Here is a 288,358-nt window from a genome sequence, read left to right on the forward strand (position 1 = left end):
CACAGGAGATTTTTCTATTTGTCAAGCATCTCTGTCATTCCCATAGCAACAGGGAGACACAGACAGAGACAGAAACGTCTGTCACTTCACATACTGGAGTAACTGGTGCGTGTGGTTCTCTGCAAATTCCTGTTAATTTAACAACTTCCTTTCTGACAACTCTCCTCTGCAGTGGTCCTGTGTGTGCGTCGGACAGAAGAGAGAAACCAGTTGGAAGCCGACTGCAATTCAGTGGCAGGAAAGATGTCAAATGAAGGAGGAGGGAAATGAGAGTGAGAAGTTCCCTGGTAAAGTGAAGAAGACTGGAAACAAATTGGAGCATCCCTCTAATTCTGACAAGAAGGAAGAGGAAATGGAGTAAAATCAAATGGAAGATTCGGAAGAACCCCAAATCAAGACCCTGAATCTTCCTCCAGCGAATCAGAGCAGAGGAATGAATCCAAACAAGCAGAAAACAGAATTATGAGACTCAATAAAAACACGCTCTCATCGGTTGGATCTGGCTGCATGCAGCATTTATTTGTTCATGTTTTATACGTGGAGAAGTGAACTCGCTTCTCATAAGAAATCGTACAAAATGGATCAAACTCCTCTTTTGACAATGACTCAAAATCATAAACTGGAGGTAACACCGAGACGACATGCATGTTCCATTCATATAAATACACAGTATCAAATAATGGCTGCAACTTGCAAGCAGTTGACTCGATTATGGGTTTCTCTAGCGACGGGACATCACGTGAAATCTCCGGCTAAATGTACAAAATGTTTCATTCTTGGCAAGCTCGTATATCAAAACATGCTTTTTAGTGTTTACATGCCCCTTGTGGTTGTTAGCGAGTATGACAGCAGGAGGTCCGAAGTGATTTCTTTGTGGAGTGAGGACCCGGGAAGACGCTAAATGACGGGATTCGCACGCCGGTCGTATCCAACGCTGGTCGCTCACGCTTCCACTCCTCGGCTCTCCTGCCCTGTAAACTGACTCTCCTGTAGGGGGGGCTACCGAGCAAAGAGTTCACTTTAACTGGAACCTTCGCAAAATACATCGTAAAACATTAAGTAAGCTTTTGCCGATCCCAGATTACTTCACCGTGACCATCACTCGATATTTCTTAGACATACAAAAAATAAAAATGTCACATAGCAGAGTAAGTTTGCAAAGAATTGCAAGATAATTCAAATCGACAGAAGTCGCAACGTCTTAGCTTCACTGGAATTGTTGAATACTGTCTGCGGTGTTGTACAGATTCAGATTAAAGGGTCATGCTCTTTTGCTCTCGACTTCCCCGCAGAGCTTAGTGCAAAAATACTTCAAGTCCTCCTTCACTTGTTATCACACGGAATCACAGACGGAAACAGAACAACAAACGATGAACAAGCGATGAATATATAAAGTTACTATTTACAGTGATCAAACTAAACCTGCAGCTGATACGTGATCAAGAGGAAAATAAATACTGCACATGGAGTGTGACCTGTACAATCTGGAAAAGGAGAGCACTTCATTTTCAGCTCAAGCACGTTCCAAATACATTTTTGGAAATAGAGTGGGTCAAGTGGTGTCAGACTTTTGGACCTGACAGTCGATTACAAGATAAAAATAGACGTAACTGTGCCGGTGTCAGTATTTGTGCAAAACTGTTCTGCTACCGCTCCTGCTGCAACATGATGAGAGTTATGAAACTGAAAGATCTAATTAATATGTACCATCGACTTCAGATAAATAAATAAACAAAACACTAGAACCTGACCGATACTGGATTTTCTTCAGGCCGATACTGATGTTGATATTAGCTAAAACTAATCGATGACATATTCCCTGACTGATGAAAATGTCACATTGCAGTTGACGTATTTCGTAACTCCTCTCACGGCTGCCAGATGTACGATAGTGATCGTATTTCTACGATCATTTTGCCGACAGTACGATCAATAATACAAGATGTACGATAATTTGATAATTTCATGACAGTATTATCAGTTGTAATCTGGATAATAAATTAGTGATCACGTGTGTATTTACGCATCTCTTCTCACGTGACGTCTTTCCAGGCATCATGCTTGTGATGATGAACGTGACGATTTAACAAGATTCCTTCCTGTCTCACGTTTCAAAATAAGAGCCTTAAGCCTTATATATATATATTGTATATATCCTATGTATTTATCTCTTATTACCTGGTATATATCTTGTGATTTCTCTCCTGCAGACGCATGTATCATGTATCGGTCAGGCTCCAAAATAAACTCTGACATCACATAGATGCAGAGTGGCACATACTGGCAATGTGCAATTTCTTTTAAATACATAATGTAAAAATGTAAGAAATCAAGTGAACGGAAATGGCACAAACAGTACAGCAGATATGATTAAAATAATCGTAAATAGTGGAATAAATTAACAATAATCACTTTTCAACAACAACAACAACAACGAGAAAAAGTTCAGTTTCCAAAGACACAACAGAGAAAAGGATGATGTAATATGGTTGATATAAGTGTAAATATTCATAGATGATTATGTGTCGTAAAAAAATTTGTGCTCAGAACGACAATGAAAGTCCCGTCAGATAAAGAGAATCAAAACCAAACGAAAGTTCATATGTGCTCTGATTTCATGGTGAATGGATGAATGGATGTTTCTCTTTATAAAACCTGACTGAAGCTGTGCAGGAGGGTGGACAGGGATTAAAGCCCCCCCCCAAAAAAGGGAATAAAAAGAAATGAAACAGCAGATTTACTGTCACGTTTCCTTTTGACGACATTTAGCCGAAAAAAACATTTTATAGTTGTGCGTTTCTTTTGTAAATTTGTTTTGTTAAGATTTTACTTGATCACTAACCTGCAAGTCGTGGGTCATTTCTTTCTCACCAGTAATTAGCTTTACGAGAATGGTACCCGCTAACCCCAGTCGCAAACAAATTCACAGCTGATTAGCGCCACCTACTGACATAACAAGGGTATAGCACAACGTAAGACAACTTGAGCGACAAACCTGTATTTCGCCCGAACGACTAATCACAGGGTTTTGTCGTTTAGAGTTAAAATCCTATATTTATCTTCAATGCTCAGGAAACTAATTGACAGAAGTCTGTTGTAGCACAAACACCTTTAATCCCTGGGTGTGAATCCCCCGAGATTTGGTTCTTTTGCGAGTTTAGGTAGCAACAGGCGTAGAGGATGTGCACACGAGGGAAACTCCCCCACTTGAGAAAAGCATGAGTGAAGTGATGATTTTAAATGATGGTGTGTGCATGAGGGAGAAAACCCCCCCCCCAAAACACCTTGACACCTTTCACAACATCGATCGCATCCCTCAGAGTTCTGGTTGGGGAGTCGTTAGCAGCGCCTGCTTCTCAGATTGTTTGGCGAGGGCGACGTGTGCTCGTTCCGTGGGCGTGCGAGGGGAGTCGGGGGCGATGACGAGGCACTCTTCATGCATCCTCCTGTAGCAGCTCAGTGGGGAAACAGCAGGTCTCTCAGCACAGTCTCTTCAAATATTCATTGCTTCCAGGTCCGAGGCTGAGAGAGACACCTAATGCACATTCGCTGTGGACGCTTGTTCTTGGCCCGAGACAAGCCTTCATCTTTGTGAGACAAACGAGCTCCGTCCGGCCCGGGTGGAGCTGAGAGGGTTAAGGGTCAGAGTGTGGAGCGCTGGGTGGGGTTTCAGAGGTGAGTCTCATCTCTCGTCTCGGTGCCAAACTCCTGTTGATTCCTGGAGCCTCGAGCCTGCCCCACCTGCGAGTCCTCCGGCATGTGAGCCAGCGGGTCGGACCGGATAATGTACCTGAAGACAGAAAAAACAACATTATCCGGCAGCACGGAGCAGGAGCCGTGCACCAGGGTGAAGACTTACTCCACAGTAGGATGAAACTTGAGCTGTAAAGTAAACCAAAAAAGTTAGAGATCACAGCGGCAGCAGGAAAGTCCGACCGAGGGCGAAGTGAGAAGCCGTCTGCGATAGAGACGAGACAATTAACGTGACCACATTTACAGTTTTAATGGATGTGGTTTGTTTTTGCCTCAGGTTTCTACGTTTTGTTTTGTGTTGTTTTATTCCCACATGTATTTTAAAGCACTTTGTTACCTTGTTCAGATCAGTGCTATAGGAATTAGGTTTCATTAGTATTTATTGTCCCCTGTGGACTCGTTGCTGCGATTCAAACTCCAAGTTATGTTGGTCCTGAGAGTTGAAAACCACTCAAATAGGCAAAAACTAAAGCAAACAATAAAAAGACTTGGTGATGGTATGAACACACAAAACACAACCGTGCTGCAAATACTAGAAACACAATTAAATACTAAAACGCAACCAAATGCTTAAAGTCGCAAGAAGCACAATAACTTTTTGTATTAAACACCTGAACATCACACCAGACATGTGCAAACTATGCATTTGAATGATATTTAAGATATATATAGATATATATGAGAGATATGAATACTCACCAAATTGTGGTTTACACCCAAACTTTAAACATTAGACTTAATCTTGTTTGCTCATTCACATAATAAACTTTTGTCTAATTTAATCTTAAACTATTAAAAAGTTGCATGTTTTTCCTGGCAACATCAATCATTGATTAATTATTGATTTTCTCTGTTGTAGTTTCCTCTGATGTTGGTCTCTCTTCAGGTTCAAACCTTGAATCTCAAAGTTCATCTTCATCTTCCAAAAGTGGAGTCCACTGGATGAATGAAGGCGAACAGAGAGAGCGGTGAAACACGAGCTGTGAGTCTTACACGATGTCGTTGAGCTCCAGCATGGTGTCGGGAGGAGGATTGATGAGGACGTACGACAGCGTGTTCTGGTGGTCGTTCATCTCGTCTGTAAAAGAGACACAAAAGATCCTTCAGAGCCGCTCCCCCGCCCTCCTCATGATACACTACATCAGCCAGGAAATGAGCCCTCCAGCCCTCCTTCAACCTTCCACTGAGGACAGAGGCCAAGAAGCCCACCGACAGTTTGAGACGGAGTGGGAGCAAATTTAGAGACAAAGAGTTTGGAGGATGTTCTTTTCCTCGACTCACTGTAAATTAGAAAAGATGCGTTTGTTACAACTATTTCAGAGCTTTAAAAAGCAGTAAACTGTTAATTCAAATTGACAATACAGTTTCTAGAGGGAAAATAAGCAGCTAAATTCACGACTAACATTTTGCATTTTTATACTTTGACTGATGTTGATATTTGAGAGTTTAAACATCCGAGAAAGACAAATGGAGATAAGTAGCCGAGTGAAAAATGATCTGTCAAACTACAGGCGCTGACAGATGATATCTATCATCGTATCTACAGCCAAGCAGCGTGAACTGAGATTCATTGTCTCAGAAAACAAAAGCAAACTATATTTAAAGTTTGACGGAAGTAGCTTCAAATGAATATTAACTTTTTTTTAAAGACCCTGTTGTACAAACAGCGCCCTCTGTTGGTACCTGTATATTTTCCACACCACAGATTTGTGTGTGTAGCTTTAATTTAGATGTACAAATGGTTTGTTCTTTACTTATGTTCAGTATGTGGCAGGTTGTAGTTTATAAGAATAACTGTCACTGATAAACTGAATATGCAGAAAACCTATAACCTTAAAACTACAAATCCACAGAGCTGAAAAACCAACAGGACACAATAAACAAGCTATTTGAACGGATGTTTATTTAGATTTAAGGAGTTTTTTATTTGTAAAATGTAATGAAATAATCTCTCATTTTTAAGTAGACTGATAAATTGATTTCCCTATTCACAAAACATAATATACAGATTAATGTAAAGTGTTTTTGTGTTAAAAACGTATTAAACCTTAAATATTAAAAGTTGTAACTTTCTTTTATTTAACTTTTATGTAACTAAACCAACCATGGAAACGATGTTGCACTATTTTTATAGTTTATACAATAAGAGGAAACCTTTATCATCGATTCTTCAGATGAGTCATATTACTGTGTGTGTGTGTGTGTGTGTGTGTGTGTGTGTGTGTGTGTGTGTGTGTGTGTGTGTGTGTGTGTGTGTGTGTGTGTGTGTGTGTGTGTGTGTGTGTGTGTGTTATTTGTGTCTGTAGATATGAATGATTGCTCTCTGGCAGCGGCTCCTACTTGTGTTGCGTGATGGACAGAGGAAGGGAGAGGAGGGCACGTGTGTCTCCATGACAACCCACCTGCGTGTGGCCCTTTATAAAGCCAGGCGGGGTGGAGGAGAGAGAAGGGCTAACCGTTACTGACAGGGCACTCTGTGGAGGAAGGGGAGGCCCATGCTGCCTGCTGACTCAAACAGGAGCCCATGCGCAGCTTCGGGACGGAGCCAGCATGCAGACAGCGTCCGCGGCTACGCAACATATCGACGTCCATCGCATTCCACCAACAGGCGGCAGGCTGCCATGCCAACGGACGACACTCGGCCCACCCCACACAACCCCCGGGTGACACACCCACAGACACAGAGGACATGCTCCAGCATCCGTCAGACTGGACCAAAGGCAGCGCGACTCAAACCAGACGCAGAGTGAAGCGGAACACATTGGGAGTGTGAGAGTGGAAGAGGTCAACCTGCTGGTGGGACTTCACCTGGAACTTTCTTTGCTAATCCACACTTGACTACTCTGCATTAAATATTGATTATACCATGGCCACAGGAAATACTCTGAATTAGTGGCTAGAAGTTTAGTGCAGTTAGAGGAAGAAAAGAAACCTCACAAAACCTACATCAGTCAATGCTCTGATAGCCAGGACATTAGATAAACACAATCAAACGATGGTCGTGAATTTATTAGTGATTTCTTTGCACAGCGACTGCAGCAGACTCCTGATCTTAAACATACAGAGAAGGTAGATTCATGACATGTTTTTTACCTCCATGCAAAAACTAAATAAGAGATAAGATGGCTGCAGTTCAGGCCTGTGTCTGGTTCTTTACTGCGAAATAATTACAGCCAAATATAAAGTATATTTGATTAATCAAATTACTTCCATCATCTAATATTTAAAGATTAGATATAAAAGAGTAACAACATCTAAAGTGACTAATGTGGATGAAAACACTCTTGTGAGAGAACATGGATCAGTTTAATTCCTTGTTCTCATCTGTGCCTGTCAGGTTCATTTAAATATTATATTAAACTTGATGGTATTAAACACCACAGCAGGATTGTTACAATGCTTTTTTCTTTGTCTTTTCTTATGTTTCTTAAGTTTGGGCAGGTTTTCTTTAACAGCTACTTTTTGCGATTAAATTTACTGTTGATTTCTGAGTGTGTTGCATGTGACTCATGTGGATGGGGTATTTGTACTTTAGTTTTTGCAATGTGCTGGAGGACAAAGCCACAACACGTTTTCCTGTCCTATTACTTACTGACAAGATAAACATCATCCTTCAGTGTATTGGCTTAAAGTAAGTGAACACCTTGGAATTATCTGCTTTGATTTACAACTTTACCTAAAATATATTAAGATCTTCATCTAAGTTATAACTGAGAAGAATCACAATCTATTTTTACACTTTTTATCAGTGTAGACAGGAAAAATCTACAAAAGCCAATTCCAGTCCGGAGCCATGAGTCCGATCAATGAAAGGAGATTAGAGGCTTTGTGCCTCTGGGCCCGTCAGCTCGCTTTCATCAAGGTTAAACGAATTCTTAGGTTTATCAAGGTGCCTAACACCATGATGTCAGCAGGACTGCCCACCAGAGGTTGGATGAAGCAATGAGCCGAATTATCAAAGTAAATCTAAGACGGCTTGATTTCAAACGAAAAAGAAATTCCACCAGAGCCCAGACGTTGAAGCAGACTCCTTATTTTCTGTTATCTATGTAGAAAACCATAAAGTAAACATACTGGTGGTTTTGACACAGCTCCACTCCGAGCAAAGCTTATTCTCCCAAAACAGTCTACTTATACAACACTACAGGTATTGAATGTACTCCACCATTCTCAATGAACTGTGCGGTTGTTTGGCGACAGCAGAACAACCGGAGGCTTCTGGACGTCCGGCCAATCAAAAGACAGTTTTGAAGGAGGCCTGAGCTAATATTGGCTGTTTCAGTCAGAGGCTCAACTGAACGACAGGCATTCTGAGATAAAGAAGGACTTTTTGAACTGTGAATCATGCAAAGAGACTCGAGTGGAGTCCGAGAATAAAAATAAAGAGCTGGAAATGAGCACCGCAGGTCCCCTAGCAGAGATACTCATCTCAGACATCCTAAAAATATGTCTGAGCTGAAGCAGTTGTGTGGGAGGAACAGTCCGAATTTTTCATCCTGAACATTGTGGAGGTCTGATCTGCAGCCGCCGGAAGAGGCTTTACTTTTTAAATCCAGACCAAAGACTGAATATGAAGATGGACGAGAAATCAAGGTTCCGTCGATACATGCACTGTGTTTTTTATAGCATCAAATAACTACTTAAAAACAAACTTTGAACATGAATCAGTTTGACAGGAACTACTGCTCATGTTGTCCATTTCTATACAGCCTATGATCGTGTTATCATCGTTAATTCCAAAGGGTTCATATACTTTATCTTTTACTGCACACTATGTTAAACTGCCATCCAGCATATTAACATTTATCTTTTAGCGTAACGAGCAAAACAAACCAAACTTTAAGAAATAAACCTGACAACTGAAACCCTGCTTTTATTATTGATGTGTCTAAGTGGCCATCGTATAAAATGATAAAACGTTGTGATATAACAAACTAACGAAGGGGAAGAACACTCCTCTCCTCCTCCTCAGTTCTTTATCTTCTACCTGATTCACATAATTCTATATATTTACACATGTCGCCTTCCATCCACAGACATAATGTGTTCCGCTCCACTCTGTAAGCCATACTCTTTGCCCTGCCGTTCTCTTTTTGCCATTTGGGACGTCACCTCACAGGAACACAATGCAGAGAGAAGACCAGATAGAGAGACAGATAGTAGAGCGAGATAGATTGGCTGCTGAGCTACCGCTAACTCTGGCAGGACACACACACACACACACAAACGCACACACACGCAGACACACACGCAGACACACACTCATACCGCGCACACACACACACACTCATGCAGTAAAAGTTGCAGAACTGTGATCAACGAGCTAACCTGGCGGCCTGGTCCCCTCTGTATACGGGTGCTCTGAAATGTCCTGCAACTCTAAGCAACGGCATTCACTGTTAATGTCCCGATTGGTTCATTTATAATTAAATGTTTAGTATCTATAACAAGACAAGGAAAAGTGAGAAGAAGACAAACATCTTCAGCATTTTCTAATTCTGTGGATAAATTCCGTGCACTAGTCTTTAATGGATGCTGGTGAAAGAAAGAACTTCTTTCTCCACAGGACGGGAACCACCACACATGTTGTAGATAAGAGTTATAAACAGCACAGAAATTACCTTGCAAATATCCTAGATTTACTCGATTCATGACATCGCTCGCAGTGAGATTAGAAACATCCTCTACAAGCCGAAAGGAGGGAAGAGAGAAGAGTCAGAGAGAGAAAGAGAGAGAGAGGAGGGAGAGGAACAGAGGAAGGGGAGGGACAACAAGAAAAAGAACAAAATAAAAGATCAGGCAGGCAGCGAATGCATTTTGCAGTTTCACAACTAAAAGAACTCGTGGAGGGGGTGATAGCGATGCAAAGAAGCCATGCGTTAGAGTGTGTGTGCACAGAATCACTTCCAAATTATTCATCTAGCACACGTTGCAATAATCCTCACTGACATTCATGGTCGTTAAGAAGATCTTGATCTTTTGAGGTTCTTCCTGAAACGTATTTAATTGACACGTTACATAATGTTTGGCAAGTGCAACACATCTGGAGCATGATTCTGCCTTTTCTTTTTTTGAAAGCATGAAGCTGGGAGGAGAGAAAAATGAAGAAGAAGAAGAACCAAAAGGTGGAGAAGTGGGCAGCTGAGAATGCAGGCAATTGCAGTCTGTGATAAAAATGCAATTGAGAAAAGGTTTAGTGCTCCTGCATCTTCATGCATGTCGTGTTCACGTGTTGTTGGTGTGATCGTGACCATGTGGTGGTGTTTAGGGCGTATGGAACATGGAGGAGGAGTTAGATGTGTTTTCTGATGGTTCACGATAATGAAGTGAGATGTTCATGATCAGTTAAGACCCGCAGCACCGAATCCTTATACTGCAGATGAGATGAGATAAAATGACTGGAACACAGATTGGAGTTTTTAAGTACGTTTCTCGAACACAGCGCTGATCTTGTGGCAGAAATAATCTAATTGGCTGAGAGAAGACTCAGTGGGTGGAGCCAAAGAATCAGCTAAACTCTGAAGTTTGTTTATATCACATTTAAAGAAGACAGAGTTCAGTTATTTTATAAATATGAGTAGTTTCGTGCTGTTTTGTGTTAATTATTTCAACCTAGTTAACGCTAATGTAGAATATACAAATTGTCTATTCTGCTAAATCCTAAGAGATCTTTTGTTTTCTTGCCTTTTAAAATATCCTTCTTTGTGAAGCACATTGAAATGGATATTATATAATGTATAAATATGTTATTATTAAAAGTGTATTTATACAACACTTAACAAACCCGGAGATGTTGCTATCTTGCTGCTAAATGACAAAACAACCGAGTCACAGTAAGTTATAAAGTAAAGTTAAATGTATAAAGTTCAATCTCACCATTGGTAACTAGTCTGCTGACTTTCCTCATCTATGATCATGAGTATGAATATATTTATCTATATTCTTTGTCATCAACCACTGACGTTTAACTCAAACAATCATATTATTTCTTCCACCAGAGCTGATGTGACCTTAATGAAATGTTCACACTCCAATCTGCAACACACATTTTAATTTACATTATTATTCATTTGCAGGCATATTATGATTAATTATGAATCAAATTAAAATAGAGGAATATACAAAATTACATTATTATTGTTAATTATTACCCAACTAGGTATTTAATCTTGTTATTTGTTCGTAAAATATTTTAAATACTACAATTTAGCTTTAATTCATCAGTTTATCGCTTCTCCAAACATGCACTGACCGTATCCGACGGTGGGCAGGCCCAGGTGCTTCATGCGATTCTTGACCAGCTCGGACAGCTCCTGCCGCTCAGAGCGTCGGTACAGGTTGAGTCTCTGCTGCGAGATGCGCTCGGTTCGACTGGGCGGCTTGGCGCTCTTCCTGCTCAGACGCCGCGCCCACTGCATGCTCTTCTTCCTCAGCAGCGGGTGCTCCGATTGGTCGCTGGCAGTGGAGTTTCTGTGGGCCACCTTCTCCTTCCAGGCATCTCTGCGCTCTCGTTGCTCCTCGCCATGCTCCACGTTGATGGACACCTGAGACTGAGAGAGCACGGTGTTCATGCTGAATACGACTTCTCTGTATGACATTAAAAACAAACTTCCTTCTTTATGGACTTTACAAGTGCCATTTTCAGACACTTCAAATAAATCACGGTTACGAACTTTTGATATTAATAATTGCCAGAAAAATGCCATTAAGGTATTTTCCATCTTTGCGTACTTTAAGCAGAGGAGGTTCAAACTGAAATCATAAAGAAGCGTGTTTGTCCCTTACCTGTGCATAACTGTCCTTGGACTGAAACAAGAGAAGGACAAACAGACATCCAAACAAAAAGAGATGCAATGAAAGATGGGGGCATCCAAAGCAAACAGGATAATTAAAGGCCTCAAAATTCAGCACATGAAATAGTTAATATGGTGGATTAACTATGTTATCACCAGTTAACAGTGGGAAATTAACACCAGCCAGTAGGTTTATTTCTCTTTCTCTATAAATCTCATATACAAGCTATTTACCTGACCTGCCAAATTATTTGATCATTAAGGGGCTGGTTTCTATTTCAATAATCACACTGGCTAGTAAGCACCAAACCTGTGATGTCCAAACATGTTAATTTCCTTCCCTGTTGTCATGATAAACCTTAAAATAAACCAGATTATTAATAAAGGCAAAATGGAAAAACAATTTAAGGAAAATAGAAAGTAAGAGAACAAAAGAAAGAGGAGAGAATAAAAGAAATAAAGAAAGGAAATGACATGACAGTAAAAATGGAGGTTAAAGGCTTTAGGTGAGAATAAAATAAAAGAGAAGATACAAAGCGAGGAAATAACAAAAATAGAAAAGCGGAGGTAAAAGGCTTTAGGTGAGAATAAGTCAAAGATGCAGCAGGGACAAGGCCAAACCAGAAGCCACAGCCGAGGCCAAAGAGAGCTATCTGAAATGAAGCATCTGAAAGTGATCTTACCTCTGAGGTTGAGAACATGTGCGACTCGGTGCGGTAAATCCCGATGGGGATCTCAGCGCTGGAGGAGCACAGTTTCTGGAAGAGTCTTCCGTAAGTCCTGATCCACAGATCCTCCTCCGTGATCTTCATCTGAGGAGAGAGAGAAACGATCCAGTCTATTCAGAAATCCCACTTTCATCTGTAGGAATCAAACGATTAGACATGTGACTTCTATACTTACAACACACAGGTACCCAGAGCCAGGCGTCGTGTCCAGACCAAGCAGGAGCCTCGCGATGGCGATCATGTAGTCCTTAACAAATGACTGTCAGAACACAGAGAAGGACGGTGATGAACAAGTAAGAGGAGCCCAGCTGCAAACAACCTGTACAGACAACTGCATTTAGACATTTAATTAACTTCTATTTTCATAAAATAATATCTAATAATATCTTTATAGCACTTTTCTAAGCAAACAAAATGCAGCAGAAGTTGTTTTATAGGAAAAAAGTAGTTCATAGAGTAACAGAAGCTTAAGAACTGAACATATTAGGACAAAAGGTGATGTCAATACAATACAACTTTGAAAGGGTTCAAGCATTTCAACAGATATATGCTTTAGCAAATCAGGTCTATTCAATTATTTAAAAATTATCCCAAATTGTCATTGTAATTGAATATCTGGAATCAGTGACAATACTTTTTATTGTATTTGTAAAAAAAATGTCCAGCTTTCAGCCCTTCACTTGCTTTGTGATACTTTAATGCAGCTGCACAACCTTTTAAGACTTGACTGATGTTTGCCTTGAATCTATTCATCCATAAAAAAACCTAAGTACAGCCTCAGTAGTCTGCCGTCCTACCTGGTAAAGCAGCGTATCCAACATGCTGATACTGAAAACCCTGCCTGCAGCAAACGGCAGCCGGAACATGAAGGCCAGGTTGGAGCCCTTATCTCGCTCTATCTGGAAATAAAGTAGATAAAAACATTTGAGAAACAGAGCGACAACAAGATGTTAAAATCTCACTTTATCATTTATGCAATGCTGAACTATTGCTCTTGTGCTACATCGTCAAAGAGTCTGATGTGGCCTGTTGGTTTCCATCAGTTAAAACTTACAAGTTGGTTCCAGCAATACATCTTTTAAGGATTGTGAAAGTTGAAGCTACGACTAAGTTTGGTTTATATACTGTCACTTCTTGGACTTCTTCCTTAAGTCCACATACAACTGATCATCTTCATCAGTTCATGGTGTCGTGTTTTATTCTCTTCATTTACAGAACTGAAAATCACACACAGACACTGAAAAGCACAGAAGTATAATATAACCTATAAATAAGAATATTTGGAGTTGACTGTACAACACGAGGTTCTTAAACCATTACAGCGATACAACCTATCTTCTATCATACAGCTATGATTTGTCTTTTTCGACACACGGATGAAACATGGAAGTGATCGTGGAGTTTCATCCAGGAGAGTGAGTCAAAGCCTGGGCGTCTCAACACGAGTCCTCCCTCCTAGAAGCACCTACCTTCTCCAGCTTGGAGAGAGCGAGAGAGTAGCAGTCCTTGGCTCTGAACTGCATGAACCTCATGTTGGACGGGTGTGTGAGCTCGGTGATGATGCTGAGGCTGGGGAACAACCTGAGGGTGGTGGAGACAAAGAGAGAGGGATGTCACTGGAGAGATGAGATGTGCTTCGGGGGGGGGGGGGTTCATGATTCATGATTTTAATTCTCAGCTGTTGAATTATAGAGCAGCTTCAGAACTTTGGAAAAGAGACAAATTCCTTCTCCGTTTTGGCAAAGTCCAGAAAAACAAACATTTACTCTGAGAAAAAAATGAAGCAGAATCCAGCAAATTCCAGCTCGTGCACAAACATCCACTGACAGGATCAAGTGTTTATTGTGCGTTTCTACCCTGCACATCTGTGTCTCTGTACCTGAACATAGTCTGGACGTTGACGATGGTCTTGGCGTCGGCCATGTAGTCCTCCTCAGCGCACATGGTGCTCTCTTTGTCCACAACCACCAAGTTGTCGGCGTAGATGATCCCACACTGCAGCAGGTTGTCCAGGCTAAATACAGTGTGTGATAATTCAAGACATGTCACGAAACACAGCGTCTCCTCTTGATAGCAACAGTACAACATCAATATGTTGCGTTTCTACTGCAGGAACTTTTATGGGAACTTAGCAAGAAATCTCCTCTGGTCTTCCATATTTGAGATAAATTCTTATTATTCTTACTGGCAGGTTTAACAAAAAACATTGGGAAAATACTGAACGATTAATTCACCAAACAACATCAGAAACTTTAGCATAATCTGGATAGTTGTGAATACATTTATTGTTGAAGAGAAATCAACAATGTTCTGCAGCTGCAGACAATCTGTTTCGCCGGTAGCTGTATTAAAAATGAAAAAAACTACTGAGATTAACATCATTTAATTATTTAATTGATTGAGCAGGTTTTTATAGTCCAAACACATACTTATCGATGGTGCCAGCCATGAAGTAAACCATTGGAAAGCAGCAAATGGCCTCTAAGAAGTGGTTGTCTGGCCTGCGGGCAAAACAGGAAACATCATGAAGGAGCAGCACAGACTAATTTTCTTTGTGAGACACCCAGTAAAAGATGACGACGTTGTTTTTGTAATTTCCAAAAAGCTTCCCTGGCTCTCTGCAGAGCTCTGAAGTTAATGAAACCCATCGTGATTAAGAACAAAAAGGTGCGGACACATGCGTATACTTTCTCATGCACAGAGAACTTCTGTTTATGAATAATGCAAAATGTTTTTTTGAACATCTTAAAAGCAAAAGCTGAGCTATAGTTCCAATTTTCTACTGAAAGCAATTTGGTTGTTTTACCACTGGAGCTTTAAAAAAAAAAAATCAATTTCAAAACCACAAGCAACCAATAAAAAATGCAAATACGCTCTTACACACAATCAGGCAAACATAGATTCCAATTTTCCACTGCTACTAATAATAATAATGGTAATGGGAAATCAGTGAGGTTCAATAGTCTTACGCGTTATCCAGCAGCAGCACTATGGGGTTGAGCTCCTTCCTGGGCCGATAGTACGCACGCAGGGGGACAATGAAGTTGTAGAGGCCGTTTCCCGCCATCTCAGCGGACACTATGATCAGCTTGTTCTTGAAGCCGTACGCTTTAGCATCCACGAAGCTGCTATGTGTGCAGCCCTGGACGGAGAGAGACAAGTCACCCAGAGGTCAGTCAGTTTACATCTGTACAAAGATCTGAGCAGACACATCCAATTCTGACAGTTTTACTAAAAACTACAATCCTCCGCCAACTCATATAAGATAAGGCATGTTGTGAAGTCTTACAAGGAATTTTAATAAAAGGTATTAAGTGTATGTTGTCATTGTTACGGTTTGAATTCTTGTGTTAAAGTCAAAAATAGCCACCTGAAAGTTTTCAGCCGCATTGGAAATGACTACGTTTCAGGTTTCACCACACAAAACAGACTGTGTAATGCTATAAAAGATCTCCTACTCAGCAGTTTATGCTTTAATAAACACGAGATGTGTCTGCCTCATTTTCACAGATGAGAAAATAATGGAATAATAATGATGATTAAAAAACTCCAGGTGGCACAATTTCAATCTAATCATGAAATGAGAAACTCAGTTGGATCCTGACATCTGTTGATGATATGAAGCATCTTTCACCTCCTGAATATAAATGCATCTTGTTCAAAACTCAGCTATAAATCAGTTAGTACTTATATTTGCAGCTTTTTTATATTATTTGTAACAACATACATCAGTGTTTCTTATAACTTAGAGATAAATACCAGCTAATGTTCAGGGAATTATGAGAAACTTTAAATATGGGACTCATAAATCGAACCCATACCCATATTTTTGACTGTGTGTTTTGAAGTGATGTGGGTTTGTGCTGTTAACGTGTTTTCCTGCAGGTGAATTCACCTTGTCGAGGCGCAGGCAGCAGAACGGAGCCTTCTGAGGCAGGAGGTGGCACAGAGTGGGAGAGCTGCCGATGTAGGGCGAGTTAGGAGGGTAGCCCTTCACAAAACTGATGGAAGAGAAACAAATACTCCAATCAAACTTTTACAGCCTTGTCAGTGAGAAGTGTGAAGAACTAGAGCAAAAACTGGCGGATATATCGTGATTTTACTAGTTGTTATCCAACAATAACACCGTCTACCTTCGAAATGAGTTCAAGAAAAAGCACTGATACATAGGGAGAGAAGTGTTTTCACATCACAAGAAAACCCTGAATTCCCATATTTTATTAAACCATTTAACACCACGAACTGCCGCCATCACACTGTTTCTACTTCTCAGTTCATAATTAGCTTCTGCAGCTGTTGTGTTCAAATTGCTCGTGTTTATAATTCTGAAGGACTCCTTTCCCCGTTCAATACCGACCACACCGACAATTACAATGTTTTCTGCTTTTTTAATCGTGACTTATTTTGAGTGTCAATTGGGTTGTGTGTCCCCTGATTTGTAATATGTCAGCTGTAATTACCCTCATCGTTCTCACGCGGCCCTCTATAGTTTGCCAATAAGAGGGACTGTGAGTTTGTTTAGAGAAAAGTCATCCCCATCACCACATGGTGGCGCTGTGGGACCTTGAGTTTTATTTTGCTTTCTGGCAACAGCTTCTGAAAACTCCTTAAAACTACTCAAGCGCAATGGATTGCAGTAATAAGAGGCTGAGAGGTGGGGAGGGGCAGGTTTCTGTCTTTTAGTTTATGAGACCCAGAGATGTCTGGGTCCAACAAATGCTGCCCAGAACCAGTCCTGAACTTATATCATCCGATGAAACCACATAAAGCGACAGAAGACGGGAACAATCTGCTGAGATAAAGTGATTCCTTGGACTCGCTGGACTATCGTGGCGACAATAAGTCTGGCAGGTTGACAGCCGAGAGTGGAAGGATCGGGATTTATGCAAGGACACAGCTAAAGCCTCACTGAGGAGGAAATTGAGGACAACCCAGTCATGACTTGCACATTCATCACTGACACCTCTGCACCTCACAGCATCATGACACATAGATTACACTCTTATTCTCAAACACATCCATCTCTCCTCTTGCACCCAACGAAAGGGCGAGTGGGTGTGTGAGATCAATCAAACGCAGAGTACAGTACACTTGCCCTTTGAGGACATTTCACTTTTCTACTGCTGCACGACAAGATCTACTGTTCACGACAAAGCCACCGAATCTTTTCTGCTCGGAGCCACTTTGTGTGACACTTTCACCAAATCCACATCACTTACTCTGACCCTACAGAGCCCTCCTCGTCTGACTGGTTGGTCTCATCCTCCGATTGGTCGCTGAGGAGGTCGCAGGGCAGAATGGCGGAGGAGTCGGCGATCTCGAGGACCGGTGCGATGCTCGGCCTGCGGCTTCCGTCTCCGTTCTCCGTCGGCAAGGTCAGCTTACCGCTTTCCTCGGGCGGATCGGGGTTCTGGAGGTCTATGGCTACGGTTCCTGAAAGTCACACAACACGTTATTACGCTGTTTACCACTGAGCACGAAACGAGAAGGCTATTAAGAAACAGCAGGTGCAGCACTTTCACTGCCATGTGCGGTAAAGTCAACGGTGAATGTTTGCACATGATGAGACCAAGACCACTTTATCTCAGTCAACATTCCCCTGCTGGAAAAAGCCCTTTTCATATTGGATATAATATATTCCATATACATGCTGCTTCAGCATCTCATCCACCCACATCCATATCACCTCCCTGAGCTCAGCTGCTTGACCTTGAGGAGAGAATGTATTGCTTTCTGAATCACGTCCTTGTACTTTACGAATGGCATGCAAGCAGCGCTGACACTTTGTTTTTCACAGACTATGCCACTAGCCTACATCATATCAGTGGAATAGAGCCCGAACAATATGGATTTTTGGGGGTAGACGCTGATATTAGGGGGTTAAAATATATATATATATATATATATAATTCCTTAGATGTCGTCATCAATTTGTCCAGAACATAAATTACAAATAAAACACAACTTGGAATTTGAATTTAGGAATGAAAAATATTTTTGCATGTAAAATATAAACAGACATATTTTCTGCAATGTTTATTCTTTAAATAAAGATTTTCAGCACATATCGGCAAACACTGATACTGATACGTCTGTGAAAGGCTAATATCAGCTGATTGATAGATAATCAATTGGGCTCTAGTTTGTAATATGATGTTTCTGTACCATACATATATCATGTATATCAGATAAAAGATAAATACTGAAAACAAATATCACAAAAGATCTAAGTGTTAGTTGAACAGAGATGAAAACATCAATGGCCCCGTGCCACAACAATAAACTATAAATGTTCATTTTAAAAGTAGTCAATAAGATAGAGAAAGTGATGCACCATGCACAAACTTACCATATGAAGTGGCCTGATCAACTTTCACAGGTCAAAGAAAAAGCACAACACAATATTTTCAGCCGTCAAAGTAAAAAAGCATGTAAGAAAAAGGTTCATGCATAACAGTCAGTGAGAGCATCACACCCAGGAAGCCCCCCCCGCTCAGAAGCGTTCGCTGTGAGTGCAGCTCGGAGTAAATAAACAACAAAGCATCCATTTTCTCTTCTTACACGAAAACCCTCTCAGCCAATCAAACACAAGCATCTGCCACCTGACTCGTTACTTGTGCAAACTGCAAACATGATCTTCCATCTTCCAGTCTGCTTTCATCATCACTAGCTTATCTACTGATATCATTTATTTGTTCTGCGTCCGGGTTTTCACTCTCACCCATGCTGGCGATGATGCTGTGCACGGGCAGCCTGGAGGGGGCGTCGTAGAGGCCGGAGACGGACAGACCTTTGCTGTGCTTCTCCTCCTGTTTGAAGATGAAGGCCGAGTTCTCCTCCTTGGTGATGTTGATGTAGTAGCATGTGTCCGCGGCAGCCATGATGTGGCGGGGGCCGGGGTTGAGGAGGATGCTCTTGTTGTCCTCCCTCTTCACTCCGATCAAACACACACCATACCTGGGAGGTAAAGACACATGGGTTTTACTTTGAAAGAAAGCAACCACTGGAATGAGATGAATCATGGAGTGTGAAAGTTCCACTAACTTCTTATGTGCATGGAAGGAGGCGTAGGTGAAGCTTTTTCCATCATACTCCCCAAAAAACTTGCTGTCACACAAACGGATGTGGTAGACCTCGTTTCCCGAGCAGCGCCCGTACATCTTCTGCCAGTTCTCAGGTGACAGCTGCCCCTCCCTGGAAAAAAAAGCATTATCAGAATATTTATGACTTGAATTAAAAAAGAACTTGAAGAGTCATACTTCTTCCAGGCACTGCTGTCAAAAAGCGGCTTCATTTTAAAAAGAAAAGTAGAGTTAAGGCTGAAATTAGATTAGAAACCTGAAATTAGAACAAACTTTGTTGCCATAAATTTGTCCGATTTTATTTCAGCTTCAGCCCAAGAGTCGTTTCCAGTCAATCAAAAAGCACCTTTACATCAAATGAGACTTCATTTACAACTCAGAAGCTCTCATCACCCCATGAGACGATGAATATGACCTTTCCTGACCTTGTACTCCTGAGCTTCCTACATTTTAGTCCCTCTTCACATGGGCAGCAATCGTCTTATATTAACCCAATTAAGACAGTCTGAATAAGAAGCTGCCATGTAAAGAGCATGTTCTGATTAACTTAACCCTAATAAGGTCATGCTCTGTCACATGTAAACAGGAATTTTAATATTTTAGCAAATCATATAAGCATCATAATTGAAAGGTCAATAACCAGATTACAGGTGTCGATGTAGACATAATCACAATAATTAACTAAAGCGTTGAAAAAAAAAATATCTTCATCCATTTAATCATTTTCATAAAAAATTGTGCCACAGAGCCACATTCCTGTCACATTCACAGCCCCAGGGCAGAACAGGTTCCCATAATGGAAGTTAAAATGGATGTTCTCTGTCTCTGCTGTGCAGAGCAGTAAAGAAACAACGGTCCCTTTGCAGAGAAAGTGAAAGGCACAGCCATATTTATAGCTTTAAGAACTGTGTAATGTGCAGGGACTTGACAGTGACAAGTCCCTGCAGTGGTGACAGTGCAGCTTTCAACTGTGAGCGGACAAACCTTTATAAACAATAACCAATAACATTTGGTTAGTTTTCAATATGTTATGTCTGGGTGAGATCTACTGAAATAGGTTCAAAGCCCCTTCTGTAGCTCTTAATGAGACTTCTATGCTTCTCAGCGGTTTGTTTGGTACTTTCTCACCAGTGATAGTAATTGAAGACAATTGTCTGATTGAAATGTCCCCACTTATTTATCTCCACTTCTATAGGGTACAAATCACTTTCTCCTGAGTATAAGATCTTTGTAGAATAAGCAGTAATTCAGCTCTTTGCTCGGCTTCTCTGTTTTCTTTCTGCTTCTGCCACTCGAAGGTTTGCAGGTATGCATGACAAAGAGGCTTTTCAAAAAGAAAGGAGCCTTGTTTCAGTGAGGTGGAAGCAAACCAACTAAATCTGTCCACATCTGAATATGACTTAGTGAGAATGAGCAGGAGCATAACTCACAAGGTAATAAAATGGGTAGCATTATATTGTCTAATCTTCACGAGCACGCAAAGTGATTTACATTACATTCTACATTCACCAACTCACACACACATTCATACAGCGCTCACTATATGAAGCACATTCTACATCAATCAGAAAATCTCAGTGTCTTGCCCAAGGACACTTCAACATGCGGACCGGAGGAGGCAGGAATCAAACCACAGATGCTCTAACTCAGCTCTACCAAACTGATGCTTCCTGATGTCCCGAGATACAGGCTCGAAAATAGAGGTGACCAGGTGTTTGCAGTGGCTTCAATCACTGGATTAGATAACTTGTTCATATCATAACTGCTTAGACCAAAAAAACCAATTTTAATCATTGCTTAAGACCAACTTCTTCTCACTGGCTTTCAATTTAAGTTGGGTTTTGAGATTTCAGCGGCTATTGTGCAATATTTGAATTCTCAATTATTTATTGCTTATGTATATATTGAGTATAAAAGTAAATCAAAGTACATACTGACAGTAAATAAACACATCAAGTAAATATAATCAAGGTCAAGAAATACTCACTGTCCCCTGGAGGTGTGAACCAAGAGAGTGACTAAGGTGGACGTGGCCGGACACACACAGTTGAGCGCCAACATGGCATATTTGAACTCCTCTTCACAAACTACATGATCTGAATGACATGAGATACATTTAAAGGATAAGTTGGTTTATAAATTCTAATATACAGACAAAATGACTGTATCTCAGGAGTTCTGTGATCTCCCTGCACGTACCAGCAAACTTGACATGAAATTTGTTTTCTGGTTTGAGAATCTGGACGTAGAGGGGACAGTTTGGAGCAAAGTCCTTTGCAGCCCAGGCCCTTAAAATAGTCTGGTGATCCTGTGGGACGAGAGAAGGATCTTTTTTACTCATCCAGAGACTTGATTCTTAAAGGTTTTACCTCAGAGACTCAGTGTGCGCTCAATACTTTTACTTGAATCACAATCAGTAGCTCTGACGTTAAACAGGGTTTTATGCTGGATATAAAAACAGAGTTTACAACGGCTTCGACAAATTCCCGTGGATGAGACTCACAGCAGCAGTTCGGTCGACTTCGTTCCTGCTGCTCAGGATGAAGCAGGCCTCAGCGTCATCCATCCTGAGTATCGACAGAGAGACAAACAGAAAGACGGATAAGAAAAAAAGGGACAGGAAACTCATTATTTAAAGAGATCAATGCTTTAAGGAAACAAGTCAAGGATGAATGCTCATGTCCGATGATAATGAAAGAAAAGTCAGCCCAAGTCTTGCATGACGACTTAGCTGTTCGTTGACATGAGACTGCAGATCACGCCATCATTCATGGAGACAGAAAACTCAATGGGATCCAGAGTATGAGATGATAAACATAAAAAGCTTTCAGAAAAGCAGCAGTGATTTGTCTATAAAGCTCACCTGGCTGGGCGATTTCATCCATTACATATTATTGCGAAAGAAATTGCACTAGCATCTAATCCCCCTGCTGCGAAAACAACATCTGCCAATAAGCTGAACGATCCCCCCAAAGCAACCATAAATCAGGGAACCACACACTGGTGATGCTGGTGCAACAACATGTCACATTAACGGAGCCGGAGCTGAACCGATGTTATTGCGGTGTGTGAATGTGGCCTGTGATAAGAGCAGATGATAAATGCACGATGAAATCCTATTACACCGATGTGTAAATAGAGGTCAACCAAATGGACTTCACAATCTAACTTCCCTCTAAATGGCTCTGCGCAGGTGGAGGGCTTACACTTAATATTACCTCTGCCAAGAAGGTTATGTTGTCATTACCGTTTGTTTTTCCTGTTAGCAGGATTACGCAAACGGAACACAACCGATTTTATTAAAACTAAGGGGAATGGTGGGGGTATGGGCCATTAACTCAAAGTGCCCTTCTAGCTATATTAAACATATTCTTACAGAGAGATTATAATACAGGACTATGAATTTACCTGCAATAACCGCCTCACAACATTTTACATCAATATCTGTCCAGTAATTTCAAGCAATTTCCCTGAAGGCATTAGTGACACCCAGTGTTCATGAGGATGGGACGGACGTACAGACAGACAGACGCATGTATCAGACAACGCTATACAATGCTCTTTAAAGAATATGATATGAATGTTTAAGAATGACCTAAGAACTTGGTATTGAAACCTAGTTGATATCAATCAATGACAGACAAGATAATTGTACTGAATCAGTCCGAGATGTCAGCGACAATCCAGAAGTCTGAAATTGAGCTAACTCAAGGATGCACCGACACTCACATCTGCTAAAAACATAACTAGTACACAACTACATATGTGATTTTGCCTTTTTTCTGTTTGATTAAATGTGAGAATCCAATGCTTTCACTCACTTGGCCCTCATGAGGTCCTGGTCTTTGAGGGCAGATCCTTGCAGGTAGATGACCCTCTGGGACCACAGAGGGATTTGGAGGATGCGACGAACCTGAATGTCTATCTCTGTCGGACACAGAATCACCACGTAATAGTCCTGCACAACAAAAGAGACAATGGGTGCTTTTTATTTCAAATCCCCATGAAACATTAAATATACCTGGCTGAATACGCAGCACTCAAAAGTTACAGTTTGGCTGAGACGTGCCCACTTCAGAACCCAGAGAGAAGAGATCAGACAAACCTGCTCGAGCTGAAATGTCTCTAATGGAAAAACACCAAAGTGTTTCTAACTTTGGCAGAACACGGTGTGTAATGGACTCATGCAGGAGCTGATCCATCAGCATGAACAGGAGACTGAGAAAATTGATATAGAGCCTTTAAACTTTAAATATCAAATATTCTCTTGCATCTAATGTCGATGGAACAGCGTTATACTCTTGGAAGCTCAGACATGTCCCTGCCTTGCCTGTACGCTGTGGTCACCACACACATTCATGGTCTGATCACATTGAAACACTATAATCTTTGTCATTTATCTCATCACAACCATTTCAAAGCTGATGGTGGAAACAAGAAGTAGAAAGTGGGACGTCACGACTCCAGTTGCAGGAGCATGGGCATTTGTTATTTCCACTATACCTGAAGTCTGGGATGAGCGTAGAACTCGTTAAGGAAATCCATCAGCAGGTCGATCTTCAGCGAGCTCACACACAACACCACATGCTTCTCCGTCTGGGCCCGGTGGCGGCTGTAGTTCCCCCCTAACTTCTGTCTCTCCATCCACAGGTATGCTAGCTCTTCAAACTGACACAACGACAACAGCATTGCTGTGATGTCAACAGCAGCAGGAATTTTATGAGCAATAAAAGAAAGACCGATTCGCTGCCTAGACACAGATGGTGGAAGCACTGGAGCATAAAACTGCTGACGCGGCAATTTGCAGCGGGAGCTAATTTTGATTTCTCACCCAATTTGCTCTGCAGGGAGAGTAAACACGTCAGGTTATTCAGATTTTTCTTTTTTTAAATGAATAAAACAGTGAGCAGTCGGTTTAAGCAAGTGTGCCCCAGGATGACTTGGCCCAGAGTTTTGAGTGAGATTTGTAAACTTCTTCAGCAAACAAATGTAGCAACGGAGAAAAACATCAAGTTAAAGATTTTTTTTACTTTTTTTTTTGGTTCATTATGAAGCTTTGGTGGGACAAAGTAGAAAATGGCGGGCCGCCACAGTCTAGATAACCAATGGGAAACACTGCTTTGATATGACAAGATAGGACATCAGTGTTTTATCAGAGGAGCCTTGTAGATGATTTTGCTTTGTACCTGCAGTGGGAGCACCACCAGGGCAACGCAGATGAGAATGACCACCAGCAGCTGGGACGGCCAGATCTTTGGCGTGACGTCCCCGTAGCCCACAGTGGAGAAGGTGACGATGCAGAAATATAACGCGTAAAAAATACTCAGGGGCTTCCCAGCTCGCTCGAGGTGCTCGATACCACAAGCTCTGCAGAAAAACACATTATTCAACAACATCGTCAGGTACGTCTCCCACAGGTTAAGACAATTAAAGTTATACGCATGAAGAGATATTTGAACGATTTTGCCTGGTGGGCACGGTATCAGAATTCAAACTGCCCGAGATCAAAGTTCACAAAAAGTCAGCCTCCTCCTCAGTATTCCTCAGTCTTTTATAATGACATTTGTCGCTCTTCAGTCTAATTTCATTTTGCCACTCAAGCTGTTCACATCCGACTCCACCACTGAGCTAAGAGCAGACCATGTCTGCTCTCAAGTGCCGGATTTCAATCTGTAATTACGTTTACTTGTACAGCACCTTTCAACAAACAAAGCAATTCAAACCTTTTTTTGTAAGATATAAATGCAACATAAGAGAATACAACAAAGCATCCAGAAGGTTCAGGGATCAGATTTTGAACTGATGGTCAGTAAACAGGATGTTACTAACCACGGATACCTCTATGGTTAGAGATGTGTTTCAAGGACGTTCACTCACCCAGTGAAAACCAGACACAGTAAGGTGCAGATGAGGATGACCACCTGGTTGAACATGGCAGAGTGGGTCCTCTGGATGGCTCGATGGAAATCATTCTGGACAGATGAACACAGACACATACAAGTCATATAAATACCAGTGACTGGGAATTCAATTTTATTTTTTGTATTTTCTGGATTACAAATAACATCGTTCAGGTCTCAAAAACCACATAAAACACTGCTAGAAATTCCCTTAATGTTTTCAGATTTACTCAAGTTTCAGTGTGCAAGTTTTAGTGTCAAATTGCAATCGACTGAAAATCCCTCACCTGCCGAAGCGAACCTACGGTGGCCTTCAGGTAACAAAAACCTGTCCACCTCTTGAGTCAGTGTTTGGTTTGAGTAAAGTAGATACGCAGGACTGATTCTAAGGTGGCAATACAACAGGTGATTATACACTAATGAAACACAAATGAAACCTAAACATTGGTCCTTTGAGATTTCTTTGACCTGAACAGATTGCTAGCATGTATAACTTGGCTGGTCTGAGAACAGTTCCACTTCTCTTCAGTCACTCGTTTTTGTACCCTGTCCACATTGTGCGTTCTCCTATAGCATCCTGTCCACCTCGAAAGGTAGCAGCTCACGACTCAATCTCCAGTTGCACCTTGTTATTATGTTCCACCCGCTTTCACCTCCATTCACTGGCCTCAGATTCTACCATCTGCCCAACTACCGTCTTGGTGTGAGGCCATTACACTGTAGTGATCTGATTCAGAGTGAGAGGACACGCTACGCCTGCTGGATACCATCTAATTGCTTCGAATTCCATGTACTGCCAGACTTTGCACCTATATGGTAGCACCTGCACAATAGTGATACGATAGTTGATGCTGTTGTATAATTGATGCTATTGTTTCGATGTTCCTGTGTTGCATTGCAGTGCCTTGTCTTGCTCTGCCTGCACTGGCCTCGTTTTCTGTCTGCTCGCATTGTTTAAAAATGTGCTGTGGTCCCTTTTGTAAAAAGAATTCATAACTTCACTGTACCTCATTATAGGTCTCCAGTGTATTAGGTATTTGCCCATGTTGCTGCTGCAGCACTAAACACCAGCTACTGCAGCTGCTGGGATAACGCAGATCAATTGAATAAATTTGAGCAATGTTCAGTCCTCTAGGTAACAATCCAGATAAAACCCTGCGTATATACCTGAGAAAGAAGGCTGGAATATTTCTACAGTCTGAAAGTAAACATAAACAGCCTGAGTTGGAATTTGTGGGTCATTATAAAAACATGATTCTATCGGCAGCCTATCGTTTCAGTTCAGTTCAGTTAAACCTGTTTTGTATCGTTACAATATCCATTATATATGAAGATGAAAACTGTTTAATTTCACACCGTGTTGACTGGACCAAGATATCCCAGATCTTTTGTTGCCTAAAGTCTTGTTGCCAGCTCCCTGGCTGTTGCTCAAACTTCAACATGCACTTCTCCATTTTTTGTGCACCCGCCCGTGAGTGTGGGAACAAACCGGAGATAAAAACACCCAAAGCCAGTGGAGAGAAACGGACTTCTGAGTACATACATGGCCCATTGGTTACCCAGCATGTAAGAGTTTAGCTTCTTAGAGCTATAAGAGTTTAGCCGAAAGTGATTAGCTCTGACCGGCTCTTTGTTGTAGAAGCAGTAGTTATAGTAATGAATACCACAGTGCTCTTTCTTCCCCAGTACTGCATAGATACACAAGTGTTAATAGAAGGCCATTCTCCAAACATTGAATTATTCCTCTCACTTGAACGAATCGCTGGTGTTTGCCAACTAAGAGCAAACTAACCCAGTACACTGATTTATCAAAGTAACCAGCATTAATACTAACAATGTCTCACTAACGTACCCAATAACATCAGCTTAAAAAAGACGGCGTTGCCTTGTGCAGAAATTAGATGTGTTCATGACAGTGTCGGCTAAAGAGCAAGGAAAGAAATTCACCTTCTCAAATTGAATTCTGCTCAGACAAATTGTAAATTGTATAAAACCACTCAGGCTCTTACAGCCAGTGTTACTCCTGGAGCTTCAGGAGACCTCCAGTATGGCGGCAACAGGATGGATAATGTTCCTTCAAAGCACTACACAAAAAAAAAAAACATGCACATCTCCGCTCGCTCTTTTCTTTGCAATGCATCCAGACTTTGTTCATAACTTTCTACTCACGATCATGTTCTCCAGGGCACCTTTGGCAAGCCAGCAATTAAGAAACACAGGGACGAATATGTTTCTCAATGAACACCAGAAAATCTTGAAGAACACAGGAAGGAAGGAAACAAGAGAGATTAGAAACTTATCGGTGTAAGACAAATCAGTTAAAACACAGGGGACACAATAGGAAATCTATATATTCAATAGAGAGAAATTACAAACAGGACAATTATATATTTTTTAATGAGCTGTACGATTTTCTGGTCTGGAATATGGTCCTAAAAGCATTCGAGCATTGACCCTATTGACTTGTTCTCAAAGAATCCAATCAGAAAATGAACTAGAGCCTAAAAGAAAGGAACTTGTCCCGAGGTCATTACTCACGGTGATTATGAATGGCACTGTATTGATCATCTCCAATATGAAGCATATCTTGAAGATCTGCTCCCAAATGTTCCCCTGGAAATGAAATTGATGGAAAGCAATTCAGCGAATGAATGTAATTGCAGTAAAGATGACCGATGGAGGTGATTAGCTGCGAGACAGCAACGGGTTCAAAATGGTGTTAACTGTAAGGCCGTGTTACAATTTCATGGGTGAGCAAAATAAACATCATACAAGCAATATCTCCGGTTATTGATGCTTCAAGCCACGATGGAGTGGTGATTAGGGCAAGGTTCAAAAAACAGCACTCCTCTTTAAGCTGTTTTCGTTCAGCAGTCAAAGCAGGCGTTCGTTTGTGAAGTATATTAGCGACTGTTAAATCAAACTGTCTCTAAAGCACATACCACATCCTTCCTGATGTAAAACCAAATTACCTGCTCTTGCTTTTAGAGGTGGTATATAAACTTTCATTAGAAACCACAAGCCTGCTTTATTATTCATTTAATGTCAGCCTGGGAAAGAGGGGAAGCCATTTTCCAACAGATTAAATTTGCTTTAAGACTGACCGTACTTTGTGGCCACTGGCAAAACATGGACTTTATTAATAATACTGTATTATCTGGCCCTTTGGTGAAAGAGAGTGAAGCTGCGGCTAATTCCACCCCCCCTGAGAACTAACAGCAAATTGAAACCGCAGCTCAAATGACAAGGTGGCCTCACGACTTGGATTCTCCATCTAAGACAGAGTTATGGAAAAGATTTTTAAAAACCTCTGAGGGAAAAAAAAATAATAAAAAAGACATATCCGGACATAACAAGATGAACAATATATTGTATTAAATCAAAACCTTACTACCTTTTAAAAGATTAGGAAAGGTGAAGGAGCTGTAATCTGAGGAGTAACACGAGACATCGCCAGTCTCAGAGCAGAAGAGCTAAAGCGAGAGCTAATATTTCCGAGCAAAGATAAACGGCTTTAGAGACCGAGTCCTGCCATGACAGGTCTCTTTGTGCATGTTTCGTCCACATGTCCCTAAATCCCAAGGTCATTTATCTTGGTTTTATTTAGATGCAAACAATGTATTTTCTTTTAAAATGCCTTAAGATCTAAATAAAGTATAAGCACAAAACAGAAAGTGTATTAATAAATCCCATCCCAAAAAGATTAAACAACTTTTACTGTATCAGAGAGGTTTAATGTGACTCTGGTCGTATTACAGGCTGCACTTCTAATGTTTTACTGGACTGTGCATTCTGTTTTATGAATCTGTTAATGTAATTTATTGTTAACTTCATGTTTTAGATTTACTTGTATCTCATCTTCTGTGCCTATTCATTTTTTCATCTTACAATGTTTTTGGTTCTATCTGCACAACTTTCTTTTTTTATCTTTTTTATCTTTTTATCTTAACTCACTGTTGTGTTTTTAATGTGCGTTATAAATAAATCGGACGTGACCTGCGTGCACTTGTAGGCTCATAGTCCATCTGGTGAAACTGTGTATTGCCATATACAAAAGGGGCAAAGATCACTGTCAGTGGAGAAATGTCACAGTTCAACTGACCCTTGCTTATTTTGTGAATTTGTTATATTCAGTGCACAGAAGATGATGGAACACAAACTTCACTATCGGGCTTTATGATCCTCTTTAAAAAAAACATGTGTCTGCAAGTGTCTGTCACGTCTAAATCACACACAAAATTACAGCAAGACACTCTTGGCCTAATGTTTTTCGATCAGCACCTTGACACTGGCACTTGGACTGGACATCGAAAGCTGTCAGCCCACGAGAGAGAATAAAACAGGCAGCGCTGGACATTGATCAGACAGCCGCGAGACATCAGCATGGATTAAAAGAGGGAAACTGTGCACCGTGGGCCTGTTTCTTACCTTGTAGCTGAGATATGTGATAAGCATGGTCTCCAAGAAACCGATTAAGGCCACTGTCACCTGGAGCAGAGAAGGGAGACATGGAGATAAAAGGAGCCGAGCAACTGCAAACTCATCTCTTCTCGCGTCTAAACCCTCACACAGGAACTCGTGTGCTCGGCAATTCTTTCATCCAATAAATGGGTGCGAGTGCGATTGCCTTGAATTCTGCGTTGAAATCCAGTGGCTGCAGGGGGGAAATTTGATTTATGTGCACTTTCACTGGCGCGTTATTATTCTCACCTGTATCGCCCAAACACACTCGTGTCTATTCACCCAGAAAATCAGATCCCTGTCAAAAACCAAGAGAAAGGGTTTTCGTCACACCTCAGTGCTTCTCCATTAAATTGCATCACAGAAAATATTAACAGACTTCAGGTTACGAATAAATGCAGTTTTAACTGAAACTTACCAATTGATTTTTAGCGACTCTGTTGTATTTGTCCGACTGTTGTTGTGACATATTGCGGTGCTGAAAAAAGCGACAAAAGGAAACGCACACGGAGCGTGAGTGTGTTTGAAGGTGTGTGAGTGAGTGGAAACATGCCTGCTGGGAAGCATTTCCATCAGCTGGTAGGCTGCCATAAAGAACAAACCTCAATGTGTTTCTGAAAGCTGCTGGCAGCGAACACAACACAGACCATCTACAACTTTCACATGACTGCACAGAAGGAGCCACTTCACACGTTTTTTACTCACTGTTTGTGTTTTAGACACAGAAAATAAATATAATACAAAGTTAATAATAACTCCTAGACATTGTTAATATTTAGGTTTCAATGCTGAGTTAAGCTTTAGGCATATTTCTCAGTGAGATGACCCCTTAAGAGTGTTTCAAATTGCTGAGTGTAAAAATCCAAACTATTTCCATATAAATACATTTTTCTCTCCTCCGCTGATATCTTTCATATTTGCTGTTTTTACTCTGAAATACATTGAGGTAGAGATCTCATTTACAATATGGCCAAGTACAGGAAATAAACGAAACATTCTAAGACACAAACAAAACACAAATAATAAACAGTCAAATTTGCCAAAGAGCGACAACAAGAACAAAAGTCAAAACCCTTCGGAATAATTATAGTACGGAAATTTAATTTAAAGCAAAAAGGATAAATTAAAACAAATGAATCAACCAAACCAAGAACAGCTGGAGGGAAAATAAGGTGAGAATTAATGAAATAATAGCATAAGAAAATAAATTGCATTAAAAATTCTAAACTGAGAGTAAAAAAGACAACATCTACAAGAAAGGTTTGTAAACAGCAGCTTTTTTCTGAAGCAAAACACGACATATTACATTCACAATATAAATAAATATCCCAAAAAAGATACATCAGAAAAAGAGACTGAGTGGGAGTGCGACTCTCACCATGGGTTACAGTTGACCGCCGTGGAGTCATCCAGGGACACTCTCACAATGTACAGGACACAGGTGAGAATCTTCAGAAAGAAGTTGAACATGCGAATTCTCAGGCCTGCGGAGCAACAACAGCAGGAGCGAATTACAAACTGTAAAACAACAAATCACATGGATTCAGCTTCTTTTTTTTTTTTCTTTTTTTAATTGCTGATATTGGTTCGCAGACTTAAATGAAAAGTTCTGCACGTACTCTGTCCATTGTCTCATTGGAAGGTGATGCTGCCTGGACTGTTTAGGTGCCTTGAAAAGCCTTGAGTGAAAGGCCTAAAGTGAGTATATCTGTCAGAGCTGTGGAGCAGGACTAATACAGCTCTGTGCTGCTCTGGCACCCTGTCACAACTGATTTCCCCTGACGCGTAGATTTCAACTCCTCAGAGAATAACACAAAATAACACCAGCACTTCCACAGGCTTGTAATCTGACGAATGACAACAGAGCAGGATACATGACCGGTGGAATTTCATTACACAAATATAACAGTGATTTTGGAGTCTCCTGTTTAAGTAATTGCAGAGCAGGAACTCGGCTGCAAACCTGCTCGCCGGCCAGAGGGTGGTGCAAGCTGTATTTCCAATCAGCCTCAGCAGCTAAATAATCTCTTGTGGCGTGACCTCTTCACGGGAAGATAGCGTTAACGATAAAATGATTTGAAACTGGATAAACACAAACAATGATGCAATGGGTTAGAGCAACAGTCGCCTGCAGCCACGACTGACATTTTCATTAGACTCTGTTGCTCTGTGTCACAGACTGTTCCCCGTTAGTGACTCTGACAAGAAGAGCTAGTCACATCGGCCCACGTCAGTGTCAAGGATATGTCGACGACATGTTTTATCGAGAGGCACAAAGATCCCAGAGAGGACACTTTCACAAGTACATGTGCAAAAAAGAGGCTTCCCCATACAATGCACCAAACTGCAGAGCTGCACCAGCGTCTCTGTCTAAAATGTGGCATTGCCAGTCTTATCTCCTGAAGAGAAAAACACTGCAGCCCGGCAGCTTCTCTCAACAAATGAGCCGTCCTCTTCCGTCCATGCTGGGCCACAGCGTGCACACCCAAGAATAGTCATTTACAGTGAGGCATATAATGTGATAATGACAACCCCAACTGAGACAGAAATTGAATATATGCGTCATCACTGGCTGCAGTTTCCTACAATATGCTTTTATTTCTTTGTTCATCTCTGAGCACGTCACTGGCAACAGGACGGTGTGATGCTCCCCCGTCGGCTGTACTTACTTGACCTTTGGTTTTTGATGAAGAAAAGCTTCAGCCTCTCCTTGAGGGTGTTTTCATTCACGTAGAACTCCACCTGCACCCTGTGGGGGAACAGTGACACCATGTCATTATTATAAAAAGTAAACAGATGGTTGTGGAGAAAAACCCTGCTTCAGAGGCCCCAGGCAAAACTCATTCAAACATTGCACAGCAAATACTAGTACGTGTAAGAAAAAGACGTGTTTGCATTCAGAAAATACTGAGTAGGGCGATTTCTCAGAGAATAATTCATGGATATAAATGAAAAAGAAACAGGCAGAAGATTGATGTTTATGAGTGTGTGCAATACGGTGCAGATCCAAATAAAAATGTGGATCTAGTATATTTAAATGTGGTTTCATGGTGGACTGTTGGGCCTTTGCGGTTGCTAATAGAATATTCCCTTCATATTCCTGTTTACATGGTACAGAGCAAAGTGTGATTACGACTCATGTCCCGTCACCTTTTCACACTCGAACCCAGGACACGTGTCGTCAACCAGTTGGTAACTGACGTGTCAACGCCGCAAAAAACACTATGACCACTCCAGTAGGATGTTACAATGCAATTAAGATGTATACTTGTCCGTATAATGCAAATAAGGTTAACATATGCATCTTAATTCGATTGACTACCTGGCAGTGACTGACTATTGACCTAATCTGGTTCATATCAGAATACTGGTGTCCATGTAAACGTGTCTCATGGTTGTGTTCAGGCTGGGTATCATTTGAAACCCTGATACCGGTGCCAATGTAATATCTGAGTTTCTTCTGCTACAATATTGAGGACACATTCTTACACTGCTTCCGACTCGGTGCATCTATTCCTCCTACATCCTACTGACAATAAAAACACACTGTCGGAAATGTTAACTGTGCAATTGCCATAATTGTGTTTGCTGAGGGTTTCTTGTGTGCTTTATGGAAAAGCAGCTCAGGAAACCTCTCTTCTAACTAATCCTGTTACCCTCCATTTACCGTCAGTCACAATGCAACAGTATCAGCCTCAAATGCATGAGCTTGATGTGCAGCTCTGCTACTTGTTCAATTATGCAGATTATTACATATATCTAGACCTAGTTTTTCCAAACACTCACATTCATTTAATGGTGCACTAGGGGTGATGCTGAAAGACATGATATCATGACTTTAAGATGGGTTAAGGGTTTTTAATTGCTCTACTAGGAAATTAATCCAAATTGGTAAATCTGTGCATGACACGGGCACAAGGGTGGGGGCTGATAATTTCAATTTTAATCTTTTATATACACATTACTTTACACACTTGAGTGGACTATTTAGTCCATATAAATAAGGGAGAACACTCACACATACCTGCTCATTAATAATTCACTTGCGTCAATTAAAAACTACAGTACTTCAAATGTGATGCCTTTTCACCAGTGACATCTACCCGTGACAAATCCAAGGCTATCAAACTTTATAGCAGGTATAATGGACTTTAATGGCCTTGGAGAGCTGACCTGATGATCACCGCAAGTACAAATGAACGATGTAGCTACTGTAGGTGTCCTAGACTAATACAGGTGGCGAGAGGGGCTTCTTAACAGCTTCTGTAATGTATGTTCGCTAATGAGCATGGAGGGAAAGTAATGTCCTCGCGGTTAGAGGATGGACCCTCGGAGTCCTCTTTGTCTGACAAGATGAATATAGGGTGAAAAGGGAGGAAAGAGCAGGAAGGCAATTAAAGCTGCTGTCTCCTAAGGGAGGTATGTATGAATGTATATATATATTTATGTGGATAAAGTGTGTAGGTGGAAGAAAGAACACGCGACATGCACCATCTTCCAACCATTCTCCTCTCCCCCTCTTCTGGCTTTATCACCACGGAGACAGCTTCAGAGGCAGGAAATGTTCAGTCACGTTTTTCTGCGTTTCCAGTACGAGGAATTACACGAGGCAATGCACACATAATGAGATGTTCTTCCCCATAGGAGCCAATCACACACTCCCAGCCCTGTGACACCAACCTAACCAAACACGCAGCTAAATGACAAACGCATGCACCAAATGTTATTGCCTGCTCCATCATCCGAGAAGCAGTAATACACCATTTTCAAAACAATGACGGCGAATCAAACGATCGCTAATGCATATTCATATTTACTGACAGAGCTGTTAGAACAATAAACAGAAGTTACAGGTATCCGTACGCAAAACCTAAATTGTGACTCAAAAACTAATTGATAGTTATAATGTAAAACAGTGACTGTGCCATGTTTCTCTCTGTGTGTCCGTGTAGGGGGGGAAGGGTGACGATAATCATGTCTTAGCACGGCCCCTCTAATAATATTTTAATGAGAGGCGTTCCCTGCTCATCTGAATGAGAGATGAAACACATGCAGTGAAGTCTGTAACGAAGTATATTTAGTGAGAGAGAAACTTTTTTTGGGGGATGTTGGCTCTGCGCTCCATCGCAATTTATCGAAGTGAAAAAATGGCCAAGCATTTTCGTACCGTTGCCAACCGAGCAGCTCCAGCACTAGATTTATTGTGACTTTTGAGTTCCTAATGGTTTTGTTGCAAATTGAACCCGTTTCTCAAAATACAGTTTACAAGACACAATTTATTGTCATCAAGCAACTTTTCTGAAAGTAATAAAAATACTGCAGTAATGCTGACGTCTTCCTGAACTGTCCCAACAACTACTGGATATATTGCTGTGAACTTTGTTAGAGACACTGATGGTTCACAATTATGGTTCTGAGTCAAATGTTTCAACATCTATCTGATGAATTAAAAAGTTGGATCAATTCATCAATTGTTATAACTTTGGTTTAACAAGCTAACAAGAAAGGGCTTGAATGTTATGATTGAATTTGTGTGAAATAATTTATCTCCACACATGAAAAAGATCACAGAATCGGTTTCACTCGTCCTTCCCTCATCAGTCGATTATACCAAACTGCAATATTGACACAGTCAGAGTTCATCTCTTTTCACAATAATGATTTCTAGTAAGAACAGTTAGCAATTAAAAACTGTCTAAGACACTACAAGACTTTAATCTCTACAACTGGACAGTCATAAATCAAATAAAAAGATCCTTGTGAGCTCTAAAAAATTATCCAGAAATCTTCATAGTCAATCTCTATAATACAAATTAAGATTCCTCTCTTATAACTTCAATGTACTACACTTCTTCAATTCATACATTTCCATACTGGGTCAACAGTGAAAATTCACAAAATTAAACAAGTACAAGAAGATGAGGGATGACATAAATCTCTAACAGGCACTGTACTTCCAACTACGACTAGAAAAAAATCTCTTCCACACTTGCCTCACAGTAAATGCAGCCCAACAACAACAATACCTTATAAGCACTCACACTCTTTTCTTTGTCATCTCTATAGTCTGCAAACCATCACCACCAAGCTATGGCCATTAGCTGTCAAATATAAACACCGGGAGTATAAATAATAAGGAGCCAGACACCAGCCTGGTACTTTTTAGGAAGCAAAAGAATAGTCGCCTCCCTAAGTTCAAAGATTGTAGGCTAGGCATAATCCAAGAATAATAAATGCATCAAATGACCTCATGTCCTCAGCTAACAAGTCTACATGGTTTGTAGCAGCCATTCAGAACATGTAATGTGAAAGCATCCGAAAAGTGCAACCCAAGAGAAAGACTGAGGGTGTGAGGGACCTGTGATGAAGCTTCCAGTGCTAAAGAGGTACTGAGCAACGACAACTGCTTTGTAGACTCAGTAAATAATGGTCAAAGAGCTTTGTGACCTCGGGACAATCTGGCCGACAGAGCAGAGTCTGCGTTCATTCTTGTGCTGGAAGAAGAAAACATTGTGAAAGAGCCACCAGATGCTCTGTGCCATCTGGGCTATCTGTTGCAGGGATGAGGTGAATGCACAGGTGGTACACCTGTATCAGCCTATTGGAGATTCACCTGGGAATGAGATGATCATGGAAGCTGTGGGAGGAAGCTACAGCACTGATCAGCCCTGAAACGGTGCATCGATGATTCTGCAGAACAGAAATCTAAATCATACCTAGTTGTCTAAAAGGCGGAGTCAATTGTGGAGCCTCAATTCAGGGGCTGCATCCTTCTGAGGCTGCATTTGAAGACAGATAGGTTGTCCATTTCTAAGGCTTCTACAAATGCAGACAACACTTGCATCCTTTTATTCCTTAGCAACAATGGATCTAACGGGTGGATCCCTCTCGGGCCGACCTATCCCCAAACTATCTGACTTGCTGAACCGCAGTGAGTCCAGTTGCTCAAAGATGCTAACAATGGAACAGTAAGTGGTTTATACATGGCCTACGAAAAACCTGGATCACATTAGCAAAGTGACAAAGTGGAAATTATCAACCCAACTGTATTTGATTTAGGCTGCAAGAGTTAAACATGTTGTTTCATGATTTTTAATAAGCTCTTAGGGGCAGTGAAACAACACAGAGCAACAATACCACATCTTGTCTTATAAACAGTTTTACAGCAGTCCTTGAAATTGAGAGTCTACAGTTTTTATTATTGTTATTATTGTCTAAACTCACTCTATGGTCCTGTTCCCCTCTGACAAAACAAGCAGTTGAAAATAGAAACTTCCCCATGCACCACCCTCAGACATGTGCCTAATATAAAAGCTGCAGGGATTCTAAAAATATTACACTTGGACCTGAATATTAAAAAGCCGTGGCAGGTTTGTTTTTGCCTGCTGCTGTTCCACTGTGCTCTTCCCATAGTGAAGGTCCTTCTTGTCCAATAAACTCAGTACATTGCAGAATTTGTCAAAAGGGCTTGAATCCAGACATGGAAGTGCTTTGTCAAATGAATATTGAAGCCAGAAATCTCAAGAGGAAACTGGAAGAGTTTGTATTATAATGAGCTGAAGGGAACATAACCATCGTAATGGGAGCGAGGAGGCCAGTGGGCGACAGGATCAACACAAGTGTGGGTCATTTCAGCTCCTCTGTGAGAATCATACATTGTAAGCTGCTATACATACATAAGTGCACGGAAGGCACAGGGAGGATCTACCCTGTATGTGCACCCTGTGGGTTAAGGGCCAAGACAACCCCAGCAGCATTTTGTTCTAAAACCACTAACAGAGAGTGAAAGTGCACTCCGGAATATCTTAGAGTTTTTGCTTTGGATCAGCATTTGCAAGATGCTATTTTTACAGCAAATGTCACAAGGTCTGTCAAGAAGTCCAGACGATAGCCTGTATACAGAGATGGATGGTGCATCTTCTCCACCTCCTCCCACTATCCAGAAATGAAGCTAAAATATCCCCGATTTGAACATCGCCATCTTGCACATTCGGAGCCAGAGTCTGCTCGGTGACAACATCGGACGATGCAGCCGCAGCAGCGAGGTCAATACTAAAGCTCAACCAATTACAAGTCGGTTTCAGCTGTCAATCATGACATTTCACCCCACTCCAAGGAGGTTATTTGTTTTTGTTTGACGTCCCCAGGATTACGCAACAACTGGTCTTTATTGAGTGCTGTTCTAGTTTAATCTGTGTTTCAATAACGGAACAGCAAAGATTTAAATTGCAAGGATATTTTGAACAATGTAGAACCAACTTTAACCAGCACTTTATTGTAAAATTTCAACAAAGCAAAAATAAAGCATTGGCTGTTCAATTTCAATAAAATTGAGGAAAAAAAAAAACTACAGTTGAATAATGTTTGGTCCTTTGGAAGAAAATCTGGATAAATGAGACAGAATGGTTTATTAAACAACGAGACTTTGCAAAACGTTATGTAGCCTGTGACCTTATATAGCCATTTGAATAACAAAAATAACACAGCAGGTAGCCCGTGTTCTGATGCTAAATCAGGATGTGCAGTGAGCAAATAAAGCCTTCAAAAATACAGGAAGCGACCTACCTAGTGTTGTCATCATCATCATCATCATCATCAAGCTCCTCCATATTGAGTGGATCCATTCAGAGAACCCTCGACTGAGATGATATTACCAGTCTCCTGATATCTTGCTGTTGCTGAACATGCAAAGTTGCTTGATCTGCTCTTGGATTATGATGGACTGGAATCAAGCATTGTGGTTTCGTGCATGTGCAGCGAGCGACTTTGTGTTTGGCGAACAGAAACTAAAACTTCACATTTCCTGTGATGCTTCCTGAGGTGTAACCTTTTTTACCTGACTACCACAGGAAATATACTTCAGTGTGTGTCTATGTCAGGTATTTTGCTTATGTTCACGATCCTTATTCCCTTTGACAATGTGTTGAGATTCAGGGCCATCACCCTACTGCAGTGAAATGAACAGGGAGTTATTTTTGTTGTGCAGAAAAACAAAATGCGACATACTCTGTCAGCCTGAATTTCTACTTTGAGAATAACCACAAACAAAAAAAAAATCACAGTGATGAGGGAAACACCTGCTCATAGTTCACCACCACAGCAGAGGGTCACATTCATATTTCAACAGTAGCATGGCCCCAATACACTCAACCCACCACAGCCGAACGGTGAATGCACTGCAGGAGTGCCTCGAGCAGCAGTTTTGTTATCGGCTGCTACGTGGTGACAAAAAAAAAAAAGAAGGGGATTTTAAAGATCAACATTTTCACATATGTTTTAAGATAACAGCATCTCACATAAAATATTATGATAGGTCACTTTTTTATGAATGACTTTGTAGCAGCTCTGGAAACCTGCTTCCAGACATGCACTGAAGTCCAGACATTATCAGCCCTATAGCCACACACGCTGCTGAAGAGGTCAACTTTGAAAAGACACATTTTGTGGCTTTCATAGCACCTCTGAGATTTGTGCTAGCAGTGAATCCAAGTCAAGGCTAAAAATTTAATTTCAGCAAACTAAAGATGATGACTATGAAGCAACACAGAACTTGATGTCTTCCTCTAAATTTATGGACTTTCCCGCACTTGAAGACTCACGGGATTAGCAAACTCCATAGCCCGGAGTACTCCAAATCTGCCGTTAATCAATCCGAGACCCTTTGGGAAATTAATAAATGTATGTTTCCTGGTGTATGTTGTTTTTCTTTTAGCAAAGTAAAACATCTCAGTGAAAAGAAATCGATTAAACAAGTTTGAACATAAAAAAAGAAATATGACGTTGTGATGAAATCCCATTTAGCGCCACATCCCGGCAGCTTCAGTATAACTGGAGAGTCTCAAACTCCCTTAAGTGACTGCATTAAAAGCCTGGTACTCCCAACTAGTACACCAGCCTAATTGTGGTATTAACATTCTGACAAACAGTGACTCATCAGCGTGCAAAGTAACACAACAAAGAAATGGTGTTGTCAACATTTCACCAATATAAGCTTTTCTCATGAGATCCACGTTTCAAGCACAGGCGGACAGAGTGAAGACTGGTGTGCACAAAACAAACCAGGAGTAAGTTGATAAAACAAACACATACAAGCTGCCTTTTCACCATTTATTGTGTTATGATTGAAAGTGAATATTTTCTTTGAGTGTTTGCCACAACAACTGTTGAAAAGGCAGCCACAAATGCATGGATAATTCCCAGCTTTTCCGATCATTACCACAACAACCATTGCCCACTTTGATGGTAATGGCAATGTAACCCTTCATAGGCAAGGCATTCTATGACCACATATAGTGCTATGGTGCTCCCCAGTGATCCTGTGTACAGTTACCATTGCAGACACAATCCATGCCATGCTGCAAGCTTGATACTGCCAAGGACTTACTGGGCATTGGTTGAGTCCATACTGTACTCCTCCTGATACCTGGACGCAGCACACATGGACACAGATAGGCACAGATTAGGAGAGAGTGTATTTTGACAAAAGAGAAGAGGGAAGGAAAGGTTGAACAACAAGGAAATGATGCCACTGCAGTTTATCTGCATTCACTTGCATCAGGAGTCAATGCCAGCATTTTATAACATTGAGGAGGAAAACGAGCACAGTTTCTGCAGCAAGAAGGTGGAAGATGGGATCTCAAAGTTTTCCCATCTATAGTCGATATTTTGGAATATAAATAAAAACTAGAACATGAAAAAACATTGCACACAACAGTTAATCCATAGGCCGTAAACAGAGATGGACGACAAGTCTCCACTTCCTCCAGTTGAACAAACTGTTTTGTAGTACCACATAACTAATGCAAACCAAACTTGTAAAGAAAATTAATGCTAGAACATACATACAACTTTATGTACAGTCCATTGACTTTTTGGTGTGGTCCATGTCCCAGGAGGCAGGGTTTATGACCTTCACTGCAGCCAGCCACCAGGGGACTATCAAGATGATTGGGCTTCACTTTCGGGCAGCTGTCGTCCATCTTTATATACAGTCTATGGATTAAACCCAGTGTGATTGGAAATGAGGTATTTAAAAAGCTGCCAACTATCAAGTCTTTACCACCAAGGAGTCGTCTTCAAGCTCTATATGCACGTAGATACAAACACGTAGAATGGAAATTGACTGTGTGAGCTTGAAGGTAAATACAACATGTATTTCAGAGTTTTTGAATTCACAAGGCACATGCAATGATGGAAGAACAGATGAGACACTTAATGCAAACCACAGGGGATCAGTGGACACGCCCTCTAGGTCAGTCGCATAGGTTGCCTCATTAAGATGACCAGGGAGGAGAGGGGGGGTGTGAAACACTGAGGGACATTGACAGACAGAGAGACATACTCAGATATAGATTTTAATGGCTAAAGGGTCAGAGGTTAAACACACACATTTGACGTGATGCACAACTTAATGACTTGTGCACACTATGGCTATGACTTCCTTTGGAAACCATCTACTGAGGATGGACCACAGAGATTTCACAGAGCTTCTGGAGACCTTTACTTTGAACACGTTCGTTATATTTTTGTCCTGTATCAAAGTAAAACCACCTAACATTCATTAAGATTCTGATTAATTTAATGACTGAACCTTTTTTAATCCTGATCCAACAATCCTGTATACATGCAGGACCGTAATCCCATCTCTACTACACTTAATGTACCCACAGTTACCCTAAAGCCATTTGGTTTTGATTGTTGGGACTCATTTTGTCCAGTTGTTTGGTTAATAAAAGTTGAATTGTACCATTTTGTAGCTTTGTAAATTGAGCCTTTAGTCTTTCAAGATCAAGCGACATATTGCTGGTGAAAATATGTTAAGGTGAAATATCAATAATGTAGTATTATGTAGTTTTTTGGTGTCATTCTTGTAATTCAGAAACATCGTGTTGGTATACTTTTAATATAGTGAGTAAGATGCCTTCGAGATCCAAAGCACGGCTAAAAATATCCATTTCAGAAAAAGTGGACGGATAAAAATATAATTTAGGTTGATACGTCTTTGAAGTGTGCAGATGATTAAAGCCTGTCTGTTGGTCAAAAAGAGTAAATTCAGAAATGGTGAAGGAGTTTCTTTATAAAAAGGTCATTATTTGACAGCTCAGGCGGTACAGCTGTAAAACCTTATGACAAATGAAACAACGTTATCCCATTAACGCTTTTTTAAAACCTACTAATGGAGTGTCCATTACATCCAGGAAGCAGCTAAGTCACAAGAGAGGACCTCAACCTCTCAGGTTATTAATCAACAACCTTTTGTCATTTCAACAACAGTGCACAGTCAATTATTACAGTCCCCAGGAATCAATGAAATCATCACTTGTGGGATTCCATCAGAGTCAAAGGGCTTTAAGTGAAGTGTTGGCATAAGACGAACGCTCAGAATGTTCAATCAGCTGTTACTTTCTAGTAAAGCTGCCATTAAAACGGTACGATCAACAATTACTTCAGAAGTGTGTCCTCCTCAATGGGTTCTTGTCTCTAAAGCTGCTTTCAGATATTCACCGAACTCCGGACAATTTCGAGAAATTTCCTGGAGAGGCTGTAGGTGACAACGCAAATGTCCAAGTGAGTTGCTCGGGACATTTCCCCTAAACTTTTTCTGCCAGTCACCAAGTCATGTGTCTGGAAATTGTTTAAGTTACATCGCGAGTGAGCGTTGTTTACATTTGTAGCATGTGACGGATTCAAAACAAAGAAAAAACATCTCAGGATGAAAAAGGTGTCAAACATGTAGAAGACGACGAAGATGTCGACTTGGAAAGACGATGAGTTTCAACAGCTTCTGGCGATAAGGTCTGACGCAGATGTGCCGCAAACAAATACACGCGATTTCGACGTGAAAACCACTTATGTGACCTTGAAGGAAGTTGTTAGTTATTATTTACTTTGCTTTCTTTTATGCAACAGACTATTGTAGCAGAGTAACACCAGCTACTTGATAACACTTGGCACTAACACTACCGGTGGGATTCGGTTGCAACACCCCTTAATATAAGTTAGGTCACAAGTGAAATAAAGAATACAAGGATTAGTGTTCTCACCAGATTTACTGCACAAAACAAAAACAAGATCAACTCCTCTGCTGTGGTCTCACTGTCTATTTAGGGAGGTACTTGACAACACATTTATGAGCAATAAAGATGCTATCTGGCTGCTAAGAGCTCTCTTTGCCTCCATTAGCCTGCAGCTGATACTAAAGTACTCCGACTATCTCTCCCTCTGTCTTTTTTAACATAAAGCAAAGAAATACAGAAACACAGACATCAACACAGCTAGCATCACAATGTCCTTGAAGTGAATACGTTGTTACGGTACATAAAACAAAAGGAGAATGTCAATCCTCACCCCTGTAGCAGTTGTGGAATCCCAAGTGTGAGCTGAGCTACTGAGACAAGTGCGAAATGACCAGCCCTTATACACAAAGTATGCTTTCAATTCCATTCACCGAGAGCTGCCTCGAGCTCTGACTGATATCAAGTGGGAGGGCGTCCCACTCGCACACACATTATCTCTGCACCAATTTCAAGGACAAATGGGATTTGTAGTTTCTAGGCCGTTCACCTGCATCTGGAAGCTCGCCAACACTTCCGCGTTAACTACACATCCCACACTTTCAAGTCACAGAGACAGCTCAGGTTCTCCCTTCCAAAAATACTACAAGGTGGTTCTAAACGCAGTAACTTAACACCTGGTTAAGAAAGACAACTTAGTGCCGAGTTTCCAATAACTTACAACATGAGCGAAAAAACAAGTAATGATCTGTGTAATGATTCTGATTACAGAAAATACCCGTTTCTGACTGACTGCCAATTAAACCTTGTAATAGATCACCCCTCCAGCAACAGTACCTCAAACCTCTGCTTCATGCCACATTACCAGTAACAACAACTCTTGGTTTAGAAAAAGTTCTAACTAGGTGTTTAATGACTAAAAGCAACCTGTAAATCTGGAAAGATGGAAAATATAATCTGTCTAACCATGGTATAAGACTATAGAAAACGATGGATATTGCAGATTCTACATCATCCATTATGTTAATACATCAGGACATGCCTCAATGTATTAATATTTATATACTGTAATGCCCCCTGCACCAGATACGACAGTAGCTCACTAGCCTTGTGCAATGTTTTGCTGAGTCTGATTCAACATTTTGGCATTCATTGACAATTTTATTTTTTGTAATTCTACTTCTCTGCGTTCAACTGCTCACAGAGATTCAATAGAATTTCCAGAAATACTATTATAACATGATCGACAGCAGAGGTGCCCTCTGAGGATGACAAAATACAACTGCTGCCAACCAATGTCCCTGCTGCAAAGTCGCTCTCGTAATGACAACACTGGAATCCCCACATATAACATGTCTATAGACACTGTACAAAGGAGCTGACAGGAGTTTGACACCTTTTTATCCAATTATCCAACATTGTCATGTTCGCGATGCTTCCTAATTGATTTTCTGCTGGTGTTAACTGATGATGTTAAGAAGCTGGAGAAGGCAACATGAGAAGACCAGAATGATCAATGATCCCACCTCGGCATGTACAAACAAATGCCACATGAATATGTATACAGCGCACATCCAAACACACACAGTAGCTCAGTGTGACTGTATTAAAAAGGCCACTTGCATGTATTCAGATGTAACGTGCAGGGAAACTGAAAATTTGAGTTCTAACTCTCAAGTCAACAACTTTATCCACCTGGTTTAATGAACACTTATCATGGACAACATGTAATTTACCACGAGAAACACAATGAAAACCGCTCATTAAACCTTGGGTGTGCTCAAATGAAAGTGAAAGCCTAATGGTTCTTTGAGAAGTGGTGCGCTATAGATAAACTCCCTAAGATAAATGGGAGGATAATACTTCAGGAGCAACACAGTCATTTAAAATGATTGTTATTCAGCAGCAATGGGGTTTAAAAGAATCTAAATAAGTAAAACCGAACATTGTGAGGAAAAATATTTTAACGTTGAACAAATTATTCTGTGAGTCACTGTGAGAAAGTAGTAACGATAAAACTCTGCGTAAAAACTCTCCCAACCAGCTAATATTAAAGAGAGCATACAAAGTAGTTGAGACTATAAACAACAGAAGAGAGGTTTGCAAATGAGACGCTTCTCTTCACACTAATCTTCATATTTATTGAAACAGTATGAATGTCCTCAACCCTCCTATTTCCCTACTGATTATTGCCTACACCAGAAATAATTCTCATTTAGCTGCAGCAGATTAATGAAGATTTAATAACCGAGGCGTGCTTCTGCTTTCGTATCCCGAGGTGAAGCTCGACAATACAGATCAAAGCTGGGCTCAGATAACAGGAGTCTCGATTGAACCATGATTCCGCCCCCGCGGAAATCTGAGGAGAGAATCTGGTTGGGAACCTTGGTCGATGCTGATGTTTGGCTCAGATTATTTGATAGTAAGAAGGGTTATTGAGCCATTATTAAACCTACAATACGGCCGGCAGAATCATTGGAGCCGCCCCAATGTTTAAATTCAGTATTCAAAAGTGAGATGATTACCTCAGTTCTCTAAGCATTTTTTCATCCAGACTCATTTATCAATATGCTTTTGTTATTTACATATAGAGCAAGCTGTCACTCTCCATTTTGTTTACACCCTCGTCCCCGTGAGGTCTAATGAGGGATGTGAGGTCGTGCATTACTGCCTCTGGAGCCATAATCTTAATAAAACCCTCTAGTGTGTGATGTGCCATTATTATCTAATCAGGAAGTGTGGGCGTGTTTGAGAAAATCTGAAGACTCTTATGTGCATGATGCAACCAGATATTAAAATGGGTTCGCTTTTGAAAAACTCCTGGAGTCTGAGCCCATCTTCCAACTCGACAGATTATTCATAGTTAATGTTTTACCCTTGAATATGAAGGGTAGAACATTTCACATCCATAATCCATCACTACTGGACCGGCTGCCATCGCTGCATCACTATTCATTACACACATTTTGAATACATGAAAGTTACTGCACAAGATGGATAATAACTGTCTGAAGTGTCTGCATTCAGATAACAAAAAGAGTAAAGAACAAGGAAGAGCACAAAAGAAGATTAGGGTTGACTTTTGCACACAGATGAATTCACACTTAAATTAATTAAACTAATTAGATGAACTAGATTTTTTTATGATGTCCATATGTTTCAAAGCAGATTTTCCCCGAAAGTGTTTGCAACAGCAGAAGGAAGCCATAATAAATCTGAGCGAGTTGCTTTGGACCATTTCCTGTGTTTAACAGATGGTCAATCTCTCTGTTCTTAAAGATCCTCCACGTCACATTTACGGCATAAAGTATTTATATGTCACTACTATATAGAGTTTCCTATATACACAGACATAATGGGGATTCCCAGGGGCTTTAAATTATGCAGAATAAATAAATTCAGTGTCGTACGATATGGCAGCAGAATATTGATTCTCTCACTCCTCCCTCCACATCCTCTCATTTCTCCAGCCAGCTCCACACAAATCCCACGGTGATCGCATTTCAGAAAGTAGAGAGCTCTCCGATTCCTGACAACATCCTGTCGGCCTCGGGGAGATTCAAGGGACTATGTAGACTTTACAAATAAAATAAAGTTTTGTCATTCGAGTAATGTGACACGGGGACAATCCTAGGCAAACGTTTATTCAATTATTTTAGATGTAGGAACTTCTGCCAACCTATCCATACTAAGTGGTAGACAGTGGTCCTTATCTGGTTACCCAGGGCAACCGGCCAATGGATCCATTAGGTTTTACAGCCTCCGATTTTTGCGGATATTGTGTATTATATTCCTACACAAACAGTCTGGCGCTGCATTATATATCGTTTAATTTCTCAAAATTGATCAGCAGTCAACATGCTCCTCTCCAGACCAGTTGTCAGACGACTCACTGACTTCAACAGATGTGCTCTCATCACCTCCACTAGCGAGGGAACACCACCAACACCACGGGCTTCAGCATCGCCATCATCGCACATGTCGTAGTTCATACTCATTATTCACTGTCAGTGTTACTAAAGTTTAATTAGGTAATTGCAGCTGCATGTCACTGCTGTCTTTGTCAACTTCATCATAATTAATATCAGTATTATTCCTACACTTTTATCATAAGCAGTGTTGACGCAAGACTTTTTTTCAGAGATGTTCAAATACAGTAGTAATTTCCCTTCCTGATACAGATTCTGTTATAAAGTTCCAATCCGATGCCACACAACTTTATATATTATATTTTAACAGCTGCCAACCCTGCATGGAAATGCTGATTGTTATCATTGTTGTATGGTCTGGCTCCCTTTAAAAAACTAATCTATTCACTACATGTATATGCATGCTGCACATTCATCAATGCATAGTTGACATAAATGTGAAAATGAGCCGTTAAATATTTTTAATATCATCTTCATCACTGTAATCATCATTTTTCTCCTTATTTGAAATACAGTATTTTCTAGCAAGCCACCTAGCTCCACTGTCTTTTCCACACCAACATTATTATGATTAAAAATAACAATTAGCAGTATGAACAACATTTGAAAGAATCTAAAATTGCTAACTTAACTTAAGGTGCCGGACATGAAAGTTAATTAAAAAAAGTGCAAAGTCTCCCTGATGTATCTTTAGGTCTAGTACACCTGTGTTCTCTAGGGAACAAGAAAACGCTGCCAGCTCTATAACACAACATGGCATCCTTCTGGGTCCGTCACATATAATACAGCAGCTAAGCTACAGACAGTTTCCTCAAGGGAAACCTTTGCAAAAGTGTGTGTTCAGCTTTTTAGAGGGTTGTATGGTTTTAGTTGCCCAAGAAATTCAAAAGTGCTGGATGTGGACTTGCATCACTGAACATTTCTCAGTTTGTCTTTATTATTGATGGGGGGTTTATATAATTTTCAGTGCTGGAGGGAGAGCAAAGGTCCCATAAAGGTTGAAATGTCCATGTCTGAGCTGATTATAAAGCAGATATAGGTGCTGCGTAAATACAGTTGAAGTATCAAAACCCTTAATCCACAATGAAAAATACACACTGCGTATATTAAAAAAACTGTACCTCAAAATGACCCATGACGCCGTGCATGCAAGCAACTTGAACAATGTTTAATTCTTCTTGCCAGAGCATTTAAGTCTGATTTTGTGGATCTGTTTGGCTGATTTCAAAGCTGACTCACAATCACCATGTACGTTTTAACATGGAACAGTATAGACTGCTACCCGAGGTGGGTCTGGCTCAGCATCACTGAGAAAAGCAATCTTCTTCTTGCTCAGAGACTGAGACAAAATGCCTTGTTATTACCATTCACTGATGTAATGGAACCTATATAGGTCACAGATACATCTTCTGATGGATATGAAAATGTCAAATAAAACACTGGGAATGGGATCTTTAATATTTACAGACTTAAAAAAACAGAAGAGCCTGAGAGTTATGACTCAAATGATGATAGAAATTACTTTTGACATTATTTAACTACAAGTTTTGTATCAAATATATTGATCTGACACTGATTTTATGAATGGAACAGATTGAATGTTTTCCCCATTGAAGGCTTTACAAGTATAAATGCTACAGCAAGTGTTCCACATTTCTGATCACAAACATACCCCAAAAATATCAACGCCCTCGAATACATTTTCACCAGGAGGAATATGTGCTGTAAACACAGAGACACACAGAACCCACTGCACCACCAGCACCGTTGGCTGTGCAGTGGTGTTTGACACGCTGCCAAACAAGAACACCTAACCTGCGGATGAGAGCGCCAACCTGCAGCACTCAAGTTGTCTCGTCTCTCTATGAAGGGAGAAAAACATGTCTCCCCCGGTTGTTACAGGCTGAGCTCGTTTTGCACAAACCACAATCTAATTTGTCTACCAAATGGTGGGAGAGTGTCCTCACAGTGGACGTCTGCAGGCTGGTGCTATGGAGTGGTGTAGACGTGCTGAAATATAGGGTTATTAGAATAATGAAGGCACGTGAACATAATCACCCGTGGTTTGCATTTTCTTCAATCAATCTGGTTGTAATCATATAAAATAACTTCACCTCTTGCATGCAGCAGTGTGGAGATTTGTCTCTCTATAATAAAACACTATGGGATTCATAAAAAAAAAAATGTAATGGAAATGCAGCATCCATTGAATTATGTAATCACTATACACTGCAGCCATGCTGGAAGAGAAAGTGATTGACAGGAGGAGCGTTTGCAATCATTCATCCACAGTAAACCCTTCATGAGACTCATAAACAGGCTGCGTTGATGTTTAAACCCCACAGGGCAGAATATAGCCTGCTCCATCCGGTGCGTAACGATCATTCAAATTCCTGTACATTACCTCGGGAAATATCAATTTACCGGCGGCTAGATTTAATGATAATGGAATGTTGATCACGGCGCAACTTTTGCGTCAGGATAATTACATGCTAAGTTATTAAGAAGACTTCATGCACCATGCGCTCGCAGCATCATGACATTTCGCGGATGCTGCATGTGTGCAAGCGGCTGCATCCACCAGCATGCCGCCGTGGTGCAGCTACCTTTGGCCGGCATCGCTTCCGAAAGAGCCCGTGGTCCGGACCGGGCTGGAGGGGTTGACCCAGGTGGGCTCCGGGGTTTTCTGCACCTCGGTCTTGACGTCTGGGTCGATCTCCGAGGGCGAGGGCGTCAGCTTCGCGCCCGCCATGGTTCCGAGTAATACCTCCAGCAGAGAACCAGTATGCTCCTTCCTCCTCCTTCCTCCTCCTCCTGGTGGTGTCGGTGCACAGGCTCAGTCGGCCAGTCAGTCAGCGACCGCCGGCGCCGGAAAACCGCATCCCCCGGATCACTGGTGCTGCACGAATGCGGAGGGAGCGCGTCTCCCTCTCTGCCGCATCACGGGCTCCTCTCGCGCACACTGAGGGGAGCATCGGGGTGTCTCCTGGTCGCGGAGCGCTCGTCCATCCCCTGATGGAGATGTCAGGTCCCCCCGTGCGTCTCCAACATTCACACGTCGTCACGATGTAACGTCAACCCGCACGGCCAACCCCAGCGGGCTCCACGACGGGTTACATAACACAGATGGTCCGATTTAACGATTCCTCCTGATCACAACCAATCATTCACCTCCTCCGTGTCCTCCATGCGTTTCTATAAGATGAAGATTTCTAGACAATCCCATGTTCTGTTTTCGTTAAATTGATCTTAATGACAGGGCTGCTGAAGGAGCTATTGGAATCCTGTCAATCAATCAGTCACAACCGTCAATCAATCTGCATTATTCAGCTGCTGATTTAGTTTTGACTGCAGACAAAGAGGCAGAGAATAATGAAACACCACAGACCAAGGAGCAGGTGGCCTAGATAAACACTCAGCTGCATGATCCTACCAGTTTGCATGTAACAACACATGCTACACCTGCAGCAGCTGATCTCAAACTGCAAGTGGATTTTTATTCATAGGGCTGGACAATAAACCAAGATCAATAATCATGTATCGTAAATGATTTTGCATCAATCAGCTCCATGAGCTTTCAAAGCTCCTTTACTCAGGAGGTGCACATTTCAAAGCCAAAGTGAAATCATGCAAGAAATAAACAGATAATTGTATTAATTAGATTCAACACCTAAACACGCTTTTAGCAGATTCAGCAGATGCCCACTTAGCAACAGAAAGGATCCATTGGTTTAATCGATTCTTATTCATGGAGGGAGTCTACACCACAACATACATTAAGCCGAGGGAAACCCTGCATGGTACCAGACCGACACAGCACTAACATACCAGTTAAACACACAGTGACATTCAATATCCATGGCTTGTTTGTTTTCTCATCCGTCTGACTTCATCAACATAAACAAACATGCAAACATGAGCATCACAGAGGCAGCGCCAAGAATAATGATGTTATCGTGACAGCGATAATCACGGAGCCATTTAAGGGCTGTAGGATAAATCCTGACTTTGACTAGTAACCTGAGCTGAGTGCAGGGTTTGTAAATGGCTCTGGTTGTACAACAGGGGCATGTACTACAAAGCAGGACTTGCAGTTATCAAGGTAAATTCAGGTTTTAACTCTGAGTTTTATTTCCTTCAGAGATGGTTCACATCTAACTGGGTTTAAATCACCATGGCAACTTAACCCACTTCTAACCGGGGTAAATCACCATGGCAACTTACCCACACTGAACCACGAACCTTTTTCTCTGATCGCCCCAACCGGTCGACACAGATTGCCGCCCACACCGAGTCTAAAAGGCAGGATGAATGGAAGATTATGGCGTTTGTCTCTCTCTCTGTTTTCCAGTTGAAAAAAGAATGGCTAAGACTTTACATAATGTTCCAATTTTGAAACATGATTCAAATTTACATCTCATTTTTCAACAGATTAGCTCGCGCATGTATTAGATCCCAGCCCGAACTCCTTTGTCCCCTGAATTCAGAAAAGCTCGTCAAGATCAGGTTGATATTTCTCATCTCTATTTGGTTATCATGATCTCAGAGCCCTATTTACAGTGATGTGTTTGTAGGATGCAGAGCAGCCAGAGGAGCCATACATGAGCAGAGGCCTCATTAGTGATGCATTTAGGAAAGAACATAATACAGGCCCACATTGATTGCACGTGGCATTTTGGGTTCAGCCTTCAGGAAGCACATTAAATTATCTGCTGATAGTAATCGAGGGATTAGAGAGATGGACCTGTGGATAGAGGGCTGGGTATTTAATCTCTGATGGGGAAAATCTGGGACGAGAAAGAATGAAAAAGAGAATCTCTTTAAACGGCAAGAAAGTTTCATCCTGATCCCAGTATAAAACAGACTTCCTGATTAGGTCTAATTAGCTTTACGATGCCAGTGTGTGTATAACGTTGGTAATGATGTTATATTCTCTGTAAAAGGGTAGTAAGGGTGTTCTCCAGCTCCACTCCTCTCCCAATACCCAAACAACATTATCCAGGAATTATAGCTGTGATGCATTTATGAAAATATACTGATCAGAAAACGCTGTTTATTTAATCATGTGAACAAACAAATGTGCTCTGGAGGAAACTGCGTCTGTACTCTAAGTGCTGGTGGGTGTGTGGACCGGTCACGGTTGATTGCACAGAAACTGAGAAAGACAGAGCGAGGGATGCAAACGGCTTCATCAGTGGTAGGAGGACGGATATGAGCACAGAGACACTATGTGGTGAAGCAGAGAACTGCACAGTGTGACTCATCTACCAGTAACATATAGTATATAATAGAAAAACACACATGAAACAGGCATAAGCCACAGCTGGCTTAATCCATTTGACATCTATTGAGACAGATGGCAGCGTAGCCCGGGGTTTGATCTCTCATGATCACACTCGTGCAGTATCCTTGAAGCGACTGCTCAAATCCTTTACATGCTTTTAAGTATAATACAGAAGCTGCGTGATGGAACGTGAAATACAGCAGAGGGAGACATGACATGATTCTGAAATGAAGCAAAAAAGAAACCAAATCAAATATAGATGCAGCAGAGAGCGAAAGTGATTAGCCCACTTACAGAAGTGGCTATATTCTCGCTGAATATTTACATTTTCATATCTGAGCTGGATTTTCAGAGAGCCTATTAGCATACCGAGTATAGCTGGTAAAGAATTCCAGTCTGAAGTAGTCGGAACACAAACTTAATCAAGTTACAGATGCTGCAAGATGCGTAACTTCCAGGCGCCAAGATGAAAAAGAGCATAAAATGTTATGGGTTTATTACTCAAATATTACCTAAAAATGTGTTTGTGATGATAGATGGAAATAAGGAGTTAATATGGAAACTATGAAACACCTTTTTAAAAATGTGAGATATCTGTCTGTATGTATATAATTCACCTATCTCAAAACTGTCAACAATCAATATTAATATACAGGCAAACAGTGCTTTGTAGCATAAGCGGGCTCTGCATGCGTACTAAGTTGAGCATCGACAAACTTTGAATAATCAGCAGCCTAAGGATTCTGTCCTGCATCCGGTCCTTACTTGCCGTGGCTCAATTAATGTAGGTCCGTTTTACAGTTTCAGAAAGAAAGCTGCAACCAGCATCACCACAATCCAAACAAACAGGCAGGTTTAGAACAGGCACTGCATAGTTAAGACCCAAGCTGTATTTTCAGAGCGTAGCAAACGTGCAATGAAAGCTGCAGTGAAGCGTACTAACAGAGTGCTGGGTGTAAAGCATTCGACTCTGAAGCACTTGGAACATAAACTTGAACAAAATCCAGATTGTGCAAGATGAGTAACTTCCAGCCACCAAGATGGAAAGGAGCAAAACAATGTAGCGGCAGCAGCATCATGATGTTAATGAAAATAAGAGGCTGCAGCGGTCATACTTGAAATGTGGACAGGTTTGAGAACTACATTAGAACTACATGTTTACTGTGAGAACTACACCAAAGGTGACGATGGACTACATTATTTAGAGAATGTCAACCAGAGCTCTTCTCCAAAGCTTTGAAATCATTGGGCTCGCCTCAGCTCTGTGCAGCAAATGGCCACTGAGAGCTGCAATAATACTTCCTCTGTCAAAACATATTAAGGCAGTGAGCTTGTGCTGCTGTGGGCGAGCTGTCTGCCTGTCCAGAGAATAGCCGGAGAGGAGGAGGAAGTCTAGCCAATGCCAGCAGCAGGCTCACACACACACACACACACACGCACGCACGCCACGCACGCACGCACGCACGCACGCACGCACGACGCACGACGCACGCAACTCAAGCTCTTTTGCTCGCTGACTGCAGTTTTTGCCAAAGGCTGTTCGGTGCAAAAAAAAGGTTCATCTAAACCCATTTACTCGTCATAACCTTATGTTCTCTTCCAAACAAATGAAGATGGGAGGGAACATACACTCGTGGAAAGACAGTTTTCCAAAGCCAGTGGTTCATCTAAAATGAAAATAAAAAATAAATAGTCTTACAATGTCTGTGAGGCCATTAAATCCTGTCTTTATGTGCCCTGAAAAGATCAGAGTCCCCATTGAAGTGTAAACAAATGCTGCTTCAGCTTCTGCAGAAGAATCTACCATCGTCCCTTCCCCCAAAGAAACGCTTTTTTTTCTCACACACAGCTCTCTGAAAAATATACAGGCACTTTTTTAGGCCACAATACTGACAAACAGGCCATGTCCAACACTTTCATGAATAAAATATTTGCTCTCAGCATGATGCTGCGCAAAGAAGCAGAGATGTTCATTTAAATAAAATGGGACTATCAGCTCATGTTTTCCAGCCCCTGCATAAAGAGTTAGATTTTTTATTTCTCGACTAGGTGAAAGGCTGCAACATTTAAAAATTGTGTATTGAATAAGAAAGCGTAATAACTCGGTCTAGTCTGTACTGATCATTGTTAAGGGAACCGTTTGAATAGCGGCCTCTTAATCTTTCAGGGATAGATAACCTCAAAATCGTTTGGCAAGCAGGTCAATCAGGATAATGAATTCCATATTATCTTTAAACGAAAAGTAGTCCATAGACAATAGAGTCTTAAATCGTGGGCATGTATACATGTAGTGTTTTTATATTGATGTTCAATAACCTGCTCTGTCCCTATCAAATAAATAATAAATAAAAAGCAGTTTGATTGAGCTAAAAACATTTTCCTGATTGTCTTGGGTCTGGCGAAAAAATAAAACTGGCAAAGTACAGCAGCACAGATTCAAACCCCTCAGGACTTTTACACAAACCCATGTAAGAGACCTAATGAGTGACAAAAGTGTTTTAAGTTACTCTAATCAAAGTAAAAACTGTGCAAATGATCAAACAGCTTACAAAACCACGCACATACTCAGTTTTATTATTCTAACGCAGCTTCGGTATTTAGGACTCACATATTTGATTGAATCTCTCTGAAGTAGTGGAAGTAATTATGCTCTGTGATTCCTCAATACACCTCTATGTGACGCTGTCTCACATGAACACACACCTACAACATGGGAAACCCCTCTTAAGCTCTGTGTCAGCCAAGTATCTCCATTATCACGGCTGCTCTAAGTCTGACAAGCAAACTTTACCGATGCTAATTAACTTGGCAGGACAAAGCACGGGGGCGCAACACCAAATGCAGTGGAGATTTTCAGGCAGCAGGATGGAGAGGCCCAAGGAGAGCAACAAATTCTGAGGGGCAAAAGAAATCTTATTCTTCTCCGAGCACCGATAACTCTTCCTCTGCAGCCTACCTTAAAATGTCTGTCCCATCTGAGCTACTCCTCTCAGAGCGTGCACTCAGACGCAGTAATGTTGCAAATGATTTCAGATGAGATCCAATAAAAAAGCCCTTTGAAGAGCGACACGGTTACGCATATTGTACCACTTCCACTAATACTTTCACTTCACTGTGTTCAGGGGAAATGAATGTGAGAAGAAGCTGCTGAAATGGAACCCGGTCCAAATTGAGCTTTTCAGGAACGCAATGCTTCAGCTCCCCCTTCTCATTTCCACTGTTTACTCGTTCACATTCCACTTCCCTGGTTGCTGGCTGCACAAATCCTTTGGGTAACATGCCCCCGGAGAATGTGTCAAAACAGACAGAACGTGGATAACATGTCCGGGGCCTCTGATTCATTGTGACACTAACAGTAATCCTTAAACTGACAGCACTGCTGCTGATGAGAGCAAGTCCCGCAGCCCTAAAGTGTCGCCCACCCACTCTGCTGATGGTGCTGGTGACTAATGCCACCTTTGGTCTAAATCGCGACCTCCGGTTGCCAAGCGGAACCGGTAACAACACTCTTTGCAACACATCAGACTTTTTAGGTGCGATGAAGCTGTTAAACGTTGCAGTCACATCTTGAGGTGCAAAAGTTCTCATGATGACCAAGTTTCCTGCCGAGGAAACGCGAGATAGAAATTTACTTGAAAGGAGGCATAAGATGCTTTTTTAGTTTTTTCTTTCATCCAGTGTGTTGTATGGGTTTTTTGTAAATGTTAAAGCCCAAAGGTGTGTGTGGTAAACAGAGTTCCTCTCTCACCAAAGAAAACACTGAAGCTCCTGAAACATATCGTAAACCTTTTACAGGTTAAAACATCGAGGCTTGAATTATGAGCCTGCATATGAGCAGAATGTGTCTCTTTTAATGCATTTCTACCTTCACGCTTTTAAAGATGCAGCACATTCCTCCCCCGAAACAGCAAATATCCAGTCATAGCTTTGCACCCATAACAATAGCAGGCCTGGCAAACTGCTACCTACAGCAGTAATCCTCTCCAATGAAAGGAACACATCATTAGCCAGCTACATTAGTTTGAGGGGTTATAGATTACATGAATAAAACCTTGTTCCCTGCCTTGCTCTTTGTAGTATTGGAGGACATTTATATTTAAGAAACACCGGCCAATGTTGCCCAAGACAATTTTATATAAACTCACTAATTAGTCCTCATCCCAAAAGCCTTTTAAAAAAGTGAAAATATACTGATATTACCACAATTATGTTAGAACAAAATGACTCATCTTATATGAACATGGATAATCAGCATTTTGCCTGGAACTTGTCCCTTTAGCTACGTCTCACAGCTGCTCCTGACTTCCTGTGTCTGCCAAGGAATATTACAGAAACACTTGTTTTCCAATCTGACACTTAAAAGATCAGATTTGCTTTATTTGATGTTGTTAATGGTTTTAATTAGCTGGTCCATCTGTTTTGGAGAGAAGGGGTAATTCAACTCCTGGTAAAAGCCTCCTGAATGAGGGAATCCTCACCTAAAAACAAGCTGTGCATCGAGAAACAAAGCTTAGCTCACTATTGCAGCAGCATCCTCCTGATGGCCTTGTGTCTGCCGAATAGCATCTTTAAAACACTGACTTTATGTGAAACAGCTTTATTTCAGGATTTCTAACTGCTTTTAATTATCCGGTCCATGTATTTTGGAGATAATGGATATTTTAGCTCCTAGTAACAAAACAAACACCTGAACAATGAGCAAATCCTTCTCCTAAACAAAAAATATATGAAACAGTAATGACTTTACAATGAGGACAACAACCTCAGGGAACTTTTACAATTAAATGAAAGGTGCACAAAATCACCATATATATGTAACTCAAAAGTGTGTCACGACATCTTTAGCTCACGCTGTTGACCAGCATCAACCCTGTGGCTACTACTGAAAAGCTATATCCCTTCCATCACCTCCCCTGTGTCTCCGTCGTCGATCTTATCAGATGGGAATCATCCAGGCATCACATCCCTGCAGTCACTGCTGCCACAGAGTCAGTGCAAACAGCTGCTGCCAATATCAGAGCACCAGTCTCAGGGCAATTTATTCCACGAGGGAGCTTGGTTCTGTACTTTCTATCTGCAAAGAATAAAATCTGTGAGGAGATCTCCAAGACGTGCAACCCCTCTGCTCACATGAAAACATTTACGGTACTTATATTGTCGTTGTAACTCTGTTGATTCACAAAGTTCAACATCAACCAGAATCATCTCAGAAATAGATGATGACATCAAGCTGTCACAGTGCCACCATTCCACTCATGAAGAGGTGCTCAGAGTTGATTTAGTGACCAATTAGCACTGCTCACTCTGTCGATATTACTCCCATCAGCCTCCTCTGCTGATTGGAGGAGAATAAAAAAACCCAAGAAACAAGATTAGACATGCACAGGAAAGATGGATGAAACCAATTTTCTCCTTGCCGCTTGTTCTGTTTTCTGACGGATTGTATGAAAGTGTTCGGTGGCTTATTTCTATTTCTGACATTGACTGACGCCGGCACCCCCTCTGCTGGCTAACAGACCGAGAAATAGATGAACACACTCAAATGTATAATCATACACTAACAGATGCACACAGACACAGGTGTGTCCACAGCATGAGCGCACACACACAAACACCTGTGCAGACAATACTCAGACACACACACACACTCTTGTCAGACCCACAACTTTAACACAATTGCTCCACTTGAGCACCCACACAGCCGAGCCGTCATTACCGCCCTCTGACACCAAACCCCGAAGATAATGACAGCCCAGGAGGGAGACCCTCCCCCCCTCACTACCACCATCCAACTCCTGCACTCCCCATATCCACACTGTACGCCCACCTCCTCACGACAGACAAAGAGATGAACAGGAAACACAAGGACCCACATGCTCAAACAGCACAGAAGGGCTTAATGCCTTAATACTGCATTTGCCCACAGACACACTGATAAGTGCTCCTTCAGATTCAATGAGTGCATTTACTCAACATTGTAGTAAAGGAAACTTCTGCTCTTTTAGGACCTAGATTTTTTGGCATCAACGGAGTCAAGCAGGGTAAAGTAACAAAAATGATCAGACAGGTTGCAAAATAGAGCCAGATGGATTTTTGGGGGCCAATGCCGATATAAGAGAGTAAAAGTATTTCCAATAATATATATATTATTTTAATGGCATCGATTCCTAAGAAGACTTTATCAATCCCTAATGACAAAGAAATGAAATTGAGGCTTGTTGATTTTCTGTTTAACCATAAACTATAAATATAAAGAAAACATAAAAAATATCTATCTATCTATCTATCTATCTATCTATCTATCTATATATATATGTTAGAGGTTATTTAATCCATCAACATCTTCATAATTGATTTCCCAGAAAATTCCCGATATCACAACACTGCAATATAATCAATACAACAATAAAAAGGTGTCAGGCTGCCACAAACGTACGTTTTTCACCGATTCAAATTTGAGGGTGAACTTCATTTTAAATCCTAATCTGATTTTGACAACCAGGTGGAACTTGAGATACACAAGGCCTCTTGTCGTGACTCCCTGCTAACAATGTTATGAAGTTAAGTGGGTTATCAGTGCCCGAGTCCTTCAACCCCCAGCCTTTTTCTCCCATAGCCCACTACGACAGAGGCAAGTAAACAGATGCAAAAGGCCATAAGTGCATTGAAGGGAAGGGGAGGGATTCCGGCTCTCCCTCGAGGGGTTAATTTGTTTTGAGGCTTTACACTCGACAAGGCATCAGTACAGGAAATAATCAGCATCATAAACCACAAGCATGCAGAAGATCATCAATAGAGCGTCCCCAACGCCCAACAACATTGTCCGCTTCCATTTCCACTCCAGAGCTCAGACGCAATTAGTGTGCAAAGGCAGAAGACACTGTCCTGATGTTTTCTTCTTTACTTCACTTCCTGACACACACACGCAGCAGAAGTGTGTGTGAAAATCTGCCTTATAAAGCTGCTGTGCTTTTTCATGGCAAGGTCTATGAACTACATAGCTCTGTGTGAAGACCTAACATGTGCGTTTACACATGGATGCAGACAAGGACACAGATTCAGACAGACAGAGACACACACTGAGGCATACATGTACTGGTAGCCTGGCAACAAGCCCTAATTACCCTTTGCAATTGAATAGTGATCAGGAAAACAATTCACAGGAGACCGACTGGATGAAACACACAACCAATAGACACACTCACACGCACACATAAGACTACACATGCAAAATGAAGCAGCCCGACTGCCACTCTTCAGCATGTCAAGGTCTTCATGATACATGTGGTACCTAATGCCCCTGTGCTTTGAATGGAAATATGTAGGGTAATCAATAGCATGAATACATCTTTTATCTCAACACACTGAGAGAACTAGCATATAGCTTAATAAAAGGAGCCACAAGAATACCGACAAATCACTGCATCCTTTGGGAAACAGACCAATGCTTGGGCAGGAAATGGTCAAATATTGGACAAAATGTCATATTTATAATCAAAAATATTTTGTCTCAAAATTAAATTCTAAAGTTGATACTAATTTCCGTTCATTTAAGATATGGATCAATGAGCTAAAAACACAAATGGGGACCACAGCTCTTTGGCGGCTGCTGACAACCAACAGCCTGGCGTTGAGAGATAACATACACAAGGTGCTGTCAGTCAGATTCACCTATTGATACAATTATAAAATCATTTGCACTCATGCTAATCAACAGGACAAGCTGTTAAATGTTCCCCCTTGGTAATGGTGTATAGCAATAAGAGTCAGGGTTTACAGGTTGATAAAATGAGGAGGCTAAACAAAGCACAGGTTCAGTTTTTCCACAACCACAGATAATCAAACACTATCGACGTGTCTGCATGGCAAGATAAAACCAGGGGTGTCTTCCACTGTGTGTGTAAATTGTGAAATGACCCCTCCAGTTTTCATTGTCTGTTATCTTTTGAACGGCTTGCTAACCTTTCTCCTTTAGGCAGCAGATTATAAACCAACCATGTTTGATATGTCAAACACCCTCAGGCTGAAGGCGGCAGCCGGTATTAATGGACATGAACAGTTTATGACACTGTCTCAGTAAAGGGCATATCCCTGCCAAGGCTTTTAAGACCACATTTAAATACACCAAATTGTACAAAGTCATAGATATCACTCCCCTAAACCTGTCAGATTTTTGTCATAAAGATCTATGAATTATTCTCTAACAAAACAACGAAAAATTACAAAAAACGCCCTGTCTCCCAATGATTTGAAAAACACCTGATCAGGATCCGCTCCAAAATGAAATGTGTTCTTCTCCGACGCATACCACATCCTTCCACCAAGTTTTGTGCTAATCCGTCCAGTAGTTTTCATTCAATGCTGCTGACTAACAGACAAACGCAGATGAAAATATATATCTTCCTCGAAGGAGATAATAAAGAACCTTAAAACAAACACAGTGAACCGATGCGTGTGAAGTAATGAGTCTCATGCTAGCTGTAAATCTAAAGTCGGCAAGAGGAGGACCATTAAGCAGGACTCTGCATGTGCGATGTGCAGGCCGACAATGCGCTGCTGCTGATCTTTCAGTGAAATGGCTGTATTTCAGCACCGTGGAGAGCTCCACAGTGCTCAGCTGTGGCTGATGCTCAGACGATTCCTCTCCTCCTGGGCAGCGAACAGCATCTGTTGGACTGCTTCTCCGACCGCAGCAGTAATTGACCTCTTTGGAGAGACTCCTGAACACTCAAGCATTCCAGTGACCGTATCGCCAGTGAAGGGGCAGAGGGAGGTGTCATTTCATGCTCAGTTCGGCGCAAGAAGAAAATTAAGTCTCAAATGAACGATAAAACACTTTTAATAAAGCCTCCAGACCACCTCAATGCTACTTTTTGATGTGCTTTGCCTTTCTAAGCTCATTTCTGTGGATCACTATCCAACCACAGAATCACAGAACCAGTATTGATGTCAGACAATTAAGCAGGAGTCCCAATTTCCCAGTTGACAGTAGTCCAAATAGTCCACAGTGCAACACATCCGTAAAGTCCTAGCAACAGTGGGGTCTTTATTAACTACCAAACCTCTGAGTCCACTCTATTTCCGTTGCTGTATCGACCTACACGTCAGACCAACAGCAAAATACAAGTCCTGCCACATCCTCTCGGGAGTTTTTGTGAGAAGTCACTCAGGAACGCAGTAACTGGAGTGGAAGTAGATGAGGCCGCGTTGGAGAAAGCTATAACATTCAACACAAACGTAATTTCTGGAATGTGTGGACGACCATTTCCTGTTGTGTAAAGCATCTAGGGAGATTTAAACATGAAGTAGATGTGTGCATGCAAACATACAAACAAACACAAAGCCCCCTCCAGGAAATTCCCAGGGCAGCCGCTCAGAGCGAACAGCAACAGTGTTTTTTCATGCTACCTGTCATCATTCGGAAATGTCTGGTCTCCCAGAAGCAAGTCCCTGAAGCGGTAGCGCGGTGGAAGTGGAGGCACCTCTGAATCCACCTCCGCCATCTTCAGAGCCGAGATGTCCAGAATAACACCAGAGTTGCTGCTGTTGTTTTTCTGCAGGGACTCAGTGGACGGCCTGTGGGAGAAGAGGAGAAGCATCTGTGCGTCAACAGGGCATCTTTTGCATTGTTCTGCCAAGAAAGCCTGATAAAATGCATCAGTCCCATCTAACTTCCAAGTAAACAGATACAAAAATAATAGGCATGAGATCATTTGTGACAAGGTCATGAAGTCCATTACTGAGGAGAGGATTTCATGCTCTTGGAGATCTATAAGCAGCTGTGTTGAACTCTCCTCTGAGGGTCTAAGGCCTTCAGTGAAGGCCACATGCATTAGCATTTTAAATGTTATATTTAGTCTTTTTCTATCACATTTGCTTCAGAACTGAGAGCGGTATTGTCCAAAAGCCATTGTAATTTTTGTTAACAAGGCAGTGAAAAGGTTAGCTGGTACACTCATCTGTTAGGATGTCATGAGTGGAACAACGTGTCTGAAGCTCCAATAGCTGTATCCATTTGTCTAGGAAGTGTCAGGTGAGTTAAACAATCTCATTTGATTTATAGTGGGTAGGATCAAAAGGTAAATAGCCATAGGCCCCCCCCCGAAGGCTCGTGGCCAGAGCTACGACACAGGGTTTATCTTTTTTTATGTCATTTTTAAATGATGGCTTTAATAACATGACGCAAAATAGGATATTAGGTGTAAACGATGTTTTGATATTGCAAAACTATATTAAAACTTTAAAGCAAGATAGTTTTGCGGCAGGTTGGTTGTTGCCAGAGATGAAGACGAAGCTGCCAGACTGCAAGCAAGGAACGTCAAATTCTAATATTCAAAACTTTGACTTGTTTCATGACAAAACCTCTCAACAAGAAACCATAATCAAAGAATGGACAGATTTCTATAATATTTCACATACACTTTAAAAAGGTCAAGAGCTGCCACCATTTTTTCATCTTGCTGGTTAACCCAGGAGACACCTTAAATATAAATGATTTTCTTTGTTAAAGAAATGCTGAACGGGGGGGGGGACCTGATTTCTCGAGGCCCAGCAAGTCATGTTTGAAAGTGATGTAACTGTCCTCTTTCACATGTATGATGTATTATTAATAAATATATACATGCGTCAACTGCGTACCTTATAGGCTACATATTGCTGAGTGTGTATGTATGTGTGTGTCACATGTAGGGCAATGGAGTGCTTGGGGAAATTACCTGACATCATGGGAATTTGATGATCGGTGTGGTGGGTTCATTGCTGCCTCTTGTGGGGGAGTTGAGTGACAAACAAAGGAGGGAGACGGAGAGGGGAGAAGAAAGAGAGGAAGAGTTTTAACACTTATTTAAAAAAAAAAATTCACCTCTTTCAGAGGTACTGAGGATGTGATATGATTACATTCACTGCCTGTATCGCAGCTTAACTCTGCTCAGAGTTCAGCAAGCCCTCTGAAATGGGCCGCTCTTTAAACAAAGAGGGATTACACGGGCACGCTTTAATGCTGAGGTGCAGTTTAATATTAATAAATTCCCTGTCTCACACATGCCAAATAGACAGTGCTTTATTATTTATAGTTTATACACTCCACTAAAATGGAAAGCAGCATTTCAGGTAGATCAATCATCTAATATTTACCTGCTGCATGTGTTTACCAAAGATACCCAAGAGTAGAGGTTTTATAATTTGTGCAGCCATTGAGAGGAGGAATCCACTCATCAACAAGGTTTTAAACCCATTTTCTGCCCATGAAGCAAAACTGAGAAAAAAGATAAATCATTTCAAAAACAGGACACAGACATTTCTACCGCACTTGCATGTATGAATGTGTATGGATCCACGTTCTTTCACTTCTATTCCTGTGTGTGTGTTTTTTTACTTGGGTGAATCCTAGTTCAGGTTATTTTTTCGATTTAGTTTTGTTGTTGAGAATGAGATTGCATTGAATTCCCTCTAAAGTGTCTACTGAGGGTACAAAAGGGGATAATGCAGGGCCATGTATTTGTATGTGGTCATCATTGTACAGTGTGGGCAGCCTTGAGTGCACTAATAGCACCCACAGACACATTCTCCCCGAATAACAGTGAAAGCACAGAATCTCAGCAGCGCAGGAAAGCGATTGGGGAGTTGATGGGTGCGCTGGAGAGGAGAGCAGTAAAAAACACTGTCCTCAATGTGTCCTTTACTAAAAAGAAAAGGAGAGGTGAAGGAGAACCGGGTGACAAGATTAACAGAAAAACATCCTCCTCCGTGCGAGTAAAATAAGCCTCATCACCTATAAAAAAAATAAATCCAGAGTCTGCAGCCTTCAGGATCTGATTTAATGGATGAGGCAATGTAACCACAATAACAGAGATGCTCCCTGTAGGATACTGTCTCCATTTAATGGAGAAAATACCAAAGATTCAGACCAAAGGAGACAGAGGAAGTGAGGACAAATGCAGGCAGGACAAATCTAAAATGCAACTCTGAGTGATTGAGAGAACCCAATGTGGTTAGATCAAAATGAACCGGGGGGAAAAAAGCCCAATAATAATAATAATAATGACTGTGAATCAACACTTTTCTTCAAACTTATTACAAAGCTGCCCAATGTGGATGTTGCCTTTGCAGAACCTGACAATGCAGAGACCTGGTACCATCGCAATATCTTAAACATGACGATCTGTGATCTGACAATCAGAACATGTCCTCTGAGCACCGACAGGGTCTCGTTGGGTCAAAGTATTTGTCTCCGAAACACTTCACCGTGTTCAAATAAAACTTTGATACTAAGACAAAGCCTGCAGAGAGGATTCACATGTATAACACAGGCTGCAGAGTCATGGTCTACAGCGTTGTCTCTCCAGATCTGACAGTTTCATTATCACTCATTAACCCATTCAACACATCTGCAATTCAAATTAGATCAATCCACAGGGGGGCACCGCGCAGATAAATACAACTGAAAGCAATGCACGTGAACTGGAAGTTTGCAATTAAATCCCATTTGAGCACCATCGCAAAACTAAACATTGATGTTAAGGTATTTAAGTGAGTAAACATTGAAGTTCCCCAATTTTAAACTTCACTTTCAGAGCGACACAAACGTGAATTCCTGTAAGTTTGAATGGCAGCTACCTTCCATAAGATCTTCCAATGCACAGGCTGAAGTATATAAAGTTTAAAACCGGAGTAAAGTGCCCCCCCCCCCATCCCTCTCCCCTCCCTGAGGACTCCTCTCGCACTTCGGTTACCTGGCTCTGCTCCCGTCAACGACCGGGGTCCCATCATCGTTAACACGCGCTCGGCTCCGAGGACCTCCGGACAATGTTCACACAGCACCGCCCGTGAGCCAGAGGACGTTTCCCAACATCATCATCATCATCATCATCTTCATCAACACCGCGTCCCCGCGACAGCAGCTCCGTCATCACGTGTGACTCGCAGCGGGGCGGGGGGGGGAGGAGGAGGCGTGGAGCGATCCTGTGGCTAACGGGGCTCCTGCAGGAGTTAGCTTAAATCGGCTCAGTCCGCACAGGAGCCTCCGAACATAGTTAGCTCCTCCGCTGCTAGCATGTTAGCATGTTAGCTTGTTAAAAGTCTAGGAGAGAAGAAGAAGGAGCGAGTCCCGGTCCTCGGCTCTGATTGGCTGACACGCCTCCAGCGCGGTTTGTAATTTATCGCACACCTGACAGTTAATTTGAATATCAGTGCGCGACGCCTGACTTCACTGTCGCCTAGCAACAACTTTGTTTCCGCCACCGCTGGCGAACTACATCGCGTGGCGGAGGAAGATAAAACTCGATGCCACTTGGCTCCGCATCTGTCTCCAGCTGTTCTGGGGAGGAGGAGGAGGAGGAAGAGGAGGAGGAGGAGGAAGGCGTCCATTCCACAACCTGAACTCACCTACAGGGAGCTTCGCCTTCTACCTCAAAATGAAGCCTGATCATAGACTGTATCTAGTAGTAGTAGTAGTAGTAATAATAATAAACTACCTTTCATACAATAATTACAGATTTACCTTTAGCCTTAGCGTAACCTCAGGTTCGGCTTTTAACGTTATTCCGATTAAAACGCCGAAACACCTGATGACGCTAAGGTACAACTGAAGATTATTATTTTCATTATAACAACCAGTCTGTTCCTGGTCTCTCTCTCTCTCTCTCTCTCTCTCTCTTCTCTCTCTCTTCTCTCTCCTCTTTTACACCCACATCTCCTCTTGTCTCCATCTTTCTCCGCTCACCCCGACCGGTCGAGGCAGACGGCCGCCCCCACACTGATTTCCTCCAGTTAATGAGGGAGGTCTTTTTCTCTCCACAGTCTCCAAAGAGCTGCTCTTGCTCTCACGAGCTCTTGTGAGAACGGCAGCAGTAACTAGGACGATATCAGCGAACATTTAGGCTAAAAACATGGAGTAAATGAGGCTGTTTCGAGTTGAATTTGAATGTCGGGGCTTACGGACACTTGGACGACACCACAGGAGCAGTTTCTGTTTTTATGTCACCAGTTACTTCGATTGCATTGGATTTGGCTGCAAGGCTGTTTACCCCCGAGACTCCAAAAGTGTCGTGTGGACTCGAACACTTCACCCACTGCATCCACCGGCACAGTGGTGAGTAGATGATGAGTGAAGCTACAACCACTCCAATTTAGCTTTGAGCCATAGAATCAGTATAAAATCGTAGCACAATAAACCATGGCAGATCGTTCACAGTAATAAAACAAGCAGTCCCAATAAAGCAACTATTGAGAAACCAATAAAAACATTGCATGAGAAAATATAGAAAGAAAATATCTCTACTATCTAACTAACTATGATTCTGCGTCTGTGATTTCTACATTGCAAGACGGTGGTTTTATGAAATGAATGAAATGCAGACTCCGTATGTTTCATAAGCAAAAGTCTAAGGGGGAAATTCCAGTGTCAGTCATGTGTCTGTGTCCTCATCAGATGTAGAAAGAGTAACTTTGCTTTCCTGCTGCATGTCCGTAACAATGAAGGAATATATTGCTGTACCACTCTAATACCAGTCACCAAAACCATGCCTCTGTCGCATACAGGCTTTGAATAGCCTGTACACTGTTGCGCTGGAATCAGACCACAACAGCAGCTTAAATCATAAGTTATTTATTACGTCCTTCCCACAATTCCCTAAAAATCCAACACCAGGGAAGGGAGGGTTACACACAGCATGCCAAGTCTTGACAACTTCTACAAATCACAATATCTCACGAGACAACACATATTTTTAGTTTTTTTTCTGTTCAAACATACCTGCAACAGTTCTGTCCTCTGCTAATGGCCTCTTAACTGTCCCTCTCAAATTGAAATAAATATTCATGCTGTGATGTGCTCACAGAGGCACGGTTGGAGGAGATGCCGCCGACTCGTGTGTGCGCGTCCGCAGGAGAATAAAGCTCTGTGTTGCTCAGCGTTGCTCAGCGATGCTCAGCGTTGCTCTGTGTGTGTGCGTTCCTTGCGCTCAGCCTCCCCACAATTCAGCCCATAACTCTCCAGGGGGAAGAGCTCTGAGCGTCATCGCTTTAAAGCCCACACAAGCTACTTCTATGTTTTCCCATGCCAGCAGTCGCATCTCACTCACCGGCTTGTCTCCTTATCTCGCTCAGGATCTTTATTCCCACAGATTGCTCTCTGTCTTTCTATTTCACCGCAACTCGATCTGGCAGATTTTTTATTTGAAAATCCATTTTGTGAATGTTTACTTTAGATAAATGATTTGTTGCATAGTCTCAGTCAAGGGTAATTTCCAGTATGGTGGCAGGAAGTCACAGAAACTGATTCACACGCAAAATGTGTCATATATGGTTAGGATGGACATTTCAAAGACAAAGAAATAAATGAAAGAGTCAAACATCTCAAACTTACTGGAGCAATTTCATATAAAACCCATCTGTTACATATATCTCTATGTACTTTAAAACACTCAGTACACTGGTTGCACTTCCAACAGCCTCCCAAGTCGTCCATCTTCAAAGCCTCCTTGTACAATATACCAAGGTTAAATCACTACTTTCCTATAATAATCATTCTGGCATCCAAATCCTGAACTTTCTTTCACCCAAAAACCTGCATTAAATCCGTCTTTACTCTTCATTTCATCTCTTTGCATCACTACACAATAGTATAAACAATCGTGTATCGTATACAATAAAATAAAAAATATACAATTGGCACACATGTGGTTCTCAAACAGGGGTCCGTGACAGTCCATGAAGAATTTCCACATTTAAAATTATCATGATATTTGGGTATTCTGTGTTGACACAATGCAAATATTTTCAATACATGTTTAATATATTTCATTTACATTAATATCTTGCCTTGTTCTGTCTCGTAACTGTTAAAAAATATTGGCTATATCGTATTATTCCAAGGGAGAAATACATGAGTGGGTCCCTGACTGAGAAAATAAATGAGAACCTCTGTCTTTAAACCCCAGGATCCCTTTTCTTAATTTCACACTGATTATCTTTGTCTAATAAAATGTCAGTCTGTGTTTGAAAGGCTGCAAGTCCCAAATTTGCTCTGTTCTCATGGGGGAATGCACCAGAACTGTATTTTCCACTGGTTCATCTCTATAGAAGAAATCTGTCTTATAATGTAGATACATAACAAAGACACACAACAGAAAATGGTAACCTGTTAGTCTATAATAAACTTCACCTCAGTGCCCACAGTCGTTTCCTGAGCCGCAGATGCCAGCTCTCCGGCTAATGCAGGGATGTCTCATTTTGGACTGAACTCTTTAATTATTCAGTCATTATGCTGCTTTATACTGGAAACGTTTCACAATGTGTCCTGGACACCGGCGGCGTATACATCCATTAGACTCTCTCTCTCTCCAACACCTCTGTCCTGTTGACGTAACAGGAGCGTTTGCGGAGTATCAGCACAGAACAGCCACTCTGCCTCCTGGATGCTTGCTCTTCATGCTTCCAAAGTGTCTAAAAACAGATGGAGACAGCGAGACCCAGTGAAGCACTCCGATTTAGCAAGCAGCCCGAAGGCATATATAATATATAAAATACATACAGTACGTACAGCTTGGTGCATGAATCACAAAGTGACTGTGTATTTGTCTGTGTATTTGTCTGGCTGTAAGCAGCAGACTGTCTTTACACAAATTAGGCTTTTTCTGTTGCAAACCTTGAAATCCATTTGACAGCTGTATCATAACGGAAAAGATACGTACGACATTAATTAGACTAAGTATTACATTTATATTTTAATGAGCGGGAGCGATTACATTGGATGACACTTTTTTGAAGAAAATGTTTCATGAGTCAGCACTTTTTTCGGCACCACACTGCATCCAATATGATTTCACACTAATATTGTAAATAATTGAAATACTTGTGAATAATTAAAACTTTTTACTTCCCCATAAGTGTTCACAATCCAAGTGTAGACAACAATTATTTATGATTGAACTCACCCTGACTTAGTTAACCTGCTGTTAAAAAAACTGGGGCAGAACCTGTTGCTAAAATACTGGATGTAGTATCTCCAGTTGTTTCTGAAGATTAAATAGTGTAATGTCGAAGCGTGTCTGATATAAAGCACTGAATGAATAAATGATAAGGATTTGATTTGATGGGATTAATGGAATCCTGTCAAATCAAATTTTGGATTCATTTCTAACACTTTCTCTTCCTACAATGGGAATAAAACATTTTTTGGAAAAGTTAATCACTGCTGCAGAAAATCCCACAAATGTTATTTGCGCTTCTTGCTTTTCTTCCAATTTCTTTATAGTTAATCTTAAACCGGCTTCATGGGGTTTCAGTGTGGCGCCTGTGCTGCTCCTCTGGGTCATTATCTCGCTGTAGCATGAACCCCTGACCTCTCTCTTTTCCCTCCTCACTTTCTGACATCAATTTACAGCTCTACTTCCTTGCAGGAGAGTATTTTTCTAATAGTGCATCAGAGGGTTTGGAGACACAGATTGTTCCCACACTTTCCTTGCACAGACCGATGGAATCAACTAAAGTGGGGACATGTGTAGAAAATGTTTACGTTTGACTTCCAAGGTTTCATTTACTTCCTTTGAGGCAGGAAAGCTGTAAATTGACGTTCTGGCTAAATTGCTAAGTCATTATACACAACATTGACATAATTCATAACCTTTTTTTAAAGCGACACTCCAACCTTTTTTTGAAAGCGTCTATGTTTCCTGCAAACCACACTATAAGAAACTGTTAATTCTTTGGGTGATTGATGAGTTTATTTTGGTTTTACCTCCACGAGTTGGTTTCATGGCTGTAAACTTCTATTGTTTTCAGATTGGTGACACCGTCAGAGCCTCCCACAGCCAGCAGGGACCCGTTGAACACAACCAGGGACATCTGAAGCACATAACACAGGTACAAGAAAAATAAAAAGTATCAACAGGTTAGTTTAAATCATTACAATATGTGGGTTTAATGAAATAGATTTGTTGTTTTTACTATTTTGCAAACCATCCCAGGGGTTTTCTTATCGAGTGAAACTAGTACAGAGTATCATCATGTACTTTCAACATGGATCAATGTGGTTGGAAATGTTGATTTACTGTACTGGTCCAAATTGAAAGAGCTTAAGAAACAGTTGATATTCATCGTGGATTTTTTATTTGGCGCCACCAGCAGGGCAAAAACTTCACTTTCACTTATCCAGGATGACACCTAAAAAGATTCTCCTCTGGCATCACTGTGAGTGAATAAGTGATGAATGGATTGTGATGAAATGTTTGGTACTACAGACACCCATGTGCCCCTCAGGGTAAATAAATAAACAATAACTGTGACCTTGTGCATCATCGGGTCAAACCTTTAAATTATTCAAAATATACCAACAAAAACAACACCCTTGCCTCAGTCCCTTCTCTCCTCTCTCTCTTTCCTGTTTTAGCTATTTGCATGTAAATATACCCTGGATATTAAATCAGCGTGGATCCCTGACTTCTGATCTCAGCCATTACTCACGCTGTCCCTCTTGCTCCTCATGCATTTCACCGGGGACCACCTCATGGTGTCGGGGTGGAACCTCTCGGCTTCACACAGCTCCAGGCTGAGCTCGTCTTTGCCCCCGGACACGTAGATGTGTCCCAGGTACACGGTGCATCCGGCGTTCTCCCTGGGACTCCGCATGTGGGCGCATATCGACCAGGTACCATCTACCGGACTGTACCGCTCCACTGGGGAACATTTAGAGGATAGCAGAAGCCAGATGAGGCCATATATACCATATAATACACAACTATACACACTGCATGAGTAACAGTACCTCACAGACAACCAGAGCTTATATTTATATACAAAACTATACAGGATTTATTGATCTAATACAACTTTAGCTGTACTTAGAAAGTTAGAAAAGTCTGTCTGAAAGCAGAATCCCAGTGATATTCATATATATTTACTTTTTAAATTGAGGTCTTTTTAAAATGATGAAATACCGGGATTCCCAACCATTTTTGCGAGCACTTGAACAAAAAAAGGTTGTGGGAATTTTACTGACGTGCATTTCTCACAGACTGAAATAGTCGTCAGTGACAAGTGATGGCAAAACATAACCCTTGTTTATCTTTGGCAAGGTCAAGGGGACAAGAATTTGTGTGTGTGTGTGTGTGTGTGTGTGTGTGTGTGTGTGTGTGTGTGTGTGTGTGTGTGTGTGTGTGTGTGTGTGTGTGTGTGTGTGTGTGTGTGTGTGTGTGTGTGTGTGTGTGTGCGCGCATGTCTATCTATAGTTATGAGGGCCAATTTTGGCTAGAGAATGCATTATGTCAATGAATGCCCTCACAACTACAGTTAGACGTGTGTGTGGGACACTGGCAGAAAATATAAGGTGAAGCTTGTTGTAATGTGTGACTTAAGGCCTGAGATTATTCATTATAAGTAATGGTGGGAACAAGTCATTTAACATAGTAACTTATTGAGCTATTTGTGAGCATGAATTCCTAAATTAATAAATTATAACCGGGATTGCCGGCTTATCAGTACCTCTGCCGAGAAGCTTTTTGTTTTGTTTTAATCGTATGTTTGTCAGTCAGACGTGTCACCCCAAAACTTGGTGGAAGGATATTTTTGTCTATTTCTTTAACATTGTGAGATCAGGTTTGTTTTTTGCCATTTTCACTGTTTTCCCAGTGAATAATTCATGGGTCTCGATTGGAAAACCCAGGCACATTTAGGCAACTGCTATGAGTGTGTAGCATTTGGTGAAGCTCGATTGGATGTAAGGGAATAGTTGGTGGAGCACTTCTGAAACCTCTACTGGTTCTTCTTTTGAAAATGTGCTCTGGATAATTTCTGCCACTTCTAGCAAGTCACATTAACACATAAAAACTGAACAAGCACTGGCAGACTATTAAATTTAAGTGCATGTAATTAAACTTTATATCGTCGCAATGGGGATTTTAGAGAAGCGCCGGAACTTTTAGTCAGACATTTGTTGATACCAGCTTCTGAAGTGTGACGATTATTTGGATTTTTCTGTTTTTATAGCTTTGTCGTTTGAATAAATTTAGATTTGAACTGTTAATACTCAGACAAAACAGCACTTTTAAGACCTCGAATTGAGAACTGAACATTTGTGATAGGTGTTTTTTTCTATTTTCTTATTTTCTATGGACTAACCAGTTGATTGATAACGTCTTTAAATTGACCGTATATATATCGTGCTTCCCTAGTTTTAATGACAACCCAAACTGTTTTAAACAACAAGCCCCATTCACCCATTCACAGACAATTTGGGGTTCGTATGGACTGGAAGAGCCAGGAATTGAACCACCGACCTTCTGGCCACCGCCCCTCACATTTGTGGACACTTTTACGTCTGTTATGTCCGATCTCGTCTCTCACCTGAGCTCAGAGCCATGTCTCCATCATTCCCCCCGATCACATACAGGTGACCGTCCAGCACGGCAGCCGCTGCTCCGGCTCGTCTGCTCAGCATCGGGGCCTGTTTGCTCCACGCGTTCATTTGGGGATCAAACCTGGAGCAACGACACAAAGGTGAGCACGACCAGTTTGACAAGCGGGCTGTCAATCATTAGTGTTTGCATAACACAAATTCATTATTTATTTTTTGCTTCCTCTGAGTCAGACTGCTTTCAAAGTGATGTGAGGTGTTGGGGAATTAACATTGAGATGTACAGAGCAGACGCAGGCTACTGGTTCCACTTTATTATCATGGGTATTTTTTAAAGGAGGTATTTTGTCGTGTATGACACAAACAAGGACGTTTCCTCAAATGACACAAAGCTGAAAACAGAACTAGGTGGAATTGGAGAAATTGAATTTCTGTTGTGAACATGTTTTTCTTCTTTTCAAAAAGAGAAAACTATTGACGGAGAGATTTTCTTTTTGGTTCGATCCCCGGATCCTTTAAGCTGCAATCCAAAGTGTCCTTGGCCAAGATATTGAACCAAAATTGCCTCTAACAGCTGTGTCCGCAGTGTGTATAGATGGTGTGTGATAGATAAACCGCAGTGTATATATTTAGTGTGACAGATAAACCGCAGTGTATAGATGGTTTGTGTGTGAATGGGTAAATTTGACTTTCACTATTAAACGCTCTGGGTCGTTGGTGAAACGGGGAAAGTACGATATAAATTCAGTCCATTTTATGAGATTGTTAAAAGTGACATTCAATCTGGATGAGACGTCTTGAACACGTTCCTTTTTGTTTCCAGTGATTACGAAGACGAACAGGTAATTTTGTGAGATCTTCAGCAGGACTCATGCCATTCTACCTCTCCACGGTGCTCATAGCCGTTATGCCATCATGTCCTCCAATAGCAAACAGGTATCCGTCCATCGCCACCAGACACACGCCGCTGCGGGGGCTGCTCAAGGGTGCTACATCTGTACTCCAGCTGTCTGTGTCTGGGCTGTACCTGTGGGTCGAGGAGAGGGGATGTCAAAGTTCTGCTGGACGGTGAAATCAGCGTCAAGTCAAACATAGAAAACACATATTTCTCAAGTGTTTTACATACTGTAAACATTCACACTGAGAGAAAGTATTTGAGTTGTGTAAACTTCTGGCAGATTGTTTCCTCACTGCTTGAAGGTCATTGTTTACCTCCCAGCTCAAGGCAATTAGATGTAAAAAACGAACAAAAACAACAACAACAAAAACCATCTCTTCTATATAATTGGTCATTTGTTTTGCCTGACACGTCAAAAATTCATCCTAAAAAGTCACAAGGGCTGAAAGCGTCCCTCAGAGAATAGGTGCACTCCAGTAACCCAAATGAGAGCTGGCTGGTTCAGACCCTTAACTTCAGGTCAGTGTCTGCAGGCAGCCGGGGACGATCATTAAGGGGTGAACGGGCTGGAGAAGGAGTGACTGTGGGAACTGGGGCCAGAGCCAGTTCCTCCGAGACGTCAGATAAAGAGGAGCAGAGGAAGTGGGAGAATGGGCAACGGGGGTGTGGGTGTGTGTGTGGGTGTGTGTGTGTAGAAATCCTGTAAAATGAGGATTTAGTAGTTTGGGCATACCTCATAAATATAATGATTGAGATTTAGTTATAATGTCAAAAGGTCTACATCTTATTTCTGTTTTGATGCTGACCTCTAGTGTTCAAAGATGTGAACTACAACAACAAATAAAAAGGGATCTTGGCGTGAATATGAGTGTGAGTGGTTATTTGTCTCCAGGGTCCCAACGCTCAAAGGATTTAAATGGTAAAGATGATGGATGGATACAGCTGCAACCTTTTTGGCCTTGTAAATCGGATCTATATGTTTTGTGCCCTTTATGTTCTATGTTCTATTGTGTTGCTGTTATCTTGTTGGAGACAAGAAAACGTTTACATGACTTCCTCCTCCACAGATGAATGCTGTCAGATCCAAGCAGCTCTTATGTAACTATTCAATAGCTGATTGGTATTTCAAACCATCACCACTTACTCACATATACCCATGACTGTGGAAAATAGTGTGTGGCACAGGAATGGATAATTATGTGAGTTTAAATCAGCTTATACCAGGAAATAAACACGGACCAAAATAAACGATTTCCAATTACAACAACACAGAGACTCAGCAGTTTGATGTTTGAATTCAACTGGGACGTGAAATTCAAAAGAGCGTGTGACAAAAAAAGGAAAACATGATGATGCAAGGTTCTTACAGCCTTGAAGAGCTTACGGTGATAATAAAATGTTATATTTGAAGTGTGAGTAATAATTATTTACCAAATTAAGACACAGAAATGTGAGTGAAAGATGTGTTTGAAGCTGAACTGTCTCTCACCTCTCCACACTGCTGTGACATCTGATTTTATCCTCTCCACCCACAGCGTAGATCTTTCCTTCCAGGGAGCACACAGCCACAGATCCACGGCTGTTGACCATACGTGCTGCTGATCTCCACTCGTTGTACTCGGGACAGAACTGCTCGACCAAGCAGGACGGATCATCTTGGGTCCATCCCCCGACTACCAGAACAAAACAGGGCACACGTTACTTCATGACGATGATCAATCAACACTTCTTTTCTACTTGTGGTGAACACCAGGTAAATCGCTTTCTTTGCACCTGGAAAAAGACATTTAGACAAATGTCTCAGAATCATATCTTATTTTTTCTGATTCTCTAAATGCATGAGAAACAGTTGAGGAGGCAAATTCAGGCATAAATCCAGGAGTTTCTGACTTTTCTGACTGGTCCTTGGAAGACGAGGTGTGATGGAGGTGAGCTCAAAATGAAAAGAAACCTAATAAGATGGAAAGTCGACTGAAAGGTATAAAACATATTAAAGAAAAACCCCAAAAACTGCAATGTTGCTTTCACATTTATAATTCTCATTTTATACATGTATTAACCTTTTATTCTCTATGTAATATATGTCTTTAATTTCCTTTTAAAAGCCAAATTTTTATTGTATTATAATTTCCCAAGATACATTTCTCTCAGACTTTCTGTAAATTTAATCCGAACTAAGAGAATGACGTCATCAGATTATTTTTGAAGCGACAGAAGAACTATCCCTTATCCACACTCTGCATTGAAAAGATTAAAAACTGTCGAATGCCTCTTTAAAATCATTAGAACATTTAGATTAAAATGGTCCCTGCTTCTGTTTTAGTTTCTAATGTCACTCTTTATAATGTAAGATCTCATGTTGCACCATGAAGTAAAAACATTTTTTAAATCAGAAACTCTTTGTACAAACTGACCCATGAACATCACATTATCTGCGGCGTCTTTGGGCGGAGATTTGCTGGGGCGACTGCGGAGGGGGGGCCCTCCCTTACTCCCTTTGATCTGCATGTGCTGGGGCTCTGGGGCCTCGAGGGCCTCTCTGCAACACACAGACAAACAAACAAATTAAATAGACGTGAGCAAGTTGGAGACATATCTCAGTCATAACTTTCCTTAAAGCTGAATTTCTCAACTATATGTTTAATTTTAGATTTATTCACAATGTACAATTTATATATCTTATCCTGAATAAGGAATTACATTTTAAAAAGCATAAATTGGATTTATTGATTTAAATTATGCAAAACAAGCCTCAAGTCAACATTTCCCTCTGTTAAATATTCTGTAACAGAAGATTTAGGTTCTTACCCTTGTTCATTGTACACTCCCATGTTTTATCTGCACTCGTCTCAGAGTCAAAGACAAAGATTTGTGCTTCGGCCTCAGTGCAGCACCTTCCTGTGAGCGGGGGGGCACGTCTCACACTGCTGCTCTGCTCCCAACTCTCTCAGTGTTCTGCTCTGGCATCGTACTCCTCCCCTCAGCATCACCGCCCCCCCTCCAACCTCCCCCAAAAACTTTATGATTCAGTGCATCATCCCACCTTCTCCTCAGCCTGAAACCAGAGACTCCTTTACCCTTGGAGGTGTGAATGTCCAGTTGAGGCTCAGACGCCGTCAGTGGCCTCTGAGTCACTGGTGTAGAATTTAGACCGAGCGAAGGCCGCTGTGTGTCGTGGTGGGTCAAGAGGAGCAGGCCGTCCTTCCTCCCTTTATGTCCATGTACAAAAAAAGTCACCTGTCATTCAAACTCTGAACCAACACACGAAACAAACAGTACAACTCTATGATTTTACTCTTATTTTACACTGTTATGCATTTTTAAGACTTTTAGGCTATTTGGAGACTTTTCAGTGATCATGTGCATGTATGTATGGATATGGAATTTATTCACCTACGCCTTCCGACTTTTTCCATATAGATGACTAATAAACCCGTTGAACAAACAGCATAGAAAACATGAGAAAGTTACATCGTTGCAATAACAATTACACATGGTCGCTCTGATGAGGTCAGAAATCAGTCATGTGAAACTGGATCTGAGTGTGTTAGACATTTCTATAAACCTACTCTTGTTGGTCTGTTGCCATCTTTAGACATAGGTTTTGGCCATCATCCTATTCGCAGCTCCCCAGCATGCACCTTACTGGGATGTGGGGCAGCACTTTTGCATTAAGTTCTGGTATACCATGTTTCGTCCTAACCATTACAAGCTTTCTTCTTACATATATGCTGTGGACATCCAGCTGATTGCACAACTCTGTGCTTGGGTCGTGGTCTTCATGATTTCGAGGTTCAAACCTTTTACAAATCCTGACCTGTAGCCTCTTCATGATGCTGTTTGTTCAGTAATGATTCAACAAACTTGAGTCGTCACAGACAGTATATACGTAATTGAACAGTGACTTTAATTATGATGCAAAGTGAGAATCATACGATCTTGTAGGTTTCGGGGAATATATGCACCTTTTCAATTTTTATTTTAAATGTACATTATATTCACTTCATGATGCTTTGTGTTGGTCAATAACTCAAAATAATTTATCTGGGTTATACTAAAAAAGAGGGATACCAGGCACTGTATGTGGCTGCATGTGTCTATGTTTTTTGATTCCATTGTATTCTAATGATACAATGACAATGAAGGTTTCTATTCTATTATTTACCTTGTAAAATGTTTTGATTTTCTGCAGCTTTTACATAAATGTCAGTCTTGTTTTTTTATCAGCACCTGAAATATAGTGATGAAGACAATACAATCATTCTCCATGTGCTTTTTAGGTAAAGGGGTTTCCCTGCTGTTATACTGAGGATGTGTCTTCACCTTTTCACCACAGGGTCCAGGTTTCCATTTCTGTCTGACCTGACCCTGTCAGCCCCCTTCCCCAAAATCACTCATCCATTCCATCCCTTCTTTCATTCCTTCATTCCTTCATTCCTCTCACACTTCCTCTGCTTCAGAACGTCCGTATTTATATCGCTGACCAACAGAAACCGTCCAATGGATGTATAGATAGATAGATAGATGGATGGATAGATAGATAGATAGATAGATAGATAGATAGATAGATAGATAGATAGAACAGACAGACCAGTTGGAGCAGAACAGGAGGACAGGGCCCTTCAGAGTAAATCCAACAGCTCTGAGGTGTTGCAGTACAAAGTCAGGTGTAGTTGAGTTTCCCCCTGAGGCTCCACTGTGATGATTAAAGTTTGTTCCCATGAAATGTCCTCAAACACCCTCAGAGTCAGGATTTAGTGCGTGAGACCCAATCGCCCGGCTGGCCGCTCTTATTCGGGCCCTTTGCGACCTTGGCAGCTCGGCCGGAGCCGCCCGCCCGGGGCCACTTGAGCCATTTGCTTGTAAAATCACAAATATTCAGGAGGTCAAGGGTTTATGAAGAATGTGAAGATGAAAAAAAAAACCTGCAGGCTATCGTCTGGACCATGAGCAAGTTATTCATGTAAACAGTTGGGAGCAGTTGTCTAATTCTGTGGTGGATGGTGCTGAAGGAGCCTTTTGTTGTAATAACTACAATATAAAATACTACGACTCAGAAACCAAAGTAAGTAATGGGGGCTGTCGTGATCTGGAATCATCTTGGCATCGCTAGATAGAGTGGGCATTGAAAAACAAAGGAACTGAGCAGCAAGCGACGTGAGAGTAAAGTAAAGTAAAATAGTCGTTCTAAAAGTAATACATCAAAATTGACACAGGGGCCAAATATACTGTGTAGTGTGAACAGGAGCCAGTGGTGGAGAGTAACAGACATTTCTACAGCTGGTTCCAATAAAGAGTGAAATAAGTGACATCTGAAGTCTGGATGCAAAAGTACAAACATTTAGAATCAAACACCACTTTTCATTCATCGTTTAACAGCTTCATAATTGTCTTTTTATTTTCACCTCATAAATTTAACATCTAGAAATAGAGGACGGTTATTTTAATGACTTATGGAGCAGATGCATCAGATCTATTTCTTGGTAACAGCTGGTGAATACCAACACACCCTGAAATATACAGTTGAACTGATTTATGGGGGAAGATGTCTGTCACTGATATTAGGGAGTAAAAACCTTTTGATAACAATACAATAATAATAATTATATCACAAAAGATGTCATTATCGAACCTTCAAGACAAAAAAGGTCATTGAGGTTTGATATTCTACAGTTTAACCATAAAATGTTTTATATAAATAACTATAAATATAAAAAAAACACACAAATACAACCAAGATATGGAACTTGACGATAATATAGAAAATAAACAAGTATTTTATACATAACTGGTCATATTGGGTTTTATCTGCAAAGATAAATGCAGATTCCAGGACCATTGGTCAGGAAAGATGCCGATTGGTGTGGATCGGGATCAGGGGGCGGATCCAGGATTTTTTAAATCACTATTTTAACACTGCAAGATTTTTCAAAACCTTTATTGATTTCTCAGAGAATAATAACTGGATCAAACAAACAAATCAGGCATGTTGAGGGTACTGATATTTACGAGTGTGTGCAATTTGGTGCAGGTCTAAATGAAAATCTGGCTTTAATGGATTTAAACGTGGTTTCATATGGGGACCAGTGAGCCTTGGCGAAGGTTTCTTCAAATTTTCTCATTTGATTAACAAGATTAATAATTCATAAATTGTCTGTGTGTTTCTTTACGATCCCTCAGAAATTTGGCTCGTGCACAAATGTGTCTGCAAGAGACTCATCACTTCGGCCTCCGGGAAACTGACTCTCTGTCTTTTCTGGCAGACGTGAGTTTACAGAACAGTGCGTCGGTCACGAGGGAAGAATTTGTCCTCTCACACGCCACAGGTCCTCTCAGAGCCGGCACTTGACACGTGAACCCACCTGCAGCTGTCTCTGGGGACTTCCTGCCTGACACATGTCACAACAATGAGGCGTGCTGCACCGCACCCATGTAAGGGATCCTCATCACGTCCCCCCCACACACACACACACACACACACACACACACACACACACACACACACACACACAAGGAGAAGATGTTCTCTTGTTGCACTAGTGGTGGAACGTGGAGGCTGGTTGGGTGTTTGTGTTGCCGGGTAAAATTTGGCTGATGCTGAAGAACGGATCAGACAAATGGATTCATCTTTTCAACTGAAGAAATCTGACATGAATATACTTTTTATTACAGGAAATGGAAAATGTAGAGTCTAAGTAAATTGTAGCACAGCCACAAAAAGGTTTTAGGCAGGGAAAAGCCATTATGGAGGTTACTTAGCTTCAGGCAATTTGTTCTTCCTCTACCAAGCTTTAATGTATGTTTTATAACTAATGTGAATATGTCTTTTTGGATTTGCACACTTCCTCATTTGTATTCCATTTGGTAAGTAAGTAAGTGCAGTTTATTTAATAAAGCAATTTTCTTGGACCAAAGTCACAGAGTGCTTTCACAGAAATGAGATGAAAGTATCGATGCAAAATAAATATATGCAATAAAAAAAACTGTGAAAAGAGGAAGTCACACGAAAACGCTCAAAATGCAATGTACATGGTATGACTAAATTCTGTTACAGTTTTTATTTTAAAGGTTTTAAATTATACTGCACAACCCAAATCGGTACGGAGAATATTCCAAAGTGTTGAGGCCACAACTTTCGCGATCACGGTTACATGGGACGACTACAGTGACAAGATGGGTGTGATGTGATATTTATCTTTTACAAAATGCATTAATAAATTAGCACAATATATTGCGTGGTCACTTGTTGAACTTAAATTACTGTTATTGAAAAACTGAAACTCTCCACCAGTGATTTATCTTCATACACAAATGAAATCTAAAATCATGTCAATCACTTCGATCCAGATGAACACAAACTGAGCCCGTTCGGTGACCTTGACCCCGTCGACCTGGAACGATCTCGTCACATTCTCCTCGCGGTTGTAAAAAAAGAAGACAGAAAAAGGAGCTGCAGTTGACCCACAAACCCAGTTGAGGAGAAAGTGATATGAAGGTGAAGGAAGAGGAGCCACGATAAAGTCAGCAGCTGCGCCGCCTCACTCGGTGACATGTTTGACAGATGATCTGGAGGCTCGGAGGCCAGAGAGCGTGGAGAAAAGTGCAGAGATGTGTCCTTGACATTTTGGACGGAGAGTTTAAAAACCACTTATAGGCAGGATTAAGATGTTTGTCACAGGCCCAGATCTAAAATACACAAAAAAGAAGGTCATGAACAAAAGGCAATAACAACTTTAGTGTGGGATTGTGTTGGCCAAAAAGAAGTTGTGCAGTACTCGAATGAGAGTCAGTGTCAGTCAGTTGAACAAAACGTTGTTTCTTATTTCTATCTATACGACATATGGCCACGTCTGATTGAAAGCTGACAATTGAATTTACCAGGCCTCTGTAAATCTCTGCTTGATGGACATTTAAAGCTAAATTAGCCGCTACTCCGGAAACACACGCACATTACTGACCGAACTTACAGGGGGTGAGTTGCATTGTGGGCAATCTCAAAGCCCCTCGGCTATTGTCTGCCGACCAATTAGCCTTCGTCGTCACTGGCCAATATTTTGGGGGGATCCAGTGTAGACAAAGGAAATCTGGGCCAAGACCCTGTCTTTGTTTAGTTTCTTTCATCACATTTCAACTGTTTCTCCACACAAACAGCGACATTTTGGGCTCATCTCTATTCACAGCTGTACCTGATACATAAAAAAGCCCAGAGCCGATGCATTTTGCTCAATGTGTTCCACCACTTTCATTCTCGACAAGGACTGATTCCCTGTGGGCAACCAAAGCTTTGCTCAAACGTGATCGGTCAAAGCAGAAATCAGGAGGCTTCAGGCCCCAGAACTCTTGTCCCTCGCCCCCCCCAACACATTCTGCATATTCACATGAGGAATCTGTTAAATAGAGATTAGAGTGTGGGTAATGGGAAAAGAAAGGAAGGAAGGATGCATGGAATAAAAAGTTCTGCTGCTGCATCAACTTGAATCCTCTTTATTAAACCATCCATCAGTAGTTTGATAGTTTTATAATGCAGTGCTATGTTAAATCAATGGATTTCTCTCGTTAAACATAGTGATGAAGTCTCGCACAGATCAACTATCATATTTCAAATCCACATTCTGACTCGTTTCTCTCACCAACTTCATTAAAATATCACAAACAACCCTGGAGTCTGTCTTCTGCATTTGCATTTCCATTTTTCAACACTGAGGAATTATTAATACGTTTATAATCACGTCGTTGCTAATCCATCGACAAGCAGCCGTCGTCAGAACCCACAACAGACAGACTGTTCGCAGCCTGAGTGTGGGCAGCTCGAAAAGCTGCAGAGCAAAGCAGACGCAGGCGTCCATTAGTGTGTGTGCCTGAAACACAGCGGCTTAGTAATCACATTCACATCATCACAGACTTCCCAGACCGGTCTCAGAGGAGCCCTGCATCCAGCCCACACACCGCCATAAAACTGCAAGTGTTGCCTTTACGTTACTTTACACAGGGGAATAATGAGAGACGAGAGGAAAATGCATCACACGGTTCTACTGTGTATCATCAAATTATGACCGTGCCCTCTGTCCCCGTTTCCTACATGCTCCAAAAATGACGTAGTTAAGGAAGCAGGAGATCATAACGTAGTTTTTCCTTCTGAGAAAAGCCACAAACAACGTTGCATTGACAGCGTAGAGGTAGAAAGTGAAATCTCTAATCTTTAATTGTGGATTCTAATGGTGTGACACTGAAGTATGAAGACTGAGCTAAAAAAGGACCCATAAAACTCACACTTGCTGTAGTTAAATGACAAAACATGAGAGTTTGAGACATGAACTTTACTGTCGTTGGACGACAATCTCCAAAATCTCTGCAGCTCTGCAGGACACATGCAAAATTCAACCTCACTATCATTTGAAAAGCCTGAACCCCCTCGGGCTGCAGCACTGATCCTCAGTGTGCAGGAGAGATGGGTGATTACGACTCAAGCAGTTAAAGCAGAAGCTCTGTTGTTGTGTTAAAACAAATACACAAACATTGTGTCATTAGAGGCAGCGAGTGGCCACACAAACACCAGCAGGGGGGGGGTTTCACAGTTTGGTTCTGACACAGCAGCTTCACACGCTGTGGACAGAAAGCTTCAGACTCCTGCTCTCAGCCATCACTCATGTCTAACGGACACGATGAACAGAATCACGGAGCTTAGTCATAATGAAGGCTGCTTGTTTCTCTCTTCCTGGAGCCGGGCCCTCACCAGCCTGCTCCGTGTGGTGCAGAAGGAGCCAGATTAACACATGGCTCCACCAGTCTCCAGCTGGAGGCAGCTCCTGCTCTCCTGCTGCTCTGCACAGATGGGACGGGCCACGTTCACTGTAAGTGTACAAGGACGCTGTGTTACCTCGAGATGGTTTCACACAAGGTCCCTGTATGTGACACTAATCCTGAGATACCCCCCAGTGAGGAAATATTACACAAGTTATGAGATGTGATACGATTTGTATTTGTTTCTGGTCAAGATGAGCAGTGAATTAAATTGGTTTCAAATATAAATACAAGCAGGGAGAAACACACACACACACACACACACACACACACACACACACACACACACACACACACACACACACACTTAACTGATTAAAAACACAGAAAAATCGAGGGATTTGTGACACAGAGGATAAAGAAAAGATGACAATTTGGATGTGATTTTTCACAGCACATCCATCCTATAATATATCCATCCATCTTATAATAAATGTAATTATTTGTACTTTGTACCCTTGCCGACCTCATATTGGGGCCAGAGGAGAACAAATAAATAACAGCTGCAATTGATAAATACACCGTAGTTGTGGATCTTTGGGAAATAAAGAAAAATACAGGCCATTTGTCACTGATGTTCGCTTTAATTGTGCATGAATAGGGCAATAAGCCGATATTCTTAATTAATCCTGATAAATATGTGGTGCTGAACATAGTGTAGCAGTTAAGATGCATCCAGGTGAAGCTGCCGTTGTCTGGTCGGGACAGTAAAGCAGTTAGAGAAGTGTGGAGTCGTTGTAATATTAATTTGACAGCTGTTACCTCCGCTGTTATGTTTTCTTCTGCATTTGTTTGCAAATTTGTCAACTACTGGGCGGATTAACCACAAAACATGGTAGAAGGATGTGATATGGGTCAAGGAAGAACGCATTCGATTTTGGTGCAGATCTGGATCAGGTGGCACTTTGCCTGTTGGGGTCAATTCCTCTCATGTGAAATCAGTGTGAAATAGGCATCAGGCAGTTTTTAAGAAGATATTCCCCCTGTGCCATGTGCTGCAACCTTGCAGGAACCAAAGTGCTGCGTCTCAGAAGGATCGTGTGCTGCAGGTTCAGTGGAAACTCCACTTAATTAGAAGTTTGAGTGGCCACAGTTTGTCTGACAGCAGGAACAGATGATGCAGCACTTCAGGAGGAGCGAGGTAATTAGCCCCAGAGGAACAACATGAGCACAGGGAGAGTTTCAAGACAAAGTGCCAGACCACTCTGCTGTAAGCACCGAGGCAACACGACAGAGCAGAGGAGCACTGGCCCGGTCTGCTTGCACCCTCAAGTGGTGAAACAACCCTATTACAAGAAGCAGGAGAACACATGGCAGCTGGGATCAGTTTGGCTCTGTCATGCATCCACTATACATTTTTGGACTTGGTGATGTTTCCAATCAACCTCTGAATAACAAATTGGATGTCAAACACCACCCGGCACGAGAAGGAGGGAAACGTGAGATGCACGACTGTTGAGTCTGAGGAAGATGAAGGAGCTGAAGTTGCTCCGTAAACAGTCACTGAACGGTTTATTAATTATGATTAATAACTCATACAGAATCCTTTGTGTGTTATTCACAGAGGCCTGTGCGTCACCACAAAATCATGATGGATGATTGAAGGAAGTTTGGTTTATTGCTTCATCGTGCAAACCTGGCTGAGCTCACAGGGGTTAACGACACATCACAGCTTCATATCAAATCTAAAGATCTGCTTATAGAATCTAAACAATGGTTCAAGCCCCCAAAAATAAATGAAACACAATCTGTTAACTTTGACCATCAAACCCTAAGTCATTAGAAGTAATCACTTTTACTATTAATTACACATTTTGCAGATCTTTATAAATAATAATAATATGATAATTATTTCTTCTTTGTAATGCACTTTGTAACATTCATAAGAAAAGTGCTACATATAAACAAAATAAATAAATAAAGTGTATTATCATATATTCAGAGCTAAACTGGTGTTTTATATGCATATATGATATGCAGTTTCTTTAAACTCGGAACTATTTGTATGTACTTTGTGTTAAACTTGATTAATTCCTGGTGTTGGAAGCTTCCCAGTGAAACCATTCCCCTCTCTTCACGTGGGGTTAACGTCCTGAGGGTCGAAGTATCGAGGCTGTGGAACATCAGGCTCTTTAACCTTCACCGTCCAAATTTGTCTGTACTTTCTACTCAACTACATTTTTAACATGCATTGAGTTACATGTTGACATTGTTTTTCATATTTCTTTAAAAGTAATCAATAATAAGAGGCACTGAGCCAATCAGAGCCCACAGGTAACAGAAGACTCCTGCAGCAATGTACATTTTCATCCTTATACTTTTACTTTGGAAAAAATGCATGAGTACTTCCTCCACCACTGTCTGTTAAACAGGATAATGACTATAAGAGCATTGATTACAATATAGTACAAGATAAACACATAGAAAACTGAATGATTCAACCCATTTTCAGGTCATTATCTATCATACTGCATATAGACACTTGTCACTAATTTTAAGCTACGAATAAGAATTGAAATAGTTTGATAAAGTGATCACAAAGCCACGGCCGCTGTGTTTTCTTCTCTGACCTGCTGTAAATACCATGAAGGCCGTCTCATCTATCGAAGGAGCAGGAGGACAAAGAGAAACTCGACCACATCTGATTCGTTCATGACAGCTTTAAGCCCCGGCTGCTTTATATTGGTTACAAATCATACAGTAGGGAGAATAGGAGGAAATGAAATGTATTCTGCCTCTTTGGTTCTTACGATGAGAAGCAGGATGAATGGTGTGTAATCTTAACTGTCCCCCCCAGAGCAGGATATTATATAAGCTGTCTGTAAAGCCCAGTAACATATGGCTTAAGAAACAGCGTTTAAACGCCAACATCAACAATCAATTCCAAACATTCGCTGCGGCAACTTACATTTCCACTCAGATCATTGAGGACTTTTACAAATCTCAGCCCTGAAAAGATGCTGAGCAGAGGAAAATGACAAATCATCCCGCTCACATCCTGCATCACATCGTGGACGCCGGAGGGCGGAGGTGTGCGGCGAGCCCATAATAAACTGACACATTGGCTCAGTGGACATGGCAGGAAGCAAATGCTGCACTGCCAAGCCAAATACACTCAGACCCCCTATCAGTTCTTTGGATGTAATTGATCCAGTATGCAGACGGAGCCCGTTGGCCTGCAGCGGCGCTCGGCAGGTCCGGCTTTGTGAGAGAACTGAGGCGTGCACACAGTACGACTATTCAGAGAGCTCGCAGAGGAGAGATGAGGCGAGAACGAGCTGCTCTTTATGGGCCAACAGCAGGAAAATGCCTGTTACATAACAATAACATCAACTGATGACAAGGCCTGTGCAGTCTGAGGGATATGATCAACAGAGTTAGTGTCTATTTATAAACCTTCAGCAGCTTGCACTTAGTGTTTACATGTTTAATGGTGGAACTTTGATGAAGATCACGTCGGGCTTTTCTTAATGAATAAATGAGATGACGACCAATATAGCAAAGGACAACATGAGATGAAAGGTCACAAGGTTCAGCAAGAACAAATCTGTGCAGCTGGAATGAACCTTTCCCCTCCCTCAATATGCACGGCTGAGATGCCCTTAAGCAAGGCACCTAATCCCCCAACTGCAGCAGCTGACTTCTCCAGATGTGTGTGTTCACTGCTCATGAATGGGCATTCTTCTTCTTCTTCTTCTTCTTCTTCTTCTTCTTCTTCTTCTTCTTCTTCTTCTTCTTCTTCTGCTTCTTCCTCTGCTTCTTCCTCTTTTTCATCTCCTGTGCCCATATGAACCATAGACTGTTTATAAAGATGGACGACATCTCAGTTTCCCAAAAGTCTCCATCGCCACCTGGTGGCTGGCTGCTGATTAGTTCATAAACCCTGCCTCGTGTTAAAATTAGTTTTGGTTTCATAATTTAAAATGTTGGCATCATACTCAAACTAGAGTGAAACTCAGTTGAGCACATCCACTAAGGGCCCAATCTTGCAATGTTAAAGAAAGTAATACAAACTCAATGCATTCCTTCTTGGCCCATGTCCCATCCTTCCTGTGTGTTTTGTGAAAACCCGTTCTGTAGTTTTGTGTGATCCCTCTGATAAACCAACAAAGAAGCTGACAGGGTGAAAACATAACAACAACACAACAACTTCCTTGGCTGAGCAGATACAACCAGACTAGGTGCATGGAAAAGATACTTACTTAAAAAAAAAGTAATAAAAGTCGGGAGATGAGCCTCAAAAGTGACAGAACATGTGGTCAGAGCGTATTGAGTGAAGGTCAGAGATGATTAATGTTGGATGAGGGACCAGCGTCGGGCGGCGGGGGGGCCGGGTGCCAAAGGTGTTGGCCGCTCAGGTGTCAACGACATGTGTGAAGAGAGAGAGAGAGAGAGAGAGAGAGAGAGAGAGAGAGAGAGCAGAGAACAGGAGATCAACAGCTGAGCAGGTATCAGGTCACCTGGTGGAAACATTCAACTCCGGATCAGGACGAGTCTGCAGGTAAGATCTGTCCTTTGATGGGAGGAAACAGAGAATTAAGTTTAAACTTCTAATTAGAAAGAATTACTGAGAACCACTAAGTCAAATTTGATCTGAACAGTTGAGAAAGTTTGAAATAAACTTTGCTAATTTGCTAGAATTTACTAAAGATGAGTAAGAAAGTAACAGTGGTGGAGAGTAACTAAGTAAATAAACTAATTATTTGTACTAAATTACAAATTTGAGAAATTTGTACCGGAAAGTAACTTTTTTTAAAGGAATTTTCTGTTACTTTAATACTCTTTCCTCTCCACTATGTTTATTTGACATTTGTATTCACTGTAAATTAAGAAGAAAAGATACCCAGGAGATAATGTATTTAAATTTGGCTGGAACCGAACTTTAATTAGTTTTAATAATTTGTAGATGTGTGGTAATAATCCAGTGATTCTGCCGAGGTTGTTTTCATCTGAGTTTCTTTGTCTGTCAGTAGCAGGAATATGCAAAAAACTACTTAACGCTGGATTAGTCCAAAGTTCCAAAGTTTTGAGATTATTTACTAGCTCCTGAAAAGAGATGATGTAACAGATTTACAGCATCGGGATCTTATGTTAAACACATTAGAAACTATATCAATCTACTTTTTGGCTTCCTCCATGTGCTGATGTTCGGATAAAAACTACAAATGTTTCTTCTCTTAAAAACTGAAGTCGACGCTAAAAACAAAACCAAACTAGGTCGCTTACACTGACATTCAAGAGAGTAAGCTGGACTGACAACAAAGTAGCACGACTCATATTTGTCCTATTTACCATCTGAGGCCGAGGTGCACTCATGCATACTGTACACGGGGCAGCTAATCTCAGGAGACGGCTGCCTGCTGCCTCCTCGCCCGGGCAGATGACGCCGGACGCAGACGCAGCGATTAGGTTACAGATGCTGTAACAGGCTGAAACAACGGAGGCTTGTTAACGTGCAGTGGAAAAAAGCAAAGATGGGTGTGATCTTAATTTAGATTTCTCCTGTGCAGACAGTTTTTCGTTGCAGCGTTGATCAAAGCTCCGAGCAAGGCCGCTTTTTTGTTATGCTGTTCATTGAGCTGCAGAACCACAGGAGTCTGAACTAATCCAATGAGAAGAGGACGTGTCAATTCATTTTTAAACGAAACACTCTCTCATCTCTGGACTTTAGATCAACCGAACCAGACTGAATGATATCACAGATCCTCAAATCACACAGATACACAACTTCTCACTCCTCTAACTTTTCATGCACTTTACATTACAGCTCAGTAATAATTACATACTATCTTAGTAATTGCAGATGTAAAAAAAATGGACCTTGCTGTTGCTTCTATTTTCTGCACCTCTAAGTCAAAGCTTGATGCTATGGCTCATCAGGAAGAAGCTTTAGAGCCAGGAGGTGATTAGCCTAGCTTAGCATAAAGACTAGAGGCGGAGGGAATCACCTAGCCTGGCTTAAATATGTACGACCATAGACTGTATATAAAGATGGACGACACCTCTTCCCACTGTCCAGAAATGAAGCCAAAATATCGTAATGCTGCCGTCTCATGCATTTGGAGACAGAGTCTGTGCAGCACAGACATATAAAGACACAGGCACATTAAGCAAAAGCTTTAAATGATAAACACAAATACACAGAAAGAGAGAAAGAATAGTGATAATTAATAAAACTATGATATAACAGAACCACCACTAGATACTCCACATGAAGAGATGCTTGAATGTGCAATAACCATTGTTTTATAGATCTCAGGGGGGAAAATGATAATTATGATGTTTATTAGTTCTTTGGGTTTGGTTTTGCTGCATAAGAAAAAAACCACTGAATCATGAATCATGAAAGTATTGACTAAAATCCTGAAATGTAGACGTGAAGAGTATTTTACAGACTGATGTTTGTTCACGTTGCTGTTTGTGTTTGTATTATTAATGCTTCAGTTGAGGATGGAGTCGTATCAGAGGGAGTCGATGAGGAGAATCAGGAGAAACAGCAGCAGGACTCTTCTTCAGGATCTCTTGTATAAAGGAGGAGGAGGAGGAGGAGACAGAGACACTCCAGTAAGAGTCTCATCCTCATGTCTCAGTGACTGTCAGCTTCACATGCTTTATTCATCTTTGTCTAATTGCTTTTAGAAACACTGAACAGCCGTGAATATTATTCTCTGCACATCCGAACGCTCTGATCTGATTTCTCTTTTTTGAACAGATCCCAGCTCAGCCCGGCAGAGACGCTAAGATGATCCACTCCATCGCCAGTCTGATCAGAGGGAGGAGCAAACTCCTGCTGCTGGAGAATCCCGACATTGTGGAGATCTACAAAGTGAGCGATGAGCATTTCATGTTCTATAGAATTAGAGACAATCGATCTGATGTAGAGCTGCGATATTCAAATCGGACGCTGAGCAGATTTTTATCATCCAGGTACACGTGGCACCAAAAATACATAAAATAAAATAACCTGTTTATTCAAACTCTTATAACGGATATGGCTTTCCACTTCATATTTTTGCAATTGATTAAATATTCATGACAGAAAAACTCAGAGTTGTTTTTATTAAAATGCAAATGAGAAACAGGAGAACTAAATATTTGATAAGAGTTTTATGTTTTCTGAACGACATAAAACACAAACTGTAGACAACTTACTGTATTCACACACACATGCACACACAAGCTAGCACATAAACTAGAATTACACTCAGTAGAGACCATATCAAAATGAATGAAGCAGCACCAAATTGCACAAAACTCATAGAATCATTTTTTAATCAACTATATGAATTATTGAGAAATTAGTCAAAATCCCACCGCTTTGTTCGGATCTGTGCTAAAACTTAACAGCTTCTTTCTTGGGCCAAATCCCGTCCTCCCACCAGGTTATGTGATTATCCGTTCAATGTTTTCTACATAATCCTGCTGACAAACAAACAAATCAACACTAGAGGTCATAAACCATAATGAATCCGACTGCAGCCAGCGATCAGGCCACTGTCCTGTCGTCCATCTTTATGCACAGTCTGGTTCTGAGCTGCTGAAAGGCACCGTGTTCTCAAACACACTTCTGTTCTAAGAGGGTTTCCTTCCTTTGATTGTAGCTGAATGAGTCAACAGCTCGTTCGACGAGAGCTGCTAAAGATGACGTTTACCTGCCGGACATCACGAAGAAGGCCTCAAATCTGACCTCAATCAGAGGAGCTCTGAGTCAGTCCTGTCCGTACCTGTACGACAAGCGACGAGGATCCTTCTCTTCAGTCGCCTCCCAGAGAACAGGAGGTCTCCCTAAAAAACAGGTAAACTGACATAATAAACCAAACGTACGTCCATGTGAGCATGAACGTGTTTTGAAACTCAAACCTTCCTGCTCTCTTCCTGTCAGAGTTACCTAAAGGTGCAAAGAGAGGCAAAGAAATCCAACGTCACCGTGACAATGACCTACCTGGGTCAAGGTCGTCAGGGGTCGGGGTTGAAGTCCACTCAGGATGAACTGAAGGTGCTCCAGCAGGTCAACGGAGGGGAGAACATCTGTGTGTTCAAGGGCCTGGTGACTCCGGGAGGTAGGAGCCGTGAAATGTGAAGCTGATTAGCTGGAATGTGCACAAAAGGGCAGTTAACGGCATTTAACTCCACCAAGGCCAAACCGTCCCCTTGTGTTTCCATCAAGATCCGTCACTGGAAAATCTGTGAAAATGTCAAATAACACAATTTCTCCCTGTGTTAATGAAAGAGAAAACACATTCCTGCTCCACACTTTAATAGTTTCTTTGTGTCCCAACCTTCCACCAACTTTCTGTCTTTAAATGTCTTTGTTATTAGCGTCATTTTCACACACAAAGAAAAACCCCTATAGGAATATTTGCCTGCCCATTAATCACAGTCAGAATAAAAGGTGAGAAGAAATGAGTGGTGTTAAAAAGCTTTTCCCCCATTTTCACATATTTAATTACTCGTCTTCCCTCAAAGCGTCATCGTAAAATAGGATGATGAGGATGTGAGGCCTCGGGCGAAGTTTGAGCCGAACATGAATACAAAGCAAATGTGTGACCGTCACATAAAAACAAAACAAAAGAAAATCATGAGTTATTTCATCTTTGCAGCAGCTGTGAGTTAAAGTAAAACAAGAAAAGAGGAGACGACGAACATAAAACACATTTCAAACCGGCGATTTATGGCTTTTTACTCACTTATTCACATTTAGTTTTGTGGTTTGAACTTTATTTCACCCGTTTACACCATGTAAGTGTCAGTGTTTAATGTGAGGAGTGTTCCTGTGATTATTTAATATCTTCACTTTCTCTCTGACCTACATGTTTTCACTCTGTACCTGGAAAATGAAAGTAGCAGTGGATTGTTAAAATCAAATTACAGAAGTAGCATACTTATACACTTAACTGTAATGAGGCTGAGTCATTCTGAGAGCTCACTGTGTTTTCACTGGAACTAACACAACACGCCACAAGAAGCTGATGGTGCAGTTTGTCCATGTGGGTTATGTTAGAAATAACATTGACTGATCCTTAGTCAGAGCGGAAAAGAGTTTGATTTGGGTTTGTTTTTACTTTTAAGTGATTGAAACAGAACAATGTGCGATGGTCGATCCGTCTTTAACAGTTTACAGCTCATCGATACATGTAAACAGACTTTCAGTACATGTATGAACGACTCTCAGTAGATCTCATATCTCTGCTGAGGCCCAAATGTCCCTTTACATTAAATCAAGCTGCACTCGTAGACATCATTCACCCAGATGTTCCTGCATGATTTAAAAAAATCAAGACCCATGAATTACTATCTGGGAAGTTGGTGAAAAATTCCACCGACTTTCATGGAAACCCATCCAGTAGTTTTTGTGTTATGCTTAATTAAAAAATCAAACAAACAAACTAAGCAGAAAAACAAACCTCAATCTGAACGGACTGAACTCGTCTCTGTCTCTGACTGAGACGAGTTGCACTGCTCTTCTCTCCACTAGTGACTGTTTGAGCTCAGCTACACGTGCACATTAAAAACTTTATAGGCTACTTAAAGCAACATTATGTACACATGTGGTCCAAACTTATCAAACTGAATCTAAACGATGGCTATTACCCACAATCCCCGGCTTCCTGAACCAGATGAGCTGCTGCTGTAACAAATCCACCAAACTCTGTTCAGAATTATTCATATTTTTAAAGTTTCCTGCTGAATAAGTATTTTGAACGGATCTACAGCTCAGCTTCACTCTTCAACCTGCTGGACCTGATTCTGACAGTTGAAGCTGTGACTCTCTTCTCACAGGAGATCGAACCCACTCACCAAAGTTACATATGAGAACAGATGTTCAGGGTGAGGAGAGGGAGTGAAAGAGGAAACATTCTCCATACTCCAACTCAGTGAACCATCAAACTCATTCTGAAGCTGCTGTTTTTAGGTTAAAAAAAGTTGCACAGTGTTGCTTTTAAAACCAGCTCAAACCACAGAAACAGGCGTCAGAGGTGTTCACTGTATGAACAGAGCTGTTATTGACCTTGTGTTGCACTGAGCTGAATGGAACAGCCTGAACTTACAGTGTACATCACTGCCAAATGTTAGGATTAGCTGAGGCAAGCAAGTTGAAAAAGCCTTCACCTCTATATTGTAACGTGACTATATAGGGCCTCAAACCCAAAACCTAAGTGCACCTCTGCTGCGTGCCGTTTCCTCTGTCTCAGCTCAACGAGCACAGAACACATGGAAAACCGTTCCTGGACCTGCAGTGAGATAACCACGCTGAATCTATTAGAGAGATCAAACACAATCATCTTCAACCTTCCAGCGTTTCATAATTTTTTGTCTCTCAGAGCAGTTCCAGTTCCTCTCTCAGAGACACCGAGGTTTTCCCTTCAGCGCCACCTTGTACGTCAATGGCATCATGGTGGCGAGGATCAGCTCCTGCTGCGAGTACCGCTACGCTCCCGGTTTCCAGCAGGGCAGGAAGAGCTGCTTCAGACTGTCATGGCTGGCGGGTGGGATCCCCTGCCACAGGTTAGACTTCATCCCCCGAGAGACGGACAGCGTGACATTGGCAGAAAATTAGAAATTAGCAGCAGTCAAAACAGATGGCGTAAAGCCCTTGCTCTGCAGATATAACGTATTAGGGGGTTGACAGAAGAGGGAAAAGGGATGCATATTGCATGACATGGGGGAATAGAGTGGGGGGTGGTGCAGAGGTGGAAATACGAGCCGTGATGAAGAAGCATTTTTCATCTTTTTCAGATGTACAAGTCTCCGAAACAAATACAGCTCCTGCCAGCAGCTGAACAACGGCCCAGAGAAGAACTTAATTCTCCCTCTAGAGCAGAGCCCTGGCAACGGTACAAAGCCTGGAAACGAGTGTCTCAATTTTCCTCCATACAGCTTATTCGTATATATATATATATTTTTTTTTTACTTCAGGTCCAGTCCATGATTCTATTGGACTAGTTTCAACAAAATAAACTTTTCTTTTCTTTCATTTTGTCTCGTCTGCACAATCCAGGCACAGTTGAGTCCTGTCCGTCATCGCCTCTATTCGTCCCGGCCAAACCAGAGAGGAAATCGGTGAGGAGGGTGAGGAAGCACATCAGGGACGGTGGTGGAGCATCTACAGACAGCGAGGACCAGGCCGCAGCCAGGTTCACAGAGAGCGCCGAGAAGAAACGAAAGAAGAGTCAGACTCGTCGTAAAGACAAAGGCCAAGGAGGCAAGAGAGCAGGGAATGAAGGACGGGAGGACGGACAGAAACGGAGAGGAGTGGAGGTGTCGCAGAGGTCAACGGTGACAGAAAAATGTGATGAGCAAGCATCGTCTGCAAGGGAAGAGCAGAAAACAAGCAGCAACGTCACAGCTCTGCAGACGGAAAAGCAGAGACCGAACAAGACGAGCAACACTGTGGGTGAGCAGCATCAATATAAAGAATAAAAGTGGAGAAGTGGACGATCTTCAGTCCTTCCGCATGTGGTACTTCGATTTAATATTCTTTGCGGTGAAAGAAAAAAAGCAAATGAGAAAGAACAAGAGTTTTTCTTTTCAAAGATTCATTGCAGGTTGAGGAAGCACCGACGAAGCAGACGCGAGTGAAACAGAAGGAGCAGGGATCAAATGGGAAAAACAGAGATGGGGAAAGACTGAGGGACTTCTATGAGGAATGTGTGGAAATGAGCGGCGCGTTGGAGCGAGGCCCAAACAAACACAACTGGTTCAAGGCAAACAGTGAGTACAGAAACCGCAGCACAGTAGGAACGAGCTGGAATCCCCCCGGAGAGCTGTAACAGATTTACAAAACAGTCTTTAGCAGAGGGGGTTTGAGTTTGCAACAAAGCGATGCATTGAACAGCGTCTGTCTGGACGGCAGATGGATGACGAGCCGAAGAGGTTACGCAGACATTGTTCACACAGACACACACGATCGCACAATTGCATTCATAAATCTCTCTGCAGCAGACCTTGTTTCTCTATTAAACGAGAGGCGAGTTTTCGTTGGGTTTCAATATCACAGTGTGCGCCTATGATAAGACAGTTTTATTGTGCCTGATCTTTTTTTATTTCCTCTCTCTGCATCCAAAGTCCTGGAGAGGTGCCGGCTCCAGAAGAGGCTCTCGTCGGGCCCCAGAGCTCTGGGCTCGGACGTGGAGCTCAGTCCAGAGAGTGACACCGTCCTGCAGCCGCAGGGAGAGCCGGAGGAAGAGGAGGACACGGGCAGCCAGAGCCCTGATGAAGACGAGCCTGATAAAGAACAAGAGCTGCAGGAACAGGTGTGTGGACAATGGAAATGACTGCACTAGTTACAAACGACAAAACAAGGTTTCAACAAGTTCAATTTAAGATGTTTTAAAACCAAAACGTAACGAGTCTCACAATTACTTACACTTCCCCAAATTGGAGATAAGGTGCAGCAGCACAGTAGAGACTATCTCTGGAAACCCAATGTTATCTTGCAAACTACAGGCAGAAACATCCATCGTCTTTCCAACAGACAAACTGGGTGAACAGAGAGAAATTCTGACCAAGGTGTTTGGAGTTATCAGTTCTTGGTTGTAGTTTTATTACAGCGCGCTAATATCTGTATCCCTACGAAAACATGCTGCCAAAACATCGTTAAAAAACACGTGACAGACGTAGTGTTAAATGAACTGGACATTTGTTTCTGAAACACTTTTTTATCTTATTTTGTGAAAACCTTTTCATGTCCATACAGCCGTCAATAAATAAGTTGTTAAAAATACACAGTATCCGTGTCCCAATGCATACGAATGTACTGATGTACTAATGAACACCGTGCTGCATTGATGGAGACTTTTTGCAACCGGTGGAGTCGCCCTCTGTTGGCCATTAGAGAGAATACAGGCTTCAGGTACCTCCGCACTGGCTTCACTTTTCGAACCATGATTCGAATATTTCAGAAACACACAAATGGTTGTAACAAATGGTCACTGAGGTTTATCTAGGACACGCAGGGGTTTGGCTTCATCGTATCCATCACGATGAAAAAGCTTCCGACCGAGCGTGAAAAATTCCTCAAGGTCCAGCAAAGTGGCCAAGTGGACGTGGCCACCAGCCAGCCCGTATGTCTCTCTGGACTCTAACCCCCGTCACCCACATCTCTGTGTTCAGAAAACCTCCAGCACCTGTCCCACTCACATCTCATTCCCCTGCTCTCTCACATACAAACAGTAAATGCTTCACGGCGGCAAACACTAGATTCCCAGGGCTGTGATTATTTCTGCGAGAGAGAAAAACATAATCTACCTCTGATAAAAAATAGGATTTCTGTATTTTACAAATACTCTGGCGATTAAGGTGAACCAGAGGTTAGATGAGGTATAAGCAGAAGAGAAAAAAGGCTTTAGAAATAAAATAAATAAATATATTGTTTTTATTAGATATATTGTTAAATATTTGCAGCCCCAACAACCTTCTTCCGTCGTTATATAACCGTTGGCCTTATCAAATCTTTCCAAAAGCCCTGTGGATAAACTCTCAAATAGATACCAAACATGTACTATCAGTGAAAAGATGACCTTTTGGAGATATGTCTTAACTTTTGGAAAATAAACTTTCTGCGGATGTCTTGCGCTCCAGAGACAACAACACAGTTCAAACACCGTGCTTTCACGGCATTGTCTCTGTCTGTGGCTGCAGCTCGACGCCATGATGACGGTCCTGAGCACATCCGATGAGGTGGAGCAGCTGGTCCTGAGGAACACGGACCTGACGGACGACCTCCTGCTGAGACTGGCCGGGGCCCTGAAGTCCAGCCTGTCTGAGGTCGCGCTGCTCAACCTCAACCTCAACCTCATTGGCCCATACGGCTCTCACATCCTGCTGGACGTCCTGAGAGTGAAGCCTCAGGTCAAAGGCCTTCAGTGAGTCCCGGGCTCCACTCATCCATGTTACACTCAACGTCCGAGGGAGAATAACAATTCAACTCAGGAAACACACTGAATAACAAGCAGATCCAGGAACATCAGCCCGAGTGCTCTGATGTGACTATAAAAGAAAGTAATAGGACTGACGAGGCAGAAGAAGATACAGCAAATCCAACAATGGACTCATCACTAGCACAGTCCTTCTCTTTCATGCCTCCTGTGCCTCTCTGTGTTATTTCCTTTTCCCAGCTAACACAGTGAATGTTGCAGAGCTCGTCTTTGTGACAGTGGTTCAGAGAAAAACACTTTCAGAAAGTTAAAATACAGGCTGGACAAAAGAAGAGTATGGATCCATAGAGTGTATATAAATTTGGAAAGAGTTGAAAAGTGAAGCCAAATCATCTGGATCGCCCCCTAGTGGCTGGCTGTAGGATTGGTCATAACCCATGCCTCCTCTGTATTAGTACGCAGGACATGGACCAAAAAAATATTTAAGATTGAAGGTTTAAAATGTCTCGTGGTCACATATCAGTATTTAATTGTTGCAGATTAAGGACTGGATATGAATTTCAGTGCCAGTTTGTTTTATGACCAAGGCTGCAAATAAAGATGGACGACATGACAGCTCCACAAATGGTGAAGCCAAATAATCTCGGCTGGCTGCAGGACAAGTCATAAACCACATAACCTCCCCAGTAAAATATGATGAATTATAAAAACTAGATGTGATATTCGTTTCCAGTATTTAGAGATCAGTGAAGCAGCTGCTGGCTGTAGAATAATATGTGACAGACAGACATGATGGTATTGATCTTCTCATCGCAACAGTTTTCCCCCAAAATGTCAAACTAGTTCTTTCATGCGCGCCGCGGATCCAACATGTTCATGTAATGGTTTTAAGTTCTGACAAAACAAGGATGAAAATGCACTTTTAAAAAATCTCAACAACACCCATGATGCACCAGTTCAAACACTTCCTCCCTTAGATCTACTGTACATTTGAATAAAGACACCAAAATATGTCTGAGTCAATGACAGGGAAAAGGGAAATCTTCTCTTAGACATACAAGAAGAATTTTACCATTAAATGTAATGAAGCTGAAGATCAAGCAGATCAAAAACGCATCTGTGACTCTGAAATAAATGTTTGAATCCTCATAATTCATATGTAACGTTAGGGGAAGACTTCACATCGAGGTGCTTCCCATTGGAGTGAGCAGTTCTAGGAGGAATCCACACACATCTCTATGGTAACCACAGTTTCTCTTTATCTCTCTACAGCTTGTTTGGAAACAAACTGCGTGACCATGGCGTGATGACCCTGCTGAATGGAATAGCGGAGCTGCAGGAGCAAACAGCGAGAACCGCTGCTGCCATCCAACAGGCAATGCTTTACCCATCGGAGCAAAATATGCTTCTGCAGCTCCCCACCGGGTGGCGCTCCTTCAGGGTTTTTACACTTTTAGAACTGGATATTGGGGGAAACGGATTAGGCAGCGAGGGGGTAAAGGTGTTGGCGTCGTATTTGAGGCACCACTCGTATCTCCAGTATTTGGGGCTGGCTCAGACCAGCGCCGCCGATCTGGCCGCGTGGAAGGAACTTTTCGACAGCCTGAAGGTAAACACCTCGCTGACTCAGATCATCCTGGACGAGAACAACTTGGGGGACCCGGGCGTCAGGCTGCTGGCCGACACGCTGAAGGAGAACACCGGTCTGCGGCAGGTGGACCTGGACAGGAACGGCATCAGCGACGTCGGAGGAAATGACATCATGGGGGCGCTGCTCTGCAGGGCGCGGCTCCCAATGAGGCATCTGAGCCTTCAGGAGAACAACATCAGTGCAGGGCTGATGAGCAGGATCCAGGAGGAGGTGAAATACTAAGGATTTCTGCAGGAGGGAGGAATTATCATTAACCCATTGGATCATTTGTTTACATTCAGAGGTCACGAAGGGAAAGTGACCCACTGGACTGGTTTGACCTTCAAACATACACACACACACACACACACACACAGGAGGATCTCTCCCTTCCTACAACTGGGTGGCCCGGCTCAGAAATGCTGCATCCTAATTTATCCCAGGCAGGTGGCGTAGGAGGTTTGCTCTGTGGTCTGGATGCATTTTCAAAGAGATCACGAAGAAGTCTTCTTTGCGGCGGTGGAGGTTTCATCTTCACCTTGTCTTTTTTTTTTTTCTTCCTCCCACCAGCGTTACCCCCTCATGACTCCACACATCTTACTCTGCTAAAACTGACACGAGCACGAGGCCGACTGATCCCTCGAATCGTTCTCTGCCTGCCGACAAAAAAGAAACCGCAGTGATTCATTCCGCCCACAGTATTTACAGGTCACGGATGACTAATCCACGGTTTTATCCCCCCCCCCCCTCCCCCTCCCGGAGCATTTCAGTAGCCATCGCTAGATCCCCTCTCTCCACTTCTACAAATCAAAAGAGAGTTACGGACGGCTAAGCCATGCCACGTCAACTACCTTCATTTTGTTTGTTCTCCTCTCTCCATGAGTGAGACAGTGCTTCTATTCAGAATCTGAGCAGGAGGGGGGGGGAGGAAGCAAAACTAGGGCAAATTCAGCTGAATTTCGGGGGCCGTCATCTCATTGTTCTATCAACACTGACATCCTGAGAATAACTGCACCTGTGATCAAAGCTTGTCAAAGTGGTAATTATCTCCTCCTCACAGGGCTGCCAGTAGTGATTCTGCTGAAACCAATCCCTCCATATTTCATCTGCAGCCGTTGCAAATTCCTCTCCGTGGAACCTCGATAACGACGTTCTCCCAAGCCCCCGGAGGATGACGGATAAATGAGACTGGCACACCTGAAGATTACATCTGCACATCCCCGCACTGACTGACATTGTGTTTGTGGTGTTGTGTATATTTAAAACTCTGTACAGCAAAGGAAAGACATCAAGTGCATGGAGTCATATTTTGCAATGTCATTTCTCTGCATCCAAAGCCTTGCAGATAAGACAAGTGCGATTGTGTTATCAGCACTAAAAAACACTCACAGTTTTGCTTCTTTTTGACTGTTAATCTTCCAAGATCTCAACAGACGCACTTGTAGTAGATTGGATACAGAACTAAGTGGTACACCACCATGCCTGGCTGAGCATAAGCCTGCAAACAAGAGCCGCACTGTAATTTGCCAACTCCTTCGATAAGGTCTTTGTGCTTCTCTGTTACATGTGGAGCTCGGATCCGTGACCCCCATTGTCCGTCTGCTAATGTTATCTGTATTTGGCCCGAAACAAATCCCGCAGTGTTACAAACTTCTTCGTCTTAAATCTTACAAAATCTGAATGTTAGGAGTTTAAAGGTTTAGTCTAGAAACTGTTGCTCCTGAAGCAGTAGCCCAGTGCTGCAGTAGCCACCGTTGTACAGCCCAGATAATCAGGTTAAACACTATTGGTCTGAACAGCAGCTTGCATACATCTCATACTCTGACACACAGGGGTTGAGTTTCAGACAACGGATCCTGTGCAATGAGAAAAATAGAAATTGAAAAGTCCCGGGAGTTCAGATTGTTGAGTACGACAAATGCAGTGAACAACGGTTACTAACACTCACGGGGAGTTCAGGGATTCAGACGTCCTCTAAAGTTGCAAGAGACAATCTTTCACACCGTCAGCATTTAAATTGGTTCCCTCGCTTTCACTATGTAATGTCTGTCTGCCACCGGACACAAAATGTCGTGTGACAAAAGAAGGTTAGCTCTACTCCACAAAGGAAGTTCGTCTGCCATGTTGCAACCAAAACAGAAAGAGGATTCTGACCGTAAAACTACTAGAGTAACTTGGTTGTTGTTGGAGGAGGTAAAGACCGATTGAAAAGCAAGACAGAAACTTGAAGGGTTTTTACGATGGTTTGGCAACGACTAACATTCAGCCCCAGATTTAGCCGAGACTCATCCCTGGACCTGGTCAGTGAAGTGGAGCCAAGTCCTGCTCTCATACCTAAATGACAGGCATTACAGAGAGGACCGGTACAGAGACTGACAGCAGGAGTGAGTTGACAGACGTATGAGAATCCAGGATGCCAAAAGGGGCGTTGTCACATCTCTCTGCGTCTCCACTTTTCAGACAAGTCAACCAGCGAAATGGACGATTGCCAGGGTCAGACGAAAAGGGACGGATGGAGCAGAGAGGGAGAGAAGAACAAAGAGAACGGCCCTTGACACAGATGCTGCAAAATAAGTATGTTAGCATAGAGGTCAAGGGTTGGCCGAAGAAATCTGTGTTCTGGAGGTTTGCGTGAGCAGAGTGGCCTGGGATGGAGACTGAATAGTTTTGTCAGTCCATGTGGGCAGGAGTGTGTGTTTGTGCACAATGGACCAGTTTCCACCCTACATTTAGAAACTCAGGTGGTGTGTTTACGGAAGTCGGGGGGGCGGTGAACCTCCGCCAGAAGAGCTGCGTCTATTCTGAGTGCAGGCACACGCACCAATCTGTTTTGTTCACTTTGTTTGAATCCAGTTTCACTCATGCAACTTAACCACTTGAGGGTCATTTGTTTTTAATTCCAAAAATATTTTTTTCACATGAGACTCGTTGCAAGTCCTGAAACCAGTTCTGGCCAATTAAATTCCCTGTTTGCCAGTTTGATGGTGAAATCCTGTGCCCACAGAAAACCATGATGTGTTCTTGATAAACAGCAGCTTGAAGACCTGTGTCCTAATCTTGCAGGGGAGTGCGAGGAAGGGAGCAGGAAGTTGACGTTGGCTGCAGTGAAGCAGAAGATGAGCGTGGACGGACCTGGCTGAGGATGAGAGAGAAGGCTTCTGAGATGTGAGACCTCTCCAAAGCAAGTCTCCTTTATCATCATGAACAGGACGGCAATTTATAGACCAGATATGTTCTCGTGATGATGCATTGCAAAGCTCCACTTACATAAAAGCTGATCGTGACAGCAACTTCGTTTAGATCAAACAAATCTGTCTCATGTGCTTTGATCTTGCAATGCGATGCCAATACCAATATTGTTTTCTTGAAAGTAATCAGTATTTCCACCAGGACCAACAAAATATCTGATGAATCTAAGACATCACAAAATTACTAAAGGGACACGAGAATTAAATCATCTCATTATTTTCTTGAGAAAAATATGATGTGTGTGTTTTTTTTCCTTCCAGGCTTCTAAATATGATTTTTTTAAAAAAGCAAACTGAGCATAAAAATACCTTATACTTTATTTATTTCTGTATTAAACCTATGAAAAGGCTGTTACACAGACGTTTTGGTCAGTTTTAAGTGCATACAGCAAAAGTCCAAATACATAATGAGACACACAAATGTAGAATATGCTGCTGTCCTTCGAAATATTCCGATTATAAACAGACTGAATGTTCAGTGGACTCTCCGCTGCCACGTTCACTTCATGTTGTCACACAGCATTTTGATCACTGTGAGAGAAAAGTTTCAAGCATCCGCTCCTTGAACAATGGCTCCTGCTGCTGTTTGACATTTGGCAGAAAGAGCAGCTTTTCAATATGGATTATTCATCAGCGGTTTGATCCTCCACTCAAATGTCACCACAACAATGCCTCCAACTTGGCACCAGCGTCTGTCTTTCTGCAGCTCGGCGGGATACGGAATTGGCAATAATTACCACATCTAATGCGGCCTTCAGAAAGATTAAGACTCTATGCTGAAGCACTTCTGCTTTTCAAATTGTTGTTATTGCCATTTTATTGAAGGGTAAGGAGAGAATTGAGTTGAACCTCCGCTCACCACAGCACTCACATTATTCTGCCCTTTTCTAAATGAGATGTAAAATGCCTAAAGCAGGTAACGTATGAATGACTGCAGCGTCACGAGGTCTCTCAGTTGACTGATGGAGGTAACAGACCTGTGGTCACGAGGGAAAATAACAAATAAGTTAACTTAGATAACTGTAGATATATTAATTATATGACCTTATAAAGTTGCTATGGTGACTGAATTAAAAACTTCCCCACTTTCACTCATTAAGAATTGTGTTTTGAAAGAGCTAAGTTCAATATTAAGTCTCTTTTTGACTTTGTCTCAGTCTCCACCGCCTCTTGAGGGAGATATCTGACTTTTGAAGTCTCCACTATGTCAGAACTAGTTGAAAAGTAATATTTGTGCTTGAAAAACAAAATTTATAATTAAAATTGTTGCCATTCAGTCAACTACTGTTTCATCTTTAACTTGTGTTGATTTAAGATCATTGTAAATTCACTGTGATTAACTTTTAAACCTATTCAAAATGTCCTTTTGATTAGATGCTATAGTTTCATCCCGCAGCGGCACCATAATAGAATATAATACTATCATTTCACTCTAAATTTGGTCTTACAGCACAGAAATGGATAGAACTTCTCTTTTATAATTTATAATCGTATAATTTCCTGTTGTATGTATGGAATAGGTAAACAAAGCAGAACTCTTATTGGATCCAGCTGGGCCCGGACAGAGGTTACTGCATTCAGCTGGCCCCAATTCCCCGAGACATGAGAGTAAAACAAAAGACTCTGTGTTTATCAGACAGGGGGTTTCATCGCTGAAGCATGACATGGAAGGATTCATGTGCTGTTGTTCATATTTTTAAGGCCTGTTACAAAAATAGAAAGAGGAGAGGGATAGCCTCGAATGATCATAATCCCCTCAGGTCTTTAGCAGCTACAGTCAATGGAATAAATCACCATAATTCTTTCACACTCCCAAATGTTTCCCGTGAATTATGTGACTGTTTTATAAACTAAAGGTGATTCATATGGATATGGTATAGGAGCATTAGTTATATTGACACCCTCTGTCTGCAGGAGCGTCCTCCCAATTTCCTGCAGATGCCGAACTTCTACAATAACCATTGTAATGTTGGGATATACCGGCCAACTCACTTCCATTACCCTCCACTGGTCCGGAGAACAAACAGTCAAGTCGCAGCTCCACACCTGCCAATGGTTAGAGATGAGGTCCAGCACGGCAGTCGTATGTGATGCGTGGAAAAAAAATCAACTCATTAAACCCCAATAAAAAGTCCCTGGATGTCTCTTTTTTTTTCTCTTTCCACCAGAGCTCATCCGTGGTTTCCATGAAACAGGCCCTCGGCCTCGGTACAGAAACATTCTTTGCTTGGATTGGAAAGAGGTGCTTGTTGAACTGCTGTCAGGTAGGAAATCCGCAGTAAAATTGCGGTGCGCTTGCCCTCAGGCGCCGTGTCCCGAAGGCCAACATGGAGACGGCTCTTACAACTATTTACAGGTCAAGGACCACCAGCATAGGAACGAGTACCGCAAAGCCTCCGTGTCCCGAGAAACCATATCTGGGAAGACTTTGCATAACTTTCTACAGGCTGCGTTGCATGGGAAAGGATGCACGGCTATTAGTCAACCTCATCATTGTGAATTAAAGGAGTCTATCATTTTCTTTTCCATGAAAAGACCAGTGTCTGCTGGGGCGTGACGGTATAAAAAAGTTGGGTACAATCATCGGCTTTGGACGAAAACAAGAAATACAAAACATTAAACTTAGACTGTCATTCTGTCTGTAATGCTGCAACTGGCTTCAACCTACTAATAGAAAAGTGTATTTAAAAAAGCAAACCAAAATAAAAATGTAAAAATAAATATCTATTAATGTGCAGCATATAGAAGAATGACTTTGCTCAACTGGTCTGGACTGACCTGTTAGCTAGAGGCTGCTTAAATGCCACGGGGAGCTGTGTTTGAATGTTTTCATTACAAGTATTTGTACCTTTATACCCCTAGTGTCTGTGCATATTTGGTGACAGGTCCCGTATAGCTTATATCAAAAAGTCTATAGTTTCCTTACCATGAATATCCATATTGACCCTGGTCAGATATGGTATTAACATCCGTCCTGTCTGATCCGATCACAAATTCGTCCTCAATGTGTCCTGAGATCCGATCTTTCAGTTGTGTGAATGCAAATGTGTCCTGGGCCACATATGAACGACTCAGGAAGTGAGATCCGATCACAAGAAGTAACAGGAGATGTATTCAGGATGTATTTATTGACTTAGATCGGATCTCTCAGGACGGGTTTTAATACCAGGTCTGAACAGGGTCAAAATAAACACTATTGATATTCATGATAATAATCTAATCAGGCCTCAACAAGGCCCGTATACACCGTAACTGACACGTGACCTTAAATTTAACTAGATATTTTATTGCTTACAGTCTTCATGCTAAGCTAACTTGCTGCTGGCTGTAGCTTCGTGTTCATCACACCAGTATGAAACTCAAACCTTCTCATCTACCTTTTCACAAAAAAAGCAAACGACTATTTCTACAAAAAACGACTCCTTTAAGTCGTTCCCCTGGCTTGTCTTCAAGAAGGCTTGGCAGTCCCAGGGCCACAGCTTGAGAACCGCTTCCATAGGCTGCTACAGTGGTCCTTACAAACCCCATGAAACCGTACACCCCCCAAGATCGAGATCTTCCCCAGCACTCCTCCACAGGCCGCGAGGACATTGCCCTTCTTGTCTGCGAGCTGAAACTCGCGGTAACAAAAGCTCACATCTGACGTAGCTCGGACAGGTACGCGGGGGAAGTTCTCTTTCAAAGCGGCGAGCTCCCTTCCTTCCTGGCCCTGGGAGGATGAACTGTGAGGGGGGCTCTGTGCGAGCAGGAGGGATCCAGTTGCAGGCGGCTGAATCGGTGCTCTGTTGGGTCTCCCCTGGACACTGTCATAGCGTGTTTGCTGAAGGCGGGTCAATGAGGACTTTCTTTGGCAGAGGAATTTCACAGCACACGACAGCGCACAAACACACACGGACACACACACACACTCACACACTCGTACCGGAGCAACCCTGCAACCCCGGTGAGAACGGAAGTGGATGTTGGTGAAGCAGGAGGTGAAGGAACGCCGTCACAAACAGCTGCTCTACTGGTTCAAATTATACTTGATGACGTTAATTGGTCATTTGTACGATGACGCACAAGCAGTGTTTAGACGGTGAGTTTTCATCTGTCAAACTGATTCGACTATTGAAGTTACGTGAGCGCAACATGAAATATATTTCAGAAGTTTATTCCTGCTGTGATCATTATGACTGGTCTGATTATACAAGTAAGAAAATTGCTCTAGATCCCACGGCCATGTTTTGTGTTTTTGTTTAAACTGAAGACAAACATGAGTTCCCTTGAGTTGTTTTTACTTTACTTTTAGCATTTCATCTTTCTTGTATTTGTGTACTTCTCTTTTTTTGTACTTCTGTTTTAAATGTCAATAAACTTGACGAGGTTCCAGCAAGTTGTTTCAGTTTCAGGCTTTGATGAACTTTTCACTAAAACAATAAACAATAAATCGATCGGTTGATTACAAGATACACAAACATGTCAAATAAAGCCTGTTGACAGTGTTGTCATTGTAAAGTTTGTCCACAAGAGCGAACTAACTGTTTCAAGCTCCACTCACACACTTGTTCTGGAGCTTCTGTCCGAATCACAGCTTGATTTCTTTTGTCAGTTGAATTCCAACTTCAAATCATTTCAAGAACCTCTTTGATTTCTTGTCTGTGTTGATTTTTAAAGTTGTGTTCAACAGTTAATGTTTGACAAGTGAGCAAACTCACATCAGCTGAAGATGTTTGTGATGCGGTTGAAATATCTACGTCATCGGGGAAAGTGGAGAATAACTCAAGATTACTTCTGCACCCACTGGACGGTACGAGCTGTCGATCACACCGTAACCACGCTCTCATGCACACTGTGCTCTATCGTCTATTTGACTCATCATCCTTTACAAAATCAAGCTGTGTTGAAGAAGACTTTAAACTAGAGATTGAGACCATCAACTCTGTTTGAAAATGTTCACTGACGTTATAAATCAAGTGAGACGTTGAATAATTGTCTCAGTGGAGTCGCCCTCTGCTGGTCATTCGAGAGAATACAGGTTTCAGGCACTTCTGCATAGGCATCTACGTCTATACCCATTTTTATTTAGTGACAGTGAGCTAGCATTCACGGTACCAGCACCCAGAAACTGGTTAAAATCTACTCTTAATTTTCTTATTTGCGTGTGTGCCTTTCTTACTCAAAATGTCACGTGAAAAATCCTAATTTTATTTGTTTCAAGAGTTTTTTTTGTGTTTGTGGAAAGTTTTAGTGCAGATTTGTGTGGGGTGGCTGAGGGGGCCCGGACTCCTGCCCTCAGTATTTCTAAATTCCTGTGTACGGCCCTGCTCCAGCTGCAACAAGCAGATGTGTTCAGTCCATTTATAACCAACACACACACACACGCACACGCACACAAACACACACCTCTGGAAAAGACACACCTTCATCCAGCTGATGGAAACTGAAGTCTTCCCTGGATGTCAGCTGAGGGCGACAGAGGGAGGTGTTCCCCCTCCTCGCTCCTCAACATTTCCCTCGCTCCACAATAAACTTTCATTTTGGGAAGTCGACCGCACGCACATATACACACACTCACACACACGCACACACACACACATTCACACACACACACACACACACACACACACATACAGTCGTCATCCTGTCCTGCCACTGTTCTGTTCCCGGGAAAAGCTGGACCCGCACTTCACTTCACCTTCATTGTACTTTTTGCAAAACGCGCGTAAAGGAGGACGCACAAGAACCTGAGACGCGCGCCGGTGGAAACTCTGCGGAGCGTCTCCTTTTTTGTGAATTCTTCTAAATTCACTGTCATCCACTGGGATTTACAGCAGCGGGACCATGACAGAAACCAGCCTTTTCTCTGCCTCTTTGTGTGACTGTTTTATTTATGTTTGATGGTGATTTTTTTTTTTCTGGAGCCGTTTTCTCTGTGAAAACCTGGAATGGAAAAAGTTGATCTGCCTCGTGTGGACTGTAGTAAAAACTCCCAGGAAAGAATGAAGTAACCGCGATGGAGCCGGACAATGCCCCGCACTCCAAACTCAAAACCACTGGAGTCGGGGGGTGAGTCGATGTTTATCTTTATTTCTCTATATTTGATCAGTTATCTGACATTAATACGCTCGTGAGAATCATTTAAAAATAATAAATGCACCGTGCACATTCTTGCAAAGATAAGCTGCAGGTAAAGAGTTGATATAAGTTGTTATATCTGTGGTCTGCAAAACTTGCTGCAGGATTTGTGGAAGTATCTTAAGAAATTAAAGGAAAAGCTTCATGTTTTTCATAAAATGCACAAAACACACGAGTTAATGAGTTTCAATGGTTTGCATGCAAACATGTTTTTTTCTGCTCCACACAGAGTTCTGTGCAGTTTGCTGTTGAGGCTGTGTCTCTGCAGCTTGTATCACAATGAGCTGCCAGACGGTCTGGGACTGATTTCAGGGGGAGAGAGATGTATGAGAGGAGGAGTAAAGTCCTCTCCTTCTCTTCCTCCTCTCCCCTCCTCCTCCTCCTCCTCCTCCCTGCTGTGCATCTCACTCAGCTGGTTGGCTGTCTGTCCCAATGGGAGGGGGAAATAAAACACACACAAAAAAAAGAGTTGCATCATATAACCCTGCTGGACATGAGAGAGAGAGACTTGGTCACAAGCTGCACTTTTTTCAGTTTTTTTAGTTTCTGTTGCTAATGGCAGTGCAGCAGTGGGACATGAAGAGGAGGGAGGAAATGTTTTTACTGGCAAGTCAAGTGTGCCAGTGGTTGACCGATGGGTTTTCTTTTCTGCGGCTCTGTGGAAAAACCGCAAATGTAAAAGATTTCCTCTAACTGCCGTCTTTATGGCACTTGTCACCGAGCCTGCACCACTTCAAACTCCACCGGCTCGACAAGCGTCCAGTTTCATGAGCTTCACACAAGAGAAGCACTGAGTCTAGAAAAACCAACATCATCTCTGTGATAATATCCTGTTACGCTCCTCAGAAATGATATAACAACCTCTTATCAGCTCTGTGTGTGAGCACTCAACACCCCTGTCATCACTTGTCTCGAGATATAAATGTCACTGAAAAATCAATGGCGGAGGTTTTGCCGCGCGTGGGCTGGGGCGAGGCGACAAATGTCACCGCCGCCACGTGAAAATGGAATTGATCGAACTTTTGCAGGTTGAGAAAATCCTTCACCTTTTAGATCCATCACGTCCGAAAGTTCACGTTAGAAAATAAAAAGCTAAATTCATATATTTGAAAGTGTTAATCATATCCTTCAGTGGAGAGTGATGCAGCGGTGTCAGGTTGTCAGATGTGCTCCAGTGGGAGCAGTCACCTATAAGCCGGTTGAGCAGTAGCTTATCTGGTTTAAAAAACAGATGTGAGACCCTGAACAAAGCTGCTGCAGCTGCTGTTCTCACTCTTTCTGCAGCAAAGTCGTGGTAGGAGGAAGTTTAGAGCCAATTCCAAATTAGTTTCATCTTTACATGTTACAGTTTAGGCTTATTCCAGGTTCTGTAAACACATAAAAGTGGACGTGGGGTTCGGAAAGTGAAGGTTGGTGCTATAAGAAGTCAGTTTCTATAGAAGTCTATGAGAAAATGAACTTATTTCTCACTCAGTAAACATTTTCATGTGGAGTTTATGGTCTCAATCTCTAGATTCACGTCTTCTCCAATACAGCATGATGTTCATTTTGTAAATCATGGTCCCATTTAGAGTCAAATAGACCCTTAAGCATTGTATCCATTGGGGCATACAGCTCGTCAGGCTCCACCCCCTAAAGGTGGCACTGACCAAAATGCAAAAATCGAGGCTTCAAACCGACAGCTCACATTTTCCACTTGTCTGCAACTTATGATTCAATGTTGTGACTTTTATTCACTTGACTAGGGATCATGTTAGTGGATGGGACATGGGCCAAACTAAAAAAAAAGGGTGAAATATCACGACTGATAGCCAGACTGACCCGATAATAGTCGAGCCTGTGTATTGACAACACGATCACTAAGTGGGCTGAGTGGTAGTCACTTATTATTGCTTTCATATTTTAGAGGATGAACATTAATCAAACCATATTAGAAAGAAATAGCAATTTAATATCTAGGCTCGCCTGGTCCCTTGATTATCAGTCATAACGTTTCCAAACTGTTTTCTTCTTCTCCAGGAGATTTCTGATTCTTTGGACGATTCTCTCCTGCTCTCTGAGGCTGGCACAGGCACAAGGTAAGTAAGTGTCTACTGTGTGTGTGGGGGAGGGGGGAAGTTACAGTGACACGTTCAGGTGTCTCCGGTGCACTACAACACAGTGAGAATATCCAGAGCCTAAACTAGGTGACACAGGTTTATCCAAGTTCTTCAGGAATGATCTAAAACAAGCACAGGCTGTCGATTTCTCCTGCGTCAGCGTCACTGATTGATCGATCAAGGTCAAAGACTCTGATTCAATACATTCACTCATCCCTGGATAGAATATTAAGTCTTTGTTGGAGATGAGCTTCACTTTTCTGCCTTGTCCCATTGAAGTGGTTGTTTGTGTGCTCCAACACTTGAAAGTGGATTAGCTGGGACCTGCAGACATCCTTCACAGCACTGCTTCTAATTCAAGGGGCATTGTCTTCTACACAGTTTGATGACGGTGGAATTAGAGCTAGATCCCATATTGTCAGTAGAAACATTTAGAAAAACCTGATGTGTTGTGTGATGCACTAATGTCAAATTGAGAAATGGTTCAGCAAATATTCCTGAGATCTCGTTATCAAACCTTCATGACAAATAAATGTAATCGAGGCTTGATATTTTATAGTCCAACCAAATATTCAGAACTTGAATTAAGAATATAAACACACATGCAAATCTTTTCTACATTGTTTAATCTGTAAAATAAAAGTTTTCATATCAGGAAACATTTGTATGAACATGTGAAAAGCTGTTTTTTATTGGTCAACCGATAAACAGGCTCTAGTTAGTTGACCCATCAGCCTCGTGCTCAGCTTTAAGATCTCTCTCTCTCTCTTATGTCGACTGAGTCTCAGCTGTGCCCTGATGTCTGCGGCTGCAGTCGGGTTTCTGTTACACAAACTAAAACACCCATAACCAGCACGTCGTCGGATTTTCGCTGTCAATCAAAATCCGCCAGATCTCATTCAATTACGGCTCTTCCCAGTTTCTAGACGCCTTTTGATAACGCGCCCACGCGTAACTGTGTCTGGCAATTACTCCGTAATTCTGCCTTTGTAAGCTGATATTTTCCTCCCATGATGACTGCTGAGCGTCTACAGACGCGGGGATTCTATATATACGAGGACGTGCTCATTTGCAAACTCAGATCCTAATGAGGCTATAAATCTGTTCAGGCAGGCTGCACTGTAATAACACTGCTGCTGGTAGAAAGCTGCAGAGTGTTTCTATCACATGAAGGATGTTGTCTATGTTGTTTTCTCTTTTCATGTGGAGATGGGTTGCAATGGAAGGTCTGCAATTGTAGACCCAATCCAAGATAGGTGTCCTGCACCATCTACTTCTATGTTTGCACCTTGGAAACTTAATTTTCGATTTGCACAGGTGATGAAATTGAGTCTTTTTGCAGCGTTACCATGGTTACACATGCTTATTAAGCTCCACGTTTCCTCAGGCGTTTCACGGCCTGATCGAGTTCAGACACTGCAAAGCATCCCTGGAGCAGATTTGGGGTCTGTAGATGTAATACCAACTATCTTCCAGGTGATGGCTCATCTGTCAGTGCCAGGAATTAAACCAGCAGCCCCTGGGATCACTGCATGACCTACCACCTCTCGGAGGCCATCTAGGCAGCAAGCATCCGTCCATCCATTATCTCTACAGCTCATCCTTTGAGGGTTGCAGGGGGGTGGGCATTGAGCGAGAGGAAGGGTACAACCTGGACAAACAACCATTCATGCTCAAAATTCTCCACAAATTCTCCCCCCACACAGAAAGGATTTCAGATTCGATCCCAGAGTCTTCTTGCTGTGAGGTGACGGTGCACCACCACTGCACCACCGTGACACCCTCCAATAACCTGTTGAGTCAGTGGCCAACAAAATACCCCAAACTCCAAAACGTCTCTGGATGCAGAGTTCTTGAAGCACAGTTTGTGATTTATGTTAATTGTCGATCAATTACCACTCATTGTCTCCATTAGAAGACTGAAGCAGCCGCAGGAAATCTTCAGTGTGCATTGACTGAATACTAATAGTGGGGATGCATTTGTCTGGGAATGGCGCTGTGTTGTTTGCTCTTTGGCAGAGTTTTGTCTCTAGGATGTTCTATAATACGCCGCTTTCTATTTGTTCCTGTTCTTCAGGAAGTCACAAAAAGCCATAGGTGACCTGCCTATCCTCTTAGATTTCAGGAAGCAGGGAAAGCTGTGAAGATATTTCCCAAATCACAAAGTAAAGGGATACCCTAGCTGTCTTTACACCGTTTTAAGATTTCAAATCTGTGCTGTAGAAACTGAAGAAAGTCTTTGTTCTTTCAGTTTGTGTTTTATGTCGTTTTTCTCTCTGGCCTCCCACTGCCTGCACACACTGAGTGGGGGGTTTCCCTTCCAAACACACAACGTGTCTATATTTGTGTTTCCTCTGCTGAGCCATAATTCATAATTTAACAGTTTATTTCAGAGTTGCCCACATTTGGTTTGCATTAGTCTGGAAAAGGAGGGATATGTGAGATTCCATATATAAGCCTTTAGTTTCTGCATCGCACGTACTGGGGGGAATTACATACTGGATTCAGGATATGCTGATTGGCTGTGGGGGTTGATCGACTCTTTATTTTCCAACCTTGGTAAACTAAACAAAAAGCCTGTGTTTGACAGGACTGATGACTTGTGCCAAACAATAGACAATTGTAAGATAACTGGACTTTATAAAATCACGGATTGTTATGTGTGTGAACGTGATGTCCAGATTTAAATGAGCATGTGTTGTTTCAGTGGCTCTAACTTTAGGTCCGTTAGGTTGGGTCTGGAGGTCAGTAAATACATCAGAGTTATTTCTGATTATTTTAGCTTTATTTCTTGTGGAATATCAAATAATATGAATTCAATAACAGATACACAATAGATAAGTAATTTTTTGTGTTATCCTTTTACAATATGTGCTGCAGTGGGTCACTAGTTGCTCAGGATCGCCTCTTCAAAGGCTGTTTCTTGCTACCGTTAAACATGGATTTAATTAAACTCAATAAAACTGCAGATCTAATCAGAAACAGTCTTAAGTACACACACAACACCTCAATTTATAAAAAGAAATTACCTGGATTTCCCTCCCATGAGATGCAAGTGGTAACTAAAGCGTGCAGAAAACACAGCAGTACGTTTCCACGAGCTTGCGCCCCCGTGTCAGAGCGATCGGCTTTAATCAGCGTACGTTTCCAGAGATAGTGAGGATTTCTTTTCTGTCTCTGCACTAATACACCTCTTAACCCCCCCACACACTGTCCTCTTCTCTCCGTCTCCCTGAGATTGTTCTAATTCAGACTGATGCAATGATTACATAAATTGCTGCAATCTCAAAAACTGGATGCTGATGTATGGCCCTGTTGAAGATGTTATGCGCCCTTTATTTTGTAAATTGCTTCTGCTGCAGCATTTCCATTAGTCTCACTTTAAACCTGTGAACTCCCTGCTTGACATCACAACATATCTAATTAGCACTTATACTGCTGCACGTTTCTTTGTGCTTTGGAGTGGGAGACTGTGAATAGGGACCTCACATGAATTAATATGGTATCTCCTTAAATATAGAACATTATTAAGTGCATAGTTTATTCTTTGGACATTTATATATTGTCATACTTTTCCTTTTTGTAGTCTGTGCCATTACTGGAGGATCCTGAAAGAAGAAAGCCATGTACCCATCACTTTGTTTTATAAGCTTTGAAATCAGGATCGTATCGTAAAGAACATGTGGTTCTTGTTTGGTATCTCTAGATACTTAAAGTGTATAAAGCTACGAGTCACTGACTTCCTTCTCTTGTCTCTCTGAAGATGTGGATGTTCTGCAGCAGCTCGGGCTCTCTGAGCGAAGGCCAGGCGGGTCACCATCTTCAGGCACGAGAACCATCCCTAATGGCATCATCCCCTTCAAGTCTGGAATCATCCTCACCCCGAGGGCGCGGATTCAGGTGCCTCTGCGCACCGTTATCCCTGCAAACTACAGCTCCGCCAATCTCTCCCTGATCCTCAGCTTGTCTGTCCATCGCGTCAACAGCGCTTTTCTTTTCTCAGTTCTGTCCAAAAAACGGAAAGTGCAGCTCGCGTTGCAGTTCGTGCCGGGGAAGGTTGTGGTCCACGTGGGGCAGAGGAGCTCTGTGAGTTTCGACTATGATGTCCACGATGGCCGCTGGCACAGTCTGGCCCTGGACGTCCAAGGCCATGAGGTGTTTCTATACACTTCTTGTGGAAAGCAAAGTGTACATGCTGATTTGCCTTCTAAAAAGGAGGAGGCCCTGGATCCAGAGGGCTCTTTCCTGCTGGGCAAAATGAACCACAACTCGGTGCCATTTGAAGGTGCCATATGTCAGTTTGACATTTATCCATCTGCTAAGGCAGCTCATAACTATTGTGATTACATTAAGAAACATTGCAGAGAAGCCGACACCTATCGGCCCGTACTTCCACCCCTTCTACCTCTTTTTTCCACAGACCCAAACATTACTGTCACTCGTATAACTCCGCTGTCACTGACAGAGCTTTCCACAGAGGGCCAGAGGCCGACTCTGGCTTTGACGGCGGAAAACACCAGGACTACAATTCTTGTCCCGACTGACCGGTCGATGACGCAAAATCCAACATCTGTGTTTCCAAAACCTGGTGCTGTGTCTGTTTCTCCACCGCTTCATCCAGGGTTGGAAAGCCCGTTCAAATTTCCAACTCAAACGGTTACTACATCACTTAGGATCAACGTGACACCCCCGAACCCAACTTCACACGCCGGAAAGAACACAGAGCAAAGAGATACTACTGCCAATGGGGATAGTATGGATTTACCTGCCTCTACTAGACCTTCAGAGATGAAGCCAGACCTCCAGACCATCCCTGCTTCCACACAGGGTTCTCCTTCAACCGCCTACCTTCCCCATAAAACCCAGTTGAGCACAGTAGCTCCAAAGGAACCTGAGCCAAAGGTGACCGATGTGCATGATGTCAAACCCACCTCGCTTATTCTAGTGACTCCAGCTGCAACAGATGGCTTCCAAACATTCGACCAGGAACCGACCCACTACTCGCTGCTGGCTGGAGCACCTGGACTAAAGGGAGAACCAGGACCACCGGTGAGTGCGTGCGCGCTGAATAAACACAACACAAACATGCCCCAGAAACCCTTGCATGAACCAAAGCACATTGATCACACCCACAATCAGTGCATATTTGTACAGGCACTGCAGAATTGTTATTCATCTCATGACATGTTTACATTAAAGTGTTTATGTGCTTATCTTACGAATTAATTCCTTATGAAGTAACAGAGGCATGTTTTAATTCATCATTTTACATCTTTAGATCACAATGATATAGCAGCTCAACAGCTCAAGTTGGTTTGCCACTCTCTGATGTTTCCATTCGCTGCTGATGTGTCTCTTGTTTGTGTGGTTTTGTGAATCTGTTGGCAGGCATTTGCATTTCTAGAGTGTTGTCTGATTCGACAATGGAAGTGTTGTCCGTGATACTGACGGAGATCTTCAATTTGTTTCATTCCCTTTCTTCAATTAGTTTTTCCGACTAGCTTCAAATGCTTTTTATGCGGTGTTAAAGATTTTCTATCCATTTCAAATTGGTGCTGACTAACGTGCTTCTTTTTTTTTGCAGCAGCAGAGGTAGAAACAGTGAGGTTTGAAGCTGCCCTTTGCCGTTTAGTGGTTGTCTGAGTGCAGGGGCTGGCGGTGAGGTGTCAGATTCTTCTGAGAGGACTTGTATTTGACTGCTTAGAGAAGGGATACTTTAAAAGCAAGGTCAAAGGTAAAAAAAAAAAAAGTGTCTGCAGCTGTGGTATCCCTCAGGGTTCAATTTTAGGCCCACTTTTATTTTATGCTTTATATGCTTTGCCTTGGCTCTATTTCCTTTTCTTTTCTTTAACATTGTTGAGTTGTCAGCATGTGACAGAGCCGTGACATGGGATATAACATTTTATTGGCTCTCAGGATAGGTCTGACATTTTTAATGTCTGTAAAAACATAAAAATAAAAGCATGAAATCTACTCAACGTGCACACCACGTATAGTAGAGTCCAGTGACAACGTGTTAGAAATGAAAAGATACTAGTGAAGAGATATTCATTCATCATTTTAATTAGATCATCGTAAGACTGCAGGGGAAGGCTGACCTTTCTGAGTTCAGGACAAAGCTTTGGCACTGAGCGTCGTCCTAGTATTCTATTTTGACATTTATAAAGCAGTATTTGCAGCGGACTATGTGCTCCTTCTAGGCACCGTTCTTCTAGCTCTCTTTTGTTAAAGGGATGTCTCTGCCTTGTATTAGATCAGCGTTGAACAATACTTTAACTTAACTTAAATATTTTTTAAGTTAAGCTTTCCTGTGTTGGCAGTGATTAGAAACCACAGCTCTGAATGCCCCTGAAGCCAATCAGACCGGTTGCATCAGACAGAAGTAATTAACGCCAATCTATCCCTATTTGCTTCTATCACACTTGAACAGCTGTGACAAAATAATGACTTGGAGCCAGAGTTGCATATCATGAAAAGTTTATAAACCGTATAAATTCTATAAAGATGTCAGATGTGAGATCTAGCCAAGTCTTGGCTCTCACTCCAACAGCGGCTGCAGCTTACACAGCGAATCAGGTGTGTAGACTAACCTCAGAGTCATAGGTTCTGTTCACACCTGGTATTGACATGGATTTAGGCTGATCCAGTCACAAGTGGACAGCTCTAAGTACGTCAGTTTACACTCGGCATTGGAATGTGTCTCGAGTGATGGGATCAGATCTCACTTCCTCCGGTCTAAACATGTAGTTTTCTGTTTGTAGAGACTAAATTTGTTGTTGTTTTTTGACTGGTTGGGTGCAGAAACACATTTGTCGTGTCTGATCGGTTGCAAATGAAAAGAGAGAACACTGTTGATTAATGCATTTTGTATTTAAGGACGTCAGTTAAGGAGACGGCACTTCAATGTGGCCCAGGACACATTTGTGTACACATTTCTACACACCGCTGAATGGAAACGCTTTTTTGAGCAAAATGTATTTAACATGTTCTTTGGCCTTATACTTGAAGGAGGAGGGGTTTGTGACCTATACTGCAGCCAGCCACTAGAGGGAGATTAAGATGATTTGGCTTCATTTTTGCAGAGCTCTAATGTCATCCATCTTTATTTACTGATCAATTCCATCTCCATGTGTTCTCTATGCGTCTTGGGTCTGATCACCCGCTTTTAGATCGGCCCACTGAGATGATATTTCCCAAGATGCAATGGTGTGAGCCTTAATGTTGCTGATATTCCTTTTGGCTTTTCAAAGTGTAGGCTGGCTGAGAGAGTTTCATATTGATCTCGTCCAAGTCAGACGGAATTGATCTATTCATCTGACATTAGTACAGAAGCCCAGTTTATCAGGCACATTCTCCTTTCCCTCTTTCTTTAAATGTCCTGGGCCATGGGAAAGGAAGTAACAATCCGACGTCTCGGGCAAATCCAGGTCCCTCAGATTGACCCTCATTAGATTTGACCTCTCAGAGCTTTGCTAATCCAAGTATGAAATTGTTTTAAAGCTAGCTGATGTCCATATTTAATGTGATTGGCTGTGCCTGGGCCAGTGTAGAACACGCTGCCAGTGCAAAGAATCAGACTTACAGTCCGTGCACTGTGGTGGTTTTGCACGGAAATAATATTGGCTGCAGAAAAACAGGGCTGCTCCGGCCTCTAACGAGACATTTTCATGTTTGCCAGCGTCTCACTGGCCGAGTGCTTGGTGATGGAAGTTGGCTTAAAGTTGCAGAGAAGCTTAAGATGTAGTTACTGATTTAATATCTACCTTGAGGGTCTTTTATCTGCTCTTTCTTCATTCTGAACTGTCCTGTCTATTGAAGATTTCTTTGAAATGACACAACAAAAGGCAGAAACTCGTCTTCATCCTCGCTGTTTATGGATTGACTTCACTCTGTCCCTGACATCTTTATCTTTTTCCTTTTCAGGGCCTTCAAGGACTTCCAGGGTTGCCAGGAAAGCAAGGGAACAGGGGCCCAAGGGTGAGACAAGTTTCCATTTACCTTTACTTTAGTTCCCTCTTTCTATAGTTTCCACGATTTCTCTCTATACCCCTCCAAAACCTGAATGATGCCATAATCATGTCTGATCCCGCATTATCGTACGATCACACCGCTATGAGTGCGCTGACAGGGACGAGCTTTGAGCATTCACGATCAAGCACTCAGTGACATCTTTGGATCAGGGAACATTATTCATCCAGACGTTAGTTTGCTTTGGCTCAGGGTTTGATCAAGCTGTGCTCCTCCGCTGCCAAAGTCCATCTGTAAAGCTGGAGACCAAACAACCATAAGCTACAAACCTGCAGGTTGCCAATTTGAAATTAATCGAACACATACGGTAGGAATTACTCGGACATGAAAAAAGGTTGCGCAAGCGTTTATATAAGCTGCATTTATATATAGGAGAACAGCGGCGGTGCTTAAATTAGGCAAACGTCCTATGCTAACACAAGTGAATGCCTCTAGTGTGTTGAACGCAGTTCTGGAGCCTTCTCTCTCACTCTGGAGCTCAGCATCCGTCTACGACTGTGAGCTCCTGATGGAACCAAGGAGTGAGAGCAGATGTTATTTCAAGCTCATGTTTTCAGAAGAAATTTAAGAAGGGGGGACATGATTTGTCCCAAGCGACAGTTTGTTATTATGGTTTCTTTCTACTGCCCCGTTACTGATGGATGTCTGTGCCCTTTTAATCGGCCCCTCTATGAAAATGAATGGAGCAGAAGTCGTATTTCTCCTGAGATTGCAAACTTGGAAAAAATGGAGAGATAGCAATGTTGGTTGCAAAGTTCCTGTTGAAGTCCTCCTGCAGAGCACTCGTGTGTGTGTGTGTGTGTGTGTGTGTGTGTGTGTGAGCTACCTGCCACAGCCCGTGAGACTGCGGTCGGGCCTCAGAGGGGGTGGGCTGTGGGAACCCAATCTCTTTAAACAAGGAAGAAAGAGGGCTTTGTCCCCATCTTATTAAAGGCATTTAAGACCCTGTCTGGAGCTCAGCAGCTCTATCCAGTAGCGCACCAACCTCTATAGAGTTCATTCATCATCAAGCTCTTGAGACCCAACCGCAGGCCACGTCGACCTAAAACCTAAGGGTGCAGTTCAGGTTCTTACTGATTGTTTTCTTGAACTGTCAGAATTTTTTCCTCAATAGTTCAAATGATGAAGAAACACCTCGAATCCACACACGACTCTCAAGTGGATCCGATCAGGGAAAAACCTGCACAACCCACAGTAGAAGATTTTTATTTTTACAACATAGGAGTTAATGAACGGTAACTCCCCTCATTTAGCTGCTCAAACAGTCATTACACTCTGTTGTTTATGTTTCCCTGCTGTTCCTCAACACTGCTGGTGGCTGAGGATCATGCACACTGAAGAGTAACAAAAGTGTAATGTTGTTTGTGTGTGTGTGACTTCAAGACAACAGCCTCCTATTGTTTTACTAAGTTGAACAGGCGTCGAGAAATTTAGGACACGTGTGATGAATTTATTGTCCTCAGCATTTTCTGACTTGCGGAGAGAAACTCCAATCATGGGAAGCTCCTTCATGTTTCTCTTTCAATCCAGATGTGGAAGAAGTCGCAGGGGAGAGAGATCTGATGTGAAACATTTGCTGTTGCAGGAACTGTGTGGTCTTTCTGGGGAAAAACTTGGGCAAGCTTACTCATCATAAATTCTCTACAGCAGCTGGAATGTGCCGGCACCTTTAGGGATTTACCTCTGTGATGGCGAGGTGTCATGTCTGACTGAGCCGACAGCCTCATCGCCCCCGCCGCTGCTGCGACTGAGCGGCATCTGTGATATGTGAGAGCGTCAACGTTCCTCGAAACTGCCATAAGCCCGGCAGAGTGCCGGAGTTCACCCGGCCCCGAAGGGAAAGCTTGAGAGTGGATCAAAGAGGGCTTTGTGCAGAGGAACAGACCCACCAGCGTGCAAGTCACTATATGCCGGGTTTCTGTAAAATTTAAAACATTTGCATAATCACTGAAGGAATGGTCGACACTGTATGACGACGGAGACTCAGCTCTGAATTTGCCACCGGTTGATTGGTGCGGAAAACAGAATTGATTTATGGATGTTGTCACATTCAGACTCTTCCGAAATATATCACATGTGTACGGATCGATGAGCAGACACTCGGAAGCTTGATTAGCATTTTCTCCGTTATTATTAGTTACACAGACACTTTCCACTATTGCACTTGAGCTAACAGGGAGCACATCGGGAGAGTTGAAGTCTGGTGGCAGAGTTTTCACAGATGCCAGTGACACAGAGTTCATCGGAGTTCATCACCAAGGAATTCTTCCACTGACACCAAGCATATGCAGACCAGTATTCTAACAATTTCCCATGCTTTTGAGTTTGCATGTATTGTAAAAACTGTAATTTAATCAATACTTACTAGATGGAAGTATTTCTGTATATATCAGTATATTTTAAGCCCACCTACCAGTTACTACCTCAAAAAAAGGCTATGTGATTATATTTCCTGCTGCAGCAACACTACTTGAACAGATGTATGAAATAAAACAGCACTTCTACTGCACAGTTTTCAGCACTGAAACAATCTGTCAATTAATCAGACTAGAATCTAATTTTTATTTCGATCCACACACTCATAGATATTAGTCCCCTAAATGTGATCCATGAATGATCCATAAATGGGTCATTTGAATTCAGAATTTACATTTTGAGGCCATGTAGGATTGTTGCTATTTATTTTCCCCATCCTTTCACCAGGTTTCATGGAAATCTATTTGATAGTTTTTGCGTAATTCTGTTGACGAACAAACAAAACAAATCGTTCAATCCTCGGCGAAGGTTCCAGTTCCCATAATAACTTAATCATTCAAGTCATTTATATGGCAAAGTCGGCACTTTTTTAAATATGAGCATTCCAGTGGTTTGGCTAGCTGCACCCCTGTCATGCTACTGGCTGCTCTATGTCTCAATCAGGTCAATGATCAGAAGCAATCAACACTTACTTTGCACCAAAATTCTTGCCAATTGAAATAACAGTCAGTCAGGAATACTATTATCCGAGCATGTATTATATTGAATAATCACCAGGCTAAAGACCCAGTGTTTCCACCCGTGCAGTCCAGAGAGGGTGTTAGCAGGTCTGTTCTGGGTTAATGATCTATAAAACAGTAGCACTGCATGTGTGACTCCTGTAAAAGCCATCGACTCACATCGTAAAACCTGGTCACAGCTTTGGCATACAGGTGCCCTTCATCTGCAGGCCTCAGCTGTGTTTGTGTATATGCTGCGGAACTGGGTTTAGAGTGCTGCTCCTGTGGATGTTGGTGTTTACTCCTCGGTGGAATCTAAATGGTCTCTTGCTTTTCAATAATTAAGCAAAGGGGATGTTTATTCCACTTATCACCCACGTGAAGATAAATGAACAAAGTGACTCATTCTTCCGTTTATCCACCGGGATAACATCCGCCCACCGAGTCATCGGCATCTTCTGGACTGCGAGAATGCAATTTGTAATATTCTGCCCTGACCTCCCAATTTCTCTCAGCTCCTCTTGCCCATGCTTCCTATCTGGAGATAATGACTTCCATACGTTTTAATATCGAGCAAGGGGAAAGGGGGGGATGCTCTGAATAGAGGAGGAGGAGGAAATCTGTAGATGAGCTTCTGGTAAGTGTCTCCATATGTCCAACGGCAAGCGCCTGCGAGGGGGAAGAGGTCTGGCCAGTTTGAGGGAAGAGGGGTGGGCCCAGGCTCGACTCCCTCTCCACAGTCTGATAATAGAGCACAGATAAGTAACAGACAGAGACCGGCTGGATCACCCAGCCATACACTTACACCTCTTGGCCTCCAACGTCTGTTTGACTCAGAGTAATCCTATCCCTCACTTTCACCTCCAGCTCCATGGAAATTCTGAATAACTCGAAGAATGGGCTAGAGATACAGTAGCTTCCTGTTCGAGACATATGAACATGTTTCATTGCGTTCTGGATTTTGCTGGGGGAAGATTTTCCATGCTCAGCAGTTCTACCCCACTCCACTCAAGTGTGCAGTTAAATGGAGGACTATTCTGCTGAATGCCTCAGGAAGTTGCGGCTTTATTCTTCCAAACAATCCCTCTATGCAGCTTGCTTTAATTTGTAGTCCTTTCAGCCAGATAAAAAAAAATATGTCTCCTCACCCTCTGCTCTGTACATCTTACCCACCTGGCAGGAGATGATCCATTTAGATAAAACTATTGGCACTGATGGCCTCATGGTTTACATCTAAGCACATTTAACGTATACCACAGATGACCTTGTCTCTGGCATGAAGCATCTGAGGAATGGTGGCCTTAACTTTGTGTGGACCTAGAAAACAGTGGAAAAGTGTGGGGATGAGGAAAATCACATCCATATGTCACAACTTGGACATGCAGGAAGACAGGCGAGAGACACAGTGCGTCTCACAGAGCATCTATACACAAACACAGGGGGATACTGGGGCACTGCTGACCTGTCCCATAACACAGGCAGTGGAAAAGGAACAATATGTGCTTACATCTGTGAATACCTCATACATAACACTAACCCCCCCCCCCTTAGCTGCTGAAATGGAAACCTGCTCATTGACCCTGATGACCACCCTTCTCTGTCTTCCCTAATTATGTGTGTCTCTCTGTTTCCAGGGTCCTCCCGGCCCACATGGAAACCCTGGTCGTCCTGGCTCTCCAGGAGTGAAGGTACAGCATTGATGCATCAACAATGTTATCTCAAATTTTAAATAAGGAACATAACACCTGTACTGTGCAGCACATTAAGTGGATCCTATAAAAAGTTATTAAATTTGTAAGCCAAAGAGTAAAAGTAACTCATCTTGATCCTAAATCCCTCAACCAAACTTACAACTTATATTGAATATACTGTTTCCTTTTGAATTGTTTGACTAACACTAGAACACATAAATTAATCTAAGTCCTCAAAGAAGTCATCTCAGAAGTCATCTAGGACTAATCAAGTCCAATGGACCCCTCATGTTAGAGAAAGTGATAGAGATACAAAATTCCTGCATCAGCCCCTTTGTCTGGTTCTGTGCCAACATTTTAAAAGTCCTCTCTTGGCCCATTTCCCACCAAGTTTTGTGGAATTGCATTAAGTAGTTTTACGTAATCCAGCTGACAAACCAACCAACCACCCGACTGACCGACCGACCAACCTATCAACCAATCAAGCAACCGGCAAAACAAACAAACAGATAGGAGTAAAACATAAACTCTTTGGCAGAGGTAACAATCAATTCATATTTAGAGAAATCCTGACACCAACCCCTTTTATCAGGAACATGTGTACATCTGTTTCTTCATGCAATTATCTACCCAGCCCATCATGTGGTAGAGGTGCAAAGAATAAAATCATGCAGATTCAGGTCAGAAACTTCAGTTAATGTTCACATTAAACATCAGAATGTACGTGAATTATTGTTGGTGCCAGACAAGCTGGTTTGAGTATTTCTGAAACTCTAAACTCCAACAGTTTACTCAGAATGTTGAGAGACACAAAGATAGATCCAGTGAGGACGGAAATGCCTCCTCGATGACAAAGGCTAGTGGAGAATGGACAGGCTGACAGGTTAATCAGATAACTGTGGCATAGAATGGACAGCATGTCAAAACCTGAGACAGACGAGCTACTCCTCCAGAAGACCACATCAGGTTCCAGTCTTGTCAGCAAACAACAGAAATCTGAGGCTGCGGTGGAACCACAGAGACTGGACAGTTCAAGCTGGGAAAAAGAAACGTAGCCTTGTCTAATGAATCATTATTTCTGTCGAGAAGCACAGATGGTAGCATCAGAGTTTGGTTTCAACAGAATCACCCCATGGGCCCATGTGTCAGCAGTCCAGGCTAGTGGTGGTGGTGTGGGAATTTTTTCTCTTGGCACCCTTAATCAATGAATCATCATTTGAATGCTGCAGCCTATCTGGGTACTGTTGCTGACCAAGAGCATCCCTTTATGGACACAATTTACCATGCGCTAATGGCAACTCTCAGCAGGATAATGCGCCGTGACACACAGCAAAAAGTCCCCTCAGAGTGGTTTTATGAGCCTGGCGATGAGTTCATTGTGCTTCAATGGTCTCCACGGTCACCAGGTTTGAAAACAATAGAACACTTTTGGGATGTGGTAGAGCAGGAGACTCGCAGCGTGACTGTGCAGCCGACAAATCTGTCGACAATGTGCAATGAGAATCTCGAGGGGATGTCTTCTACATCCTGTGGAATCTATGCCCCAATGAGTGGAGGCAGTTTTGAGAGCAAAGGGAGCCCCTAACACCTTCCCCCTATAAGTGCAGTGTTCCTAATAAAGTGCTTGTTGAGTGTATATCTTATGTATCAGTAGTTTTTACGAAATCCTGCTGACAAACCAACCACACGACTGACTGACCAACTACCTTTATCTTTACCTCCAATGTAATTCAGTCACTGAGTATCGAGTATCTTCATCACAATGAACAATGAACTGTGCTCTTAAACAATTCCATCACTTCCTATACTAAGAGGAAATACGTAATACATTGACATAGATGTAACATTTCTTTAACAAGGCTATTCAAACAATAATGCAGAATTGGAAGAGCGACAATCTTTTGTGGTTTCTCTCGCTCCTCCAGCGATTGTTTGTGATTTTCTGTCTCGTAGTTTGCACATTTTCACGCTCTCACGAAGCCATTTGTGTCCATTTAGCAGAAAACAGCAGTTTTATGTCTGTGTGACTAATTTGCAAGTACTTGACATCAGTCTGCGTTCCAGCTGGTTTGAACTGTCAACACAGAGGGTTGGTCAGCTCCATAATATGTCAGCCTGACATCACAAAGGAGGCTGCATGTTCGACTTTGCTAGAATCAAACAGAAGATTGCTGGTATTTCATGCCTGTACCCAATTCTATCAGATGCATGGAAATTCTGCATTTTCCACAGCCTTCAAGCTTCAAAAAAATATAATTGATACCATGCTTTGGCCTGGTTTAACCAGAGAAGAAAACCAAAGCTCTTATATCATACATGTGTCGGCTGAAGCATAACCAAACCTGGCCTGGCTCAGTTTGACTCGTTTACGCACAAACCCCACACAGCAGACAGTCTGGTCTGACTCAGTTCTCTGCTTTAAGAAAAACGAACCAGCTGCATGAAAACAGTCTCTGTGTTCGCTGAATTCTGATTTAATGGAGATAAATTGAGACAAGAAACTTATCAATCACTTCTTACTGTAAGTAGCCTAACATTAGTCTTGAAAATAAAATGAATGAGGCCATGGAATATGTGTATAATCTGTGGAAGGTAGAAGTGCTTTCAGAGAAAAATACCTAATTTAGCTCCACTTTGAGATTAAAGTCTAGTTAAGGTGAAAACCTTTAGAAACAAAGTGTTCATGTATGTATGCTGCTCTTGGCTGGAGACTGTAGAGAAAATCAGTCTGGAGAAAGTTCCCACAGACCGATCCCTGCCAAGTTGTGGTTGACGCTAACATGCAGGTTTAAATGAGCCAAAATACTGCTGATGGGACATTTCGTCTCAGTCAAGTCAAATCCTCTAGTGTGTTGTACAGTTTTTTATGCATGTACAAGTTCTGCAAAGTTAAAAAGCCCAAAGTTAGAAGGAAAGGGACATTCCTCATCTCCACAATAAACACAGAAGCTCCTTAAATGACCATAATGGTGATGCCATAATGCCCTATATTTGTATAATGCACAGCAAGTCTGACGCACCCGCTAACAAAGCCAGGTGAAGGGAAGGCGGAGGCCGACATTTCCTATACGCGCTGGAAACAGTTGACCAATCACAACGGAGTGGGCCAGCTGGCCAATCACAGCAGACTGGGGCATTAAAGAGACAGCAGCTAAAACCAAGTGTTTCAGACAGAGGCTGAAAAGAGGAGCTGCAGCGATGGACAGTGAGGAAAGTGATGAGTTTATCTGAACATTAGAGCGTGTGAACCTTTTCAAGTAATAACCCACATTACAATTATGAATCTGAGTATGAGCAGAATATGTCTCCTTTAAAACAGTGTGCGTCTTTCCCACCTAAGACTGACCTGCTAATGTGCTGTTGCCTTTTTGCGAAAGAGGTTTGGGAATACAACTGGAAGATTTTACCAAAGACAGTCACAGTGCAGGATTCATTTCCACACGCAAAGTAGTTTAATAAATTAAATCAGAGCATTTCAAATCGACTGATTCCGGCTGTTTTTGCATATCAAAAACAGCGCTTAAAAATTCTCGTCTAGTCCTACTTATGACATGAGAGACTAAACATGAGAGAGACATTACCAGGCAGCTCTTCTATGAGTGAACATCAAATGCTGACCCTGAATTCAATAACAAGACTCCCACTGCCCGAAAAGGCAGAAGAATGTTCGGGTCCACTCCCACCCCAATCACTTCTCGCTGCATTGGTGTAAACCGAGTAACAGGAGGGCATAAATGGAGCGCACGTTTGTGTAAATACAAACCCGCCGCACTCAACCGAGAAGTAGGTTGAAGTCATAACTCTTTGATGGTGTAAATGCAAACTGCAGGCTCCTCTGGAAGGGGCTGCGGCAATGCAGAAAATATGCAGAGAACGCTGGCGCGGACAAGGAAATATCTTGTTTCTATTTGTGTCTCTGTAAAAAAAAAGGAAAATGTTCTCTGTTCTTATGTTGCAGGGACAAAAAGGAGATCACGGACTGTCTCCTGGTCAAGCCCCAAAAGGAGAAAAGGTACGCATCTTATCACCTTTCCTTTTCAAAAACAAAGACTTTTCTATTTGACACAATCATGTAAAATATGTTGGTGCATTGAAATGTGACCTAATTTGTCATTTCAGGGAGAGTATGGTGTCATGGGTCCCCCTGGAACGCCTGGCCAAGATGGACGAAAGGTAGGCCTCACACGTTCTGAAACAAGTTCGTGTGTTTTTGCAAATCCTAAAAAGAAAGTAGCGGACTGGCTCTGTCCCAAATGGGTCAAAGTTTATATTCTGTGTTTTTGTGTCCGTTCTGCTTTTGTCCTTTAAAAAATGTTGTCACACATAAATCAGAGAGGAAATGACGGAGTGAAGTTGTGCATATGGAGGATCGGTAAATCAATCGTACACCCCTGGCCCTCTGAGCTGCCTTTATGGACGGCAGTCTGTGAAATTGCAATGTTTAGAGGATCCCGCCAAACATGGATGTTTGAGCTCTTGTTTGGAAAGCGGCCGAACATAACGCAGGCATCAAGGCGCGCACCTGTGTTCCGACTCCCACGTGGGCTGAAATACTAAAGGTTTGAATAGCTGGGATGTTACATCACCAGTATCGCAGGGCCTCCACAGTGAAAGTGAGGAAAGCAGAAGTTTACTGGGTGAAGCTCGTGTTGTAAATTCTCCCTCCGACTGAATGTTATGTCATTCCCTCTCCGGAGAGAGCAGCGCTCCCAAAAAAGTAGGACAGCGTACGAATGTGGGTTAGACCTGTGATCGCGGGTCCCGCTCAGGATTGGTCGTCTGCATTATTTGACTTCTTGCCGCATGCCGCTGTGCCAGGATCCTGACAGAGGGAGTGATGGTTAGCAGTGTTTTTTCTCCGTGGCCTTGTGCATTTTATCCTTGGCCTTTCCCAAAGTCTGCTCTCCTGCTCTCACTAATTACACATCTCAAGTGGACCGCAGCCACAACTCCGTATAGTAGGCAAAGAGCATAGTACTCTGGAGCGGACTGGGTTTGTTTGATTTCTTTTTTACTGATTTATGGAGATAGTGTGAAAAAAAGCCTATATTTGCAAAACATTCTGTTCAATCTTTGTTTGTCTTTGCACATTTTCTTGATGCATATTTTCTTTGACCGTTCATTTTGACCTAATGAACAACTTAAATGTAGAATTAAATAAATTGAATTACAACCCACACCATAAGGATTGGCTGAAACCATTAAAACATACTTCAAGAAGTTTTTAACTGGTTGTGAGATGGTTTCATTTTAATATTGCTGGTTCCTTGGGTCGGACCACCAGCGAGTTCAGATGATTTACGGCAGGGTTAGGGAACGGTACTAAAACTAAATTATAATGTTGTCAAATTACAGCAACAAGAAGATGACATGACCTCATCGCTTTGCATCATACAAACAGCTGTATGTCCTTTTCTCAAAATGAATGCACATGCTGGTCGGAGGTTGTTATTTTACGACAGGAGACAGAGGTTAGTTTCCTCTCCACTTCAACTCTTACACAAACTCTGTGATCTTATTTTTATATCTCACCTTATTCTTCAGAACAAACTGCACCTGCCGCCATTTTGCAGGTGATGCATTCAAGGGACCTCTGTAAGCTATGTAAACTACCCCCAGCTTCAGGTGATGCATTCAATGAACCTCTGTAACTGTGTACACTAGAGAAAATAACCTGGGTTACACCAACAATGCATCAGTCTGTCCCTCGATACCTTTTGAACTTCCTTACCTTGTCTCTGGCACTCAGCCCAGGCCCATTGATTCTTTACTGAAGGTGTGAATTATTATACACCAGCAGGATGGCTGCAGCATTGACTCAAAATGAACCACAACACCCATGTGCATTGTGTAACTCATGTACACATGTTGCTAACAAATGTCATCCTGCACGTGTGTGCTAATGCTACGCTATACAGTAAGTGTCGTCACTTTTCGGAGAGATTTCTAGGAAAGTAAAACTTCACACTCTAACAGGATAATGTAAACAATCCTTTGCCTTCTTCTACCGAGGGATATCGGAGTCTGACCTGACGACCCAGTGTCAGTGATGAATAACGGCCGGTTGGGCCCATTACTCATGTGGAGTATCATGGGGTTCGGAATAATGTGGATAGTTTTGGGGCAACAATGGAGCTGTGTGACACAGATAAATATCCTTTATCAGGTTTTGTCTCTGCAGGCTGGACTTGTTTGTAGGACACCGACAGAAAATGTACCTCTGACCACGGTTCAGTTAGAGTTTCACTCTGCTGTGAAAAAAGTTGAGGATCTAACCATTGGCTGCAATATGCGTGCAGTTATGGTCTAGTATAATGTTTGTTAGCTGTCTGTAGTATGGGTTGATTCCAACAAATTGCAGGCCTCATAAAACCTTCCATAACAACCCGTCACTCGAGAGGGCGACAACAATTTCAATGCCAAAAACTTAACAAACTCAGCATTTCACCCACATTTATTTTGTTAGCATGGCTGAAACATTGGAAACAGCAGTGAAACCACTAAAGACTGCACTGAAACCCAAGTACATGATATTAATTGAGGATTATCATGGAGAGGAAACCACCCTATTCATTCAGAGGCAGGAAATCTCGAAGATTTAAATGAGGACAGTGTTTCTCAGAGAATCAGATCGTATCTGCGGTGCAGAGAGAACTGGTGTTACGCCAAGTTCTGTTTGCCTGCAAGTGTTGGCACACTGACCCAAGATCTGGTTATGGGTCGTTTTCCTGACTCAGTGGAATCGGGTGGCTATGCAACAGATTGTTTTCAAACTCATGTTATTTTCTTTCATCGTCTACGGCGTGAATATTAAACATCAGCCTCGTAAAGTCTAGTCAGGAAGACCATTTGTTTTATGTTGTTTACATTGTCTCTTCCTCCTCTAGCGTCTCTTCTGTCAGTGATGCAGATACAGTCGACCTTAACTCTGAGAGCACAAACTGACATTAGACCACAAGAGTTGTCCTGGAGAGTTGACGCAGACAGAAACACTCAGTGACTCGTAGTTATTAGACGATCCCATTCACAACTGTTAATGTCTGAGTGCATCAAGAAGATTCAAGTCACCACTTTGAAGTCTTTTGTGTAAACTAACTTGAACTAACCCCCAAGAGGTCCACAAAACCTGGTGGAATGACGTTACAGCTCGTTAGACTTTGGATCAGGGGATGGATCCAGGATGTTTTTTTCACTTTCTTTAACACTGTGAAAAAGGGCGTTGTGCAACTTTTTTGCAGATTTCTCAGAGAATTAGGTGTAAATCTTGATATAAAAAACATATTAAGGGGTTTGGCATCGATCATTTTGGATCTGCAATTTTGTGCAGAAATTTTGTGCCAAATAAAGATCTGGATTTAAATGTGGTTTCATTGGGGTTTAGCCATTTTTCAGCCACTGTATGGTAACAAATTAAGCAACTACAACAACTACAAACCTGTAACTACCACCAATGTGTAGCTGAGAAACTCTTAGGCTGTGACTGATTCGTATCCTGTCTATTTGCTGGATCTGTTCTCACGACCTTTGGCAGGTTCAAGTCATCATCTGATCCAATAAGTCAGGAACTTAGTGTTGTGACTCAAGATGGGCTCTTCGTGATGTGAAGTCAACTTTATTTTGAAGCGCTTCAGGCATGTGGATGGAGGGGTTAGCTACATGGAGATAGGAAATAAGACTTGACGAGCAGATTAATATAATTCTTTCCATTGTGGGACAGACTTGAATGGATCAGGCTACCGCCGGTTAACTTGACGAGCAGATTAATTATATTGTTTCCATCAATAATTCAACAAACCTCCAAAGCCGTGCAGCTCCTCAATGAAGCAACAATACAAAACACCACGTTCAAGATCTTTTTTTGGTTTTTATGAGAAGTGCAAATATTGTTTCCGTTCATTATAAAACTGTGGCAGGAGGCTACAGTCGAGGTAATTAATGGGAAACACTGGAGGAAGTTAATTAATGTGGAGTTAAAATAGACTTTAATTTCCTTGTGGATTACCGACCGTTTTCTTTTTGGATGAAACGAGAATGAGAAAGCGAGCCACTGCTGAATTACCTGACATTGTGTTGCAACGGCCTCAGCTCCACAAAACAAAGTCATAAAAAGTTGTGGGGAAAAAAAAATACATATCCTCAGACGGGCCAACTTTTAAATTACAATCGACACACTACGCCTTTTGTATCCTGCTGTCAGAAATACACTGCGGTGAAGACAGAGGGAGAAAATCTGCGACGCAGTAAAGGTCAGCGTAAGGTTCAGATTCGGATGTCAGAAAAATCTGAATTAGGAAAATGAGAAGTCCTTTGTAAGCAACCTTTATTTCTCAGCGACACACACACATCATTCGGGGAAACAATAGTGCAATAATGTCTTGGCGGGATCTCCAACGATCTGTTATGTAATTGGTCTGCGCCGACTTTGAAAAACCATCTGGAGTGTTCAAGGTTCCTCCATTCAGCGAAGTACAGTGGGGAGGACTCCAGCGTGCAGAAAGGAAGACCTCTTCTCGCCATGTGAGTCATGGAGCGTGGAGTCATGGGAAAAAGCTGATATTCCTCCTGCTGTAATTGTGGATGTTTGCTGGGTGTGGACACACGTCCTGGCCGAGGCTGCGGTGATCGCAACAGACCCTCGTTTCCCGTTTGTCCTGTGACGATTAGCTCAGGTAGGATTCTGTGTTAACCTTGATGACACCGAACTGCTGACAGCCATACGAATGAATAAAATGCGGTTTGCATCCAGCTCATAAAAGCGAGGCAGTCAGCTTGGCTCGGCAGAAACCCACCAGACACCTCATTGCTTGCAGCTGTGTTCAGCTGTGCCTAACTCTCTTGTCGTTTTTCTTTTTTTTTATCATACTCTGGGCCTGTGAGCCAAAAAGTCCTTACAGCGCACTTTTGTATTCAAATTACACCGAAATTCCATCATCTGGAACAGTTGACGCTGGAGGTTTGTTCTCTTGTCTGCTTTGGTCCAAGCAGCCGGTACGAGCTGTGACCTGCGCCGCAGCTTTATGGACCCTCTTCCTCGGAGTTTGCAGCTGGTCCGCTGCCAGAGAAAGCCTCGGTCACTGTGGGAAATGTGTAAAGATGTAATGGAGAGGTTGCCGGGGAGTCAGTCAGCAGTGCTGCTCTGTAAACTAAGAAGAGATCCATGCATGTGTGTGTGTGTACGTAAAGCAGAAACACTGGAGAGTATTACCAGCGCTGGACCTGTGGGCCTTTTACGCAGCCAACTCTGATCATGGCACAGTGGACTCAGGCTCAGCTTTTTATGAGCTGTGTGGCCCTCAAGATTTTTCCTTCCTGCTCCTCAGCTGTTCTCATTCTCATACCTTTATTTGCTGAGTCTGATTTGTCCAAGAAATATGTGTCAGACTTCATCACTTTGTGCGTTATAATAAAAAGTACAAAACTCACGGAAAGAACAACATATTTTTTGGTCTGTTACTCATTCTGTCGGGGGGGGGGGGGACACCACGGCTGCCGCACTTTGCCTTTTGGCCACCGAGCCGATCTGGTGTGAGTTACTCCAATTAAAATACTTTGCTCCTCATAGAGCGGGAGAACAAATGTAGAATGTGATCCTCCGCCATCTCGTTATCACACAGCGGATTGACAGAGCTGTGAAGGCTGCTTGAGCTCGTATACACACTTCAGGGACGGTTTCTTCTCCCCTTCCCTTCACTGTACTCAGCTGCTTGAGCCTCGCTCGAAGGTCCAGAACATTCTTATGTCCTGTCGTGGCTCCTGCAGGAGACTCATCTACTCCCAGGAACAGCCCGTCAGACAGGTCTAAGTAGAAGCACATTGCTGCCTCACTGCAGATAAACAGACAAATAATCAGGAGTTCGACAGAATTACAGTATTACAGCATTTGATAGAATTGTGGAGGCCAGTGGAACCGCATCTGGTTTCACTCTTTGTCCAAAAGCCGCAGGAGGTGTGGGAGCAAAATTTGAATGTGGAATCTAAAGAAACAGTCGCCTCTCAGAGTGTGTTTCTTTCTGAAAGGACTTTTTTTTTTTATTGGACTCAGAACCAAACGTCAAAATCAACTGTAGCTTCCTGTTGAGGATTCACAGAGCAGCTCTCCCATCATGACATCATCACCTCGGTTGATAGGTCTGCAGCTGTGGATCTATTGAAACGTTCCAACGGGATGTTGTTAATGTACTTTCGGGATTTAGGATGATAACGCTGGAACGCTATCTGCTTCTTAAACAACATGGCATGTTAGCCTGACAGCGTGATCTCACTTTACCGCGTCAGACGTGTCAGTCCCACTCTGCCTCAGTGTCTCAACCCCCGACCCGCCGGTTGGGTCCGTGGATCCCTACTGAAGTTATGCAGCCACGAAAACTCATTTCAAATTCTAATCAAGTGTCCAAAGTTTCCAAAGACAACAGCCATGTCGAGCTCCATTACTGATAAATAATTCACAGGATCATACACGTCCGCTATATAATATTCTCATATAAAGTACATGGTGTCCTAGGTTTGAATATTTTATTGGTTGTAGGCACCAGGAAGCTAAAGTAAAATGTTGAGAGATGCAGACCCAGACTTTTCTGTACATTGTACATGATACTCTAACATCAGCAGCCTAACAATCCTCCTGTCTGTGTATAATTTATAGAATATATGTAAAGATGGGCAACGCGTCTCCACTTTTGTCCACTATCCAGAAATTAAGCCAAAATATCTCGGGTATAACGTCACCATTTTGTGCCTTTGAAGCCAGAATCTACGCAGCAGCGATTGGGATGGAGTCGGGGCCCCGTTGACCAATCACGAGTCTGTCTCTGCAATCAATCATGGCGTTGCAGCTCGTATTTATAGCGTTAAATAACTTAAAAATAGTAATCATATTCTTCGATCTATTTACTCATCTTTATAACCATCAGGCCTGTATGAACTCAGGGGCCCAACTACCAAACGTGTCACAGGACGTTTACAGACGGAGATTTGAAGCCTCGTGCACACACTCAGGACTGCAGAGCTTGAAAAAGCTCTGTATGGGTCCTGGGTGGTGACTTGTTGCCAAGTGGCTGTGATGACTCACACTTTAGAGATGACTTCACATGAGTCTATCTGCAGTGGATCTTCATTGTGAAAAGATGAATTCATCTCACTGACGCGCTCATTTGAACCCACAGGGCATGAAGGTGATGATTAGTTACCCTCTTTAGTTTCACTTATTGTCTAATTGGTTTATTGGTTTAATTAATGCAAGATTATTATGAATAATTCTGAATAGCTTTGTTCCTGAAGTGGTGGAGGAACTCGTAGCGTTGCAGCTTTGATGCAACAATAACTAAAAACTGCAATGAGCTTGTTTCGGAATCGTAAAGAAGCATTTTAAATAAAATTAAAAAGTAAACATGCCAGTTGTTAGATTCACAGCTATTACGTTTCTGTGGATTTAAACTAAACCGTCCTGGTAATTTGAAGTTATTGTATTGAATTGTTTATGGAAACAAAATCAGGTCCACGCCCGCATGATTTCAGTCCCAGTGGTGTTAACTGAGATGCTCTCGAGTACCAATTTGATAAACTTTGACCAACACTGACGTGATCTCTTTTTCCAAAGTATTTTTTTTAACACTGTACTACATTGCCTTATTGTTGGATGAGCTACAGTCTAACCTCATGTTTCTCTATCAACAGGGACACAAAGGTCCTCATGGTCCGTCCAGTCTCCCGGGTGAACCCGTGAGTAGGCGACTTTTTATTCATCACTTCATTTTGCTGTCGATCTGACTTTTTCTCTCATTATTGATCAAAAATATGTAGAATTTCTTTCTCCATACTCTTACTCTTCTCACAGTCTTATCAAGCTGTGCTGTCACTCCTCTTTGGGCCACTCAGTAATGAAAGCAAACTGTAAATAAATTTGAATGATGTGTCTCAACTTGGATCCTGGATACGGGGGCAGCCATCTTGTGCTGGGGACGTCATTTGGAGCCATGAAGTCCCGTTTGAACAATCGCGAGTCAGACTCAGCTGTCAATCATGACTTTCACCCCGTTTTTATGTCATGTGACGATTTAAAACCAAACTTAGAGGAAAAATAATCATTCAACAAACATCAGTGTGATACCTAAAACGACAGAAACCACCTTTGAGAAAAACATCTGCTAACATGGAGGAGAGGGGATTAGCGCCTATACTGCAGCCAGCCACCAGGGGGAAAACTAGAAGTACTACCTTAACTTTTGGAGATTTTTCATTTGGGCCATCCTCAATGATATTAAACACCTCAGTAATTGCACTTTTCCAAAGAGTAGCGCCCCCTAAAGGCAATAAGTGTAACAGGAAAATTGCTAGAAGGCAATTTCAAGTGTTTGAGTTGAGTGTGAATTTTAAAATAAGGATTAAAAAACAGTCATGAGGATTTCCTTAAAAGCAAACATCAATAAAACAACTGTAAAACAATTTCTTTGGACCCTCCCCCACTTCTTTTAAGTCCCACCACACTGTCTGAATCCAGTGCACATGTTGTTTATGTGTGTGATGGCTGCAGTGTGTGTTAGTGTGTGTGTGTGTGTGTGTGTGTGTGTGTGTGTGTGTCAGCTGCAGGTCAACGTATGTTTATTCATTGAACAGAGGAGATAAGAGTCTGCAGAGACGGTTCCCATAAGACTCCGGCACGTCTTTCCATTTATAGTTACACAAGAGTAGAAGAGGAGGAAATGGGAGAGAATCTATTAACACAGAGACATTGGGACATTAACAAAAAAAAGATGGGTGATGGGAGGGAAAAAGACACGTTAGTCGTCTTTGGCGGGAAAATAGAGAGATATTTTTTGGCAGCAGTTCAAGTGGGCTACAAAGTTTGGACACTCCGGCTCATTCCTTCTCCTCCTCTCCCTCCTCCCTGATTCAAATCTTGTGTATATCTGTCTCTGAAAAGAATGTGCTGTGTCACAATGCAGGAAGAGCAGAAAACTTTTCCCGTCTCCTCTAAAAGAGATGATCCAGTCTTTTTTCTTTTGGAGACAGTGGCACATGGTTTAATGTGCAGACCTGGCGACCACACTCCTCCTCGTTCCTAAGCAAGTCAGAGTATTTACATTAAACCGAACTGTTTACACAGGCTAGTGGTTTTCTATCTTGCCCTTTACTGCCGCTTGCTATGTTTATTAACGTGTTACTGCCACCAACTGTTGATCAGTGGAATAGTGGAATTGACTGCAATATGTAGTAATATTCTGTATAATAAGTGTAAATAGGCTGGACACACATCTAGAAATATAAAGCAAATCAGGCAAATGTCACCTTTAAAATATTTACATGTATTGAGATCAAATGTACACGGATGTTTTCTGCAAACTACACATTAAACACAATATCTGTTCTCTGAAATAGTTGAAAGGAATATTTGTTACCGTATAGTATCTGAGTAAAGAGCACCTTATTTTCATTTTCCAGATCTGCACCAAATTTCATCTGTTCATAGATATTAGCACTCTACACCTGCTTTTTTAAAATAAAGATTATTACATTATTGTTATATATATTACATAGATTATTATTTTCAAAAATGAAAATAGAAAACGCCATACCTCACAAAAATAAAAAATAAACAGAACCAGAACTTTAGGACCTATCGGACTGCATCAGATTTCACAGGTGTACCTAATAAAAAGGACGTTAAGCACTAGGATTCTAAAACACACATTTTCCGTTGTTTCCATACACCTGAAAATGCAGAAACTGTTGCCAGTGGTTGCCTTTAAATATATTCTATAATTTCTTGCATGTCTTGAACTAACTAATCCTGTTCTCTCTCCATACGTGTAGAATTAAACCTTCCTCCCGGTTGGATGCTGCATTTGGCTGCGTCCTCTCACCACGAGGAAGAAATGACTCACGAGTTGCTCGGTGCTTTTGATGAGGATAAACATATTGAGGACTGTGCTCACAGCAGTCGTCCCAACAGCCTGTGGCTCGACCACATTGTAATAGCACCTACTGCAGGATTAATTGAACGGCTCGAGTGGCAACGGCTGCAGTGGCGTCTCTCTCCTTAAGCTGCACTGACTCGACTAAACAAAAGCTCTTTGTAGAAAGGACGAGAGATATAGATTCTCCCATAGCTGCGTGTTGTTTATGACTTTACGGATTCATACTGTCTCCCTTCGTTTCCTATCATTTCCAATCAGCCAGGCTCCATGTGCGGATAAAAGAAGTATATTTCCTGAAGAACACTACTTCCTTCCTTCCCTCCGTCCTTCAGTCTTTCCTTCCTTCCTTCTCCGTGTCTCAGTCTCTCCCCCCCCCTCTGGTGCTGATTTCGGTTCCATCTTTCTCTCCACAGGGTGAACGGGGAGATGATGGAAGCCCGGGGGCCAAAGGCTATCCTGGCAGGCAGGTGCAGTAAATCTAGTGTTGCGGTGCTGGTCGTATAGAGCCACGTAGACATGCACACACGCACACACGCACACACACACACACACACACACACACACACACACACACACACACACACACACACACAAGAGAGAGAGACATACAAACACAGAAACACAGAAAACAGGTTATAACAATAAATGGAGGTTGGTAATATCCTTAATTCAGAATTCAGGTTTTTTGAAACTACACGGGTGATTGTGACCTTTCAATAAATCAAATTTCATCTAGGAAATTTTTGTTTACTGTCAGATTGATGAATGAAATGGGAATTATAGGGGAAACACTGAATCCTTTTGTGTCGTGTCTGTGGCCGGAAAATCACATTTAAAGATATTGGATGCTGGCAAATAAAAGAAAAAGAACCTCAGCCACGGGCATCTCAGCCTCAAAGAAACCTAATTTGGTAAATCCAAATAAAAAGTTTGTGTCGCAGCTGAATGAAAGAAAAGAAAGAGCGACAACAGCTCTAAACTATTGAAGCACCTGTGGTGGAATTTGCAGCGATGGATGCCCGTGGTCCAGTGAGGAAATAAAATGTCAAAAGGTTTCCATAGTAAGCACTACCCCGGAGAAAGAAAAGGTAATAAAAGTGTGACTAATGCCACAGCTCCCCAGGGACAAATAAGCTTCCTGTGTCCTTCCAATCGCTGCACTTCGAGGAATAGCGCATAGAAGAAGTTAAACCTGGGCAGCATTAGAGTTCCTCTGCATTTAAAATATGTTTCCTTTTAGCTTCAAGCAAATTTAAACTTTCAAAACAGCTGGGCAACAGCTCGCTCGCTCGCTCGCTCACGCTCCCTGAATGTTTACGATAATACCGGGTTCAGGCACGGGTCCCAGCGTTTGCCTCTGTGCTTTAGCGCACTTACTATGTCGGAGCTGTGATCCCTGCAGACACTTGGTGATGTGTGATGGATTAGGTTTTAGCACCCCCTACCATCTGTATGCTGTGAATCACTGGGGCTGTAGGTGCATGTCAAAATGCTGCACTCCTGCTGCGGGGAAGTTCTCCTGAGCCGAGAGTTGATCTTCGTAGTTGCAGGAGGGTGTTTTTTTCTGCACCGGTGGATTTGCTGGCAGCGACTCTGAGAAATTGATGCGAATGCTGCTGAAGTATTAACGCTGCGAATGTCAGCCAAGATGCTAATTGGAATTTTTTTTAAAGCCGACGGTTATCATCAGGTCGTGAGGAGGTTTAGATCAAATCAAAAACATTTTGTTCTCAGTTTCTCTCATTAAGAAGTGAAGCAGCATCGTGACTGAAGCCCTGTCGCTGTTTGTAACCACAGAAATATGTTTTGTTGTCTGTTGTGTTTAGGGTTTTCCTGGGCCTGTAGGAAAAATGGGGCCAAAGGGAGTCAGGGTAAGTAGACGCTGGAAAATGCAACTTTAGCACAAATTAGTTTTGGTCCGTTTATTCACATTTTTATGGACGTGTGTTTGTTTTGTGGTAATGAAATGTGCTTTGAAAGTGTTCATTGTGTATTTCACATAAAGTTTTTAAAGCACTCGGAGAATGACACCCTCCGGAATCCTGAAGGCCACAGAGGAGAGAAGCATGTTTCCTCTCTGTTCAGCAAAAACGTTTTTAAAATACACTGTGAAATACATGCTCAGTGAATTACCTAACCAGTGTGGGTATTTTCAAAAGGCCAATGTCATAAACACCCCTCATCCGCGCCTGTTGACTCCAGGATGATAATGACAGATGGTTTTGTTCATTTATATTTAATGCACCGGAGGAGCAATTACCTCTGGCTGTCTTCAAGTCATTTACAGGCTTAGGCAAATATCATAAAACTATATTGCTCTGCTGCCGACTGCCGACTGCAGCCACGACACATTTAGAAGTTAGCATCTCATGTGATGTCGTTCTAATTTCCCCCACTGCCTCTTGTCCAGGTTTTTCTTTTCCTCCTCTTCCGCTGAGCAGGAACGGCAGCGAGATCTTCAGAGATCCCTGATGTGTGGGTATGTGCCCTTGGACTACATCGTGGAAGCCAGCACCATGCAGTCCATGGGCATATACACTTGCCTCAAGGCTTGGCTCGTCACGACCACTCAGCCTGCAGTGCTGTAATTAGATCAAAGTATCATCGCTCAAGTCTTGTACAGATATTTACACGTGTGTTGGTGTTGTTGACATCTGCTGTCCGTCCCCATCATGTCTGCCCTGTCTCATTGTGCCCTCTTGTCCGTCTCCCTTTGCTCTCTCATCTGTCTTTGCCTTATGTGTTCCTCCATTCCATCTTTTATTCATCTCTTCAGGGTCACATCGGCATCCCTGGGCTTTTTGGTCTTCCCGGTCCTAATGGCGAGAGAGTGAGTATCAGCGGCTTTGGGAGTAAATGCCTGCAGGGTTGAATTATATGACTGTCCATGGGCCAAATTGATGAAATAGAAATAGACTGCATTTTTTTTGTGTACTCCAGGCACACTTCCCCAAATCACTTTTATAAGTAATAAGTAGAGCAAGCTGCCTCGTACTGTATTGGATCAAACCTGGGAGAACAGACAACCTACACCTCCAAGTCTCTGCTGTCTTGGATAAGGTTATAATGGTCTGGGGTAGATTTAATTTTACTTAAAGCCAGACAGAGTCAATATGAAACTTTCAGGTAGTGGATAAAAACAGTCTCTTGAGTATTTTGGAATTAGTTTTTCATTTTTAGCCACCCCAGCCAACTGGCACCACAGATTTTTACGATGTATCAGTCAGTCTGTTCAGTTGATCCAACGCTTGAGTAAACAAAAAGTCACAAACATTAGAATGCTTGAGAAGCATTTGGCTCAAAGAACAGTCGAGATTAAAGGAGACATATTCTGCTCATATTTAGTTTGATTACTTTTTTATGTGTTATTACAAACACATCGTTTTCCACATACTGTCCATTTGCTGCAGCTCCTCTTTTCAGCCTCTGTCTGAAACACTTGGTTTCAGCCCCTGTCTCTTTAAGGCCCCCCCCCCCTCCTGATAGAGGAGTTGTGATTGGTCAACACTCTTTTCTCACTTTACTTGGCCAGACCAGCTGCTGTGTGCATTGTGCAAATGTTGGGTATTGTGATGTCATGTAACATCTGGAAATAGGTGCAGGACGTCTGACCAGGTGTTTCAGGGCCTTCAGTGTTTTCTGTCGGGGGGAGGAGTTTCCTTCACTGTGAACTTTGGGCTTTAACTTTACATACACCAACTAGAATGACACCTAGTAAAGCACATTCCAGCACCAACACCCAATAATCCTCCGAACTTCAGTCAAGCTGCACCAGATTGCTCAGTCTCGTAAATACCAGTCCCCTTAATGAGCCAGATCGAAAAATGATCTACCTCAGATTCCTACGTTACATACAAGAGGAAAGAAAAACTGAAAAAGCAAAATATGTCTCCTGTAATCAGGGTTAGGGTTAAAAAAGTAAACTTTTGTCCGATGGTGGTTGAGAACTTGAACTCGAAGCTGAACAGCTGAGTCTGATGTTTCCATTTGTGCCCTGTTAGTGGTACGAACCTGAGAGGTTGTTTTCTCCATTGTTACGTCATCCGAACACTTGTTTCCTGTTATGTTAGAATCATCGTAGCCTCACGGGGCCGCTAGTGTAACTAAAGCTACTCAGTCTTATCATCTTAGAATTTCTGTTCTGACATCATGCGCCAGTTTTCTCTTCCTGTTTCTCAGCTCTCGTTTTCTCTTCTGTTTCCAGGGTATTCCCGGCGTTCATGGGAAGAAGGGCAAGATGGGTAGGCCGGTAAAGTTTTCTCTCAACATACTTTTCTCAGACAAACATTTTTAATGCAGCCTAATGAAAGTGAGGATGTTTTCTCTTGATCTATGGACTCCTCCTGTGGCGCAGAGCTACTTTAAAGTGTGTTATTTGACCATTACTCTGACAGATACTCCAGTTCTCACTGAATCCTCCCCTGGCCTCTGTCGTAAATCTGTGAAGAAAAGCTGTGGTAACTTCCACGCTGCGGCACAATGATGCCATAGGGATTATTATATGGATTTTTTAGGGATATAGGGAGAAAACTACCCCCTAAACATTGAACTGAATGTACTGGAAACACAAATATTCAAGTGTCAGCGGATTACATTCAAACTCTCAGTCTGTTCCTCTTTAAAAAGTTGCTGGCCTCGTATTTAAAGTCAACAATGGCTTTTCTATAAATCCTGTACGCTTCATTCTCTGTGGCTGAAGGTGATTAGGAAACATTGTATGTTATACAGTGTTTATTACTGTGCTTGTTTTCCATCACATTTCGATGATAACACGATGTGTCAGTTGTGGGTTTGGCTCCGGAGGCCGTGCCCACAGACCAGGGAAGTCTATCGTCATCGGCGCCTGGAAGTAAATTTCCCGTCCTACCAGGCTTACATGGAAAACATGAACACTGCACATACGCGCTTATGTAAATCTGGTATATTCCCCAGGTTCGGTCTGGTTGTTTTCTTTTTGATATTATGATGAAGTAATTGTCTGTGACACAGTCTGAGGTTCTAAATGTATGCTGGTATTAGCCAAACCATGAGCGAGCCTTTTCTCTTCCTCTGTGGTGAGAAGTCTTTTTTCTGTCCTGAGTCAGCAGTGAAAGAGAAGAGGAAGAGTTTGTTCCAGCAGAGATGCACATGATTAACTTCTTAAGGACTTAACCAAAGTGGCCTTTAGTATCTAGTATTTCTTGCGCTAATCAGAATGGCGGGGCTTCCATTGGACAGACCTGATGATGAATGGGTTTTGTCGAACTCGCTGAACGTTGTTGTCAATACGAGAACAAAGACTTGCATGTGTTTCTGATCAGACCCGGTCGTTTATTGACGTTTTTGGAAAGAAGCAGGGTTTTCCACATTTCCTGTGGGCTTCATGTTGCACCAATTACCTCGTATTACTTGATCCACATTTGCTTAATGCTCTGAAGACCCAGGCTGCCACACAAACAAATCCCATCTCTGCCATCTCTCAAGGTCTCCGTGCTCTCTGCTTGTGTGCAGACAGAGAACGAGCGATCTCTCTCTCCTATTCTGCTGTTCATCACTTCTCTTACCGTGGCGCTCGCTCTCTGTGGGCGAGTGCCGAGCCGTGATGTTGCGGTGGGCTGCACGTTGACCTTGGCACACTGACAAGCACATGTTGAGCGTGTGGCCTCACGACTGCATCACGCCTCTTGTTCTGCCCCTCTAATAGAATTACGAGCACCGTGCAAAAAAAAAAGGAGAAAAAACGACGCAGTCAGCGGTTCCAGGGCCAAACAGCTTCATTCAGCCGTTTAGGCGAGTCCTGGGGGTTTGGTTGGCGGGCTGCTGAGGGGCCGAGCACGTGCACAAGCAGACAGTCGGCCGCTCGGAAACACTCAGCCATGGAATTTCCTGCTGGTCTCCCAGGAATGAAGCTGCAGGATCGCGTTCGGTGGGATTTGCTTTGAAAACGTCCGTTTCTGGAAACACGATCCCTTGTGTTTGGTGTGATAACTTCCCTGACAAATAGTGTGATGTCTAAATAAATTCAACGTCAGGATAGATGTTTGGACTGAATGAACATGATAGAAATTCAGTTCCCTCTCTGGTTACACGACTGTCTCTGTTTGTTTGTGTGTTCAGGGGTTTCCTGGGGACTTTGGAGAGCGGGGACCTCCTGGGCCTGATGGAAACCCAGTAAGTGACATGATATAGATACAGATGCACCCACTGTTCACGTTTGGCACAGGTTCCAGACTGAACCCTCAGAAGAGATGAAAAATACACTTATGAAGATCAAGTGACAGTAAAAAAAAAAGTGCTACTACAGCACTTCTTCACTTCAGTCGATGTCCCGTTAGACCAGTGTCTGAAAAATACTTGGAGTTGGAGCTTTACTCAGATTTTCTGCTACAGAAGGAACATTTTATGTCTGCACAAGATGGACTGTGGAGTAAATCCACGGAGTCACGCAGCAACTCACTCACCCATCATCACCCACACTGATACGAGGGCAGCATCAGCACTTTCACGCGCCTCTCCTCTCTCTGTAGTTTGACCTACACTGCTCGTGATTGACAGGGTCGGGGGTTAGATTGTGATTGGCTGACCTCCCGAGAGCCTCCTCCGGGCCTCATTTCCTCTCCCAGCAGAGGGGACGGGGGGATGTTCCATTTGGCTGAATTTCATCTCCTTTCATTCACCACCGAATGGAGGCGGCGACAGGAAGGCCACACCGGGCCGCGTGTCATCCATCTCTCCGTCGGTTGCGTGGTTTGGAGAGGATGTGGACTCGGCATGTGGCTACGGGGCGCATCGCTCGGACAACAAGCCTCTGTGTCCAGAGCCAAGTGCTCACTCAGTATGCTAAACCGACTGGAGAGGCACATTTCTCTGCTATCACTGCAGGAGCAAACGAGTAAACAAACGTAGTGAACGCTCCTCCTCCTCCTCCTCCTCCTCCTCCTCCTCCTCTGCTGCAGTTCAACACCTCTATCTCCCTCTGCTCATGTTGCATCTTCTCTGCATCTCTCTCTCTCTCTCCTCTCCTGCCTCTTAGGGTGAACTGGGAGCTCCTGGGCCACGTGGAGTCCCTGGTCTCATTGTGAGTGTTGTATATTTCTCGTTGCTTTTAAAAGTTTTATATTTAGTGATTTATAGTTTATACTCGGTGTCCTTGTTTCACTTTTTGATTCCCTCTGGAAACCAGTCAGAACCCTTGATTCCTTACTCGTCTCTGTTGTCTCCACTTCCTATCACTGGCATTACATAACTAATTAAAACCAAACTGAACACTTGAACAAACTTCAAACTATTTTGGACTTTTTAGTTTGGGCCATTTCTCATCCACTAACATAGAGGAGGTGGGGTTTATGACCTATATGACGCCAGCCACCAGGGGGCGATTGGGATGCGAGCTGCAATGTTGCAAATGTAGTGGTGAAAATGAAAGACAGGTTTTCACAGGTAGTCTGAAGATAATGGATTAATCCTGGAAGGCCATTAATGTAACGCTTTACCCCTAATGCATGTTGGTTCCATCATCTGCCCAAAGTCCATTGGCCAATTTTCTTTAACCAATGGATATATTATCTTTTAAGAAATGAAAAGGATTGTGTATAAAAACATGTTCCTGTCAAATCTTACAATATCCGCATCTACTTATGTTTAGTACAAGCATCTGTGACTGTGAGCGTGTATTTTGTGTAGTTTTAGTTTTATCTGCTTATTCATTTGAGTGTTCAAGTGTATGTGTGTGTTTGTTGTTGGTGACAGGGAGACATGGGCCCTCTCGGCATTATGGGCTTAGCGGGACCACCAGGACTCAAGGTAAACAGAGTGGACATGTTGTGTGTCTCTGGTTTTGATATAGATGTGAGCTGCTCATAAACACTGGGTCAAACGCTTTGCTATTTTTGGATTTGTAAACTCTGTGTGCTCTTCCACAGCCTGGTCACATCTTCCTCTCACAGCCCGACACCGGGTAAAACACAGCGAACATGATGTTAATGCTCGTTTCTTTCTTTTTGCCTTCAAGGGAGTACCAGGAAACCCGGGGGACGCAGGACTGAAAGGTGATAAGGTGATCTGCATACGTCTTTCTCACACCACTAACCTTGTAAAATCCTTGACTGCTGGAGGGCACAGCACAGACGTGTAGTAAATGACACAATGCTCCTGCGGTGCATGTAGATTGAAAAATGTTCTGCTAACATTCTGGCGTTTTTCATTGCGTTTTTTTCCCAGGGGGATGATGGCTTGCCAGGAGAGCCAGGGGAGATTGGATTCCAGGGGGACAAGGTATGTGTGTGCCGGGGTGTGCTCAGGTTGTAGAACAGGTCTCGGTGGTTCGATTCCCTACTTCTACTGTAAAGGCTCCTGTTGTGTTTGTTGTGTTTTTGTATCATCATATCACCATTTTCATTGATGTGATTTGTCTACTTTCTGTGACAGGGTATTCGTGGCTCACCTGGGTTACCTGGTCCCCGTGGAAAACCTGGACCACAGGTAGGCTACTTTTCAAACACCCAGTACCAGCAGAGAACAAGAAACAACAACATAACACTTCATGTAGATAAGAGATGTCCTACAAAGTTAGGATCTCCTTGATCAGACTGCACATTTACTCTGTGATTAGTGAGAGCACACTTCAGCTTTACACTTTCATAGAAACATCATATTTACTCTTTACATCTTGCAACTTCTTTTCATGCTTCACTGCTTTGGTTGCGTCTGTGTTCTCAGCATGTAAAACACTGTGATCGAGTAATAAATGATTAATAAAGTACTAATCTGCTTTTTTTTGCTTTAGCTGCTTCCGATAAAAAAATGTGGTGTTGAAATTGCTCAAAACTCTGAACAATGCAGCCGATTTAAAAACCGCCGGTGCTCAGGAATAAAAATGAGTGGAATTCTTCAAATGTATTGAAAAGCAGATTTCAGTCACTCATGCTTAGAGGGAATTTCAGTCGAAGAAATTAAAGCTCAGTGACCACAAACAACCCGCTCGGAGAGCAGGACACGGGCAAATTCCAAGTCCAAATGCTCCCCGAGCGTTACGGCTAATCCGTCGGTCGGCACGGCAGCTGGCACACGTGCTCCTAAGTGTCCTTAATATGTTGAGTGCTCGCTGATCTGCTTTGAGATTCCTGGGAAAACCCGCTCCCTCGCTCGCTTTGACGCTGCTGCATGAGATCTGCATCCTGAAACCAGTGATCTCAGCTGTTCCCACTACCTGAGCTCCACTCACTCCTCCTCTCTGAGCTCCAGTGGTTTGGTTCCTTGTAACTTCAACATAATGTCCCCAAAATCACTTTGAACTAAGATGGTATGAGGCAGATTTCTTGTTATTTTCAGGGTAATATCAGATTCTTTTTTAATTGATTATGTTTCCTGCATGAGCTGAAGTTATTTTGAGGTTGTCTGATGTGTGAGATAAGATAAGATATGATAAGAAAAAACACATAAATCAAGGAAATACAAATTAAATACCAATAATATATATACTGTTAACAGGATTCTTGAAAGTAATGTTATATGATATTAAAATTATTATTATATTATTGATTCTTTGTGACATTTCTTAGGGCAAACCTGGGGAAAAGGGCCCGGATGGTTTACCTGGCCCTCCTGGCCCAGAGGTACGACAAGATGCATATTTATACTGCCTCTATCAGTGTGTTGTAATATGCAGGAATGTCCGAAACTGTGTGATGATGTAGTTTTGGTTTATTTTCTGTCAGGGCTTTCCAGGGGACATCGGCCCACCAGGTCAAAACGGCCCCGAAGGACCCAAGGTCAGCAGAGTAGATTTTAAAACTTAGACATAAAGCGTCAAGCTTGAGAAATGCAGTGAAAGTTTATCTTGGGTTCTGTCATCCACAGGGAAAGCAAGGGCTCAGAGGTTTGCCAGGTCCGAGAGGAAATCTTGGACTTCAGGTGGGTTTGACTTTGGTGTGTTGATATTTTACAGAAGAGATAGAAGTAGAGATAAAGACGTTTTTTCTTCCGCTTGATCTTCTGCAACGACTTTATGTTTTCAGGGTGATGAGGGACCAGTCGGGCCAACTGGATCCGCTGGATTCGAGGTGAGTGGATGAACCCAGGGACCAGTTAGAAAACACCCCGGCACCATAATCATGCAGCCTCCTCTTTACACACCCCAGACCACGATACGTTCTACACAATAGCACCACGTGTCTCATTTGTTATCTATGGTCTCATATGGACAGACGGTCTGTCGGCTGACTGATCGCTCTATTGTTCTAAATTGCTATTCTGCTGCCCTTTTCTATCATGAAGAAGAAACCACACTAGAACATATTCTAAGCAGCTGTCTGTCACTGTCAGCTACAAGACCGTCAAATAAAGTTTAGTGTGATGATTGATTCGTAAAATACTTGAATTATGATATGAATATTTAAATTACGGACATTATGACATAAATCAACTGGTCCCTTTTATGGTTTGTTTTTCAAATATCTCTCCACCATATGTAGATTTATGTCGGGAGTCTCCAGTATCTGAATCACAGACTCTGAATATCAACTTCCTCCTGTAGGTGTCGCCATCTTGCTTTTCAATCATCTCAGCTGTCAATCATAACGTTTAAAAACCAAACTCAATGGAAACATGAACACTTGAACAAACATCAGTGTGATAAGAACCACCTTAAATGACCGAAAACATTTTTCTATTTATTTATTTTTCACATCTTAGTTTGGTGCCTGACCCATCTGCTAACATGGAGGAGGTGGAGTATATGAACAACACTGTAGACAGCCACCAGGGGGTGATCCACATGATTTGGCTTCACTTTTAGGGAGCAGTCACGTCGTCCATCTTTATAAACAATCTATTTAATTGGTCCTGATGCAATTGAAGGAGGGAAACGTCATGATTGACAGCTGTGACTGACTTGTGATTGGTCGAGCATGTGTATCAGTGGGACCTTGATGCCGCAGCTCCATCCTCTGATTGTAACTGCACAGGTTACAATCAGTATATCATGGCTTCATCTCTGGATAGTGGGAGGAAGCAGGGACTCGTCCTCCATCTTTATTTATAGTCTATAATCCGAACACGGTGGATGAAGGAGCCACGAGAGGCAAACTTATGGTTTTATAATTGTCAGAGAGGCTTTGAGCTGCTTTACATCGTAAATAAAAGTCCTCAGTGACTCTCTGGGTCCAGTAAAGTGTTTGTTGGGAGTCCTCCCACGCTAAACAACAGAGGACACTTCTCCAATGACACTATTTTTGCAATGGTTAACTTCCAGTCTGTTATGTCCCAGCAGTGGAACCCACAGGTGATTACTGCAAACAAACACAAATGACCCTGTGGCTTCAGTTATAATAAGATGCTTTGATGCTGAAAACAACTCTTTGTTTCCAGGATAATTACGTTTTTTAAAAATGGGATGTTGTTGTTGTTGTTGTTGTTGTTTTGGCACCAGTTGTCGGTTGGTTCTGTGCCGCGGCCTCTCGAGGCACCGAGGAACCACACACTGCACCTTCTGCAGGACACATGGAGACTCTGCTGTTGTGCGTGTTGTGTGGAGCTGCAGTACACTTCCATGTGTCATTTTTGCTTTTTGTTCAGGGCAGACCTGGGAGGCAGGGATTCCCTGGATTGACGGGCCCGGACGGACTCAAGGTCAGACCCACCAGTCGCACATCCGCCGCCAAAACCACTGACATCCATAACTGAACATTCTCTCCCTGGTTCTCTTTTATGATAATACATCATCTGAATATGTGTAAATTAGATGTTAATCCTCCGTTACCACAGGGGAACAGGCCTCCGAGCACATTTCGACTGATTTGAACTAAAAACGAAAGGCATGAATAAGTTTGTGATATGCTAATTGGCTGCTTTGCTGTAGGGCGAGACTGGGATAACTGGCGAGGTCGGAAAGCTTGGCGAGAGGGTAAAGGCTTTTCTCCCTCTTTCTGCTGATTTCTGTTTGATGCTAAGTGTGTGTCTATGTGTGTGTGTGTGTGTGTCAGTTTTGTTGGGGGCCCCAAAGCTGAGCAGCCCCATTATGGGAAATATAACTTCAGTAGAACTAATAAGAGTCAGTCATGACAGCGTGTTCTCTCTCCTTCAGGGACTGCCTGGTTTTATTGGGCTTGCTGGAGAGACGGGTATCACCGGAGAAAAGGTTAGCACGCTCTCAATTTGTCACGGTCTGCTGGCGTCACGATCTGGTGTCGTGCAACGTCAAGTTTTATCGGATGAATCTCTTCCTGTCCATCAAGCGTGTGATCAGTGCTAAAATGAACTCTCTAACTGTTGCTTTTAATTCCTCAGGGGGATCGAGGGAACACAGGCACCCCTGGGCCGCCAGGGGAACGGGGGCCGATGGTAAGGAGTAAGTCTGGACCCCGTCTCTCGTACCATGGGGCGTTCAATTCTGCATACGTAAGGAAAGGGGGTGTGATATGTTAAGAGAGACTGTTTAAATAATAATCGTCCGATACGAAGATTAATTCAAGGTCAGATATCTAAGAGCAAATTCATGATGTGTTGGAATAATATAGATTCATCGTTTAAGTAATGTTGTGTCCGTCAGGGTCACACTGGAATACCTGGAGAGACGGGACCATGTGGAGCACAAGGGATCCCAGTAAGTTGACCAGTTTACTGTCATCACAGCTTTATGTGCGATGACTTTTCAGTGATATTGTCTACAGACTTTTTTGATAAATCATGTCGGAAAAACTGCTTAACTGCGTTATGATTGAAAGTCCAGAGGCTGTTTTTAAATCATATTGTGTCTCTCTTTTGAAATAATAATAATATAATGACTAAAAGACATTTTGTTTCTGATGAGGAAAGATATAACAGATTCAGAACTAGTTTTAAGATCATAAACCGGCCCTGAAATCTTAGAAAAATGTATTATTGACTCAATATATCATCTATATATATATATATAACACATTGAAAAGCAGCTTTGACGGATGACATTATATAAAAAACAGGTGAATCTACTCTATCTATGACTTAGACACTGTCCCTTATATCTTAGTTTCCATAGTTTGACTTAGTGAAACTCAAATAATATTTCTTCCCTCCAGGGGCCTCCTGGTTCACGGGGATCCATCGGCATCCGAGGGCCCAAAGGCATCACGGCAAGTAACTGAAATCTGTGTTAACGAATGATACGACACAACAGTTCACTCTACACCCAAATGTTGCCGTCACAGCTTCAGCATTTAACTCCAGCGTCACAAAGCCACGGGCGTCGTGACACTGATTTCATATTTGTAAAAGATCTCAGTGGAATAAACTGCGACAAGGTTTTATTTGGAATAAATGGAAATGTGAATCCGACAGAAATGGAAACAAACCATCAAAAATTATTTCTACACACACACAACACGTGGAATCATGTTTTAGTAAAGCAGAGGAATTCTAATATGCTAATGAGCTTGTCCCGACATGCTGCTCCAGAAACAGCCTGGAGTTTCAGGACGTGGAAACGTGTGTGCATCGCTGTGTCTGCCATGAGCTCGGGATAATTCCACTGATTCCAGCGCAGCAGGATCATCGGACTGAATGAATAATTGATGTAACATGAATAAGCGGTATAATTAAGGCTTTTCATTCTCTGGATTTGTTTAACACGGCTCCCCCCTAATATTACAAGCAGTCTCAAATGCAATATTTAATAAGTGTAATGGCTGAAAATTACATCAAGGCTTTGGAAATTAGATTTTCAGACCAGGATGATTAAACACCATTCTCCTAATTACAAAGTAATTCACAGTTGGAATAGAATAAAAACCAGAGATAACCTTTTCCTGTGCACATTTTTTTCAATTAAAAAAAGTGACATTACCTCCAAAAAAAGTGGATTACAGCTTTATTCCTCAGGACACACTAAACTGTGATCCATGGGAAGGAGTAAAAGCAATATGTGTTATTCTTATTCCTTACTTTCTTTTGCTTTGTATGTTTTAAGAAACACAAAATACACGATGGACATTCAGGTCTTCAACCAAACCTATAAAATGATGAAGCTTTTGTCAGGAAGAACCATGATTGATGGTTTTTGACCATGATGTCGTTGACAAAATAACTGTGTCCAGTGGATTTATCTATTTCTATTTAACTTTGATACCTTTAAGAACACAGATAAAAACAGGCAACATATGACACAGAAAGGTCTGCTTTTCTTTTTTGGAATGATAAGAAAGATCAGTACATGTATTTTTATCACACATTTCACTATTGTGACATGAGACATGAAGCCACATACAGAGATACAATAGCTTTCCCTCAGTAACAGTTAAGGAGCTGTGTTCTGCTCTGGTTCTGCTCACTTCACTTTCACATAAGCAGCTGTCAGTCCTCTAATGTTTTCTGACAGCGTATAGCTTGGTTCACTTTTTAAAAAAGCTGAAGGATGAATCAGCTACAGGATTTGTGACCTTTTCCTGAGGCTTCTTTACAATAACCCCAGTGTGCAGGCGGTGCCGCTCTGTGTGATGCTGGAAGGACGGGGGGGACAAAGTCCACACAGTGGGGATTGGGCACAGTGTTGGAGCTAAATCACAAATGCCAAGTATTTGCAAAAACCGCCACAATCTTTGATCGTGTCACCGCAGTGTGGGTAAATGCAAAGTTCACTAGAAAACAGGGAGAGCTGCCTCCCAGGCTCCACTGAACGGAGATGACAGAAATGGAGATTGACTCGGCTAAATTCACTGACTAGATGGATTAAACAACATGTGCCTCAGGTCTGTTAGAGGCCAGGATTTCCAAAGCTATTCATCAGTGCCAACTCACTGTACGTCTGTGTGCAGGGTCCAAGGGGTCCCGATGGCCCGGTGGGGGAGAAAGGCTCTGCAGGAATAAAGGTGAGCACACGGTGAAAAAAGTCAAAGTTAATAAAAAAACGCTTGTTGAGCTCAATTCTGTGTCTAATTGTTGATAATGTTACTTTTCCTGCCAAACTGCCTTCGAGCCACGTCTGGCCCTAAGCCTCCTAATTGCACTCATCAAATCTCTCCCATGCAAAGTGAGGATAAACAAAATGACTCAAGTTTTTCTTCACGGGGGGAAAAAAACGAATCACGAGAACTTTTCAAAGCAGCTTTGTTCAGCAGTCTGTAATTATTAACTATTTTTAACATCTAAAGAATCTTCAGAGGACACCCGTTAACTGCAAATCTTAACAGCGCAACGTTAAATCAAAGAGTCCTGAAATATTGATGTCGCCGGTTGTGCTTCGAAGTCGGGGAACAATTTAACTCTGGGGACTTTAGAAAGCTCGGTTTTTACTGATTTGGATGTTTTTTTTGTTGCAGGGCCCCGATGGTCCACCAGGAAAATTGGGCCTCCCTGGAGAGATGGTAAGAAAAATCAGGCGACTTTACTTTCCATTCAAAACTGTTATGACATTATTAGCAGCTTTAGTGGGGATTCTGGCTCGAGCACATTTGGTCATTCTCTCTCTAGGCTGCAGAAATAAGAATCTCGGATAAATGATGTCGAAACTTTTGTCCTAATGAGAGAAATTTCTCATTAGAGCAGTGGTGGAGAAACATTCTTGCAGTAAATTAGCTGCACGCTTGTTATTTCCCACAGTGCATCGTCGAGTTGGACAAACATCTATTAAAACAACCAATAAAGAAAGAATAATACTAAAATGGTTGTTCTTTAGTTCTTTATTTTTGACGGACAGATGTTTGTGCATCCTCAGCTGGTCTGTGAACCTCCAGCATCATTCAGATGTGCAAAACAGCCAATTATTGGAAACGAGAAGGGCGCTCGGAGAGCACACACCTCCGCCAAGGCCATCACCCTATCGTGTTACGTTAAAGGACATTAAAAATAAATAAATAAATCATAGATCCACCCATTTATTCAGATCCACTCCAGCTAAAAAGAATTCCATCATGTGAGGCTTGCTTCTTTTTACTGCATAATAAAATTCAGAGAAAGACACGGAGCGTGCACAAAACTGGAAACCACTCGGCTATCTGCATGAAGACCAGTGGTTGGATGGATGGCTCCTCCTCCAGTGCACGTGTCGAAGTGCCCTTTGGCAAGACACTGAACCCTGAGTCTCACCTGACCATTTGTATGCCGATGGTATCAGACTAGGACAGCACCATTGAAACCAGTCTGACTGAACTTACTTCTTTGTTCTTGTGGTGTCTCTGCAGGGGAAGCTCGGCGAGGCAGCGGAATCTGGGCCGAAGGGATTTCCAGTAAGTGATTGGGGCTAAAACAGGTCTGACTTAGGTCTGTCTGGATTATTTGGGGTGAAGACATTGTGGGGAACAGTACCGGATATAGTGGAGAGAGTTGTGTGGTGTGGTTTCTGTTAGTGGGTGTTGTGGCATTTCAACATGTGTATGAATGCCAGCTGTGTGTGTTATAAACAACTGTGTTATTTTCAGGGTATTCAAGGATCCTCGGGGCCTCCAGGAGACAAAGGAATTGCAGGAGAGCCTGTGAGTTGATGGTTTTGGTTCCATATTTGAAAAATAAATGTTATTTTTCTTAGTTTTTTCTCTCTGTCTGATGCAGCTATGTACATTTTTGGAAGTTGCAGATACCCAAAGTGGATGTAGGCCGGAAATAGAGTCTCATCTATTACGACCTGTGACTTCTCCGTCTTCTTCCCCTCGCACATAAACTCTGAATCTCCACTTTGACATCTTTTATTCAGTGAATCCTCAAAACCCACAGTCTTGCTCGAGGAGCCCAGAACAACCTCATCCTCTTCTTTTTCCCCTTTTATTTTGCCTGAGTTTCACAGACACAGGCTGAGAAGTAGAGTGAGTCTGAGACAATTTGATTTACACCTCCTCTTCCTGGAGAGGCAGCTGTATTGTAGCCTGAATGTGCTTCGATAACAGTCGGCCCATTTCCATCCCTTACACAAGCTTTGGCTCCATGTTTTGAAAGCAGATTAACTTATCTCCACAAATCCACACTTTTCTGGCCGGTTCTTATTTCTTTCCATATTTGTCACCCTTTGCCGTCACTTTCAGAGGTGTTGTCCAAGATTACAAAGTTCTCTTAACCTTCGTATTGATGCCTGTACTTCTGTCACCGCAGGGGCCAGCAGGGCCACAGGGAACGATCGGGCCTCTGGGGGAGATGGGGCCGACGGTGAGTTTGATCAAACGGCCGGTGGCAGAGCTCCCACTGACTTTTACATTAGCGCTGAAAAGTAAAGGCTGTGTTCTGACAGGGTCCACCAGGGAAGGCTGGAGAGGGAGGACTGCCTGGTGACACTGGGGAGAAGGTGAAGGCGATAATATGATATGGAAATGTTTATTGATTGATCTGGTGGATGATAACATTACAACAACCTTTGCTGTAGTAAATAGTAATGGTGCTTGTGGTGGGCTCTCACTTCATAGAACCATGTTTGTGTTTCAGTCCTGGGAGCAAGATCAGACATTTTGAATTATACTTTGTAGATAAAAAATATAATCCAACATGAAACTCTGATGAAATCTTAGCCTCTGGGGACAACGGCCAAAATTTGGGGGCTTCTGGTGTTCATCGTAAATTGTTTCGTTTCTTTGATCACACTTGTTGAACCTGTCTCCACACAAAACACAAACACTGATACTTTTTTATCTGTGTTTAAAGTCCACACAACCTTTTTGGCTAATCTCCATTAACAAGCCATCTGCATACGAATGAAGATAAATGAAAAAGCCAAGAGCTGAATCATTCGCGTCAATTTGTTTGTCCTCTTTTGTTCTCCACACACACACACACACACACACACACTGTTCACCGTGAGGAGAAACCAAAGTCTGCTCAGACATTTTTTGGTCACACTACAAGCAGAAACCAGAAGGAATCCGGCCTCGCCGCCAGATTCGTCAAAAATCTGTTTATAGAGATTATCAAAGCCCAATCAGAAATCACAATCTCCAGTTTTCCAATTGAAGTTGTGGCAAATAAAACTGAAAAAGCTTATTGTGCACTGACGTAGATGATCAAATTAAATTATTGTGGGTTTTTTGTTCTACTTTTTCTCTATTAAAAATGATGTTTTGCAGCCTCCAGATTCGGGGGTTCAGACATAATTCAATACTTGTCTCTATTACTGAGGAGAAACTGGTAAAAATAGCTCCAGTGGAAACAAAAACACAGGCGGGACATCGGGAGACACATCAGTAACATCGTGTTCCTTCTCCTGGCAGGGCTCCATCGGTTTGCATGGCAACATCGGGGAGCAGGGTCTGATTGGCCAGAGAGTGAGTATCCAATGGTTTTCTTTCAGTGAATTTGAATATTCAATAATATTCAGACGTAGACGAGTCACTTGCAACACAGAGTATAACCATTGTTTTTTATTCATTTGAAATAAAGGTTTTGCTATGTGCTTGATGCATGAATGTTTTTTGCCGTGATAACTGTCCCTGTGTCGTGGAAACATGATGCAACCAGGGGCACTGGGAGAAGGGGTGCAGAGGGGAGTGGAGCACCCCCTACTTGCAAGGGGTGTAACTGCGAGGAAAACAGTAACGGGACGTATGCTCGATGACGTAGAGTTGGCTGTTCAAATTACAGCTATAATCACGTGTGTGGCCCCACTGCTCTGCATTTAATATGAGGTCATAATATAAACAGCGCCCCCAACTGTGACTGACGGTCCAACGTCCCTGGTTGCATCCATAATGTTTTTATAATTTGTCTATCAGGGAGAGCCAGGCATCGATGGGGAGGCTGGACCAAGTGGACCAGATGGAGCCAAGGCAAGTATGACAATAAAAGAAACTGTAAATGAAAATGAGAGACATGCATCATGGGCCGCAGCAGATGAAAAAAATAAAAGATATTTATTCGGGACTAGTAATCACATTGTCACTGATTTCAACATTCATGTTTTCTCTCTCCGTCCTGAAGCGGTTCGTCTGTGAACCCGATGAACTTGTCTGTTTATTGTAGAGGCTCATTCTCATTAGTGCTAGCTGCGTATTGTTTGCCCTTTTGTACAGTTGGAGCTGCATTGTGTTGACGCTTAGTTGAAAACAGATAGAGTGGCTATTTTAAGAGCTCTACTGTCTGGCAAGGATTGTGACAGAACACACAAAAGAAACAAAGAAAGCACAAAAAGCAGATCTACTGGTCGGAGCCAAACGGCTGGAAGGATGGCCACAAACAGCCGGAGCCACAAGCAGCGTTTGGCTTAGAGACGGTGGTCAAATGTGAGCGAGGAGGACACAGGGGATTAGAACAGAGTCAACCTGAGTGTTCGGCTCTGTTCTGTACGCAGTGTTTTCTCTTAGTCAGGAGAGTAAACTTCTCAGAGGGGTTCTTGGCCTGAGTGCAGCTCCTGCTTGGAAAAAAACAGCCGCTCCGGATGGATAGATTTAACAGCTTTAACTGTGAAGTATTAGGAGAATGGAAATTCATAGTTGTGTTCATTGGGGAAGTTTGAATTTCAACAGAGAAATTGATAGACAAAGTCATGACGTCCCACTAAACGTGACTGTTTGGTATCAGCATATTAACGAGAAAGATCTGGTAAAATTTACAATGTTTGACAGTGAATCTTTTTAAATAAACTCAAATTGTTGCTTTACAGTCTTGAACACATAGTTTGTAGGTGTGATAATATGAAGTGTTTACCGAGGAGAACCAATTTTAAAAAAGCACTACAGAGCTTTAGGAAACAAAGTGTAACATTATTCTAATACATATTTAACTTTATCTGTCCTCATCCATTTCTTACACAAAATAACTCTTTGTGCCAGATTGGGATATATATATCTTTTTGTTTCATCAAATCACTGTGATGTAGTTTAAAGTTACAGGCTGTTGTGTACCTGCCTGAGCCGTCACTGTAGAAACTGCAGCTAACTCAGAAGACTTTTCTGTAGAGCTCACATCTCTCCTGTCCAGGCTTCGTGTCACCGGTGACCTTTGTACACTGGACAGAATTAAAAATGTTGTATACAACCTGCAACTCTTTTCAAAATCGACCTCCTACGCAGTTGCACACTCACCTTTTTTCTCATGGACTTGTTCTGCTGTTCTCAGGGTGAAAAGGGGGAAGCTGGTCCGGAGGGTGCCACAGGTGAGCGGGGTGAAATTGGCCTGAAAGGAAAGGAAGGACCTCCCGGGCCTCCTGGACTGGTGGGTGTGAGGGTGAGTGTCTCATCAGCTAACTCTGAATTTCATTCAATTCCCATGAATAGGCGGCTTTTTCTGTCCACTTACAGCCCCTGTTCAATTTTCTCTCCAAGGGTCAGGAGGGGAAACCTGGCACACACGGTGAAAGAGGAAAACCAGGACAAAAGGTTTGTCAGTTCACTTGCTCGAGGCTAAAATTGCACGTTTCATTCTCGGATGCCTGTGAGTTCGTTCTCCTGTAGGAGGAGTTGAATAGTTCTCTGATCTAGCGGTAAACACCGAGGTCAGCAACCTCCTTAAGTACGACGATGCAGATGTTTGAAATTGTCAAACAACACACACACACACACACACACAGCTGTTCAAGGAGGTTCTGTAGATTCACTGCATACCTGCTCATTGACGGCCTCTCTCCAGGGGAGCAAGGGTCACCAAGGTCACCTGGGAGAGACCGGGCCAATCGGTGAGCACGGAGAAATGGGGTTTCCTGGACAGAAGGGAGCAAGAGGCACCATCGGACCAGTGGTGAGTTCTTAACAGGCTGATTGAAGCACTTAATTGGTTGTTGGGCGGATGTGGACTAAATATGTGTATAATTTCCCAAGGGTGCACCGGGGAGAATGGGTCAACAAGGAAACCCGGGCATATCAGGTTATGAGGTAAGAAATTCATCTCAGTGGTGGAGTGACACATCTCCTTGAAGGATGTTATGAGGGAACTTCCAAAACTCTGCTGCTGTCAAATCAAAAATGTTAAAAACTGTGACCAAGGCCATTGAACTTGATCTATGAATCCTCCTTTTTCTATTTCTACTTAATGTAACTTTCTATTATTCATTGTAAAGTAGATAATGTTTGGCGCAGCCTCTGATAAAGAATGAACCTGCATTTTGTGTGTGAACTGTCTGTGGCAAAAATGGTCCGATGCTACTATGCTGCAAGTTGGTGTGCAGGTTTGCTGTCTGTTCTAAAACTGGTGTAAAATGTTGTTGGTCTTTCTAATTAATACTAAAATCAAGCGTTCCACTGCTGCTCTGCATTTAATATGACGTCAGTATATGAACTTTCTCCCGACACCAATAACTCTGACTGACTTCCTGTGTTAGGACCTAATATTTGCACATTTAATACTAAAGTAGAATCAAATTGATGTGAATTACAGTGGAGGTTTGCAAGGTTACGGTTCTAAAATAAGATTCAGTCACTAACTCTGTTTCTTGTCACAGGGTCACATGGGACCACAGGGCCCACTGGGACCTCCTGGGCCGAAAGGGGAAAAGGTACATTCACAAACTTATTTGCTGTTCCTAATCGCTGTCTGCACTAAAGGAGCTCCAGGGGCCTGTAATGGCTGCATTATTTAACATGCAGCACATTGCCTTTGACTACATGGTCAGTTTGTTTGATGCATGGAAACTTCAGTCGTGTCCCTAATTAGTGCTTCCTCCGTCCGTCCTGTTGTCCTTGCAGGATTCCTCAACTCCTCCCTAATTTGATCGATGATAAGAACTAGGACACGTCCAATTAACTAAGCGCTGTCAAATGTATATAATTAGCCAAGCACCTGGACTCCCCTGCTCATTATTTTGGGGATATTAGAAGCATAATTTGTGTTTATTTGACAGGAGCAGCACACGATAGAACACACTGCACCAGAGTTTAGCGAGACACTAATTTGCATATTTTTTAAAGTCCCTGGGCAGAAGCCATCTGGACGTGGCTGTTTGTTGTATTCTCTTTGCCAATATCCTCAAAATAATGGCCGCGCCTGCTTCATAATTAAATCAATATCACGCAATTATACGGGTAATTACAAAATTTATGATTTTCAATTGAGAGCCAGGTAACCCTGACGCTGAAACGTGCTGCAGATGAGAACATATCCCTATCACGGTTATGTTAAACGCACCATTTCCACAATCGTCCCCCGTGTGAGTGTCAGTTTTGCTCGTCTCCTGGACATTGATAACCAGCCTCCTGCTCTCAGATGCCTGCCGGCCTCGTCTTTCCTTGGTTTAATCTGACACATGCACGACACATGACTAATAAAATCATACACACATTTGTGGGTTTTGGTTAATGAATTCCATCAAGACACTGGAACAGACACTGGCACCATTATGTGAAACGGGATCATTGTGGGTAATAGCACATGCAATGATTTGCTGTTCATGCAAAAAGAGAGTGGATGATTGTTATACTCCTTCAAACAAAACATGCATTGATTTTGCACAGACCGTTGGGTTTTGGGGGGAAATGCCATTGATTGTGGTTGTTTGTGTGTCCCTGTGTTGCTTGTTCAGGGTGAACAGGGGGATGACAGTAAGGTAGAAGGTCCTGCAGGTCCCCAAGGTGACAGAGTGAGTTTCTCACATGGATGTGGTTTTTTGTTGTGTTGTCTGTTAGCGGTGTTCTGGATTGTTTCATTAATTTGTTTCTATATGAATCCAGGGTCCTCCTGGAGACAGAGGAGAGAGAGGAGGGCCAGGTGACCCGGGACACATTGTAAGTGAAATAAAAAACTATTCTTGTGCCGATTGCATTTGTCTGCAGGTGTAGAGTCAATGAGGTTTAAGTAATGTTCTATACACTGAACTGCAGAAAATGTCTTTTTCTAGGGCCAAATAGGTTTTGATGGAAAGAGAGGTGAAGCTGGTGCCACAGGGCTTCCTGTAAGTATCCAATTTATTTTTCTAGAATTGTAAAACTCAGGCAGTCGCAGTCAGACTGTACAAACACGATCCAAATCAAACACTAATGGTCGTTTTAGGGACATCCTGGGCCGAAGGGAAGACCAGGGATGAAAGGATCCAAAGGTGATCAAGTAAGGACGTAAATAAAAGTGGCATGATTTTTTGTTTTTGAATGAGAAAACTCACTGCTGTGTTATTGGACTTTACTTTCTGTCATGCAACCATGTCATGAACTGTGCAACATGAACTCTTCACACTCCAGGGTAAGAAAGGAAAATCGGGGGCAACAGGCGCAGCTGGGACCAGAGGACCACCAGTGAGTTGGAGGAGTTACACTCAGACGTAACTGTCTTGAGGAGAATTTGTGACATTGGACTAAATAAACAAAATCTGTGGTGACTTGAACTCACAGTCAAACTACTTGTAAGTATGTACATATATATATAAACACTTTTGATTGTCTGTCACAAGGGTCCAGTGGGTCCTCCTGGCCCACGGGGAGTTGTGGGCAGGGAGGGATTCGAGGGGCTGCCAGGAATAGACGGACTGCCTGGTACAGATGGAGGTAAAGGAGTCAAGGTGAGGACAGATCAGAGCACTCATTGTTTTGCTAAATTAAATGTATATCAGCTCTGATTATTGCTTTTTTTGTCGGAAGGGGGAGCAAGGAGAAGACGGAGAAGTGGGCTTACCTGGAAAACCTGGGCTTCAGGGGGAAAGTGGTGTGACAGGGCTTCCAGGAAGTCAAGGCTCCTTCGGACCAAAGGTGAGAGTGATGCAGGAGAAGCTGCAACTTCTTAAGTTTTCACCTTATTCACAAAGAGTTTAATCTTAAATTATTGCACAAGCATTTTTTTTTTCCTCCAAAGATTACAAAGCAGATTTATTGACAGTATCGAGTGGAAATTGTCAACGCAGCTTTAACCTGCCAAAGCAGCATCACAGTGCCAAGGCTACCTCCCCTGGCAACATAATGCTGCCTTTATATTTGGAGCATTTTCTGATCTCTAATGCCAACGTCTGCACAAAGACTTTACACAGTGTCTCAAAGGACCTAATATTCTCTGCAATAATTTGGGGAGTTAGTGCTGCAAGGCAGCAATGAGTTGGCACAATCTTGACTTGAATGGCCTCAACAATATTCATATAAAATGTTCATATTCACGACTGTAACAAACACAGGGGCTTTATTTATTGGACCTGTGGTAAAAGGCAGTTTTCAGCTCACAGCCTGTGGGTGAGGGCATAACGCTGCATTCTGGTTTGATCATGTGTTGGTGATTTATGTGCATAAATAAACTGAATCTGGACATTTTATGTTTTCTACATCATTAAGGGCACATGAGTGATGTAGGGTTCTAGGCCCAGGACTGCTCATATCCAGGTTCCACTCATTGTGTCGCTTTGTGCTTCCTAACTGGTCTGAACTAAATGCAGTGTCCATTGATGGAAACCAGTAAACGATTTTGAGCTTCTGATTGTGGTTTAACTCAAACTGGTCACAACACTCAATACAAGTATTCACAACACAGGACTATAAACAATTCTAGAAAAAATAAAGCAAGAATATAGCCCTGAGAAAAGTGCAGTAAAAGTCTGAAAAGTAGCATCATCCTCATCATCAGCAGATGAAGGCAAAAACATGGTACAAGTAAGTTCAATATGCAAAACCAAACCAAGGCACTACAGTGAACTATCAAAGAGCTTGATGCGTCATAATGTGAGCAAAGAAGCCACAGTTAGAAAAATGCAACTCATTCTCAAGCACATTGTCGAATAAATACAGAATCCAAAGACTGATCTGCAGGAGGTTGTGTGACGAGATGTGAGGATGTGCTTTAAGTGTGTTTGTGTGTTCTCCAGGGTGAGAGGGGTCTCCCGGGTCAAACTGGTCCATCTGGGAAAAGAGGCTCGATTGGTGGGATGGGACTTCCAGGAAAACAAGCAGACCTGGGACCCCGAGGGCAACCAGTGAGCATTGACTTGTGAAATGAATTTACTGCAGCTCCTTCCCATGTCCAGTCCTTGTGCAGTGATGGAGGTTGTCATACTTTCCCTTCTCTGTGCATCAGGGGGATACTGGTGAACAAGGATTTCCAGGCGTGTTCGGTCTCTTTGGGCCAAAGGTACGATCCCATCAAGTTCCCCTCACGAAATGATTACCTCACGTCAGTCAGAGCTTTAAAGCTACGAGCTACAAGCTCTTAACCCCAAGGTCAGAAATGGTTAAATGTCTGGGTTTAACTTTAGTTTAAGTACTTTTGTGTGAAGTTTAAATGCTTTAAATTGTCTGGAGGTACATGACATTAACTCAAAATGGTATGAAAGCTGTTAGGTATTCCGGTATTAATGTAACATGCCCCAGGATAACATCTGCTGCACCATAATTCTGCTTCACTTACAGCGCTGCTGCACTGTAGATTATTGCCAGCTGAAGAAACAAAGCAGGCTTCACTTGAGTCCCACTCTCTATTCTAAACCCTGAGAGTGACGTTGGATATTTTCCCACAGTGGGAGTTGAACAGCAGTGTGAAGCAGACGAGCTTTAGTGTTCAGCACTTAGTATATCAGTCTGAATTCAGGAGCAATGGGTCTAAAGTGAAGAGAATTCAAGGCAGAAATAAAAGGTCTTGGAGGGATTTCAGGGTTTCTGCTGGTCATCTTAACAAGTTTAAAATCCAATCATTAATCAGAATTGTGGATCTTTAAATTGCTTAAACACTTTGACAGTTCTGTAAATGTATTATGACGTTAATGTCTCTGTTATGGAATTTCATTAACTACAAAATGAAATCAACATGGGTCTTCAAACCAACATGGACAAGAAAGAGGTCTAAACTTATCTTCATAATAATCTTCAAAGGCCTTAAAAGTAAATTGTTAAACCCTGAAAGCATTGACCTCATTTGAAATAAAAATAGAGATGGAGTAGTTTATGCTCGTTTGCTAAAAACAAATGTTTTACTTCATTAATCAAATATAAGCTGTTTTTGTTTGTGGTACTATGATGGCAAATGCTTCAGTTTTACAGCTGCAGTTGCTGAGATTAAACTTGGAGCACATGTGCCATTAAGCAGTTGATGAAGTGTTTATATGCAAATACTCCATCACAAAGACAACACATTTCTTTCTACCGTGAACCTAACTGTTTTGTTTGCCGTTGCACAAAGACGAACATAGGAGCCATAAACTATATGAACACATCTGTGACGCCGTTGCACACGTTTGTGAACGAGCATTTGGAAGCGTGTGTTTGGATGTATTGCTCCGTAGAGCAGGGGAACCTGAGTGGTAAGCCCCACCTGCGGGTAATAGACCGAGACTGTGGTTAGGAAAGCAAACACGAACCCAAACACGCTGCTTTTCTAAGCCTTGAATATACATCGAGGTCCACGGGCTCCATGTAACTTTAATTAGCCAAGTGAAATGAGAAATTAGGAGGTTTTATTTTATGCTGCAACTATAAGTCAATTAAAGTAAATCAACAGAAAATCAGGAAGCACTTGGATTTGTAATTCTGAGCCAAAATCCTAAACATTTACAGGTTTCCAGTTTCCAATATGTGAGGATTTGGGGTATTTACTGGTGTGATGTTTCACACACTAGATAATAATAGTGAAAAAATGTATATATTAATGAGAGCTAGACGAGCTTGTTGCCTCAATAGTCTAGTCCACAAACTCCTCAGAAATAAAAAAATGCATTTAATCTTGTGGGAAAACACTTTTGTGATTTTTCTTTGGCTGTTAGTTTGATTGACACATGTCAAAGCATTGCATACTAACAGCATACTATGACAGTATATGTCACATGTCGTAGGTAATTAATATGAAGGTAAGGGATTGGGAAATAATTTTTCTTAATTCACCAGCTAGTGGCCATAAGGGGAACTGCAGCTTAAGACATTTCAGCAGCTTCAGCGTTTAACAATGGCAGCTGCTGTTCGAAGAGAAATTTAGGCCAAAAAAAGATCACTGGTTAGTTAATACTGGTTTGAAATCTCACTGAATATATAATGGAAGTAGACTCAATGCGGAAGTGCCAGAAACCTGAATCCTATCCTTTTAGATTCAAATAGACAATAAAGCAGAGCATTGGTTGGGGCATGGATAATGTGTGATTGACAGCTAGTACTCATCCAATGGGTGCAGGTGTAGGTGGGCGTGACCTTAAGCTCTCAGTCAGGCTCACCCCATATGGTTTCTTCTGGTTTCAAAAAAACAAGATGGCCTCAGTGAAATGGCAACTCTCAAACCAATAGATGACATCACTGTAAGTTGCCACTTGGTTTAACCTTTGAATTACCATAACTTGTCGATTACTGAAACAAACACTTGTGTTTCCAGGGACCTCCCGGAGACATGGGCTCAGCAGGGATACAGGGCCCCAGGGGACCACGTGGTTTAAAGGTAAGATGAAGATGAACGGCACCTAGGTCACATCCATCTCTGCTGTATTTCAGCCGAAGTCGGAGCCCTGAACTCCCACAAACTCCACCGCCGCCATGAAATATAAGCACCGCTTCATCGGATGCTCCATCACATGTGTCCTCAGTCACTAACATGCCACTGCTTTCCAGGGTATGGAGGGAGCTCTGGGTCCCGTTGGCATCATTGGCCCCAGCGGTCATCCTGTATGTACCTCGTATTTCATCCTCTCTGCCAAGCTTTATGCGAGTTCCCTCTGCTTTTTTGGCAGTGATGGAGTGATCCTGTGTCTCCTTTCTCTCCATCAGGGACCCCAGGGTGACAAAGGAAGTCGGGGGGAGACGGTGCGTGCTGCTGTTTTTGATGAATCCCTTTCTGTCTGTACTGTGAGCACAGGATAGGATACTTAGTATGGAGACGGCGCACCACTCGGCCCGCTTTGCCTTCAGCACTTTTCATTTCCTGTTGTACTCCACTGTTTGTTGTTACACTCGCAGTGACACTTAGATGCTGTGGAATTCCTGTCAGGGTGATAAATGTTGGGTACACGCTCATCTCCAGCGTTTTTTAAAGAGGTTTGTTGAGTGCTCGTACACGGGGCATAATTCACAAGCTCAGAAACTGAAATGCCAACACACGCGTGTGGGTTTGCTGTGTGTAAATAGGATTTGAGTGAAGGCTTGCAAAGATGCAAAAGTGCAATTCAATAGCAATAGAACACACGGTATTGAATCTGTAGCAGGAAGATGACATTGCGCTGTGCATGATAGAATAATATCACATCTGCTTTCAGACTCTTTCTTTTATTGTGGAGTTGTCCGCTTATGAATATTGATTTTATTTTTCTTTGGTTTCCATCAGGGGTTGCAGGGACCGAGGGTGAGTAGTTATTCACCTCTTGCAGCTTAGTCACAGTTCTTTGCTCAGGCCTGTGGTCAAGTCAGGCTGAGAGCAAAAGAATGAATTACTTGATCACCTTCTCATCTTGTGAATTTTCCAGGGGTCTTCGGGTCCTCGTGGGCCACCGGGACCACCGGTGAGTTCTTCATTACCCGTGGTTTTCATTGTTGCTTTTTGATTCGTTTGTCAGCAGGAGTACTCAAGAAACTGTTGAAGAGATTTTACTTAAATTTGGAATTGGGGTGGGGCATGACGCAAGGAAGACGGCATTCAATTTTGGAACAGATCCGGAGAAAGTGGCGAATCCAGGAGGTTTTTCCAACTTCTCTCATGTGAGATAGGGTGATAGGCTGTTAGCCTTAGTGGCGCTATGCGCTCTCCATGTACATTTCTAGTTTAGTTTATTTTTCCAGACCTAAAAAGATGGCTCTAGAGGCATAACATGAAATAGAAATTGATCCTTTCACTTTGTGCATCCTGAATCCAACTTGAAATTGAATTAGCTGCTTGTAAGACCAGGGACAGAATATAAAACAGTTTTTCTCCCTTTGTTCTCTAGGGTCTTCCCAGTTCTACCCTTTCACTTGTGAGTATGTTTCTCCTCATTGCCACTTCAGGGTTTTTCTGAGGGGAACGGAGACACGTAGAAATGATCACTGCAGCTGTGGTTAACTTGTTGTCTCGCTGTCTTCTTCCTCGGTAGAGAAATGAGGCTCTTGGTGCTGCCTTTCAAGTCATCATCGATTCCCACACTGCTCTGAGGCAAGAGGTCAGTTTTAAAGGGAAATAAAGCTCATTGCAAAGAATCATGTTTGACTGTTGGTTGATTTCATGTTGTTCCAGAATATTATAACACTTTATGGGGCATGGAATCATTGCAAAAGAACAGCAATATACTTGCTTTTAACCATGTGTACGCATCAGAGTTGTCTGCGTGAACACGTGGCTAAACTGTAAATATATCTCCAGCCTTAGGAGGAACAAACTAATACGGTAAAAAGAAAAGTGATAAGAAACATATTTTTGATGCAGCCCTTGCAGAACTTGGACCAGCCCATGTTAGACCAGGGCACAGAGATCTTCAAGGCCCTGCAGCATCTGAGCACTCTGATCCAGAGTTTGAAGAACCCGCTGGGAACCCACAACAATCCTGCCCGAATCTGCCGAGACCTCTACAACTGTGAGCACAGGATGTACGACGGTGAGGAGACGTTTTAAACCGCTCCATCAATCCCATACATATATTCAATGTGTTTTGATTGATAAGAGCCATTTCCTCCTCCTCCTCCTCCTCCTCCCGCTGCTCGTCTTTGACAGGCACGTACTGGGTCGACCCAAACCTCGGCTGCACTGCCGACACTGTTGAGGTGACGTGCAACTTCACCGCTGGAGGACAAACCTGCCTGAAACCCATCACAGTATCCAAGGTGTGCCTCTCCCAGACAAACCACACGATCAAATTTAAACACGTATCACTTAGAAAGAGACGGGATCACTTCGGGAGAATTCTGTGCAGACAGAGGATGAATATCAAATCCACGAGTGCTCGTGTCCTTGAGGATAACGTTTTCCTCATGTTGTCTTAGAATATCTCCAGAAGTAGAGAAGCCCAGAGTTTGAGATTGGCTGTGGGACTGTCTATGTAATGCCATCGATGTGATAAATAAAAGGAGCACAGCTGCTCATTTTCTGGCTCGGTATGATAAACACCAGCACTTTTTGGACGGATAAATCCTTCAGATTTAATCTTTAGACTTGGCCGAGTCACCATCAGAAAGGCACACACAGTTGGCAAGTGAAGTAGAATTTGAGGCTGTCTTCCATCCTTTCATTCCTTTAATTTGGAGTTATATAAAAAAAAATAAAAACATCACACCCTGATCCAATTCCTGTATTAACAGCAAATAAAATAATACGGACAGACACTGATCAAAGACACAATCTGTGATCCAGATGCAATTTATATCAGAATTGGAACCCGTCCTCAATTCCGACATGTGAATGTGATCAAGTTTACTCACACATTACAACAACTAAATCCATTTAGTAATGTTTATATTATGAAAGCTTGTGATCAAACATATTAAAAACAGGCCTATTTTAAATGTATCAATTATTTTTATGAACATACCTCAAAACAATCACACACTGGAGCTCACGATGAGACACTTGATTGAATCCCTTTATGGAATCATACACTATATGAACAAAAGAATCGGGACACACCTCTTAATCATCGACTTCAGGTGTTTCAGTCCCATTGGTTGGACTCGGCCCTTTAGTTCCAGTGAAGGAAATATCTTAATGCTTCATCTTACCAAGATATTTTGGAAAATTCTATTCTTCCAACTTTGTGGGAACAGTTTGTGGGGAAGGTATTCTGTTCCAGCACGACTCTGCCCCAGTGCATAAAGTCATGGTTGGGTGAGTCTGGTGTGGGAGAACTTGACAAGGAGCCCTGACCCTAGAACGGAGATTGCGAGCCGAGTCCTCTCGTCCAACATCAGCGTCTGACCTCACACACGCTCGTCTGGATGAATGGGCGAAACTTCCCACAGACACACTTCAAAATCTTCCTCGTCCAGAAGAGTGGAAGCTGGGGAGCAAATCCATATTAAGAAGAAGAATAAGAATAAGAAGAATAAGAAGTTTCTTTATTAGTCCCGCAATGGGGAAATGAATGCCTTTGGATTTACAATGGGATGTCATACAAGCTCCTGTGAGTGTAATGAGTAGTGTGTCCCAATACCTTTGTCCATATAGTGTATTTTGGTATAGATTCCAAAACAAACCTGACAGGCCTGCGCTCTAAATTTCATCCACACACACGATGTCCAGATTCTGACTTTAAATAATGAAACTCACTGTCAGTAACTTGTCAAACATCCACTTGCCTCTCAGCTGGAGATGGGAGTGGGTCGTATCCAGATGAACTTCATCCACCTCTTGAGCACAGAGGCCGTGCAGCACATCACCATCCACTGTCTCAACACGGCGGTGTGGGCAGCAGGACCCTCCCTGCAGCCTTCATCCAGGGCCGTGAGCTTCAAGGCCTGGACCGGAGAGAGGATTAGAGCGGGGGACCTCCTGGAGCCGCACATCCACACCGATGACTGCTGGGTACGCACTGTTCACATGATCACAAAACCTGCCTACTCAGTGCTTTAGAGAGAACTGACCCTTTGAATGCCGTCTTTCACATTATCGCAGCACGTGACACGATGCATCCTTCACTTTCAGATCAAAGATGGACGCTGGCATCAGACCCACTTCATCTTCCAGACCCAGGACCCAAACCTGCTCCCCATAGTGGATGTGCAGGATCTACCGACAGCAGAACCTGGCGCACGCTATCACCTCGAGGTCGGACCCGTGTGCTTCTTATAGGGCCCTGTGGAGGGGGGTCAGGAATACTCCTTAAAGGAGGGACTGCATGGGGGGGTACGCCTCCTTCAGACCTCCGTCTTCTCTCTACCAAATATGCTTGGACTGCAGCAACAGGAGTCGGCACCGGAGAGAGGCAGCCCATTGGACATGCAGCGTTGAGACTTGAGGCACTGATCAGCCTATGGAAAACAATAATAAGCTCCTTTTTCAGAGACTTGAAAGATCTGAATGGCCCTTTTTTGGAAGTAATATCTGTACAGAAATAAGGAACGGTTACATCTGCAATTGCAATAATTCTTATTTTAATATTAAGATATTATTTATACATGTATATGAACTGTATATTGTAATATAAAGTGCAATAGTTATTGTTTTCCGCAGCCTCTGGGCGTATACAGCATCCACTCACTCATTCAGGTAAACAGTGTGCCGCACACACACACACACACACACACACACACACACACACAGGCACATGCTGCCACCAGGTATGTCTTTTTGAGCCTTCACTAACTGTCCAGTGCTGAGAGTCCCCACATGTATACAGACGTTTTCACACGAACAACCGCTGTGTGGTGCTCTCCGTGTTAAAGGTGGGGCCGTGGTTTCCCCAGTGTGTCAAGATGCTACCTCGTACCGCACCTCGCATCCCAAGTGGGACGACGCAGAGGTGAAACCTGGTGCTGCAACGGTCGACACGCCTACGATAACCCCCCACCCACCCTCCGTCAGCTCCCAGCGAAGCAAAGTCTGTGCTTCACGATAAAAAGGGAAGATTGTAAAACATACACACACATTACAAATTCATTAAATTATCTTTTCATGGTATTCTTACATTTTCTGTACTTTTTTTTTTTTTTGTTATGAGTCTGACACGATGAATACAGTTGTTTTTCTAATTGTTAAAATGTAAATGTACAACTATGCAACTTGTATTATCCACAGGGGAGTCTATTTAAATTCTGATTCGTGTTCCAGTTCAAATCCAGATATCAAGTTCCATGTTTTTAAGCACATCTTCAGTCATTTGGAGCTTTAAAGATTCTTCAGTCTGTTTGAGGTCTTTGCTTTTGTTAATGTCACAGTCCTGGACAATCAGCTGTAGTTTGGGACCTTAACTTAACTTAATTAACTGTTGGTTCACTTGTGCAGCAGTTGTAGCCCGTCCCAGTCTATGTCACACTCAGAGGATTTCTCACAATACACAACATTAAACTACCACGTTACAGGAGCTCACAGGTCTGTACAGACATTTTATGCTGTGTGAATGAAGTCTAATGAAAAAGGTAATTTAATAAATGTTCTGAAACCTTTGTTGAGAAGCAGCTTGAAGTTTTTCTCTCTCTCTCATCATTGAACATTTCATAGCGAAAAAGCAAAGCGAGATAACAAAATGCATTTAAACTGCCTACTTGGAAAAGTAAATTTTTTCCCTCCTTCTGTTCATTTCACACCTGGAACTGTCAACGTCCTGACAGCTTCTGCCATTGTGAACACGGAGAGAAATGGTGTCCTTGAAGTAACGCCTTGTTGTTTGTTTCCCTCTCCGCAACGTTTCTCCTCGGTTTAATTTTAGTGGCAATGCGGCGAATTCTGTCAACCACAGTGTTGTTGGATACAAAGACGCAGAGACTTGAGAGAGTTTGAAAGTATTATATTAGCAGAGCGCTCTGTGTTAAAATGCACAGCCTCATCTCGGGCACATGGCGTGGCGACCGCCGTCCACAGGTAGGTTGACTCCGGTAATGAAGCTGGAAGCGTCGGACGCCAGGAAGGCGATGCTCTGGGCCACTTCCTCCACCTCGCCTGGTCGCCCCAGGGCATGGGTCTGTTTACACTTGGCGAGAAACTGGCGGCGAAAAAAGACATATTTAGTATTTATTATTTTAGGGTTATTTGCTTCTTGACAGAAGAGGAAAAAGAAACAGATCATGTTGCGTCGTGTTGCGTTACCTGAGCGTACTGCTCCTCATTCAGTCCTGCTCTCTTGTGGACATCTGTGATAATCACACCTGGGCTGAGGAGATAAAACCAGAGATATATAATATAACATAACAGAAATGCTCAATTTCAACAGAGAAAACTGATTTTGAAATGTTCCAACAATCTGCATCACAGATAGCATGTGAGCAATGACTGAGAACTAAGGAGGAAGAAAACGCTGATTATGCAAAATGTCCACGTACCACACAGAGTTCACTCGGACTTGCTTTGATGCCAGCTCTGAAATAAAAAGCAGTCCTGTGATTTCCTGTGAACCTTCTTAACATGAACTTTGTACAGTGATGAACACAAAAAGCTCAGGTGGCTCACCAAGTGCTATACAGCGTGTGAACTGGTCGATGGCCGACTTGGACATGCAGTAGGCCAACACACCGGGGAACTGCAGGGAGACAAACACATATCACAGGTCTCAAAGATGCTTGATGATAGATAAATGGGGGGTGATGTTGGAAACCTCTGGTCCAGCTGCTCAACACTCACTGATCTCTGTCCATTGACGCTGGACACATTGACGATGGAGCCTTTGGTCTTAATCAGGTGTGGGACACACAGTTGAGTCAGATGGTAGACAGATCTGAAAAGGAGACAAAGCATAGAGGGGAGGCATATTAAATATCAGTTATTGTCTTCTTGTGACTTTCAAGGAGTTATATCCTAACATCTGTTATAGGACTCACCAGTGTGATAGAACATACTCTATATATAAAGCTGGACAACGCGTCTCTACTTCCTGTCATTGTCCAGATGTGAAGCCAAAGTATCACAGATAAGAACGCTGCCATGTCGCTCTCAACTGTCAATCATAACATTTCATCCTTGTGTTAAATAAGTTATTAGAACCAAACTTACTGAGAAAAATTACATACTTGTCACATCGATTAGTTTGGATTATGTGAATTGGCCAAATGTTCCTGTGTATTTACATGATGTATATATATTTGGGAAAAAAACTTTTATATGGGTAGTAGTAAATTTCATTTATTCTTTTACGTATATTTATGGGCCTTTCGTCTTTATTTCTGATCGAGCCAGAGAAGGACTGAAGTGAGAGAGTCGGGGGATGATGTGAACAGGCTGCTCGAGGCGCATGAGCCCATGTGGAATAAAACCAAACCACGATCACACTTTCAGTCATATACATACTGTGTAGAGGATCCACACTCATGGATCACACGTCATTCACACACTGTCGGAGTGTGAAAACTGCAGCACATAGTAACACTGTATGAATGTGTGTGTGAATGAGGCCTGTGGTGTAAAGTGCTTTAAATGAGGATTAGAGAAATGTGCTAAATAAATGCAATTCAGGTGCAATGACTTTAAAGTTTCTAATAACAAATGCGTCTTCCTGCCTGACAATGAACATCAACTTTTACCTGACTTAATAAACAACAACAAACTGCCAACACTCAAACTTAAAAAAATTATTTCCACAAATCTCTTGTTCAATCTTTGCATTAACAACCCAATTCTAAATGTACTGCTACGTTCACAGGCCTCTGTACTCTCAGGTTGCCAGGTCCCTGAAATCCCACCTGACGTTGATGTTCATGACTCGGTCGTACTGGGCCAGGTCCGACGTCTCGATGCCGCCCATGGCCAGGATACCGGCGCTGTTCACCAGGACGTCCAGGCGGCCGAAGTGAGCGATGGTCTGCTCCACTGTCTTCTTCACCGTCTCCTCGTCCGTCAGGTCTCCGGGAACGAGCAGAGGCTGCACAGCAAAGAGCGGCAAAATCATTCATGAGGTGGTAATTTATTTATTAAATGTATTCATGCAGATACTGAACTAATCACTGTGTGTTTGTATGGGTTTAAATGTAATTGTATGTTTGATAAACTTAATGTACAGAGCACTTTTTGGTTGAAGAGCGTTTTTGGAAGGGACTTAAAAGACAGCGCTGCCTCTGTGAGCCTAACTTCCTCTGGCAGCTCATTCCAGAGCTTCAGGGCCTAAAGCCTCTGTCCCTTTTATGTTTTAGCCTGGACTCTGGAACAGTGAGGAGGCCTCTGCCCGAGGAGCTCAAGCTACACTGAGGTTCATATGGGATCAGAAAGTCTAACATACGCTCAGGAGCCAGAACAGGGAGAGGCCTTGAAGGTAAATCAGTAATATCTCACAAATCAATCCTAAAACAAACAGGGTGACACTGTGACGTGGCTGAAACAAGTGTAATGTGATTGAGACTCTTAGCTCCAGTTAGAAGTCGAGCAGCTGAGTTTTTAACAGTTTATCATTTAAAAACAAGGAATAAAAAACACCTCAGGGAACCAGTGCAATGAGGCTGTGATGTGCTCATACTTTCTGGATCTTGTAAGAACCTTTGCTGGAAGGTTGAAGGAGGAGCAGGAGCCAGCGAACAATAATAATGAGCAACAGCAGCGTAGATATTATCCTCATTCACCATCCAACTTTACATTAGTGCTCATTATTTTGATTTCAGGCGTATCAATTACTTCCGCCAAGGAGGTTGTGTTTTCATATTTTTGTTTGTTAGCAAAGTTCGACAAAAACTACTCAACTGATTTCCATTACATTTTGTGGAGGAATGGACACAAGGGAGACTTTTCACTTTCTTTAACATTTTGGGGCGTTTTTTCAACATTTTGTTGATTTCTCAAGAGAAGAATGTTTGTATCTTGATGAAAAAAGAAAAGAAATCAGACATGTTAAGGGGACAGATATTTATGAGTGTGTGCAATTTGGTGCAGACACAAACTCCATTCAAAAAATGTATTAACTGTAAAAATGTATTTCTTCTGCTGCACCAGGAACTACATTAAACAATCCCTTGACTCAAACTGTGTCAACATGTGGGTTCTCTAGTTAAATATTGGGCCTCGTGCATGAACAGAAGTCAGATTCAACAAAGGCTTCTATATTCAGAGAGTGTGTAAATGAAGTGCGACCATGATGAACATGTGCGTATTTGAGTGAGTGTGCACAAGGATAATAAATTAACATAATTAACAATTATAATATCATCAGAGGCTACACTTCCTGTGCAGAAGTGTTCATCTGAGAAAATGGCATCAAAGTACATTTAAAAATGAATTGGAGTAACAGCAGACTCATTTCAGGTGAGTCCTTCGACTTAAGAAAACTTAAGAAAACTTTCCAACACTTGGAAATTGGTAAAAGCAACAACTTCTTTACATCTCTGCTGCACAACTTCAGAATAAATCTCTGCAGACAGGAGTCTAATAAACAGACTTGGTAATACGGTAAGATAAGAAAATACTGACTTTGTCATAACTTCAGTTACTTGAGTTTAACTCTCATTCAACTTAACTTACGAGTAGATTATGTTGTCAATATCTCCACTAACACATCCCTCTGTACAGTGACAGCTCTGTAGCAGTTCTAGTGACTTAACTTTCATCTCACTGCATTGAATTTATACTGGACTCATTTTGACCTTTTATTATTCTTATGCTCTTGTGTTTGACTGTTTTGTTTGATACTGGAGGACTACATTTCCCTCTGGCTCAATCAATCAAGTGTGTATATAGTCTGCATATGTCTTAAAGTGTGAGTGCATGAGTGTGTGTGTATGTGTGTGTGTATATGTGTGTGTACCTGAGCAGCTCCACAGTCCACACACTGCTGAGCCACCTTCTTCAGGTTCTCCACGTCTCGTCCGTTCAGAGCCAGCGAAGCTCCGAGTTTAGCGAAGAGGAGACTCGTCCCTGCCCCGATCCCCGAGCTGGCCCCGGTCACCAGAGCGACTTTCCCCCTCAGAGAGGAGACCTGACACACACACACACACACACACACACACAGACACACACACACAGCAGCTTAACGAGGAGACATTGGTTTGTACTAATGACTCAACGGCCATTGACCAGGAAACAGTGAACTTACTTTAAAAGCATCGTCTGAGGCCATTTCTCTGAGGACTGTGTCTGTTGTCCTTTATACAAACTGTCTGTGGTGTTGTCTACAGGAACCGGTGAGACATGCTTCGTCCACTGATGATGACGTCACGCGACGAGCCAGGCCCTCCGTCTGTAGTTTATATATATGTAGTCATAGGCTTTAGAACACTACACGTTTATAATCATAATCAATAATAGTGATTATAATAGATTATTTATTATAATCTGAAAAAGACACGTTTACAAACCTCATGGTGAAGAGATAATATTAAACACTGTCTAATGTACAAAGCTCATTAGATAACGTAAATTATATAAATAATACGACATGAATAAAATACTCACAGAAAATTAAAAATGAAACTACCCATTGATCAATAAAATATATTTTTTTAAATTATATGCAAATATAATATTTAACATAATGGAAAAGTGTATTTGTATTTTTACATAAGAAAATGTCTGATAGAGATGAAGGGAGCATATATATTTATATATATATATATATATATAAACAGCTTTATTTGCAAACTGTAACTGGTCCATCGTCAGTCAATGATGTTGCCAGTTGTTTGCACATCTTTTCCACATGTTCACATTTTTGTGAACATCTTGTCTCTTTTGCTAGTAAAAACCACTACTGAATTATGAATTTGACCACAAGTAAACAAATACAAAAGCTTTATTTTGTAAACAAATTTACAATTAAAAGAAACAGCAGTGTCGTATAAAGAAAAAAAAAGTGTTTTATTGTTATGGTGTAAATGTTTGTGAAGACATGGAAATAACCACGTAAAGTATAATTTCCATTAGAAATGCTGAGATACTGAAATCGGTTTAAAGGAAAATAAGCATTTCTTAAAATTTACAACAACAGATTCGGTTAAAACATGTCAAAATCGAACAAAATAAAAAAATGATTACAGCCTCAGTCGTTCACTTATTGATTCAATCTGTCGCATAAACACAAACTATTCAATTTAACTTTGGCCAGGTACCACACACTGTAACACTTTGTTTATTGGAAAATATCTGAGTCCATGACTGTGTTAAAAGCCTGTCGGTGTATTGAAGTCCAGGTGGGTTATCCAGCAAAGGGGTTGGCGTGAATGGTCACATCCTTTATCCGCGTTTCAGTCAGCGGTCGAAACGTCTTTTCGTTGACGGGCAGCTTCTCCAGCTCATCCAGCGTCTCCAGGCCGTCGATGATCCTGCGTGTTGAAGAGAGTGAGAGGTCAGATGATCTTATCTGAACCGAGGTCATGCAAAGATGTAGGGCCTGTGGATTCCCTTCAATTTATGATGCATTATATAAATTAAATTTGATCAATAACTGACAAGATTGATGGATTGCTCTCATTTACATTGCCACCACTAATTTGATGTCACAAAATCCTTAATTTATACAGGTTACATACTTTCCAAAGACTGTGTACTTCATGTCCAGATGTGGTTGTTTGGCGTATGTGAAGAAAAACTGGGATCCATTCGTGTTTGGGCCATTGTTCGCCATTGAGACAACCCCTCTCACATTATGCTGAAATTAGACAAATTTGAAGAACACAAGAGTTACAACATTGAACTCTGACCTCTGAATGAAAATCCAATATTCATAAAAACTAGCCAACTCACTTTTAAGTGCTCACTGTACTCGTCTTCGAATTTGCGACCCCATATACTTGTTCCTCCTTTACCCGTGCCTGCAAAATAGAGTCGGAAGATAGGATAAATACAAATGTCAGTGAGAAACGTGAACGCTGACATTTCAGGTATTGATCAGATACAGGAGCTGTGACGAACCTGTGGGATCTCCAGTCTGAACCATGAAGCCTTTGATATTTCTGTGGAAGACGCAACCACTGTAGAAGCCACCGGCGCACAAAGCAAGGAAGTTCTGTCAAATAAAAAAAGGGACATGCCATGAAATATGATGACTTTATAAAAGGAAAATACAAGAACCTGACTGATGTGGGCTGATGCCTTTATCGGGGAGTAGAACAAAACTCTTATACTGATAAATCTGTCAATAAAAACATTAGATAGATAGATGAATACTTTATTGATCCCCAGGAAAATTTAAAAGAAGAACAAATTTTCCCTGAACCAGATGATGTCTTCATAAACCCGAAATGACACAGAAATGTACCTGTAGGCTAGATATTTTACAGTTTAATCATAAAACTTATAACTAAAAAGATAACATGAGGAAAACCAAATATATTGAACTTGAATTAAAACTAAATTTAAACATAAATACACATATTATTTCTGTATTGTTTATTCTGTAACAGAAACTATTTCATATTGGAAAAAATATAAACACAAATACCAATATGTCTGTGATTTTACTAGCCAGCCAACATGTGTATCAGACTAAAGAAAACACATCAAAATTACTACAATAGATTATTGGGTCTCTGTGCATAATGGTGATGAAGCATATCCTAACACCTCAACCACAGTGTAAAGACAATCACACAGTTTTACATCATTAACTCTTAATATTAAAACTCACAAACAGTCAAATCTCACTAACATCAGTTTTAAATCCTGAAGCACGAGGCCATTTCTAACATGCATGTGAATTCAAACCTGCCTCAGAGTTATTGTAAAGCAGAGGAAGTTAATGTGAAGTGTGAAGATGTCGTTCACACTCAGACAGAGTCACTCACCTCACACGCTCTCGGTGTTCGCTCACAGAACAGCTCGATCTTCACTTCTCCCAAGTCCGTGTGCAGAGTAACAGCCTGAGGAACAGAGGGAAACAATGAGATGCTGGAAGTGATGCTAGCTGTGTAGCCTGTTAGCCTGTTAGCCCATGTAGCACAACTAAGCTAATAACATGTTAAACAAGCGCATTGAGCTAAATGTCTCTCAGCTACATTAACTGCGACAGATTCAAAACACGATTCAATCACTTTCTCAGCTGTTTTGTTGAATTTACACTGAGATAAAATCTGATGGAAATTCCTACAATGAAATTTACCATTTCAAACGCTGCGTCTTCGACCGTGTGTCGGAGAAACGTGTCCGACTACGCGCAGGCACCCGGCGTAGAATGGTTCCGCGTGAATTTACTGTTATTTTAACCCTTTGATACACAAGCTATGTAAACAACTTCTAATGCACAGCATGCGTCAAAAATGACCCGTATTAATATCCAGTGTTATTTAATGCATAAAAGGCTCATTGATGACATGAGTCTTCATTTAGGAGAGCTGGATTCCAAGACTCACCCACAACTCCAGCTTGAACCTGCAGAACAAAGTCTAGGTCCTGCACGTCAATCACTCTATTACGTATATAACAAACAGTAACAAAGAAAACAATTTAATAAGGATTTGTGATGATCAAAAACAAGTTAATTGAGGAATACCTGAAATACTGAATGATGAAATTCATTCACTGCAAAGATATAGAAAATAAAAACTGAGCTGGGTCACTTTTGACCCATGTTGTGTATCAAAGGGTTAAAAAAGGGCAAAACAAAAATGAATTTGATCAATATTATAAAGTGTAGATTATAATATATGATCTATCTACATTTATTTGGAACTGGCAGAACCCCATCATAGTGGTTTGGTGGAGACACGTTTTGTGAGTCACATATTTTATTATAATGTTTTTCTATGAGGTTTACAATTGTCACTAGATAGATAGACAGATAGATAGATAGATAGATAGATAGATAGATAGATAGATTAATAGACAGATACTTTATTGATCCTGATGGAAATTTAGTACACTTTTAGATTGCATCCTTGAGTGCATATAGTTTCACAGTATTGTATTGGACTTTTTACATTATATTACTTATATTAAACTCTTTTTACTGTCTTTTCTTTCAATTTAATTATAGCAGTAAATAAAAACTTCAACTGGACATGCAGTGTATTGTACATAAAGAGTAACTTTATGATGTTGTTAAGACGTGAACACGTACAGCTAAAATAAACGTCTGGGCCCTTAAACCCCCCCAAACCCTTCTCATTCTCTTCAAAGCTTTCTAGATTGGATATTACCAGATTTTCTTTGGGTTCATTTGATTATCATAAACACATATCTGGTATAAAAGTGGATTTGACACATTTAAGGCCAACTTAAAAACCTAGAGTAGAAAAGAGGGATGTAGTGCAAGGCCCTTATCATGTCATAGAAATACAAAAACTTGAACAACAATAACACAACTCTGTGTTTATGACACGTTCATCAAATAGTAAGAGCTACTGCTACCTCTAAGAAACCTCTGAATAAATACTAAAACCATCTCATTAACAAATATCTGATAAGGCATTTGAGGAAATGATAACACAAGAGTGAACTGTCTCTTTCACACCAGAGCAGAAAGCAGAACAGACACAATACAAATGTGGTCAACCAAGTTTTATTTTACTTTACCCCAGGGGATGGTGTACAAGAGGATGAGACACATGTCCGAACAGAAACCCGACTCGTAGTCACACAGGCCAAGACTGTAAATGATTTCCTTTAACAATGAAAACATTTTGGCAAATAATAAGAATCATAATAATAAAATCACTGCACAAAATCATGTATCTACATCACCTATGATTTGAGTGGAGAGGGGGGGATGTTGAAAATGATTTTGTACCCTAAATAATATTTTTTTAAAGGACCAAGATCATGGATAACAAGGGGTTTCTAAGTGCCATCATGTAAACACACTGTACACACACAACGCTCTCATACAACACTTCCATCTGTGCTAATAATCACAATTCAAACAATTCAGACACGACAGCTCAATTAATACTCGGTCATTGATGGAAAACCAAAAAAACCCAACACAGAATCAAGGTTAAACCAAGTGGTTTCTTTAAAAACACAAACACGTTTTTGTTTTAAACCAGCAGTCGATATTAAATACACCAAACTAGAAAATAATGTGTAGAAATGCATATAAAATGTTATCACAACTGTTCAAATAAATAAGAAAAACCCGGTGTAATAAAAAAAAAAAAAAAAAGGCAATCAACTCATAAGAGAAGTGAGTACAGCTGGTTTCCTGAGAAATGTAGTTTCACTATCATAATACTAATAGCTGTCAAAATGAAAAAAAAAAAAAGATAAAGAAAAGTCGGAAAAATACAAAAAGAATATCATCAATGACTATGAGACAAAAATCAATTTACTTAAATCACTTTACTAGTAACCTACACTATTTTTTTACATACTGACCATTTACTTCTCACTACAAGACTTTACATCTGACACTCGTGATGTCAGCTTTAAAGTTGATTGTCTTAATCTGTGGCGTATTGCTGAGGCGTTCTGGGAAAACATTTGAAATGCTCCTGTTCGGGATTTAAAAGGTAAGGAGCCAACTTAACGTGTTTAAGTGTGTAGATCTAAAAAATACTTATTATATTAATCAAATACTTTTTATAATCTCATGGCTGGCAGTCATTCTCTTCAACCTTCCCATCTCAGAAAACATGCACTGTATTCAGTAAGTTGTTTACCAGTGTTTGCATTGACCTAAATGTGACATGTGGCAGAGGTGCTATAGTGCAAAAGCATCCCCCCGGCCCCTCTAATCAACTCCACTTGAAATTCACCATCACCTTGTTAAAATGAGTGCGACAGTATTAAATGTCCATGCACATCAGAGAACTAACATCACTTCTGACGTTTACATAGTTTAAATAAAGGCAATATTGCACAGTAAAGGATAGTTTAACATGTTCGTGAAATACATGCACAATAACCATTCCAATGTTTTTGAGCCCAGTTATTGTATATTGCTAGTTCGGAGTTTTCTTGCAGTTAAGTTTATTAAAACGTAGACTGAAGGTTGTTTTCTTTTTTAATTCTCAGAGTAAACACAGGAGCCCCTGTTGTGTGTTGAACTGTGTCAGAGCTCTGCATTGATCTTGAATTCCACATTTTGAGCATCACGCTGCAAAACGGTGGCAACGAAACACAAGTGAAGTAAAAGTCTGTCGAAGGCAAAAAAAAGTTTGAAACTTCGTCTCTAGAAATGATCACACTTTGAAACCAGAGAAACAAACATGGCGACAATGACACGACCTGACCTGGAGAGTACGGAAGCCCAATAATGATGGGACACAAAAACAAATATATATAAACATGATCATAACATCTTCTACAATTATGAGAAATCAAGTAAAAACTGTGATAGGTTAAGAAAACATTGTGAAGCTTAATTACACGTGTCAGTATAGTTCTTACAGACACACGTGTTTTTCTTATTACACGATCTGTCTCGTGTGCTTTGAGGAGAACACGCAGCACAAGGACGTCTCGTACACCTGCTGATGAAATTTACATCACGTGGATTCTAGCCAGCCCTTACATGCTTGTGATAAGGGAAGTAAAACACTAAATTAAGGTGACAAGTTAGTCTTAACTATCTCTTAAGTTAAAATGATAAGTTATTACTTTGTAAATATGGCTTTAAGAATCATTTTTTCTCTTCTTTTCTAGCATTTTGTCTTTTTTTATTTCCCTGACAGGGATATTGTTGAACTTCCTGAACAGAAATCTTAACTCCACTGCTACGCTATGATCACTGTTCCATATAAGGACATTTATTTTACAGCCCGTGCAAAGCGGTGCCAATCATGACACGTGTCTTAATTGGTTTCAGACCAACGCAGTCTAGTGCCTGTGTTGTTTAAATAGAAAATGCCGACTCCCCGTAGGTAAGTTGGTTTTCAAGTGAAGCATTTTCAGAGGCGATGTTGACGCCTCGCTATCTTAACGTGGTGGAAAGCAGTGAAGTGTTTCACTGTTATTGTTAAAGGAGCATTATCGAAACAGGAAAATTCACCTAAAAACAAGGGTTTTTGTTCCACTGAAATTAATGACAAAAGTGGATTGTGGCTTGTTTATTAATAACTTATATACTTTTTAAAGTCAAATCAAAAGTTTTAAATTGCACTTTAAAATGTCAGAAATGGCCAGAGTATGTTGGAACCTATTGCAATGTTCTTTCTTTCCCATAGAAAATTAGATACAATTATAATTCAACTCACTTAATATTGATTACAATGACGATGGCTTCAAACTCAAGCACAGGTGCTCAATATATTAATGCATTTCAGTGAGATTAAAATGATAATTTCCTTATTAAGATACAAACATGATATTACAATGTTACATGAACATTACATGAACACGAATGGCCAGGTGCTCAGACAACAGATGTGAAGACATGTCATCGACTATCAGTGTACACATGTAGACCAACATATCCAAGACAGCATAGTTATTAAACTAATAAAGGGTTTGTGTATCCGTTAAGCAAAGCTTGTCAGCATTTCCCCAAAATTTGTTCATTTTGTTTTGTGCAACTCATGGCAAACTAACTTTTTTAATGCAGCGTGGCCATGCTCACATTCCCACTCATTAGCATACTGACAGAAGATTCTCCACTAACTAAACTGTGTGCAGGTTAATGTTTTGTAATGCTCCTCATACACAAATGTATTGCTATCAAAACTCAGGCCAGCCTCAGACCACACCTCCTCCTGTGTAGCACACGCACTGTGTCCTCAATGACCCTCGTCTTCCCACCTCGTCCAACAACTCCTCACAGACAAGGAGTTCAGCATCTTTCGCGACAGGGATTTTGTGTCATGCTCTCATTTCAACATTTTTTAAGCAAAACCTTCCCTCTGAAGGAGACTCACTTAAGACCTGAGCTAAAACTTGTTTCAGGTCAGTTCTGGACAACCGACACAGACATAAAATCCATGAAAGAGCCAAACTTCTGATTCTAACTTGACTGTGTAGTATGCTTGTGATTGATACAGGTCATTCCATACAACTATATTAAAATTGTTGTGAATATTACCTTATTTTTTTCCCGATCATAATAAAGAGTTTCAGCGTCTTGCCTTAAACAATTTCATATTCTTACTTATGCATGCTACAGTACAGTTAGGAGTGTAACAAAGATCAAAAACACTGGAGCACGTGATTGGAGGGAGACGTCTCAGAGATCACTTTGCTACCTCCTGATTTCACTGGACAAATTATTTCAGTAGTGTGATCAATCTTGATCAAGAACCTAATGCTTTGGGTAAATAAACACTGGAAACTAGGGTTGGGCGATGTTAACTTAATTGGCAAATGACGATGTATGCTGTGAAACATCGCAATGGACGATGCCCAAAGGGGAGCTATTGTGAAAGGGGTTCGTAACGATATAACGATTAGGAGGCTATTTGTTTAAGACGGGAATAGCAGAGAACGTCAGAATTCACTCTCTTCCTTCTGTAGGTTTGTACTGGCTGTAGATGCTCGGCTGTGCCACGGTTCTGCTGCGTGTCGCGGCTGTTTACACTGGCAGCGTGTCTGCTGCGGTTCTGCAGCAGAGCTGCTGGTTTAACTACTGTATTTCCTTGAATAAAAGTTGGATTGTGTACTCAACTAAATGCCAGGACACTATGGCATCAAGCCCTGTGTCTTCTGGTTCATCAACAGTCAAAGCCTTGTTAAAACAAATGAATGGATTGAGTCAACAGACACGCTGGAGTGCTTTTATTTTTAAAACGGGTACAAGATGTGTTGCAAACATTTAGGTTTGTGACACATTCAACAGATAATTGTGGTGATTGCCTAAAACTGTGGTGAAAGATAATTTTTACTTTCTATTTTGCTATGACCCGCGTGTGGTAAGCAGAAGATCGGCGAGTCCTCTCATCTCTAGATGAGCAGCACAGCTTCAGTGTGGCCGCTCCTATCTGTCAGCATGTGTGCCAAAATGAAACGCAAGTTGTTCCAGTCATTAAGGCCCGGGCGTCAGGCGATACTCCTTAAAGTAGCCTAGCCTACATATTCATCAGTTCTACGGCTCAAGTGTATCTCTGGCAAATTTCTAGGTTATAGTCGACTCTGAAATTGTAGTATAGTAAACACTATAGTAGAGAATCTGTGCATGGCAGTCTGCAACCGTCTGTCAGAGTCGAGCGGGGGAGGGGCCCACCGCCATCGTCCATCAGCCCAACCCTATTGGAAACTTTTTATTATTTCCATTTTCTGTTGACCCACATTTTGAAGTATTCAAACTTCTTCACCACAATTGAGAAGGATAAAATAATCACAACGGCACCTGCTACATTATTGCTGAAAAGCATAATTCTGAGGAGTTGAGTGTGAGGGAAGAGAAAGAATCTACTGGACAGTACGGAACTAAGAGAACAACCAGAAGCTACCACACTTAGTATTTTGGTTTTGCCAAACTGGCACTGGTTCTCGATCACCCAACCTCACGGGCAGTACACTGCGGCAGGTTTACCGCCGCCTTTAGCAAGCCCTCTGGGACAGCATGTCCTCCAGTATTCCTCCAGTGTCGGGGCCCAGTCGGCGGGTATCCGATTTCACTAACAGTGACACTGTGACCTGTTTAAGCTTGTTCTTTGTCGACTTTCCACAACTGTTCCTTAACCTCCGTGGGAAGCGTGTTGAAGAGGTCCTCCTCCACCACAAGTCCGGTTCTCTTCAGCTGTCGGCACTCGCCCAGCTCCACGGGCAGACATTCCAGACGGTTTCCTCTCAGTTCCAGCTGGGTCAAACCAGTCAGCTCTCCGAACCGCGATGGCAGAGAGTGCAGACAATTGCTCCCCAAATTCAGAGTGCGAAGCTTCTTGCACTGGAACAACTCATTTGGTAGACTCTCAATCTTTATTCCGAGGAAGGGAGGATGATGTGAAGGGAAAGAAAAGGAAAGACATTGTAATTTGTTACTTTGCAGACATAACAAAGGATAAAATCAATCAACATTAAGCTTAAAATGGTTATAAAACAGTGATATTTAAATGCTCACCCTGTTGGCTGTCACTGCCAGGTACTGGAGATTCTGCAGGGTTCCAATGTCTGAAGGGATGTAGGTCAGGTTGTTATGGCTCAGGTCCAAGAAGCGCAGCTTGCGGCAATAAAACAACTGGCTGGGAATCTTCTCAATCTTGTTCCTGTTCAGGTACAGCTTCTCCAGGTGTGTCAGGGTGCCAATCTGAATGGGAATGTAGGCAATCTGGTTGTACCAGAGCTTAAGGCAGACGAGCCGATGGAGGTGCTGGAAGCTGATGATCTCCTCAATGGTCTTCAGATTGTTGTCCTTCAGGTCGATCTCCTGCAAGTTGTGCAAGCTGAAGATTGAGTGCGGTATGCGTTCGAGATCACAGCGAATGAGCTCCAGTTCTGTCAGGTTCACCATCTTCTTCAGGCTGTTGAGCACCATCAGCTTGGTGCCTTCGTTGTTGATGGAAAGCTTCTGGAGGTGCATGCCCACGTCAGTCACCACCTGAGGTAGCTTGGTGAGATTGCTCTTCAGACGCAGAACTTTGAGCCTCTTGAGCTCCCGAAGCCCGTCAATGACAATGTAACGGTTGTTTTCCGCACTGAGATTCCCGGTCAGATGGAGCTCACTCAGATTCTTTAAACTGTAGATCCATAAGGGAATCTCCTTGATGTCAGTGAACTTGATGTGCAGGGACTTCAAGTTCTCGCGCAAAAAAGCCAACGCTGGAGCTTCGATTTTTGCTGGTGTGTGATAAAGCCACATTTCCCGCAGGTTGATCAGCTGGGCGATGATCGGGGGGATGGTGACATCTGGGATAAGCTCCAGTTTAAGGACCTCCAGCTCCATCAGGTCAAACACAGTGTCTGGGATGCCGCTTAGCATGAAAAGGTGCAACTCCAACTTCTCCTGAGAGTTCTTAGTTATCCTCTGCCTGAGCTTGTCCAATGTCCACTCATTGTTAAGGTTCAGCTGCCTCAGCTTGTTTTCGCTCACTTCCGAGAGGAACACGGCAAAGCGTTTAGAGTACAGAGGGTCGTACTGATCGATCATGTGCAACATGAATGCAAAGTCATTCTTCACATCGGGTATGTCACTGTAGCTGCTCTCTTCCCGTATTGACTCAAAGGAGTATTTCTTTAGAGAGCGCCGGAGCATCCAGCAAAGTGTGTACATGCAGATCAAGCCATACACCACCACTAAGCTAATGTAAAAACAGGCTAAGATTTTAAAAAGTGTGGCCAACGGATGAGCACAGCGGTACACGCTGTAACCCGTCAGACTCTCGATATTTACTGAACAGTCAACGCTGAATTTAATATCGTGCACATAATACCCTGTGTAACAGATGATCAATATGAACTTGATGACTTTGATGATAGTCTGACGGATGTACAGCCTGTACACAATGTCCCCCTCTTCAACGTGTATACGGAACTTTTTCACTTTTTCAAAAAGGGCTTTTGCTTGTTCGCCCTCTTTTTTCTCCAGAACCCCCGTCTCCGTCCGATCTACAATGCCCTGCTCAAAGCGCGTCTTTGTCCTTTGGAGCATAGGGACACTTGCTTCAACATCCTCACTGATTACCGACTCCTTGTGGTCCATTGAGCCGTTCATCTTCATCGGTTTTGGGTCACTCTCTTCGACCACCGTCTCTGACAGTGCCCTAGTTGTCCATGGGGAGTCAAAGCATTTCAGCAAGATGGACACAAAGTGCTCTAGTTTGGAACTAGTCCGTGGAAACTTAAACCAAAAGTTGCTGCATGCTAGGAAAATAAGGGTGTGGAGTAATACTAGGTAGGGAAAATACTTGGCAAACCAGTGCAATCTGTTCTCGTAGCACACAGCGTCCACATAGTTGTACTGGTGGCGGTCCAGATCGTACTGGATCCCTTTGGGCTCGAGGAACGGTGCGGTGGAGTAATTGAAGTTCTTCTTGCAGGTCTCATTGACCACCCATTTGCAGGGCAGGCAGATCATCTTGTCCTGGGTGACCTGCAATGTCCCTCCAAACACGGAAATCATGAGCATAACAATGGAGATATAGTCGGTGAACACGTCCCACCATGGTTTCAGGATGCGGTACGCTGGCTGAGTGTCCACAAAGTACCGCAGCTCAGTGATGGGGATCATGGTTTATCTGTGTGGGGAGAAAAAGAGATATAATAGAAATAAGAGAGGAGTGGTGTACTGTACAGTGTTGTCCAATGTTGACAAAAATCTCCATTCCACCAATGCCTTAACCACAACACCAAGCTGACGAATCAATATTACAACACCAACTAACAAGGTCATACATCAGAGCATTCCAATTTGAAGGGTGCTTTGGAGTAATGAAAAAGAGATTCCCAATTGTTGTGACAAAGATTTGCCCGAGTGACTTCACTGGGGTGGGCTACTGCGTTATTGATTTAGCCATTGTTTAACACACACAATTAATCTGCCTTCAAAAGGGGGGCGTCAAACTAGACAAGGCATTTTAAATGTGGCCAAATGGCACACCGGACATCAATAAAATATAAAGTCGATTTTTCTGCATTTCAATTTAAACCCGACAAGATTTCGGTTAGGAGTTAATGGGTAATCCATATGAAGAAATATAAATAAATCATATACAGCCACCTGTTTAATATGTGTATGAAGGCTGTCAACATAAATAACAGAGCAAATAAACAGAACAGTCATGTTCGATTGGTTTAATCATAAAAAAACCTATACGTCTGATTTTCAATAAGAGGGCACCATAATTACTAGGGACATATAAATTCCAATTTTCCTGTTCTGATTCCAATTGTGATACATATGACTATTGAACTTAATGCTACAAATTGTATAGTTAATTTTAGTACATAAATATGTATCATTATAATATTAATACATTGAAAAAATTACATATTTGGATAAAGATACAGATACCTAAATCTGTCATACGTATGTGAACACCGTAAGATACAAACTCAAAGATTTTTCCCGACTGTTTACACAGTAGGGGAATTAAGAACTGGCTCTTGTTGATTGTCGGTTTCAAATCATCACACAGATCTACGAGCTTATTAATTCCTTCCATTGTTGCTGGTATGCCTTTCTTACAGCTTTGCATGCAAAACAATAATGTAAATGTTCTATGCTGCTGGAAACTTACAACAAGAAGAAATCATGGCGATCTGAGGGGAAGAAACAGTCCAGAGAGATAGCTTCATTTCACAAAGAAGAGACACAGTGCTACTCGTCTGAAATGTTAACCAAGTGAGGAAACAACAGGTATATGCTGGAATATATCTAACACTATGCATAAGTGCCACCGCTTGCAAACGGAGGAGCATGATCATCACTGAGGGTAAACATCCTATGTGAAGTAACATTAATGACAGGCAGGCAGATCTATTCTTTGACTAATAAAACCTAAATGAAACTGAATGTTGCAGTAATATTCTCTCAGAGATTAAATAGTTGCACTGACACTGAAAAACTTTGCAGGGTCGTATAGCATGTACAGGAGAAACTCTTGTGTATCCATGCAACCTCAAATATAAACCGTGTACTCAGGTAGCAAGACTTGAGTTATTACTCCAACCTGTTGTTAGGAAGATATAGCAAATTAAAAAAGCATGCATGAACAACATATGTTTGTCCAAGGATAGATAGAAAATTATCTTTAAGCCACTGGAAAACTGGTTTTACTTACAAATCCACACTGTAAAACGCAATAACTCCATATACCTAACGAGTCAAAGAAAGATCCACAACTACTCCCCGGCTGCTGCTGTGCAGTAGAGCCAGATAAACCCCTCCAAATCAACCTCTAGCCTCGCGAGTGTGACACACCCAGCATGTTAAGCTTTGAGAAGTCACTCTTCCACAGATGATGTTCCGTTTTGGCTGGTTTAACCCAAACAACACGACCGCCAGAGGAGCCACCTTGCTCCCCTGCTCTCTATTCTTAGCCATTTCCGTTAATAATACCCAGAGTATTGTCTGTGGGGGCCTTGAGAAGCACCTCCCTCGACCTTCAGGAGGAGATCCTGTTTACCTTATGGAAGCTGCTGTCTCCAACCACTGTCTCTCTGGAATACTCTGCCGTCACCTTTTGAACCCTCACAGACGCCCGCCCTCCCCTCATAACACACACACACACACACACACACAGTATCAGGAGATGGCCTTCGTCACGGCTTGTACTTTCTTAGGAAACGGTAAAAGCTGTAAGTGTAGACGCCTGGTCTGATCCCGGGCCAAATAAGCAGATATAAACTGGCTCAAGTTCAAAGAAGCTCTTGCAGTGATTCCAGTGAAGTGGCCCCTGGATCGGGAGGATGATGAAGCACCAGCAAACAACGACAACTAGGAGAATCTGCTCACCAGTATGGAAGATGTTATCTGTGCTCCGGTCCCTGATGGTGTCTCTGGTGGACCAGCCACTCTCTGTGTATCCAAAGCTCTTCGTTAAACATCGCCACGCTCATCGCCATGAGGTTTTAATAGAAGATCTGGGAAATAAAACAAAACCATGGAGAAATCAAAAATGTGGCCAAAGCATAAATAGGAGTGGGACATATTGGACAGAAGAGAAAATCATCTGCGTGTGTGTGTGTTTGTTATGTTTTCTTTACTCGACAATATTGCTGTAAACAATGTGTGTGTTTGTACATCATAATAAAGCACAGATACACATGTGTTGTTAAACATTCACATTAATAACAAACTAATAATTACCCATCAGCCACCGCTTGTAGCCCGAGCATGAGATGTCTTTGTCAAGTAGCTTGCCAGCTAGCATTTAAAACGAAAGTTACAAGTTGGGTGTTTTTTCCTGTTTACCATTAAAACGACATGACGCCACAGCTTGAATTAAATAACAGTTTCAGAACAAACCACAAACAATAACATTCATTGTTGTTAAAGCACGTTAGCGAGCTAAGCTAGGCTGCCGCTAGCTAGCAAGCTAACCTAGCTTACATGCTAACCACCCGGGCTCTTTCTGTCATGGCGAAGTTTGCGTCTCTGTTTAAATGGCGGCGGCGAGTTGCTAACACACTAATAAAACCCCAGCGGGGTGTTGAACTCACAAGGTTTGCGGGGCTGCGACCAAAATCCAACGCAACTCTTAACACCGGTGGTTTCTGAGACGTAGTGTTTGCTGATGCTAGCGGCTCGGCTAGCTAGCTGTAAACGTGTGTTACTTACACCGCCCGGCCGAGGGGAGGCAGCAGGGTGGTGGGTTGAAACACACGAAGAAGAGCGAGCTTCCTCCTCTGCCTGTCACATGGGGGACAGGAGGATGTTGATGTTTTGACAGGAGCCTCCTGACTTGTTGTTGTTCTGCTGCGGAATCCCGTGTTTTTAACCCCAGACATGTTGAACTCACTGCGGGTTGTGTGCTCAGCCCGAGCCGCTCTGGTGAGGACCAGCCGGTTGTCTGCTGCACGTCCGGGACACAGTCTGTCCAGCAGCCTCCTCCCCAGAGGGGACACATGGCCCTGCAGCATGGACACCAGAGGACTGAGTTACCACACGAGTCCATCTCATTCACCGAGGAGCTTCTGCACAGGTCAGGTCCATCTGAGCTGCTGGAGGTGTCAGCAGCCTCTGGACAAAACACCTGCTTTCTTCTGCCTGTCGTGTGAAGCGGTGCAGCCCCCTGAACAAGAGGTGTCCTACTTCGAGATCATGGCTTGGTAAGTTTCTTGTCTCTGCCCCATTTATCTCGCCCACGTGAGCATGTAATGACACCCTGTGTTGCCTCTTTGCAGCGACCACACTTTCACTCTGGACGCACACAAGCTGCAGAGAAGATACCTGCAGCTCCAGAGGGCCCTGCATCCGGACAACTTCGGCCAGAAGTCTGTGGTAGGCCGGGGGATGAGAGGGGACGCTGGGGGAGATGGTCTCTGTGAGGAAGCTCTCCCATCTATTTCTTCTCGTCCAGCACCTTTCATTGTTCTGTTGACCCTCTGTTAACTTGCATATGACAAATACAACTTTAAACTTGAACCATTATTATCTATTAGCAGCAGTGTGGCACAGGGAGCTAACTCTGACCCTTTGTCCCTGTTAGGCCACTTTCTTTTTGTTTTGTTAGTGTGATTTGGCCAAGGAACTAAGTCTGGACAAATCTCAAAATGGCTTTGACAGACGATCCCCCTGCAAGGTTATACAAGGTCGAGGCCCAGTAAGCAAGTTCAAGAATTCAAAAGAACTGAAGAGTTGCTTTGAGGAAGAAGAAACAATGGCAAAATGTTCAAAAATGAAAAATATAGTAGAATGTCGAGTTTTATTTGTCATATGCAAGTGAACACAAGGTCAACAGAACAAGGAAAGGTGTTGGACAAGAAGAAACTGGTCAGCTCAGCAGTGCAATAGATACATTAAAATAAAAGCAAGGTAAAAAGAGCTTACTATAAAAAAAAAAGTAGATTAAGTAGGAGATTCAGGCGACCCGGCATGACAGCAACACCAGGACAGTGGAATTTATTTTCCTAAGACTTCTTCAATGTTTTTCATTACCCTGACATTTTAAAATGTCTCCTGGGGAAAAAGCTCTATTTGAAAATACTTTATATACATACTAACTATATACTATATAAATACTTTAGAATTCGAAAAACAAAGAGAAAAGTAAAGAAAGAAAAGAGAAAGTTAAATTCAAAAGAAAGTTCAATTGTTTGACATTAATAATATGATAAGTAAATAACCTTTGTTGGTATAAAACCCTTTGAAACACAAGCTGAAACTATGGAAGTTTGTCTATTTGTCTTGAAAAACTGAAAGTAAAATGGCTGGTGATTCATTTTCTGTTGATCAACTCATCAACTGATAGATAAATAGACAAATTGATAGATACATTTTTTCAGCTCTCATATGGATATCTGTGAACTACTCATACCTCAGTATTTGCTCTAGCTCTTTTTGTGGTTACCACACAGGGCCTAATGAAATGTTCTAGCAAGTTGCATCATGGGAGATGTAGGATACAGTTGGAGCTTTAAAATGCCAGGGGCAAAAAATCAGGATAATTCTGCTTTTGCTGCTTAAAAAAATGAAACTTCCAATATAATTTATAGGATTCACACAGCAAACTGTGAAGGTTTATGCTTAAGGATACAGAAGTAAATTCAGGAAAGAGATGTGATCATGGTTTGTCCTCTTCTCTTTGGATGGAGCTCTCACTCACTGTTGTATAGGAAATTCTCCTCCTCTTCACTTTTGATTTGTCTATTTTCATAAGCAGACCTCTCTCACACCAGAATGTTGTTATGGATAAAATAGATTTGAGGTGCTCGGTAAATCTCACTCGGCCTGAAGCGCGGCGAGACCACATTTTGCATAAAAACCTCAACAAGATCAACTTAAAAAAGAAATTCTCAAAAAGAAATAAGATTTGTTCAGATGCATCAGAGCACTTTAAAGTCAAATGTGTTCAGAGTTTATTTCAGAGTCATAAATAATAATGGATAATGATTTCCCATCATTTTTTATAGAGGGAGGAGCAGTAGTCTGTTGCTTCACTTCTAATTTACTCTGTACACTCAGGTGGAAAAGCACAATGCAGAGTGTTGTCAGGATTCGATAGGAAAGCTAAATTCACGTTCAGCCGAGCCTGAACGCTTTCCACACACACAACCTGTCCAATATTGTACTGACTCTGTTTTATTTATCAGCACCTCTGGCCATTTTTTCTTAATTAGACATCTTCCAGCCTCAGGGGCCTACATCATATATAGAAAACTCATTACTTATACAAGGCTACAAGGCAGCCACCTAGTGCACTAGTTGTTATTACAGAAACAGCTCCACACGATGGGCCCATGGGCCAGCGCTTGAGCCTATTGATTTTCACAAGAGCTGACAGAGCTGATAGCTGGGAAATGTACTCAGATCTGCCAACCATTTCCGAGATACTTTACTTCCCCTCCTTGTTTCTTACACATCTGTTGTGTCGAAGCTGCACCTGCCTCCCTTGAAGGGTCCCAAACTGCTCGACTATGAAGACGCAGCTGCATGTCACACACCTCACTGACAGGATCACCAAGGATTTGGTGTTTTAGAGAATTGACAGATTCGATTAGGGAAAACCCGCCTCAGATATAATTCCCCTTTGCGACAGATTGATGTGAAGCTCTGGATAATGTAAATATTTGTTGTTCAAAAAGCAAAAGCATCACAAGCTGTTGTCAGACATGGTCTTTGGATAATCTTTGCTTCGGCCCTCATGACCAAAAAAATCTCAAATCTTCTTGTCTTTCCAAGTTGACATCTTCTTCCGCATCTTCTACAAGTGTGACTCCTCTTTTTCATCCTAAAATATTTGTGTTCTTCCAGTTTTGCATCCGTCGTGTGTTGGAAACATCAACAACACGCCCACTTGCTCGCAGTGAATTCTCCTGACATTGTTCCTGTTGTATTCTCTCACTCGGTTATTCTTCAGGACATGTTACTCGGTGGCTGGCAGGAGAAAACTCCAGAGAATGTCCCCAGCAACCGACCCAGACATTTGCATTCTCACATACAGCCCCACACTGGAGCCCAGTTCATGTCTGAAAGCAACAATAACACAGGTTTTCTTTCCATTGTGCAACAAACGAATACGGACAGAAACCTAACAGAACCCTCTTTTTGCAGACGGAGCAGGAGTTTTCAGAAAGCCAATCCGCTCTCGTGAACAAAGCATACACGACTCTGCTTAAGCCTTTGAGTCGCGGCCTTTACATGGTGAGTCTGAAATCGCTGCCTCTACTCCTAACGAGTAGTTTATTTCCATAACTGCGAGCTCTGTGTGTCTGATCCCTCGTTCAGACGGAAACATCTTTACCATCTGACGTTGAAGAGTACTGACATGCATTTAAAGGAGCCTGGTGAACTCCCACCCCCCTTGTGTTTCAGCTGGAGCTGCAGGGGATGCGTATAGAGGAGGGCACCGACTCCGGGGCTGATACTGAGTTTCTGTTGGAGCTGATGGAGATCAATGAAGCTGTTGATGAGGCACGGACTCCGGAGGAAGCCAATCAGATCGGACAAGACACAAAAGGTAAACAAAAACGTTTCAGTTTATTCATTGAAAGTCTGGTTGAGGGATTTGAGCTCGTTATGAAACATAAATTTGCTCAAGTGGACCAGTCCTTGGTTAATTGGTGCTGACACATCATCTATTTCAGATTTATGATAAGTTATATGATTATTTTTTACATCTCCAGGCCTTAGAATATTTTTTAAACCAAACAATATAATCAATCCAAGCATTATAAGTCTAAATTGCTCACTGGGCTAGCTGAGATGTGCTTTATTTTAAGGGTTAAAGTTGTCAAGATTCCCCGTTCTGGTTGATGTGGCGATACCTGCGGTTACCATGGTAACAGCAAGTCATTTCACACCACAGACAACACTTTTTGAGCAGCTACACAACAGCAGACAACATAACACAAGAGCAGGTGATGAGCAAGTGATGTGTGCGGTTTTAAATGCAGCCAAAGAAAGCAAACATGTATGTGAGTAGGCGGCAACTGAAAATACTGGGAATAATAAAGCAAAATACATAGAAATCACAGTAATTTCAGAATTAATATATTGACCACAGATGTTATGGGATTTGATTTAATGGAAATAATGGATTACAACTTTAACAAAGGGTTAACTAGTGACACAAAGGTCATACATATATATATATATATATATATATATATATATATATACCTGCCTTTGATATAGAAAGCACATAAGGTCACTAACTGATGCGTACTTGACAGATTTACTGTATATTTGCCTGTATTTGTGTATATATATGTATTTAATTGTGCTCGAGTACCGGATGATGCACGCATCAAACTGTGTTGACACTCTTTGATTTCACTGTTGTCTGTTCCACTTCAAATCAAGCACTTCATCTCAGAGGCGAGCGTGCTTTTGAATTTCCAGGAAAAAAGAACAGCATGATGCGTCCCATGTCTTGTTAACATATGCAGAACTGGAACTTGTCTCCTCCTCACTTGCAGGGAAACTGGCAGACTTGACAGAGCGGATAGACGCTGCCCTTCGTGAAGGTATTATGTCGCAGCGAAGCATTTTCTGTTCCGCCCACGCGCTCGTTTGTTTGTTTTATAATCTATGCTGAAGCTTACCTTAAAGTCGCAGAGTGAGTCATTGATTCAATCTCCTTTTTGCGCGCTTTGTCTTTTTTAATCAGCGGAGCTTCAGACTGCCAGAGCTCTTCTCGCCCAGATGAAATACCACGCAAACATCGAAGAGAAAGTCAAGGAGAAACTTCGAGAATTCATGTAATTTCTACCCTTTATTAAACATTATTGTATATTTGTAGCCACTTTTGTACAGAACGCACAGATTGTTGTGTAAAGTGATTATCCATGTTAAATTAAAAACCTGTATTGAATAATACACAACTGGATTAATAGTGGTTTGTACTTAATATACTATTTTTATTTGTTATTTGTGCAGATATATGAGGATGTAATTAGATGCAGACAGTATCTCCCCCTGAATTCCACTCATTTCAAATACCTAATCACATCCACATGTACCTAATGTATCATTTAAGACGACAGAGATGTATTATTGGCTGTGATTAGAAAACTGCTCGGAGTGTTTATATGATTATCCTGCCTATCAGTTCAGAATCTTTTCATTCTCTCACACACACTCACACAGACACAGGACCCCCCTCCTGTTCCTCAGGGTGCCTTTAGGGGGAGACATAACACCTTGACAGTCATCATGCAGAGGAGCAGCACATGTCGAGCAAACAGGAGATGTGACCAGAGCCGAGTGCTTTCATCGAGGCGGACAACTCATTGAATTATGAATGGTGGTTCTCACATGTAGCATTAATGCTATGATAATCAGGAAGACCCCGCTGAATGGCGATCTCTCGAAGAGCCAAAGATCCTGTGATCTGTGTAATTCCTCACTCGTGAATTGATGCGCGCTGACCCCCCCGTGCACCTTCGCCTGCAGCACGCTCGCTGTGCACCAGAATGTAAATTCATCCACCTTCTCCCTCTCACTTTTGAAGGTTGTTCTTTCATCACCGTAGGGAAGATTTGTCATAATCTGTAATTACTTTGCAAATTGGAGTTTCATCAAAGCTATTGATCTGAGGAAGTGATACAGTCATAATCACAGTGAAATATGGAGGAGTGGGGGGTTAATGTGGTGGCACTGGCAGAGAGTGAAGCAACAGATCATATGACGAATGCACCAGGATCACAACTGAAGCCAGCTTGTGTGTTGTAGTGGTTTTACATTGACACTGTTTCTCTGCAGCTCAGTCCACTGGAACATCCCTCTGTGACACATCCTGGTGGGTTGTTCATTAAGTCTGGAACAACAATGTCCTGTGTCTGAGGCTGTTCCTGTTTTCTCACCGTGGAGAAGCAGTTTCCTTAATACACGTGGTTAGACAGTGAATTAAACAGGGATACTCCCACCAGAGACCTATTTATTATTCATGGTGTAATCGGAAGGCATCTATAATCGGAAGGTGCCTTTAAATTAATGGGAAAATGGGATCGACCGACACTGAGGCCACTGCTGCTGTCTCACGGAAACTCTTTGAAATTGAGTTTGAAAGAGACGAAAGAGGAGAAGAAGAAAAAAAAGAGAAACTCACTACAGCCAGGCTGTGAAATTGACTTGGATGGGAAAGCTTGGCAAAATGAACTAGGTACATGGGACCACCGGGCAGCTTCTGGAATGAATCAGGTCAGCATCAGGCACACTACACAACATGCTGCTGCTGCTGCTGCTGCTGCTGCTGCAGGGCTTAGCAGGATTTGTGGCTGTTGCGCTCAGGGTTCAGATATTTCCTGTGCAGGTCTACGTGACCCAATAAAGCCAATATAATTACTCGTGTTAGTTCCTGCAGTAGTTTGGCATTTGAAAGCAACGCCATGCAACTTTTTACCTTTTAAAATAGCAGCTTCAAAATGACTTTGATGGTTCACTGAGAATGTTTCCTCTTTCATTCCCACTCCTCACCCTGAACATCTGATCCTGCTCCATATGTGGCTTTGGTGAGTAGGTACGATCTCCTGTGAGAAGTGTGGAGCTGACTGAGAGTCGAGGTTTTAAATTGACTGAATCACATCCGGCAAGTGGAAGAGTAAAGCTGAGCTGTAGATCAGTTAGAGAAAGTCATTATAAACCAGTGTTTATCTCCAATATTCAGCAGGAAACTTTTTAAATATGAAGAGTTCTACACAGAGTTTGGTGGATTTGTTGCAGCGGCAGCTCTTCCTGTTCAGGAAGCCGGGGATCATGGGTAATATCCACCGTTTGGTTGTGTTTTCAGTTCAGTGAGTGGGAGCTGTTTGTTCGACACCCTCCTCCATGTAAGTGGATGGCACATGGGCAAAATTTAAAAGTCAAAGTACACCTCAAATTAATGTTTCTGTCATTTTAGGTAGTTCTTATCACACTGACATATGCTTGAAATAAATATCATAAGATTAATGTGCTCTTAATCACAACGGTCTCATGATCACATTAAGACTCTCTCAACAGAAACCCTAATAGAAAAAAAAAAATCTCATTATAGACGAGAAACTGCACGTAACGCAGAATTCCATATAGAGCCTCAGCTATAGATACTGTACGATGAAAAGTCTGAGTAACACAGGTTAAAACCAGCGAAGATGACTCACCGGAGCTTAGCTTTTTTCCCGCTCTCGCAGCCGAGCAGCAGTCTTTATGATCCTCGTCCTTCTGCTCAGCTTTTGTGAGTCAGACGCCGGAGTGTCAGTCCCATCATCCCACACCTCGAGCCTGCTGTGTGTGCTCGTGTCTCACCAGGTAGTAATGCCATTATAATGTACCACTATCGGGATTTCTCACCCTCCCTTAATCCATGTTTTTATGTTGTTTACCTCATCCCTTTACCGAGCCGTGTCTTCACCTTCCCGTAAAGCTCCTGAACTGCAGCCGGCTTTGAAACCTGTTGCTGTTCCCGGAATCATTTAAACCTGCTTATTCTTTGCTCATAGTTGTTGTATCTATATCTGTAGAGCGAGAGACAGGAAACACAGGGAGAGGAGGGCAAGGAACCTACTGCTTGAAGACACATATGATAAAACCAAAGTGTGTAGCTATAGATAAGATGTCGGCAGATACAATGTGGGCATGTCCTCAGATAGGATGGGAACTTAATACCAAAGACCGCCCCAAGATGGACACCACCTGGAAAACAAGGTAGTCCCAAATCTACCGTATATATAGTTTGATACAAGAATAATACAGCCTTTTAATTATTGCTATGAATTGGGTTTATCTAATGGCTAACCTCAAAATAAATCTACTTAAGTAAAGTACAAATACCTCACACTACTGGTTTTTAACCACAACCTGGTTACACAGTATAATTCATGGAGACAATGTTCTTCTCAAGATTGCAAGAATCATAAAAAATAAAAGCAACAACACGTTTTCTGTCTGCACGGTTGGTGACAGCAACACAACACCTGGCATGTCCATATGTCGACTGATGTGAGTTGATACAGTGAAAGATACTGGGAGATGGAAACTGGCAGCAGGAAACAAACACTGCTTTGTTTTTTAAATTTGCGGGTAAGCATTCAATCCATTTTCTCAAAGAGAAATTTCCTGCCTATCGTCTACATCTTATCTTCATTAAAACAATGGATGGGATATTTCAAACACTCCAGATTGCTTTGTTTTTTCCCTCCTTTAATGTAAGTATAAGTCAAATCGAAACACACTTTGACAATAAATCCCTTTCTTCTCGGCTGCATGTTTGCGGGGAGAATTCCCAGCGGTACGAGCCTCGCTGTGGCAGGCGAACCGCTCTTCCAAGCTTTTGATATCGGCCCTGCTGAGAGATTTCTGGGGGAATTCTCTGCGGAGGAAAAGGCCTGTGCATTTAGACGCGGCATGTTTGTGTGCTTGTGCACACATTGCTGCATGTGCTCGTTGAGACCGGAATCAAGAGCCATGTCGTATCTCCAAATCCCTCCGACTTCTCAGAATGGGCAATCGGCCCTCCAGAAAGCAGTTGTCGAGTAATCCCCTTATCAATTGCCTTCTGGAACCTCATGTCACATATATTCCTCCAAATGATATTGGATTTGATGTGGTACACTGCACCAATCGAACACTTCTGCTGGTGTGCCTGGTAGCAGGAATATTACTGTACAGTGTATTCCAGGGTTTTTAGTAAGTAATTGGTCCATTTGGTTGTTGGGGCGGCTGGTGTTCAGGATGTAGAGTGGGTCGTCCGCTAACGACAAAATTAAGTCAGCGGTTAGATCCCTGTTTGCTTGATTCTGAATGCTGAAGTGTCCTTGGGCAAGATACAATTGTACCCGACAGCTGTGCCGACAGTATGTGAGTGTTATATGATAGATAAAGCACTTCACATAGATGCACTGTGTGAACACAATAACGTAGAGACCTCTAAAGGGTCGAAGTGTAGAAAACACTATATAAGTACAGACCATTAACCATCTTTATAATTCAGACCTGGGTGGCATTGTGTTGTTAGTACTGTCACTTCTCAGCAAGAGGGTTCTCACTTCAAATTCCATTCCAGGGCTTTTCTTTGTGGATTTACTTTGGCTTCCTCCTTGAAACGCAGATCAATTTAATTGGAGAATGTTTCTATGCATTGGCCGCGGGAAACGCTATATATGATTTCCAGGATACGATACCCAGCCTCTCGCCCAATGCCAGCTTGGCTCCAGCACCCCACCGCCTCAGGATAAGCATCATGGATGGATTGATAATTCAGTACAGTCAGATACCTATAGTGTGCCACTGGTGCGTATAAAGTTTCTCTTGTTTTCTCTATGGTCATTAGAGATGTCAAATCTCCTTTCTTGAAGATGGAGGTGTTGCTATGCAAAAGCAGGAGACCCAGGAAAAGCAAATGGATGTTTTTCCGTTAAGATCCATGAATTTTTGTCTTAAAAATCAACAAAAAATATCTTGAAATGTTAAAGAAAGCAGGAAAAATTGGCCTTGTGATGCCGATCTGCACCAAAATGTAGAGACTTCTTTCCAGACCCAAACACATTCTTTCACCAAGTTCCATGGCAATCTGTTTTAGCTTAAATCCTGCTAACAAATAGAAAGACAAACAAAAACAGACGACCTCATGGGCAGAGGTGAAAATATCAAATATGTGAAAATGCCACAGCTACAATATCTTCTCAGGGGAATCTCACAGGAAAAAGCAGGGTCCAGTTTTAATTAAACATCTGTGAAGCAGCAGGCAGCGGGTGGATCTGCACATTAAGAAGGATTTTCTTTTTGCTGTCCCATTGAATCACCGGGAGATATTGCTTCAAAAGGCTCCTTTGTGGTTCTTGGGTGTGGAAATCCTTTGAAGGTGAAGAACCAGGCGTTTTTTAAACAAGGTGTATGCGTGTGGAAACAGATCAGCCATTCACTTTCAGCCGCGTGCAAACCACTTGCCTCTGCCGGGATCGCTCCCCTCACCTTATCTCCTGCACTGTGCTGCAGATCCTCCCCGCCGCCTATCTCGCGGCAATCACATTGTCCACGGTTCAGATCTGGCCTGCTTTTTCCTTTTTTCCTCCTCCTCCTTTTTCTCATCTCATCTGAATACCTTGCACGACATTGTGTTTCAGTGCCTAATCAGGCTCTGGATTCCACCCTGACATTGTGGCTCTCAAATGGCTTAGGGCAAAGTCTTTCACTGATCTCTGGAAACTAGCATAAGTACTCCCCGCTCTTCTTAGTGCAGCGTCGAGTCTCTGTGAGAGTCCTAATCAAGTCATCAACACCCTGTGTGAACTGGGACCAGACTGGAGAGAGGGAGGGAGAGAGGCACTTTTCATCATGATGCCCTTATATTTTATAATGTTTTAATGTTTTATGGTCACATCGTGGACTGCATATAAAGATGGACGACATGACAGCTGCCCAAATGTGAAGCCAAAACATCTGCAGCATAGGTCGTAAACTCTGCCTCCTCCATGTTAGCAGATGGGACATGGAGCAAACTCAAAAGTCATCTTCAATACTTTTTTCCCGTATAAAGGTTTCTGTCATTTTAGGTTGTTCTCACGTTGATGTGTGTTCATTATTCTAGTAAATGTGTTTTTAATTTGATGCTACAAGAACCGGCTGAAACATCATGATTGACAGCTGAGACTGACTCGTGATTGGTCGAGCGTGTGTATCGTGGGACCTTTAAACCGACTTCAGCTGAGCCACTTTCCTGCCTGCGTGCACATCCGCTTTAAAAAGATTTTTCTGATCCCTGGGAGGCAAGAAAAAAACCCCTGTAAATACACCAATGGCCACTGACATAATCACCTTATGGAGCTGACATAGTGAACCTGTTCACACACAGAGCCGCAGATACAGAGCAACATTAGCATTCATTTGAAGCCATGTCTCCTGCCACCTGCCAAATGTTCAGTATTCACTCTGGTCTCCAGTAACTCCTGAGAAATATATTATCGGGGAAATGTTTCCCTATGTGCAGCAGCTAGTTGCTAACTTTATCTTTCTGCTCCTCGGTACTTTAGGCAGGTAGCATTGAGTAGAGCTTTATTTGTTCATTGGTAGGAGACACGATGTCCGTGTTTACAGTTTATGCCATCAACACACGATGTGGAAGTCATGTTTAAACTACATGGGTTCTCGCATACCTGGATCCGCCCTCTGATCTGGATCAGCACCAACATTTAATGGGTTCTTCCTTTACCCAAACCATCCTTCCACCAAGGTTTGTGGTCGGGTAGTTTTTACATAATCTTGCTTTGAAACAAACCAACCAAGAAACAAACAAACAGATAAAAACATAACCTCCTTGGTGCAGGTAACAATAGATGGAGGCTATTTTGATTTAGCATCAAACACAAAATGTCCTTCACAGCCTGAAGAATCACACCAGGCAATAATAATATGTTTTCTGTGTGAAAACGACTCATCACAGATCTCTCTCCGTCACATCATTGTAGCGTTGAACCGAAGTGTAAATACTGGTTTCCAACAGCCTAATGTCATAGAGATTGTGAACGGAACTGGGGACACTCGGCAGCTGGTGTGAATACTAATGTTCAATCCTCAAGTGAAGAGACATCACACCCAGCCTCAGCTTTACTGCAGGTGGGCCACACGGCTTTTCTTTCTGAAGGAAGGCACGACAGGATGATTGCATTGTGGTGCGGGTACAAACCAATTCTGAGCTCTGAAAACAAAATTCTATTAGTGGCTTTCATCACTATGCAGGAATTCAGCCAAATCCCAGCACCTGTGGCAGTATATTGCCTTGACTCGATATTGTCCGTGAGCTTCGCCGTATCCTCCCGCACTTTCATTCAGGGCAGGTGGGAGAAAGAGAATTTGCAGTCGCCCGCACACATTAATTTGCGAGGCCTCACTCTTCCGAGCAAACAAAAGAAGCGGCGGTCCCCTCCGCTCGTGCCGCCGGTACCTCACACAAGGATGACTCTCTTTACCGCCGGCTTCCCAGCAAGTTCAGCAGCAATCTAACCTCCTTTTCTGCTGCACCTGTTTCTATGACAACGCACGTCCCTGCTGCAACTTTAAAGAACGTGATGAACACAAAAATCCAGATAATGGATTTGATTGATCTCGCCGCTCTCCACGGGACTCCCATAAAGACTGATAGGGGTGTTTAGGCTAACAGGCAAAGATCTGAAGAGATGATGTTTTCACTCCACTTACACATTTCTGCTGCAGTTGAATATTTCTTATCGGGGTGTGACTGGATTCCTCGAGATGGTTTATTGTCAATGTGCGTTATACAAAATAGACTTTTTGTAAAGGCAGGTAAAGGCAGACCTACCACAAGCTACCAGATTGTAAAAAGATGTTCAGAAAAATGTTTTATTCATGATGTCAATCAGAAGAACTACATTACCCATAATCCTCAGGCATGATAGCCACATATCTAATTGGTGAAGCTCGCTGTCACCATGGAAATGTTTACCACGACCATGGTAATCATGTCGGCTATGACTGTTCACCGTCATATTAGGTTTACCACAGAGGGACTAGTGTGGGTGAAATCTCTACCAGCCAGTTGGTTCACAATGGTTTATGGGATGCGAAGTTCTTCACTCTTAAAATAATTAAGTACACAATCTTATACCTTTGCCTTATTTTCATAATATGTTTTATGGTCATGATTCTAGCTGGTTGGCTTTTTACGAGGAGTTTCTGAAACGTCAATGGAGAAAATGACTCCTGGAATCAAAGCCGTTCTAAAAGTGGGGCGTCACTGTGTTTTCAACAGTCACCTCATCACTCAATCTTTCCTCCAGCTCAAGTTAAGGCCTCTGAGAACGCACAGTGACACTGAACATCGGGCTTCAGTGCTTCTCAAGCTAAAGTCATAAAATAATACCTCGCCACCGCCTCCGTCTGCAAAATAATAAGGATTTCTGCTGTAATCCAGATTATGTAAAAAAATAAGGAACATGAGATTATGTGTGGCACGACGTCTCTTGCCAATCACCGCGGTGGAGTGAAATGAATCACTCTCGGGGCCGTCGGGGGGTGTCAGCCAGGAGACATTTATCTTTGAACCCCGTGTCAGTAATTTGGCAATAACGATTCCGTTGATTAATTCACTGCCTGAATCTGTGCCAGCGGAGCAGAAGTTCAGAGGCGGTGACAGATTGATGATGCTTGTATCCTGTAATTCTGTGGCCCTCAAACTTTACAGTCATTATAGGGTTGTGTAAAAAAAAAAGACAATACAGATAAATGGCTTGCTCCTAAATTTAATGATAAGTATGAATCATAGTTTGAGTGTCCTCTAAGGTGTGTTGTCAGGGGGGCAGCCACTGTTTTGTCAGGAAGTTGCAGCTGATGTCTGGCCAGTGTTGAAGCAGTGCTGAGGTTTGTCTGCCAGTGTTGGCTCACTGTGTCCTCAGATCAGCTTCAGTCATGCTGCTTAAGCAAAAGTGTTGACACATCTCAAGCTCACGGAGTTCAGTCTGACGTGCATCCAAAAAGTTCAGGAAGGATGAGAACATGTCAGAGCTGCAGGAGAAAGAGCTCGTTCAGCAGATGTCGTTCCACATCTTGGACAAACTTGATGTTTACTTCCAGGCCAGGATAACATGTCTCCACTTCCTCTCACTCTGCAAAATGAAGCCGAACTATCCTGGACACATGCGCTGCCATCTTGTGCTTGTGATGTCATTTGGAGTTAGAGGTCGAGGTGCCTTCAGGTATGAGTGCTCCACCAATCGCGAGCCAGTCTCAGCTGTCAATCATGACATTTCACCCTGTGTCTACAGCTTCAAATAACAAATCAACACATGAACATGAACGACCTAAAGTAACAGAAACCATCTTTGGAATATTATATGGTCCATGTCCCATCCACTAACGTAGTGGAGGCATGGTTTAAAACCAGCCCTGCAGCCAGCCACCAGGGGAGGATCAGGTTGTTTTGGGAGCTGTCATGTCGTCCATCTTTGTTTGCAGTAAATAGCTGCGTCCCAATTCAGGGGGCTGCATCCTTCGGAGGCAGCATTCGAAGATTGATTGCGTCTTGGCGGCGTCCTTCCATTACTGCGGCCTATCCCAGGATTCCTTGCATGCCGGTGACGCAGCCATTCAAAGTAGCAAACAAATTCAACGGTAAGAGCAGGACGAGCCGATGACGCAAATAAGAAATCCTCCGTAGACCAGAACGTCTCGTTTCTTCTCCCCGTCCTTTGTGGACTACTCCGTCTATGGAGGCCTTTGTAGAATGAGTCTTCAGAGGGACGCGGCCCCGGAGTTGGGACTCAGCTAATGGGCTCGTTAGAGAGGTAAACAACACTCGGAGAGGAACCTCGCTCTCCTCACTCACGGCTCAGAACAAACCTGTTAGATAGATACTGGGCCATTCTGTCTTTTTCCACTGATTTCCAATGCAACACCTTTTCTCAATGGAAATTAATGAGTGTTATCTTCCACGCAATTGAGTCTGTTAATGGGAAACATTGGAATCTCATTTCAGGAATCACCGGTGTTGTAATTTTAATTATGCTGCGTGTCAAGTTGAAAAATTGCTTTTAATAATTGCTGTATTTTTTTTTTTACATTCCCTCCCAAAATAATCACAGAGGTACAAACAGATATATAAAAACACAGCCTCTTCAGGCCACTTGTCAAATTTAATAATCTAATAACCTCCATGTTCGGTCTGGTTTAATTGGTCTCCCAGAGAAATGTGGTGGGGTTTGTTTTGATACTGGACTCACACACACACACACACACACACACACACACACACACACACACACACACACACACACACACACACACACACACTGTTGAGTGGAATAAAGCTCAAGTCCCCAGTTAACAAATAGTATGTGATCCTATCAGCGTTTCTGACAGTGTAGGTCATGGGAAAATACTGCATGATTTTCCAAAGCACGTGGTCTCCCCCCCTGGTTTCATCCGAGTTTCCCACCTCAGTCTTCATCGTTCCCCTCATCTCTCTTCCTCTTCCCGCCGCCCTCCCTCCCTCCACGGGAACGTCTGGATAAAATATGTGCTCATTTCTTTTATCTTACCTGTTCATTTACTGCCTGCCCGTTTTAGATAAATATCATCACACACCCATCCATCAATGATATGAATTCACACCGTGGGTTTGACTTGTGTGACTCCATCTGTTTCCTCTCCCTGACAAATACCCACCAGCCGATGGGGGGAATATTTTGAAGTCTGGAAGCGTTGTAGTGTGTGGGTGTCATATTCCACTCTAGGTTTCATTTAACTACGACTGTCTGACTGACTGTAGCCATGGAAACCTAGTCGCACCGTAACCCCTCCACTGATAATACGGTATTAAAGGGGAAATTTTTGTAATTTAATGTAATTGAGTAGCTGTAATTGGATTAGTATACTATTACAGTCATTGCCCTTATCTCCACAGCGCCCTGTGAAATCTCTTAAATGTTCCACTCAGTGCCGGTGCTCTGGCAAGCATATCATTCACACATTCTCGCAGATACGCCGTATGGAAATGTGCAGCGACCATTAAAAATCAGTGACGAGCTGCGATACATCACTGCTCTGAAGAGGGAACACTTTGTAAGAAATCGAATTATGAAAAAAAGCTTTTATTCTCACTCTGGTGACGGGGGCGCTCCGAATGGCTGCGAGGCTGCGAGGCTGCCACCTGCTTCTCCATCTCTGGCACGTCCCCTCGGCTGGTTCCAGCTGCCTGCTGGAGGAATTAAGGAGGAGATTTGGAGAGCTGGGGCAGATGTAGCAGCTGAGTTGACATTAGCCTGCGTGGGACAACATGCTGCTCAGATAGACAGAAATGCTCTGCACTGGTAACTGGGGGGATTAAGGATGTTGCCTGCTTCATTATGTCCGGGACAAGCTTCCTGACTTGGTAGCCAAAGTGTATTTTCTGCCCGCTGCCCACGCCTATTTTAAGGGAAGGAGATAAAGAGCCGGTTTGACCAGGTGTGAAAAAGCTGCAAACGGCAAAATGTAACTACCTGGTTTGACCTGAGGAAAAGCTGCTGTCGACTCGGTGGCGTCTGACGAGGACGCAATTAAACCGGAGCTTGGATGACTGGGATTGAACACCTCTCCTCGTCAAACAAGGCATGTTGACATGGCTTGTCGAAGAATCTGAAGATAAATAATGCACAGGATTTGTTACCCAACTGGGAAATAAACAACAAAGTTAACATGGTGACATTAAATGTAATATTTGCTGGCAGGTCTCGGGGGTTCGCTTGATGTTAAGGGTATGACTGACAGATACTGTCAATCAGGATGAGGAGTTTCTGTTCGCGTGCATGGGCCATTCTGCTTTTGTTTATTCCAGCAGCAAGAGAACCTGCAAAATATTCCCGAGCCCTTCTTATTATATGGGAATAAAATGACCTGCTATTCCACGTTCTGCAAGAAGTGGAATGTGTGTATTAAAAAACTATTACAAAAGCCTAAGAAACATTTTCATTCCACCCACAAGATGTCAAGTTTTTCAGAACAATGCATATTGAATTATTAAGACAATTGATGTGATCCTCTCTCTCTCAGTGTTTCTCTTTCTCACCAGATCGACTCATTCTCTGTGTTGTGTGTGTTGAGTTTGTCATGCAACAAGTTCGTCGAAACATCCAGATAGAGAAATTAAATATTCATCAAGGTTAAGGGGCCCCGTGTCTCCGTGTGAGAATGCTAGAGAATTAAATTTGTTCCAGTTTTATGGACTCTCAAATGTTTGCTCTCTGCTCCCTCAGTTCTTCCGGGAGCGAAATGATGCCAACTCCCACATATGCTCGTTTAAAATGAAAATTATCAAATATATCTCCTTTTTAAATTACATCCCACTGGACTTTCACATGTATGGAAAGCACATAAATTTATAGATTCTGTAACCCTAATATTTATTGAATTACTCACTTAAACCACATTACTGTCTATATTTGGGTTTTACATGCTGTTAACATAATAGAGGACAGTGGCTGCACGGGGACCTGAACAGTTCTAATGATCAGACCAGGGATTGGCCGGCAGATTTATAAGACTCCTGTTAATAAGCTTATTTTTAAAAGTCGACTAACAAAATTGTTAGTACTGGTACATTTTCTGCATTTGCAACACACAGACATACAGGTTTGCATAGCCATCCTTATTAGGACTTTGCATTGACAACCTTGACCATGACCATTTCATCCATTCTTTACCTTTAAACCTTTTCCTTTGAAGGTTGGGAGAGCTGGAGCCATTGGGCCATTGAGTACTCGGGAAGAACATGCAAACTAAACATGGAAAGATTCAAATCAGGAACATTCTTGCTGTGGGGCGAGAGTGCTAACCACCGCACCACCGCGCCGCCTCATGACCAATTCATGCCCAACCCAAACCTTAACCACCACAGCTCAAATTTTACCCCTGACCTCAACCAGTACCTCAGAAATCAAGTTTTGCCTCTTCAGGGGTAAGTTTTGGCCCCAAAGAGATTTACTGGTCCTGAAAAGTCAGTGTTGAAGCTGGGAAATGTACATAAATAAAAATAATAATACATTTAGTAAGTCTTAACCCTGGAGTGAGGTCAAAATGTCCTCACTCCGTAGGTTCGAGGCTCAAAATGGTACTCACACACACACACACATACACACACAGACACACACAGACACACACACACTGATGGGACGAGCTTCTGTTACAATCTGGGTGAGATTTAAAGATGGATCGGCCCCCTTCTATATTCCAAACATGAATTTTGGGGTTTGGAGCTGCTTATGAACTAGGAGGTTGCGTCTCTGGAGACGGAGCAGCGGCAACATCACTGACAAATATCTGCGGCACACGCTCACCCACCCGTCTCACAGCCTTCAGGGACAAGTCCCCCTGCAATACTCAGAAACAATTAAGTCACATTCCCCCATTAGAGATGCACAAGCAGAAACTTCACATGAAGATTTAATACGTACCAATAAGAATTGCATCAAAGACTAATTTAACTGGTGTTTTGTCATTGACAGTTTTGCCCTGAGAAGAAGAGAAAATTGGGGATGCTTGTGTCTTAAAATGCTTCTGGGAGACATTTCTCCTCCAACAATGTGTGTAGTAGAAAACGACTTTTTAAAGCATAACCCCACCAACCCCTGATGATGTATTATGGTTGCTTTGTGCTATGGGGCAGTAAAAAAAATATATACTTATTACATATTTAAAGGGATACTTGAGGTCGCTAATGACTTTTGTAGCTGGAAACCCAGAAATCTCACCATAGCTCAAATAAATCCTGTATGGGTTCTTTAGGAAATAAGAAGCCACTTTTTGGCTTTTAGTGTTTTTCAGATGCTTCTCAAATGCTGTTTTTAATTGGGAAGAATTTGATAATTGATCCGATTATGAATTTCATCTGAGCGCTGCCTTAAAGAGAAATACAATTTTATGTAAATGACACAAACACATCATCACAAGCTTCTTCAAACATCAAATCCAGTCTTTCAACATGAGAGTCTCCAAAGTGACGTGAAGACAACAAACCCCCAAGAGGCATCAATCGTCTCTGAGCCCCACAGGCTGAGATGTTTAATTACAGAAACAAAAACCTTCATCCACACTTTCCTCCACATGCAGTTTTCACACCTCGTGCATTCCGAACACTTCTACATTTCACACGGGCCAAAAAATTCTGTCATGTTACTTTTCCAGCCGCTCAGCATCGGTGATTACAGCTGCACTGCTCATGGCCGCAGCACTGACCTCAGCTCTGTTGTTTGGGGGATTAATCTGTCGCCAGGTCATGTCTCCGCCTTCCCCCCCCCCTTTTCTTTCTTTTTCCCTCTCCAGCTCCGTGGTCTTAACGACGCGTCAGCGCTGTCACCATTTCTTCAGGCTGTGTTGCCATGATTCACATGAGTGAGCCATTAGAAAATGGATGTTTTCATGACCCTGCGAGAAGGAGAGCGAGTGGGTTGAAAGTGCAGGCTTTCTAAAAGGCAGGCGCCCTAATAGCCCATATACCCTCTTTATGTGTGTGGAGCAGATCTGGCGCACAAACACTCCGACAGGTCCATCTCCCTAATTGTCCTCAGGGCTTTCCATTTGTGACTGACTCGTTGAAAAGTTCACTTCTTTAGTGTGACTTTTTAAAAATGGAATCTATTTAATATAAATAAGACAACACGAGCTGTTAAGAGGATGTTGATGCTGCACATTTAATGGATGGAGCTCCTCCAACAAGGATTCAGTCCTCGGTCTCTTGTTCAGACACCCTATAGGCATTCAGCCTGTTAAAAGCTCCGTGAAAACACGAGAAACACTTAGTCTTTGTGAGGAGACTTGTTTACGAAACACCTGGTGCTTTTAAGGATGCTGCATGTTTTTCTGCCCTTTGACTCTGGAAAAGCTCTGAGGAGGAGGAAATGGACCAAGGAGCTCGGTGCACCGCTCTCTGATCTCCTCCATTTAGATGTGTGTAAAAGGAGCATTTTTAGCTCAATGTGTTTAAATTCATTACAGCCTCCCTTTGTGTTGGACTTTGCCAGCAATTTATCTTCCCCCCCCCTGTTGCCCCCGTGGCGGCGATTGGCCGGGCAGGCGGCCACAACCCGGCCAGTGAATTCACAGTCAGGGCCACATCTCTGGGCTGGTTTCCCCCCCGCTGAGCGCTGAGGTTTGCCACGAGGCCAACCCCTCAAACACTCAAGGAGGAGCGCCAACAACTTTATAGAAGTCCACATGGGAGATGCCTGCGGGAAACTACCCCTCCTGCTCCTCCACTCTGCTTTGTTACAAACTGCCCATCTTCTTTCCCCCTGCGCTGTCCTGCACTGCAGAGGCGTGGCCGCGGCCCCTCTGGGACACATTTGCTTCCTATAAAGCCCATTGCTATGAAAATTGTGTGTAATTTCAGGGGCTGTTAATGGTGAGAGTGCGGGCATGCATACAGCACACTGCTATCATCACGCTGGAGCAGAAGAGGCACCCGGGGCAGAGTCTCATATTTGTTGCTCATTTGCCAGTCTCTGCCCCGAGAACAGGGCATGCATCACCTGACGCAAGCAAAATAAGGGCTGGGCAGAGAGGGGAGGCTGGTAAAGGGTGATTAGAGGTGGATGGAGGGAGAGGGGGGTGCAGCAGCACTTAGTGTGCGACAGAGAGAGAGAGCGAGTGTTTGAGAAACAGATTGGAATAAGAAAGAGCAGAAGAAGTGAAACGGGATAGGGGAAGGGAATCCGAGGAGAGAGAAGCCTGAATCAATATTTATACTGCGAGGCGAGACTGAGAATTCTGAAGCAGTAATTAAATTGGTGTCATATTTCATTCCATTACTGGGCCGAGCTTGCATGCAAATGATCTAAAAGGCCTCCTTTTCAAGTGGATTTCATTCCTTTTATGACAGTGAATAGAATCGAGCCAGGCAGAGGAAAATAAAATACTACTCCACTATTCATGAGCTTATTGTCAGGAACTTGGGGACCATTCAGCCGCAATTCAGCAGAGGTGGGGGTTACCATACAAATCCCTCTTGGAGACATTCGGCTCTGCTGCAAACTGGTTTACACTCAAACTAGGCACCGGGGGGGGGGAGCAAATCAATCGCTTTTGAATAATGAGTCGACGCTGATGCTGATTGGAAACACGGTCTGATTCGCCTCCTCCTCCTCCTCCTCCTCCTCCTCCTCCTCCTCCTCCTCCTCCTCCTCCTCCCGTCTGTGGAATCAAGGAGAATGAATAAAACATATCAAAGTAAGTGTAACACTGGAAAACTGCCTGTGTGTGCAGACACGTTGGGTCAGACCCAGACTCCGAACATCCCAAGATATTACAGCTTCAATCTGAATAAGCGCTGCACTGGTTAGTTAGCTGACACAAGAAATGGGACAGTGACTCTGAGGGGGGGGAGTGCTCTCCTGTAAACCCCCAGTGTTTACTGTAAATATTAGTTTCAGGTGCTGCCTCCCTATTACAGCGCTCTGCACTTCTGACAAATGGAATTTGGGGGAGAACAACAAAACACAGCTGTGCTCTGAACAGCCAATTAAAAGTTTCCCTTCCATCTCTTCACCTCCCTGTATTGGCTGCTCCCTTCTTTTTTTTTTCAGTTTCAACTCGACTGTGCAAGAGAAAAAAACGGATCAAAAGACAGAGGAGTGTGTCCAAAGAGCAGCATCAGTGATTTCTCTAAACCAACTAAAATTGCCCCGGACGTATACCTCCAGTTGCCCAGTGTGGTCGATCCACTGTGAGGGGGGGGGAGACCCCGACCCCGGGAGACCCCGACCCCGACCCCGGGAGTGTGCTCCACAGCGAGGGATGGAACGCTTCTGGAGCGGGGCCATGTACGGAGGTCCAGGTCCAGCCAGTGGCATCTGAAGTGCTGCCAACGGGAAACACGGCATTAACGTCCATAGTGGTGCAAAGAGCAGCAGCTGCTCGTGCTCTGTGTGTGTGTTCAGGTGCCAGTGGCCATAGGGAGAAACAGGTTGTCAGATATGATGTGTGCTTATGAAAGTTCCTGGAATATAGTGGTTGTGCTCGTGTGTGTTTCCTCTCGTGGATCCATCAACTACAGGCGGCAGAAATATGGCACAGTGTAAATTATGTCACTATAAAGAATTCACTCAAATAAAAGTGCAGCAAAAGAATTTCAAATGTAAGATGCACTTTCCTATGTGAATGGACAAGTTACGGCCAATGTTTGTTGATGTAAAGTTATGTTATTTGCTGCTTACTTATTCATTCAAATACATTCTCAAAGTTTGATTATTCACATCAGCATCTTTAAAAGGATTAAACATATTTGCTGAATCTGTGTTTCTCGTGCACCTTTACCTCAGGCTGACTCCCTCTAGCTTCTGATTGGTTGGTTCAGACACAACCACGAAGCAGGGTTGTTGTTGTGAGGTGGCTGAAGGTGGACGACAGAAAGATACTCATCTCCATCTAGAATGATCCCACCACCACATCGGACCCTCATATATTTAGAATTTAAAGTATGTTGGTAGTAGTTAAATCAATGTAGTTACGGTAAAAGTACAACATGTCCTGGTATTGAGGTAGTACAGATAGCATATAGAATCCAAAATGCTCAAGTACAAGTATTTCAAACTTCTGCTTGACTCCAGTACTTCAGCAAATGTGTTGCATCACATTTTTATATATATTCTGCACTAACAGACAATTGAATAGTCTGAAGAAGAAGAAGAGCGAGATCTGCAAATTACACTGAAATAAGATTTGAGAGGAAAAAGAGTCACCGTGCGTATGATAGACAAGTGCAGCTCTAAGTGCCAGACGAAACCTCCCATTCGATTAGACAAACAGAGTCAGGAGCAAGAGAAATGTTTCACCCTCGACAAGTGTGTGTGTGTGTGTGTTGGGGGGTTGAGACTGACAGTGGAGCTGGTGTCAACTGGTGCTTGTGGAAGCTGTTACCCTCCTCGAACATGCAGGAAATAAGTCAATCCGTGTAACGACACCGAGGGGTAATCACTCGGCTGGTGTTGACAAGCTGATAAAACCTCATGCCTGGCTTCCTTCGCTTTGTGTGGAGCAGCCGGCCCAAAGAATGACATATCTACTCATTATGGCCGGGGGAACATATGGGAAGCCCACACAGCTGCCAGACACGGGGGCTGGAACACGCCGGGCCCTCGACCGAGCCCGCCGCTGCTCGCGGGGTCACAGCTGCCAGTTCTCACTGCAGAGCTGCACCAAACGGAAAACATCCTCAGTTTCCCCACAACAACCTCTCATCACATCCAAGAAATATTCAGGAGTCAGGAGGAGATGCAGCATTAAGCACATAAATACATGTAAATCACTCATCATCATGTGAGTGCGTGTTGGTTGCACGGTTAAACAGTGGCAGGAAAAACACACGACCTGGTGAAAACACTCCTTTGAGCCACCATGACTATAAAACTCCTAAAAACCAGAATCCTAACATTAGCATCTTTATGCACATTTCTGGAAAATAACTCTAGATGGCACTGGAGACCCAGTGGACTCCCTCCTACGTGTGTATGTGTGTGTGTGTGTGTGTGTGTGTGTGGAACATGTGAGCATGTGAATGTGTGTGCATGCAACCACGTCTGTGTCTGCATCTGTGTGTGTGTGTGTGTGTGTGGGTGTGTGTGTGTGTTTGTGTGTATGCCTCCCAGATTCAATTATTCATCATTTCCAGTGCAAATATGGTTTGGCTTTTCTGGCGTCTCTTCTTTCTTTTCTTTTTTTTTCTCCTCCCTCCCAGTTTTGTTTATTATTTATTATGCCGAGGCTCACAGTGTTCGGGTAGAATAGAAAGTCGGGTTGCAATAATAATAATGTCACAGCGTGGGTGTCATAATTATGTTCTGATACAAACACACAGGAGAAAGGTATTGGCCGTGTGTTGCAGTCGCCGGTGCTGCCGACTCAGACACATCTATTTGCCGTGTGTAGCCAGCATCTACACACTATTTCACCAGTAACACACAGACGTGATCCTCGAATTCTATATCTGCCTCTGGACTGGAAATCTGTCAATATATCATCCACTGTTTACCGTGGTAACGATTCCATTTTGCTTTCGCCATTCACAGATTTTTTTTTTCTCTGCGAGGAGGATTTCACATGCAAAGAATTATTCATCAGGACATATTGACTCTGGAAAGAGACTTTGTATCTATGAGTCACTCAGCAGCCATGGTAAACACATTTATCGATCGGCGTCGCCCCGCCATGGATCTTCAGGGCACACGCAGTGATTTATGATGATTTCTAAACACAACATGAAGAATGTTTTCTTACTGTTATGAATATGTTCAGGATTTTTGTGGAGGGGTTATATTCCTGAGAATACTTTGCAAAACAGAAATCAAATGATGTGTTTCAGCACAGGAGGGATTCAGGAAAGATCTCACTCTCAGTATTTGAACTGGGAACCTTATTGCTTTGAAAGAAGTGCCAACAGCATCACCTTCCCATTTTCAGGAATTCCAGAAAATGTCTGGAAAATGTGTTCTTGGTTCTTTTCCGGACACATATGCAGAACGCAGCAGGAGATAATCCGATCAGACACGTTCACGACAACGGGAAAATGTCTCTCGAGTCTCATTGTGTTTCCACGTTGACGTCTTTGTCGGTGTCTGGCAAGGAAAGCTCCAGAAACGTCGGGGGAGCAACTGACTCGAACATTTGCTGTCTCACGTACAGCTGCTCTGGAAACTGTCCAGACTTCAGTGCTTGTCTGAACGCCGCTCCAGTGACTTGAGGAAGAGACTAAAAACCTTATCCAAGTGAGGACGTATTTTGTCCCTTTTCAGTGTCTGTCGTCGGTTGATCAGTGAAGCTCAGCGAACTCGTTCATGCCTGCTCACAGGAATCCGTTAAAATCCGTTTTGTGTTATTTTGTGACCCCCTCTCGCAGAGGAAAACCCTGCTTCATCAAATATTTAGAACAATTAAACATTTGGAAACGCAGTGAACATGGCTCTCACCCACAGTAAAAGAGCACACAACCAGGCTCGCTAAATAAAAGCAGTCTAGCAATGATGCAAATGTGTCCCATCAGTGAACCCCCGCCGCACACAACAGCTGGGCCAACACCATGTATTCATTAATGCTGATTTGTAGACTGGCAATTTGCACACATCAGGTGAAACCGGAAGGCTGAGAGAGCATTCATGACAAGACGAGGATTAACAGCAGTGACTGAGACACTCAAACAAATCTCAAATGACATCTCTCTAATTCCCAGTTCGGAGGTTGCAGCGGTTTCCCGCCGTCGCTTCCTCCCCGAGGACATTTGCTTTAAAAACTCTAAAGCTCCACAAGATTCTTCCTCCCGACTTTTAACAAGTTTTTTCCACCTTAGGATTCATCGTCAGAGCTAAGAGGCTTTGTGTTAGCTTTTAGTCCTGCTGGGATTTCATCTTATTTTTAAGGTGGGATTCTTAAAAGCTTACCAGTAGCTATCTTAAAATAATAAGCTAGTTTGTCAAAAAAACACACTTTGGAATATTTGATGCTGAAGCACAAACTGTTTAAACTTGGCTCCTGCTTAAAAATCTAACAACTGTTTATAAGTTAATGTAAAGTTGTAACTTAGAACAACAGAAAATTGAGACATTCAGGCTTTTTAAAAAGTCAGCGGTTGTTTTTGATTTAATTCTTTAAATTTACTTTGAATTCACTAAAGCACTTTAGTTCTTTGAATTTACCGAAACAACTAAACTATGTAATGGCCTGTTGTGAAAGTGAAGCCAAAGTGGTGACTGGCAGCAGTATGAGCCATAAACCCTGCCTCCTCCTTGTTAGTGGACGGGACATGGGCCAAACTAAAAGGTCAAAGTACAAATCAAACTTTTCTCAAAGATGCTTTTGAATCATTTGAAGTAGTTCTTATCACTCCGATGTTTGTTCAAGCTTATTTTTCTGGCAATGTTGGTTTTATTTACCCTACAACTTAGCTACTTACAGTACGATTAATATATTTAATATAAGCTTTATCACTATTTTGTAGAACCCTGATCATAAAAACCCTTTCCTCCCAAATCTCACACTACATACTTCCAAGTAAAAATCTGTAATGTCCGAGTCAGCTGCTCAACTTGAAGAGAAACGGTGTTGAAGGTGCTACTCGGCCAACGTCCTGTGGACGTAGAGCAGCTCTGGACCCTTTGCCTGCTTTCTTACTTCGCCCGTCTCAGTTTGCTGGCAGGCAGATACATGACCCTGCCAGAGCCGCGGGGAGGGAGGGAGGCCGAGGAGATGACAACCAGCCAAGGACATGTAAGTCCTGAGTGTTTTTTTTGGTCATGGTTGGTGTCGCTACATGGAGGCTGGAGATAAGATGGGAGCAAGGCTTCTTTTTTTTTTTTTTTTGCTTACAGGACTAAAAAGAGGGAGGGATGGAGGGAGAGGTGGGAGAGGAAGAGGAAGGTGAGGGGAGACAGAGAGCATGGGCTTGAGAAGGAGGAAGCCTGGAGCGATAGATTTCGGGGGAGAGAGGAGGGATGGAGCTGGTGGGACGGAGAGAGAGAGGCAGAGTTGGAGAGAGGAGCCAGACACAGAGCATGTTTAAGCTGCTCTGTGTCGGAGGATTTAGCTGAAAGAGTCGATTCTCATCCATTCAGATCTGCTTGAATCAAGTTTCACACATTGCTGCGGTGCTGCTTTTTTTTAAACATGTTGTGATTCATCATTATCAAAACAATTCACATCTCTCTTAGTGGCACTTGGAGGGGGAGAAAGCTTAAGTGTGATCTTTTATTTCAGAATATATCCACAGACTTACATATATAAATATCTAATGTTTGAAATGACAGACAGATTCCACCATATTCCCTCGAAGTTAATATTGAAGCAGGAAATTCTCACTCTGGCGAATTAGAAGTGGGTTTTTGACTAACGCCTCGTACCTGTGGACCGATGGTGGATAAAAGGAGTTGAGGATAGAGTTGAGGGAGAGGTTGCGTTGCTGAGTCATTCTCACCAAGCAGCCACTGGGACGGAAGAGGAAATTCAATAAAGATTAGATACTGGAGTTTATTGTGGAAGCTCCCAGCGAGGCCTATATGGGTGGGAAAGTTTACTTTGAGTCATGCTCGTTAAAAAATTACGCTCGGAAAAAATAAAAAATCCAAGCGTGAACTAGAATTTCTTCTCCCTTGGAAATCTCAGCCTTGTGCTTTAAAAAATATCCGAATTCCACGGCGATAATTGTTAAAGTCTCGGAGGTGGTGGAAATACAAAGAAGCCAACCACTGTATTGAGGTTTTTAAATATGTCATCTTGTTGCCCTCGGAGAGTTCAGCCTGTATTAGTGAGCAGCGAGCGCTGTCTTCCACAGACAGAACCAAGAGAAAAGAGTTTGTTCCATCATAGTTAATGGAGCAGCTCCAGGCTGTACATCGATGTGACAATGCAGATTAGGAGTTTCGGCACTCTGGGTTTTGACGCTTCGCTGGAAAGTTTTTCCAAAACCCCGCGTGAACTTTCCAGGGCCGAAGAAAAGAACAGCACACATGACTTCTCCAAAAAAAAACGAGTCTTATTTCCATTTAAGAAAAGGCTCCTGCATTGGGAGTGGAGAAAGAAAAAGTGTCTCTATCTGAGCATAGCAACGGCTCTGCTGCAAGGGAGAGTGAGGAAACCCTTGACAATATTCTGCAATTCCTGTGACACTCATCAGGGTATCCTGTGACTAGAGCACAGCCGCTGCCATGCTTTACTGACACGGTGACATGTGTTCCACTGTTGACAGGAGATGTCATTTTACTCTCATCTGTCCTCTGTGGGGGGTCCGGGCATCTCTGGCATGAGCCGCAGCGGGGGAAACCTCGCAGGGACCAGACATAAGGAAAGACGTATGTTTTTCGATACACAGCTCGGTGCTTTCTCTCCCAGCGTGATGGATTCAACGTGGCCTGCGTGGAGTGGAGTGTTTTCACAGATGAACACACGAGCTCCGTTTTGTGTGATCTTCCCAAAGCAATATCTGTCCTCTGCCACTAATCCCCGTTTATCCGTCTTTACCCTTCGTTTGTGTGCTTGCGAAAAATACAATTTTGCAGATGATGTCATGCTGTATCTCATCAGTGACAGCCAACCGAACCAATAAACACAATCAGTGAGCGCGATCGCGTCCACTTTATTTAAACGGACGATCTGTTGCAGGGGACTTTAATTTAGTTTTGTGTTTCTACTTTGTCAAACAACATATTTCGTTGGGTGGTAATTTAAAAGTCCTCCTCCTCCTCTCCTCCTCCTCCTCCTCCTCCTCCCCTCCTCCTCCTCCTCCTCCTCTCACATGACACGAACGGACCTTAATGTTATATTGGAAAGAGAAATTTGTTGCTCACGGGGGGAAATCGCATTACACCTTCAGTCATTGTTCATTTAGTGCGTCATTTATTATTAACAGCACTGTTTTCAGGTGCTGTGTGTTTTTGTACGCCGGCAGATTGATGGTTAGATTATAACCTGAGGCGAGATGAAGCCCGGCTCGCATGTCCTGTCATCATCAGCCCGTCCCTTCATTCCAACCTGTCCCTCCCTCCTCCATCATCCTCACTGCTTATTTCTGTGTCATGCATCCAAAATGATGGGATCTGATTTCCTATAAATAACATCAGTTTGTAAACCACCCACGATGGAAAGAATGATAATTCCCAGTAAACCCACAATGTTATTTGTAATTGAATTTAGTTTAATAGATTATTCAACTGATCATTGGCTACAATTACATACACATACTAATGACTATTATCAACTCTGCAAGCAAAGCAGTAGTCTAATTAAGCTGTGCACGTAATCCCTCCGTGCTGACAGCTTCCTGTAATAATCCTGTGCATGTGAGTGAAGTGTGTATCTGGAGAGACAGCTGCAGGAACTGGAACGAGCTGTGTCCAAAAAAAAGAAAAGGGAACAAAAAAAATGGGCTCTGTTTTCTGCTCCTATCAATTTTTTACCCCCCAAAAAATAATTACAGCTCTGACTCAGCAGAAGCAGAAGACGCTTTTAAATCCTGTGGTTTTCCATCAGAGATACACTTACACTGTGTGGGCCGTCTTCGCTCCAGTTCAACGCCACCAGTCTGACACTTATACACTTTATTGATACCTGGCATTAAGTCGTGTTTTGGGCGATCAAACTGAAATCAGATGGTGCTTGACCGCATGAAGGTACACGTGTAGATGCACCAAAAGACGCACTGCAGATGCATTGTGACCTCATTGAATTCAAATGTAACTGCTATTGCGTTGTTAATTCACATGTAACAAGTACGTAGGCTAAGTCCCTTCGTGTTAGTCAAGACACTTGAAAAGCAAGAAAAAGACGATAACAGATCTTCATCGGCACGAACTTCTTATTTTTTAATTCTTTAATTCTATTGACATTGGATTATATATATTTTTTTACATTTTACACAGTTTTCCAGAGTAAAATGCATCAATCTTGACTAAAAAAAAATTATCTGGCAGCTGGAGCGATTGCATTTGGAAGTGGACACTGGAGAATTATCTTAATATCAGGTGCAGATGTAATCAGATGAAAATCACACCTACATACAACCTGGTTTATTTTCCTAGACATGTTCTGAACCATCTGTAATGAAAACCATGCGACTGAGTCCCTCTCTTCTAGGGGCAGGGAACCTAGAGATGTCCCAGGGAAACAGCCAGTCAAGTTCCAAGGAGAGGTGACAGCTCAAAGGCTGCGGGGTCGGGATCACACGGGAAGCTCCTCAGATCGTGAGCAGGAGCAGACAGAGGACGAGCTGCCTCAGGCAAACAGGCTGTGGGCCAGCCAAGAGAGACGCTGGCTTGAGGCTAACAGGCGAGCCGACTGGGACGCAGACTGGAGGCCGACTGACCCAGGGACAGGTTGGTGGCTGGCCAACTTGGAAACTGGAGTGGCCAGCAGACCGGGAGGCTGGCTGGGGATCAGCAAAGTCCTTCAGCCACTCAGGCAATGAACTCTTGAACCAGGGTTTCTTGGCCACTTCCCTGCACACTGTCCCCAGCTCAGCCCTATACTGGCATCTTTTCTTCAACCATTCTCCATGCAGGCACCCGAGGGAACGAATCAAATCATAAAGTTCATCATCAAAAGAGGTGTCTGCCGGGGCCTCGGTGGTCAGAATGTACCGTTACATCTGCTGCCGGCAGGGGAACAAAGAAAGGCAAGAGCTGAGAGCTGCTGCCGCTAGGTGGGTTGTTTCCCTCAGTTTGCCTAAATTAAGGGCGTGGCCTATCCAATTCACAATTTGAATGTGGAAAATGGTTTGAGGCAAAGTTAAAGCCTTGTCATGTTTTGGGCCGAGCTGACTTTACCTTCCAGTGCACCCCCACCTTCCTCACTGCCTCCAACCTGCTCTTTTGAAGTCCCCCCGCAGAAACACTCAGCACCTGCACTGTGTGAGCGGCGTGCTGGGGGCCCCGGAGGTCCGAGTCGGGGGGCCTGTCACTCCAGACCTCCCTGGCAGAGTGGAGAGCGAGCGCCAGGCAGCTGCTGCCAGGATCACTGACTCTCAGACTGCTGGCGTGGATTGAACAGCCTGGTGTGGGAGTCGATCTCCCCTGTGTCTGGGGTCTCTGTTTTTCTCTCCCTCACTCGTCTTAGCTGTGTAATGAGCATTGCTGGCTGGTAAAACAGAGGAGAAGAGGGAGAAAGAGAGCGAGAGGGAGTCGCCGCGATTGTGTGCGTGCATGTGTCTCTGTGCAGAGAACGCTGATTGCTGGAATATAAATGGGATGTGCTCATTCACCTAAATCAAGGCCACATGCTTGGGCCCAGAGTAAAGTGCTTTGAGTGCAATGAAGCGTTGTGCTGTATCTGCCACTCAGCTCGTGAAATAAAGCTGGGCACTGTCCCTGCCCCACATGAAATACTCAGGGTAACCTTCAGAAAGTCTGTTGTTATAAACTGACTTCACCGCTGACCTGAATCCAAAGATTCGGATATTTTCATGTGCAGTTTACTCTGTCTATTCTAAACTTGGCCTCATCTCCTGTTATCTCACGTTGTATTTGAGCTTTTCTCCTGTTTAGTGGCTTTGTTGGGTTTTGATTTGTTTGCAAAAGGCAGTTAATGTTAAGACGGAATATTGAAGCCATATTTAAGAAAGAAAATAAAGAAGCTTTCGAGAATAAAGTCGTGATTTAACGAGAAAAAAAGTCATAATATTATGAGAATAATGAAAACAATTTATTACCCAGATGTCCCTGTTGTTCTTTCTTTGAAATAGAGTCAGTTTCATCAGGTCCTATACTTAGTGTGGTGCTAATGAGCCACAGATTATTTATTTAAGTTTGAAACCTAAACTAAAGTTTAACTTAACAAGATGCTTCAAATTCCTCATTTTAACGCAGGTGACTCCTGATGTTCCTGCTCCTGATTTATTAATTTATTTCTTGTAATATTGCAAACGTATTCTTTACTCCCCCCCCAACGCTCCGTCGCAGGTCAGCTGCAGTTTACGTCTTAGAGAATAAAGCTGGTGATATTCCATATTTTAATTACTGATGACAAATCCAATGAAAAAGAGCAAAGCCAAGGATTTCTCCCAGTGATTGGTATTGACTATAAAGTCGATTTCGCCCATTCCTGTCTGCAGCGGACCTCCGTCTGTGTCCAAACGCTATTAAAAGCACATCCTTGAGCCACGCCACTGCAGTGACTGACATGTTGATTCATTATGGGTCCCTGCAGTTTCTCCTCTGAGTCAATCTCACATTGTCCAAGAAACTCGCCCCTGTTCCAAAATGTAGAATAATCCCCGGCTGACGATATAGACCCCAACGGTTCCCACCTCCTCTCAAGTATTATTGTCTGAAAGTGTCCAGCTGTTTTTGGAAATTACTTTTCCTTCCCTCAAAAATTAAACCATATATATTTGTGGCCCTTCCACAGCAGCAGTCACTGGACGTAGGGCGCAGACGTGATTAGAAAATCAAGAACTTATTGAAAGACGTCAAACACTCTGTTGGATTTGGTCTTTTCAGCCTTTTTGTGAAACAATATGAAAATACATTATCATTCCAGCCTCATCCTTCACAACCCCCCCCCCCAGCAGTCTTTGCCAAGTACTCGCTGACCTCAATCGATCCCTCTTATTGGATAAAGTTAAACATTCCACTTTACATTCTAACACAATTGCAAGTCGTCTACTGAGAACATTGAACGCTTCACGTCTGGACACTCGCCAGCAATTATCAACGACGCAAGATGGAGCGGGACACCTCTCCTGAGGCCGCATCATTTTGCTGATGACGTATCGACAAAGTTGTGTTACCGATAGCGCAACTGTGTCAAACCGACACAGAGAGGTAAGGTGACATTGAATAATACGCCGTGACACGCTCTGTCTGCGAACAAGCGTTTGGCAAAATGATGAACGATAAGAAAATCTCCAACACGCTGCCATTTTTCCTCGAATAAAAATTGCTGTTTTCTCCCATCACGTCTCTCCTCTGAAGTTATCTTTTGAAATAAATCATGCCACAAATATCTCAAGCTGCACTGCAGTTTTTTGCATACCTCAGCACTTTTCTGCTTCTTTTCCCTGGCATGGTTAAATATTGGACTCCGCATACATAATATAGACACGGAGGAGAGAAATATGGATCAGTCATGTTTGTCTGTATTCACTCTTTCTCTGCTCTTCAGCTGGCGAAGCTGTGGAACTGAATGCCAGGGAAAACTTATAATAAACATATTTTTATTTGAGTTGGAAATCATTTATATTCCCCAAACATGCAGCAAGAATAAATGTCACGACAGCTACGAGCATTGAAATAATATACACATCTTTGTACCTTTTACTTATTCTGGTTGTGTGGCTGTAAAAATACATGAATTGAGTGTTGCATGTTGTATTTACTTCTATTTGCTAAAAAAGCTTCTCTGATTGGTTTATTCATTAGTGATTGCCACGTTCTGCATTAATGTGTCTTTTTCCAGGGACATAAATCTGGTGCAGATGGAAACATCATCTGTCCTGTACAACAAATACACGCTCCTCATTAAAATAAACGAAACGCAGAGGTAGACGGATTCTCATGCTGCATTTTTAATCAGATTTTTAGTCAAGTTTAAATCTCAATTTGCACAGCGAAAGCTCCACGAATTTTAATGAATCTGCATAATTTTGAAGTCACTTCATGTCGGCCTGGATTCAGATCTGAATCACCGGATGCAATGTACCTCGAAGGCAGGGTTAAGAACTGGGGATATCACTTTAGAATTCAATTTTTTTATTTCCTCCGGTGCCCCCAGTGGACGTATCAAAATAGATGTGTCCCAAATTCAGGGGCTGCATCCTTTGCATCCTTTAGGATCAATTGCATCATAACAGCACAACCTGGCTGTCCCACTTCCAAGGCTCCTTCAAATGTGTCCTTCCATTTCTGAGAGCTGGATCCTTCTTGGGCCGACCTATCCCGGGATTCTTTGCACACTTGGTGATGAAGCTTATGACCTTCGCAGGTGGCTGAGTTGCACTAAGCACATGCGCTTAAGGTGACGCAAATAAAAAAATCCTCTGTGGACCAGACTGTCTCGTTTCGGCTCGGCCTTAATGGACTACTCAGTCTGTGGAGGCTGTGACCTGTTGTAGACCAGGTAGACGGCTTCCTCCAAAGGATGCAGCCCCTGAAGTGGGTCACAGCTACTGTGTGCACCCCTACACCGATAAATCTTATTAAGGGACAATGAGATCGAAAGTAACTCACAGGATCCTCTTGTCTTTCTACAAACAAAAGCTTATGGGGACAGAATCTGAAAGACAGACTCACATTATATTTCTACACGTAGCAGCTGCGATTTATACAAATTTAACAGATTTTTTCCCCTAATTAACCTCGGTTGACCAAACCAGAAATCAGTATCTACTACCAGAGGAAAAGTCAGTGTTTAATCCAATGTGGGATAATGGCTGTAAAGCTTAAATTGGCCTTTAACGTTTTGACTCTGTTCTGCAGGTCAAGACAATATCAAACAAATCTTATCTGGTTAATTTCAGCCACTGACAAGTTTTGCTCTTGGGTCAATAAAGTTGATTGAAATCATGTCATTCATTCCGGCTCATTTGACTCGGACAAACTTGGCCCAAGCCGGCGAGGAGGAAGATTCCCTCGCTTTCTTCAGTGGTGATGAAGATTGCTCAGTGGGCAGAAGAGTCCACGTTGTGTGTGTGATGTGTGCGATGCTCTCTGCTAGATGAGCTTTTAACTTGGCCCCTGGTATATTTGAAATTTGCATATAGTGGCTTGTGTCGTTCACGCGGGGGGGAATCATTTTCTGAAAAAGGCTTTTAAAACATATTTCGCACATTCACCAGAAAATCAAAGCTGCGGTTTGATTTATGGAAAATTTAGCTCAATCTCAAAAAAGAGCTTTTTTGAGACATTAACGGAAAAAACAACGTTTTCTCGTCAATCTCTACAAAAACAAGTCGGATAAATACATTTGAACATCACTTTCTCATCCCTTGATATGAATGAATTTAGTATAGACCCATGAAGAGGGAGATTTATCATCCAACAACACCACAATACACTGGTTCAATCTAAATACTGCAAATCATTTTATACCACAAGAAAAAGGGAAATAACTGCAGTTCTACATAAATCTTGATTTGTTTCCCAGCAGGTCTCCATCACTTAGAGATATACTGCTCAGCAAACCTCTTCTGTTTTATCACCCGTCTCATTTAAGAGATCTGGCGCACTGATCGCAGGACGGTAATGAATGATGAGACGCAGACAAAGTCACTAAATTATCGCCTTCGCGTCGGCCCTAAAGCAGCTAAAGTGACACTCGGCATCGGTGTTCCGTCTTTTCAGCGCTCGCCGCAGCCTGGCCCGGTGTGACATTTCCAAAAGGACAGAGCGAGGAGGAGTGAGTGCTGACCTATGCTGGAGGCCAGCTGCTTGTAAATAGATACACTGCTGTTGTCCTTCAGAAGAGAGACTTTTCTCAGCGGCGTAATTCATCCGTGCTCCGCTCTGATTTACGCAGTGTCGCTCACAGACAGTTGGGGTAGCGCCTTTATCTCCACCTTGTCTCTCTAAATGAATTCCAAATGGCACTCGGCCCAGTTATTTGTCAGTGAATTTGTTATCGTTGACAACCACAACCCCCCCTTTAAACAAATATAAATCTCCGGGAAAACAATCGCTGAGCAAGATGCAGCATAACCTTTTGAAATATCACGCCGGCCATCAGTTTCTATAGCAGATCATTTCACTCCCCCCCCTCCCTCCCTCCCCACCTACATATGAAACATGAAAGTAATGGCGGCATAAGTCGTGGTTGGGAAATGCTCGGCCGTCTCTTTCGGTAATGCCAGTAACTCAAACTGTGACAGGATAAGTATGCCAGTATCATTAGACTGAGGGAGCTGCTCGGGGGTCTGATGACAAGTCGGCCTGCAGCAGCTGCAGTAATAAAAGGAGAACGTTTCATACATGACGTGTGATGACAGAGCATTTAATAAGGAAAAGATTGAATTGGAATCAACGCTGTGGAAAACGCACACTTGATTTTTAGAATGAAAACATTTTATCATTACCACCATTATCAAATGCTGTTATTGATAAAGACACGATTGCACCTATATGTAAAACCACTGTTATGAACATTATATCTAAACCAGTCTGACAGTGTTTGAAACAGCCTCGCTCCCCGATTTCTGTCCTCTCTACCCAGACAGTAATTTCGAGGACTTCTCTTTCTGTCAGAGGTTTCTCTCTGTTAAAAGATGTCTAGTTCGTGATGGGAACTGTTGGTTTCATCTCTCTATAATAGTGTCAGGTCTCGACCTCACTCTGTAAAGAGTCTGGCTGTAGGTTGTAATTTGGCTCCTCTACAAATAGAATTAAATTGGACTGAAGTGAAATTGAATTTCAGGCACAGAAAGGGAGCAGAGACAAACCACGAGAACATCTGAACATTATCATAGGATTCCACTTACAAGACAATACAACGTTATTAATAAGGCCCATTGGTTAAGGTGAATTAAAAGAAGACACTTACAAACATCCACTAAAACAAAAACACCATGAAACACCATACAAGATTTGTTCAGTTGTGTTTTGTAAAAAATAGAAGTTATAATGAATGTTTAACACTTGATCACAACATGGAACAGAAACATAAAAGTTTGAAGAATTCATTTCATTCGAAAAAGCGAGAAAAGCAAGAACCTCACTCTAAAATATTTCTCTTAACTTTAGCAAAATGATTAACATATGAGCAGTAAGTGTAATTGTAAGTTGTCAATAATGCAAAGGAGTTTTTAATCGTTGACAATAACACTTAATATTCTAGGGAGACAACTGTAATTTAAGACAAAAAAGCCATGTGAATTAAATATTGACGATTCTATGACTCCCGTCATTTTCTGTCTCTTGAGGTTTTTATCTCCGTAACTGTTTGATGCTTTGAAATTTAAAACAGACTTTCAAGTTGCTCTCAGGATAATTTGTAATATCAGAAAGTTCTTGAGCCTTTTATCTCGGACCATCATCATTATGATCTAATACCTGTAGAACAACGTTGTTCCCATCAAGCCTCAGTTGTACTTTGTGTTTGTGTTACACTGTTTTCACTGTAAAAACTAAAAATCACTGGATGCAGCTAATGACGACTTAATGTCTGTATTTCAGGCCATTTACAGGCTCATAATTGTAATGTTTAAAATCCACATTATATGTCTCATACCTCTGCTGCAGTGTCTCTTTTCACCTCCTGTCTGAAGCACTGTTTTGGCTCTAAGCTTTCCTCCTGAAGAATGCTCTGATTGGACAGCCCTACTCTTTTAAGATTGGTCAACCCCTCAGAGTGTGAGGGAAATGTCACGCCCCCTTTACCCAGAGGCTTCCTGATCAGCTGTAGACACCCCTGCCTCCACGGCGACATTTACCCAGTACCACCAAGTATGTGAAGTATTACTTTGAAATGCAGACAAGGTGATTCCGGAGCTGCGTCTTCTCTCTTTGGTCGATATAACTGTTGCTTAAGACCCTGAACAGCATAATATGGCCACTTTAAACCGCTAAAGCACTAAAACGACAGAAACACTCTTGGCTCCCAACCATCGAGTTTAAAATGTGCCCACCCCCAGATCCTGCTCCGAGTGGGGTCCCAGCTTTTTTCTGTCCTCCCACAGCTCAGCCAGCACACTGATCTCTGCAGGCAAGTTAAAAGTATTAGTCTCAGTTTGAAGCAGCACATCGAAACTTCGGAGAAGCTGTATAATCATGTCGAATAAAAGTCTTATTTGTCACAGATCTTACATTTATTAACGCCACTTAAGCAGCAGTTTATAGTTGATCCATCACGGAGGAGGACATCATGCTGGAGATTCTTACAATGAACAGGACTTGATAATAATGACCGGTTGGATCAGCACACACCACACCATCACCAGTATATACTGGTTTATTATAAACACAGGCGAGATAAGGCAGCTCAAGCCGTTTAGAGGAATACTTCAAGGGCTGAGAGGGAAGTGGAACCAATCCCGTGGTCGGGCGGGGGTGCGCTCATCCTCAGGGGCCATCATTCACAGGCCGACACAGATGACACAGGGGTGCACGGAGAGCGGCGGCGGCTGTGCGACCGGTTTGCAGATAACAGTCTGGAGGTCAGCTGCCGTGACACTCGTTGTTTGTGGCATGTCACTCTTTTGCGCCACGGGCTGGAACCGCGACGTTCTTTCTCGTCGGTTGCATCACACACCGAGTCCAAGTGATGGCAGCGGGTGATCAAACACAACAACTTCAATGGCAGCGTGCACCCGAAGCCTTGATATGTTGAGTATAGGAGCCGCGGCGTCTTATATAAGCATTGATTCTTCACGTTCTCCTCCCACCCTCTCATCGCTATCAAAGAATCACGACTCCGTCTATTCAAATATGCATAAGAGCCAGAAAATGGCTCAGACTGATTGATGGGACCACACTGAAAGAGATACAATTAGGCGTAATTAAATCTTCTAAAGCCGACGCTGTTTGCCGATTGCTCGTTGGGAGATGATTCTATTTGCTGAGGGGCTTTGGTAATGTTGCACAAAAGTCCAAATCAAACAAAAGAAAGGCATAATCCCCCCAGTCTTCCATTGTGGCCTGTTCCCCTGAATTCCATCTGCTGCTCAAAAAAGATTTTATTTACAGCAAAACCGAATGGTAGGAACAAATTGACAGCAGAGCAGAGGTGATAAATAATTCAGCAACTCCTTGATAGGCGTTTATCTGTCTTTTTTTTTTTTTTCAAAGAGGCTTCCAGGCTCCTTGGGTTGACTCGAGCCTTATTAGCGCTATTGTTGAGTTTCATAAAGTTTTGGGATTCACCCCCCCTGCTGAGAGTACACCTTGACCTTGTCTAATGTGCAGGAAAACAGAGCTGACTCCCAGTGTTCGTGGAGCAACGCTATTTGGACATTCATGTATGCATCTCCAGAGGAGTTAAGATGCGGAGATGCTGAATTTTTGTGAATGACTTCACGCCGTGAACCGACAGGGGCTTGGCGGTACACATTCTGATCCGGAGCAGCTGAAAAGAGAGCGAGGAAGCCGAGAGGAAAACAGCCCAATGAGACGAGGACCTTTCCTAACAACACTACTCAAAGCACAACAGGCAGCAAAGCCCCAAAACCAGGAGGCTGAACTCTGAGGTTCAAAGCTGTTTTGAGGTCTCCTTGGAAGATTTTCCCTTAAAGTCGGACTTTTGATCTCAATAAATCAAACTTTAAACTGCAGCTGTGGAGCTGTGGGGCAGAGTTTCCTCATCAGAAGTTGTTGGAGCCCGTACATGGGTTGTTATTCAAGGTAAATACACGGATAAACTAGAATGGCACTCAGTAGAGCACACACTTCTACCAAGGCCGAACAATCCCACACATGACACAATAAACCTCCCACAACCAACCAAGGTTCATGTCTTTGTTATATAGTTTACATTTGATCCAGTTAGTTTTGGTTTTACATTGTTATTAAGGGATCTCACCTAAGACTTTGTGCGATATACATGCGTTATCACCACCTACGTTGGAGTTGTGTACCTATACATGATATTGATTGGTTGGATTGTTTGCCATTGTATTTGCTAACTATTTTGAATAAACTGCATTTAAAAACGTCGTCTTTCTGTTTGAATGGAGGAAAAGATAAAATGTATATCATTAAGGTGTTATTACCAACAAGATTAACATCCTTGTAGTTCAAACATTATATCATCTGAGGCGAAGACTACAAGTGATCCTGTGAGCTGCTTCCTCTTCTTTCTCTTCTTCTATTGTTTTATGCCGGTCTCAACTTCCTGCAATTGGTCTGAAAGTCCGAACTATCCAACAAAATGTTTTTACATGGCAGACCAACCAAACCATGTTTCAGTTTGGAGGCTGTTGTCATTTTCATTGGGACTAAAGTAAAAAGTCCAGAGGTCTCAAACAAGGTAGATGTGAATGCATCCACTGTGGTAACACAAAATATCAACTAGAAAGGCGACAGTGTAACATACACAAAATACACACTAAATATGCTTCTTCCAAGGCCCAGACTCCATCACTCCGACAAATTTGGTAAAAATCAGCTCAATAGTTTTGACATAATACAGCAGACAAATAAACGAGGATCCGAAAACACAACCTCCATGGCGGAGGTGACTAATAACTGCTTTTGATTTGCCTTGATTGGCTCGTAAAGCACTGACTCCGACATCGATGAGGTGACCTCCTGCCTCCCGTGCCCTTGAGGCTGGAGGAAGTGGTGCTCTAGATCTCTTCTATCAGTGGAGATCACACTCAGTCGGGAGAATATTTGTGACCATCTCAATGGGTTCTTAACCTCCGGTCCTGGAGGGGAGCGTTTATTCCAAACAAGCCCTCCAAGCTGTCCTCACAGAAACCGCCACCACCAATCAGGATGCAAGGCTCAGTGTGGACGGGCACGCTACCTGCTGCGCCTGTTGATGCAGACAGAATGTGAGAATGGGACACAGAGACACGGACACAGTGTATCCTTGACTGTTCATGCTGAGGATACAGGATGTGCCTCTTTGAGGGCATGTGAAGAGAAACTGTGTTTATTGTGAGGAGTGAAGCAGAGACGGAGGCAACACGGCACATCCCCATATTTAAAACATGTCTGGTAATTATGCAGCTTTCCCTCAGGCCATATTCAATCAAACAAGCTCATTGAATTGCAAGCGCAGGCAGGACTTATTTCTCTTCCTCTGCGAGAATGCAAAGCTTGCCTGAACTGAGTGGGAGTGTATCATTACCTTGCAAAGCTTGACATGTATTTACCTGCTTTCCCAGCGAGCGCTGACCCTGAGCTGTGCTTAGGCTTGTTTAGAGGGCTGGACTATTGTTGATGGCATTCGTGAGAGGCCATTAAAGCCGCGCCTGACACAAATTAAAGTTAGGGTCTAGTGTTGATTGTATTTTGACTTCTAACAAGCGGCAGGCTTTTCAAACAGCTGGGCGTTTTCATTAAGTCTGTTTTAGGACTGAATGGAAATGGAGAGTCTTGAGCAAGTCCACATAATTGACTGGGAAAAGAGCTGAACGTTTAAGAAATGTCCCTCGGTCCCCCCAGACCAAACACCTCTCTGCAATGCCTAGTAATTAAGAAGCACTGATTGCTGTTTTAATGACTTCATTCCACTGCCCAGTGTATTGGCCGTGAGTGAGGGTGGCAGTGTGTGTGTGTGTGTGTGTGTGTGTGTGTGTGTGTGTGTGTGTGTGTGTGTGTGTGTGTGTGTGTGTGTGTGTGTGTGTGGGGAGGTCTGACTATAAAACACCCATTGTGATAGGCTCTCTGGGGAGTCGAGGTGTCATTCTCAAGCCATTATCAGTCCGGATCCTTTTCATTCCCTGCATCCACACCTGTCAATTTCTCTATATGTGCACAGACACACACACACACACACACACACACACACACACACACACACACACACACACACACACACACACACACACACACACACACACACACACACACACATGCACACACTCTCCGAGACCACAATTTGGCGCCTGTCACTTTCTCATGACCATTATCAGGACCAATGTATTCTGAGAGGAAATGTGTGTTATGAATACCAAAATAAGAAAAAAGCAATATGTCTCTTTAGCTTTCAAGAAGTTCTCAATTACTGTGTCCACTCATATGTGGGAGAACTGGTGTAAAACCTAAAAACTACACAAAGCTCACTCGCCAACTCGGACTCCTCTAGGTGCTGAGCCGGTGCAACTTTCAGACGCAACACAACCGTGTCTGATAATTGCTGTCAGACTGGCAACATCACTTTTGTGAAGGTAGCAGGAACCTAATATTGCCACAGTAAGACAGAGCTTCGCTGTACGGGACGGCTTTGTCGGTTGTAAGGTTGAACATTTGGGAGATTTACAGCAATTTGAAGAATTTGCAGCGATAATCTACAGTAATTTTTGTCTAAATAATGATGCACATTTGTAATATTAGTCTACAGTGGCACAATAGACTCTGACAATCCACTAACACACCAGTGCTGAGGAGATCTTCACTGACATAAATTGCCCAGTGCACAAGAAAAGATTCCTGCAGCAGCAACATGAGTTTATTCACAGTGTTATAAACTAATGTGCAAATGCTGTGAGTGAGCGAAACTAAGGACTGGAATAAAAACGTTAACATGAAACGATACGGTTGCAGCACAGTTGTCACTGACAAATCAAGAAAGTATAAAACCTTGTTGGATTATAAGTTAAAACGTCACCTGTTCAACTTTAAATGCACAGAAATAGATAAAAGACACACTTCAACAATGATTTGTTCCAGATCGCTGGTTTCACACCTCGGATCACAACTCACACTGATGATTCATTGTCATAAAAACACCCAGAGTGTCACCGAGTGGAGTCGATGACGCCGCCAAGACCCAACAGTCCCTTTACATTCAATCAAGGTAAATCAAGCACACTCAGAGATATCACTCCCTTAAATATAACTTGTTTTACTTCCTGGGAAATCGGTGAAAATGTCTTGCAATGTTAAGGAAAGTGCTAAAAATCACCCTGGATCCGCCCTTTGTCTGCATCCAAGCCCCAAATAAGATTAAAGAGATCTTTTCAGCCCATGTTCCATAAAGTTTTCTTGGAAATCTGCTGCTGAACAAACTAAACAGATCTAGAAAATGCTGGAATTGAGCGGCACTAGAACATGTATTTGCTGCCAGAGAGATGTCACATGTTACACAGCTTGTGCGACACTCAAATATGTTGACGATGACACATAATACACTTTAATTTATGAATCGTACCATTCTGAAAAGTCATCTGTTGAGCAGTGAAATGCAACACAGATGTGCACTCGCTGAACCACGACTCCCATCCAGCTGTTTTGCTCACAATCATGTGTCACTGTTGTAAACTATGCTGTTATTTCACATTCATCCCTGATTTAAAAAAAAAAAAGGATGAATTTACAGTACAAATTACTCATCAGGCCCCAACGTTGAATAATAAAATAAAGATTTTCCATAAAACCCTCTCACACAGCCCGAGTGGAGACTTAATGAAGCTTTGAGTAACTGCATCCTTTCTCCCCGACAGCTTGTGTCACAGAGGTGGAACACTCTGCCTCTCATATATATATATCAGTCCATTCACCAGAGCATCAGACCTCTGCAGCTCCTTCTGAGAACTAGCAGGACATATTTACCCGTACGGCAAAAAAACAATCCTGAGACAGGCTGTGCTCCTCTCCGCTCGGTACATTACATTAGTCTCCGGGATGGAAGAAATAGGGAGCCTTGGTGGAGGAGGCACTGGTCAGATCAGGCACAATTTACAGGAATTATCCACCACTGTTTTACTTTCATTAGCGCACGCCCGTCACCGGTGTTTGCCGGTGAGCGTTTCGTGCGGCTCGGCGGTGTCGGCTTATTCAAATAAATGTGCAGCTGAGGCAGATGATGGTGCAGCTCTGCCGAAAATGAGCCGCCTCCTGTAGTCTGCGGCCTAACCTAATAAGTGAGTATAATGCAGTGTGCAGCATCGTCCGTCATCTCTCCTCTGGGGGTCATTACGTACCTGGATCCCATTCCGGCTGTTTACAGGTGGATCTGAACTCGCCAGATTTATTGAGCTTGATCAGCCTGAAAAGTTGAACCGGTGGTGGAAGATGTTTTCATTTATCTTGATCAAAACTTTTCCTTACTCTTGTTGAGGGTTAAGGACAGAGGATGTCACACCATCTTAAAGCCCTATGAGACAAATTGTGATTTGTGAATATGGGCTATACAAAGATTGATTGATGATTGAAAACTGTTATGGAAATGCAAAAAAAGTATTTATCAGGAAAATGTTCTGTTATTGCTTTATATTGACAGTGGATGACCTGCTATATGTGTGAAGTAACATTTGTCATTCTTCATCTGTTCCCCTTTAGCATCTCTAATAAAATACAACTAATGGTTTTGGCGAACTCGCTGTATAATGACGAGTGATTTCGGGCTGAGGCAGTGGAGTGCCACAGCTAATTTGCTCCGTGTCTGCTCGATGTGCAAACTGTAATATTTCCCATTAAACCTTTGGCAAGTAGAATAATAAATCCAAGTTTTCCACATGAAATATGAGTTAGAAATCAGTCAGAGATCCAAACGCTGGTGTACGAGTCAGGATTATCATCCAATATCAGGACTCTGGACTTTTTCTTTCGCAGTGTTTCATAATATCATCGCTGGTGTCGGAGGTCACTTGGAGCCGAGTTAAATCAAAAGTGCTCTTTCCCCAAATGAGTTCTCTCTTAACGTCACAGTAAACTAAGACGACAGGACAACACACCCGTCTGCTGCCGTGTTGCTTCCCCTTCCCACTAAACTCCACTCATCTCGGTTGCACGCTCGAAGAGGCTCCTTGCAACTATATCTATTAGGACAGTTTAGCATCATAGTCAGAGCATTTTATCCGTGCCCCTGGTGTAAGGGTCATTATTCTGTATCGCCGCTGAATCATGTTTCCTGGATGAGCGCCGCAAGAAAGGCCGTTCTCATTTTTGGAGCCGTGCTTTTCCTCGAGGCGAGCCGAAACTGTAATTTGCCAGGATCTGTTCCAGGATTCTCCTCAGCTATCTGCGAGCTCTCAGGGGAGCCAGAAGTCTTGTGAGCATGATCCATCACTTTATAACGTTTGCACTTTTTCCCCTTAGCGGCCGTGACTCAGTGAAAATTAGAAAAGACCAACCTCTGCAACACTTGTTGTCCATCTGTCTCGGTCACTCTGATGACTTAAATATCCTCATTAGTGCTTCTCAGGAAGAGATTAGTCATCTTCTTTTACGCAGCCGACAACAGGATGGACTGAATCTCGCAGCCTTTGGTTTAAATAAGCAAAGTAACAATTAACTCTGCGATCGTCTGAATTCGATGCTCACGTCAGGTTTCACCCTTGAAATTCAGCAAACGGAAGCAAAAGCTCAGCACCGCTGACGCCCGCGAGGGGGAAAACCTCTGGAGGTATTAATTTTTCATCGCCGCATTATGCTACCACCTAATCCAATATTAGCAAATTAGATGACTAATGATTCATATTGAAAGTAATTGAAAATCAGTACTTTCTCTTGCCTCTTTCTCGAAATTTAATTACCAAAGCTTTGGTTTGAGTGATTGAACGTGTTTGCTGGAAACAACACTCCCCCTCTCTGGGGCCGGTTTTTACAACATGCCCTCATCTCTGACCTGCGAGGCCGACGCTGGGAATGATCAGAGAGAAGCTCCACAGGCAGCTGCAGGCGATGGTATATGCATGATTAAGAGGCACACACGCCCTAAAAGCTTAAATTTTCAACAGCGCATGAATCATATAGGGTACACGAGGAGGCAGGAGTGAATCTTATAGGGGAGGGGGGAAAAATCAGAGTGAGGGAGAGGAGGAATAAGGTGTCAAGGATCTGAGGAAGGTGGAGAAAGAACGAGAGAAAAGGAGAACGACAACAAAGCGAACACTGGGGGCAGAGACTGCAGCACGAGCTCCTCCGGAGGGAGCCACAGAGATGGGGTGGAAGACAAATCAGGGCCACAGAGGTGATTCTGCCGCTACACTTCTTCCCTCGCCAGTTCTGCCATCTCTCCTCCAGCTATATGGACATGTAACGTGTTATATATCAGCCATGTTGTTGTGATTGAAATGAAAGGAATCACTATTCATGACATACCTAAAACCCCGGGTGTGCTGCAACTTTATTCCCCCTCGTATCTTAATGAATAGCGAAATCAGTCAGCCTTGGCTTCCTCGCGGAGCTGATCGAACAATGACATCAAGCTGTGCCGGATAAATTGGAATCCTACTGGGCGCACGCTGGAGACCAGCCCGCACACTGTTAGGAATAAAAATAAATAACCTTACAACTAGACTGATAGCTCATTAGGGTATGTCCATCATGAACCTATTCTGGGAACAACAGTTAGGCTCAGTTCCTAGCTAAAAATACTCATTATCACCTCAGGGATTTGTGTACGTTGTGTTTTTTTCTTTTGCAGAATTAAAGACACAACGTCGTAGAAATGCAGAAGATGATACGTTATCTCCCACCTATTAATGAATTCATCCTGACGGGACAGCGAGCGGTGGACTGTTGAGGTGTCCTCTTCCACTGCAGAGGATGACACGCTGCGGCTGTCAGTGTTCAGAACAGAGGCGGCCGGGGCACAGGAGTAGGGAGGCTGCAAGTGTGGAAGCTGCAAGGTTACTGACCACGACTGATATGATCAGCTCATTGTGAAAGACAGGGACAGTGCAGAATGCCCAGAATGCTGTCACATCAGTCCAGATGTCATTGGGAATCTTTGTGGGTGTCCCTGAACGTTTTCTGCTAAAATCCTGAAAGCCCCCCCCCCCCCCAGCCCCGCCCTCCTTCTCTTTGCATGCGATACATCACTAACAAGAAACACAGAACCGCGGCGTCCGCATCAACAACAAAGGCGACATCGAGTCAAAGAACTATCTTACATCATTTTGAAGCCTTTGTTTAAAAACCGGTCTGATCATGTGCACTTCACTTCTTCGCTCTGGAAAAAAAAAACCAACCCCAGAAGCGTTAGAGGGCCTCAGCTCGCAGCACAAGTTGAAAGGGTGGAGGAGGCAAGGAAGAGATGAGACAAGGAGACAAGTCTCTCACTGGTGCAGCGTGGGGAAGGATACTGGCCCTCAGGGAGATGTGGTGGTGCCGCGATGACATTTTTAGGGCAGTTGAGAGTTATAGATGAGTATCAGATGTTATCCATTACTGCAGAGGAAAAGAATTGATGAGAAAAAAAAAAAACCCTCAACAACAAAGGACAATGTAGAAATAAGAGATATAATCAAAACTTTCTTTCCTTTCTTTTTCGGGTTCTGCTCACGGTGCCCGACGTCTGATGAGGTCTCTCTCCAGTAATTTCCGTGACTCTTATCGAAACACATTTGTGAAAATAACATAACTGAATGTTTAAGGTTCGTGTGTGTGTGATGCTTTTTCTTCGTTAATATTCGCGAGCCGTGCTCTCTGGCATGAATAAACAATAGAGGTGAACGAGTAAACATTTTCGCTGCTGTCAAAAGTTGAAAATGAATGCAGAGGCAGACAGGCTGCTTGTTTGTGTGCTACATGCTCTTTCACCCACAGAAACCCTTCAGTGCATAACCTCCTGTGCAGCTTCTCCCTCCTCTGTGCAACATGTAAACTGATTATGTGCTTCCACCCATGTTATTATTTAATGACAAGGATGCGAGACCCATTTTCTCCTTTTTAATGTGTATTAGTGCTGCAGACTGACCTGCTCGTGCCTGTTAGTTTGCAAACTGAACTGATGCTGCTCTCATCCACTGAACTCTGGATATTCTCCTGAACTTTTCCAGAGGAGCCGTATTTGAGGACCAGTTGCTTTCAGCATTCTCCTGAGTTTTAGAATCTGCAGTGGGCGAGTGGACGTGTTGAGGTTTCCAGAGGCGATGGATGCAAATCTGGATGCAAAGAAAACACATCTCACATCTGGAATCGAGAACTTTTGGCATTAAGAAGTGACGCTGGTGTCGAGATTAATATATTTCTTCTTCCCCACTCTGACCTCGACTGCTCAAAGAGTTTCATGTTCTCAACTGTCACCACTACAGAGAAGCATCACAGAAATATCAGTGCTCAAACATGAACCTCAATAAAACCCAAAAGCTGTAGCGGGGATAAAAAAAAGAGCTAAACTTCTCTAAAGAAAAGCAACTAATTCCGGCATCTTACTCCGACATGCTTCTTCTTCAATCCCTCACCTCGTCATTGCCAGTTTCTTTGACTTTATCCTGTATTCATGCGATATTTGAGCTGAAAGGGAGCAGACCTTGGAGTCCCTCGGCTCTCTGGGGCCCCTGGTAGGTCGTGCAAAGGAGGCAAGAGACATGACCGCCAAGACGATGGACAGTTTTAATACAGCAGCACGTGCCCTCTGGGGGTTGGAGTGGTTACCCCTGCAGATATTATGGGCGGTGAAATGAAGCACATCCATTTCCCGCAGCCCGGAGGATGACATGTGGCAACTGGGAACTCCGATGGGGTTGTACAGTACCCGACGTCTGTCACACAAACATCCACTGATTAACAGAGCAAAATGAATGCTTGAATCCCCCGCCTGCCCGTTAGCGGGTGAAGTGTATCGATTCCATTCCTGCAGTCGTCGTGACTCTGATTGTTTTTGCTTACAGCGCACAGAGCACACAATGCCGCGACTATGTGGGAAGAAATTGCGGCTGTAAAACTGAAATAATGGCTGCTATTAGAGTGATGTTACGACTGCTACTGTATGTCATTAGAGGCTGAGGCTGCTGCTGCTGCTGCTGTGTTCACACGCTGAACGGAGACGACAGGGATCTGGACAGGTAACTGATAAAAATTAGCAGCTGGAGGGGAGCAGACACAGAGAGTGCACTTCACAGGCACCATCATGAGTCTATCTCAAAAACTGCCTCTCAGTCCCCGAGGCTGATCCCTTCGGGGGTTTGGAAGGAGAGTGTGAACGCGCACACGGGAGCAGTGCCCACACATATAACACGGCACCGCACACCCACATAAAACGGGCTGGGGCTGCATTTAGAGCGTTTCTTTAAACACAGCCTCCTCCCGCTGCTGCCGCTGTCTCCCCCAGGATGCATAATCAATGCCCTGCTGTGGTCCACCGCCATCACTTCGCCTCTGCTGCCGCTCCCCCTGCAGCAGTAATGGGAGGGTGCGCGGAGAAACAGTACACAGATGTATCCAATTAACACATATTCCACTGGTTCGCCGCCTTTATCTTTGTCACGCTCTCTCTCATCTCCCCGTTTGCATATTCCATCTCCAAGCCGCTGCCTGCAACTTGCCAACACCTTTTTTTCCGTTTCTGCCGACCCTCAGCTGAAGAGTTCCCGCGTGTCTCGGTGGATTTGGGGTGAGCGTGGGTGGAAACGTGCGCCGCCGCGGTGCATCATGGGTTCACGTGGGCCTCGGAATGAGAGCAGGAGTTGAAGCGAGGCCCTTGCAGCGAGGGATCCCCTCCTCAGTGGGTGTTTCGGTGATAATCTTTTATTACCGAGTTTATTCTCCAGCTATCTCATGTGTGTTAACCACCTACTTAGTCACTAATAATTGTTCACAACATGCAGCTCTTGTGTGTGAGATGGACTGAATGTGCAGTTTATCCCCGATGCTTAACTGCAGCCGTTTTTCTTTTTTAATCAATCTATATTTTCTCACAGATTAAACGTCTTCCTGAAAACCATCTGCTCCTCTTTTACATCAATCTGCTCCTTTTAAAAAAGGGGGAAATCAATAAGGAGGTGGGTGGTTTTTTTTTTGCTTGGACTCACCTCATTAGTGTTAGTTTTACATTCCCTGTATGTGTTGCTGCAGCCACAGCTTGTGACAGAAAAGCCTCACATCATATACAAAGACTGCATTTCCCTCCTATAAGTGAGCCTCAGGTGAGCAGTAGACCTTTAGTATGCGAAACGGGCACCGCTCGCATCACGTTGCCTCTCACGTGCTCTTCCACGACGACAGTGGCGGCTGCAGTTCCTTCACCAGCGGCGAACCTTTTACAGCACGGTCTTATGTAACTGCAACAAAAGGGCTTTGTGCTCCTTTAGTTATCTTGGATCAGTGAGACTGTCGAGGCAGATCTTCTTAATGAAGCAGCAGGAAATGGGCTTTTTTTTTTTGGCCGACTCTGGTTTTTTCATCTGCAAACAACTGAGTGTGTTTGGTATCAACACTTACTTTAAAGTGGATGTGTGGGACGACGATGTGTTGTGAATGTCATAATTAGAGTTCTGCATATTTAATGTGGCCGATGTCAAGGTCGTGTTATTGCATCAACTGAGCCTGGAACTAATGATCGTTTACATTAATGATTTATCTGCCCAATACTTTTTTTCTTGATTGCCCAATTAATCTTTTCACCGGTCAGGAACTAGGGAAAAATCTTCATCCGGTTTCCACGAGGTGACGTCTCCCCATTTCTGCATCAAATCAAATATTTAATACATGTATATAAATAAATATAAAATATATAAAATAAAAATGAATGAATGAACCTGAATATGAGCAGATGATGTCTCCAGCTCAGTCACAGGTCGCCACAGGGCCAGAGCAGAGTTTAGTAGTAAAGTTCTAACCACAACAGTTTAACAGTGAACAAACTGAATCATATTAATGACTTACAAGCCAGACGAGCGTCTTCTCAGATGCTTATTGACTTTGCTTCCCAGCCCATGAAGATCAATGCTGTCTCTCTCCCACACGGATCATGTGGTGGTCTCGCTGATCGCCGATGGATAAACACTGGAACAGCATGTTACGGTTTGATATGATAGCATGTACTGAAACAGCAGGAGCTCATTCAGCTGTCATTTATCTGTATACTTCAGCTGCTCTGACACAAAAGGCTGACCCCGTGAGCGGCTGTTTGCACAGAGCGGCCGCACCGGCAAATCTTGTGTCTTAGAGAAACACATTTAGTACCTGACCCTAATAGTGGGAGCACAAAGCTGTGTTTTCTTTTTCTCCCCCCCCACTCATGCTGGTTTTCAATTAAGAGCTGTCAATGACTCATATCAGCAGTAAACCCTTTAACACGCAATTGAGTGCATATGCCCAGTCGATACCTTCATCCCCAGCCGCTGCGTCTATTCTAAGGACAGAAGAAGTCTCCTGTGTTTACCTCTCACTGCAGATTGGCCTCTGATCTTCAAATCCCGTGTTTAGCTAAAGTGGCCCTCCTGGGACTGCGGCATGCAGCGGATGAGGAGACAGAGAGTGATGAAGCAACAGAGAAACTCGCAGAGGGGAAGCCGAGCGAGAGAGCAACTCGGCGACGCTGTGAAGACGGAGGAAAGACGGAGACATGAGAGAAAGGGAAGGGAGGATGGAGGAGGAATGAAAGAGATATTCCGAGAGAGAGATGGAGGAGGTGGGAGGAAGGAAACCTTTCAGGATGAGACGGCCTCGCACCTCCGTCCCACCACCACCACACAATCCTCTCCTCCTCCTCCTCCTCCTCCTCCTACAGGTTGAACTCATCAGGTATTCACAGAAGCCCTCTCTGAAGCCCACCTCCCCGGTGCTCTCTGTCATGGATGAAATGAGAGGCTTAGGCCCTTCGTGGATCACTATCCCTGTCATATTTCTGTGGTGACGACACACCACCTCCCTCTTCAGCTGGGGGGTGGTTGGAATAAACTGGGTGGGGACAGGGGGGGATGAGGTTTTGATCCTTATTTCTGCCCCCGCCTCAGCCTCTCTCTGTCAGCGACACCTACACCTGAGTTTCCGTGATGTGGGGAAGCGGCGGTGGAGTGACAAGGATTTGAGGTTTTGCAAACAAGCGCACGCACAGAGCGATGCGCCCGGGACTTGACAGTTTCTCTTCTCTGGTTTTTGATGGATGAATATTGCCTTTGTTTGTATTTCATCTGCTTATCGGCGGCGTCGCCGACTGTTTCTTTCGACGCATCCCGCCCACACACACACCCACACACACTCACACCCGTCCTACCTTCACTCTCTTTCTCCTGTATAGTTATTCTACGTGTTTTTGATCAGCCGCACATCATTTCTGTTTCTAAATGAAAAGCGATGGTATCGACGGGCGCCATCTTTTTTCTGACAGCGCTGTGACGGAGCCGGCAGAAGGACGAGGAAGAAAAGCAATGGGGTCAATCAATACGCTGGTAATAAGGGCCTCGGAGCGGGATGGAAGTAACGCGTTGTGTGAGGGGGAAACAAGGCAGGGAGGGGGGGAGGATAACAGCCATGATGGGAAAAATATGTGGATTCATCCCACCGGTGACACGTGATAGTCGAGATTATTGATCGTTGTTTTCGCTGTGACCCCGGAGAACCTGGCAGTCACCACAGATGTACTGTACCGTGCAGTTGTCACAGCTCCTCCATGCCCCGAGGTGCAACAACAACACACAAACAGACACACACACAACACATCGACACGGTGAAACCCTCACGGGGCTCTGCAGGATAGTCCCACCTGCTATCGACCTGCGGAGAGGAGTCGACCGCTTTGCCCCAAATTGCCTCGACTCTTCAACGCTCGAGCATCGGCGTTGCAAAACTGCTCGTCCGAGTCAGTTAACCCGAATCATTTAAAAAAAAAAAACAACACACACATCTCTTCACAATAATCTACTTTCTATTCAAGAAATAGCTCCTATGGAAATGGTTCACTGTTTGTTTCGCGAGTTGGCTTTTGACGGAACGGCGTCTCGAGAAAGAGATGCTTCTGCAGAATATTTTAAAATGTAATTGTTTTTTTTTTCCTAATGTTGTGAGCACCACAAACAGAATTCAATTCACCTACACGGTATTGAGTTGGAGGCAGCAATCTCAGAGACTATAAACTAACAAGTAAACAAACAGCTTCGGTTTTTTGTTGTCCTTCGCCGTGACCCCGAATTTGGTTACCAGGGACAAAGATTATGCAAATTTCCCATTTAGGAGCAGTGTAGTAATTACTTATTCATTGCGTATTTGTACAATTTTGCACGGTGAACATCCTGCATGTGTGTGTGTGCATTCTCAGTTTTTATTCTGTTGATTTATTATGTATCAAGCTATTTGGAAAATTGCTTCCGTTGTATTTAGTCTCTCAGTTGGACGATGAAATCATCTTGAAAGGAACAGAAATCAGGTATAACGTGGACGGTAGTTCTGTGTGAGTTTGGAATTACACTGAGGTCACACTGCTGTAAACAAAACCACCTAAAGGAAGTGTGTGTCTTAAATCAGTCCCTAGTTCAGGAGGTCGTGAATCGCTCGGTGGTGAATTGGATTCCAGGAAGTAATTAGGTTCCTGTTTCATTGAATATCGGGACACTGATGAGTCAATGACCTGCAGCACAGTTGTTGTAATGATGTCGCATAAACAACAAGTGTAAAGAGTTCGGGAAAAAAACCAACAACATGTGGTTGTGAAAATATCTAAAGTTGATGTTTTAGAGACATTTTCACCGAGGTGTCAATGAAAGCATGGAAAACACATGTGCATCTACTAAAAGTGACGGAGAAGGTTCCTTCACGTGAGCTAATGAGCAAACTCTGACATTTTAATGAGTTCAGACAGATGCTGAGGCTTCAATCACACAGGGTGCATCACACTGCTGAGGGATAGAGAGTGAAAAGAAATGTTCAGGAAATCCTTTTGAGGGAATCTGAGCCTCTGATGGTCAAAGAGTCAAATGTAATTCATTCACTGTGGGACTCTGCTTTTCTCTGGACGTCGCAAGTGTCAGCCACAGGCTCCTGGAGTATGTTAGAGAGGCCTCCTCCACTTCTCTGCAGGGACAAATACATCACTGGTCTGATCCTGAGCAGAGTCCATACTGTATGATTCACTGCACCTGAATCTTCTACAGGAAGTGTGTGTGTGTGTGTGTGTGTGTGTGTGTGTGTGTGTGTGTGTGTGTGTGTGTGTGTGTGTGTGTGTGTGTGTGTGTGTGTGTGTGTGTGTGTGTGTGTCATGTTATACTGAGCGAAGCTGGATTTGGACAAAGGCCAGTGTTCCGTTCCGCCACGTTAGTAGAAATATACTATCCATCTTTAATGTTCTTTATTTTTACATATATACACTGTATTTAGTATTTATACGTTAAGCTACGTTAGCTACAGGTCACAACAGGTGGCAATGAAGACAGTCTGGAAGTCTGTTGATTCCTCTGTTCACTACTTAAGACATTCGTGGTCCCCAGGGGATAAACCCCGGATTTTGTTGATTCTGTGACTTTACTTTTCTTGCCACGGGAAGTTTATATGCAACAGATATATGCAAAACACATCTGTGCTTTGTGTGATTACTCACAAGAAACATTTAGTATGCATGGAAAACTATGCATGAACATGAATTCCAAATCAAGGATGTGCCAAATTATAAACCAGCATTCATGACATGTCTACAGAAAGTGTGTGTTACTGATCTGTGCCGACACAATGTTCCAACATGGTTACCCTCAGTGTCACGATTCAAAAACAACCCTTTTTTAAATCAGCCAGAATCAGTGGTATTGATGTGGTCACTGGAGTTTATTGAGACGTTACTGCCAATATTGTTAACTTGACTTCTGAGGTTCTCTTTGCCGAGTGGGATACAATCAGAAATTAGTGACTCTACCTCCAGAATAGCAGCTGGGAAATCTTAGTGGACTCTGACCGATACGACATCAATGCAGCACGGTGGTGTTGAGGTGCTGACGAGCTTATTGTGGAGCTTGTCTGCACTTTAACAGCTTAGAGAGCTCCGAGAAACGACGCCACAAACTCCCGTCGTAAAAGATTTGAATCGTCTTTTCAAGAAACTGAGCAGAATCCATTGCGGCAGATTGTAAAAGGTGGTTACGATGTCCACCCCCACATCCCCCAGCACTTTAACAATAATGGACCCCGACTGGCACAAAACACCGTCCTGCCTCATTCCAATGAGGGAAACCCGCTGAGTGACGGAGCGCAGCGTGTCACTTCTAATGCAGAGATCGGCTTATAAGGTGCATTTGAGACGTTGTGTTTTTGAAACGCTTGATGGAGGACTTCTGAAAGGAGTCACTTTAAATGCCGTCAATCAACCTAATAAAAGTCAGCAGGGGGGAACGTACACCACAGGTAAATTAGATTTGATATAATGGAGCCTCTTGATGTTTATGTATGCCACCAAGTCGAGTCTGTCACCTTCAATAGTCAGTTTTAATAAAGCAGAGACCTGTTGCCACCGAAGTGGAAAAAGTAAACAGACAGAGTTAAGACGAAGATCCAGTTAAACTTTGAGGTAAAGGGGCTGAGAACTGGAGCATCAGTCATTTAGGTTCAAATGAGCCATCAGAGGTGATTTTCAAAAGACAAAAAAAAAATCGAAATAAAATCAAGCTTCTGTTGTGTTGAATGTTTTGAGATGAGACACTCTGATGCAAAGCTCATTCACAAAGACATGAATCGTGTTATTTCACCTAAATATACAAACAGGACATAAATCTTCCTCCTTCAGGAACCAATTCACCGTATAAGACAAACTGCAGAGTTAAATTTAAAGATAAGATCATCATGGATCAGCTGTTGAATCCTTGCTTGTTAAATGTACTCAGACTTGTCAAATGTGTTCCAAAGCACAAAAGGCTTATTCTGAAAACAGCAGGTATGACATTAAATGTGCATGCATGTAAATATATCCACGTAGCACAGGGGTGCAGCAGTTTGCATTGTTGCGGTAAAGCAAGAGGGAACTTCTGGCTTCAACCTTTTCTGTTCAGAGTTTGTTTGTCCTGCCCGTGTCGTGTCTGCCTGGATTTTCTCTGGGTACTCCGGCTTCCTCCCACAGTCCAAAGCAACAGTTACAGTGGCTCTAATCTGCCTGTGGATGTGAATGTATGCTTATTTTTTCCTTATTAAATTATGTTATTGTGTGTGTAAGAAGAAACTGGACCCAGTATGCAGACACAGAGCGCAGAGGCAGAAGTAGTTTCTTTAAGCCGATTGTGTTTATTGACACAGTTTAATAACAGTCGCTGAACTGGAGAGATGTGAGCAGAGCAGGTGACGAGGATGTCTTCGGGGAGAATCACAGGAAACGACAGCAGAACTGTGGAGTAGGTTGGACCTGGAGCTTAAAGAAACAGGAATTATTCAAGAAAAACAAGAGTCAGCCGTCAACAAGTCTAGAACTCACCTACAACCTACACCTAGCATTTAAAAAAAATATATAGATTGTCTCCCGTCCTGCTCAGGCACAAGTAATCTCCCTCTGAATCCTCTCTGGTTCTAATAGCGCTGCGTATCGACTTTTCAGTTCCACCCTGCTGTCCCCAGCTCCAGTGAGATGAGTCACACCAAATCAAACCCGATCAAATGTCAAGCTTCTAAATGAATGGGGGGGGTCACGAGTTAGGAAAGTATTACCTTCTTTCCACCTTTCACACATTCGCCTCGCTAACTTGCATTCATCAGTTTACCCGACACCGTCAGGGGTCATTCGATCATCCGGTGCGAACGAGCCAGCCCCGCCTTTACTTGTGCAATCGCTAATTCCACGGTTTTGGCTGATTTAAAGTAGTGGGAGTGTTCGGGTTTGAATCCCGCTGTTGATCAAGGTGAATTGAGTGCCTACGATTGCTTAAACAAATGTGTTCTAAGACTCGTGGCGTCGCCGACTCCCACTCGGTGTCCTCTCATTAACCGCGCTCCTCACTTTCCACTTCGTTTGTCCTGTCCTCTTACACCATTTTTCCTCATTACAAGAAATTGATAACAAAAACTCAGAAAGAGATAAAGTGCCACCGGCCGAGAGGAGTCACTGTGTGTGAGCCCACTGCGATTTACGGATCAGTGTGCCTGGAATACACGGGACTTTATGGGCCCTAAAACTGAAGGAGAAATGGCAGAGGCGGTGTTAAATCGTGGGAAATGAGATTCCTGGGAAGCCGCTTCCAACGTGTTTTCCTGTTTCCTCGGAAATATAAACTAGGAAGAAAATATACTGCGTATTCCTCTTCCACACTGAAAGACATGAGTCCTTTACCCCGAGACTTTTACGTCCTCTCATGTGGAAGCAACTGCCGGAGTTGGATCCAGTCAAATTTAGACCCTTTTTACGCTAAAATAAGCAAAGTGAGTAAACCTCTGACTATTAGATGAGTTTGCCTTAGAAGCTCTGAGAAAGCCCAAACCTCCGCCAAGGCCCCAAAGAAACCACATTTAAATCCACCACACGCAGACTTTCATTTGGATCTGTAGCAAATTGCACGAACATGGATATCAGTCAACTAAATATGATGATGTTTCTCATCAAGATCACGTAATTATCTTTGATAAATCAAGGAAAATGTTGCAAATCACCTCTCGCAATGTTTCAAGTGAATAAAATACCAGGATATAACCCCTGATCTGGGTCAGCTCCAAAAAGTAAAGGTTCATTGTGTCAGATTTAGGGGAAAGGGGCAGAAATAATTAAAAAAAAATAATCCTAGGGATGTTTTCACTAGTGTGTTTAATCTAAATTGTATGAATAGTTGTTGTCTTCACCCTTTATATTTAAATACTTTATATTTTTAATCTGGAGCTGGTCATCTCTACTGTGGCTGCCATGTTTTTTACAGTAGCCCAAACTGGACAAACTAAACCTTTTGAGTTTTTATGACAACTGAAGGCTGCCACAGGTTCTCTCTCATGTTTGGAAGGGGAGGGTGAGGTGAGGGGTATTCAGCTGCAACATGAAACTTCACCACTAGATGTCACTGAGTTCTACACACTGAACCTTTAATGGGTTCTTCTAGTGAGTGTGACTTTCTGAGGAAAATAGTCCATCATTTGGCTGCAGCACAACCGTGGAGGTGAGTCCTGCACAGTGGGACTGAGAGTGGTTTGCGAGCCGCTGCGCAGACTGATGAAACAGATCCGTAGCATCTTGTCCGGGGGGGTTGAGGGGGTTGGGGCACCTGTCAGTGTCGGAGCTTCTGTGTGAGACCGGGATTTCTCCAACGTAGGTAGGATGTACAACACGATGTCTGCCAACAGCTTTGTCTGTAAATTCTTTAAGAGTTGACAACGCGGAGGCAGAGTGGGTGCTCCGTGAACGATAAAATGTGCCAACAAGCTGTTTGTGGAGACATTTAGAATCTCAGCATGATGCTACTGAAAGTAAAAAGCAAAATGCAGATCTCAGAACAACCCTGAAGAAATAACCTCCATGCTCCTCCACACAGCGAGAGGTTCAATCAAAGTTTATATTAATGTTCATTCTAAAGTCTATAAAACATACATGTTATTATTTTGCCTTAATAATGCTTCATGCCACCACTACAGATTAGACTGGAACAAAGGTCTGATCCACCGGCCACCTTTGGGTGTGTAGAGTCAGACCACCTGTCTGGTTGGAAGACTTAAGGGTTCGTGGTTAGTTAGTTAGTTAGTTAGTTAGTTAGTTAGTTAGTTAGTTGGTTAGTTAGTTAGTTAGTTAGTTAGGATCACCCTTTGTGTTAATATCTTCTAATCCCTGATTCGACAACAGTCTCTGCAGAATCACAACATCACACTTATTCCTTTGCTAATGCGGGAAAAGACCAATATCTGTAAATTCATGTGATTGCACAAGCAGCCAGTGATGCACAGTTTATGTTTGGGGACCAACCAAAGCTTTTCAATACAAACGATGATCATTTTAAAGCATCGTTAATGTTCTGCAGCGAGGACATTAGTTTCATATAGTTCTGCATCTTCTGGCACATGTGAACCGAACTGAGACCAATGCCCTTTGTGCACACGTTTGTTATGAGAATTTCTGCTCATCGATAATGATGATGGTGTGTTTTTCAAGTAAATGAATAATTATTAGTTCCCCAGTTCACCTCTCTGCTGCTCTGCCCGGCCTGATCTGACATTTTTAGGGAGTAAAAAGGTATTTTGGCGTTTGAAAGTTAAACCTTTTGTTCTCTAAGTTATATTGAATACAGATTTTTTGTTGCAGGGCCTGGTTGCATCGTTCCTCTGTTCAATCAAAATCAGTTGAGATTTTCACATGGCACATTTTTGTTAATCATTGTACAAGCATTAGTTGGATAGAGACCATTTCACTGGCAGTAGATTGATGACTTTTGTTATTTTCATAGTGTGTCACTCAGATTTGTTATTGTGTCAGAAATGGACTAAATTATTTAAAAGTGTAGTTAAATTGTCATAACGTGACACCTCGTATATATATAGTTTTAATTAAAGCAGCCATGCTGACCTGCAAGCAAACACAAGACCGACAACCGCTCTCACAGCCGCGTGTCAGCTGAATATACTGCGTTTGTCTCCATAAACACTGAAGCTTATAATTTATTAATTGGTTTACAAGCGTTACGTGCATGGGAAATATAGAAGGAACTGGGGCACTGAGATTTTGTTCTTTTAAGCCAATCCCTCCGTGTGATTTATTAAACCACAGAACATTGATTTACCCTTTGAGAATGTTCAGTACTTAGTGCCTAGAGAAAGGAGGGATTGAGTTCTTGACATTATTAACAAATGTGCATTGTTCACAGGAACTGACTGATAAATTATTACCTGACAGGTCAGTTGAAGCTATTTAAACAGAGGCAGGGGGCTCAGGAAACGCTTGTGAAAAATGTATCAGTAAAACCTGACCCAAATTCAAACTGCCTGGAATCGCAGCCAAGTAATTCAGTGAGTGCGATGAATGTGAAAAGAGGTTTCTCTCATCGACTGTCGGGCAAAACACAACAAACTCACAAAGCCGCAAAAAATAACGTGTTGGCACCGGGACAGCGGCGTTTCATCATAAAGATTCTGCAGCTTTACCCCGTTTCACTACGTATTCAGCATTCAGGAAGACGACCAGGACACTGAAGCTTTTACGGCACGGTGCCCTGTGGAGCTCAATTAACGTACAAAGGATGAGGTAAAACATCTGACACCACACGGTGACGTAAAACCACTTTAACAGCCCATAAATGCTTTCAATGGGGAAGTCAATGATTGTAATTTAAACCCGTATAACTGTTTTTCTGGCCAATTGTAGCCATTAACACGCTGTGAACACAAATCGGACATGTCGTCGACTTTTAAAGCAACACAATGCAACGTCTTTACCTTAAAATGGCAGCTTCGATATAAGTTTGATGTTTGACACCTCATCACTGTGGTGAGTCGAAGTTTAAATTATCAGAATCAGTCCCAGCGAGTTCAACAATGAAGCTCGGGCACACAAACGTGAATGTAGTGGGTCAAAGTTCAAATCGCTGTGATTTCCCTCATTTGCCTCCTCGCTCTCACAGATTGGAAGTGTGACCGGGACCTAATGCTAACCTCAGTTCAAAATACTTAAAATTCATTACAGTAATTAAAAAACAGAGTTTATCTCCAATGTTGAGCGAGGAAACTTTTTAAATATCAACAATTCTAAACAGAGTTTGGTGGATTTGTTAGAACTGCAGCTCTTCTGGGTCAGGAAGCCGAGGATCATGGGTAACAGCCATCGTTCAGCAGTATTTTGTCTCTACATGAAGACCAACAGAATCAATCACCACTCTTGGCTGCAGAGGGCGCTGTTGCACAGTGAAAAGTGACATGGTGTTGCTTTAAATTGAATTTATACATCCAGCAAATTACAGAGCAACATTATTTGGAGCTGCTGAAGTCCAGTGTTCGCTTTAGCTTTAATTTTGTCCCTAATGCCAGTTCCTTTACTAAATGCTGCATCGTGGTCACCAGCTAGTTGCCAGTCTGTGGTGTTGGGCAGTTATTGTTCGGTGGGTTAATCTGAGCTTTTCACTGGAAACAGCTGCAGCTGAAAAGGAAGCTGGTGAAGCACTGAGCACAAAAACAAAACACAAAAACCTAAACCAACAAACTTTAAATTCTATAAAAGAGAAGTGTAGAAATGAAGGGGAACCAGAGACACAGACCAATGATCCATTTTTAATAGAAAAGAAAATGATCACCAGGCTGAATTTCAACCTGGACAGTGACAGTGTTTGTTCTCGAAAATACGTGAATGTTGTTTTTATTGTTGCAACCTTGCATTGACTTTTTCCTCCACTTTGCAAACACAAGAATATTAGTATTTATGTTAATGCACGTTAAAAAAAAAACCTTCCGCCTGGTTGGCTCTGCTCTACCGTGGACTCTTCACAACTTCACAGTGTTTGAACCCCTCTCCCCTGGCATTGTTGTTTCAATTTAAATGTAAATGAACTTCTATCATAAGCCTTTTTAAAGCAAATTTTGAAAGGACTGTACACACACAGGCAACTGAGCAACGTGATCTCTGGACGTTTGAGAACCGCGGCTAATTGAAACTATGAATCAAAGTGTGACTGAATGACATTTGTGTTTTACCACAGGAGGATGATGGTAATGTGATACAGTTAATAATGACCTCATTATTATTCACCTTCTATATTATTAGCAACACGGCGGCCGTGCAAGAAAATGGTCAAAAGCTTAATGGCTTCATTGAAGTACAGCTAAAGTGGAAGAGCAGCAATAGAAAAGACACATTAAACAGCGTGCCTGCCTTTTCCCCCTGTATGTTACAGTGTAAATGACTCGTTCCCCCGCCTGGTAATTCCACTCTCTTAGTCCTCATGCATTGTATTGACTCGTGCTTGGCACTATGCTAATGCCGTGCTACATTTCCTCCACAAGCTGCTGCAGGTTTGAGATAAAGGAGCTCGGCAGTGTGAGGGGTGCTTGGCTTTTTCTGCTCTGCAGAGTAACAAGACTCTTGTTCTGTTAACTAACCTCAAGTAAATGGCAAGCGCTCTCTGGTGTCCTCTTCTGCTGCACTCTCCCACTGAGAATAATCCGCTATTATACATCTGCAACGAATGCAAGGCGTGTGCCAAGGCTCCCAGAGACACCCGGCGTCACATTCCACTTGATCTTAGCGAGTAATTCAACTGCATTCGCAATGTTCGTTGGCAAAGTCAGTCTCGCTGATTGGCATTGAGAGAAATCTTTTAGTTTTAGTATTTTAAAATGATTTTGTCAAACATTTGGGACACAGGGTTTTCAAGGTCTGAGACCGTGGGCCTCAGACAAACAGTTGGGAAAAGGCACCACATTTTAGTTTCACTCAATGTCTGGATATTTATACAACAAAGAGTATTATTTGATCCTGTAGCTGTTCAACAAATGAGCATAAACACCCTAATGCTGCTGTTTGGCAACATTGAAGTGGAAAAAACTGAAAATCCCTAAAACTACTGTATCTCTGAACCAAAATATTTTAGATTCTCTAGTTTTTTCATAAATAATCAACCTGCAATTTCACACGTTCACTCAATCACCCCTGAAACAGTTTGGAAACCTTCTTGCTCGATGCTGGCCACTGACTTTGAAAACCTCTAATCAAGGATAAGTCACTCAATGATTTTTTAAAGTTTTATTTGCTAATGAAATATACGGGATTAAGCCTAATCAAGAGATAATTAAAATTATGCTTTTGGCAGAAATGTGAAGTTCAAAAGTTCATCAAAGCTGAATTGCTCAATACAATGAATAATACATATTACCAATGGATCAAATGTGCTTTGTGAAAGGAGTCACCCTCGGTGGTGAACCCACGGAAAACGACCTTCACCAGAGCCTTTTCATTTTTATATTTATTTATGTGTTTGAAATCATTGTTTTGCTCTCTGGCCTTTTAAGAGTTTTAACATTCCTCTCAGTCCGATCTCCAGCCGCAGCTGCAGCAGGGCAATTTTATTTATAAGGCATGTTTCACACACAGAGGCGGATTCAATGTGCTGGACAGGGACATTAAGAAAACAATACGGAGGCAAAATTAAAAAAGAAAAGAATTTTCAAGCAAAATACATGATTTACAAAAGTTGTATAAATGATATAAACATATAAACTTCGAACATTATGCCGAAACACCGGATATTTCCCTCATGATTAGGTGCTAATGTTAGATGTTCACCAGTTTATGGATATTACAACTTACCACTTTATTAGGTAATAACATGTTAATGTTATTGTCTTTCCACTGCCCCCTTGTGGCCAAAACCATTATTGGAGCTTTAAATTCACTGAAATATGTTGAAATCAGTTTATGTAGTGAAGTCTGGTATCTTATTGTCTCCCTGTCATCCAAGAGGAACGCACCTTATGGTCCGCTGAGGGTTGCGATCTTTTTGTTTTGCCTCCTCTCTCACAGAATGATTAATTGCCCTGAAAATCATTGGAATGCAGCCGGTGGAAGCTGACGTCCATTCCGCTCCACTCAGAGGAGTGACTGCTGATTGAAGATGGAGACCGACCCCTGATTACTTGATTGTCCATGCCTCACTGGGAAAAAAGCAATCTGCTTATCACTCCTCGAAGTTGTCAGTGACATCAAAGAGGCTTTCCAGGCTTTTCCCCTTTTAAAAAAGGAAACTATTCTGGTCTAGTTTTTGCTTTTATGAGGCAAAATTAAAATGAAAAACGTCTTTCCCGGCTCGGAGGAAAATTCAATTTCGATTACCCACGTATCCTGTCCTCCGCTCTCATTACCGACTGATCAAACACGTCTTCATCTCAGAGCTCAGATTCTTTGTGAGAGAAGCAAACACTGATCAGAATCAGTCGAGTCATTGTCTGTTTTTCACTGTCGCTGCAGCTGCAGCTTTGTGTTGTGTGCTCGAGCCTCGACACATTCTACGTATAGGTCGAGTTAGCGTTGAAGCGCAGCAGCGACATGAGGTTGTGAGCTTTAACGTGCCGCTGAACCGTTCTCAGAAACAACTGCAGCTCTCAGCAGGGGAACAGGTGAGGGGAACAGTTACAGCTTTCAGTCTCACATGTGAACTACGAGCCTTGTACATAATCCCTCCAGCTCGGTGCCGTGTGACATTTAAACACCACCAACGTACTCGTAGGGCAGTAAATTGTCCTGTTTTGCCCCTTTGCTTATCTCTCCTTGACCAGAACTCAATAAAAATCCCTGTTTATCGTCCAAAAACAGGCCATTCTGCACATAATACTGTATCTGCATGGGTTTGGTGGGCAGCAAAATTTTGAAATAAAGAATGAAGAACCTGGCGATGCACAGAAACGTGTTAAAAAAGCAGAAGGATGCTCCGTGTCTGACTGTTTGCGTGAGTTTTATTTATTTCATTATGTCAAATTGTTAAGATGTTTGCACTCATTTGAATTGGTATATTTCAATTAAACGTTTAGTGGTTAATATGTACAATTTTAACTTCCAATTTGTCCAAGCAATAAAAAAAGCAGCTCTTATCATCAACTGTTGTTTTTGTGCAAAAACAACTATCAGTTCTGGCGCTGTTTTACGATATAGCAGAGGTATCAGGAAAAACCCAAACGATACCCAACCCTATCAGCTTTATGTTTCATTGTCTTTATTGTTTACTTTGCCGACTCCTCTCCGAGATGTTCTCATGAACCTTCTTGCTCGTGGGCTCATTTCAGGGACATTGAGGATGTGTTTACATTTTAAAAGCTGAAACAGCAAAGAAGAGAGCAGCCTTGTCATGGGATATTTTTCACATTATCCCTTCAATAGGCGTTTTTGTCGGGCGCCGGCTCTAATTAACTCGCCGGTGTGTTGCAGTAGCTCGGTCATATCTGTTCGGGAAATGTGACTTTATTGTTTGTGTCATTACAGGAAGCTCTAACTCAGGAGGTGATCGGTTCTGTCACCGCTGTTGTGAGTCACCAAACGAGGCCCATTAAGGTAATGAATTACATCGTGTCCCTCCAGGTTATTACTAAAAATCCTGACGGTGGAAAAACTGGCCGGGCAATTTTCTGTTCTCCTCAGAAAGTTTTTGTTTTTTTGTTATTCTTTGAGAGTTATTTGGGTTTAAAGCCCTGTGGATCCAGTGAGGTCCCACAGACCAGAATGTTTCCCATTTAGCAACGTGACTTCCCCCCCGCCAGCACAGAGCACTTTACTGTCTCACCAAGGCCATTTTGAAAGGACACTGAATCTCAGTCACGAGTGTTGTGTGGGGAGCCGTGTTTTTCTTCTTCGCCCCCCCGGGGGGAATAAAAACTGCAATGCAAAAAGAGCTGTCCGGCCACATCTGCACAAATGTCACTGAACTATTCGGCCGAGGTGGAGAAGAAAAACAAAAGTCAGAAGTTACCAACAAATAAAAGGTCAAAACAAGTTAGTTGCAGAACAGAGGCAGAATGCACAGGAAGCACGGAGATATCTTCAGATCCTGCAGACACTTGTTTCATGGTTTTAAATAAATGAATATAATTTGTTTTGATAATAGAGAAGTACACACTATGATCTGTGCTAAATATTGTGACACATGTTAAATTATTAAAAAAGTAACTCATGTTTTGTACATGATGAAATACCACAGGCTGTGTGTGTGTGTGTGTGTGTGTGTGTGTGTGTGTGTGTGTGTGTGTGTGTGTGTGTGTGTGTGAGGGCAAAGAAAACAACCCCACATTTCTATTTCCTCTCAGAAGATGCCAGAGGTTCATTCTTTTCAAAATAAAAGCTATATTTCACATAAAAGGCAAAACATTTTGAAGTCCAAAGGTATCGGAGCAGTGGAGCGGGTCAGGAGGAGGAAAGAATAATATCTCCTTTCAGCTCTAACTTTTATACTGGAACCTTAAAGCAGGGTTAACATCACAGAAAACCTCAGTGGCAGTGCACCAATACCAATAGATTAAAAGTGGAACTTCTTTTCGCCCTTTTTCAACTTGCTCAGCCAAACTTGAGGTGTGAAGTGTGTTTTACAGGAAGAGAAACACCTGCCTGCCAGGAAGCATTCAGGCCCAAACAACACGTTTATAGGACTGGATGGGCCAGTACAAATCCAGCTCTCACCCTTCTGCCCTGCCACTGCTTTTATTGGACCTGCAATTTCAAAAGTTATGATTTCTTATCAGTGGTTTGGTGTTATATCCAGCACAGATCTACCCAACTGGGCTGGAGGTCCAATAATCAGCTCTTTAGTGATTAAATAAAGGGGAGAACAGGAGAATATGTCATGTATTAGATAAATTAAATGTGAATTAAGTAAAAGTTTAATATCTGCATGCTTTAACTGGTCCCAGTGGTGTCCCACAGGGAAGTTACAGAAGGAACAATACATTTAGTGTCAACACCATGAGTCTATATCCTCGATATTTCTCCAGCATAATCATGTGCTCCTGTAGAAACAGCTGGAATAGTATGCTCAAAATACGAAGTACTAGAGAAACTGTGCAAAATCAGTTTCTGCTTGTTGATCGTTTTGGAAATGATTTAGGAGGCGCTGGTGTCATTTACACAATATCATTATATGTGTTTTTATTTGTTATGGTTATTGTCAATATGGTGGACATATTGACAATAACGGACGCTCCAAGTGGACATCGTTAATAGAGGTAACTGCTGTTGGCTGCTGTTCCTGCAGGACACTGTCTCCCCACTGTTGTTCCTGGTGGACTCTTCATGCAGCGCCAGTCTTCCGGTGCCTTCCTCCGCACACACAGTTTCTGCTCCGCACCTTAGTAGGTCACAGAAAACCTGGTGTCAATGAACACGAATCACAGTAAACATGCAGAGGACACTTCTCAGGCAGTTAGTATTTATTAAGAGATGAATACTCAAGCTAATCTGCCTCATCACATCAGAGTGGATATGGTTTTATCCGATTTTACCGACGACGGCATCAGGAAGCCTCACAACTGACATCGTGTTAGGATTCAAATGGCTGCTGCATGGAAAAAGTAGGAAAAGCGAGAACAAAAACTACACCAAACAAACCCAGAGGAACACACAGCACCTGTCATACCGTGACACTTCTGCCAACTTGAGGGATTCTAGACCCCAGAACAGCTCACTCTCTAAACCTCGAGGGAGACTTATCTCTGCTCCCACCCTGGGACCATCTCGACCCAGGGGCTGAGCCTCTTCCCCAGTCAGGTAGCCCCCCCCATACACACCATAACTAAACACACATGCAATCACACAGGACCTGTCACCTCCCTGACACTGACACTTCTGCTCCCAACCCTCTGCGCACACTGGCTTTTCTCGCCGGTGAGAAGCTCGCATTGTGAAATTGCTTCCTCCTCAGGGAGCGATTCAATCACTCCCGGCTGCAGCCCACAACAGGACGGGGCAGTCCACCCGGGGAGAAAACTAATGTGCCATTCTGGCCATTTCCCACGGAGGGCCGGGGGAAGAAAGATCTCCCTTTTCGGAGACGACGGATGGGGCGGCCTCCTGCGTTATGGGTACTCCAATGAGTTGATTAACTTCACAAGGACAAAATGAAAACTTTTTGCTGACCAATTGATGTGATTGGTGGCGAGCCAAACGATGTGCTGGAGGCAGCGATGGGTTTCAGGGGCGCCACTCATCTCTTCAAATGAAACTTGTGGATTAAATCAAATCGAGGGCATGTATAGGAATAACTAACTAGCACTTTGGGAGGCCGTGTACACAGACGAGTCGACTTAGGGTCTTCATTAGCTGGGGCCGTCTGAAAAACACAGCTGATTGGCTCCGTGTGCTCTTGCATAGTGGTCCTGTCGTTAATTATGGATACACCCGCCGCACCGTGTCCGACTGACCAGAGCTGAGATAATGACAACTGAGGTCAAAACACTGAGCTCTACCTGTCCACATTTGTATTCTGGTCACTGACTGGAGGCTAATACATGTGTTTGTCAGTGTGATACTCATCTATCAACCGGTGTGTGTGTGGTAATCATATGTCTTGTTGAGCAAGGATTAGCATTTTTAACATTTGAGCAGCAATCAATCAATCAATCATCATTTTGTTTTTCACTTTTCATACAGGTTAGTTCAGAGGGTTTCACAGATCAGGGACGAGCCGGAGACAAAACAGACACAAATGCTTACGATGAAAATAGACTTAAAAACTGTAAAAGCAATAAAACATAACAGGAAAAATAAATAAGGTAAATTAAAGGGGATAAAACTCATAATAATGGTAATAACAACGAATAACAGAAAGATATAAATAGAATAAAGTTTACGACATAGGTGCAAGTGAATAAACCAGCCAGGCTAAGGAGAGAAAGGTTTACAGCTTATATTTCAAGATTTCAAGATCTCCAGCAATTTGTAACATGAAAAGCTATAGTCGTGCTCTTTGGAACATTCACTGACTCGAGGACCTGAGGAGCCGCACTGGTTCATCCACTGAGTCATGTTGCAAGAGCATGAAGTGCTTTTAAAAAAACAGGTGAAATAACCCTAAAGGAGACGCACTGTCCTCTAGTGTGTTGTGTAGGTTTTCTGAATTTTAGTGTAAACAATAATAACCCAGATAAAAATTATGAGCCGGAATATGGAAACTCAGATTGCAGAGTTGCCTGGATGCATAGTTGTTATTTACCTTTGTCTCTTTGATTTGTCAGCGATTAACTGAATGAAATGAAATAAAAAAACGACAGCAGAATCTGTGAATCACTATTTATCCTGTCAGATGAAGGTAAGAAAGGAGGCGTTCGGAAGACGTCAACTCATCCCAACCATTCAGCAGTTTCAACAGATTCCTGAGCGGAGTCCGACCTCTGCCCGTGTTACCGGAGAACTTCGCAATCCAACGCGACCTTTCATTTGGCCTTTGATTAAAAAGTTTGAAAAGTCTCAGAAGCAAAGGTGCGTTGGCTCGGGACCTCGCTCCTGTTTCTGTGCTGCAGTTTGACTCTCAACTCAACCAAAACGAAATCAATACACTCAATTATAGTCAACAGACAGTTCAGAGAGGATGACGGAGATGAAAAAGAAATCCATCCGTCATCCGACCTGCAGAATGTTGTTGTTTTGTGCCGGCTCGAACGAGGAGCAGCTAAGGTAAGTGGTAGCTAGCTGTGATCCACACCACAAAGTGGATGATGACTCAGTGCGGCTCGTTCTTGCTGTGCCAGTTAATGGGGAAAAAAGCGTAATTGCTGTGACCCCAAATGCAAACAGTGTTGTGTCGTTTGCCTCGTTGGTGCAGACAGAGTTGTTTTTCTAAACGCTTCCTGGAACCGACTGAAGATAATTAAACGGTTTCAGTACTTTTCTCTTTTGGATGCAATTAGGGTTTGTTTAGGTTTGATTTTTTTTTTTTACCTAGAACTCTCAACTCACAACATAGCGCGTTGCTTCACGAATGACTCTGTCGTCTCACACTCCATTTTCAGCTTGACGGGAATTGAACACCGGCTCAACCTTCTGCTTAGAGTCATCAGCAGGAATGCACGCAGCTTTCCCGGCGATTAGGGCGCTTTGTCGTTTTTTCAAGCTCCCTTACTCTCGCCCGTCTTGTCAGAGATCCTTGGCTCAAAGGTGGTAAAGGCTGTTAGTTCTGCTGCCGACTGCCTGCCCGTGTCCCGGGAAAGGGCAGCAGAGTCATCGTTCCCCTGCTTCTCTGGGACAACAGAGAGCAAAGTTCCTCCAAAGGGCAGTGCCACATGTTTCTGTTCTGCTCGCTGTCCATCACTGGCTCCCACGACAACAGTGCAGGAGAGGGAGGTTTCCCCCTTTCGAAAAAAGTTCTTACAAAAAAGGTGGCTCTCCGTCTTTTTAGTTTCAGTCAGATAGCGTTGTTTTGGTGACTTTCCTGCCGCCTCAGCAGATCCAGGGTAGAAACTCTGACCGGCTGTTCCTTCAAGCCCTTTGCTGCTGATCTCCTGCTGTACAGGAGATGTTGAATATACTCCCTGACATGATTGTGTCTCTTTCTGAGTCTCGGCTTTGCACCAGGGAAAGATGTGACGGGATGAGAGACAGATGGTACCTGCTTCGAGGGTGTGTACCAGCCACATGTTTGACACCTTTTGTGGGTATATTTTACACCGTGAAGCACTGAGAGCAGCCTGGTGTTAGCCAGCTGCTCTGCACCAGCCTCTGCATGTCAGCCAGGGTGGATAAGGTGTGTCAATCAGGCTTTTGTCTCGAGTGGTGTATTGCTGCCTTATGGCTCCACAGCCACATTGCCGGCTCTGCTGCCACTTTCCCAGTGGCTGGGGAATTAATGCATGAGGAATACACAGAGTGATGTGCTCAGCATGTGGAACCAGACCCAATCGGAAAGGCTAGACATATTCTAACTTGTTTGTGTAAATAATTTCATAGCTTTGGGTCCCTTGTGACAAATGTAACTTACATTACTCATGACTAATGGCAAGATAATGATAAACAGCCATTATGCCCAACATGAGCTATGAATACTATTTCTATTTGCATCTTTACCAGCAATTTACAATGTCTTAGCTCTTTGCATTGGAGAACGCTTATTGGATGTGATGGCTACTGCAGAAGCGTTGCATTCACAATCATAACGATGACCTATTGCCTCTATGTTTGTTATTTTGGTTTGGTAAAAAAACGACTGAGCCGATTTCCACCAAACGTGGTTGATAGATGGGGCCTGAGCCTGGGAGGTAGAGCGTGGAAAACCTGACCGAGCCTCTCAGGTCGGGTCTCAAGGTTCGGACAAAAATGTTGAAATGTAATTTAGGTTTGGGTCATGATGGTTGGGCCATTTCCTGAACTTATTTTACACTGCACATGACTGTAATCGGGGAAAACGTCATGCTTGGGTCAGGTTCAGACACAAAGCACAGAATGATTGTTGGGTTTGGGTCGGGCTCGGCTAGTTTTCTCTCATGCTCTGACTAGTTTGGTTAGAAAATTGTGGCCTGAGATTTATTCTGCTGAGAAGAATCTGTTAAATTTTGGTTTGGTTGCAGATTAAGCAGCAGCTCCTGAATTTTCTACTTTCTTAAAAATATCAAATAATGTAGGTTTACAGACAACTTCCCTCTTTCTTTTCTATTTCCACTATAAGAACTAGACATCTATGTGGAGAATTGTTCTAGTTAGCATGTCAATAATAATAATAACAACAACAAATTGGATTTAAATAGATCATTTCAAGGTACCCAAGGCTGTTTTATAGGGAAATTGGAAAATATCAAGAATTCAAACCTGCACAAAAAATTAGAATTCCTTATTTATATGAAAGTCAGCGAGGCCCTCAGTCACCTCAACAAATGCATAAACTTTTGCCAACCTCATAAGCTTGTTGTTGTTCCACAGCCCTGGCCTCACCAATATGTGGAGAGAGGGAGTGGGAGAGAGAGAGAGAGAGAGAGAGAGAGAGAGAGAGAGAGAGAATGGACTAATCCGCTTCAGTGACTTTGGGACAGGCTCGCCTCTCCTTCAGGGGTGGTGAACATGGGTGAGAGCTGCCAGCGTGCATGCACAAAGACAGCCTGATCCCACATGGGCAGAAGAGACAAAACTGAGAGAAAGGGCCGAGCAGCGATAGTGACAGTGTAGAACAGCAGCATGTCAGAACGGAAAGGTCACACAAGCGGTGTAGGTCCAGTCGCGTTGTCGTAATGCAAAAAAAACAACAACACTGGGACGGATTTGTATCAGCAGAATGCAAATTATTCTTTGTGTGCATCAAAAGCTGCATTGATGCACAAGAGTATATAATCTGTGTGCAGCTGTAAATAAATACATGCACAGTTTTTTTATTTGAAATTTAATCAACACTAATTGAACTGTAAAAGCTCACATTTTTTTAAAATTGTAAACCGTGTTTCTTTAAGCAGCGTAACATCTCCCTACATTATGTATGAAGTGGAAAACATTGTTAGCACATCTCCAAACCACTTCTCACATCTCATCCATATGAAAAGACTTTCCACTCCGAGCACAGGGACACAACTTTCAGAAATCTTCAATCACATTCGCTGCTTTGACTTTAACTTGCGCTCATCAGTCGTAGTCTTAACGTTGTTTTTTTGGAGAGGAAGATTCTCTTTTGGTGCAGCCCCAAGTATTTTTTTTTCTTTCTTTTCAGACAACCAAAAAAGAAAAGAGAAATCTTCTTTATGATCCCATGAGCTGGTACTTAGCCACAGGCTGTTAATGAGAATACAGACATCAACAAAAACACTGCACTGGCTCTCCCCCGGTTGTCGTAGACACCGAGTACGACTGTTTGATTCAAAGACCTAATAAACAGAAAACACAAGCTGTTGACTCGTAGGCAGATGGTTATGAGAGGTAATTCTTAAGGAAGATACAGGACACTGCCTAAAGTAATGAATATAGTCAATTAAATGCTCTGCAGCTCATCAGATTTTTATTAGATTCTCTGTGAGCTTCAGTGACCAACACAGTGCACGTGAAAGAGTGGGGAGTCGTTCCCACAGGACACCGAGATATCATTATGCCATCATTTTAAATCAAAGCAGCAATTAGATTTGGCACCATTGTGATCTAGATGGAACTGGATCCACTTCTTTAAGTAAATCCAGGTAGTAAGAAGAGGGTGAGAGGAACCGGCGTGATCAGATCAGCAGCCATCGATACATCAGCTCATCACGTCGTCACAATCAGGAAGAAATTCATCAGTTCGCCTGATGTAGCGATGATTTTGCCAACAGCTGTCATTACTCTGCACAGGTAATATTCAGTTTATTGATCTCATATCCATTCAGGTTATCTTTCCTTAAACTGGATTTCACTTCAACATCGGCGTTGAAAGGATTTAAATGATTTCCTTGACATATTTCCGTCTCTCTCTGTTCACAGATGGCTGCATATGCATCTTGGACTGTAACACCTTACTGTCTGTACATTGCATGTGTGTGTGTGTGAGTGCGTGTGAGCGGGAAGGGGGTGTGTTGTTGCATGTCCTTGTGTGTGTTCATTCATGCAGACCTACACATGCCATCTGTTTGGGCTCGATATGCCTCGTCCCGATCCTGTGTGTGAACAATCCTCCGTGCTGCCTCCAGCCCAGCGCTGTGTGAGGTGGACGGACGGGGCCACCTCACCAAACTAAACACTAATTGCCCCTCTTATCTTTTTTTTTTTTTTCTAAAAGTCAAGTAGAGGATGAAGCCCAATTTACCAACGTGGAATTATAAATCCTGAATCCTGAATATTCAACTTGTTACCAGGCAGAAAACAAAGGAGGATAAGTCATTTTATTGCTGTGATGAACATTACTACTGCCCTGTAGCTCCTTTTTCCTGCTGTGCTGTTCGATATCCACGTGCACTGCAACTTTTTACTAGAATCTATCTCATTCAGAAGAGGAAAAATATCTCTAACAATTGAATGACATAGAAACAAAGCCAAAGAAAAGCTTTTAAATCAATAGTACTGTTGAAACCTCACCATTGTAGAACATACGAAATTCTATAGCACTTTTCAATACAAGTAACAATGTGCTTTGCAGCAAACAATATGAAATTCACAAACAATCAGAGTACAATTAATAATAAAGTTACAGACAGTAAGTCATAGACATCATACGATCTTCATAAAGAAGAGCAGATAAAGAGGAAACTGATTCTGCTCGTCTCATCTCTTCTGGCAGATTGTGTTGCGAGTTCTCACGAGCTCTCGCAAGAACTGCAGCAGTAACCAGGAGGAGGACGACAGAGGACGACACCACAGGAGACGTTTTCTTAGCATTTCCTGTTTGTTTACTATTGTTTTGTTACATTTTAAGAAGTGGTCACCGTTTACTTTAATTGTATTGGATTTGGCTGCCACGCTGTTTACCCCTGAAACTCCAGAAGTGTTTTGTGGCCTCAAACACTTCACCCACCTCCTCCATCAGCACAGTGGTGAGTAGATAATGAGGGAATTTTCATTTTCGGGGTGAACCATCCCTTTAAAGTCACCCTGGGCTGACATAATGATGAGGGAGGCACCACTTCCCTCGTCTGGCTGAGTCCAGCCCTGGATGTACTTCCACAGCTTTGGATAAGATTAAAAAAAGCCAGCTAATATTACTACAGTGCACTATATGTGTCTTGGTATGTGTGTGTGTGTGTGAGAGAGAGTGTGTGTGTAGCACTGTGAATAAGATTAAAGTAATACAAACAGACTTCTCTCTTCAGAGATACAACTGAGGATGCCTCTGCTCCCCGACTCCCCTTCCTCTCCTCTTCTTCAGCTGCCAGTGTCAGCGTTCTGGATCAGTGAATGGGCCAGATGGCTGCAGAACACAGTCCCCTCTCTCTCCCTTCATTCCTCCTTTCTTCCCTCCACCACTCGCAACACCCCCCTTTTACCAACTCTTCATCTCTTTTTTTTTTATCTCATCTCGCTCATCTATCTTTACTCCTCTGTCTCTCTCGTGATGCTGTACCGGAGGATACAGTCGCCCAGGGCTCTGCTGTCAAGCCTCTGCTGAACTCAACCTCCCCAGCCTGACGTCTGCGTGTCTCCTATATCGTCTCCCTGAGAATTGAAAGGAACCAACATCCTCATCTTTATAGTTTTCTTATTCTGCCGTACAGTCAGACACAGATGCATTACCATTTTTAAGAAGTAAACAGAGAGACCAGAGGGACTATCATCAAAAAAACATTCTTCTTTTATTCTCTGTGTAGAATCTCCTTGTCTTTTAGTTTGAGAAACTAAAAACAAGCTTCTTTCGACCTGTCCTTGAAATTAAACCAAGTGAACCTGCTTGTCTCCTTTTCAAAGCTTCCTACTGCACCTTTTATAATAATAATAATAATAATAATACATTTTTACCTGTATAGCACTTTTCAAGACACTTTACATAGAATTTAAAAGAACGACACACTAAAGATAAAAAATACATTTGCAATTCCATCTGCAGGAACCATAATGTTCCTTATTTCTTTAATAATCCATGCATCCATTTTCTTTCACCCACCAATGGTTGGACTGGGATGACAGCTTGGTATTCCAGAAGTCCCCCTCCCCAGCAACATTTCCCAAATCCTCCAGGTGGATCTCAAGTCCTTCCCAGGTCCAGATGGAAAATATAATCCCTACGGTGAGTTCTTGGTTTACCCTGTGGTCTCCTCCCAGTTGGATCTGCCTGGACAACTTCCAGTGCCAGTGGCTCCAGCTACAGAGAAAGCTTAGTACAGTACGCTCGCTCGTGACCACGGGCGAAGGTTGGAACGTAGATCACCTGGTAAATCGAAGGTTTTGGCCTCTGGCTCAGCTCCTACTTCATCACAAACGGTCCGACACGATGCCTGCATCCCTGCTCACGCCGCAGCAGGTCGCCTCACCATTTCCTGCTCCATCCTCCACTCACAGCAAGACACGACTTCACTTGGGGCAGCAACTCACCCCCGACCAGCAGGGAGCGTGTTCCTGCAGAGAACCATGACCTCAGAATTGGAGGTGACGACTCTCATCCCGTCTGCTTCACAATTGGACACAAACCGACGAAGCCAACAAAACCACATCTTCTGCAAAGAGCAGGAAATTCTGAGCTTCCCAAACACCGGACATTCTCCAAAGATGAGACCACGAGGATCAAGATTGGGTTAAATTGAAATTTGTAGTAAACAAGCGACAAACCAGCTAATTATGTCATAGAAGTAAAGTTGACTTAGAGATAAGTTCAGGCCTCCAATATGTGGTCTGTAATTTAAAAAAAGACAAAGAGAAGAAGAAGGAGAACTTTTTATTTTGTCAAAGGATATTTCAGCCAGACAACCCATGCTAAGAATGTTTATTTGAGTTTATTTTAACAAAGGTATCTTTAGCTACCAAACTTTCATTGAACTACCTGCCTTAAGCTGTAGGTGAGCATCAAGGCTGCTCAACTAAACTTTCAAAAACAGCCTCAGACTACTAAAGTGCACTTTACTCACAAACACGTACAGTGTACTTAGAAAATACAGTTTCATGATTTTGCTGAGCTTTAAAGATGTTAAATAAATCCAATTGCTTTGTTCTAACTGACTTGATGCATCGAGGGAGTTCATCTAACATTTATTGCAGGTTAGTAAAAAAATCAAATATGATTCTCAATCGATAATCAATACCATACAAACAAATAGTTCCCTTTATTTATCTGAACTCTCCCTCAGTCGTGTATCCTGCAGCAGTTTCTCAGACCCTTCATGTGGTGTTTTATTAGCCCTGGTCTATGCAAAGCAATAAAAACAATTGCATTATGCATTACAAGGAAGGTAATCAATAAATCATAACTGATCATGTGGTGCACCCTGCAGCCCCAACAAATCCCCCCCGATCACCCTGCACCTAGGCAACGTGATGCATGTGCTGTTTGCTTCCGCCCACATTACACTGTAATTATCTTAATTATTATTCCTGCCCTGTTCAAACCCCGACCCCTGCGCAAGGTCACCGGCGCAATACGAGCGCAATATCGTGCCGGTGGCCCCGAGGGAATTTATTATCCCGGACGCGGCGCAGGTAGTGCCGCGTAAAACCGCCAAATCAATACTCATCATTTAGTGGAATACATATGTGAAAGGTGAAGATGAAATTTGGCTCCATTTGGCTGCCGGCATCTAACAGCCTGAGTGTGGCCAGGACACAGATAGTGCGGCCATTAAAGTCATCTGTCATCATGGAGTCGTGGCCCTTTGAGAATGCTGTAAATACGAAGCCGGGTTTGCTTTCTTTTTGATCCCTGTGTCCTTTGTTCAGGAGAACATAGAGAGTGAAGGTGGTTTTGTGCGTCTCTCTGTGTGTGTGTGTGTGTGTGCAGTGTAGACATTCTTCTGTCTTCCAAGGACGTGGGTGTATATGAAAGAGCCAATTATGGTTTTACAGCTCTGACACTATGACAGCTTTTTCCACCATGAAATCGCAAAAAAAAGCCATTGTTTGCTCAAAAGTTTCTCTCCCGATCAATAGCGTTTGAGTTGTAAGAGCATGTGCCCTGTGTAAATGATGAAATGTGTGTGTTTGTGTATGGGGTTACAATCCAGAGAAGTGCATCCCCCCCCCCCGGGCCTATCTCTCTGGAGCTAATTACTGCATAACCATTAGGCACAAGGCGTTCTGGTCTCAGCTGGAATTGGGTTTTAATTGGATCGCCGTAATTGGTTTACTGCACTTGAAGGTAGAATTGAATGTGGCGGTAAAACTCTTGCTGTGAGGCGGTAAAAAATGGGATCCGAAAATGCAACAGCCAGTGGAGCGGTTGTGGGAGGTTTTTCAGTCGGCCTCACGCCTGACAAGGAATTCTGGTATTATTAATGGTTTCAGTTTGGCCGCGTGTGTCTCCTGTTGCTCGGCGGCTCGATTCTGAAACACGATTTCACACAAATTCCAGCCTTGGCACCGAGACTCAAATTAATCCATTGGTGCAAAAAAGCCAAATGAAGGCTAATGGTGGGGGTGTGTTCCCTCATGACCGGGTGCATACTCAAGTTAAGTGGATAATTCAAACAATCCGCACACACAGCAATGGTTAACATGGTATTATCAACCCAGCTGCTCCACCTCCACCGACTTTTGACCTTTTCATTATCTACTACAATTAGGTTCCTGACAAAACAACCTTCACCGTCTCCTGTCTCCTGAGTTTCTGCTTTACCTGCTCCTGTCTCTGCACTTCTTGGTTGTTAACATCATTCAAAGCACATATTGAAATAACAACTACTGTGAAATTCATTTTTTATCATTTTGCAAAAAGAGGGAACAGTCACTTTCCTTTTTTTTTAAAAATATGTCACATCTCTCACACCAATCGTATAACCTTCATGAAATAGACACATTTTGATGACATTTACATTGCTCTCCGTATTATAACCTTATCCCAACTTGCAGCGCTGCAGGTTTTTGTATTTCACTTCGACTCCGTCACACCTGATCCACTTAAGGACTTAATCCTGATTGCTTCGGATCGGGTGCGTGAGAGTTAGATGGAAAAACAAGTTTGAGGACATAAGGACCTTCAGCACTCGATTGAAAATCCATCTATAACTGTTCTGATGAATGAAATGTCCGTACATTTCATTTTTCACTCCAAACCTTTGTCATTCAAACAGCTCCTGCAAACTTAAATGTGTATTTCTGAGTTGTGAACTAAGGTATATGACGCATGGTTTTAATATCACATATATCACCAAATTTATACTAAAAAAATACATGTTCATGGGTTGAACGTGGCTCATAACAGCACCTAATGGTTCAAAGTGTCTGGTCAAACCTTTGGGACGTCTTATGCTGAAACTAAACCCATAAACCATCACACCGTCCACCACTCAGAGACGTCCCCATCCTCCATAGACAGATGTGTGCTTCTTTAGTTTCTTGTCTATTTCCGAACTGATTTCTAAATGTTGCTCTTGACTGTTGAAGCCCCTGCGTGGCACGACAGCGAGCAACCTGCCTGAGCCTGTAGCTCATTACCAACCAGCCTGTAGCTTCAGGTCGTCCAGTGAGTCACTGTTGGATTTCCTCGGGTCGAGGCTGAAGACCGAGAGGAGCAGGGCGGCCGCTGTTAAAGCTCCAACACTCAGGAATACACGAGATGAGGAACATGATTTTAAATAGCCTCTTAAAGATCTCACCGTATGGCCTCTGCTTAATTATTACTTCCTGCCGAGGAGGTGGAGGACGGGACGCGGGCCAAGAAAGATCTCATTAAATTCTGCTGTGGATCTAGGAATTTGTTTTTCACTTTATCTAACATAGTGGAATAGGGTGTTTTTGGACCTTTTTACTTATTTCCCAGGGAATGATTCATGGATCTTGATGACAGCTATGAGGCATCTTTAGAGGGACTGATATCTATGAGTGTGTGGATTTAAACGACATTTCAGAGGAGGTTCGCCCTTTTTTCAGCAGATCCACTAATTTCTTTATCACTTTCTTTAATCATTGCTCGTTAGTTCGTTTAACTTGTACCTTATTTTTATGTGTTACTTATATTATACTAATATATCTATTATTTTGCCATCAACTGTTTTATTTGTTGACTGCAACTGATTTAGTTTATAATTCTCTTATTACTGTGGATCAATGGGAAAAAATGCATGACTCATTTATTTCTCTCACAGAAACACACAGGAACAGAATGTAGTATTCTTCTCACCCCCAGCTTAATGCAACAAGTTCGAATGCTCTCTCTCTCTCTCTCTCTCTCTCTCTCTCTCTCTCTCTCGAGGTTGTCAGAGGTGGGAATTGTAGGAAATAAGGAAGAAGTAAACAAAGCAGACCGGGCAAGTAAATTACTACAATTAATCACAATATCTCACCTCGACACTGCACAGCGGAGATTGATGAAGTGTAACCCTCAGAGCTTTTTTTCTCTCCTGAAGTCTCTACAATCCGCCCCAAAATTAAACTTTCAACATCCAGACACCTTTCGAGGTCACTGTGCGTCTATATGGTTCCATCCAGGCTGCTCTTTTGGCTTTGAACATATCAAATACTGTACCAGTGCTGCACCTGGGCGTGCTGCTGCTCCTTATACAACATCTGCATCTTTTTCCCCAGGTATTTTACTACATTATAATTGGCCACAGTGCGCTCTGGCATTTCTGCATGCAGGCATATTACTGCAGCAATTAGAAGCCATAAAACAGAGAGACAGAGTGTGTGAACGAATGTGGAGATAGCTGGTGATAATTGCATTAGGTGTAGAATGCCACAGTGGAGAAAATGACATATTAGGAGTGTTTTTGTCTCTGGGGAGAACCACGCGAGAACATATATAAACTGTTAAGCTGCAGAGTGAGGCAGGAGATAAAGGGGGGTGGGCCTTCTCTGTATTGTTCCACCTAAACGCTGCATGTTACATTAGGATCAGTGTGTAGGCAGAAATTACATTACACATAAAGCACGCACACGGGTAAACGTTAGCAAATAGAAATACTGGAGATGTGAATGACTGCGGGATCACAAAATGTCACAACAACAGCAATTCAAAGCACAGAGGAGTCAGGGAGGGTCTTCTGAAACCAGTGCATTAATCAAAACTTAACCCACTTGCAGGGTTGAATTCAAGAAGCCACACAGCTCCAGTCTGGAATAACATAGTGACTCACATGTTGGAAGTGCTCACCCCACAAAAAACCTACTAACAACTCCAGAAATACACTGTGTCCTTGGAGGAGTTTCAAAAACCATAAAAACGAGTGTTATTCCACTTTTAATGGAAAAGCAATCCCTTTGGCTTTTAGGGGCGTTTCCAGCTGTATTTGGAATTTCAGAGGACATAGAACACAAGGTCGTGCATCAGCCAGTGAATAGACCATTAAGTTGTTTTGCTCAGGGATGCTGTCCACGGCAAAGCTGCAGCGCCCCGCTCTCCTCTGGTGTAACAAATGCCTGTCAAGGCCAAACTGCCGACAATGACGATGCTGAAATATTGAGTGGCAACATCCTGCCGCGAACACATTTCAATCACGGGTCAACACTTTTCAGTATTAATAAAAGTGATGTTACGGTGTTCAGGTTAATGACGTGTACAGATCTCGCTCTTTTGCGTTTCTGCTGTTCTGGTAAACGACAGAGGGAACTTTGTCCGTTTGTTTTTCCTTTAGCTTGATGACAAGTTATGTTATGTGTAGGTATGGGCCACATCTTGTATTTAAAGAGATGCTGAACATTTCAAATACCATAATTTCACACCTACACATTTTAAAACATGAGGAGCTGGGGTCGACCTATGACCCAGTGACAGCTGCAGCCAAGGATACAGGCGAAGTGGTGAAAGGATAAGTGGTATAGGTAATGGATGGATGGATGTTTTACGTAAGCCTAAGTTATATGATGCTATAAAGAGGAGTGAAACATCCTGATTGAAAGCAGAGAGTGACCCATGATTGGTCGAGTGCGTGTATCCTTTGGACCTCGACGCCGTGGACATGTCGTCCATCTTTATACGCGGTCTTCAAAAGGATGTTAAAGGTTTTATACTGAAGGCTTTAAGGGCCGTGTTTACTCTTCCAGTAATTCAGGTCTCGGGGAGAAATATCCCAAGTAGTAGAGTATTCACTGTCGTGTGTCTTTTAAGTGTGGAAGCGAAGTAGTGAGTAGTCGCTGCTATTTCATAATGAGAAGTGTGACTGCTGGCTCCACTGAGAGATCATTAGAGACTCGCTGCCTGGTGAAGGACATGCTCCCTGCTGAATAAGAGGAATCCCTATCAAACTGAAGGGATAACCATAGGAATAACACCAGCTCTACACAAGAACATGGCAGCCATATTCATTTGTTATACCAAATAAACAAGAGTGAGAATTAGCTGAATCTTAAACTGAAAATCGAGTGCTCGGCAAAAACTCTTGTTCCTACAAAGTGCCAATTTCTGAGTATGTGGGAAAGGAGTCTTGTTTTCATCTCGACCATCTCACTGTTCTGTTTGAGGTAATCCATCATTTTGAAAGGTCTTCAAATGACAGAAGCAATATGTTGCTGCTGTGACAGCTGCCTTAATGTCCTAGTTTCTGTTCCCTAAAGCATTTGTTTTTTATAGAATACTCGCTGTTGAAATCTGCACTACAGCACAGATAGGACTCCTATCAGGATTTACAACTCGTACGAGGCTCTTGTATTAGTTACGGTATTTATTAGTCGTCGGGAGCGCTGGATAGATTTTAGCATTCAGTCTGAAGCCCCCTTCTTCATCGTAATGTAATTTATGAGACATTTCCATGGCCCGTTCTTATCAAACAAACCCAGGTAATTTCTTAATGCATTTCTTAATGAGCATCAGAATTAGTCATCCTAATTAATTAGTGAGATAATTAACCGGTACCGAGGCAAGAATTCTGTGGAAATCACGGGATCCTGCAGGAGTGCTGATCCCGGCCCTCTCCCTCTTTGAGGCAGACATTGTATTCAAGGACATTTGACGGTTTCCCTGCTTCCTTTGTTGGAAGAAAGATTCGATTTGTTAAATTCTTTAAAGCTTAGTCACGTGGACGAGCTCATCTACGAGTACAGGGTTGTCTCTCTCTCTCTCTCTCTCTCTCTCTCTCTGGGTCTTTTTATTTTTTTTATCGCCCTCGGATCAGCAGACCTCCGGGAACGAGGCACATTCTTGAACACGCAAAACTTAATCATCGAAAAAGAAATTCCCTCGACTGAATAACTCTACAGTCGAAAACTGGACACCGGATACTTCTCTGAAAAGTGAGATGTCAAATGTTACCTAAAAATAGAAACCACTTCAAAGGGAACTCAACTGTCTTTCATGCGGCTTTTGAACCCTGTAAAGCTTCGACGATCAAAGTGCAGATGTGCTGTCGAGTAAAAAAAAAAAAAACACACACACACTCTTCTTTTTGGGTTTGGGGAAACTTTGCCGGGTGAGTTTAGGACTTGATGGCGAGGGGATTGCAGTGTCAAGCCGTGTTGGCCCAGCAATTCATTATACTGTCGTTTGAAATATATGGATGTCACCCACTTTTCTCTGAGAGGATTACTGCGGGGAAGACGTGGATGATTTCAGATTCCTCCAGACACTAAAGAATAGACTCTATTAAAGGTGCATTGTGTAACGTGGACCGACAAATATTGCTTCCTTTTTTATGGCGCGCCCCACTGTCGAAGTATGTAGGTTGTAAAAATGTGAAGGCGGCCGCTAGCTGATGCATCGGATAAAAGTCAGAGGCGATTATGGAGCTCGGAGAAAGTGTAACTTTCCTCTGGATTCCTTGCAGAGCCAAATTGCGAAAAACATTTTACAGCCATTAAACAGAGGCTCTGATAGCAAGCGCCGCCATTAGCACAAATAAACAGGGATAGAATAAGAAAGTCAACCTCGGTGGATAAGTGCTTTGCCCCGTCGTGATTATTTTTTTGAGGAAAAGATGGTAAAAGAACGGAGTAATTTCAGGTCCGTGTCCTAGAAGTGTGAGATTGGATATATGATGTCGATTACACACAACTGAGGCCCTTTTATGTGACACCTCGCACAGCCGGCGAGACGCCACTTCATCACTGTGCCTCACGCACGGGGCTGGTGGGCACCGCTGGTAAATTTACAGTCAGTGCCAGTGTGCGCTATTTCATTAAGCTAATATATTCCACCAGGTCTGTGAGGAGAGATTCTGCGAGGCGCCGGCCCCTCGTGTGCCTCCATACAGACGAGCTGACCTGGATCTCTGCTCCACCTCTGTCTGTCACATCTATTACCCTCCGCGCGCCGGTTCAGCCGTCAGCGCCGGCATACGGCGGGATATGCATCATGCCGTTGTTTATGAGAAGTGTGGTGTTAGGCTGGAGGGAAAACGTTCACAATGTGGAAGGTGCCAGGATTAGCTGTTAATTTATGTGTCGCGTTCTGCTTCCACTTTTAATGTGTAAGAATTTGTTGTCATCAACAAACAATTGCTCCGAGTGAGAGCGACTGAATGTGTTTTGATTCTTGAATCACCACAATATTTAGTCCTTGGGTGAGAATTTTCCTCCTCGGTTTTTTCTGGCACCGCCGTCCTCCTCAATCCTCCTGCGGATTGCCTCAGTGTTTCCTCACCAATTATTTATGAATCCCGATTCATAATGCATTCTGAGGTGACAGAGAGATGGATGCATTGGTTTTACAGACAGACTGATATTCACCAGGAAAGTCCCCGTGTTGGGGGCTGGAACGACGGGAGAGCAAACCCTGAGCTGAGGCAGTGGAGAAACCCGATGCATGAATCCTGATCTGACTGATGCCGGGTATTACTGCAGATTATGATATTCCTTGCATAACATCCTCAGAGGTATTGAGTAATATGCAGTAAAAATCCATACGATCTGATTTAAGCTGATAAGAAGTTTGCGTGATTTATGTCAAAGACGCTGGACTCACGACACGGTTGCTCTTTGGAGCCATTAACAAGCCGGTGGCCAGGTCCCACAAGTCATCAGCATCATCTTTTCATATAGAAGGGATTTTCCACTCGCCTGTTGCTCCAGCGTCTGTGTGAGAGATGGGACTCGGTGAAACTGATATTATTTCTGTAAGCCTGTTGCAATGCATCGGAGACCCATTATGCAAGGCGCGTGTTTGTTGTATGGCTTCTGCATTTCTCTTTGGTTATTGCAAGTTTAATACGGATCAGAAATTATGCCTCTGTGAGAGAGGGAAGGGGAAAAAAAAGGAAAAAACATCTTTGATGACATTGAAATTTGAATTTTTCCTTTTTCTCAGCAAAGAGCCTCTTTTATTTCAGAAGCCTTGGTCTTGACAAAACGGCTTCAACTGCTTCGAGCTGTGGGTGAAATGTACAAGATTAATTCTATACATTTACCAATGCAAATAAAAAAAAAAAGATGTAATGATGATACTTCTCTCCACATTAATGCACTTTTGAAGATGGGGCTCCTGCACAGTGGCCGTGAATGTATGTTTTAACACAGGCATAGTGGTGTTTGAAGCCACTTACTTTACATTATCGCTGACCCTTTTTATATTCTCCCACTGATAAATACACGTCTAGCTTACCAGACAGTTCTTTGTTTCAATTCACAGCCAGAGAAAGAAAAAGCAGAGACTTGATGCTTGAATCTTGTTTGAAAGGGGTAATTTAAGGTCATCTGGTGCAGACAACATTTAAAAGCTTTTCCAGACTTATTATCTTGCGAACTCAGCTCCTCAGACGTCCACACAAAAGCCGACAACATTGCACACAACAGTTGAAACGGTTATTCATAATCATGATTCATTCAACCAGTTATGAGCCTTGCTTCCCTGTTGATTTGCCAATCAGTAAATCTACGTGATATATATATAATTTGAAATGAGCCATTTTGACTGGTAATTTGAGGAAACGGAAGAAAACCAGTGAGCCATCACGCACGATACCAGGTTATGTTTCCCACCTGCTTGTTGTGACCATTTTCCTCCCTTTTGGACTTTTTCTCTACCTTCGTCACCTTTTGCTTTGCAGTTTAAAACCGATCTCACAGACACTGAAAACTTCCCATCACTCTCCCAGTCATATATTTGTCTGTTTACACAGAAGCTCACTCTCATCATCTCAACATGAATACTTGCATCATGAAACAAAAAACAAACCCTCATCTTTTATTCTTTTCACATTGTACAAAGACAGAGTTTTCTCAACAAGTTGAATCCAACCTAATGATGCAATATTGGTCCTGTGCAGACTGTAGAGCTCCGGTGGAGCTCAGAGGGAAACGAGTGATCCTGCAGTTTGCAGAAGAAGTGCAGACAGCTTCCTCAAAAATGACCTTGAGTCCACGCTGAATATTTAATCTTGTGAATTAATGTAGAGCTGTACAAGGCAATTTCACACTGTCGGCTTTGTGGCACTGAGCATTTCTAGATAATGTTTCAGTTCATGGAAAGAACATGCAACGGGTTGTGGTTATATCAAGCAAACCAGGGAAAAGAGATTCTGTTAGACACTCAATATCTCAACAGTTTGGAAGCATTCACGTTCTTCTGCTGACGTCACGGCCTGATAAAGCCAACAGAATCACATCGTCTGCAAAGAGCAGGAACACAATTCTCAGGTCCCCAAAACTGGACACTCTGCATAGCCTAGTTCTATGTTGCGCACATTTTATTTGTCTCACACAAATGTGCTATTTTGCTTTTGATTTTCATGACACACGCCTTCATTCCTCACTTTCTTGTAGCCTGTTTTTAATTTATTTTACATTTTTGCTAGACCTTGGTAAGTTCCTGGTTATAACTGAACATAAATTAAGAAAAAAATACATGAAAAGAAATGTACCAAGATGTCGGTGCTCATACAGTCACACTTTGGGGAACCTTTGGTTCCAGTTGACCCATTTAGACACAGCCCAAGTGGCCATGTTAAATCGAATTTTAAATGGATCTGAGGGAATGGCACAGTAGTCGGCTCAAAGAGGCAAATGATACTCATCCCTATTTATATACTGTTGCTTGTTCTCATCCTCAGCCTCGCTTCACGAGGCAGCTTTGAGCAACACGCCTCACTTCAGCACTTCCTCCTCATCGCCTGTGCTCCTGCAATTGAAATGCAACACGCGACCTTCAGCATAATCAGACACTCCCTGATTTGTTTTTAGATTAAGTTCAGGAGTCATATGGTGTTTGTGCAGGGGCTCTGTTGTTATGAGTTGAATGCAGTCAAGCTGGTGATTAAGTTTACTCCAACACCGTGTTGCACAATATGTTTATTTCATATAACTTTAAGCTTATTATTCGGATGCATTATGTAAAGCTTATTATTGTAACAACGTCGCAAAAAACAACCGGGGAAAGGTGAAAAACACACAATAAATCCTGCTTGTTTCAGCACGGAGTTATAATCAGTGAATGAGTCCACATGCACGCTTGTATTTGGGGAAACAGTGTGCGTGTTTCTGAATGTTTTTGTGTTACTCGTGGACATCATTTCTGTTCCGAAAGTTACCTCGAGTTCTGTTGTGATGGATCCTACGTCTCCATCTGATCGCCACTGACTCGCATTAACAAAAGACTCCATCCTGCTTTTTTGTTTTACTTTACCAGCTGCAACTTAACTCGAGTTGACCTGCTGTGGTTTGCCAGCTGCTCTGCTACAGATAGGAAAGCTTTTCAAACACTCATAAAGCTGCCACAACAAATCACCGGCACTCAGTGACCATCACCAGAGGACATTTACAGACGCCACTGTCTTCACCGAGCCACAAACATCATCGCATTCAGGTCACCACCTTTTCACACTGCTGCCCTCCGGCAGGCAGCAGGTCCTTAAAAACTCACACCTCCAGACTCTTAACAAGCTTTTATCCAAGTGCCATCGGAGAACTTCACCAAGTGCAATAATATCCCGACTGGGCCATATTATTATGTGCACGGTTACTATGTGCAATACAGCTGACTGCATACTTTATACTATGTATTGTTTGTTTTTATATTCATTTATTACACTGTAATGTGTTTACTTGTCTGGGAGTGATGTTACTATTTGTACCACTGGGACAATTTCAATGTGCACTGTGCAGTGACATTGAATTGAAATGAAGATATACCGTGGCAGAGAATAATCAGAAAACTGCATGAGGTGTTTCCAAGAGTTCTTCAGTTACATACTTTATATATCCAGGGTTCTTAAAACAGGAATAAGAGCTTGTCCTGAAACTTAGAAATGTTATTTACATGTAAATACAAATCTAATCCTCAAACCAGGAAACTGCTGTGCATGTAAACACACTCAGTTGTTCTCAACCCTTGCTGCTTGTGGCTGCTTGTGGCTCTATGTATCAGAACAGTAGGCCACCCACTGCTGAACTGTCGTAGTTCCAACCAAAGAGTGATGATGCCTTCAAAGACTGTTTCATTAAATAGCTTTTAGAGGCCGGAGGTGAAACTTCACAGTATTTCACAAGAAATAAAACTGATTTGGTTGAAGCCAGAATTCTGTGTGGCAGAAATATGTTTGTTTCCTTTTTCTTTCCTAAGTTGTAAATGATCTTAAGGTTTTCTGAACCGCATGTTGGGAAAATGATGCCGCACCCAAATTCTTGAGAGTATCACTCATCCATCCAAGTTCGTAGATTCAACTGTGGAGGGCTGGTTGCCATGTTCACGGTAAAAACACTGAATCTGTGTTGGGTTATAGTCCTTGGTGGAACTCAAGAGGCAGAGTATTAAGTAATGTCATTTCTGAAGTCTAAATTAAAGTATGCACTGCTATTTACTGCATCGTGTGAATGTAGAATACTTTCCATGAAGTTTTTGCACTATTCTGGTTTGTACTAGTCTCATTCTATCCAGCGTGTGCCTTATGACTGCACACTATGTTGTACTATGTACTATGTTTTGAGTTCTTAATATGTCGTGTACTTATATGTTCTGTTAATTTCTATGTTCTATGAAACTGCATATCTGTCTATGACCTGTACGTAGCAGAATTAACAGTAAAGCTGACTTTGACTTGTATTCTTTTTTTCCCACCAGCTAAATTTGCTTCCTCTGAAATCCACAATAATTCTTCATGAAGGACGAAAGTTTTCACAGCCAATTTTAAAGTCAGCAGAGGTTGAGATGGATCGACTTTTGATGGAGAGTTAGTTGAACCTTATTCTGATTGTGCAAATGAAAGTATTCAATGTCTGTCACTCCTGGATGCAGTGGTTACCAGTAACCTTGGTGCTCCGCATGACAGAGGACGCAGCCATTCATCCGCCAAAGTCATGTTTCCAATTTCAGAGAAAAATATCTTTAATTCTTTTTGCAATGCCGGTACCTCGGATGAAAACAAGACGGGACCAGAGAGCAGTGTAGGGATCTTTATGTAATGTTTTGTGTGCCCTGACATTTCCAGTGAATGGACTCGTTGCAGAGTTGTCGGTTGTTCTGAATGCCAGAAAATGCCGAGAGTATTAGATGCTACAGATAAGTGAACCCAGGCAGCAGTGTGTGTTTTATTTGCAGTTTTGCCTACGCAGCGGAAGTAGTGATGTACACTGAGAAACCAACACAGACCAGAACGCAGCTCACTGGATATCACTGCTGAGCAATATTCCATTTCTGATCAGGAGTAATCAGGAGTAGACAAAAACACACTAATCACTTACAGGTATCAGTTGTTTCTGAGTGTTAATTGATTTGTTTCACACTCAGTCGATGACATGAAACTGAACGCGCTTTCCCAGGTATCTTGCAGCACCTCCACAGACGCTATTATTACTTGTCAAACACGCTAAATGGAAGTGACAGTCAGTTGGACGCATGGCGTCGAGACCGCAGCCCGCGAGCGCTCCGTCTCCTCCAGATGAAGGTTATATTCTGCTCAGAGGAGATCAGCAGGGGAGGCCGGGCCCAGCAGGTAACAGTGCCAGGCCAGTTTAGACCGTTCTGAGCCGCGCTCCCTAATTAGTCCACAGCTGTGAGGCTCCTAGGAACCCGCACATCCATTTCCTGGTTCTCTCCCACAGTCTGCCGCTGAGAGACCATTAGGGTGGACTGCAGCGTTATGGCTGACCAGCTTCCTCTGAAGCCACAGAAGTCAGAATAATGTGATTCGCCTCCTTTTGTTAAATATCTTTTCTTTTTTTCCACAGTCTTTCATGGGGGAAGTTTTTGAGACGCTTCTGTTTTTCCCACAATGTTTGAAGCGAATATAAAGTTTGATCGCAGTGACATGAAAACCGTGTGAACGTGATGCTGTGCCAACGGACCAGAGATACATCAGACGAGGGTCCCAGGGGCGGCCTGGTGAAAAGAGTAGTAAATCCCCGTAGCTTGGCAAATTTAGCAAAATAGAGACAGAATTAACTTCAAGCATGAATAGTGGGGCTTAATGATTTTCATGCTCCGAGGACATCTTGCTCGGTGTGATAAGTGAGAGTTGTTGTTTGACTTTGTCGAAGCACAACTAAAGCCCTGTATCTGTACAGCCTCCATTATCCTCCTGTGCTCACAAGATACATGTAATTCAATCAGCTGAGTCTTTAAAAGAGAACAGAGCGTCGTCACTATAAAAGACTCATTTCAGGGTTGGGAGAATGTGGTATTCCTCTACCTTGAAAAAGATAAAGACTCGAGTAGAAGTCAAGTTGCTGACAACAAAAAATATGATGGGTTGAAAAGTCTGCAGCAATGTGAGAAGTTAAGGCTCTTAAATACAAATTTTTATGTGCAAGGCCTCTGAAAGATTATGGATACAGCAGTACCACCTGGAATCGAGAGGGGGCAGTGTAGCTTTTTGAGACTATGATGTTACTTCGTCCGGACACAGGAACAAACAGATGCTTTTGCGTTATTATCACAACCTGCGTCACCATGTTCGTTCGTGTCAGAACCTCTCGACTCTGCACCGCCCTCTAGGGGACGTACTGTTTAACTATTATGCCAAAATAAAGGAAGGATTCTTTGGAACGGACGCATCTTTTTTCGTAAATAAAAGCGGCATAATAACAAGACCTTCAGACGTTGTGAATTTGCCCTTTAAAGTTCATTTTCTAAGGGTTTTATATTTCAGCTTTTTACCGTAGCTAAACAATGCTTCTGTTGAATATTATAGTACATTTTTTAATTTCATCGAATGCAAATAATCCTTCAAATGCTGTGCATCATTTCAAGCACTCTCCTCAAAATGTTCCACTCCAGTTTCGAATTTAAAATCAAATTACCTGAGATTTGATTTAACAACGATCCTGAAATACACAAAGTACAAAAAGGTGTTGCTACACACACACACACACATCAAAATTAAAGTTAGTGCTATGACCATGAAGTGTCGGATTCTGTAACGTCTATGAATTATCTCTGCTCTTAATAATTTTAGATATTTTAGAGTAACATTCAGTGACCTTCTCAAATCTATTCATCGCCGTTTCACTCTCTCGTTAACTAACCTTTCTCTTAACTACCTCTCCGAACCCATTCATTCTTCCTCTTGCGTCATCCGTGTCTGTCTATCGCTTAATCATCCAAAAAAGTTGCTCTAGGCACAGGCTAGGTGCACAGTGACCCACATCATCTACAAGGTGAGTAAGAAACACTGTGTGTAGTTGGCATAGGTATGTTCTGAACTTGAGGCTGTGTGGATGTCCCTGTTCGTGACGTGTCAGGAAGTCCTCCTGTAATGTTTAATATAGGGAAAATTCTTCCAATTAAGTCCTTTTCCAAAATCCAATTACTTATCAAACTGAGACTTACTAAAACATTTGGTAACAACAATTTATTTAAAATGTTGAATAACCTTGTTCACTGCAAAATACAATGACGAAGCTATTTCTAACAAAAATATAATTAGATTCAATATCAACGATGAGTCAAAACATCAGTTCAATTACAAACTTGAATATCAGAACCCAATAGGCCACAAATGCAGAATAATTCCTCTCTAAGTAATCTCTGCAATGTGCCCACTCTTTGATATTTGTTTTTGAACCACTATCATATTTAATTTATGAATCTTTACACCCAGCGTGATTTCTCCTACCTTAACTTCTACTTAAAATAATAGGACACTAAATGTGTTCTCTCTGGGTCAAGGTGTAACTCGGCCACAAAATCCTAGAGTGTAAAAAAAGGCATTTTCCGTGGTTGTAAAAAATCCAATATGTGCGCGTCAAGAGGCCGGCCAGAAATAAGTCCTGACATGAGGGTGAAGTGAGAGTAAGTCGAGCTGTCAGTATCTCTGTTAAAGTGCGCAGGAACCCTGTTGTGCCGGAGCCTCCCGGATGCTCGTCGGGGATATGCATCTGACACGAGCTGGTAAACGGAGACAGATGCTGCCCTCGTCCTTTTCCTCACCTACCGTCAGAGCTCTGTCAAACACACACGTTTGTTCTAATGGATACTGCACGTGTTTCATCTCTTTTCCAGTGCATTATTGAGAACATGAACGTCCACCACGCAATGCATTCCCACGAGTGATCCCTGACGATGGCTTGTTTTTCGTCCATTGGCACTGCTGTCGATGTTGTTCCCAGCGCGCGGGGGACTACATCCTGAAAACGGGCTCCAGGGACTGTACTCATCATCAACCTTTTCACACTCCCATAAAAGATTCATGACCCTGCTTGTTTTTCTGTGGCAACGCAACAGGAGTCAGAGTTGCAGATGAGCCACCGCTGAGAGGCAAACGGTGGCCCCAAACAATACAAATACCATGTTTTCCTTTCATTGCTAAATAATAAAGTAGGATTACCTTGGATACAGGAAAGCTGCACATTTATACAAGTCCGCAATCGAATGCATAACAGTCAATTCACACTTCTGCATAACAAGTGTTCATCCTTGATTGGTTTAAAGAATTTCCCCCTCGGTAATCTGTAGCCTCAAACCTGCATATTGAATTGGCTCGACATTGACTTATCAATTATTACTGTCTGCACTGATTCGTGATTGACTTTAAGTTTAATGGGAAATGGCTGCAGGTCGAGAATATTACGTTGTCGTGTTAATTTAATGATTGCGCGACAGACTTCAAGTGGAGTATACAAATGGGAGTGTGATGGAGGTGCCGGAGCTGAGCTAAAGAAAAGTATTAGCAGCCAATTCTGCTCTGCTCATTCAAAGCTAATCAAATTTACCTGCCTCTGATAAAATGGTATTAAAAGTGTTGATGGTGTTAACCGTCGCTAACCTACTAAGGAGCGATCACTTTGCAGCGAGGCGCAGCTCCTTTCAATCTCCTGCCTGGAAACAAAGCAGATGTTGGGCAGAACATCAGACTTGATTACATTAGACAGAGAAAAGTACAAACACAATTCAACAAGTCAATATTTAATCAAGGACGCAGCCTTTTGAGGGAGAAAAAAAATACTGTATGTCTTCATTATTACTGCTCTGGAGCCAGCCTCTTTGCTCAGGCAGGCTTTCACCACACTTAAAGAAAATGACAAAAGGGACAACTTATCTTATTATACCTCCTCTGAATTATAGATGTGGTTCGGGGTCCCTGGACAGCTGTTTCCCTCCCGTCTCCTCCAGGCTGCCAGGCTCTTTTGTCATTTCCTGTTTTCCTCCAGGGGAGATGGTGAGCCGAGCCTGGGAGGAGCCTTCTACCAGAAATCTAAAAGGCCGATACATGGTTCTGCGTTGACGCTACGTCGTAGGTACGAACGTAACCTATGCACGGGGCCTACGCCTTTGTGAGCATTCGTTGTTGTGCGTTCCACTGTTTCCAGTCTCTGATAAATTAAAAGGATAGATGTTGAAGAGCAATAACTTTGCAAAGAACTGCAATGAAGAAATGAAAGACGTCGGAGGAGATGCTCTGTACGACCATTAAAGCGAGTGAGGCGAAGCAGGAAATTTCGGGAAATACTGGACCAATCACAGCTCTTGCAGTCTGCGTCGCCTTGACACGTAGTTTAATTTAGCTACACAATAGCTCAGGCATCTTCCTTCATCAGGATGCAGATGACTGTTCAAAAACCATTTTGATGGAGGCAGTTTAAAGCTGAAACCGACAGTTTGAAGATTCTGTTACTTTTGGCAGTGTGGCATTGGCAATAAAAGAGACATTTCCATGATTCCAAGCAGGAAGTCGAAAAAATAAACATGCAACAGCGACAGAAGTATCTCGTCCAACAAACACTGAGGCATGACTCTCATTTAATGGTACATGCAGAGATTGGCCCGTGGCTTTTGTTGAGCACTGCACCATTCCCGTCTTTAATAGGAAGTGCATGCAGGAGAGCAATTACCAGAGCAGCCAAAAGGAATAAGAAGCATCCCGGGATGTGCCTTCCTGCCATATAACAGTAGCAAGCAATGCACACATGACCTCCCCTGATCTGCCCGCAGATGTGCTATTGCCTCAGTAAAGGTTAGAGGAGGTTTAAAGTGAATTTAGAGTCCACAAGCTGAGAGAGGAGCCATATCGCTGCAGTACATGGTTCATCGGATAACATTTACCATCTGAGAGGAGACGAGAACAAACAGATGAACAGCAGAGTGTGTTTTCTTGCTTAGAGAGTCACTTTTGATTTGACTTCTTCTCTCCTTCTGCAAATAGGGTTGAATCCCAATGAAATGCAACACGTCAGATGGATTAACAGTTATAAATATTCAGTGAAGCATTGTTTTGTTTTGCAGCTTTTCCCCCTTTTTTGTTTTCATTAAACAACATTTTCAAACCTACCTTTGTTTGGTCCCGACCTTAAGACTTTCCATTTTGGTCTGAACCAAAATAAAGGTGTTAAAGGACCAATGGAGCAAATTCAGTCCGACCAACAGAGGGGGTCTCGGTCCAGATTAGACGAACCAGAATCTTTGTTTAGAATAGAATAGAATAGAATAGAATAGAAAACCTCTATTATCTTGGTGCATAAGGAACATATTCATAAAAAGAAAAAGACATAGTCGAGTTTCATTGGATAGTTCGGACTTTCGGACCAATTTCAAACAGGCTACTTCTTTCTATACACTACACGTCAGACGCACGTCTACAAACCAATCAAAAGTATCGGCTCATTTCGGACTTTCAGGCGTGAAAATGCCAGAGGTCAATTCCAACTTTTTAAAGATGGGGGAAGCGACCGGCAAGAAATTGACAAAGTCCGGTTGGGAAGCAGTTGGTCAGTCTGTCATTTTCCTGCAGTGATACAGTGGATTTCTATGCGTTCCTGTTGATGGAATAACACACACAGCTCCAGGCCGACACAAACTTTAAAGTTTGTTCACTCTACAACTTATATTCAACTCCCAGTTTATTCTGAGGAGGCCCCTGCACACATTTGCTCCTTTTGTGAATTTCATCCGTAAACTTGGGGACAATTTTACGGGATATTGAGACTGAAATTTGAAAGATTCGAGGGGAGGTTTTCCTTTTCCTCCCCCTGCAATATCACAAATAACTATGCCACATAATGCCTGGAGGATTCAACAGAACCAGTCTTTTTTGGATTTTAAAATGCGATCCTTTCTTTCCGTCCCGCTGCAGCTCTTTGAAACACAGAGCGATGGCTTTTTGACAATTCCGACACCGTAGGGGTGTTCGTCCCATCAGCGGTTTCCTGTGGCTCGCACAGTCAGGGCAAGTCGTGACAGCGAGTCCAGCTCTCAGAGTGTTCATCCCCCGTTTTCTGGTCTTGTATTTGGTCCCCATGAATAATAAAGCTCCCGGCGAGGCTGGCTGGGGATACGTCTGTGGTTGAGAGCAGGAGGGTTCGGGACAGCACTGAGCGACAGCAGCTATTGATCAGAGTCAGACAGGAGACGCTGCTGAATAAAATCAAGACAAACCTTGTGTTTCTTCTCTCCCTCTGTCTGAGTGCCACCCACTCCCTTTCTGGTCTCGCTTTTAATTTTCTCTTTTACACACATTTATCTGTAAAACCCACACACACACTCACACTCTCCATTCGGTTCTTATTCTCTTCACTGGCTCTTCCTCGCCTCTTTTCATCTTCTCTCTCCTTCACACTCATCTTTTTCGTCTTACAAGTCTCACCCGTGTTTATTTTTTTCCCACCTTGATCGAATCCGAGAAGGTTCAGAATCCACACCCACGTAGCACTGCAGGAACATCTGTACAGACTATATTTAACCCTGGTCTTAAAAACATCTGCGCCACCAGTGGGAAGAGGAGAAGGTAGAACTAGGCCACATCTGGGCCTGCAGCGACTCCTCAAATGAAACACACACAAAAAAAATGACAAAGATACATCAAATGCTGTGAGAAGGATGTGCAGAGACTGGCCTTCTTATCTCTGCCCGTTCATTCATTTATTGTCTCAAACTCACAAGATGTGTTTGTTTTAATAAACCGAGGCAGGTATTGATTAAATGAGATCTACACGGTTTGTTGTTGCTCTGCCAATTGCGAGTAGTTCTCCTCTCAGGCAGCTCAGCCGGCTGTTTTGATGGGTCTGGGTTTCATTGGTTTGCTGCGATGCATTAAGGAGAACATGCAAACAACATTTCCTACATATCTCACACTTATTTGATGCGCAAATAACTTGCTTTCATACATTATGCAGATTAATACTTTCATTTAAAAGCCCCATGTTCCACGAGAGATAAAATCCAGCTCCCAGTTGGGACTCGGCCGTAATTACAACGACAAATAAATTCACGGCCACCTCGCAATTAAAAACATATTTCAAATTAACTAGGAAATTCAAGGAATGAGAGCATAATTCCTGCTATTAGGGTCTGATTTGTATGCAGCTGCTCTCCCACTCCTCTAATGTCACAGTAAAACAAAGGAATTTAAGTATTTTGTAGCTTAAATCTCCCTCAGGCCGGTCCCTCGGAACAGCTCTCAGGCGCCGGCGCCGCTCTCCTTTGTGTGTCTCAGTCTATTGATGCTAATGAGATGGTAATCTGAGCGAGGGTCAGCCCTGCTAAATGCCACTCACAGACATCAATCACGTCCCTCGAGTAACTGGCAGGCACAGTGCCACATTTTCAAAACTCTATTCCTTTCCTAATTGAATACCCTCAACCGTTTAGGAGTCCATCAAATGACACAGTGTTTCGAGGGCAGTGTTCATAAATGTGTAATTCACTCTGTTTTCTTTGCAATCGCGGCGGCGGAGTCAATGACTGTGATCCAGAGAAGCTGTTGTTGTGTTACAAATGGACTGGACAGGCTGCAGGACGGCCTGTAGTCATGGAGGAGCCTCTCTATCCATGATGATAAACTTTCCCTGCCACGGAGGACCAATACCCAAGGATACAAGAGGAGGTGCACACAACCGGTGTCAGCCAAGATTGATCCCTTCTCCCAGTGGCGCAGACACTGGTAATTACACAGAGGAGAGCCAACATGGCATCCATTTCTTACAAACAACCCGGAACAATGCAGCTGGCAGTTCAATTAGGGGCAGCTCGGTTTATTAGCTACAAGTTCGGGCTGTTAATTAACAGTGGCAGAGGGATGCCACTGATGCTGCCCTGTTGTTCCTGTGTGGTGTTTGAATTAAAGAGCAGCGAGCGGTGGAAATATGCCGGATGTTTGAAGGGTCACGTTGGCACAAGAAGACGCGAAAACTGAAGAGCTCGTAAAAAAAATATATAAAACCTGTAGTGGTTATTTGCTCAAGAGCTTAAATTAAGCCATGTTTATGTTTCCTGGTGAGTGATCTCATGCGGCCATGCAAATTATGACTTTACTGTGTCAGGGGCAAAGGCACATATATTGTTTTATACTGAAAACTTTTTGGAAAAAATCCTCTCATTTAATTGAACCATGTTGGTAAAGTTTACCTTCAAACACAGACAAAGAAACACTTGCCTGGGCTTTTTATATTTTAGGATTCTGAGCTTGTTCTTGTTCTTGTCACTATCAACCTCAATAGAAACTACCCTGCCTTCTGGTGCGGTGCAGAGTTCCCATCATGCATCATCTTTATGTAAGCATTTAATGCCAATAATTTGTTTTTAAGTGTTCTGGAGCAGTAGGTGAAACAACTTATCCTCAGTGAAGTGTGAAGTCGCCTCGGAGAAGCCGAGAATCTCTTAGTTCAGACTGGAGTTAACACTTACACACAGAGATAACAGATAGAACAGGGATGCTGTCAGTCACTCAGAGTTGAAGGTGCTGAGAGAAGGTTCATGCACTGATGTCATTTTAAATGCAGTGCATGCTTTTAGTATTTATTTTAATGGCCGACAACATTTTCAGGACATTTTTACACTTGTTCACACACAGAACGCAGGTTTATGCAACATCAGAAGTCGCGCCTCATGTTTTTTAGCCGACATCACATTTATTAATCAGATTGGCTGCACAGAAAATACACTGAATGTTCAAAAAATGTTTTCAACACATAAAAATGCTACCATGCCAATATCACAAATGCTACTCTAGAAAATGAAATGTGGTGAAACTTTGAAAGTAAACTTTTTTGCAGTTACACCAGTAGGGCCAGTAGGGGGAAGCTGCAGCTCCCTCACCTCCTTCCACAGTCCTTTGTGTAGCGTCAATGCCACGCTAACACAACTTGTATCTGCGTAGGAAGTTTTCTATTGGTCATTTTGTAATATTTTGTAATATACACTATGTTGTATAACTGAAGACTGAGTCATCACTCTGTGGCCTTGCTGAGCTTTTCTCTCTCACTCGGGCCCGAACCATAATCAGGATGTTTTGGTGAACTCTCTGGTGTTGACTCTGAAAATACTGACTGGCTTTTGGTGGGGGATTACAGTTCCGTGCACAAAATGTGCCAACTGACAATGTCCATGGATTTGGCAAAGATGTGCATTACATGATGTTCTTTGTCAGGCCTGCAAACACACAGAGCCGTGATTTGAACCAGGGCTGTGTTTGTAGAGAGCAGCTTGTGGAAGCTTGATAAATCCTATAAGTATCTGATCACATCTAAATCCACAGCAATCTATTGCTAGTCCCGGTAAGGATCAAAACAAAATACGTGGGCGTCCTGCGGCCCCTTGGAAACAGTAAACAGGGAAAAGCATGAGGTAGAACACACAGCACACATGGTCTGGATCGCAGTGATACATTTGAAAGTATTATAGCTGGACAATTTTACCACATGACTGGGAGATTAAATGGCCGGCTTAGTGACATAAATGGTTTTGAGATGGAAACGCAGATGGGTGTTTCTTGCTACACTGAGCTCATGAACCGCCGTGATTTTAACGCTGGAATGTCCCAAAGCAAAACAGCATCAAGTGACTGCCTGCAGAACTGGGAGTTGCTGCACAGACTTAAACATCAAGGCCTCAGATCCTCTACTGCAACTTGAAGGGAATTTTGAAAAAAAAACAGAGAATTGGTTTGTCAACGTTGCGAGAGAAAGACTCCAAAGGAATCCACACAAGACTCTGTGTAAGAGTCCGGTGCAAAGAACAAACAAACATAAAGGACTCGGCAAGCGGCAGACGCTATTTTTCATGTTACACTTTGGACAATGCTGAATTCTCGAGAGGGAAGAGAGAGAGAGAGAGAGAGAGAGGGAGATAAAATGCGAGACATGATCCTGAAAACATGCCAAGAAGCAGAGCCCAGTAAGCAAAGCTCAGCGAGCGTCCAGTCTCAGCACTTGATTTTGTGCCTCAGCATCTCCAACTGTTAATCTCCTGCACCGAGGTACGTGTGAGCAAGGATTGTGTTTGTTTATTTCCCCTGCACGCATATGCACTGAAATCTGTTCCCCCAAAGGACGTCAGATCCTTTTTTTTTCTTTTTATCTAGCGCCCTTTAAAGTACATGTACTCAGTGTCCATTAATCTCAACCTAGGGCAGCGAGCATGTCAAACGTTATGCAACCGCTGCCTCGTCACAGGAGGACTGGCATCCTTCACATTGGCTGTGACTTTGCTCGTGATTGATTGCATGTCTGTTTCCTGACAGCCAATATTCTACAGGGCCCCCCCTCATTCACTGCTGCGGCATGGGAGGTAAGATGGCAGAGGCAGGGTGGTTGTATTTTAACCTTCACAAAGCAGCGCTAAATTGCTGTTAAATCGCCGCGTGTGGATTAGCACAGGGCTGCTATACTGTATATATGTAATTTGCAAAACATGTATTCCCCAGTGGCTTCCTGTAACCGATCGTTCTGCAAACATCATGTGTGACTGTACGTCCACAACAGCAGAGGACGTACAGCACAAGGCGACGCAGAGAGAGTAAATGAAGATGTTAAAACAGATCATTCCGTCACGGCAATTAGGAGACAAATGGGAATTTAATTTTCAGGACATGCAGCCCATGAGATGGAGACAACAGCTGGTGAGGAGCATATGTCAGAAAAACAGTACCTTTTGAGTCGTGGGCTTGAGGATAACGTGTATATTAAGTTCTGAGTACGATCAACACGCTCGTTAATCCTCTAATCAAACCAGCCCCCCGTTAGAACACAGTAATGCTTTGTTAGCTAATACTCCTGATCTGCTTTTACTAGTTTGATCAACTGTGGAAGCCGCAGTCTGACTCTTTAAGCTCGAGCGCTGACTGGAAAGTGACTCCTACAATGGTTTTATTGGAATGTGGATTTTATTAAAATTCAGAATCTGTGTTTTTAAATATGTGAAAAATCTTCTGAATACATTAGAACAAGTTCAGTGAGAGTAGAGGGAGAGTCGGGTCTTGTAGATAGATTATTATGTATAAGGTCAAATTTCTAAAGTTAGTTTCACAATAATATGATGCACTTATGCTCTGAAAAGGTCAAACGAGCGTAGAGTTTATTCTATTACCTTCTATGAATAAATAGCATTCACTCTTTATTCCCAAACAAATATCTGACATCCAAGTGCAACTCTGCTGCATTTCTATCCAGTCTTACTGTTATTTGAAGTTTGTCCTTTGTCCTCCGTCCCCCTGCAAGTTGAAGGTTCTTGGTGGGTCCAAGGTCTTCCTGTGTGGTGTTTGCATGTTCTCCCCTCGTCTGAGTGGGTTTTCTCTGGGTGCTCCAGCTTTATACAACAGTCCAAAGACGTGGAGATTGGGGTTAGAGGTTAATTGGAGGTTTTAAATTGAATTGTTGATGTGAGTGTGAATGATTGTTTGTCTCTTCATGTTGGCCCTGAAATGGACCAACTGTCCACGGTGTCCCCTCCACACAACCTTAAGGACGAGTAGCAGCCTATAGATCATGGATGGACGGACTCAGCCTGTCAAAGTGATTTTAATAACATCAAATATACAATTATCACTGTTTAATGAACATTATCACATACAAATTCAATATGAAACTGCGACTGCCAGAAGTATCTCAAAAACAAGTTTGATGACATCTTGAAGCAGCAGGGGATCATGGGAGTCTTCATCACTATCGCTGATTAAAATCTCAGGCTCAGGCACAAATCATGTTCACTGATGAGGTAATGTATTCAAGTTTTATTCATGATATGCACAAACGACAATGAATAATTGTGTTATAATGTATTATAATATGTATTATAATATGTATAATATAATTATGTGTTATAAGTGACCTATACAATCAAGGGAAAGAAACAAAAACACTCACAGTGCGTTTTGCCTCAGTCACACGCCGTAAAGTGGATATGACGCAACAAAATTCAACCAAAATCAAATGTCTATTTATCTTGAGTCATCATCATCATCATTTAATATGTAAAACCTCATTTTTAATGGCACCTGAGGTACAACAATACAGGGAATACAATGGATTTAAGTTCAAACAGCAATAACATACTGGATATAACAGTAAAAAGTACATTTTAAGTAACAATGTTAAAACCCGTGTATGAAAACAAAAAATAATTAATGACAAAAAATATAAATGGGGATTTGTTGGGTCTCATATTCTAATAAAGAATCTTAACATAATATATCTTATCTTATTCAAGATTATATATATTTTCTTATTCATGAATAGGTCAATGCTCAAAATCTAAATTTATCACCTTTAGCAACAGTAACGCTGTCCAATTAAAATCCGACAAGATTATAATTGATGGTGCATGTGACACCTTCTTTAGTGAGAACACGACACCGACACATAAATGTCTCATATGAAATCACTCAGTTACTGTAGAAAATGTTAGGTCCCATCACTCATAACAATAATAAGCTGATTGAACACATTTCTGGGGCTTT

At 42.6% G+C, this 288,358-nt stretch overlaps 9 protein-coding genes across 25 annotated transcripts; 4 read left to right on the forward strand and 5 right to left on the reverse strand.

Moving 5' to 3' along the window:
- Window positions 1-493: 493 nt before the first annotated feature.
- On the reverse strand, window positions 494-65,212 carry kcnt1b (potassium sodium-activated channel subfamily T member 1b). 12 transcript variants are annotated; one of them, XM_047341222.1, is made up of 35 exons: window positions 64,675-65,212; window positions 62,659-62,707; window positions 61,352-61,519; window positions 32,387-32,466; window positions 31,096-31,201; window positions 30,136-30,195; window positions 29,967-30,015; window positions 29,685-29,744; window positions 27,795-27,869; window positions 27,426-27,509; window positions 25,234-25,328; window positions 24,543-24,723; window positions 23,860-24,024; window positions 23,178-23,314; window positions 21,860-21,923; window positions 21,556-21,664; window positions 21,344-21,452; window positions 19,319-19,468; window positions 18,996-19,231; window positions 18,624-18,644; window positions 17,494-17,707; window positions 16,170-16,275; window positions 15,244-15,416; window positions 14,704-14,775; window positions 14,154-14,288; window positions 13,744-13,855; window positions 13,072-13,173; window positions 12,450-12,533; window positions 12,230-12,358; window positions 11,539-11,559; window positions 11,006-11,303; window positions 9,375-9,437; window positions 9,082-9,132; window positions 4,747-4,831; window positions 494-3,790 (listed from the first exon to the last, which is right to left on the reverse strand). In XM_047341222.1, exons 1-35 carry the CDS (start codon window positions 64,709-64,711, stop codon window positions 3,670-3,672), a joined length of 3,801 nt encoding a protein of 1,266 aa, XP_047197178.1. In that variant the 5' UTR covers window positions 64,712-65,212; the 3' UTR covers window positions 494-3,669. The 12 variants fall into 12 exon arrangements, with proteins under 12 accessions (XP_047197178.1, XP_047197180.1, XP_047197179.1 ...); XM_047341224.1 differs by lacking the exon at window positions 11,539-11,559; XM_047341223.1 differs by lacking the exon at window positions 18,624-18,644 and having other exon boundaries at window positions 64,675-65,210.
- Window positions 65,213-66,532: 1,320 nt separating this feature from the next.
- On the reverse strand, window positions 66,533-76,312 carry si:ch73-29c22.1 (kelch-like protein 20). The gene is made up of 8 exons (XM_047341234.1): window positions 76,000-76,312; window positions 75,606-75,730; window positions 74,681-74,864; window positions 73,177-73,320; window positions 72,284-72,417; window positions 70,406-70,617; window positions 69,681-69,787; window positions 66,533-68,386 (listed from the first exon to the last, which is right to left on the reverse strand). The coding sequence occupies exons 1-8, from the start codon at window positions 76,020-76,022 to the stop codon at window positions 68,329-68,331; spliced, it is 987 nt and encodes a 328-aa protein (XP_047197190.1). The 5' UTR covers window positions 76,023-76,312; the 3' UTR covers window positions 66,533-68,328.
- Window positions 76,313-87,420: 11,108 nt separating this feature from the next.
- LOC124852467 (glutamate-rich protein 3) lies at window positions 87,421-91,671 on the forward strand. The gene is made up of 5 exons (XM_047341428.1): window positions 87,421-87,493; window positions 89,437-89,556; window positions 89,705-89,818; window positions 90,594-90,788; window positions 90,875-91,671. Exons 2-5 carry the CDS (start codon window positions 89,443-89,445, stop codon window positions 91,070-91,072), a joined length of 621 nt encoding a protein of 206 aa, XP_047197384.1. The 5' UTR covers window positions 87,421-87,493; window positions 89,437-89,442; the 3' UTR covers window positions 91,073-91,671.
- A 1,425-nt stretch (window positions 91,672-93,096) lies between these two features.
- LOC124852351 lies at window positions 93,097-101,984 on the forward strand. The gene is made up of 7 exons (XM_047341090.1): window positions 93,097-93,498; window positions 93,730-93,827; window positions 93,992-94,387; window positions 94,528-94,704; window positions 95,059-95,246; window positions 96,634-96,857; window positions 98,142-101,984. The coding sequence occupies exons 1-7, from the start codon at window positions 93,386-93,388 to the stop codon at window positions 98,740-98,742; spliced, it is 1,797 nt and encodes a 598-aa protein (XP_047197046.1). The 5' UTR covers window positions 93,097-93,385; the 3' UTR covers window positions 98,743-101,984.
- A 5,284-nt stretch (window positions 101,985-107,268) lies between these two features.
- col27a1b (collagen, type XXVII, alpha 1b) lies at window positions 107,269-169,362 on the forward strand. 2 transcript variants are annotated; one of them, XM_047341324.1, is made up of 61 exons: window positions 107,270-107,795; window positions 109,884-109,942; window positions 113,727-115,012; window positions 117,887-117,940; window positions 122,601-122,654; window positions 126,616-126,669; window positions 126,777-126,830; window positions 134,331-134,375; window positions 136,984-137,037; window positions 138,397-138,441; window positions 139,347-139,400; window positions 140,775-140,819; window positions 142,667-142,720; window positions 143,583-143,627; window positions 144,299-144,352; window positions 144,561-144,605; window positions 144,770-144,823; window positions 144,977-145,030; window positions 146,110-146,163; window positions 146,266-146,319; window positions 146,408-146,461; window positions 146,566-146,610; window positions 148,124-148,177; window positions 148,407-148,451; window positions 148,632-148,685; window positions 148,835-148,888; window positions 149,097-149,150; window positions 149,605-149,658; window positions 151,336-151,389; window positions 151,840-151,884; window positions 152,701-152,745; window positions 152,938-152,991; window positions 153,602-153,655; window positions 153,738-153,791; window positions 154,708-154,761; window positions 155,209-155,262; window positions 156,551-156,658; window positions 156,757-156,810; window positions 157,061-157,168; window positions 157,249-157,302; window positions 157,869-157,922; window positions 158,946-159,002; window positions 159,094-159,147; window positions 159,261-159,314; window positions 159,413-159,466; window positions 159,598-159,651; window positions 159,807-159,914; window positions 159,994-160,101; window positions 161,199-161,306; window positions 161,408-161,461; window positions 163,682-163,744; window positions 163,915-163,968; window positions 164,071-164,106; window positions 164,624-164,641; window positions 164,763-164,798; window positions 165,222-165,248; window positions 165,366-165,431; window positions 165,695-165,863; window positions 165,980-166,089; window positions 167,564-167,782; window positions 167,903-169,362. In XM_047341324.1, the coding sequence occupies exons 1-61, from the start codon at window positions 107,743-107,745 to the stop codon at window positions 168,047-168,049; spliced, it is 5,073 nt and encodes a 1,690-aa protein (XP_047197280.1). In that variant the 5' UTR covers window positions 107,270-107,742; the 3' UTR covers window positions 168,050-169,362. The 2 variants fall into 2 exon arrangements, with proteins under 2 accessions (XP_047197281.1, XP_047197280.1); XM_047341325.1 differs by lacking the exon at window positions 148,407-148,451 and having other exon boundaries at window positions 107,269-107,795.
- Window positions 169,363-169,686: 324 nt separating this feature from the next.
- On the reverse strand, window positions 169,687-174,061 carry zgc:101858 (uncharacterized protein LOC449555 homolog). Its single transcript, XM_047341326.1, has 8 exons — window positions 173,922-174,061; window positions 173,634-173,804; window positions 171,589-171,767; window positions 170,534-170,627; window positions 170,363-170,432; window positions 170,236-170,272; window positions 170,003-170,066; window positions 169,687-169,898 (listed from the first exon to the last, which is right to left on the reverse strand). The coding sequence occupies exons 1-8, from the start codon at window positions 173,943-173,945 to the stop codon at window positions 169,740-169,742; spliced, it is 798 nt and encodes a 265-aa protein (XP_047197282.1). The 5' UTR covers window positions 173,946-174,061; the 3' UTR covers window positions 169,687-169,739.
- A 538-nt stretch (window positions 174,062-174,599) lies between these two features.
- ppil3 (peptidylprolyl isomerase (cyclophilin)-like 3) lies at window positions 174,600-177,020 on the reverse strand. The gene is made up of 6 exons (XM_047341360.1): window positions 176,922-177,020; window positions 176,608-176,682; window positions 175,736-175,829; window positions 175,568-175,635; window positions 175,354-175,472; window positions 174,600-175,146 (listed from the first exon to the last, which is right to left on the reverse strand). The coding sequence occupies exons 1-6, from the start codon at window positions 176,922-176,924 to the stop codon at window positions 175,020-175,022; spliced, it is 486 nt and encodes a 161-aa protein (XP_047197316.1). The 5' UTR covers window positions 176,925-177,020; the 3' UTR covers window positions 174,600-175,019.
- A 1,283-nt stretch (window positions 177,021-178,303) lies between these two features.
- lrrc8ab (leucine rich repeat containing 8 VRAC subunit Ab) lies at window positions 178,304-188,938 on the reverse strand. Of its 4 annotated transcripts, none has more exons than XM_047341180.1 (5): window positions 188,789-188,938; window positions 188,082-188,209; window positions 186,865-186,886; window positions 183,750-185,862; window positions 178,304-183,605 (listed from the first exon to the last, which is right to left on the reverse strand). In XM_047341180.1, the coding sequence occupies exons 4-5, from the start codon at window positions 185,853-185,855 to the stop codon at window positions 183,330-183,332; spliced, it is 2,382 nt and encodes a 793-aa protein (XP_047197136.1). In that variant the 5' UTR covers window positions 185,856-185,862; window positions 186,865-186,886; window positions 188,082-188,209; window positions 188,789-188,938; the 3' UTR covers window positions 178,304-183,329. The 4 variants fall into 4 exon arrangements, with proteins under 4 accessions (XP_047197136.1, XP_047197138.1, XP_047197137.1 ...); XM_047341182.1 differs by lacking the exon at window positions 186,865-186,886 and adding an exon at window positions 188,436-188,492 and having other exon boundaries at window positions 188,789-188,914; XM_047341181.1 differs by lacking the exon at window positions 186,865-186,886 and adding an exon at window positions 188,436-188,532 and having other exon boundaries at window positions 188,789-188,914.
- Window positions 188,939-188,945: 7 nt separating this feature from the next.
- Window positions 188,946-194,108, forward strand: hscb (HscB mitochondrial iron-sulfur cluster cochaperone). Of its 2 annotated transcripts, XM_047341183.1 has the most exons (6): window positions 188,947-189,397; window positions 189,473-189,569; window positions 192,342-192,431; window positions 192,603-192,747; window positions 193,709-193,756; window positions 193,900-194,108. In XM_047341183.1, exons 1-6 carry the CDS (start codon window positions 189,075-189,077, stop codon window positions 193,992-193,994), a joined length of 798 nt encoding a protein of 265 aa, XP_047197139.1. In that variant the 5' UTR covers window positions 188,947-189,074; the 3' UTR covers window positions 193,995-194,108. The 2 variants fall into 2 exon arrangements, with proteins under 2 accessions (XP_047197140.1, XP_047197139.1); XM_047341184.1 differs by lacking the exon at window positions 192,342-192,431 and having other exon boundaries at window positions 188,946-189,397.
- Window positions 194,109-288,358: the final 94,250 nt, after the last annotated feature.

This window comes from Hippoglossus stenolepis, chromosome 9 (genome assembly GCF_022539355.2).
Source record: "Hippoglossus stenolepis isolate QCI-W04-F060 chromosome 9, HSTE1.2, whole genome shotgun sequence".
Lineage (NCBI taxonomy): Eukaryota > Metazoa > Chordata > Actinopteri > Pleuronectiformes > Pleuronectidae > Hippoglossus > Hippoglossus stenolepis.

What these genes read in the sequence shown, in the direction of transcription:
- kcnt1b (XM_047341222.1), bottom strand. Translation starts at nt 64,711, where the DNA reads ATGATGGGACCCCGGTCGTTGACGGGAGCAGAGCCAG. An exon ending in GCTCTGGGTACCTGTGTGTT is followed by an intron (nt 12,359 to 12,449) that starts GTAAGTATAGAA and finishes CTCTCTCCTCAG; the next exon opens with ATGAAGATCACGGAGGAGGA. An exon ending in CCAAGGACAGTTATGCACAG is followed by an intron (nt 11,304 to 11,538) that starts GTAAGGGACAAA and finishes GTGCTCTCTCAG; the next exon opens with TCTCAGGTGTCCATCAACGT.
- si:ch73-29c22.1 (XM_047341234.1), bottom strand. Translation starts at nt 76,022, where the DNA reads ATGGGAGTGTACAATGAACAAGG. An exon ending in AGATAATGTGATGTTCATGG is followed by an intron (nt 74,865 to 75,605) that starts GTCAGTTTGTAC and finishes TTGTTCTGGTAG; the next exon opens with TCGGGGGATGGACCCAAGAT. An exon ending in GCTATGAGCACCGTGGAGAG is followed by an intron (nt 72,418 to 73,176) that starts GTAGAATGGCAT and finishes TCGTTGCTCCAG; the next exon opens with GTTTGATCCCCAAATGAACG.
- LOC124852467 (XM_047341428.1), top strand. Translation starts at nt 89,443, where the DNA reads ATGGAGTCGTATCAGAGGGAGTCGATGAGGAGAATCAGGAGAAACAGC. An exon ending in GAGGAGACAGAGACACTCCA is followed by an intron (nt 89,557 to 89,704) that starts GTAAGAGTCTCA and finishes TTTTTTGAACAG; the next exon opens with ATCCCAGCTCAGCCCGGCAG. An exon ending in ACATTGTGGAGATCTACAAA is followed by an intron (nt 89,819 to 90,593) that starts GTGAGCGATGAG and finishes CTTTGATTGTAG; the next exon opens with CTGAATGAGTCAACAGCTCG.
- LOC124852351 (XM_047341090.1), top strand. Translation starts at nt 93,386, where the DNA reads ATGGTGGCGAGGATCAGCTCCTGCTGCGAGTACCGCTACGCTCCCGGT. An exon ending in GGTGGGATCCCCTGCCACAG is followed by an intron (nt 93,499 to 93,729) that starts GTTAGACTTCAT and finishes CATCTTTTTCAG; the next exon opens with ATGTACAAGTCTCCGAAACA. An exon ending in AGAGCAGAGCCCTGGCAACG is followed by an intron (nt 93,828 to 93,991) that starts GTACAAAGCCTG and finishes TGCACAATCCAG; the next exon opens with GCACAGTTGAGTCCTGTCCG.
- col27a1b (XM_047341324.1), top strand. Translation starts at nt 107,743, where the DNA reads ATGGAGCCGGACAATGCCCCGCACTCCAAACTCAAAACCACTGGAGTC. An exon ending in CTGGCCAAGATGGACGAAAG is followed by an intron (nt 126,831 to 134,330) that starts GTAGGCCTCACA and finishes CTCTATCAACAG; the next exon opens with GGACACAAAGGTCCTCATGG. An exon ending in TCGGTCTCTTTGGGCCAAAG is followed by an intron (nt 161,462 to 163,681) that starts GTACGATCCCAT and finishes TTGTGTTTCCAG; the next exon opens with GGACCTCCCGGAGACATGGG.
- zgc:101858 (XM_047341326.1), bottom strand. Translation starts at nt 173,945, where the DNA reads ATGGCCTCAGACGATGCTTTTAAA. An exon ending in CACACGCTGTATAGCACTTG is followed by an intron (nt 170,273 to 170,362) that starts GTGAGCCACCTG and finishes TTTTTATTTCAG; the next exon opens with AGCTGGCATCAAAGCAAGTC. An exon ending in GTCCGAGTGAACTCTGTGTG is followed by an intron (nt 170,067 to 170,235) that starts GTACGTGGACAT and finishes TTATCTCCTCAG; the next exon opens with CCCAGGTGTGATTATCACAG.
- ppil3 (XM_047341360.1), bottom strand. An exon ending in TCAGACTGGAGATCCCACAG is followed by an intron (nt 175,636 to 175,735) that starts GTTCGTCACAGC and finishes TCTATTTTGCAG; the next exon opens with GCACGGGTAAAGGAGGAACA. An exon ending in AAGTACACAGTCTTTGGAAA is followed by an intron (nt 175,147 to 175,353) that starts GTATGTAACCTG and finishes TTCAACACGCAG; the next exon opens with GATCATCGACGGCCTGGAGA.
- lrrc8ab (XM_047341179.1), bottom strand. Translation starts at nt 185,855, where the DNA reads ATGATCCCCATCACTGAGCTGCGGTACTTTGTGGACACTCAGCCAGCG. An exon ending in TGGCAGTGACAGCCAACAGG is followed by an intron (nt 183,606 to 183,749) that starts GTGAGCATTTAA and finishes CTCGGAATAAAG; the next exon opens with ATTGAGAGTCTACCAAATGA.
- hscb (XM_047341183.1), top strand. Translation starts at nt 189,075, where the DNA reads ATGTTGAACTCACTGCGGGTTGTGTGCTCAGCCCGAGCCGCTCTGGTG. An exon ending in TACTTCGAGATCATGGCTTG is followed by an intron (nt 189,398 to 189,472) that starts GTAAGTTTCTTG and finishes GCCTCTTTGCAG; the next exon opens with CGACCACACTTTCACTCTGG. An exon ending in AGACGCTGCCCTTCGTGAAG is followed by an intron (nt 193,757 to 193,899) that starts GTATTATGTCGC and finishes TTTTTTAATCAG; the next exon opens with CGGAGCTTCAGACTGCCAGA.